Raw genomic sequence first — 288,358 nt, forward strand, 5'->3', positions numbered from 1 at the left:
TAGTTGGTTCAATGATGTTAACATAATTTGTTAAAAGTGAACAATTCAGTTGAGAAAAAGAAAAACTAATTGCTGCCAAATAGCTGGTTAGTAGTCCTGTGTGTATTCCTTAGAACCCCTAAACTATCTTTGCTTTACGTATACAGAGCCATCAGCTGCACTTTGCTTGTTGTGTTGTGATTTTTCATAGATTTGCTTCTAACTGGAAATGAATTATTTGGTGGTCACACATGAAATTAAGAAGGAGAAAAATTTCTAATTTACAAAAGGTGGAGAATAAGTTGTTTCTCATAAATATTGGGCAAAATTTGAAGAGTCAAGAAACATACACACATATATATTATATCAGAAGAAAAAAGACTGCTGAGTAGGATCAAAAGATGTTGGATCGCTCTCAAGATTGTTGGATATGGACTATATCTTCACAAGTAGGAAGATCTTAGTTTGAGGAACTCTGTAAGGCAAATGTTATAGGAATGATCATACACCCTTCTGTCTTAGTTCAGGCTGCTCTAACAAAATTCCACAGACTAGGTGGCAGAAATTTATTGCTCACAGTCCTGGAGGCTGGAAGTCCAAGACCAGGGGGCTAGCATGGTTGGGTGAGGGGCCTCGTCTGGGTCACAGACCTCTTGTATCCTCACATAGAGGGACTAGAGAGTTCTTTATGGTTTCTTTTATAAGAACACGAATTCCATTCTTGAGGGCTCCACCCTCATGACCTAATCACCTCCCAAAGGCACCACCTACTAATACTGTCAACTTTGGGGGTTAGGATTTCAACATATGAATTTTAGGTGGGCACAAACATTTAAGCCATAGTAACTTCCTTCCTTTCTTCATTCATTCATCAATAAATATTTATTGCTAACCATGGGTTGAGCATTGTTTTAATTATTGGGGACACACCAGTGAACAAGAGACAAGACCCTTATATTCTTGTTGGGGGGGACGTGAATAGAGAAACAAGAAAAGTCAGAAATGATAGTTTTCTCTGCTATGCAGAGAATTAGAATGGGTAATGTGATAGATTGGAGACCGCTTTAGCACTTTAGATGAGGTGATCCCTGAAGCTATCTCTGAGGAGATGACTTTTAAAGTGCAGTATGAATGCCAAGAAATTAATCACAAGATCTCAGGGAAAGGCATTTCCTAAATAGGAACTGTTTGGTGCAAAGGCAGGAATAAGCTTTGTGCAGCTGAGGAATAAAAGTTCAAGGAGGGACTTCCCTGGTGGCACAGTGGTTGAGAATCCACCTGTCAATGCAGGGGACGTGGGTTCGATCCCTGGTCCAGGGAGATCCCACATGCTGCAGAGCAACTAAGCCTGTGCGCCACAACTACTGAGCCTGCACTCTAGAGCCTGCGAGCCACAACTACTGAGCCCATGTGCCACAACTACTGAAGCCCGCGCGCGTAGAGCCCATGCTCCACAACAAGAGAAGCCACCTCAATGAGAACCTGCGCACCGCAACGAAGACCACAATCAGAGAAAGCCCGTGCACAGCAATGAAGACCCAACGCAGCCAAATACAAAAAAAAAAAAAAAAAAAAATGTTCAAGGAGGCTGGGGCATAGTAAGCTAAGTGTTTATAAGTGGAAGGCAGAGAAGCAGGCAGGGCCAGATCGACAGGTTGTGTGAGCCAGGATAAGGTATTTGGATTTTACTGTGATTGTGATGGGGAGCTACAATCAAGAAAGGCAGTGACATTCTTCAATTTGCATTTTTAAAAGTTGTTTCTGGCTGCTGTGTAGTGAATGGGTTATAGGGAAGCCAAAGTAAAAGCAGAGAGACCAACCAGGAAACTATTCCAATAGTCTGGACAGGAGATGAAGGTGCTGTGGGCTGAGGTGATAATGGAAAGAAGTGGCAGATTTGGGGTATGTTTTGGAGGTAGACATGTCAGGATTTTCTGATGGATTGGATGGAGGGAGGGGATGTGATGAGATAAAGAGAGAAACCAAAGGTAACGTCAAGATTTCTGGTTTGATACAACTTAGTAGCTGAGGGTAGGACATACTGAGACAGGAGAACTGGTGAAGAAGCAATTCTGAAGATAAAAATGAAACAGTTTTGTTTGGGTCATATTAAGTTTGAGATGCTCATTACACATCCAAGAAGAAATATGAAGTAGATGGTTTGTCATACAAGTCTGGAAACCTGGGGAGGTTCAGCACTGGAGATACAGACTTGGGCAGACAAGTGGAATTTACAGCCAGGAGACTGGTTGAGATCACTTCTAGGCCATGTGCCATAGATGAACGGAGGGGCCTAGAACAGAGTGGGGGGCTCTCTAACATTAAGATATGCGGTAGAGAAGTCTTCAAACAAGTTTTAGAAGGAATGGTCATTGAGGAGAAAAACCAGAAAGTATACTGTCAAGGAAGTCAAGAGAATAAAATAATTCAAGGAGAGAGTGGTCTATTGTTCTCAGTGTGAACAAGAGTCAAATAAAGTAAAAAAAAAAAGTCATTACTGGATTAGGCAACATGTACATCGTTAGTAATCTTAATATGAGCAGTCTCATTGGAGTAGATTAGAAGGAGACTTGATTGGAGTGGGTTAGGAAGAAAATGCAAGGGAAGACTGTGCAAGAACTATAGGTGTGAAAGCCACTTTGGGCATCTAGAGAAAGAAGACAGGAGGAAAGTGTAACAGGACTGTTGCTGGACTGTGTTGAGTGCCTGAGATCTGTGGCTGTTCATGTAAAATGAGCCCAGCAGCTCCAGCTGTATACATGTATCTCTAGTGATATTCAGCAGCTCCTGTACAGCACAGAGGAGCTGGGTAGTCAGGTTTGGGTTCTGCTAGACAAAAACAATGGAGGAAGAGAGAGCTGAAGTTAAGCATATTTGCAAAGGGTGGCGGTGCTATAAAGTTGGATCATGGCTTTAAGCTGGGTTTTGACGGAAATGAGGATGCTAGGGAAATGGCTGATAGTAAGAACGTTAAGAAGGGCCAATGGACTGGAGGTCATGATGGAGTCAAAGAATTGATGGAATATTGATGTAAAAGAGTTAAATGGATAGGAACTAGCAGCCAGATGGGTAAATAGGAATGTTTTGTGTGGGAAGCTGCTACATTAGTGAAGGATATTCTTACATGATTATGTCTCACCCACTGCTTATTTTCTTGGAGTTTTCAGTTCCCTAGTATATTATTCCAATGATGGAGTTATCATAAGCTGCAGGGGAGTGCACAGATTTTCGAATAACCCATCTAGCTAAGCAGTAGATGAGAGTCTATTATATTAGTCAAAAGATTCCACTGGAGAATTCCAGTGGAGAAGGCCTTAGCATGTGACATTAATAAGCAGCTTTAAACTAATTTTTGAAAAATAAAAAATAGAAACAAATGTCACTTTAAAGGGAAGAAACTGCTTATGACACCAAATATGTGGAGTTTTTTTCCATACCAAGCAATTCTCCAATTCCCTGCATACCAACAGTGAGTCCTACAATTTAATTCAGTTCTGGCACTAACAACCCAGAGTTAGCACAGACCCCACAGACTAAAGGCTCAGTCCCACCAAGAATGCCCCCTACTTCAGATACCAGTTGAAACTTCCAGGTTGTCACCTGTACTTTGGGCCAACTAGCTATAAATTGGGTGTTCCCACAACACTCTCCCCAGCTTTGATAATTTGCTATACTGGCTCACAGAAATACTTTACTGTTACCGGTTTATTACAAAGGCTACAACTCAGGAACAGCCAAATGGAGGAGATGCATAGGGCATGGTATGGGGGTAGGGGTGCAAAGCTTCTCTATTCTCTCCAGACACTTCCTCCTCCCAGCATCTTGATGTTCCTCAATCTGGAAGCTCTCCAAACCTCGTTATTTAGGGTTTTTATGGAGGTTCCATTAAATAGACATGATTGATTGTATCACTGGCCAATGGGGATCGTCTTGAAGTTCCTCTTGGCTCCAGTAGGTGGGCCAGAAAATTCCAACCTTCTAATCATGACTCAGCCCCCACCCTAAAGCTATCTAGGGACACCCAACCACTCAGTAGATCAAACATTACAACAAAAGATGCTCTTATCACCCTATCACTCAGGGGCAGAGACCAAATCTATTCAATATATTTATTATGTCACAGTTTTATCACTCTGTTTCGGTGAAAATATTTCCCATACTGTCTGAAAATAAAGTACCTGTGTCTGGAAAGGTGGAAAAGTGTGTGCTTTGCCATGTTTGCCTGGAAGTACTTAAGTGCACTATCATCAATAGTGATTAATAATGTATGAGTTGTAGGCACGACTGTTTTGCTGCACTACAGACACGACACACATTAAAAAAGATATGTTTTGGATGGAAACAACATATTACATCATATAATGCTTTATTTACATTTTACAAAACACTTTTACATTAAGTAATTTGAAAATAAGATTTGCTGCATTTTTTTCAGAAGGTCTGTGGGTATTTTCTGATAAGCGCTCCATTCATTGCTTGGTAGACTTCAGATCCCCACCCTCCCCTCCCACCCCCAGCAAGGTTAGTTGCATTATTCTCCTCCTCTCCTTTCCTACTTAAACATTATTAAAGGCTTCTCTTTCCCCCCCTCAGGGTAAAGTTGAACCTCTTAGCTGTTGAATACTGGCAGAATGGTAGGATTCCGCAGCTGTGATTTTTGAGTTTAAATAATAACATCGTGCCTGGAAGTCAGGTCCAAGTCCACTTCCAAGTCCACGTCCTTGTTTTGGCACACTGTTTATCTGTGACCTCATTATTTTTTCTTAATCTATGAAACAGACGCATTAAGGTCGATTCACTTCATACATCTATTGTCAGAAGAGGATTTAAAATTCCCTAGGAGAATGGGCCAAGCGTGGGCTTTAGATGGTGCAACATGTTGGCGACATCAGTCCATTATTGTTGCTATAGTCCAAAGATGACAACCCCAAACTTCTCTTACCAACTCAAATTCCAGTTTCTTCCTACCCTTTCTTCCGATTCTTTACTTTCCCTTTGGCTGATATTAGAAGCAGGAAGGGAGTACGGAAAGGCGCCAGGGGTTGGACCAGGGGATAAAAAAAGCCCATCAGACCGGTTAATCGTGTCTGCGATTCTCTCCTTTGCTTCCAAGCGCTTCCAGCAGAAATGAGGATCCAGTTCAGGAACGGCCAAGGCCGGGGTCACAGTGACAAATTTTACAGAGTAATCTGAGGTGCCGTCGCAGGTACCCGCCCAGAGACCCCTTCTTGCGTCGCGGTCAGGGACCCCCTCCAGGTTCCCCTAGAGAGTACGCTGTCTGCGCGCGGGCGCGTCCTCTGACAGAGCGCAGGCGTGCGCTCGGCGCCCGCGTTGTCCCCCGGCCCGCCGGAAGGAGCGGCGGCGCCAGCGTCCTGCCGCCTGTCCGTCACGCAACCGCCCACGCCGCCGCCGCTTCCGATTGGCCGCAGGCGCGGGCCAGGCCCCATTCCAGCCCCGCCTCCCGCGGATGGACAGGCCAGGAGGGCGGGGCGGTGGCGGGCGGGTCCGCCCAGCTGTCAGTTACGGGGGCGGCCCGGCAGGCGGGCGGGCGGGCGCTCGCTGGCTACTTCTTTGCTCGCTCGCGCGCGCTCCCTCTCGCTGTGGGGAAGTCGGGGCAGCCCGAGCGGCCGCCGCTACAGCCTCAACCCCGACCTCCTCCCAGTCCTTTCCTGGCTCAGTCTCTCCCTCACGCGTACCCCCGAGTACTGAGTGGCCCCGCGGAAGGTTCGGAGAGTCACCGGGGCGGCGCCGGGTGGTGTTTAAACCATGTTAAGGAGGATTTTGCAGAGGGTAAGAGAGTGAAACCGTCTTTCAGGAGCACGTGAGCGGGAGAGCCGAAGTCCGGGGCCGCGGAAGCCGCCGCCTCGCTGAGTAGCCGAGGCGGCGGTGGCGGCGTGGCCGCCCCCTCTTCAGCGCCGGCCCCTTCCTTTAGGCCCCGCAGCCCAGGCGGCGATTAGGCCTCGGTTGTCTGCTATGGGGGCGGGCCTCGGGGGGGCAGGGGGAGGGCGGGGCGGCGGCGGGGCAACAGGCCGGGTCCCCTGCGGCCCCCGGCTCACAGGCCCGGGCCCCGCACCCGCGCGGGCTGTCAGTGCGAGCGGACGGCCGGGCGGGAGGGTGTGGCGCCGGCGCGTTTCTTCCAGATTCTGGAATGGCAGTGAAAATGGAGAGTTAGTGCCCGCGGGTCCGGCCGGCCAGCCGCCCGCCGGCCTGGAGCACGCCGGGTGGGAGACGTCGGGAGGCTAGCTCGGCTCTTCCCCCAGCGCCCCGCCCGGCGTGCCCCGCAACTTTACCCGACACGCACCTGCTTCACGCGGATTCGTAATCTCATCTGGGCAGCACTGCAGGGTAATGTGGTGAAACCAGGCCTGACGTTGGCCCAGTCGCTGTACCGACACTTAACTGGCTAAAGTCAGCTGCGAAGGAAGCTATTACTCACTGTTGGCACCTCCCCTACCCCACACACCCCCCATTTAAAAATGCGTTTTCCCCTCCCAGCCCGGTACCTTTTTTTTTGAGCCGTGCAAGTATAGATCCGTTGTCAGCTTAAACCAACGGTACACTCCTTTACTTTCTGCCAGTGCTCTCTCTATGTCAAATCTGGAAAAGCCTGAAGATACAAAGATTAGAGCATTGGAAAGCTGTAGGTGTTTTGTTTAGGAATCAGTTCCTAAAATAACAAAATCTTTTCTATAGGAGTCACTGTTACTCAAGTTTTTGTTTTGGTTAGGTTTCTTTTTTTTTTTTCTTAATTTCTTTTTGACACCAATGGGGTGCAACAAAATGTAAATGACTGAAAAGTTGGTGCCAAACCCATTAGTTGGTTACTGAGAGAGTAGGATAACTAGTTCCAAGGGCAAAAGGAGTTAGTGAACTTGTAGCGTGCAGTCAAGGGATGTATCAAAGAGAGTTGAGTCATCCACTATGTAGAAAGGGAATAGCTTTGGGAAATGTTCAAGTCATGTGGAACTTGGTCATATATCAGGGGGAGAAATAGTTAACTTCTGTATCTTCCACCCTGTATTGACATTTGATTATTTTTTGCAATGTTTTGTCAGAGTTTTTTGAAATCTTGATAAGCGCTGATTTTGGCAGTAGCGAGGGCATGCCCTTTACTCTGGTCATCAGTTCCTGTGTTCAACATTAAAGACACCTGTGCGTGATTTACTTCCACTACTTAGAGATTTTTTCTCTTGTCAGACCTGACTGATTACCTCATGCTTCAGATTGTGTTTCCGTCACATAACTCCACAGCTGAAAATTAGTTCGCCTGTGGTTTGCTTTATAGTTTATAAATAAAGTGTTTACTGACTTAAGAGTAGCTTCTAGTAGTTGTAGATTAGTTTTCAGAAATATGAACTGCTTTCCAGTACTCTCGGTTTAATGTTGTTAAGCGTTACGATTATATAAAGATCATTTTGAGTGTTGGTGCATACACATCGATGGCTACAGAAGTTTCAGCTGAAACCACAAAATTGGAATTTATTCTGGTTATTGCTGAGATATGATAAGGAATCATCACACATGAATAAGTCAGTTGACAACTGAGTTTTTTAACCATGGCATTATTGGTATTTGTGACTGGATAATTCTTGGTTATTGGGGGCTGTCCTTTGCACTGTAGGATATTGAGCTGCATCCCTGGCTTCTACCCACTAGATGCAGTAGCACCCCCAATCCCCTCCCCCCTGTTGTGACAACCAAAAATATCTGAAGACTTTGCCAAATGTCACCTAGGGGCAAAATTGCCCTGGTTGAGACCACTGTCTTAAATTTATATACTCTTGTAAGAAAGTTTGAATTGTTTCTCATCGTTAACCACTTAACTTTCTTTTTTTCAATGTCCTTATATTAAGTGTCAGTAAATGCAAAGCATCTGCTAGGGGCTGGGAACCAGTTAAATAAGATATGGGCCCGCCTTTTAGGACTCACAGCTGGTTGGGGAAGTGGACATTTAAAAATAATGGCAGTTCTTTGTAATAGAAGAATGAATAGTGCCTGGGGGCCACTTTGTGGGAGGGTTTTGGGGCAATCAGGAAAAGCTTCTGGGAGGAGGACATATTTGCAGCTCAGAAGAGTGGAGGGCAGGTTGGCCTGAGGGAACTGCAAATGCCTAGACAAGAAGTCATAAAATGGGGCAAGTAATATTAAAGGGAATGTGAACATTTAAGTTTAGGGAGTGAAAGGATATGCAGGGATTGGTGGGAGGTGAGGCTGCAGAGGTAGCTCAGACCAGATCAGGAGAGGACCTAGAGTCACCTGGGAGGAGTTTGGCTCATACAGATGGGTCACTGTTAATGCTCAGTATTTAATAGGGGTATTTGGATAAAGCCTTAAAGAAATCTTGTAATTTGTATTACTAGTATGAACTCCACAGGTGCTATTTACTAACAAGTGTGACTTGAATCTTTAAATTATGTAACATGGCAACCATTTTATTTTACCCCACCCTGATAATCTTATTTCTCAGCAGAGGTCATAAGATATAAGATTAAAACTAAGGTTGCTGATTTAGAGATTTGTTTGAAATGGTCTTCATGCTTTGAAATTAAGTCGCATACCTTTAGCATTCTGTTTTCACATGACCTTTTCATTTTAACTGTTGTAATTTTCTTCTGAATAGCGTCCTTTATTTTTTATATATTTTAAAATAAATTTATTTATTTATCTATTTTTGGCTGCGTTGGGTCTTCGTTGCTGCGTGTGGGCTTTCTCTCTAGTCGCTGCGAGCGCAGGCTACTCTTCGTTGTGGTGCGGGGGCTTCTCATTGCGGTGGCTTCTCTTTGTTGCGGACCACGGGCTCTAGGTGCTCGGGCTTCAGTAGTTGCGGCACATGGGCTTAGTTGCTCCGCGGCATGTGGGGTCTTCCTGGACCAGGGCTTGAACCTCTGTCCCCTGCATTGGCAGTCGGATTCTTAACCACTGTGCCACTAGGGAAGTCCCTGAATAATGTCCTTTAAGTAGCATTTTTGAAAGAAGAAACAGACAATGTGCTTATAATCAATTGTAACTCAGCATCTTTGAACATCACTGATAAGGTCCTAGGGTACTTTATAGAAAATTTAGTTTCTGGTTCTTTTTCTTTTTTCCATTAGCTACTAAAAGGTGTTTCTTTGAGGCTTGTAAGAATCTGAAAAAAAAAAATTGGGGTAGCTCCAACATGTATGTATTGATTATTTTGCTTAATAGGCTTTGAAGAGAAATGTGGATTTAAAGTGCTTCATGGCTGGAAAGACATCATCATTTAGTACTTCAGGCAGTTTATAAACGTCTTTGCTATTTCTTTCTTAAGGATCTTATTGTGATTTAACAGTAAGTTAAATCAGAATAAGATCCTTAAGTGTATTAGGTTTCCTTTTATTGGTATATATCAGTAATATTGCTAAAGAAAAAAAATGGGTTTAATTCTAGAATTGTGGAAATAGAAGGCTTCTTTTATGGGTAACGAGTCTCTGATTTTAAAAATGAGGAAGTAGGAAGTGGGAGATTGAGTGATTTATCTAAGGCAACACAGTTAGATGTCAAAGCTGAGACTAGAGCCAAGTTTTCCCAACTCAATCCATTTCCTTTTTTAGCACCTCGTTGCCCTTTCCTCCACCACTCAACTCATATGGTTAGCACTATGCCAGTCATTGTGGAAGATACGGGAAAGATACGAGATCTGACCTCTCCCTCAGGGAACTTACATGATTAAGTGCCACAGTAAATTATATAGACAGTGAAGGCTGTAGTAGTACAGAGGAGGACCAATCAGAATGAGCCTGTTAGAGTGAAGCGTCTCCTTGGAGAAAATGGGAAAGAGATGGGGTTTTGAAAAGGTGATTAGGAGAGGAAGAGAGTTAGTTAACTTTCATTCTAGGAAGGAGTTACAGTATAAACAAAGACTCAGAGGTGGGAATGATTTTATTCATCCTGCCCTCCCTCCTGCCTTTGCTTGCATATTGCCTTTCCATAAACAAATGTTTATAACCCTGGATATGTACTAGATACTGGAGGTACAACAGTGAGTAAAACTGATCCTTACCGTTAAGTAGCTTAAAACCAAGTGACTTAGAGAGAGAGGTCTGCTTAGAGCAGAAAGAAATTGAGAGAGAAACTTACGGATAGTGTGACACCTCATTGTGGAGATTCTTGATCATCTAGCTCTAGTCCAATGCAAATAGGAATCACATATGTAATTTAAAGCTTCTAGTAGCCACATTTTAAAAAAGTGAAAAGAGGTGAACTTACTTTTTAAAATATATTTCCTTTGACCCAAAAAATCTAAAATATTTGAACATATAGTCAATATAAAAGTTATTGAGATATCTTAAATATTATTGATGAGTTTTTTTTTGTAGTAAGTTTTTGAAATCTGGTGTGTATTTTGCACTAACAGCACATCTGACTTTGTTATTTTTTTAAAAAGTATTTATTTATTTATTTATTGGCTGCATCGGGTGTTAGTTGCGGCACATGGGATCTTTCGTTGCTGTGCGTGGGCTCTTTGTTGCAGTGTGCGTGCTTCTCTCTAGTTGTGGCGCGCAGGCTTATTAGTCGTGGTGCACGGGCTTAGTTGCCCCGCGGCATGTGGGATCCCAATTCCCTAACCAGGGATCGAACTGGCGTCCCCTGCATTGCAAGACGGATTCTTAACCCCTGGACCACCAGGGAAGTCCCAGCACATCTGACTTTGGACAGGCCATATTTTAACTGTTCAACAGCCTCATATAGTTGGTGGCTACTGTATTGCAGGTCTAGTTGAATACATATATAATTTAACTTTTTTTGGAACTAATTTCAAGCTTACAAAAAGTTACAAGAATAAAATACAAGAAACAGCTGTATACTCTTTATCTAAATTTACTTATTAACATTTTATCCTATTTGCTTTATCATTTAAACGCTTTGTTCTCCTATCCTTTTTCTTTTCTCTCTCTGTACATGTGTACTTTTTCTTTATTTTTCCTGAATCACTTGAGGATCAGTTATAGTTCTTCACCTGTGAATGCTTCAATGAAGAATAGGGATATTCTTTTACATAACTACAGTATAGTTGTCAACTTCATAAATTTACATTGATTCCATTTACTATTCATAATTCCATTTTTTTTCAGTTGACCTGGTAATGTCCTTTGTAGCATTTCCCCCTCACCCGTATAGGGTCAGTTAGGGTTAGGTATTATATGTAGTTGACACGTTGCTTTAGCTTCTTTTAATATGGAACATTTCCACAGCATTTCTTTGTAATTTATGACATTTTTGAAGAATACAGGTCCCCTCCTGCTTTTTTTTTTCCTTACAATGTTGCTCATGTTGTGTTGTCTGACGTTTCATTGTGAGTAGATTGAGATTGTGCATTCTTGGCTGAAACATGGCCTAGAATTTGTTGTGTCCATCTCTGGTTATTACATCTGGAGGCCCATGTCTTTTTGTCTTTCATAGGTGATGTTAATTTTTTTTTTTTTTTTTTTGCGGTACGCGGGCCTCTCACCGTTGCGGCCTCTCCCGTTGCGGAGCACAGGCTCCAGACGCGCAGGCTCAGCGGCCATGGCTCACGGGCCCAGCCGCTCCGCGGCATGTGGGATCCTCCCAGACTGGGGCGCGAACCCGTTTCCCCTGCATCGGCAGGCGGACTCTCAACCACTGCGCCACCAGGGAAGCCCGGTGATGTTAATTTTGATTACCTTGTCAAAGTTCAAGGTGTAGCCCAACTTTTTGACCTTATCATAATGATTATTTTTTCTTTCTTTGCAATAAATAGGCAGATACTCATAAGACTATGCAAATATCCTGCTCTTTATCAAGAATTTCTCCTATATTTACCATTGTTGATTCTTGCTTGATCTAGTCTTCACCATAATGACTGCAAGATGATGATTTTCCTACTCTAGAACTCCTGCACCTTTACCAATTGGTTCTTGGATTTCCCCTCCCTCCCGTGCCTCACATCTCCCCCCCCCACCCGCTGCCCCCCGCCCTTACCTACCTTCCTTCCTTTCCTGTTGGTATGGACACGTAAGTTCATTTTTATAAAAATGGCCTGTAACTCATCACTGTACTTAATTATTTTGGTGTTCAAATTGTCCCAGATTTGAACAGTGGGAGTCCCTTCAGGTGGCTCCAGTGTCCTTTTGTCATGCCCCTATCATTTTCTTGAACTCTTCCTTACTTTCTGGCGTAATAAGGTATTCCAACCTTATCCTTTACCTACCCTTTCCCAGCACTGAAACTAGCCATTTCTCTGAGGAGCCCTATTCCTTTTAGTGGGGAATGGTATTAGAGACCAAGGTCTGGGGTAGCTTTCCTTCTTATTTATTTCTTTCAATAGACAAATCTGATATTTTGAATTTTATTCTATAGGCATTAGGAAATTAATAGGATTTTATTAAGCAGTGAAATATATTTGGTATGTAGGGGAGGAAAATTCTCCTCTACCCTCTTTGGGTCTCTGGCTGGGCCTAAGAATTAGACTGTCTAGGACAGATTAACAGCAGAAAAGCATACAAATTTTATTAAATTTTTACATGTACGTGGGAGCCTTCACAAGAGAATGAAGACGTGAAGGGACCAGAGCAGGAAGTATTTACAACTTTTAGACAGAGAAACGAGATTTGTGAAGAATTGACAAGACAAAGGGGTTTGAGCTGAGGTAGTAAATGGTGAAGAAGTAACTAGGAAGATAAGGGTTAGTTTAACAAGGTTTGTTTGTACAGGTTTCTCAGCCCTAAATTCTCTGGCTCTAGTGATGAGGACATCTTCTTTACTCCTGGTATAGTGAGAGTCCCTTTCACACGGGAGTTTTATCTCCTGCTTTCAGAAAGAAAAAGAAGGGTCAGAATGTTCTTTTTTTTTTTTTTTTGGGCTGCGTTGGGTCTTCGTTGCTGCCTGCGGGCTTTCTCTAGTTGCTGCCAGTAGGGGCTACTCTTCTTCGTTGCAGTGCGCGGGCTTCTCATTGCTTTGGCTTGTTGTGGAGCAGGGACTCTAGGCCCTCGGGCTTTAGTAGTTCTGGCATGCAGGCTCAGTAGTTGTGGCTCGCAGGCTTAGTTGCTCAGCGGCATGTGGGATCTTCCCAGACCAGGGCTTGAACCCGTGTCCCCTGCATTGGCAGGCAGATTCGTAACCACTGCATCACCAGGGAAGTCCCCAGAATGGTCTCCTTGTACCTGCTGTTTCTTAAATGCCTTTAATTAAAAATAATCAGTATGCCAAAGTGACATATTTTGGTGTGACGTTGTGGTTTCCTTTAGGCACATAGTAGGAGTTAATATTTTTTGAACGAGTAAAGGAATGTTTTAGGAAGATTAATTTGTCAGTGTTGCATGAGATGTATAAAACCATAGGAGAATACAGGCAGAGATCAGATGAGATTGATTTTAATATTTTTGGCACTAAGTAATTATGATTTGCATTATGATGATGGCCACATGAGCAGAAAAGAAGAAGTAATGAATAGGGAAGACCTTTTGGACATATCTACTTCTCAGACATCTATTATGGGTCTACTATATGCTGAAGCTGCATTGATGAGTAAAATAGACACGAACCCCTGTGGAGCTGAGTATCCAGGGGAGGACAGAGGAACTGTTGAAAGGATCACATAAGTATATGGTCACATCCTTGGGTGAATGTTAGGAAGGAAAGCACAGGGAGCCCCAGGAGCGTACAGAGAGAGGACCCTGATCTAAACTAAGATGTTAGGGAAGGCGTCCCGGATTATTTACACATATAAGTTTGATGAAATTATTACTCATTTATTGAAGCGAATTTTAAGAAGTGGAATTTTTTCTTACTGTGTAGGTTTATTTTTAGTGTGTTAAGAATAAAAAAGAGATTAAGATATAAAAGAACCAAGGCTAGAACTGTTTCCTTATACTGGTGTCTTTTGCTTGAGCTAAAGAGATAGTATTGAGTTGGCCAAAAAGTGCCTTCGGTTTTTAAGTAAAAATAAAAGACACGTTTTTCATTTTCACCAAGAACTTTATTGAATAATGTATTCACCCTTCTGTTCCACTACTTTCTGCCATTTTTCAGGCAACTTCATAATTCCATCTTCCCAAAACTTTTTATCTTTTTGAGCAAAGAACTGTTCCAGGTGCCTTTTACAGTCTTCCACAGAATTGAAATTTTTTTCCATTAAGAGAATTTTGTAAAGACCTAAATGGAAATCCAAAGGTGCAATGTCTGGTGAACACGGCAGATGAATCAGAACTTCCCAGACAAGCTGTAACAGTTTTTGCCTGGTCATCAAAGAAACGTGTGGTCTTGCGTTATCCTGATGGAAGATTATGCGTTTTCTGTTGACTAATTCTGGACGCTTTTTGTCTTGGCGAGTGCTGCTTTCAGTTGGTCTAATTAGGAGCAGTACATGTTGGAATTAATTGTTTGGTTTTCTGGAAGGAGCTCATAATAGAGGACTCCCTTCCAATCCCACCATATACACAATATCATCTTCTTTGGATGAAGACTGGCCTTTGGTGTGGTTGGTGGTGTTTCATTTCTCTTCCCCACGATCTCTTCCGTTGCACATTATTGTACGGTATCCACTTTTCATTGCCCATCACAATTTGTTTTAGAAAATGGAACGTTTTCATTACGTTTTAAGTAGAGAATGGCTTGTGGAAATACGGTCAAGAAGGTTTTTTCCCCTTAATTTATGTGAACCCAAACATCAAAGCGATTAACATAACCAAGCTGGTGCAAATGATTTTCAACGCTTGGTTTGGATATTTTGAGTATGTCTTTTGAGTATGTCGGCTATCTCCCGCATGGTATAACGTTGATTGTTCTCAGTTAATTTCTCTGTTTGATCGCTATCAAATCGCTTCAGCTGGTGTACCTGACCCTGAGCATCGTCCAGTTAGAAATCTCCAGCACAAAACTTTGCAAACCACTTTTTTTTTTTTTTTTTTTTTTTTGCGATACGCGGGCCTCTCACTGTTGTGGCCTCTCCCGTTGCGGAGCACAGGCTCCGGACGCGCAGGCTCAGCGGCCTGGCTCACGGGCCGCCATGGCTCACAGGCCCAGCCGCTCTGCGGCATGTGGGATCTTCGCGAACCGGGGCACGATCCCGTGTCCCCTGCATTGGCAGGCGGACTCTCAACCACTGCGCCACCAGGGAAGCCCTGCAAACCACTTCTGACATGTTCAGTCAGTCACAGTACCTTCTCCATACACTGCACAAGTCTTTCTTTTTGCATTTCGGTTGCGTTTTTACCTTTCTTGAAATAATAAAGCATAATATGCCGAAATGTTGCCTTTTTTTCTTCCATCTTCAACATGAAAGTGGCTACACAAAAATTCACTGATTTTGATTTTTTTTTTAATGCACGCTGATATGACGGCCGGCACATACAGTCTAACAAAATGGTTTTGAATGAAGTTAAAGATGACTAAGTGCCACTAGAGCCATCTTAGGGAAAAAGCCGAATGAACCTTTTGGCCACCCCAATATAATTATTGGTAGAAATCCTGAACTCTGAAAAAAACAACAAACAAAAAAGAACCTGAACTCTGGAGCCAGACTGCCTGGGGTGGCATCTGTACCCTATTTACTAGCTGGGTAGCTTTGGGCAAGTAAGTTGACTTCTCTGTTGCTCATTGAAATAGTCATAATAATAGTACCCTTCTCATAGAGTTGTTGTGAGGATTAAATGAATTAATACATGTGAAGGATTTACAACTGTATCTGGCACACAGTAAACTCTATAAATGTTATTTGCTGCTAGTGTTGGTTTTTTGTTATTACATACTCCCTTGTTATCTTTTTTTTTTAACTTCGTGTGTGTGTGTGTGTGTGTGTGTGTGTGTGTGTGTAGAAAGTCATTTGTCATACTGTTGAACATTTATTCTGTGCTCATTACTGTGCTGGGCTGGCAGAGATTTAATGGGGGAGACAGATACTTAAATAATTACAAAGCAGTGTGATGTGTCAATAGATACACAGAGGAAGAATGTGAGCGCAAAAGAAAAAGTAACTAATTCTGTGGTGAAAGGAGGAGGGAGGGAGACGGAATGGAGATTGTTAAAGGCCTTACAGAAGCTGGAGAGACTCAGGCAAGGAGGAACAAGGGAGAGAAGGCATTATTACAGACAGTGACCAGGCAAATGCAAAAACCTGAAGCAGCCTAGCACAGCATAGGGGAATTGTGAATATTTTCGCATGTGGATGGGGATAGTTATGAGACTGGAAAGGATTTTGGACTTTATACAGTAGATAATATGGAGCCACGGAAAGTTTTTAAATAATCAAATTTGTAATAAGGAAAACCCTCCAAAAATATTTTCCCCTTATAATCCTTATAAAAAGTATATCAGGTGAATCAGTCTTCTGTCTAAAATCTGTTGGTGACAACTCAGCGCCCGTAGGAGATGTCCACACTCTTTACCTTGGCATGCAAGGCCGATGCTGCTCTGGTTCCTTGGGAAAAAAGATTCCATTTCAGGCTCATCTCCACCTACTGCTGTACATTCACTGACCTTGCCATCCTCACTAACTGTGTTTCCCACAACTTCCCCTGATCTGTCATCCCTTCACATCTCCATAGAAGCTCTTTATTCTGCTGTGAGTGCCCTGCCATTACTTGTCCACACTGCTCAGTTTAGGGGATACTAGGAGTTAGTTGCTTGCTCTTTTTTTTCTCCCAAAGCACCCCATACTAATTAAGACAATGGGCTTTTGGAATTAGACCATCATTTAAGCCCTGGCCTCCTCTATTCATGAGCGTGAGATCTTGTGCAAAATTTCAAGCTCTTTGAGACCCAGCTGTTTTATCTGTAAATTGAGCATAATATGTACTTTACAGTATTATAGAAGGATTAAATGAAATAATGTTCATGAAGACTCACCACAGTATCAGTATTCAATAAACGCTTAGTGTATAGTAGCTCAGTATACTAAAACACTTAGTATATAGATCTCTGCAAAACTTATTCCATTGTTTTTGTTGATACTTGACTTCTCCACTGCTAGACTGAGCTCCCTTAGGGTGGGGATTTTTCTTTCTTAGTGTGTAGGACCTGCATTAATGTTTGATACTTGGTGTATTTTCAGTAATACATGTTGACTTGGTAGCTGTGTAGAGAGGATGGCTCCATTAAGGGAGAGACCAGCTAGAAAGTAATAACGTTTTAGTTCCTTAAATTGTTGCACATTAGAATGATTTAGAATCCTTAAAAAAAAAAAAAAAAAAGAAAGAAAAAAAAAAGATTCCCAAGTCCCTCCATTGAATCAGAATTTCTGCATCTCTCGTTGTTAATCCAGGGGATGATGAAAGTTTGCATCAGACAATGGCTTTGGGGATAGAGAAAGAACAGATTTTCAAGAAAGTTAGGAGAATTAATAGGACTTACTGACTTGTGAGTAGTCTGGGCGGAAGGAACTAAGGTGAAGAATAGAGGAGGAGGAAGAACAGGTTTGGGGAGGAACACAAGTGTGAACTAGAGGTATGGACATCCCAACAGAGATGTTCACTAGGCAGGTGGATATATGTAGGTCCAGCACTCAGGAGACAAGTGGAGGCAAGTATTAGACATGTGTGAATGTTGAAGAGACGTCAATTCAAATAAGGACTGAGAAGTATCCACTGAATGGAACAGTTAGGTCATACCTAGTTCAGTTTCAGGAGACTCATGGGGAGAAATGATTGGCTGGGAAGTAAGGGCGTAGAAACAGGGAGTGCAGACTGTTCTTCCAAGATATATGGAGGAGAGGAAACAGTAATTAAATATTAAATGCATGAATGTAATCTGTCATCCTTGGACAATATTCTAATGAGTGCTTTTTATTTTCAAGGATTATAAACTTCCTCAAATCAGTCTAAATTGAAAGGAGGATTTATTGTAAGGTTTCAAAGTGATCTAAGAATAAGAATTGCTGTAAAGTTGGGTCTCTAGACAGTAGGACCTAGAAAGGTGTCAGGGCAGAGGCAGTACTCCCCTCTGTCTCTCTCACACAATCTCCTGGACCACTGGCATTTTGCCTCTGCATCTCTGTGTGCATCCTCCTTGCTACTCCTTGCTTAGTATGCTCAAGACCTCAGATGGCCATCTGACCACATGATTCTACTTGCTTTTCACCTTACCTTTGCATAGCCAACTGGCCAAATGTCTCAATTTCCAAACCCCAAGAGAAGAATCAAAAATGTCCTCCTCATCTTTTCTTGTTGGGTCATGCATAGGTCTCTGGCTGGTCAGTAATGGGGTTGCTTCCTCTGGGTCAGGTGTCTGTTGCTGGTTTAGTCAGCTGAGGTTGGGAGTGGAGTGAGGTCATTTGATTCTTAGGATTCCTCCTTTTAGGAATTGTGATACCATGAAACACATCTTTTACAGATCATTCTAGAAATAAGCTTTACTGTGGCTCTGAAATAGTGATTATAGTTCTGGTTAGGTTCATTTGATGCCAACTAATTTTCTTACCCTCTATTCTAGTTTTTTCCTTCATAGCTTGTGCATTCTCAAGAGTCAGTGGTCTTTTGAAACTTTGGCTGGGTTATAACTTTGATTTACTTAAGTCCCTCCTGTACTCTTATTTACCTCATGACTTTGATGTGTATCTGTTTAGTGCCAGTTTGTGTGGCTAAGTTTTTTTTTTAATATTTATTTATTTATTTGGCTGCGCTGGGTCTTAGTTGCAGCACGTGAGATCTTCGTTGCCGTGTGCAAGATCTTTGTTGCGGCTCGTGGGATCTTCGTTATGGCATGTGGGATCTTTTTTTAGTTGTGGCATTTGGGCACTTTGTTGAGGCACACGGGACCTAGTTCCCTGACCAGGGATTGAACCTGGGCCCCTGCATTGGGAGCGTGGAGTCTTAACCACTGGACCACCAGGGAAGTCTCTGTGTGACTGATTGGTCATTTCTCTTCATAGTTTGCGGTTTAAAGGCCTAAGCATGGAGCTCAGCAGTAGTTCATTGTTCACACTGGGGTTTGTTTGTTTGTGTGTCTGTTTTTGCCACTGAGCCATTTTGTTGGTTGCTAGCTAGCTTGTGAATGGCTGCTTTTGGGTCCAGGTGATCACATTTGGTCGATTGGCAGTAGACATGGGGTCATATACCCTGGCTGTCTTGGACTATGTTCTCAGTATGGGCTGCGGTAGGATAACTTACTTTGGGATAGATCCATGGCCATTGCTTACACTGTGATTGATTGACATATTGAACATGAATAACTTAGTTGCATAGAATTCTGTTCAAGTATTGCATGGGTCATAGCAGCAGATGGAATTTAATAAAAACCACATCCTTTCCCTCGTTTCAATGTTTAATATTAGACTATGGTTAAGTTTTACATAAATATGCTAATATAAAAGTTTTTCTAGCGTCTCAGTGATACTTTATTGGGACTTTATTAGCTAAATAATATTTGGAAAGTGTTTTAAGAATTCCTGACTTTGTGTAGTGCTATGCCAAAACGCACTCTGTTGTGGGGGATTGATTAAGAGGTAATCGTATTGAGTTGGACCTCTGATAAGGAAGTATGGGTTTATTTTGTTCTGTAAGACATTAATTTTTCTGATAAAACCTTATATGTTTGCAACTTCCAAATATTCAAAACAATGATTTAGTTTTAAAATAGAATATTTAGAAATAATAAAATAATATATTTCTGGTTATAAAAATAAATCATGTACATCATAGAAATCTGAAAAGTTCAGAAAAGGAAAATTGAGAAGAAGCATAGGGCTTGTAGCATAGTGGATGGTTTAACTTTGAGAGCATTTTGTTTAAGTCAGGTGGAATCTCCAGCTTTGTGCATTATTACATTTGTAATCTTAGCTAGCAACTTACTTAGTTTCTTTAACCTTATTTTTCCCCCTTGGTTAAATGAGAACAGTTCCTTTGACTTTATCCAAAGGATTGTTGTGATGATTAAGTGATATAATGTGAATAAAGATCTTGATGTTGTGCCTGTCACAGAGGTTGTAAGTTAGCTATATTATTAATAGAAAGATACAATATTTCATTTAGCACACTAGCAATTGACATTTCTTTAACTAGTATAAAACTCAAGTTTCTTATGTGCCTGATTTTGAAAGTACAAATGATCTAGGAGAAGTTGATATTTCTGAGCTTTACAATAAGATTCAAGCCTCTGGGTTATTTTGATTTTGTTAAGTTTTTGAATGTAAAGACACCACATCAAGTAGAGAAATCACTGAATTTGGAATCAAAAGATTTGAGTCCACATTCTAAATTCTGCTATCAGTGTGATCTTAGGCAAATCACGAGCTTCTCTTGGCTTCACTTTCCTTATCTGTTCAATGAGGGCACCACCTAGGTGATTTCTAAAGTGCTTTTCAGGGTAAAAGTATTAGTTGAAAATCACGGAAGTACCAGAATTTTGAGTCTGCAGACCATTTGCAACCCCAAACTAGCATTTTAAGTGTTACATAACAAATCCTGATACCTTTTACCCTGTTTCCTAGCCTCTTTGCTGAGAAAAAACACTGTCTTCAGGAAGCAAGGATTCAGTGATAAAATCCCATAGCTCATGTAACATGACTGTCACAGCACCTGCCACATAGTAGGCTCCAGAAGAGAGTAGGTCTCCTTTTCTGTTGAGTTCCCTCCACCACTCCCTTTCCCCAGTGTATAGCCCTTTATGCGTGTCTCAAATGCAAGTAAGGTACATTCATTTTACTGGATGCTTTGGTGTGGGCCATAGATTCCCCTTCAGGATAGAGACACATTCTCTTAGTTGCTTGGGATCATGGCTGGCTCACCCAAGTTTATGTCCCCTTCCTGGAAGCCGCCTGCGTTTCATTCCTGGTTAATGGTGGGGGATGCAAAGAATCATCCTCTTGCCTTGATTAGAGACTAACATGAAGGGTCATTCTAGCTTCAGGACTCTTCGTGGGCTTAGCTGAGGCTGCTCTTGCAACTGTTATTGATCAGTACTGTTCAGCTTCTCCCTTGGCCCAGTCATGCTGCCTCTGTGCCTACACAGGTGTTCTTGAGAGCACTCCCCAGTAAACCTGCTTGCAGAGATCCGTCTCGGACTCTGTTTCCTTGGGAACCTGAATTACGAGTCATCTGCTATTTGGATAGTCTTTCTCAGGGATTTTTGCATCGTAAAAGATGATAATATTCAGCATGGATTTTAATTTTATCAATACTGTGTTCCACTTCTTTGAAGCTGACATTCTACATATTTTTTATAACAGGAATCCATAGCCAGTAGATTAGGATTTTTGTTAGATTCTGGAGTTTTTGCATAGTAGGTCTTCAAGCACATTTTGGGATTTTGAGTATGGCCCACAGATTCTCTGTTTAGGAAATTTTATTATTAGCGCCTTTCCCAGTTCTCTCAAGTGATTTTAAGACTTAAACAATGAAAAGTGGCGTGTGAGGCACGGGAGCTGGAGTGTGGGCCATCCTCCCTCGGGGTGGGGTGTAGTCGTCGTTTCCACACCCCCCCTACCCTCCCAACCCCCGCTCTGAGACAGGTAGGAGGGCTGCGGTGAGCCTTGAAGCCTAGGGTGTGGGCCCAGGTGGAGCCGCCGCAGGTGCAGATCTTGGAGGTGGTAACAAATATTCAGATGAGAATTCTGAAGGCCGAGGTGGAGAAGGGTTGCATGTGAACAGCAGTTGGACATGGGTCAGTCGGTCCTGAGAGATGGGCGAGCGCCTTTTTTAAAAAAAAAAAATAAAAAACTTTTAATTTTATATCAGAGTATAGCCGATTAACAATGTTGTGATAATTTCAGGTGGACAGTAAAGTGAGTCAGCCATACATATACATGTATCCATTCTCCCCCAGGTTCTGAATTCTTATTTTGAAATATTTTTGTGTCTGTCTCTCCATATTTATTGAATCAAGACACCTGATAGTCTAAACTTGCTTAAAATATGTGAATCAATTTTAATTATATGTTAGATATTTAATTACATGTTAGATATTTAAAAAGTGTTAGATATTAAAGTCTTTTATTCTTTCACTTAATATTGAGTTAATTGTATGATGTCTATAAACCCAATTTAGTTGCTAGTAACTTATCTATAATTAGTTTTGATTGTCTCAGTCTCTTATTGACTAGGCTGCTTTTTTTTTTTTTTTCCCTGACTGGACTGCTTTCATATACCTATTAATAACCACTAACTAAATTTTAGAGTTTTGAAAGTATGCATAAGAAAGCTAAGCATAGGGCTTCCCTGGTGGCGCAGTGGTTGAAAATCCGCCTGCCGATGCAGGGGACACGGGTTTGTGCCCCGGTCCGGGAAGATCCCACATGCCGCGGAGCGGCTGGGCCCATGAGCCATGGCCGTTGAGCCTGCGCATCCGGAGCCTGTGCTCCGCAACGGGAGAGGCCACAACAATGAGAGGCCCGCGTACCGCAAAAAAAAAAAAAAAAGGAAAAAAAGAAAGCTAAGCATATATAAAGATTGGAAATATATTTGACTTTGTTTCTATGGGCATGCTTTTAAGTTAGCCAGTTTAGGGCCCACATGAATCATGGAATGAGAATTTTGGAGCTAGAAAGACCCATGATCTTGTCCTGTCCCTGTAGTTTGTCATTGAAGAAGCTGAGATTAGAGAAATTAAGTGTACTCTGATGGGTATCAGAGAGATGGCCAAGAAATATTTGAGACAGTAGAGAGGATATCGAATTAGGACTTGGAAACCTAAGTTTTAATTGCAGCTCTATCGTTAGATAGCATGATGTCAGGTAAGCCAGTTGTACTTTATAGGGCTTCGTTTCCTCATCTATGGAGTGTTACAGCTGGAACATGATTTCTGAGACATTTTCCAGCCTTTTTTTTTTTTTTTTTTTTGCGGTACGCAGGCCTCTCACTGTTGTGGCCTCTCCCACTGTGGAGCACAGGCTCCGGATGTGCAGGCTCAGCGGCCATGGCTCACGGGCCCAGCCGCTCCATGGTATGTGGGATCTTCCCGACACGAACCCATGTCTCCTGCACTGGCAGGCGGACTCTCAACCACTGCGCCACCAGGGAAGCCCGTTTTCCAGCTTTTAAATTTTGATTCTCACCCCCCTTCTCTGGCATACTGTATTGTATGTATTGTAGTTTATGTCACTAGGTTAGGCAGGGAAGACTTAGGATGCGGAAGTGTATTGTGTGCTGGCACTTGAGAAATTTTGGAGTAGGCTGGAATCAGGTGCAACGGGGGAATATAGCCTCTTAGAGACACCTTAGAAAGACGAATAGGAATTGCACTCAATTCACCATTAATAATTTAACAACAGGGGTGACTATTTGATGCTTATTAAAGTCGTAGATGGCTCTAGGTTAGGCAGAACTGCTCACATTTAAAAAAATAGGAATTATTTTCAGTTGAAAGCTGATGTAAATGAATTAGGGTTAAATGTGGTATATTTGTAAAGAAGCTTACTATTGTACATGGTTTTATGATGGATAGAAAAGCATCTGTGGAGTTACATGGTGGGTCAAGGTCATATTGCAACAGTCTGAGTAAGCCTTCTACATCAGGAATTGATATAGATTGGGATATATTCGGTTTTAAGAAGGTAGAGAAATGAGAAGGATCTCAGAGGACAAAAAAAAAAAGTAATTACCAAAAATGAGTTGTAAACAAATTTAAAGTTGTTAGATTTGTAATGGAGATTAGAACAAAGAGTATTAGTGACCGTTTTCAAGGTTGAAGATTGAGAGCAAGCAGGAAAGGACTTAAGAGGCAAATTTTATATGAAGTTTGAGGCTGACAGGAGTTAAGGATTAGGAGTATAGAAGATATAAAGTGAAAAGTAGAAGGTCCTTCCCAGGAATCAGTGCTAATAGTTACTTGTGTATTTTTCCACAAAGTTTTAATGCATATATCCATTAACATACTATATGAATTTGATTTTTTTCACTTAATATAGTTTGGAGAGCTTTCAGTATCAGCACTTTCAGAACTGCCTCTTATTATTTGTTTATTTTTAATAACTACATTATATTTTATGTACGGATTATTAAAATTTAATCATTTCTCTATTGAAGGACATTTAGTTTGTTTCCAGTTTTGCTAATAAATAACACTGCAGTGAGCATGCTTGTATACATATATAGGTGGTCCTTTAATGAATTTGTCCACTGGGTAATTTCCTAGCAGTGAGTCATAGAGTATGCACATTTTTTGTATTTAGTCACACTCCCACAAACAATGTTTGAGAATGTTGGTTTTGCAATACTCTTTCCACCAATGGGTATTGTCAAAGAAAAAAAAATTTTTGATTTTACCCAAATACCCTGAAAACCAGATTGGCAGTTTAGTCTTCTAGTCTCTTGTTTAACTTAGAAAGTTAAAAAAGAAACAATGGAAAATAGAATAATGTAAATCTTGGAGTAGTTATAGTAATTCTTATTAATGTAATGATAAGTATTGTGTGTTAGTTAAACTCAGGGGGTATTTTTATTGTGTCCTTACTAGGAAATTTGATGAATACCTCATTCTTTATAAGGCTCCCATCCTCAGAAAGGTTCCTTTCTCTCTTGTGGAGAAGATACGACATTATATCTACTCTATCTAATTGTGTCTATTGCTGCATAATAAACCATCCCCAAACTTTGGCTTTGGCTTAAAACCACCATCATTTTATTTGCTCTAGATTCTCTAGATCAACAGTTTGGGCTAGGCTAAGCTGAATGGTTCTTCTGCTGGTCTCTCTTGGAGTTACTAATACAGCTGGAGTTATCTGTTGGTTTGATTGGGATGATAGTCTAACAGCCTCTCTCAGATTGCTGATAATATTCCTTGGTTCACATGTGTCCAAGGTTAGCCTGGGCTTGTGTGGTGACAGAAGAGTTTCCAGCAATGAGGGAGCAAATCCCATTGTGCACTCTACTTGTATGTTATTTGCTACTCTACCATCAGCCAAGCCAAGTCTCATGGCCAGAGTGCCCATGTGGGAGAGGATTACACAGGAGAATTGCAAGGGCATTAAAATATAGGTGTGATTCATTGAGAGTCATTACTGTAACAATCTACCACCACTTTCTTCTTCCTTGTATTGGTAAGTGTTACAAGAGAAGTATAAATAAGAGATATAATAGTTTAAAGTAGAGAAAGATTTCTTGTCTAAGGAAAGGTTTTATTGATGTCACTTAAGTTAGAAAGACTGATTCCATCAACAGTTGCAGACTGTTGAGTTTCCAGATTTTTAATTTCTTCTACATATATTAACTGACATTTTTCTGTAAAGAACTTTTCAGTTTAAACCAGGGCGATTTGGTTGCCATGAATTTCAGCGTATACTGGATGGTCAGGATAAATGCTTAATTCTTTTTCTTTAGTTATGAATGTTCAGAATAAGAATCGATACACTACTCTAGTAGTGATCAATGAGGCTTGCTTATTTGTCTTTTGACTTTCTCTTTCCTTGAGGAAAGAGAACTCATGGATTTTTTTTTTTTTTTGCCTTTTGATTTTTTAATTACTCAGAAAAACTTCATTTTTTAATTTAGCTTTCTGACTCTGTGCTTGTGCTTTCAACACTTTCACAACGATTTTATGTTCCTCAGTAAGGAAAGCGTGCTTGTTCCTGTCACGGACACATTTAAAACACACATGGAACCACCATAGGCCTGGCTGATATGTTTTTTCATTTTAGACAACCTTGTAAGAGCTTTAGGTCTCACAGCACAAACTCCTCAAAGTTGGCCTGGGCACACGCCACATGTGGATTTTGGTGCTTTCCCAACCTTCTTGGTATAAAGGTAAACACCAGGGGTTTGGGACAGCCTGGTTTTGTTAGAGGCTGTATTGTAGGATAGCCTACAGATGGTGTCTCAAACACTGGACCATCCTGAATGCCTCTAGATACCATCCCCGGAAGAGGAAGAAGCACTCATGGATTTTTTTTTCTTTTTTTTTTTTTTTGCGGTACGCGGGCCTCTCACTGTTGTGGCTTCTCCCGTTGTGGAGCGCCTCTCCCGTTGCGGAGCACAGGCTCCGGACGCGCAGGCTCAGCGGCCATGACTCACGGGCCCAGCCGCTCTGCAGCATGTGGGATCTTCCCGGACCGGGGCACGAACCCGTGTCTCCTGCATCGGCAGGCGGACTCTCAACCACTGCGCCACCAGGGAAGCCCATGGATTTTAAAATATATTTCATGAACTCAAGGATTTATATATATTTAGTGGGTTTCAGTCAATTGAGGTCAGTGTGATTTTTTTGGTATGCAAATTGTCCCAGCTTTACCTAGTAGAAGTGCCTTCAAGGTGACTTTTGTCATTTTGACAGGACCCTGTTAGTGTTTGATAACTTCCTTGCTTTGTGGCACAACATGTGCCAGGTTCATCTAGTAAAATTTCTCCTCCAGGCTGGAATCATCCATTTCTCCAAAGAGTCCTGGTTCCTTTTAATGGGGAATGCTATTTAAATACCACTGTCTGGGCACTTAGGGTTCTCATTGCTTCTGTGTTGTCATTGCTTTTAAGCATTTAAGATAAGAACTAGGATGTATATATATACACACATGTACCTATGGACAGATTTAAAAAGCAAAACATGAGTTCAAATTAAAGTATTTTTTCCTTCTTTGAGTTTATATTTTGAAATTTTATACTGAACATCTTGGCTCTTAACGTTAACATAATTATTTTTTCCTAAAAATATATATAACATAGCTTTAAAATAACAATACTAATATTACTGTTAATAAGCTTACTGAATCAGTTTTACTAATTTTTTTTAAGCAGTTCTTTTTGTCATTATACTATAGCTCGCTAAGGCTATAAAGTCAGAACGTTGTGTTCTTAAAACACTTGAAATAATTATATTCTTTGTGTGGCTATAGCATTAACTTGAGATTCAGTTAGGTTTAAAATTTTTTTAAAAATTGTAATATGAAATTTAGCATTTTTATCATTTTAAAGTATAAAGTTTAGTGGCATTAAGTACATTCATATTGTTGTGCAACCATTAAAACTATCTATTTCCAGAATGTTTTTATCATTCCCAAACTGAAATTCCGTACCATTAAACAACTCCTTATTCCCCCTACCCCAGCCTTTGGCAACCACTGTTTTACTTTCTGTCTCTATGAATTTGATTATTCTAGGTACTCGTATTAGTGGAATCATACGTATTGGTCCTTCTGTGTCTGGCTTATTTCACTTAGACTAATGCTTCCTGGGTTCATCCATGTTGTAGCATGTATTAGAATTTCCTTCCTTTGAAAGGCTGAATAATATTCTATTGTATGCATATACCACATTTTGTTTATCCATACATCTATCGGTGGACATTTGGGTCGTTTCCACCCTTTAGCTATTGTGAATGCTGCGATGAACATTGGTGTACAGATATCAATTCGAGTTCAGTTAGACTTTAGCTGAGGTTTTAAATAAATGAGGATTATTATTAACTAAGCTAGAGAACATAGGAGGAAAAGAAAACTTTTTCCCTGGGGTGGTAAAGGGTTGAGATAAGTGGTTTGATTTTGGAAATGATTCATTTGAGGTGCTTTGGGAAATCAATTAGAAAGCAACTGGAAATGTGGTATAGAGATATAAGGTGCTAAATTAAGTCTCTCTTTTATAGTCCAGGTGAGAGATGATGAAGTCTTGAACTGAGTTAATGGCAAAGGAGATGAAGAAAGGATAGATTCAAAATTTATGTAGGTGATTCAGTTAACTTGGTGATTGGATGTGAAGGTTGAGAAAGAGGGGAGTTAAGGGTAATGCTTTGGATTTAAGCAAGATGGGTATGTGATGTTTCTGTAAGTTCAGGTAGAGAATGCAGATGGATAAAAGGTTTATGAGAGCAGATAATGAATTTGGTTTTGAATAAAATGACTTTAGTGTGCTTTCATGGTACTCTGGTAGAGATATTTAGCAGGAAAGGAAAATATGAATTTGAAGTTCAGCAGAGATCTGGATTAGATTTAGAATTTTATTTTTGTCTGCATTGGGGGATAAGTAAAGTTAAGGGAATAAGTGAGATCACCTAACAGTGTATGGTAAGCTAAGAGGTTGAACATGAAAATTCCCTGGAAGCCCTGGAATGCTTTCCATGAAATAAGAAAATTGTCATTTGCAAGTATACCTTTTCAGTTCATCTGTATGTGCAAAGTTCTTAGTTCTTAATAGTAAGAAAGAGGTAGTGAGGGCCCTAAGAAATCTTTGATTATTCATTTATAGTACAAGGATCAGGTAATGTATTTGAAGCACCCTTCTATTTTTTTTTTGATAGATTTATTTGTTTTATTTTTGGCTTCATTGGGTCTTCATTGCTGTGCACGGGCTTTCTCTAGTCGCGGCGAGTGGAGCCTACTTTTCGTTGTGGTGTGTGGGCTTCTCATCGCGGTGGCTTCTCTTGTTGTGGAGTGCGGGCTGTAGGCGTGCTGGCTTTAGTATTTGTGGCACGTGGGCTCAGTAGTTGTGGCTTGTGGGCTCCAGAGCGCAGGCTCAGTAGTTGTGGCATGGGGGCTTAGTTGCTCCAGGGCATGTGGAGTCTTCCCAGACCAGGGCTCAAACCCGAGTCCCCTGCATTGGCAGGTGGATTCTTAACCACTGTGCCACCAGGGCAGTCCCAAAAGCACCCTTCTTAAGGTCTGATTATAATAGATGGCTTTTCAAACTTCTTGAATTTGTGAAAATTTTCCTAATTGGTCTTTATGGTGGGAGGAGGGTGAAACAGAGTGACAAAATCAATGCTGAAAGTTACATTTTATAAGAAATTCTTGTCCATGTCTTATAAGTCTCCAAGGTTTTGAGGTTGTATGTCATTTAATTTCTAATACTTGTATCCTTTCCAGTTTCAGAAATAATTTTGCTAAGTATAAGGTGTGTTTAGTATCTTACAACAATTTTTTTCAGAGATTTTTGTAAAAGCAATATTTTATTTCTAGTCAACTCACCTTTTTCTGGCAATTAATGTGTTGCTAAGTCAGCTTCTGCTGGTTTGCCTTGTTCCCAGTCTAGTTTCAGCTAGAGTGGTATGGGTTGTGCATTTGCTTATTAAGCATTTGCTACATCTCTTCTGTGTGCAAAGACTAGTTATCCTTTTAGTTGGTTTTAGTGCTTTGAAGATAGGTATGATTTAGAGATGAGGTTCTTTATTTTTAGTAGCAATTAGGTTGTAAAACTGAGTTATGTTCTCAATGAACTTATTGCTCTCTTCCTGCTTGACCTTCTTTGTAGTGAAGTCATATTTAGGGGGAGAGTTATATGTAGGGAGAGTATGTTGAGTTTGGAAGCTCTGACTCAGTGTATCACCAGATGTTAGAAAAACTTTTGTTATTCACCTATAAAATAGGTGTTTTTTATATGCTACTAGATGTTTGTTTTGATTGTTTTTCTTTGCTATTAGATTTTCTGTCATAATTGGAAGACATAGCTATTGGTTGCTTTGGATTACAGCAGTGTAGTTATGATTCTCACAAGTAGATTTTTAAAGTTGTATTCAATAAACAACTAGTCTGAAATAGATAAAATGTATTTTAAAGAAACTTCATGTTGTTAAAACTTCTTTGACATCTATTCTTATTTGGTTGAAATAAATACTTTGAATACCATATAACCTTTTCCCCACATGTTTTCAAATTTTGATCTGTTTGGCTGACACCACTAAGCATTAATGATAAGTGTTTGATAACTCTAATCATTTGGATCTTTTGCTAGCCCAAATATTTTTTAATTAAAAAAATCTGAAAATTAAAAAAAAATATGACCACACTAATACAAATTTTTGAGAGGAGATGGGTAGGTGGTTAACTAAATCATCAGCACAAATCTTATTCTTTCAGCAACATAGAGGAAAAGTAGTAATAACAAAAATAGCCCTGATGTAAAACATCAGTCTTCTGTGACCTTTCAATCTCTGTGTTTATATTTTTACATAACTGAAATCATAATATATCATAAATCATAATATATCATAAATACCATAAATCATAATATATACAAAGTATAAATACTTCGTATTTTGCCTGTCTTACAAATTCAACATTATATCACATGCGTTATAATTTCTTTGCACAATCTTCACCCTTGTCACTTTTAAAAACAATTTAAAAAATTAAAAAAATTTTTTGGCTGTGCTGTGTGGCATGTGGGACCCTAGTTCCTTGACCAGGGATTGAACCTATGCCCCCTGCAGTGGAAGTGTGGAGTCTTAACCACTGGACCGACAGGGAAGTCCCCCACCCTTGTCATTTTTAATTGTCAGTTTTGTTGAGTTGGGTATGTCACAATTTAGTTAACCTGTTCTTTGTTTTGAACATAGTTTTCTTGTAATTTTTCACTTAAAAATTTTAAGAATTATATGTTTCAGGTGTGTAGCATTATGATTTGACATCTGTGTACACTACAAAGTGATCACCACCACAAGTCTAGTTGCTGCCCATCACCATACAGTTGACCCCCTTTACCCATTTTGCCCACTTCCCAGCTCCCTTTCCTTCTGGTAACCACTAATCTGTTCTCTGTATCTGTGAGTTTGTTTTAGTTTTATTTTATTTGTTCATTTGTTTTTTTTTTTTAGATTCTGCATATGAGCAAAATCATCTGGTATTTGTCTTTCTCTGTCTGACTTATTTCATTTAGTATAATACCTTCAAGGTCCATCCATGTGGTCCCAAATGGCAGAATTTCATTCTTTTTTTTATGGCTGAGGAGTAGTCCAGTGTGTGTGTGTGTGTGTGTGTGTGTGTGTGTGTGTGTGTGTGTGTGTGTGTGTGTGTGTGTGTGTGTGTGTGTGTGTGTGTGTGTGTGTGTGTGTGTGCGTGCGCGCGCCATGCCTTTTATCCATTCATCCTTAATGGACACTTAGGTTTTTTTTCATATCTTGGCTGTTGTGAATAATGCTGTAATGTATAGGGGTGCATGTATCTTTTTGAATGAGTGGTTTTGTGTTTTTCAGATAAATAGGCAGAAGTGAAACAGCTGGGTCATATGGTAGTTCTAGTCTTAATTTTTTGAGGAACTCCATACTGTTTTTCATAGTGGCTGCACCAATTTATAGTCCCACCGCTAGTTCAGGGTTCCTTTTTCTCCACAACTTCTCAAACATTTATTTCTTGTCTCTTCTGACAAGTGTGAGGTGATATCTCATTGTGGTTTTGATTTCCATTTCCCTAATAATTAGTGATCGTGAACATCCTTTCATGTGCCTGTTGGCTGTCTGTGTGTCTTCTTTGGAAAAATGTCTGTTCAGGTCCTCTGCTCATTTTTGAATTTGGTGGTTTTTTTGTTGTTGAGCTGTATGAGTTTTTTGTAGATTTCAGATATTAACCCCTTATCCGATATATGGTTTGCAAATGTCTTCTCCCATACAGTAGGTTGCCTTTTTGTTTTGATGATGGTTTCCTTTGCTCTGCAGAAGCTTTTTAGTTTGATATAGTCCCATTTGTTTACTTTTGCTTTTCTTTCACTTGTCTTTGGAGTCAGAGCCACAGAAACATTGCTAAGACTGATATCAATGAATGTTAACCAGACTAATTGTGATGATCATTTTGCAACATATACAAATACTGAATCATTATGTTGTACACCTGAAACTGATATAATATATGTCAAATATATCTCAAAAATTGTAAAAAAATCTCTTATTTAAAAAATAAATAATTCATAAAAACCAAAACCAATAAAACTCACGGCTTAAATGACAAAAAAAAAGACTGTTATCAGTGAAGTTTTCTTCTAGAAATTTCATGGTTGCAGGTCTTACATTCAAGTCTTTAATCCATTTTGAATTACTTGTTTCATTCTTTTGCATGTGGCTGTCCGTTTTCCCCAGCACCATTATTGAATAGACTATCTTTTCTCCATGGTATGTTCTTTGCTCCTTTGTCATAAATTAATTGTCATATGTGTGTAGGTTTACATTTTTGGACTGTCAGTTCTGTTTCATTGATCTGTGTGTCTGTTTTTGTGCCAGTACCATACTGTCTTATTACTGTAGCTTTATAGTATAGTTTGAAATCAGGGAGTGTGATACCTCCAAGCTTTTTTCTTCTTTCTCAAGATTATTTTGACTATTTGGGATTTTTCTGTGGTTCCATACACATTTTAGAATTATTTGTTCTAGTTCTGTGAAATATGCTGTTGGAATTTTGATAGAGATTGCACTGAATCTGTAGATTGCTGTGGGTAGTATGGACATCTTAACAATATTAATTCCTCCAATCCATGAACACAGAATATCTTTCCATTTGGTTGTGTCTTCAGCTTCATTCATCAGTGTCTTACAGTTTTCACCGTAACAGGTCTTTCACCTCCTTGGTTGAATTTATTCTTAGGTATTTTACTCCTTTTGATGCAGCCATACATGGGATTGTTTTCTTAATTTCTCTTTCTTTTTCTTTTTCGGCCATGCCGTGGCACGTGGGGATCTTAGTTCTCCAACGAGGGATCAAACCCGTGCCCCCTGCAGTGGAAGTGTGGAGTCCTAACCACTGGACTGCCAGGGAAGTCCCTTAACTTCTCTTTGTGATAGTTTGTTGTTGGTGTGGAAATGCCACAGACTTCTGTATGTTGATTTGGTACCCTGTGACTTCACTAAATTCATTTATTATATTATTAGTACTGACGTGTGTGTGTGTGTGTGTGTGTGTGTGTGTGTAGTCTTTAGGGTTTTCTATATGTATCATGTCATCTGCAAATAGTGACAGTTTTACTTTCTGATTTGGAAACCTGTTATTTCCTTTTTTTTTTTTTTTCCTAATTGCTTTGGCGAGGACTTCCAATGCTATGTTGAAAATAAGTGACAATAGTGGGCATCCTTGTGTTGTTTCCTGATCTTAGAGGAAAAGCTTTCAGTTTTTCATTGTTCAGTGTGATACTAGCTGTGGATTTGTCATATATGGCCTTTATTATGTTAAGGTATATTTCCTCTCTACCCACTTTGTTGATAATTTTTATCATAAATTGAATTTTGTCAAATGCTTTTTCTGTATCTATTGAGATGACCATATAATTTTTATCCTTCATTTTGTTAATGTGATGTATCATGTCGATTGATTTGTGGATGTTGAACCATCCTTTCATCCCTGGAATAAATTCCACTTGATCACAGTGTATGCTTCTTTTAATGCATTGTTGGATTCAGTTTGCTAACATTTTGTTGAGGATTTTTGCATCTGTATTCATCAAGGATATTGGCTTGTAATTTTCTTTTTTTGTGGTCTCCTTGTCTGCTTTTGGTATCAGGTTAATGCTGGCTTCATAGAATGTGTTTGGAAGCCTTCCCTTCTTTTCAGCTTTTTGAAGAATTTGAGAAGGATAGGTATTAAATCTTTGAATGCTCTGTAGAATTCGCCAGTAAATCTGTCTGCTCCAGCCTTTGATTTGTTGGGAGATTTTTGCTTACTGTTTCAATCTCCTTACTAGTAATTGGTCTATTCAGATTTTTCTATTTCTTCATGATTCAGTCTTGGAAGATTGTATGTTTTTAAAAATTTTCCCATTTCTTTTAGGTTGTCCAATTTGTTGGCATATATTCATAGATCATGAGAGATCCTTTGTATTTCTGTGGTGTTAGTTATAACATCTCTTTCATCTCTGATTTTATTTATTTGAGTCCTCTTTTTTTTTCCTGGTGAGTCTAGCTAAATGTTCATCAATTTTATTTATCTTTTCAAAGAATCAGCTTTTAGTTTCATTGATCTTGTTTTTTTTTTATTTTTTTAGTCTCTGTTTCTGCTCTGATCTTTATTATTTCCTTCCATCTACCAATTTTGGCATTTGTTCTTCTTTTTCTAGTTCCTTTAGGTGTGAAGTTAGATTGTTTATTGGGGATATCTTGTTTCTTGAGGTAAGACTGTATTGAATTTAGTCCATTTACGTTTAAGGTAATTATTGATAAGTATGTGCTTATAGCTGTTTTGTTAATTGTTTTCTGGCTGTTTTTGTAGTTCTCTTCTCTCTTTTCCTTTGTGTTTTGGTGTGGTTTCTTTTAGTGTTTTGTTTAGATTTTCTCACTTTCTTTTGGGTACTTACTATAAGTTTTTTCCTTGTGGTTACTGTGAGGTTCACCTATAACATTCTATGTAAGTAGTAGCCTGTTTTAAGTTGCTAGCAACTTAAATTAGAAATCATTCCAAAGCTTTATCTTTTTACTCCCTCCCCATGTTTCCTAATTTTGATGACACATTTTACTTTTTATTTTATGCATCCTGTAACTAATTATTGTAATTTTAGTTATTTTTAGTACTTTTGTCTCTTAACCTTTGTGCTTACTTTATAAGTGATTGATCCTCTGCCTTTATCATACATTTACCTTTAACAGTGAGATTTTTACTTTCATATGTTTTCTTATTATTAATTAGTGCCATTTCTTTTCAGCTTAAAGAAGTCCCATTAATATTTCTTGTTAGGCCCGTTTAGTTGTGATGAATACCTTTAGCTTTTGCTCATCTGGGAAACTCTTGATCTCTTCGTCAATTATGAATAACTTTGCTGTGTAGAGAATTCTTGGTTGGTAGTTTTTTCTTTTAGCACTTTGAATATGATCTGCCACTCCCTTCTGGCTTGTAAAGGCTCTGCTGAAAAATCTGCTTGTAGAGTTACGGGGTTTTCCTTGTATGTAACAATTTGTTGCTTTTAGGATTCTCTCTTAATCATTTATTTTTACTGTTTTAATTGTAGTGTGTCTTGGTGTGTGTCTCTTTGGGTTCATCTTATTTGGAACTCTCTGTGCTTCCTGGACCTGGATGTCTATGTCCTTCCCCTGATTAAGGATGTTTTCAGCAACTATGTCTTCAAGTAGGTTTTCTGTCCCTTACACTCTTTTCTTTCTGGTACCCGTATAATGCAAATGTTATTCTGCTTGATGTTGCCCCAAAGGTCCCTTAAGGTTTCTTAATTTTTTATCTTTATTTTATTTATTATTTTAAAAAGATATTTATTTCTTTGGCTGCATCGGGTCTTAGTTGTGGCATGCCGGATCTTTGTTGTGGCATGCGGGATCTTTTGTTGCTTCTCTCTAGTTGTGGTGCGTGGGCTCTGTAGTTGCTGTGCATGGGCTCCAGAGTGCGCAGGCTCAGTGGTTGCGGCACATGGGCTTAATTGCCCTGCGGCATGTAGGATCTTAGTTCCTCGACCAGGGATTGAACCTGCGTCCCCTGCCTTGGAAGGCGGATTCTTAACCACTGGACCACCAGGGAAGTCCCTGTCTTCACTTTTTAAGATACTTATTTCATTTTCCTGCTCTGTCTGGGTGAGTTCCATTGTTTTATCTTCCTGCTGACTGATTTGTTCTTCTACTTCACCCAGTTTGCCGTTGAACCCCTCTAGCATATTTTTCAGTTCAGTTATAACTTCTGTTTGGTACTTTCATATATTTTCTATCTCTGTTGAAGTTCTCAATGTGCTAATTTTTTCTTCATCTGAGTTTGGTTAGTGTCTTTATGACCATTACTTTGAACTTTTTATCAGGTAGATTGCTTATCTCTGTTTTGTTTAGTTCTTTTTTTGAGGTTCTAACTTACTCTTTTGATTGGAATATCTTCCTCTGTCTCCTCATGTTGCCTAATTCTTTGTGTTTGTTTCTATGTATTAGGTATATCAGCTCTCTCTCTTAGTCTTGAAGGAGTGGCTTTATTTAGGAGATGTCGTATGGGGCTCAGAAGCACAATCCTACCTAGCCACCAGAGCTGGGTGCTCAAGGGGTATCTCCTATGTGGGCTACATGCAGTTTGTGGGGCCACAGCTGCCTTGGGGTGCTGGTGGGTGGGGCTGTTGCTTGGGCAGCTATGAGGCCCACCTGAGGTGCGGGGGTTGGCAGTGCTCTCTCACCCCTGGTGGGATGTGCCCACTGGTGCTAATAGGTTGGGTGGAGAATTCCAAAGTGGTGCCTTCCAGCACCAGTATTAGCAAGGTAGCCTGAGGTCACATAAATGGCTCCTGCCAGTGACTCAGCCCGTTTGGAGCATTCCAACTGGTTCCTGCCTCTCTAGCAGATGCTTCAAGATTAGTAGGTGAGTCCCCTTTACCTATGGTCTTATGCACTTTTCAATTTGGTGTTTTTGCACTGGTTTTCAGGTCAAATCAGTCTGTGTGCAAGTCTTTTAAGAGCAGGTTTTCTATTCCCTGTAGCTTTCCTGGACATATTTCCCGTTGGTTTGCAAAACCAGGTGTTTTGGAGGCTCATCTCTCTTGTGCAGGATCTAAGGGTTGGGGTGCCTGATGTGCTCAAATCCCTTGTTCCTCAGGGAAAGGATCCATGCCTTTGTGGTCCCTCCCAATTGTGGATTGCTGAAGCTGAGGTGTGGTTTTCATATCTTGGCCTGTCCTACGCATCTCGCATCTCGTTGCTGTCCTTTTATTTCACCCTTTGTTGTGGAGGTTCTGTTCATTCAGTTTTCAAATCCCTTTCTGGGGGAACTGTTCCATATGTGGTTGTACATTTGTTATGTCTGTAGGAGGAGGTCAGTTCATGATCTTTTTATGCCACCATCTTGAACTCTCCCACAATTTTTCACTTTTATAAATAATGCTTTGGTTGGAATGCCCATTCATCCCTGCCTGGAAAAGTTTTGATCAAGCTTCAAGCCCAGAAACAGTGCTTGTTGGGTTTACGGCTTTAAAAAATTGTTATTTATGGCAGGGGGTAGTAGCTTTGGCCAACTTTCTGAGTTCCCACAGTGGGCCTGGCTTCTTGTTACCTATCACATGTAGGGTGTTTTGGTTCCTATTATCTCATTAGAACTTGTTTGCCTCTATCTACTTTAGTTCCCAAACTCTATACTCTGTGTATTTGTTTTATTTTTTGTCCACTGAAATACTTACCTTGTGTTTGAGCATACATCTACAATTTTAACATTAAAAAAATTTTAATCAGCTATTGATCATTGATTGGAGCTGAGGCAGCTTAGTTTCTATGCTATCTGTGAGTGCAATCTGGACTGGAGTTGTGGACACTCTCTCTTTACCATGGCATATTTCAATGCTTTATATCCCTTACCCTATTCCACATTATCAGTTTAACCTATTTAATACCTGTTTGTGTGTCTATTACTTTATTTCAAACATATGTATTTTTTATCAAATACAGTGTTCTTATTTCTGCCCTTTCTGCTCTTGTGCATTTTTTTCATCTATTTGGAATGATTGTCATTTTATTTAATTAAATTTAACTTCAAGAAATAAGATTTTTTTCAATTACCACAACTTGCATTGATCTCTTCTTTCTCAGAATTCTGCTCACATTCAGAGCTCCCCCCTTTAGCATTTAATTTTTTTCAAATTGTTTCATATCTCTCTTTTTTTTTTTTTTCTTTTTGCGGTATGCGGGCCTCTCACTGTTGTGGCCTCTCCCGTTGCGGAGCACAGGCTCCGGATGCGCAGGCCCAGCGGCCATGGCTCACGGGCCCAGCCGCTCCGCGGCATATGGGATCCTCCCAGACCGGGGCACGAACCCGTATCCCCTGCATCGGCAGGCGGACTCTTAACCACTGCGCCACCAGGGAGGCCCTCATATCTCTTTTTTTACACATTAGCTTGGTTTCCCCAGCCAAGTTGTATAGTCTACCTGAAGGCTTGCTCCTTGTTTCTCTTACATTGTCCTCATACTCAGTGTCCTCCGTTTGGCATGCAGAGCTTTATAGAATGTTAGGTGCTTCATGGGAGATGGATAAATATCTATTGAAGAAACCATAAACAAAGTGAATGTGTTTTGTACCTTTTAGTCACTGTAAAAGATATCTAAATTATGTAATAATTTTCCTAAAAAACACTACTTGGAAGATATTTATCCCCTATCATTTTAAGTTTTTAGCACAAATTATTCTTATCCCATTGTATTTACAAAGTAAAACTTTTTATAAGTGTAAATGTTAGAATGCTTTATATTGTTTCCTCAGGGTCATTGTTACTGTAATTGCACTTCTCATTGAAGTGATGGGATTTTGACAGCCTAATAATAGAAAAAGAAGTTCTTAGACAATTTAGCAACAACCTGAGGGAATGAGGGAATGTGTGTAAAATATGCACATCAAAAGCATCTCATGGTGATTTTATTTTTTCTTCTTTTTTCCCCATGCTTCTTGGGCTTACTTAGGTCTGTTTACTAGGATTATTTTAGGCAAATTTAAGGAAGGGTATTTTTGGTGATGATAATAGGATTATGTAGATATTTCTGTGAATTGCTTGTTCTCAGGCAAGGTAAATCTCAGGTGAAAAGCCACCTGGACTCTGGAAAAACTTAGGATACAGAAATGGGGAAAGTAGTTCTTGGGAGGTACAGCTTTTGTTTCCAGTGCTTTTGGGGATGGGATCAGTAGTTTTAAAAACCATTATGATGTGAAGCTCTGAAATGTTTTTTTTTTTTTTTTTAATTTTATTTTACAAATTTAATCAGTTATACATATACATATGTTCCCATATCCCCTCCCTTTTGCGTCTCCCTCCCACCCTCCCTATCCCACCCCTCCAGGCGGTCACAAAGAACCGAGCTGATCTCCCTGTGCTATGCGGCTGCTTCCCACTAGCTATCTACCTTACGTTTGGTAGTGTATATATGTCCATGCCGCTCTTTCACTTTGTCACAGCTTACCCTTCCCCCTCCCCATATCCTCAAGTCCATGCTCTAGTAGGTCTGTGTCTTTATTCCCGTCTTACCCCTATGTTCTTCATGACATTTTTTTTTCTTAAATTCCATATATATGTGTCAGCATACAGTATTTGTCTTTCTCTTTCTGACTTACTTCACTCTGTATGACAGACTCTAGGTCCATCCACCTCATTACAAATAGCTCAATTTCATTTCTTTTTATGGCTGAGTAATATTCCATTGTATATATGTGCCACATCTTCTTTACCCATTCATCCGATGATGGACACTTAGGTTGTTTCCATCTCTGGGCTATTGTAAATAGGGCTGCTATGAAAAGCTCTGAAATGTTGATGAGTCAAAATGAATTTCTAGTTTTATACAGTTATTTATATTAAGTATATAATTAAAATGCTCTTTAATTTTTTTACTATTTACTTTTTTGTCACATGCATGAGTATATCATCAAATTCAGATAGCAGGCTTTATAAATTCATGTCTCAAGTATATCATTTTGAGAAAGAATTTTGCTTTGTTTTTTTGGAGGAAGGTAGCTGATGTAATAGTTCAAACATGAGAATGTTGTGGATGTTAAGTGAACACAATAAAGATATACTCTGGATAAGTTTAGAAAGTTTTAGAGAGTTATGTTTTGGGAAAATATGATAGGAATGTAGATCATCCAATTTAGACAACTCTGATTTTTTTTTTTTTTTTTTTTCCCTGTACGCGGGCCTCTCACTGTTGTGGCCTCTCCCGTTGCGGAGCACAGGCTCCGGACGCGCAGGCTCAGCGGCCATGGCTCACGGGCCCAGCCGCTCCGCGGCATGTGGGATCCTCCCGGACCGGGGCACGAACCTGTGTCCCCTGCATCGGCAGGCGGACCCCCAACCACTGCGCCACCAGGGAAGCCCTGATTATTTTTAATATCAAAAATTTCTCAATGTAAAAGTAATTTAACTGTGAATCTAAAATTCTGAAAAAACTGTAGCAAAAACAAAAACTGAGAAACTAAAGACCAAAAAAACCCATAATTGCTTCTTGCTAAAGAAATTATTGTTTGCATTTTGGGATATTTCCTTTGAATCTCTTTTCTTATATAATTAGTTTTTATACATACTTATAATCATAGTATACACGTTATTTCATTTTTTCTGTGCACTTTTTATAATCCTTATTTTAATTGATTAATTTTGAAGTAGTACCAGTTCATCCTTCTTTGGCATTTATGTTGAATATGTAAGTGATGTACAGGGTGTTCATGTTTTGAGACAGATGTTTAGTGATTTGTTCTCAATCTTGGGTGCTTGAGGTATATCTCAATGGAGATGTCAAGCAGTATGAGTTAGTGATTAAGAATCGGACTGCTGAAGTTAAAATCCTTTCTTCCACTTATTAGCCATGTGACTTTGGGCAAGTAACTTAACTTCTACACCTTTATTCTCTCTTGTGTAATGTAGGAATAATGATAGTGTGCACCATAAATATTTTTGGTAAGGATTATTGAGTCAGTTCTTGTGCTCTGAATCTGTGTTTTAGCCAATATTTTACTAGATTTCCAGTTCCTTTAATGCCATACCTAAGTATAATGAATAATGTTAGATGATAAATGTTGCAGGAGAGGGAAAAAAAGGCCTTTAACCCTCCAAACTGTATATTTGATGATGGAATATTAAGTATTGGAAACAGATTGGTAATCGTTGGCATGGGTAGTAGATGGATGGGTGACTAGATAATGTGGCCTGTGTTGATCTTTTTAGCTCCCCTCAAATCATTGTAGTTCACTTGATGTAGTGGGGAGCAATGCAAGAGGAATTAGAATTTCAGCATTTTAGTTCTGCTTCTTTCTGATTTTTGTTAACAGTAGAATCTTGAGAAGTCCCTTAGCTGCTTTGAATTTGTTTTCTCATCTATGGATATAACATTTTACCTGTCTCTCTCAGATGTCTTTATGATTAAATAAGATATTCTGTAAAAGTGAGGTGAAGATGATAAAGCACTATATACAAAAGTAAACTTTTTATTAATTTAAAAAGACTAAAGCTGAGAGAAAGCAGATAGAGATCTTGGTACAGTATTAGGTCCAGTCAGTCTTTAATAAAGGATAGCTTCTAGTGCTGTTTGTTATTATTATTATTATTTTTGCGGTATGCGGGCCTCTCACTGTTGTGGCCTCTTCCATTGCGGAGCACAGGCTCCGGACGCGCAGGCTCAGTGGCCATGGCTCACGGGCCTTGCCGCTTCGCGGCATGTGGGATCTTCTCAGACCAGGGCACGAACCCGTGTCCCCTACAGCGGCAGGCGGACTCTCAACCACTGTGCCACCAGGGAAGCCCCTGTTTGTTATTATTGAGAGGACATCTACCTTTATATGTAAGGCTAGCCCTGATTACTTTGAGGTTATTAAATAGTTTATGAATATATTGTTGATATTTACTTTGATTTTTTTCCCCCTTTCTGCTTGTGTTTCAGACTCCTGGGAGAGTTGGCTCTCAAGGTTCTGATTTAGATTCATCATCAGCTCCTATAAACACAGCGGATGTCAATAATGAAAGCTCTTCAGAGGTATGAAAATAATAATTTGGCAATAAATATTGTTTTATTTAAGGAAAATATTATTTAAGGAAAAATAGCAAATATATGGAGTAACAATTGATAATTTTAACTTTTGTATGGAAAGGTCTCATAAATCTTTCTTACAAATTGGAATGCAACTTTTGAATCTCACTTGTAGATAGATAATAGTGCTTATTTGTGAGACTGCAAAAGTGTATATTAAGACTGAAAAATAATATTGACAATTTATCTTTAATGTTAAAGTCATCTCAACTTAATGAAGATTTAAAAATCTGTTTGTAAAGAATTACCAGTTAATTAGTATCTACTTATGTGTTTGTACTGCCATGAACAACTAAGCTAATGAAAAATTAGATGAAGTATAACATTTATACATTATTTGTTGTCTTCATTTATGACTTTGTAAGAACTTCTATGTTTGATAGCTTATTAAAAATTAATGGAGAAAGTAAGTAAGTCTAAAAAAGAAATAACTCAAATTTTTTGAGAAGTCAGCCTTAGAAGTTGCTACATTACTATCATTATTTTTAACAAATAATATATACTCATTATAGAAAAAGGAGGTAAGGTAAGAGAACATAAAAACCACCCATAACACTGCCCTTAAGAGATCAACACACTCACATTTCTGCTCTGACAGTTTTTGTCAATTGCCCCTTTCTCGGCTCAGCTGTACCACCTACCCAGTCCCCTTTTCCCTATTCTTTCCCATCTCTTGGTTGGTGAGTCTATTATGTGTATGTTTCTGGGTATTTCTCTATCCATTCATTTCTCTGTTTTGTCTCTTTTTGACCGTGTGTCTTCATGTATATGTATATTAACCATAAAAAGATCAAACAAGACTGTGAGAGTGAGAAGAACAGTATCAGTTGAACTTTATTAAGAGCAAGTTTAAGGAAATATCTCTAAGGAAAACATTCCAAACTGTATTTATGATATGATGAGCTCAGAGAGCTAGGTTGTAACCTTGGAGAGGAATTTAGTAGTAATTGTTGACCTCATTCAGACCAAAAACAACAAAAAAAATCTCCAGTGGGTAAATGAGGAGTGCCTGATAATCCTGCTATATTTTCTTATTAGGCTCCCTTTTCTACTCTCTGTGATAGCTGTACTCTCTTCTTTGTCCTCAAACCTTCCATGTGTCTTACCTTAGTCCTGCCTTCTCACCATCACCTTCTATACCATTGAGAAAAGATGAATGTTCTCATTTTGTCCCTAAAACTATACTTGCACCTCTATTCTCTTTATTACTTTAGTACGTGGAAGACAGGTCTCTTTTCCTATCAGATTTCAGTCCTTTCCCTGTGCTCTGGATTCCATTCCCTCTCACATTCTCAGCTTATCATCTCTCCCTCATGCAACTTTGGTTTTTACCTATGCCATAAATTATTCCCTTCAGCATACAAATACTGCTCTAGAGGTGCCACTAACCTGGGACTCTCTTAAATTAAGTTTGGTACTTGAAATTTTTCAGATTACCCACTAGTGTAAATTTCTAACCTAATTGAGGGCTATTGGTGATTATGAATTCTCAGGGGGTATTGTTTTCTCCATATGCCCAGTGTTAAGGTATTGACTTGTTAAGGTCTCAGTTGATATCTCTCCTCACCTCTCTCAATTTCTCTTTTTCTCTCTCAATCTTCCCTTTTACCCTGATGTTGGCTTCCCACTTTGAACAAATTCTAGGTTTTAACATTGTGCCCTTAGCATCCATCTAAATGGGAATTTGAAATATCATGGTCTCCAGGATTTAAAAAAAATGGTCAGAAATAAAGAAATACCTTGCTTTAGTGCTCATTTATATCATATTTTATATATTTTTATGTATAATAATATATATAATAGTATCTTAGTCAGTATAGGCTATTATAACAAAAGCACTGAGAGGCTTAAATAGCAAACATTTATTTCTCACAGTTCTGGAGGCTGGGATGTTCAAGATCAAGGATCTGGCAGATTCTGTGTCTGATGGGGGCCTCCTTTCTGGTTTATAGATGGCTGTCCTCACATGGCAGAAGGGGCAAGAGAGCTCTCTGGGGTCTCTCTTATTATATAAAGGTACCAATCCCATTCATTAGGGCTCCACCCTCATGACTTAATTATCTCCCAAAGGCCCCATCACATTGGAGGTTAAGATTTCAACATATGAATTTTGAGGATACATAGACATTCAGTCTATAACAAATATATAATCTGTATAATACATAATGTAATAAGTGATATCATATCATTCGTTCTCATCAGGACAGTTGTGCAGCCTATTTAGTATATTGCATTGCAGAAGCAGATTCTTTGTTCACTCTTTATCCATTTCTAATATGGCTTCCATCCTTAGTACCCACTGAAACGCACTAATGACCAGCATATTACCAAATCAGATCTTCATTTTCCTAGTCATTTGGCTAGGGAGAGCAGACTTTTCTTGGGACTTTTTAAAATTTATTTATTTATTTATTTATTTATTTATGGCTGTGTTGGGTCCTCATTCCTGTGCGAGGGCTTTCTCCAGTTGCGGCAGGCAAGTGGGGGCCACTCTTCATCACGGTGCTTGGGCCTCTCACTATCGCGGCCTCTCTTGTTGCGAGGCACAGGCTCCAGACGCGCAGGCTCAGTAATTGTGGCTCACAGGCCTAGTTGCTCCGTGGCATATGGGATCTTCCCAGACCAGGGCTCGAACCCATGTCCCCTGCATTGGCAGGCAGACTCTCAACCACTGCGCCACCGGGGAAGCCCTCTTGGGACTTTTTTGGTAGGTGTCCACTGAAGTTTCCAGGTAGCTGGCTTCTTCAGCAGCCAGTCCAGAATATATGAGATGAAAAGAAAACCCAGAGTACTCACCACTGTCTCAGTCCTTGGCTCCTGAGATCCTCAGCTGGTCTGCCTTCTTCTCTTTACCTTTCAGAGTTTTCTTTTTGTTTTGTTTTATATATAAAGCCTCTGGATTTCAGCTGTACTTAGCAGGAAGAGTAGAGAAGTGTATCTGTTCCATTTTGTCTGGAACTGGAAATCCGACCATTTTGAAAATTTATATTAAGGAATTATAAGAGTTCTTTATCCTTTGTCAATGTTTTGAATGCCTCCTATTCATCTGATTAGTGAGGGAAGGATTCCTGTCCTAGGCTTATGGGAATAGCTAAACACATAATTAGACAAATGAGACAAATGAGATCAACAGCAGTTTATTAGTCACATATACTCACAGCTCAGAGATGGAGGACACGGTGTGCCATGCAGGGCCACGTGAGGATTGCACTTGAGAACAAAATGAACAACCAGGGGTGTTGTTCAGAGGCAGTCATTGTAGTATCAGGAAGGTAAGGTGCCCCCTGGTTTCTAAAGGAGATGTGATTGGCTTGCTTGAATAATTCCAGGGGCCAGCAGGGAACCTTCTCAGGGATAAGCAGGCCCTGTGCTTGCTGTCTGTGAAGAGGAGGGCTGTTTGGCTAGAACTCCTTATCTGTGAGAGCAGAGTGGGGAGGGGAACTTGCAGTTAGGCCATTTGAAGCCCTCCCAGTTTCACCAGTTGTCAAGGCAACACAAAGTATTGGGCCTTAATTTTAGCCCTTACACCACAATCAGAAATATGTGATGTGTATATTTTTTCTCAGTCTGTGGCTTATTTTTAATTTTGTTAATGTTGTCTTTCAAAGAGAAGAAGTTTTAAATTTTGGTGAAGTGCAATTTGTCAGCCTTTTCTTTTATGATTTTTGCTTTTTGGGTACTACAAAGTTTTTTGCCTACCCCAAGGTTGCAAAACTTCCTCCTATGCTTGCTTCTGATTAAAAAAAAAAAAAAAAATCAAGTTACAAGGATATATTGTACAGCACAGAGAACATAGCCAATATTTTATAATAACTATAAATAGAATATAACCTTTAAAAATTGTGAATCACTATATTGTAAACTGTAACTTATATATATTGTACATCCACTATACTTCAATTTAAAAAAAGATGGAAGGATTAAAAAAATTAAAAAATCATTTTAGCATGTACATTTAAATCTATGATTTATTTTAAATTATTGTATATGATATGAGATAGTGGTTGAGGTTCATTTTTTCCATGTGGATATGGAAACCACATTTTTCCATATGCTTGTTGCAGTACCATTTGCTGAAAATGTTACCTTTTCCCAATGAATTAAATTTTCACTTTTGTGAGAAATCAGTTGACCTTATATATGTGGTTATATTTTTTTATGTTCTTTGATTCAGGCATAATGAACTGATTTTAAGGTGTGCCAAGTTTTTTCTTACCTTTGAACTTTTGTATATGCTGATCTCTATTCCTTACCTAGTTTTGCTTTTTCTTGGTTAACATCTGATTATCCTTCAAGTCTCATCACAGATAATTTTTCCAATAAACTTTCCTGACTCACATGTTGGATAGATGCTTCTTTCACATGCTTCTGTGGAAAAGAATTCCCTATCCTTTTGGTAATGATTATTAGTCTGAGATTCATTTATTTATCAAATATTTATTGTCACCAGACACTGTTCTGGATGCTGGAGGTATGGCACTGAGTGAAATAAATAGTAAAAAATCTTTATGCTGGTGGAATTTATTTATTTATTTTTAATTAATTAATTTATTTTATGTTTGGTTGTGTTGGGTCTTTGTTGCTGCGCGTGGGCTTTCTCTAGTTGTGGTGCGGGGGCCTCTCATTGCAGTGGCTTCTCTTGAGCGCAGGCTCTAGGCATGCGGGCTTCAGTAGTTGTGGCATGTGGGCTCACATGCCACAACTACTGAAGATGCCTCTGAGGAGGGGGTAGCTCAGAAAGAACTGAATGAAGTGAGAAATCATGTTGATTTCTGGAGCAAGCATGTTGCAGGCATGTGGAACAAGTCTCTGAGGTGGGAGCATGCCTGGCATATTGAAAAAGCATCCAGGAGGCTAGTGTGGCTCCAGCACAGTGAATGGGGGGAGGTTAGGTTAGTGAGGTCATCAGGCCCACCTCATGTAGGGCCTTATAGGCTTTTGCACAGACTTTAGTGTTTCACTCTTGGTGAGATAGGAAGTCATTGGAGAGTTTGGATCAGGGAAAGGACAAAATTTATCTGTATTTTTGTAGGATCACTGTAGCTGCTGTGTGGAAAATACAGCTGTGAATGGGGTAAGGACAGAAGCAGAGAGACTGTCAGAAGGCTTTTACGTGATCCATGTACACTGTGAGGGTGGCTTGGAGCAGGGCAGTAGTGGAGGCCCTGAGGTTCTGAATACATTTGGAAGGTAGTTCTAGTAGAATTTTCTGATTAGTGGGGTATTTTCTTTTACAGCTCTTTCAAGAAGCGTGCATGCTTATTGAGGTTGGGGTCTTTGCTTTATTTTACCATTGCATTCTCAACAACATAGCATAATGACATAGTAATCACACTCAGTAAATACTTTTTTAAAATTAATTAATTAATTTATTTGTGGCTGCTCCAGTCTTAGTTGTGGCATGCGGGATCTTTAGTTGCAGCATGCGGACTTCTTACTTGTGGCATGCGTGCGGGATCTAGTTCCCTGACCAGGGATTGAACCTGGGCCCCGTGCATTGGGAGCGCGGAGTCTTACCGACTGGACCAGTGGGGAAGTCCCAATACTTTTTGAACGGATGACTGAATGATGATATGTGGAAACTTAAAGTGAAGAAATGAGTAAAGAGGCAGGCAGCATAAAGATTGTGGTAAAAAACAATGCAACAGTGCATTTAAAAAATTATTATTCTGTAGTTTTAATACTTGGGCCTGTGGTTGCCTGGAAAACAACCCTTTCATCGGTAAAAATAAAAAATAAGTGAATTCATGTTCCTCACTTTCATCCCCTGGCTAATCTCCTTAAAGGGTTGTTAACAAGAGGAACAATGATATTAATGATAGCTAACATTTATTGAATGTTTTCTTTGTATCAGATGCTGTGATAAGGACTTAATATGTATTATTTAATTCTCACGAGACCCCCTCCCCCATATGGAGTAGGTGTTCTTGCTACCTCATTTAACAGATGAGGAAATTGAAGGTAATATAAGCTACTAAGAGTGGCGTGAATCCAGGATTCAAGCCCAAGACTAGCTCTTTTTTTTTTGCGGTACGTGGGCCTCTCACTGTTGTGGCCTCTCCCGCTGCGGAGCACAGGCTCGGGCCACGCAGGCTCCGTGGCCATGGCTCACGGGCCCAGCCACTCCACGGCATGTGGGATCTTCCCGGACCGGGGCACGAACCCATGTCCCCTGCATTGGCAGGCGGACTCTCAACCACTGCGCCACCAGGGAAGCCCCCAAGACTAACTCTTAACTGCTACCCTGTCTCGCCTCTTACTTTGGAACCTTGTTTGTAGTCTTCCTCTTCCTTGCTACGATCCTAACATACATCAAGGAACTCAAGGAACATCTTAGCCTCCCAGTTCTTAATGTTATCAGTGCCAGTGATCTTTATTACTTTTCTTTTCTAGTTACTCAAGCCCATGGCAGTACCTTCCATCTTCTTATCAGGCAGAATAATTTTACCTGACATGTTAAAATCATATCTCTGCGTTCCTTACCTCAACTGACTATCCTCTCAAAAACTTTCATAATCTCACTACTTACCTTCTTTGGCCTTGCTGATTATTTTAGATTTTTAATTTTTATTTTTCCTTCTAGTCTGTCAACCTTTCTTGGCTTCGTTTCCTTTACTCTCTAACCATACATCTAACGACAGTTAATATTTGTTGAGCACTTATAATGTCTCAGGCACTGTACTAAGCATTTTATACACTGCACAATAACTCTAGACAAATAGGTGCTAATATTAGTCCCATTTTATAGGTGAGGAAACTGACATTTAGCGGGGTAAAGTGAGTTTTTTAAAGTCATATAGTCAGTATTGGTTGAGACTCAAACCCACATCTATTTCTGACACCAAAACTCATGACGTTATAACCTTTGTAACCTATTGTCCTTCACCACTGTCTTCATTTAATTTACTTTCTCCCTGATACTCTGAACTCCTTTATTCTCTTATCCTTTTACTGTTCCTATCTGAGAAAACCCCAAACTATAGATCAGTGTAACAGCCCACATTTTAAAATACATATATTGTTAGGTATGGGGAATTTGGGAGATTGTTTTAAAATGATTTTATTTGGCTCATAAAATTAGAAGGAAGGGTAACCTACTGGGAATTGTGGGTATGGGCAAGAATGGGATCTTAGGCTAGTGGAATATGGTGAAGACTAAAAATTGCTTTCATTATAACTTTTTTGTTGAGAACATCATCTACATAAGAGTATTTGTTAAAACTGCCAGTCATTTCTTGATCTAAAATAAAAGCTAGCTTGCCAATGCTAGCTCTTAAATAAATAAGGACAAAGTATCATAAACAAAAAGAATAATAATATTCCAACTAAAGCAACTGGTTACTCAATAAAATTGACCAATGGGAATCTATAGCATAAGGATGGAAACTAATTTCAGAGTCCTACTTTGGATAGGTCTTTCACCTTTTGTACAGTTACTACTTGAAAATTTCCCTTCCATATACTAAAAAGAAATATTCTATTATTTTCCTGTTATGTCTATTCTCATTGTTTCTATTTTGTTTCATAAATAACTTTTTGTGTATATCCTCCTAAAAGTTGTTATTTCACAGGGTTTCATCTGTCCATTATGTATGAAAAGATGTATAACTGCTATTGATTTGTCGGAGCATTACCAGAAAGTGCACGCTGAAAATGAGACAAGAGGACAGGAACTTCTTCTTAATGACTCCAGTGTTACTGTGGGTCCTGAATATTTTGTTTTAGCAGCTTGGTTTTGGGTTGCTCAAAATAGCTTTGTTTTTCCTTGCCTCAGTGTTGCTTAACTTTTTCTGCTATAAGGGAATGTGGATTGCTTTAATTATGCATGCTCTAAGAAGGTTTAATAAGGAAAAGAGGCTCTTGGGAAGTTGGCTGTTCTTTCTGTTTGTAGCAGTCTTTTTGTGAATCTGTAAACATATAAAAGTTTAAGTTTATATTTTTGCATAAATTTTGCCATGAAATTTGAAATATAAAGTGAATGTTTTTTATTTCAACATTTGTAAGCTATATCTTTATTATGTAGTTAATGTTTTATTAATGAATGTTTTAAAATGCTTTAGGTTAATATGCTTTACTCTTACATAGAAAGAGGACTTTGCATGTCAACTGTTACTGTCTTTATTTGGAAAAGTATACAGCATTAGAATCTGGATCTACCACTGTTTCAGTCTTTGTTTTGATTCCCCAGACCTGTTGGAAGTGACAATGATATACACCTGTTATTAATCATGGGCCACCCAAATGTTTCTCTGTAGTGTGTGAGGCTGGTGTATACAGAAGGCTGGGAGTGGGAGCGAGTGAGGGGAAGTGTTGCCCATTTTTAGCCTGGAAAAAATTTCTCAGATGATCTTGATATACCTCCTTACTTTGAAAATTACTACAGTATTCTAAAAACAAAGGGAGACGTAGCTTTTTTTTTTTTTTAATTAATTAATTAATTTACTTTTTGCTGTGTTGGGTCTTCGTTTCTGTGCGAGGGCTTTCTCTAGTTGTGGCAAGCGGGGGCCACTCTTCATCGCGGTGCGCGGGCCTCTCACTATCGCGGCCTCTCTTGTTGAGGAGCACAGGCTCCAGATGCGCAGGCTCAGTAGTTGTGGCTCACGGGCCTAGTTGGAGACGTAGCTTTTTAAAAAATTCTTTTACAAATCTTTTAAAAGAATGAAACTTTTTTTTTTTTACCATGAAAGACAAAAAAATCAGACTTACTCTTTCCTATGAGTTAATGATGTATAAGAAAACGAACTTACCAAACTTTCACTTATTTAACATTAATAGAGTACCTCTTATGTGCCAGGTATTTTGGTAGGTACAGGAGATAAAAAGGTAAATAAGATATGGTCTCCATGCCAGGAAGTTTTTCTGATAGATATTTGCAAAAAGAGTACAATGTCTGATTCAGCTTGAGGGGAACTGCAGAAGAACTTGAAGAGGGGAACAATTAAACCAGACATTCTCTAGGGTGGTGGGGAAATGAGTGCAAATAGGACACCAGTTAAACTATGGAGGCAATGTGAGCAAAGATAGAGGCCTAAAAGACTCTTGGAACTCTGCTTAGCATTTTACCAGTTGTTTTTCTTACAGAACATATGGGTCAACTTTTCTTTATGGGTTAGCCAAAATCAAAAGTGACTATCTTACCTACCTGTCACTTAAATAAGAACTTTCCTTTTAACTGAAAGGACACTTGGTACAATAGGGTATCATAAGTATCAAGTTAAGCTAAGTTAGCTATGGTGGATCTGAGAAAGGATTACAGATAACTGAAAACTAACAGTAAGGAATTTAATACTTTTAGTCTTAAGTCAACATTGTGTGTGTGTGTTTGTGTGTGTATGTGAGAGAGAGAGAGAGAGTGAGTGAGTGAGTAGGTGAGATATTTGGAATGATTAAGGGAAATAAAATGTAGCTGGCTACTTTGGTGTATTATTGTTTGGTTTTTTTACTGTTTGTAAGTTATCTATCTAGCAACCTTAATTCCCTTGAAGATAGTTTAGAAAAAATAGAGGCGTCTCTTAATATCCAGAATTAGTATCACAAAGCCCATGAACTAAAGGTCATGCGCTCTATTCATGGGACATCCCTCAGATATTCATTCTGAGCTTATTTTACTTTTTTAAAAAATAAATATTTATTTTTATTTTTGGCCGCGTTGGGTCTTAGTTGTGGCATGCAGGATCTTTCGCTGCAGCGTGCAGGCTCAGTAGTTGTGGCACGCAGGCTCCAGAGCACATGAGCTCTGTAGTTGTGGCACGCGGGCTTAGTTGCTCCACGGCATGTATGGTCTTAGTTCCCTGCCCAGGGATCAAACCGCATCCCCTGCATTGGAAGGTGGATTCTTAACCACTGGACCACCAGGGAAGTCCCTTTACTTTTATTTTAAATGAGTGATGTGGTTTAATAACCTTTTTTCCCCTTAATCTATCTTTCCTATCCATATCAGGCAAGCATTGCTAGAAATAGCATAGGAATAATTTTTAGAAATGATTGTTGCAAGACAAAACAGGGTGTAAGAAAAACTATAGAATGTGGGTACAGGAATTAGAGACTTGCCAGAATTAATAGAGTGGAAGACACCCATTCAGTGATTAATATTTATGCTTCTGGGACATTCAGCAGAGGTTTAATATCATCTGTTTAAGTAGGTGAGGAAGTGCATATATGTATTTTAGAATTATTTTCATCAGAAATGTCCCAAAATTGAAGTTTTATTTAAACATGCAAGCCCTAATCACATGGAAAATTTACTTAGATGGAATATTTCTAAATGTGTATTACTGAATTCCTAAAATTTCTCTTTAGGGATGAATCAGTTCTTTCTGGAGTATTAACCTGGTAATGTTTAGAAGCTTTAAGAAAGTATGGCATACCCTAATGGGATCATTAGCTTTTTGGCGTCCTTGGGTATCTCGAGCCAAAACTTGGAAGTAAAGACAGTGGTCAAAAAGCCAAAGTTGCGAAGATTAAATAGCATAATTGGGATGTGGATTTCCTGAGGAACACTGTAATTTGCCTTCTAGTTACTAGCAGAAGCTGAGACACGAAAGAGAAATGACAAGCTAAATATTATAGGGGTTTATGTGCTGTTGCACTAAAAGCGTGTTAACTAGTGTGGTACAGCAGTTACTGGGCAGAAGTTATAAGAGTACCAAATAGAGCTTAATATAGAGCCATTATGAAATATGATGGTAGATAATAGGTGGCTTTGAAAAAAGATAATACCAAGTAGATTAACACACAGGCTGGGGGCATTCATTCATTCAGAAGACAGTGCTGAGCATCACATATCTCTGGATCCTAATGGCATTATTCTGATGTCCAAAGGCACATCCTCAGTACTGCTGTCTTTGCTTACTTTAGAAGTTTCAGAAGAGATCATTGCATTCATTCACCTGTAGCGCCCCTGCCCTTCACTCTGGCTCTGTGATCAGAACATACCTCTGTTTCCCAAGTGCAGCGTGACTGTGTTTCATACCTTTTCCTACCTCTTTGTTCATGCTCCTCCATTTGCTTAGAATGCCTTTATTTCTGACAAGTAAACTCCTATTCAGTACCTAATTCCAGTGTCTCATATAGACATATGTCTACATATATGTATATATACACATATACATAATGTGTGTGTGTGTGTGTGTGTGTGTTTAGTTTTTGGGAAGCATTAACTGCTGCCACAGGCAGATTTGGATAGTTGTGTTCCTATAGTTCTTTATATATATCAATACTTCTGTTATACCATTGTCTGGTAATGTTACGTTCATTGAGCCTTGATTCTGCCATATGATGTGCATAAATGATGTGAGGGTATGTTATTTGTATAGCACCCAACAAAGGAGCAGAAGTTATTTGTTTATTCTTAGTTTTTATGTGTCCGGAGTACTTATTACTTAGCTCAGTCTATCCTTTGGAAGGTTTTATAATCTGCAAGCTGTTAAAGCTCTTCGGCTTTTTTGCCAAATTCTGCCCTGCCAGGTTCATTCATATTTCATTAAATAAGTACACCCTGTAGAAAGTATATGGTATGTTCAAAATACTACACTAGCCATTAGGGAAACACAGATTAAAAGCTTCATTGTGTTGTGCATTATAGTGGATGTAGAAACTTGACAAACTGATGATGAGAATGCTGGAGGAAAAAAGCAATATATGCAAAGGCATAAAAATGTGAGATACTGTGGTGTGTTCAGGGAAACATAGGTGCTTCAGTATAGTTGAAGCATGTTATATACAGTAAGGGATGTCCAGAGGTCAGATTGGTTAGGTCATTGGGGGACTATACCTGCAGAACCTTGTATGCCATAACTATATAGTAATTCTGGGATTATTTATAAGTTTTTAATATTTTATGGGGCTATATATTAATTTTAAGCTTTTATAGTGTTAATCTTAAGTTAGCAAGGAATTTACTGATGAAAATACTTCTCAACCATTGTAGATACTCTGGTAATTATGAGTTATTTATATTACCTTTTTTCTCAATGATGAGAGTGCTTCATGTTCTTAATATTTTGGTTATTCCTGTGCAGTAGATTGGAGCAGATATTGTTTTACTAAGGGAGATATCTAGAGAGATGGAAGATATAATGGCAAGTCTTCTCAACTAGACTTCTAGATTAGAACTGACTTCTCAGATTAGAATTCTATATTCTAGCCATTAATTTATTCAACCTAAAAGATGGTTGTAAGGGTTTTAAAAAACATTTTGTAAACTGCAACCAGGATAGGCAGTGATGTACCTTTGCACAATACCAGAATTTGGGCTTAACACTGTAAATTACAATTTACCTATTGGTATGAATAATACATATGACTGTATTTCATAACATACAAATGGTTATTTTGCAATACTAAATACTATTTTGAAACCTTTTTCTGCCTCTTTCTGTAGGGTTTCATATGTCCCCAGTGTATGAAATCTCTTGGATCCGCTGATGAACTTTTCAAACACTATGAGGCAGTCCACGATGCTGGTAATGATTCGAGTCATGGAGGGGAAGCTCTGGCTTTGAAGCGGTACAGTATAATAGTTTGGAAGTGTAATGTAGTGAATGCATGTGATATCATTGTTTAATCATGAATACTTAGTTTTCGAAAAGAGTAGTGTTTTTATATTATTTAATTTAAATCTATCTTCTTTTAGCATAGCCTTCATCTTTTATTGTTATAACCAATCCTATCCTTGACCAAAAGCTATCTATACCAGCATCTACAATATGGTTCACAGGTTTATATTTTTAATAAAGATTGTGATTTTTTAAAAGGTTAAATTTTATTTAGCAATTCTGCTTAATAAAGAATGATATGCTTTGTTTAGAAGATTTTACAGTAAGTTGTTAAAATAATGAATTTAGCAAAGAATTAAATTTAATAATTATTAAAAAACATTTTTTTGTAATCACCAATATAACAGCAAGCACACATAACACACTCTGCTTCTTGACAATTTTGCCTGACCATTTTAAGAATGAACTAAAATATAATTATTTAGAACAGCATTCAACAGTATGACTTTGCTTTTCTTCTTCTACTGGTAAGGACTCTTGTCTTATATTCCCACTAAGGAAGAAAACTTGATTTTATTCTACTTGTAAAAAATTGTTTTTCATGTTTTTCTTTAAAAAAAAGCCTCTTAATTGGTTAATATGCTATAGCATAAAGGATACCACATTAAGGAAAAGTATTATGACCACATTGTGGTTGATAGATAATGTAGAACTATAAAATATGGTTGTTTTATTTTATTAAAATATGTGGGAAAACCAGAGCTTTGGGGAAATATGAATCTTCCCTTTTACATGACTATTAGTGCTCTTTAGGATTTTTATGTATGAGTCAATAATTTTGGGTACTGTTCTTTTGTCATTTGTTAGGAGATAGATATAAAATATATACTTATATATAAATGTTAATATATTTAGTGTCAGTTTAACAGAGTTGCTTTCTCAGCTGTGAATTAGTGCCCAGTACATGAACTTTCAACGTAAAAACATCCATAGTCTACCTGTGTTCTTGCTTAACTTTTCATCCAGTGTTTAGCTCACTAAAACCTGGTTTTTGCCCTATGATTCTCCTGAAAATACTTCTTCAAAGGTCAACGGTAAAAAAAAAACCTGGATTATTTTCAGTTTTTATTTTACTTGACCTCTGTTTTGGTCATCTATAACTGTGTGTAATAGTCCACCCCAAACCTAGTGGTTTAAAACTGTAACTCTGTATTACTTCTCATGATTCTTCGATTTGACTGGATGGTTCTGCTTTCAGTTATGTAAAGTTGGGTGCTGGGAAGGCCAGAAGGTCCAAAATGACCTCACATTCATGGCTGGGAGATGATGCTGGCTGCTGGCTGTCAGCTCAGCTGGGGCTGTATATCAGGGGACTCAGTTGTCCTTCATGTAGGCCTCTCTTTGCAGCTGCTTCGACTTACAGGCCAGCAGTTGGGTTCTGATAAAGAGCATTACAAGAGGAAAGAAACAGAAGCTGCCAGTTGTCTTAAGGCCTGGCTTCAAAAGTTTCAGAGTGTCACTTCTGCCATATTTTATTGGTCATTGTAGCCACAGGAGTGCTCAGGAATCTGAGGTCCAGCTCAGATTGAAGAGGCCAAGAAGTAAGCTCTACCTTTCAGTGGAGGAGTGGCTTCTGTGTATAGGAAGGGAAGAACTTGATGGCAGCCGTCTTTGTAGACTATTTATTACAGTCTCTGCACAATTTGGTTCTTTCCTTCTACTCTTCTGAGGCAGCACATCATTGTGATGATTCTTTCTTGATCTGTTTAATGTACTCCCTTCCTCTATATAATGGACTTGGGGTAATATTCATATCCATGACTTCCTCCTAAACTACATCTCCAACCTAGAATTATCTCCCAAGTTGCCCACTAGGTATCTTCTCTTAGATGTTCCAAAAGAACATCTCCCTGTTGACATTTGAAAACAGGGTTCGTTATATATATATATATATATATATATATATATATATATATATATATATATATATAAACATTAAATGATTAACGTTTATTGAGAATTTATAATGTGTGAGGTGCTGTTCTAAGCACGTGACAGAGAGTAATGCTCTCAATCGTCCTAACTCTGAGGTAGGTACTAATATTTCCCCCATTTTATAGACAAGGACATAGAGGTACAGAGTGTTGAAATAATTTGTCCAAGATCAGAGTCAGTGGCATTGCTGGGATTCCACCCTCTGGGCATTCTTTTTTTTTTTTTTTTTTTTTTATTAGTCTCTGCTTAACAACAAAGTGAATCAGTCATAAATATACATCTGTTCCCACATCCTCTCCCTCCTGCGTCTCCCTCCCTCCCACCCTCCCCATCCCACCCCTCCAGGCGGCCACAAAGCACCAAGCCAATCCCCCCACGCCACACAGCCGCCCCCCCCCATCCATCCACCCCACGCCCGGCAGTGTATACACGTCCATGCCTCTCCCCCGCCCCGTCACAGCCCACCCCCCCATATCCCCAAGCCCACCCCCAGTAGGTCTGTGTCTCTATTCCTGTTTTACCCCTAAGTTCTTCATGACATTTTTTTTTCTTAAATTCCATATATATGTGTTAGCATACGGTATTTGTCTTTCTCTTTCTGACTTACTTCACTCTGTATGACAGACTCTAGGTCTATCCACCTCATTACAAATAGCTCAGTTTCGTTTCTTTTTATGGCTGAGTAATATTCCATTGTATATATGTGCCACATCTTCTTTATCCATTCATCCGATGATGGACACTTAGGTTGTTTCCAGCTCCGGGCTATTGTGAATAGAGCTGCAATGAACATTTTGGTACATGTCTCTTTTTGAATTATGGTTTTCTCAGGGTATATGCCTAGTAGTGGGATTGCTGGATCATATGGTAGTTCTATTTTTAGTTTTTTAAGGAACCTCCATACTGTTCTCCATAGTGGCTGTACCAATTCACATTCCCACCAGCAGTGCAAGAGTGTTCCCTTTTCTCCACACCCTCTCCAGCATTTATTGTTTCTAGATTTCTTGATGATGGCCATTCTGACTGGTGTGAGATGATATCTCATTGTAGTTTTGATTTGCATTTCTCTAATGATTAATGATGTTGAGCATTCTTTCATGTGTTTGTTGGCAGTCTGTATATCTTCTTTGGAGAAATGCCTATTTAAGTCTTCTACCCATATTTGGATTGGGTTGTTTGTTTTTTTGCTATTGAGCTGCATGAGCTGCTTATAAATTTTGGAGATTAATCCTTTGTCAGTTGCTTCATTTGCAAATATTTTCTCCCATTCTGAGGGTTGTCTTTTGGTCTTATTTATGGTTTCCTTTGCTGTGCAAAAGCTTTGAAGTTTCATTAGGTCCCATTTGTTTATCTTTGTTTTTATTTCCATTTCTCTAGGAGGTGGGTCCAAGAGGATCTTGCTGTGATTTATGTCATAGAGTGTTCTGCCTATGTTTTCCTCTAAGAGTTTGATAGTTTCTGGCCTTACATTTAGGTCTTTAATCCATTTTGAGCCTATTTCTGTGTATGGTGTTAGGGAATGATCTAATCTCATACTTTTACATGTCCCTGTCCAGTTTTCCCAGCACCACTTATTGAAGAGGCTGTCCTTTCTCCACTGTACATTCCTGCCTCCTTTATCAAAGATAAGTTGACCACATGTGTGTGCGTTTATCTCTGGGCTTTCTATCCTGTTCCATTGATCTATCTTTCTGTTTTTGTGCCAGTACCACACTGTCTTGATTACTGCAGCTTTGTAGTATAGTCTGAAGTCAGGGAGCCTGATTCCTCCAGCTCCGTTTTTCGTTCTCAAGATTGCTTTTGCTATTCGGGGTCTTTTGTGTTTCCAAACAAATTTTGAAATTTTTTGTTCTAGTTCTGTGAAAAATGCCAGTGGTAGTTTGATAGGGATTGCATTGAATCTGTAGATTGCTTTGGGTAGTAGAGTCATTTTCACAATATTGATTCTTCCAATCCAGGAACATGGTATATCTCTCCATCTATTTGTATAATCTTTAATTTCTTTCATCAGTGTCATATAATTTTCTGCATACAGGTCTTTTGTCTCCTTAGGTAGGTTTATTCCTAGATGTTTTATTCTTTTTGTTGCCATGGTAAATGGGAGTGTTTTCTTGATTTCACTTTCAGATTTTTCATCATTAGTGTACAGGAATGCCAGAGATTTCTGTGCATTAATTTTGTATCCTGCTACTTTACCAAATTCATTGATTGGCTCTAGTAGTTTTCTGGTAGCATCTTCAGGATTCTCTATGTATAGTATCATGTCATCTGCAAACAGTGACAGCTTTACTTCTTCTTTTCCAATTTGGATTCCTTTTATTTCCTTTTCTTCTCTGATTGCTGTGGCTAAAACTTCCAAAACTAAGTTGAATAAGAGTGGTGAGAGTGGGCAGCCTTGTCTTGTTCCTGATCTTAGTGGAAATGGTTTCAGTTTTTCACCATTGAGGAAGATGTTGGCTGTGGGTTTGTCATATATGTCCTTTATTATGTTGAGGAAAGTTCCCTCTATGCCTACTTTCTGCAGGGTTTTTATCATAAATGGGTGTCGAATTTTGTCGAAAGCTTTCTCTGCATCTATTGAGATGATCATATGATTTTTCTCCTCCAATTTGTTAATATGGTGTATCATGTTGATTGATTTGCGTATATTGAAGAATCCTTGCATTTCTGGAATAAACCCCACTTGATCATGGTGTATGATCCTTTTAATGTGCTGTTGGATTCTGTTTGCTAGTATTTTGTTGAGGAATTTTGCATCTATGTTCCTCAGTGATATTGGCCTGTAGTTTTCTTTCTTTGTGACATCCTTGTCTGGTTTTGGTATCAAGGTGATGGTGGCCTTGTAGAATGAGTTTGGGAGTGTTCCTCTGTCTGCTATATTTTGGAAGAGTTTGAGAAGGATAGGTGTTAGCTCTTCTCTAAATGTTGGATAGAATTCGCCTGTGAAGCCATCTGGTCCTGGGCTTTTGTTGGAAGATTTTTAATCACGGTTTCAATGTCAGTGCTTGTGATTGGTCTGTTCATATTTTCTATTTTTTCCTGATTCAGTCTTGGCAGGTTGTGCATTTCTAAGAATTTGTCCATTTCTTCCAGGTTGTCCATTTTATTGGCATAGAGTTGCTTGTAGTAATCTCTCATGATCTTTTGTATTTCTGCAGTGTCAGTTGTTACTTCTCCTTTTTCATTTCTAATTCTATTGATTTGAGTCTTCTCCCTTTTTTTCTTGATGAGTCTGGCTAATGGTTTATCAATTTTGTTTATCTTCTCAAAGAACCAGCTTTTAGTTTTATTGATCTTTGCTATCGTTTTCTTCATTTCTTTTTCACTTATTTCTGATCTGATCTTTATGATTTCTTTCCTTCTGCTAACTTTGGGGTTTTTTGTTCTTCTTTCTCTAATTGCTTTAGGTGCAGGGTCAGGTTGTTTACTCGAGATGTTTCCTGTTTCTTAAGGTGGGATTGTATTGCTATAAACTTCGCCCTTAGAACTGCTTTTGCTGTGTCCCATAGGTTTTGGGTCATCGTGTCTCCATTGTCATTTGTTTCTAGGTATTTTTTTTATTTCCTCTGATTTCTTCAGTGATCACTTCGTTATTGAGTAGTGTATTGTTTAGCCTCCATGTGTTTGTATTTTTTACAGATCATTTCCTGTAATTGATGTCTAGTCTCATAGCATTGTGGTCAGAAAAGATACTTGATACAATTTCAATTTTCTTAAATTTACCAAGGCTTGATTTGTGACCCAAGATATGATCTATCCTGGAGAATGTTCCATGAGCACTTGAGAAAAATGTGTATTCTGTTGTTTTTGGATGGAATGTCCTATAAATATCAATTAAGTCCATCTTTTTTTTTTTTTTTTTTTTTTTGCGGTATGCGGGCCTCTCACTGTTGTGGCCTCCCCCGTTGCGGAGCACAGGCTCCGGACGCGCAGGCTCCGGACGCGCAGGCTCAGCGGCCATGGCTCACGGGCCCAGCCGCTCCGCGGCATATGGGATCCTCCCAGACCAGGGCACGAACCCATATCCCCTGCATCGGCAGGCGGACTCTCAACCACTTGCGCCACCAGGGAGGCCCAGTCCATCTTTTTTAATGTATCATTTAAAGCTTGTGTTTCCTTATTTGTTTTCATTTTGGATGATCTGCCCATTGGTGAAAGTGGGGTGTTAAAGTCTCCTACTATGAATGTGTTACTGTTGATTTCCCCTTTTATGGCTGTTAGTATTTGCCTTATGTATTGAGGTACTCCTATGTTGGGTGCATAAATATTTACAATTGTTATATCTTCTTCTTGGATCGATCCCTTTATCATTATGTAGTGTCCTTCTTTGTCTCTTCTAATAGTCTTTATTTTAAAGTCTGTTTTGTCTGATATAAGAATTGCTACTCCAGCTTTCTTTTGATTTCCATTTGCATGGAATATCTTTTTCCATCCCCTTACTTTCAATCTGTATGTGTCTCTAGGTCTGAAGTGGGTCTCTTGTAGACAGCATATATATGGGTCTTGTTTTTGTATCCATTCAGCCAATCTGTGTCTTTTGGTGGGAGCATTTAGTACATTTACATTTAAGGTAATTATTGATATGTATGTTCCTATTCCCATTTCCTTAATTGTTTTGGGTTCGTTATTGTAGGTCTTTTCCTTCTGTTGTGTTTCTTGCCTAGAGAAGTTCCTTTAGCATTTGTTGTAAAGCTGGTTTGTTGGTGCTGAACTCTCTCAGCTTTTGCTTGTCTGTAAAAGTTTTAATTTCTCCATCAAATCTGAATGAGATCCTTGCTGGGTAGAGTAATCTTGGTTGCAGGTTTTTCTCCTTCATCACTTTAATTATGTCCTGCCACTCCCTTCTGGCTTGTAGAGTTTCTGCTGAGAGATCAGCTGTTAACCTGATGGGGATTCCCTTGTGTGTTATTTGTTGTTTTTGCCTTGCTGCTTTTAATATGATTTCTTTGTGTTTAATTTTTGACAGTTTGATTAATATGTGTCTTGGTGTATTTCTCCTTGGGTTTATTCTTTATGGGACTCTCTGTGCCTTCTGGACTTGATTAACTATTTCCTTTCCCATATTAGGGAAGTTTTCAACTATAATCTCTTCAAATATTTTCTCAGTCCCTTTCTTTTTCTCTTCTTCTTCTGGAACCCCTATAATTCGAATGTTGGTGTGTTTAATGTTGTCCCAGAGGTCTCTGAGACTGTCCTCTGTTTTTTTCATTCTTTTTTCTTTATTTTGCTCTGCATCAGTTATTTCCACTATTTTATCTTCCACCTCACTTATCCGTTCTTCTGCCTCAGTTATTCTGCTATTGGTCCCATCTAGTGTATTTTTCATTTCATTTATTGTGTTTTTAATCGATGCTTGATTCATCTTTAGTTCTTCTAGGTCCTTGTTAACTGTTTCTTGCATTTTGTCTATTCTATTTCCAAGATTTTGGATCATGGAAATAGAATCTTGGATCATCTTTACTATCATTATTCTGAATTCTTTTTCAGGTAGACTGCCTATTACCTCTTCATTTGTTAGGTCTGGTAGGTTTTTATCTTGCTCCTTCACCTGCTGTGTGTTTTTCTGTCTTCTCATTTTGCTTATCTCCCTGTGTTTGGGGTCTCCTTTTTGCAGTCTGCAGATTCGTAGTTCCCATTGTTTTTGGTGTCTGTCCCCAGTGGCTAAGGTGGTTTCAGTAGATTGTGTAGGCTTCCTGTTGGGGGGGACTAGTGCCTGTGTTCTGGTGGTTGAGGCTCGATCTTGTCTTTCTGGTGGACAGGTCCACGTCTGGTGGTGTGTTTTGGGGTGCCTGTGGCCTTATTATGTTTTTAGGCAGCCTCTCTGCTAATGGGTGGTGTTGTGTTCCTGTCTTGCTAGTTGCTTGGCATAGGGTGACCAGCACTGTAGCTTGCTGGTTGTTGACTGAAGCTGGGTGGTGGTGTTGAGATGGAGATCTCTGGGAGATTTTCGCTGCTTGATATTATGTGGAGCTGGGAGGTCTCTTGTGGACCCGTGTCCTGAAGTTGGCTCTCCCACTTCAGAGGCACAGCACTGACTCCTGGCTGCAGCACCAAGAGCCTTTCATCTACCCGGCTCAGAATAAAAGGGAGAAAAAGTAGAAAGAAAGAATTAGTAGAAGAAAGAAAGAGAGAGGGAAAGGAAGGAAGGAAGGAAGGAAGAAAGAGAAAGAAAGGGAGGGAGGGAGGGAGGAAAGAAAGTGAAAGGAAGAAGGGAGGGAGGGAGGGAGGAAGGAAAGAGAGAAAGAGTGAAAGGAGGAAGGGAGGGAGGGAGGTGGGAAGGAAAAGAAAGAAAGGGGCGGAGGGAGGGAGGAAGGGAAGGTAGGAAAAAAAGAGAGAAGATAAAGTAAAATAGAATAAAGTATAAAATATAGTAGCGTTATTAAAAATAGAAAAGTAATTATAAAAAAAAAACGGACGGATAGAACCCTGGGACCTATGGTGGAAGCAAAGCTATACAGAGAAAATCTCACACAGAAGCATACACATACACATTCACAAAAAGAGAACAGGGGGAAAAAAATCTTAAATCTTGTCCTCAAAGTCCACCTCCTTAATTTGGGATGATTCGCTGTCCATTCATGCACTCCACAGACGCAGGGCACATCAAGCGGACCGTGGAGCTTTAATCCACTGCCTCCGAGGCTGCACAGAGAGATTTCCCTGTCTCTTTTCTGCTCTCACAGCTCCCGGGTCTCAGCCTTGGACCTGGCCCCGCCTCTGCTCAGGTCGCCGGAGGGCGTCCGTTCTTCGCTCAGACAGGACGGGTTTAAAGGAGCCGCTGATTCGGGGGCTGATTCTGGGGCTCCGGCTCACTCAGGCCGAGGGGAGGGAGGGGCACGCAGTGCGGGGCGGGCCTGCGGCGGCAGAGGCCGGCGTGACGTTGCACCAGCCCGAGGCGCTCCGTGCGCGTTCCCGGGGAAGCCGTCCCTGGGTCCTGGGACCCCGGCAGTGGCGGGCTGAACAGGCTCCCCGGAAGGGGGGCTGGGCAGTGACCTGCGCTCACACACAGGCCTTGTGGCGGCGGCAGCAGCAGCCCCAGTGTCCCACTCCTGTCTCTGGGGTCCGCGCCTACAGCCGCGGCTCGCGCCCGTCTCTGGAGCTTCTTTAAGCAGCGCTCTTAATGCCCTCTCCTCACGCACCAGGAAACAAAAGGGAAGAAAAAGTCTCTTGCCTCTTCGGCAGCTCCAGACTTTTTCCCCGGACTCCCTCCGAGCTAGCCGTGGCTCATTAGCCCCTTTCCGGCTCTCTTCCTGCCGCCAGCCCCAGTCCTCTCCCTGCGCTCCAACCGAAACCTGGTACCCAAGCCTCAGCTCCCAGCCCCGCCCACCCCGGCGGCTGAGCAGACAAGCCTCTCTGGCTGGTGTGTGCCTGAGGGCACCGCTACTCTGTGCGGGAATCTCTCCGCCTTGCCCTCCGCACCCCTGTTGCTGTGCTCTCCTCGGCTACTCCGAAGCTTTCCCCCTCCGCCACCCGCAGTCTCCGCCCGCGAAGGGGCTTCTAGTGTGTGGAAACCTTTCCTCCTTCACGGCTCCCTCCCACTGGTTCAGGTCCCGTCCCTATCCTTTTGTCTCTGTTTATTCTTTTTTCTTTTGCCCTACCCAGGTATGTGGGGAGTTTCTTGCCTTTTTGGGGGTCTGAGGTCTTTTGTCAGCGTTCAGTAGGTGTTCTGTAGGAGTTGTTCCACGTGTAGATGAATTTCTGATGTATCTGTGGGGAGAAAGATGATCTCCGCGTCTTACTCTTCCGCCATCTTGGTTGTTCCTCCCAGGGTTCATTATATTTCCTTCTAAACCTTTTCCTTACCTACTGTTACTTCTTCTGGTTAATGGCAACATTATCTTTCCACCAAGTTACTAAAGCCAGAAAATTGGATATTCTCATTTTTACACACTTACCCTCCCCTATTTGATCTGTCACAAAGTTTAGTTAATTCTATCTCCTTAACAGCTCTTATAACCTTTTTCTTTTTTTTTGCGGTACGCGGGCCTCTCCCTGTTGTGGCCTCTCCCATTGTGGAGCACAGGCTCTGGACGCGCAGGCTCAGCGGCCATGGCTCACGGGCCCAGCCGCTCTGTGGCATGTGGGATCCTCCCAGACCGGGGCACGAACCCATGTCCCCCGCATCGGCGGGCAGACTCTCAACCACTGTGCCACCAGGGAAGCCCCTCTTACAACCTTTTTTTATCTTCCCTGCTACGGCTTAGTTTAGGCTTCATCATCTCTCACTCAAAAATATTTTTCAGTATTTATAGTTGGCTCTCTCCCTATGTCTTGTACCTCTCTACTTAACTCTCCACATTGCTGCCAGACTAGTATTCTTTTTCTTTTTTAAAAAAATAAATTTATTTAATTTATTTTTGGCTGCGTTGGGTCTTCTTTGCTGCATGTGGGCTTTCTCTTGTTGCAGCGATGAGGGGCTGCTCTTCGTTGTGGTGCGCAGGCTTCTCATTGCAGTGGCTTCTCTTGTTGTGGAGCACGGACTCTAGGCGCATGGGCTTCAGTAATTGTGGTATGCATTCTCAGTAGCTGTGGCTCACGGGGTCTAGAGCGCAAGCTCAGTAGTTGTGGCGCACGGGCTTAGTTGCTCCGTGGCATGTGGGATCTTCCCGGACTAGGGCTCGAACCCATGTCCCCTGCATTGGCAGGTGGATTCTTAACCACTGTGCTACCACGGAAGCCCCAGACTAGTATTCTTAAAATGGAAATTTGATAGCTTTATTCTGAATATTAACTTTCACTAGTTTCTCATTGTTTATGGAATAGTCAGTGTATACTTTTCCAGGTTTATTTGTTACTATATGTGTTCTTCCCATCTTCCTGTACCTCTCCAATTTCTTAAAATTACATCCTGCCCTTCTATAACATATTGGGTAGCATGTGACTATGGGCAAGATATGTCTTCTAGGTCAAAGCCCACGTGACTTAGGTGGGTCATGAAGCCTTTTTGTTTTAAAGCTCTACAGTTAACATAGGGCAAATGGAGAATTCCATCAATATCAATCATATATATGAAACGTGATGCGTTAGTTTTCTGGGATCCAGATTTTAAAATTAGATGTATGGATAGCATATGCAGAATACAAAATTCAAATGGTTCAAAAAATTATGTGGTATAAATTGACTCCTTGCCACCCTTTCCCCCTAGCCTCTTACTTATCATCAGTTTCTTGTGTATATTTACAGAGATAGTGTATGCATGTATACACATATGCCTATATCTGTGTGTATATAAAGAAATATATAAATATATGTAATTACATAAAACAGAAGTTCTACATTGTCCTATACCTTTTGTTTCTCTGTGTATCTTATGGATTGTTTCATATCAATGCAGGTAAAGCTATCTCATTCTTCTTAATGACTGCATGGAATTTTATCATTCTCCTGTTCATAGCATTTAGGCTATTTCCAGTGTTTTGTAATTATAAATGTTGTTGTGGTATATGTCCTTGTGGACATAACATTTGCACATATTTGAATATATCTGGAAGTTAAATTTCTAGAAATGGAATTTTTGGATAAAGTTTCTCTTTAAAATTTTGATTGATGTTTCCTAATTTTCTTTTGTAAATATCCTAGATTGCTTTGATATGTTACACGTTTCAAAAGATTTTCTTTGCTAGGCAAATTGCTTTAAAAATTTGTTAAGTGGCACTTTTTAAAAGATTAATTGGAGCAACTGAGCCCACCCAATTAGAAGTTGAATTGGAATTATCTTCCTTTATCTTCCTTGCAATTTCATTCAATTTTGTATTAGCCTTTCAAGAATATTGTTATTAATTCCTCTCTTCATCGTTTTAGTTTATACATAGAGTTGGAAGATTAATAAAGAGTAGGGAAAACTTAAAACACATACACACTTTTCTATACACATATTAAGACTAAGTGTTCCCTGTGTTCTTCTCATATTAAGACTAAGTTGGCAGGTGGTTTCTACAAGTTGGGTAAGTTCATAGGGCCACATGGGAGAGAGGGAGGGGAGGGGAGACACACACACACACACACGAAATAAAGAAATGAAAACTAATGAAAGTGTCATAAAAAGACAAATTTTAAGAGTCAACAAAAGAAACAGGAATCTATTATCCAGTTTTACTTTTGTATTCAGAGATTAAAGACGTCACCTCAAAGTTTATCTCCATCATGAAGTGCTTTTAAGTAGAAGCGATCGCTATCTTTATGCCTCTGTTTTTTAAAAAAATTAATTGATTTATTTTTGGCTGCATTGGGTTTTTGTTGCTGTGTGGGGGCTTTCTCTAGTTGCGGTGAGTGGTGGCTACTCTTTGTTGTGGTGTGTGGGCTTCTCATTGCGGTGGCTTCTCTTGTTGTGGAGCATGGGCTCTAGGCACTCGGGCTTCGGTAGTTGTGTCACGCGGGCTCGGTAGTTGTGTCACGCGGGCTCAGTAGTTGTGGCTCGTGGGCTTTAGAGCACAGGCTCAGTAGTTGTGGCGCACGGGCTTAGTTGCTCCACGGCATGTGGGATCTTCCTGGACCAGGGATTGAACCCGTGTTCCCTGCATTGGCAGGTGGATTCTTAACCATTGCACTACCAGGGAAGTCCCTATGCCTCTGTTTTTATTTTTATCATAGAACTGATGGTCTGTTACTCTTACTGCTTTACATGTTTACTTCCCCCATTAAACTGAACAACTTGAGAGTCTGGCATAGACAAGTTCTGTTGAATAATGAATTAATTCTTTACATATGAATGGCTACCAAAGGTAGAGGACTTATTTCTCCATCTTTTACATTTTTCTTTGTTGGCAGTTTCCTTCTTTTTCTATCATTAACCATGTTTCACAGATGAAGCTGACTCTGTCTATTTGTTCTCTACCCCCACTCCCACCCTAGAGAATAATTCTCCCACCAGTATGTCCCATTATCTTTTACTTTCTGATATGCTTGTGCTGGTGTGGACTTGGTCTTCTGAAACATTAGAACTGATCCTGTTCCCTTTGTACTAGAATCAGTTAACTTGAGTATTCCCAATCAGCTCAGTTCAGTTTTATGTCTTCTACCATGGCAGCCATTGGAGTGGCGTGGAGGAAGGAGAATCCCTTTTTCTGCTATTTATAATCCAACAGGGGAAGATATGTTCCTCATATCCACAAGAATAATCCTAAATGTGTTTTCTCATGGAATCTTTTTCCTGCATTAGGGCCTTGAGGTGTCTGCTCACCATTCCTTTGTTAGACTGACTGAGAATTAGGTGAGGTGAACAGAATGTGAGGTTTTGACAGGAAAGAGCATTTCAGACTCAAGAAACAGAAAGAAGCCAGAATTGTTAGAGCTAAAGTAATGAGGGTGAGAGTGGTAAGGCAGGGAGTAGATTGTGCAGATTTTATAGTCCTTGTTAATGAGTTTAGATTTTACACTAACCGCAATAGGAAGCCATTGATGCTTATTGCTGGTAAATTAATGGGAGATATTTTGCTTTTGGCTCAGGTTCTTGACAGTCAGTTTTATCATTTCCATGAGAAAATGTTCTTCCATTTAGAGACAATGTGCTTTAGGAATAAAACTATTTTCCCAAGGATTATATATATATATATATATATATATATATATATATGCCACTATACATAAAATCTATAGTATTTTTTTTAAGACTTGAGAAAATTGGAATACTAATATGCAGTCACTGGCCATGATTTGTTAAAGAACATTAACTATTAATTCCTTTTTTTTTTCAACTTATGTTTAGAGATGACATAGCACTACTCAGACAAGAGGTCCAAGACCTACAGGCTTCACTTAAGGTAAAACTAAAAATGATTATACTTGTTTATTTTCAGTGTTTCAGATAAATAAAATCTTTTACAATTTACTGATTAAAAACCGATTTCTTCTCTTAGGAGGAAAAATGGTACTCAGAAGAATTAAAGAAAGAATTAGAAAAATTTCAAGGGCTGCAGCAGCAAGTAATTGCTTTTAAATACTTGAAGTGTGTTATTAGTTGTTTATTTTCATTGTTGAAAATTAAGCATAATACTTTTTTGTAAACAGGTGGCCTGATATGAATAACTTCCTAATTTGTTTCTCTGTGTATTAGCCTACATGTATATCCTTTGTAGTACTAATGAATGCAAACCAATATAGCTAATATGTGGGAAGGTCAGATGTAACTCCTTAAAGGTGCTCCATTAAGAATCATTTACCTATGGATTGTTTAAAACATTATTCTTATTTTCTGACAATATACCTAAATGGTTAAGAAATATAGGTTCAAACAGTAGTGAAGCTCTTCAAAGCATTTGTGTTTGTGACAAATTGGAAATCACTAAAATGTCTATTAATAAGGACAGAACTATTAGTAGCTGCTTACAGTTTATATTAGTGGAGATTGTTTGAAAACATGGGAAAACTGATGTATTAATGATGTTAAAAAACATTTGTGTCTTTGTACACACACAGGCACATATGTACTATACAACTTTACATAAAAATAATACATAGGGAAAAGAACAACAAAATCATTGTGGTATCAAAAGTGGTTATTTTGAGGGATTTCACTTGATATCTTAGATTCTTTATATATATGTTCTTTATAGCTTAATGTATTTTCTAAACAATGTCTTAACCAATTATGATTTTTATACTAAAATTATTTTGACTTTTATACTAAACTTACATAAAGAATCATAGAATAATGAATTTTACCAAATACATATATAGTTTTCATTTGTTAGAATAAAACTGACACCCTTTAACAATAGCTCTAATACTTTTATAAAGTAATTACTGATCCCTGTGCACATTATCTTAGCACATTATGACTCCCAGTTGGTCTTTTTGTCTTTTCACCAAAAATTGTGATTTGGACTAGGAAAAAAAACAAATAAATGGATAAAAAGATATCAGTCTTATTACTGCTCAGTTTCTATAATTGAGGATGCATTAAAGAGGTTTTTAGTAATCTAAAATACTTATAGTTCACTTATGTATGTTTTACATAGATGCCATTAACAATCACTCAAACATGAGCTGTATTATTTTCTGCACCTGAAAACACAGAGGAAATTGTTTACTACATTTGATATGGCTATTTTACATTTATAATAAATACATTCCCATAGTGCAATTGCCTTGATAAGAAATTTACCTTTGGGGGAAAATGTATTTTAAATACTGATGATTATTAGCAATCAGTATGTCTAAATCCAATGTATAGGAAAATAAAAAGTCAGATGTACTATGAGATACCTTATGAAACTTTTTCAGATATGTATAATTCTTTAGAATATGGAAATAATGACTAGGTGGTATATTATTTTATTCCTAATGCATGGGATAAATTAAACCTTATGGAATACATTCTTTATTTCAGCTCCCTTTAAAGACAATTTATAATCTGGAATTAAAAATTTATGTTTTTAAAGCCAGTTTTTTAGTAGTGTTAGTTTCATGGCATATTTCAGCTTATAAAAATTTTCAAATATTATAGGATTGAATCTTATCTGCTAACTTAAGTATTTGCTTTAGAATCTATTTTTATAATTGTGATAGTTTATGTTACTTATTACTGTATTTATGGAATTTAAGATGCCATCTTGGCAAGACTCATAAAAATTTAATATATGTTAACATAAAAGAATTCTTAGAATCAGTGAGCTACAGTTACATCATTATTCCAGACTGCCTAGTCATACCTTAGAGATCTAGAAGAATGTGAGCAGGCCAAGATTTGATTTTCATCAAAATCTTGCTACTTACCTGACAGAATGTGGATTTCAGAGATTTTTTTTCACATTGGCAATTTTAACAGTATTGTCTTTTCCTTTTAATGTATTTATGTTTTTTGTTTTCATTGAGGAGTCTAAACCTGATGGATTAGTGGCTGATTCATCAGCAGGTAACTTTACTTGAAGCTGTTATTTTTTCATTTTTCTATTTCTTCTTTCTCATCCTTTTTTACTTCTTTCTTTTTCTGTGATGCTTGCTACAAGAATTTTATTTTGTGATTATACTTTATGGCTTTAAAACAGTGACGATAACAGTCATATTCTAGGCCAAGAGTATTTATTACCTGTGAACTTTGTAACTTAATCAGTTAATGAAATCTTAGTCCTGTTTTAGTGCATTATATTCTGAAGTTAGAAAGAAACTCCTGAAATATTACATTAATATGGTGGTTAATGAAAATTTAGATCTGTATTAAAGAGCGATGCTGTTTTTTCTCTTGAAGTAAAAAAATTATGAAACTAGCATCTTTGTAATTACTTTAACTGGAGGAATGCGCAATGAATAATCAAAATTATATTTTGAGATTAGCTATTGTATTTAATGTCCCTCTGAAATCCCTTTTCTTTATGAGAATGAAGTAGTAGGAGTTGACTGCATATTTTAATTGATTATTTTATTTGAGACCTTGATTGTTCTTAAAACAGTTCTAATTTCATTTCACATTGTGACATATTTCCTCAGAGGCACAGGATATATTCCTTTTTGGTCAGTTGACAGATATAGGAAAATAACGGAGAAATGTGAATTCAAAATAATCCTTAAACAAATATTTATAAATTATTTGGGTATGATTGCTGTATATTCCTTTCATTTGTTTTACATGTTTGTAAACTATGACTTGAGCCTTAAATGAATTGGCTATGCTTAATTCTTTTTTTTTAAAATAAATTTATTTATTTTATTTTTGGTTGCATTGGGTCTTTGTTGCTGTGCGCCGGCTTTCTCTAGTTGCGGCGAGCTGGGGCTACTCTTCGTTGCGGTGTGCAGGCTTCTCATCGCAGTGGCTTCTCTTGTTGCAGAGCATGGGCTCTAGGCGCGCAGGCTTCAGTATTTGCGGCATGTGGGCTCGGTAGTTGTGGCTCGCGGGATCTAGAGCGCAGGCTCAGTAGTTGTGGCGCATGGGCTTACTTGCTCTGAGGCACGTAGGATCTTCCTGGACCGGGGCTCCAACCTGTGTCCCCTTCATTGACAGGTGGATTCTTAACCAGGGAAGCCCTATGCTTAATTTTTAAAATGTGAAGATACTCTACTAGTAATTGGCTAGTAGACATATGTTGATTGTCTTTAACTTCTACAATGATTATAAGTAATAACAATTTAGGAAATGTAATTCACATTGTATTTGAATAATTACTGTACTTTTTTGTAGAACTACAGTCTCTGGAACAGCAGTTAGAAGAAGCCCAAACAGAAAATTTTAATATTAAGCAAATGAAAGACTTATTTGAACAGAAAGCAGCCCAACTTGCCACTGAAATTGCAGGTAAATTAAATCAGAATTATTTAGCCAATATATCAGTATCATTACAATTTTGCCATTGTATATCCTAGAAATAAACATTGTATTTTAGTGTGATAAAGCATTTGTTATAGATTGTGGTGGTGATTACTGGCACTGGCATTTAATGATAATACAGTTGCTATATAAGTTATTTCGTTTGTTCTCCCACCTCCTTTCAAAGGACTGATTTTCTCTGTAAAATTCTTCTTGATTTTTACAGAAGGTGAATTTTCTTTTGGGGTATGCTTAAAGATTAACAAGTAACATTTTGAAGAAGTTAAATAATATAGTACAGATTTAACATTTGGTTATGCTAACAATCACATAATTTTTCAAACTACATATACATGCTTTTAGGTAATATATTGTATGTGATTAAGAATACATTAAAATGTGGGCCTCCCTGGTGGCGCAGTGGTTGAGAGTCCGCCTGCCGATGCAGGGGATACGGGTTCGTGCCCCGGTCTGGGAGGATCCCATATGCCGCGGAGCGGCTGGGCCCGTGAGCCATGGCCGCTGGGCCTGCGCATCCGGAGCCTGTGCTCCGCAACGGGAGAGGCCGCGACAGTGAGAGGCCCACATACCGCAAAAAGAAAAAAAAAAAAAAAAAAAAGAATACATTAAAATGCTAATTAGTAATTTATCGCTGTGTGGAATTTATGTAGACAAAAACATTTGATCATTTAAAGTTTTTTTTTTTTTTTTGTGGTACTTGGGCCTCTCACTATTGTGGCCTCTCCCGTGGCGGAGCACAGGCTCCGGACACGCAGGCTCAGTGGCAATGGCTCACGGGCCCAGCCGCTCCGCTGCACGTGGGATCTTCCAGACTGGGGCACGAACCCGTGTCCCCTGCATTGGCAGGCAGACTCTCAACCACTGCGCCACCAGGGAAGCCCTAAAGTTTATCATTTAGCACCAGAGGGCAGACAGCAGAAGCAAGAAGAACTACAGTCATGCAGCCTGTGGAACACAAACCACGTTCACAGAAAGATAGACAAGATGAAAAGGCAGAGGGCTATGTACGAGAGGAAGGAACAAGATAAAACCCCAGAAAAACAACTATATGAAGTGGAGATAGGCAACCTTCCAGAAAAAGAATTCAGAATGATGATAGTGAAGATGATCCAGGACCTCGGAATAAGAATGGAGGCAAAGATCGAGAAGATGCAAGAAATGTATAACAAAGACCTAGAAGAATTAAAGAACAAACAAACAGATATGAACAATACAATAACTGAAATAAAACCTACACTAGAAGGAATCAATGGCAGAATAACTGAGGGAGAAAAACAGATAAGTGACCTGGAAGACAGAATGGTGGAATTCACTGCTGCAGAACAGAATTAAGGAAAAAAGAATGAAAAGAAATGAAGACAGCCTATGAGACCTCTGGGACAACATTAAACGCAACAACATTTGCATTATAGGGGTCCCAGAAGGAGAAGAGACAGAGAAAGGACCAGAGAAAATATTTGCAGAGATTATAGTTGAATACTAACCTAACATGGGAAAGGAAATAGCCACCAAAGTCCAGAAAGCGCAGCGAGTCCCATGCAGGAGAAACCCAAGGAGAAACACACTGAGACACTTAGTAATCAAATTGGCAAAAATTAAAGACAAAGAAAAATTATTGAAAACAGCAAGGGAAGAATGACAAATAACATACAAGGGAACTCCCATAAGGTTAACAGCTGATTTCTCAGTAGAAACTCTAAAAGCCAGAAGGGAGTGGCATGATATACTTAAAGTGATGAAAGGGAACAACCTACAACCAAGATTACTCTACCAGGCAAGGATCTCATTCAGTTTCGATGGAGAAATCAAAAGCTTTACAGACAAGCAAAAGCTAAGAGAATTCAGCTCCACCATGCCAGCTCTACAACCAATGCTAAAGGAACTTCTCTAAGTGGGAAACACAAGAGAAGAAAAGGACCTACAAAAACAAACCCAAAACAATTAAGAAAATGGTCATAGGAACATACATACCGATAATTACCTTAAACGTGAATGGATTAAATGCTCCAGCCAAAAGACACAGGCTTGCTGAATGGATACAAAAAAAAGACCCATATATATGCTGTCTACAAGAGATCCACTTCAGACCTAGGGACACATACAGACTGAAAGTGAGGGGATGGAAAAAGATATTCCATGCAAATGGAAATCAAAAGAAAGCTGGAGTAGCAATGCTCATATCAGATAAAATAGACTTTAAAATAAAGAATGTTACAAGAGATAAGGAAGGATGCTACATAATGATCAAGGGATCAATCCAAGAAGAAGATATAACAAACATAAATATATATGCACCCAACATAGGAGCACCTCTATACATAAGGCAACTGCTAACAGCTGTAAAAGAGGAAATCGACAGTAACACAGTTATAGTGGGGGACTTTAGCACCTCACTTACACCAATGGACAGATCATCCAAAATGAAAAAAAATAAGGAAATAGAAGCTTTAAATGACACAATAGACCACCACATATATTTAATTGATATTTATAGGACATTCCATCCAGAAACAGCAGATTACACTTTCTTCTCAAGTGCGCACGGAATGTTCTCCAGGATAGATCACATCTTGGGTCACAAATCAAGCCTCAGTAAATTGAAGAAAATTGAAATCATATCAAGCATCTTTTCTGAGCACAGTGCTATGAGAGTAGAAATGAATTACAGGGGAAAAAACGTAAAAAACACAAACACATGGAGGTTAAACACTGCATTACTAAATAACCAAGAGATCACTGAAGAAATCAAAGAGGAAATCAAAAAATACCTAGAGACAAATGACAATGAAAACACGATGATCCAAAACCTATGGGATGCAGCAAAAGCAATTCTAAGAGGGAAGTTTATAGCTATACAAGCCTACCTCAAGAAACAAGAAAAATCTCAAATAAACAGTCTAACCTTAACACCTAAAGGAACTAGAGAAAGAAGAACAAACAAAACCCAAAGTTAGCAGAAGGAAAGAAATCATAAAGATCAGAGCAGAAATAAATGAAATAGAAACAAAGAAAACAATAGCAAAGATCAATAAAACTAAAAGCTGGTTCTTTGAGAAGATAAACAAAATGGATAAACCATTAACCAGACTCATCAAGAAAAAGGAGAGGACTCAAATCAATAAAATTAGAAATGAAAAAGGAGAAGTTACAACAGACACTGCAGAAATACAAAGCATCCTATGAGACTACTACCAGCGACTCTATGCTAAAAAAATGGACAACCTGGAAGAAATGCACAAATTCTTAGAAAGGTATAACCTTCAAAGACTCTACCAGGAAGAAATAGAAAATATGGACAGACCAATCACAAGTAATGAAATTGAAACTGTGATTAAAAATCTTCCAACAAACAAAAGTCCAGGACCAGATGGCTTCACAGGTGAATTCTATCAAACATTTAGAGAAGAGCTAACACCCATCCTTCTAAAACTCTTCCAAAAAATTGCAGAGGAAGGAACACTCCCAAACTCATTCTATGAGGCCACTATCACCGTGATACCAAAACCAGACAAAGATACTACAAAAAAAGAAAATTACAGACCAATATCACTGATGCATACAGATGCAAAAATCCTCAACAAAATACTAGCAAACAGAATCCAGCAACACATTAAAAGGATCATACACCATGATCAAGTGGGATTTATCCCAGGGATGCAAGGATTCTTCAATATATGCAAATCAATCAATGTGATACACCATGTTAACAAATTGAAGAATAAAAACCATATGATCATCTCAATAGATGCAAAAAAAGCTTTTGAGAAAATTCAACACCCATTTATGATAAAAACTCTCCAGAAAGTGGGCATAGAGGGAACCTACCTCAACATAATAAAAACCATATATGACAAACCCACAGCAAACATCATTCTCAATGGTGAAAAGCTGAAAGCATTTCCTCTGAGATCAGGAACAAGACAATGATGTCCACTCTCACCACTGTTATTCAACATAGTTTTGGAAGTCCTAGCAACGGCAATCAGAGAAGTAAAAGAAATAAAAGGAATACAAATTGGAAAAGAAGAAGTAAAACTGTCAATGTTTGCAGATGACATGATACTATACATAGAGAATCCTAAAGATGCCAGCAGAAAACTACTAGAACTAATCAATGAATTTGGTAAAGTTGTAGGTACAAAATTAATGCACAGAAATCTCTTGCATTCCTATACGCTAATGATGACCTGAAAGAGAAATTAAGGAAACACTCCCATTTACTATTGCAACAAAAAAATAAAATACCTAGAAATAAACCTACCTAGGGAGACAAAAGACGTGTATGTAGAAAACTATAAGACACTGATGAAAGAAATTAAAGATGATACCAAAAGATGGTGAGATATACCATGTACTTGGATTAGAAGAATCAATATTGTGAAAATGACTCTACTACCCAAAGCAATCCACAGATTGAATGCAATCCATGTTGAATTACCAATGGCATTGAAGTAGAGCAAAAAATCTTAACATTTGTTTGGAGACACAAAAGACCCCGAATAGCCAAAGCAGTCGTGAGGGAAAAATACGGAGCTGGAGGAATCAGGCTCCCTGACTTCAGACTATACTGCAAAGGTTCCATAATCAAGGCGATATGGTACTGGCACAAAAACAGAAAGATAGATCAATGGAACAAGATAGAAAGTACAGAGATAAACCCACGCACCTATGGTCAACTAATCTATGATAAAGGAGGCAAGGATATACAATGGAGAAAAGACAGTCTCTTCAACAAGTGGTGCTGGGAAAACTGGACAGCTACATGTAAAAGAATGAAATTAGAACACTCCCTAACACCATACACAAAAATAAACTCAAAATGGATTCGAGACCTAAATGTAAGAACGGACACTATAAAACTCTGAGAGGAAAACATAGGAAGAACACTCTTTGACATAAATCACAGCAAGATCTTTTTTGATCCACCTCCTAGAGTAATGGAAATAAAAACAAAAATAAACAAATGGGACCTAGTGAAACTTCAAAGCTTTTGCACCGCAAAGGAAACCATAAACAAGACGAAAAGACAGCCCTCAGAATGGGAGAAAATATTTGCCAACATATCAACAGACAAAGGATTAATCTTCAAAACATATAAACAGCTCATGCAGCTCAATACTAAACAAACAACCCAATCCAAAAATGGGCAGAAGACCTAAATAGACATTTCTCCAAAGAAGACATACAGATGACCAAGGAGCACATGAAAAACTGCTTAACATCACAAATTATTAGAGAAATGCAAATCAAAACTACAACGAGGTATCACCTCACACCAGTTAGAATGGGCTTCATCAAAAAATCTACAAACAACCAATGCTGGAGAGGGTGTGGAGGAAAGGGAACCCTCTTGTACTGTTGGTGGGAACGTAAACTGATACAGCCACTATGGAGAACAGTATGGAGGTTCCTTAAAAAACTAAAAATAGAATTACCATATGATCCAGGAATCCCACTACTAGGCATATACCCAGAGAAAACCACAATTCAAAAAGACGCATGCACCCCAATGTTCATTGCAGCACTATTTACAATAGCCAGGTCATGATAGCAACCTAAATGCTGATCGACAGATGAATGGATAAAGAAGTTTGGTACATATATACAATGGAATATTACTCAGCCATAAAAAGGAACGAAATTGGATCATTTGTTGAGACGCGGATGGATCTAGAGACTGACATACAGAGTGAAGAAAGTCAGAAAGAGAAAAACAAATATCGTATATTAATGCATATATGTGGAACCCAGAAAAATGGTACAGATGAACCAGTTTGCAGGGCAGAAATTGAGACAAAGATGTAGAGAACAAACGTATGGACACCAAGCGGGGAAAGCGGCGGGGGTTGGGGGTGGTGGTGGGATGAATTGGGCGATTGGGATTGATATGTATACACTGATTTGTATAAAATTGATGACTAATAAGAACCTGCTGTATAAAAAAATAAAATAAAATTCAAAAATTAAAAAAAATAGTTTACCATTTAATGTAATCAGAAGTATAATTTTTTTGTATATATTTATGGTTATCAAAGGAATGTGAATTTGAATTAGAGTGATATATAGATATATACTGGAATATACAAGAATTTATAAAACTGTCCTTCCCTAGAGTTAATGTCATGTCATTTGTGTAACTATCCTTAATTAGATATAAAGTCAAAATATGATGAAGAAAGGAGTCTTCGAGAAGCTGCTGAACAAAAAGTGGCCCATCTAACAGAAGAATTAAACAAAGGAGCAACTATAATTCAAGATCTAAAGACTGAACTGGTAATTTAGAAGCCATTTACTAGAATGTACCTTATTTGAAATTGAAAAATTAAATATATACAGTGATGAAACATTTTTGGAAGTACAGCTTGAGTAGAATGGAGGAAAGAAAAAATTCCCTTTAGTTTTACCACGTAAATGTATATACTTTATATGATTTTTAAAGTAAAAATGGAATTTTATGACATAATTTATGACATTAACATTTTTGTTGTTTCTATCTTAATATCAAGTGTCTTTTTTAGTAGTGTCCATATTTGCATCTCTGATCTTACCATCCCTTGAACTTTAGTTTTATAAATTCATACTTTTAGGATACTTCTGATTGCATTTCTAGCTTTCATTTCAAATTCAATAAGTATAACATCAAGTCATCCTGTTTCCTCTGTAACTGTATTTCTGTCAGTGGTACCATGTATTTGCATCACTCTCCCCAGGCTTAACAACTTTGGGTCTGTCCTTGCCTCCTTTCTGTCTGTTATTTAGCACTCAAGAAATATGTGAATAAATGAATCAACTGTATTCAATCTGCAACAAACCCAAATTATGTTTATACCTGTTCCTTCTTCATGTTATTGACCAGTTTCCTAGGATAAAAAAATGAAGGAATTCAGCATTTATCAAGTGATTGTTATCACCAGTGGGTGTACTTTGTGAAGGAAAGGAAAGCAATTAAATCGCTAAGGATAATTGTGAATTTGTGATTTTGTACCTTGAGTGGTTATACTATTAAGTATAAGATAGAGCGGGAAAAGGAGAGGATGGTTGGGGGAAGACATCAGTGTTCGATGTTTGGAATCTAGTAATTGATATTAAAATTGTTTTATTTTGATTTCTTAGTAGTAAAACTATTTTAAAAATGTGTGTTGGGCTTCCCTGGCGGCACAGTGGTTGAGAGTCTGCCTGCCGATGCAGGGGACACGGGTTTGGGCATCCCACATGCCGCGGAGCGGCTGGACCTGTGAGCCACGGCCGCTGAGCCTGCGCGTCCGGAGCCTGTGCTCCGCAGCGGGAGAGGCCACAGCAGTGAGAGGCCCGTGTACCACCAAAAAAAAAAAAGTGTGTTATTTTAGTTTCACTGTGATTTTTAATTAAAATGTGTTGCTTCGCAGCTTCAGAGACCTGGAATAGAAGATGTTGCTGTGCTTAAGAAAGAACTGGTCCAAGTTCAAACGCTAATGGACAACATGACTTTGGAATGTGAGAGAGAATCTGAAAAACTCAAAGATGAATGCAGAAAGTTACAAGCAGAACATGCTCACTCACAGGTAATGAAGTTTAGTGCACTTAAATGAGATTGATGTTAACTTGTTTAGTGTGCACTCTTGAGTGAAGAAGCCAGGATTTTTCCAAGTGACCTATCAAGCAGTATTTACCTTTCTTTGATCTGGTCTGAGTAATATTTGTATATAGTCAATATGGTCTGATAGTCAATATTTTTAATCTTTGCTCTATGAAGCTAGAGACTTAGAGAAGAATGTTTGCATACAAGAGTATTATTCTGTTTAATAAATGATGTATATTGTATAGAAATTATATTTAAAGTTAAATTTGCTCCAGACTAGTCAGTAAGTAGTAATTAAGTTTATTTCAATTTGGTAGGGGTAAAGGAAGTATGATTTCATTGTCTTCATTTGTATAACCAATGTTGTTTAGAAAAAGTATTTAAGACTTATTTTCTATTCGACTTCTTTTTCATTTATCAGTTATTTAATTTTGTGGTTGAAAGAAGTCATAAAAATCATCTAGTCTAACACTCCATCCAGGAATTCCCTTTATAGCATCTCTGATAAGTGATCTATAACTCTTGCTAGGTGGTGTAGGGGGTGCATATTTCTTCCTAAGTCAGCCATTCCATTGAGTTGACATTTGTTTCCCTATAATTTATATGCACTGGTTCCAGTTCTCAGAAATTAAACATAATAAATTGTTCTTTTCCACATGAAATATTTGAAGGCTGTTCATATTTACTCTGAGTTTTTTTCTCTTCCAGGATAAACATTGTCAGTTTCTTTTACTATTTCTTGCATGACTTTGGCCTGTAAATCCCTTATATAATTATGTCAGCATATGACAAACTCTAGGATGTATAGTAAATATATTTGCTTAAAAATGCCTTTGTCCTTCCTACTGTATCATAGGAGGTATTTTCTTATAACTAGTACTATGTGTAGTTCTTAAGCTCCCATATATGATGTGGACCTCTGTTTTTCATGTTTTCAGTTTAAAAAGTTAAGTTACAGTGACATTTCAACTTGCATCTCTTTCTTAGAGTTTTTCAGCTGGTGATCTAAAAGCCACTCTATTCATAATTAGTAACTTATTAATGAGCTATGGAGTATAAATATTATAGATAACCCATGTCAACCTTTATTTTAGTTCCTCCTATATCTTATCAGTGGAGGAATGGTGGAAGTTTATGGGTACAACATGCATAGGCATGTGAGGCTTTATGATGCTTAACATTTCAGACTTTAAAGTTTATGAACTTCAGGTGCAGATTTCCCAAAAGTGATCTTTGTAGCCCAATGACACATAGTACCACAAATTTTCAAATAATTCCAGGGAGTTCATGAATTTATCAAAGCCAACAAAAAGCTCCTAATGTGTAATCAAGGAGAGGCTGAATCAAAGAAGCCTCATGAGGTAAAATCCCATCCAAATAATGCTTGAGTAGAAATTTCTTTTAACCCTGTAAGTTAAGTATTAAGTTTGTTTTATATTTAAGGAATCTGGGCTCAATGAGGTTAAATAACTTGTTCAAGGTCATGCACCTAACATAAAGAAGCTTGGATTAGAACTCAAGTTCTGTCTGAAACTCGTGTTCTTTCTATATCATGTTATTTCCCATTTTAGGTGGTCTGGTGATTGCCTTAGAAGTAAATTTGTGCTATTAATCTTGATCTAATACTTATTTTTATTACTTTTTATATCTTGACATATTGTATATTTATATTGAGTATAGCTTAAAATACTTCTGAGTTGTGTCTAATACCATTTCCATATGAAAAAAAATTACTGTCTAAATATTCCATCTCATTTATTTGTTTATAACTGTGCTTAGCTTCTGCTTACTCCTTGAAAAATGGCATGTATTTTATTAATTTATTAAAATTCATTTCTATTTATTCTCAGTTAAGTGTGTTAGTGAATTATATAACTTGAACTTAATAGAAAAAAACCTATTTTATATATTACTGCTTTACTGAACCTAAAACATTGGAATCAGAAACAAAACAGTAAAAGGAATTAAAGAAACTAAAAATGTGATGATTTGTTTGGTATTTCTGGTTGAGACTCAAGATATACCACCTGGTATCATACATTGTTAAATATGTTCCATTCCTTTCATTAAAAATATAACTTATGGGGCTTCCCTGGTGGCGCAGTGGTTGAGAGTCCGCCTGCCAATGCAGGGGACACAGGTTCATGCCCTGGTCCGGTAAGATCCCACATGCCGCGGAGCGGCTGGGCCCGTGAGCCATGACTGCTGAGCCTGTGCGTCCACAGCCTGTGCTCCGCAATGGGAGAGGCCGCAACAGTGAGAGGCCCACGTACCGCAAAAAAACAAAACAAAACAAAAAAATATAACTTATGAATTCATTGACATTTAAAAAATCTAGATATTTTAGAAGGCATATAGAAAAATAACTCATTCTAAAGCATTTAAAAGTACTTTTTAAATAATTAGCTTTTCTTTAGATCAGAAATTAAGGTTAATAAAAGGATTATTCCTAAAAATCTACATTATTAAAAATATCAAAGCTGTAATCAACTTATATTTGGTGTTGTCTTTAATGGAAATGATTTTTTAAGAATTTTATTTGTATTCCAAATATACTTTTTTTTTTTAAATTTTTTTTTTTTTTTTTGTGGTACGTGGGCCTCTCACTATTGTGGCCTCTCCCGTTGCGGAGCACAGGCTCTGGACGCGCAGGCTCAGCGGCCATGGCTTATGGGCCCAGCCACTCCACAGCATGTGGGATCTTCCCAGACCGGGGCATGAACCCGTGTCCCCTGCATCGGCAGGCGGACTCTCAACCACTGTGCCACCAGGGAAGCCCCAAATATACTTATTTGAATCCCAATGTTTAAAGCTAAAAAGGTTATAAAGAGATGGGATAAGTATGATTACACTCATGCATAGTTACTAAAGAGGGCATTTAAGTATCATTTAAAAGTAAGCTAGTATAAGAGATCAGATTTAGAGGTGTGTTTGGACTTCTTATTGTATGTTCAATGTGTACTTTTGTCAGTCTTGTCTTCCACCTTTCATCCATCATTTTATTTTATTTTTTTCTGCTTTCTAATGGAGATACTTAAACTTGAGGTAATGTGTTTTTGGAAGGCTTTTAATATTAGTACTACTTTTAATATAGCACCTTCTAGCACTATATGGCAATTTTGTGTTTTAAGGCAATCTCAGAACTTCAAACATATGCTCATTTTTGTTTCATTAATCAAGCAAATTTTTAACCATCTTTAAAATGATTATTTACTAAAACTAGTAGAATATTAGGACAATAATTATAATCTTAAAGCACTAGCAGGCGGTTTGTGCAAAATATTTTTCCTTAATTATTTTGTAATTTAAAATTTTTTAGTAAAAATTTGATGTTAAATTCAATAACGTGGCTTCAAGGAAATGCAAACTATTTTATAGGGTCTTATATACTGTTTCCTTTTGTACAAATATCTTGTAACTTCTTGGAGATAGAATCACTCATTCCTTGAGCGAGTATTTTTTGAATGCCTGAGTGTCAGCAGCTATTTTATATGTGGGGAATACAACAGTGAATAAGATACAGTGCCTGCTCTCATAAAGCTTATATTCCTTTGTGGAGACCAAATAATATATAAGTAAACCAAATCATGATAGGAAGTCAGTTAATGCTAAGTGCTATATAGAAAAACAAAGCAGGATATGGACAGTAGTGGGGCTGGCAATAACGTGGGACAATTTTAGATAGAATGATCAGGGAAGGTATCCTCAAAGAGGATACATGGGAGAAGAATGAAGTAAGCAAGAAGCAGGGTGAAGAATTGGGAGCAGCATTCCCAGGAAGTGCAAGTACTAAAGATCTCTAGACACAGATGAGCTTGTACTATTAACTAGTGAGGACTGTCTATGTGACTTTAAGAACCTTTTTTTTGAATTTCACCCATAGTGATATTGCTATAGTGAATGTATTTATTTCCTTTGAAATTTTGTCTTTCTTCAGTCTTTATTTTTTTTAAATAGAAACATATGATCACTGTCAAAATTAAAACGACTCATAATGTGCAGTAGAGAGAGTGAAAGTGTCCTATAATTCACTCCTGTTCCTCCCCTTCCCCATAACTAAAATGTACCTTTAGGTGTATACTTTTCCCACATCTTTCTTTTTTCCCCCCTTGAGTAAAGTGAAAAATTTTAAATGCTTGCTTTTATATTTTAAAAAATTCTAAACATATACATATTTAGTTTAAAACATATACATATTTAGTTTATGAAGGATACATTATAAAATTATTTATGTTACTGTATCTAAAAGGTATAAGATATAACAAAATAATTTTGGATACATTTGCTTTACATTTTCTTTGTTTAGTTCCTTTTTTTTTTTTTCTTTTTGCGGTATGCGGGCCTCTCACTGTTGTGGCCTCTCCCGTTGCGGAGCACAGGCTCCGGATGCGCAGGCCCAGAGGCCATGGCTCACGGGCCCAGCCGCTCCGCGGCATATGGGATCCTCCCAGACTGGGGCACGAACCCGTATCCCCTGCATCGGCAGGCGGACTCTCAACCACTGCGCCACCAGGGAGGCCCCTGTTTAGTTCCTTTTATATGTTGGCATTTATCAGCAAGATAGATACTAGATAGATGTTACACGTGGCTAACTGTATCTTATAAACTTTAATGTGGAATCATGGTACTTTAATGAAATATCCTCAAAATTTGCATTTTAGTACACTGTTACTTATTTCTGTTTATTATGTGTGAGATATTCTAGTAATTCCTTTGAAAGAGAGTTAAAAGTAGGGATTTAAATACGATAATTTATTTTCCTGTGCGATAAGTAGGCATTTGTACTACAAGATTAAAACATACTAATTTAAAGTAGCTGGATTGTTCCTAATATTTTTATTAACATCCATAATATTGCTAACAGAAAGTGATTCTGAGATTCAAAGTTGTTAGACATAGCAAATTGAAACAAACTTCCAATACCTATATCCATTTCAATGTTACATGTCCAGTTCAAGACAGAAAGTGTTTAGGATACACTTTTTACTTGAACACAGTTAAAAATACATGAATATTTAAACATTTTCTTCTTTGAAGTATATTTTATATACATGTTTTCCTTAAAAAATCAGGTCATAAACGTATCTCAGACATGCTGTCATTCCCCCAAAACATTTTTGAAACCTCTTTTTATTGACTTTAAACCAGTTTGGAAAGCACTCAAAAAACTAGTTTCATTAATTTATGGTTATTAAAATAAGCCCAAGTGCTTGATCATTCAGTTCAGTTACCTTGTTTACTAGTTTCTAAAACTTTATACCTGCATCCATTATCCTTATACCTTCATCCACAGTGGATTTGGTTTTATTATAATGAGAATCCTTTAACAAAAAAAAGGGCCACAGGGCTTCCCTGGTGGCTCAGTGGTTGAGAGTCCGCCTGCCAATGCAGGGGGCATGGGTTCGTGCCCTGGTCTGAGAGTATCCCACATGCCGCGGAGCGGCTGGGCCCGTGAGCCATGGCCGTGGGGCCTGTGCGTCCGGAGCCTGTGCTCTGCAACGGGAGAGGCCACAAAAGTGAGAGGCCTGCGTACTGCAAAAAAACAAACAAACACAAAAGGGCCACACATTCTGGAAGGCTTTCCAAAAGAAGTAGCAAAAGATCACTTGACATTATTGTCACAATAAATTAGTAGCCTTCTAAGATTTTTTCCTTGAAGATGAAAATACTCACTTGTAATATATGATATAGGTAACTGCCAATGTGTTCATTTAAAAAAATTAAGAAATTTATTGTATTCATATTATAGTTTATTTACTGATGAAGAATATAGGCAATGAAAATAATCGTAACGTTAAGAATGTAAAAAGTAAAGCCAGTAAGCAGTATTGGAAATGAAAAAGTTCTGTTAATATCACTTGTAGGAAACCATACTTAAAAGGCAGTACTTAGTTTCTCTCTAGTGGTTGAAGCTTTCATGTATAGGAAGCTTGTATTTCCAGGCTCTTTGCTTATCTTTCTCTTACCTTATTTATTAAATGATTAAACCATTGTTTTCATAATAGACATTAATTTTCATTTAAACAATATTAAATGCATTAAAGCAAATTCATACCCAGCTATTCTTCATGATCATAGAGTGATCCAGGTTAATAAAACTATATATAGCTTCTGTTTGATAACTTCTTTGGACAAATACTTTGCATTACAGTCCAAAAGATGATTCACCACTTTCAAAGGTAATTCTATGTTGGTTGTTGGATTTAACATGATTTTGATGTAAAAAAAAAAAAAGGCTGTGCACAGAAACTGGGAGAAAATATAGGCATAACTTGCATATCCTTTTTATTTATTTTTCATTTATTTATTTTTTTTGCGGTATGCGGGCCTCTCACTGTTGTGGCCTCTCCTGTTGCGGAGCACAGGCTCTGGACACGCAGGCTCAGTGGCCATGGCTCACGGGCCCAGCCGCTCCGCGGCATGTGGGATCTTCCTGGACCGAGGCACGAACCCATGTCCCCTGCATCGGCAGGCGGACTCTCAACCACTGCGCCACCAGGGAAGCCCGCGTATCCTTTTTAAATTCAGGAGGATTAAAGTATAGAATTTAAAGCCAGTAAATTCAAGTTTGCAGTTTGGTGCTTACTTCAGACACATGTCAACTTTTCATTTCATGTATTATTAAATAAATGAAGTATATTTTGGATAAATTTTAAAAATTAATTTTCAGCCAGAAGAGATGTAGGGCTGGTAAGATAAAGAATCAGGTTGAAATTTCTGAGTTATTTCAGTTCAACAACAATGACAAAGATCTATGTAATCTGAAAACCTTTGGATGCTTCCATTTCCTTTTTCATTTTAGTTTGCTCTAATTTTCTTTTTTTCCTTTTAGGCCACAATAAACCAGCTGAGGAGTGAACTTGCCAAAGGCCCCCAGGAAGTTGCTGTGTATGTGCAGGAACTACAAAAACTTAAAAGTTCAGTTAATGAATTAACACAAAAAAATCAGGTAAGAATTTAGAAACTACATATAATGGTGAATTGATTTTACAGATCTTAAACTTTAATCTTGTGTATGTTATTTATATATTGGCACAGTACAGTATGACTTCTTCTGTGTGGGTTTTTTTTTTAAGTGTTATTTACATTCACATTGTTATGCAACCAATTTCAGAAGTCTTTTCATCTTGCAAAACTAAAACTCAAGACTCATTAAACAACTCCCCATTCACTGTCTCCCCTGCCCCAAACCCCTTCTACTTTCTATATCTATGAATTTACTATTCTAAGTAACTCATGTGAGTGGAATCATACAGTATTTGTCTTGTTGTGTTTGGCTTATTTCACATAGGATAATGTCCTCAAGGTTCATTCACGTTCCTGCCTTTTTAAGTTTATATTACATTGTATGTATATATTGTATTATCTATCATCTGTTGCTTCCTTCTTTTGGCTGGTTCTATTGTCAATAGTGCTTCTCTCAACATGGGTATACAAATATCTATTTGTGATCCTGCTTTCAATTTTTTTTGGGTAGATACCCAGAATTGGAATTGCTGGATCGTACTGGTAATTCTATGTTCAGTTTTTTGAAGAAGTCACCATACTGTTTTCCATAGTGGCTGTATCGTTTTAAATTCCCATCAACAGTGCACAGGGATTCAACAGTTTCTTCACATCCTTGCCAACATTTGTTATTTTCTGTGATTTTTATTTCTTTTTTTTTTTGAGTGTTAAGGTGGTATCTCCTCATGGTTGATTTGCATTTCCCTAATGATTAGGAGGTTGATCATCTTTTCATATGCTTGTTGGCTATGTAATTTTCTTTGGATTGTTTGTGTTTTTGTGTTGAATTGTAGGAATTCTTTATATGTTTTTGATATTAACCCTTTATCAGATATATGATTTGCAAATATTTCCTCTTAGGTTGCCTTTTCACTCTGTTGATTGTATCTTTTTATAAAGGAAAAACGCTCCTATGTGTCTCTACTCTCAATACTGTACTGCACCTTCACTTCTGACATCAGATGTGAGGGTGTTCCGTATATTAACAGTTCTCAACACCCGCTGGGTGTCCTACAGTTTAGCTCAGTTCTTACACTGCTTACCTGGAGCTAGCATCAGATTCCACAGATGAAGGGTGCAGTCCTGCAGGGCTGCCTGAGCACCCCAACCCCACCTCTGCCACACATCCCAATTCAGACACCAATTGAAAGTCCAGCTTGTTACTTGTACTTCTGACCAACTGGCTATAAATGGGAGGTTCCCAATCCCCTGCCTTCGGTGTGATTAATTTGCTAGAGTAACTCACAGAATTTGGGAAGACATTTTACTTACTAGATTACTGGCTTATTATAGATGACCATAACATAAGAACAGTGAGATGGAAGAGATGCATAGGGTGAGATATGTGTGAAAGGGTTTGAAACTTCCATGCTTTCTCTGGGTGCTCTCCACGTGTTCACCAACTCAGAGTCTCTCAAAACCCTTTCCTTCCTACACGGATATGATTGATTAAATCATTGACCACTGATGATTAATTCAACCTTTAGCCCCTCTTCCCTCCCTGGAGGTCAGGGTGGGACTGAAAGTTCTAACCCTTTCTTCAAGGTTGGTTCCCCTGGCAACCAACCCTCATCCTTAGGGCTTTCTAAAAAATCACCTCATTAATACGAACTCATAGGTGGTTGAAAGGGGCTTGTTAGGAATAACAAAGGATATCTTTATTGCTCTTATCACATAGGGAATTCCTGGGGCTTTAGGAGCCTGGTTCCAGAAATGGGGACCAAGACCAAATGTATATTTTACAGTATCACACCTTTGATGCACAGAAGTTTTAAATTTGAGAGAATTCAGTTTATCAATTTTTTTTTTGTTGCTATGCTTTTGCTGCCATATCCAAGAAATCATTGCTAAGTTCAGCGTCATGAAGCTTTTCACCTATGTTTTTTTCTAATAGTTTTATAGTTTTAGGTCTTTGACTCATTTTGAATTAATTTTTTTTATAGTGTAAGGTAAGGGTCCAGTTTCATTCTTTTGCATATGGAAATCCAGTTTTCCCAGCCCCATTTGTTGAAAGGACTGTCCTTTTCCTATTGAATGGTCCTGGAGCCCTTGTTGAAAATCATTTGACCATGTATGTGAGTGTTTATTTCTGGGCTCTCTAGTCGTCCTCTGTTGGTCTATATGTCTTTCTTTATGCCAGTACCACATTGTTTTGACTACTGTATGTTTCAATAAGTTCTGAAATCAGAAAGTATGAGACCTCCAACTTTGTTCTTATTCTGTATTCTGTAATATTAATATTTTCCACCTTGGTTCTTTAAAGATGAGCAACAGATAATATTTAGTTTTGGGATAGGTCAGGTATTGGTATCAATACTTTTTTTTCCCCATGTCTTTACTTTTTTGGTGGTGGAGGAATAGGAAGTTATTAAATCTTTTTACTCAAAGGTATGGTGAATTTGTTGGCTTTGCTTTAATGACTTACTTAATTCTCATGTGCTTTTACATTTAATCTGTTGTGATGTGTTTGAAGCGTGTGAAGAAAATTTAGTCTCACAGATGTGTAGTTGGAAAAGGGAGGACTATCTTAGTAGCCTTTTCAGATAATTGTAGCTATTTTTATTTGATATTATACTGAAACTAAAGTATATAGTTTCTCAAAAGTTAATTACAGTGTAGAATCTGAAACCATAGTAATGCAGTTTTTGTACTTTGTAACAATAAAATTTTTTCCGCTGTCTTGCCTTTTGAATGGGTCTTTCCTGTGCATGATTTTGTAACATTATGCATTAGTCATGTGGAAAATATTGGTTCACTGAGTTAGGCAGATTTTTTCCCCAAATATTGACACATTTCATTGTACAATATAAAACTAATCACATTTGTCAATATCACCATCAATCTTAGAATACTTTATAGGTATGAGGAAGTGTCAAGCTCATGGTGGTGGATACAAGTTTTCCAAAATTCTAAGCTTCATTTGGAAGCTTGAATTTTATCATTGGCAACCAATACTATCAGTTCTATCCTTTGAAGTGACAGATTTTCTTCCTCCCCAAATCTGAATAGTCATAGTTTGTCTGTCATTCTTAAAAATGGTGTTTCATGGAAAAAAGCAACTAGCTCAGTTTATAATTCAATCACATAAATGCTCTTCTGTATGACAGTTATATTATTTGGTATGCAGCAGAAGTGACCCAAATATACTTCCTATTTTTTCGCAGTTTTTCTTTTTTCTTGCTATTTCAAATATTGTGGCTATGAACATTCACATACAAATCTCATGCATTTGTGTAAGAATTTCTCTGTTACGTAGTCTCATGTGAAATTGCTGGGTTATAGGCTATATACATAATCAAATTTACTAGATGATCCCAAACTATTTTCCAGAGTAATTATACCAGTTTACCATTGTCCATTTTTCTGTATACTCCTGGTGCTGACTGGTTTTTAAAATTTAATCTTTTTTAAGTTTTATGAAAATCTCTGTGTCTCCCTACCCCCTTTTTTCCCCTCCTGTCAAGCTATATGTAGAAAACTTCCACATACACTCTAGTTTTATCTTTGTCCCTCAGTTTGATTTTTAATTCCTTTGAGCTCAGAGTTGACCTTCTACCTCTTGGAAATTTACCAGAGGTGTACACACAACAAATGTTTATGTTTATGATCAGTGTAATTTATTTTGTATTTTTGAAACATTAAACTATTAATAAGGGATAATGAAGCACAGATTGTGTGTGTGTATATATATATATATTCACACATGCATATATACATTCACACTATTAAAGGAAGTACTATGTTTTTTTTATGAATAATACATGGACTCAAGATGGTTTAGTGTGGTAAAATTAGGATATTTTTGATTAGGGAATAATAGGATTTTCTACTAATCTTAATAATCTTTACATAAGTAAGACTTCAAATTTTTTTTCGAAGTGTTTTCCTGTTTAGGATTTTTTTCACTGGTTAGAGCAAGCACAGATGTGCATCTACCTTTTTTTTATTATCCTTGCTCCCCCACCTCTCCTCACCCAAGTCCTTGGCAAACCATGATTGTTGACACTGGTGATATCCAAGTGTTATGAATTTGGAAATCTCTGTGCCTGGTCTTTTGAAGGCTATTAATGAAATGCCTTGGGCAGCTTTTGTGGGTCATAGGCAGCATCAAGGTGGATAGATAACATTATAAAATATAATGAATTGAAAAAATAGTTACTTTTGTGTTAATGTCAAGATTTTCAGCATTAAACCAGTGTTTTTTTAATCACTGGCTTTGAAAACTTAAAAACAAGCCAGGAATCTTGAAGAAATTTCCTTTTTAGTTTCTAATAAGAATCATATGCTGACATTTAAACAAAATCCTGCAGCTCAATTTAATTAACTATTTCCATATAAATTCTGAACAAAATCATATGCTTATTTAAAGCTACTAATATGATCAATATAGGTCATTGTAAGAGACTGAGTTATTTTTTGGGTCTCACCTCTTACCCATTTTCCATCCTTCATTGCTCTCCGCTTTTCCACAGTCTCAGTGTTAAGATGTTCATAGGCCAAAGCAGAAGCCAGATATGGCAAGTAGTTGTATTGCTGTATATTACCACTGTATTGCAAAGTGGTATATTGAGATGAACAGCATAGTACAGTGGTGAAAGGCATGTTTAAATCCCAGCTTTGTCACTGACTGGCTGTAACCCAGAGCCTCTCAAAGTCTCTTTCCTCTTCTGCTAAGAAGTACTGTTATACTTATTTGCCTCTTAGGATTGATATGAGTATTAAAAAAATTAATAGATGTTGAAGTGCTTAGACCACTGCCTGGCTTAGAGTAAGCACCTCAGTGAATGTTTGTTGTTACTGTTTTTATTTACTGTAAGTTTTGTGATGCAGAGTTAAGTCAGGACCAAGGTGGATGTTTTCCTAACTTACTGCCTAGTAAATCAGGAAAGACTCTTGTTGAAGACATAACTTTTTAGCTTACTCTTGTTTTTTTTTTTTTTTTTTTTAAATTAATTAATTAATTAATTTTTGGCTGTGTTGGGTCGTCGTTGCTGTGTGTGGGCTTTCTCTAGTTTTGGTGCTTGGGGTCTGCTCTTTGTTGCAGTGCACGGGCTTCTCATTGAGGTGGCTTCTGGTTGCAGAGCATGGGCTCTTGGAGCACAATCTCAGTAGTGGCGCTCGGGCGCGGGCATAGTTGCTCTGCAGCATGTGGGAGCTTCCCAGACCAGGGATTGAACCCATGTGCCCTGCATTGGCAGGTGGATTCTTAACCACTGCACCACTAGGGAAGTCCCTTTAGCTTAGTCTTTAAGGATGCTTAGGAGCATGTCACATGGCAGAGGGGTTAATGGCATTTCATTTTGAGAGCTAGATACAGAAGGCATGGGGACATGTAAGAGCACAAAATATAAGATGTTGGAGAGATACAAGTAGTTCAGTTTGTTTTTCTCACAAAGCTGTTTTGAGGAACAAACGAGATGAGATCCTTGAAACCGCTTTGTAAGCTATCAAACAATAAAAAATGCCATTCTTTTTGCATTTCTTCTCATTATCTGGGCTAGTAACAAGTGAATAACAGAGTCTAATACAGGGAAATTGTCTCTGTAAGGAAATATGTTGAAAGAACAATTGGTGAGGAAGTCAAAAGAGGACTGGACATTCGGAAGGAAAGAATTTTGCTTACTAAAATGATAATTATGAGTTAAGCTTAACATTCATTTTATAATTTAAACTTGAATAGTGTATGCTTTGGGAAGCCTGAATTGACTCATGGAGTGTCTGAATTGTGTTGTGAAAACTTTATTGGACTTAGAATCATCATATGTGACTCTGCTACCTGGCCAAGTCATATCAGGTTCTTTCAGCTTTAGCTTCTTCATCCACAGAATGGGGATGATAATGTCTATATCATCTTTTGTTGTAAGGATTAATATGGAGAAGTGAAAGTGAAATTACTGTTTTCTTTAATGGATTCTACTGTACTTAAAAAAAATCAATCTTCAAAAACCATATATTCACTAGACTTTTTGCTTCAGATTCCATGAGAAGACCATAATAAGGATAAACAGTTTGTGATACTAGATATAGTATGCATTTTGCATATAAAAAATATATAATGTGAGTGGATTAGGTTATTTAAAAAGAAAGTGTTTTAGGTTCTTTTAAATAAAATTTAATTATCTCATCTGTGCAATAAAGTAGGAAGATTTTGATTAATTTTTTAGGATAAGTGAATTTTAAAGTGAATGGTTATAATGTATTTTTGCTTCTTAAAGAGTAAAGCTGTCTGAGGGGTCCTTTATGTATAGAACTAGTAGGATTACTTGGGCACTTTATGAGTAAGCCTATGAGGAAGGCTCACTACCTCACTACTAGACTTAATTTTTGTAGCATGTTTTAAAATTATATCCCACCCAAGTATTTGTGAGCATGGTTGCATTCATAAAATTTAGTAACTTAGAATTTTCTTTGAAAAGATGCAAGTCATTTATAATGATCAATGAATAGACTTAATTTAGCTTATGAATTCTAAAATAAATATTATTTTCTTAAAAGAAAAAGTATGAAATCAAGTCAAGAAAGATGTGGAGTTACTAACAAGTAAGACAAAAAATGTTTATAAAAAGAGAACTTTCCTAACAAGTAGTTTGACTCAAAATTATTATTTTTTTCTCTAGTCTTTTGGCTCTACCTCTTTTGTTCTGTGTCTGTTGGTCAGTCAAGACACATTTCTTTGCTAATTTTGCTGAAAACTTCCGGGTGCTCTTTTTTGTTTTTTTGCGGTATGCGGGCCTCCCACTGCCGTGGCCTCTCCCGTTGCGGAGCACAGGCTCCGGACGCGCAGGCCCAGCGGCCATGGCCCACGGGCCCAGCCGCTCCGCGGCATATGGGATCCTCCCAGACCGGGGCACGAACCCGTATCCCCTGCATCGGCAGGCGGACTCTCAACCACTGCGCCACCAGGGAGGCCCCCGGGTGCTCTTTTTACTTTGTCTCCCACTTTGTCTTTCTTACATATACTGATATCTTTTTGACACTGCTTTTTCTATAGTATATTTATACTTGGTAATTTACATTAATGAACTTTTTCTCAGACACGTGTTTAAGAACCATTACTGCTGCCTTTCCCACTCTATTATCTAAACTTATGACTCCCCTGTGTCCCCTCTTGCAACTTGTTTGTCTTTTCCTTTGTGTCTTTTTGTATAGAGCAGATGGCATGAGTCATGTATATATACCTTGTTCTTAACTCCTCTCACTACTTTACCAAGTTCAAACTTTGTTTTCAGGTGATTTTAACTTACTAGTTAGCCCCACCTGACTTTGCTCTTTTCATTTAAAAAAAAATTGTGCACTGGAGAAATTTAACACAGCTTTTGTATTAATCTATGTTTGTGCATTATGTTTTAACTTAGAAAAATTTTTTTAAATGTGTTTCATTTAGATTATAGTCTGTTTAAAGGCCAGAAGTTTTGCTTGCCCTCCACTATTTCTGTATTATCCCCTTCTAGCACACTGTATATAAAGATGAGTATAATAAGTGTCCATGATTGACTCATCAGGTGCTTATAGTGGCTTCTTTTCCCGGCTATCTTTCTTACAGAGTTGAGTCAAAATTCTGACCCATATCTTGCGTGTAAATATCTTGACTAAAAATGTTCAATATTAGTAGTAAAAACTCCACTGAGCCCAGACTTTAACATTTGATTAGGCTGGTTGATCCAGATCTTTGATTGGAGGTGTCATTTTTATATTTTGTACTTGATAGTATTGAGTAAAATAACAAATATAAGGCAGGTAAGTGATATTTTTAGATCACTGTTTTACACACCTAGAAAGAAATTTGAGTAAGTCTTAAACTTGTGACTCTTAAAAATGATGTTTGTCAAGAAGAGCAAAAATGAGGGATCAGTAGAATCAGGCATACTAGAGCAGTAAATGGTATTGTTATTGCTAAAGCTCTTACCAATTATGAAATTACAAAGCCAAAAATCAGAATTACCATATTGTTACTTAAAGTAATTTTTGATAATAGAGGGGTAGTTTCAATTTTTAACTCAAATGGGAGATTATAAATATGTTGCATAGCCTAAAGAATCTAGTTAGTAGATTTTAGTGTTTTCATTTTATGTCAAAATTTTGTTGGTAATTCTTAAATTATATTAATTTATATTAATAGAGCTTAGTCAAGTAGACCAGTAATAAAATCATAAGTTAGTATATAACAATTTAATTCTTCACTATTAAAATATTTTCACTGTTTATATTATAATATTTACTAAAACATTTAGTAGGAAATGGTATTGCTCTAAAGATTATTTGAATAATTAGAATAATTAAAAATATTAGGAAAGGAAAAGAAAATATTAGGAAAAGAAAACAATTGTTAAATTGTTATTTCAGAACTTGACTGAAAAGTTGCAGAAGAAAGAACTGGACTATACTCAGTTAGAGGAGAAACATAGTGAAGAATGTATGAGTAAAAAGAATATACAAGCAAGCCTTCATCAAAAAGACCTAGATTGTCAACAGCTTCAGTCAAGGTTATCTGCATCTGAAACCTCACTGCAGAGAATACAGGCAGAGCTAGGTGAAAAGGGAGAGGCTACTCAAAAGCTCAAAGAAGAATTATCAGAAGTGGAGACCAAGTACCAGCATCTTAAGGCAGAGTTTAAACAGCTACAACAACAGAGAGAAGAAAAGGAACAGCATGGATTACAACTCCAAAGTGAAATTAATCAAGTAAGAGCTGTTAACTTTTATTTATTGTAATTCCCCCTATGGTTTCTTCTTAGTGTGTTTGATGGTTGTTTGATCATAATATAGTTCATTAAAAAAGTTGTCATTAAAAAAAAATAACTCTTAATTTTCACAACCTGTAGTATTGAGTCAGATCTCATTTCTGTTAATTTCAATTTCCCTTAAAATGATAGTATCTATCATATAGTATTATTGTGAAGTGTTTATGAATTAATACATATAAATTGCTTAGAATGGTACCTGGTGCGTGGTAGGTACTCAGCAGATATTAGCTATTATAATAATTCAAATTGTTGATCATTCTTTTATTTAAAAATTCTTATCTTTTTTCTTTTCTTGTTACTAAATTTTAAAAATATAATTACTGTTAAACCAATAATATAAAAATTAGATATTTTAAAAGAAGAAAACAAATTAGTCCTAACAACTATTTTTTATAGATAAATAATATCTATCAGAAGAAGTTTCATGGAAGTTTTGACTTTGCCATTAACTTAATTTCTGATTGACTTTGCCATTAACTTAATTTCTGAATTCTCTATTCTAATTATTTCTTATAGGTAACATTAAAGTTGGTAGACAAATGGAAATTTGCGGGAGATTAAAGTCCTCAGCCACTTTTTTTTTTGATAATTTTCAACTATTTTCATTTATAGGGCAGTGATACTTGGCTTTTGTGGCATCAGTCCTCTGTCTTCTTAGCCTGAGATACTCTTCCTATTTCTCTTCTCCGCTTGTCACTTTTCCAGAAATCTTTTTCTGCATATTGCCACTTCTCACCACCACCCCCTCCAGAGATGGCTTAAGCATTTACATATCTTGATTGTTTTACTTATCACAGTATAGTATATTATCATAACTTATGTATCCTTCTTCACTAGACTCTGAACTCTTCAGGTGCAGAGACAATGTCTTATTCATTTTTTATCCCAACTACCTGGCATTTTGCTTATTAATCAGCAGATGTTTTAGTAAGTAAGTGAATGAACAAATGCAGGCATTCATAATCGAAGGAAACAGGCTTGGGGATATCAATGAATAACTTAGATATTTGCCTTTCAGTTCAAATGAACAAATGGGGCATTTATGGTTTCTAAAAGACACTATACCTTGTTTATTAGGAGATACAGAAATGAAAAAGGAAGCAGTACCTACCTTAAATGATTATGTAAATCTCATTGAGGATGAGGCAAGTACTATCCTATACCAATGAATGTGAGAATTAAAATAAAATGATCTCATATACCATGGGAATTTGGAAGAGTTCCTCTCCTGTTTTCTCCCCCCACCATAGTACTTCATATTGTATACTTATTTTGTCCTGTTAATGTGATCAAGAAAAGCTTTGTGTGAGAGAGAGGTGGTGCTTGAAATTGTGAATATTGGTTGGGTTTCGACAAGTAGCAGTTTGAAGGCAGGAGGGTCTTCCAGGCAGAAAAGTAAACTAGAGGCAGGGAAGTATTACAAGAACCGGGGAGGGACATGCATTTGCTCTGAGGATAGGGTATGTGTAATAGTAGTGGACTATTTTGAATCCAAAGAGCAGTTGGAAGTTTATTATGCAGACTTTTGAATAGCAGGCTGAGGAATTTGGGTTTCATTTGGTTGTCAGTGGGTGGAGGGGCATCAGGAATTTTTGAGAACCTACTCAAACAATATTTTTATTCCAAGGCTTGAATGTACCTAATTATTTGGTTTCGTCACAATTCTGTACAAAATAAAGAGGTTGTACTGAAGACCTTGAAGTGATACCATTTATCTTCTCTTCAGCATGCTGTCTGGATTCTACCTTCAAAGCATGACTCGGATCTGTCCACTTCTCTTCATCTGTACTGCTACTACCCTTCATCTCAGCTGCTGCCATTGCTCACCTGGGCTACTGTTAGCCTTTTTACAGGTTTCCTATTTCTAGAGACCTCCTTAGTCTATTCTCCGTATGGAAGCCAGAGGCCTTGTTTTAAAATGTGAAGGATATCACTTTATTCCTCTGCTTAACAACCTCAGTGGCTTTGCTTACACTTTGAATTGAATCCAAATATCTTACTTGGTCATGCAAGCACTTGTGTGTAGTATGGTCCACACTACATCTGTTTTCAAGCTTGTCTCCAACATGTGAAGCAGCCATACTGATCTCCTTTCAGTTCCTCAAACACTCCCAGCACTTCAAAGTACTTTCTTGCCTTAGGTCCTTTGCCCATGTTTTTTTCTTAGAGTGTTCTTGATTTCAGTTCTTCATAAGGCTTGCTCAGGTATTGTTTCCTCAATAAAGCTTTTCTGGACCACTCTATTTCAGTAGCTTATTTTCCATTTATTCTGTACCCTACTTTATTCCAGCAAGCTTCTTCTTTATAATACTTTATATTGTATAGTTAGTTTACTTGCGTATTATCTACCATTCCCTTTGGACGGTGAGCTGCTTAATTTGAGAAATCTGTTTTATTCTGTACTCTATCAGCCTCTATACTTAGAGCTTTCAGTAAGTATTTATTGGAAGAATGGAAGTGAACCTCACCTTAAACCTTCTTTCAGCGTCCTTAAGGAGTGTAGGGATGAACTGGGTTTGTTTTGCTCTCCACTGTATCCTCAGCTCCCATATCAGTGCTGACAAAAATAGATAGCTGTCAGTTGTCAACAAAGGACTTGAAAACAAAGTACCCCATATTCTTCATATTTGTGTTTGTGAGCACTTTTAAAATAGCCACAGATGTGCAGATAATGATGTTATGTAATTAAACAATTAATCATCAATTTACTTTTTTTAATTTTTAAAAAATTTTATACAATTTTTAAAGGTTTGTTTTTCTTTACAGTTATCATGAAATATTGGCTGTATTCCCCATGTTGTACAGTATGTCCCTGAGCCTGTCTAACCCAGTAGTTTGTACCTCCCACTCCCAACCCATGTATCCAACTTAATTTTAAAAAATTATCTAACATGCCATCTCAAATAGCATAGTGGTTTATGAGTGTGGATTTAAGAGCCAGCTTTCTGAGTTCCAGTTCTGTGGCCTACAAGCTGTGTGAGCTTGGACAAGTTATTTAATTTGTACCTCAGTTTGCTCATCTATCAAAAAGAGGATAAGAATGGAACTGTCTTCATAGGGTTATTATAAGGATTAAATTAGTTAATATTTGTGAAGCATTTGGAATAGGGCCTGGCACTTAGCAAACATTAATTGGAACTTAATGAATAAAGAATTGTGTATATAAGTTTACAAAAATAAATTTGTCAGAGAACATATACATGTATGTATATCTCAAAATGTAATTTTAGGATAGACCATTCTATTAATAATTCCAGGATGCATTATTTTTGCTCTTAGTTTATCCTTTTTTTTCCTTAACATATTTACTCTAAAATGGTATAGGCATTATGGCTTAAGGGATTTTGGCCTGCTTACACCCTTGGGCAGCTTTGATTTGAGATTCATCTCTTTATTAAGGATCAGGGATTTATCAGGATTGTACAGTAAAGAATGACAGTTATTTATAATATATAATATCTCTTTCTTCACCCCTTTAGTAAATCTTCGCTTCAGAGCAACAGTTATCTATATTTAATAAAAAATTTTTACTGGAGTATAGTCGACCCACGATACCATGTCAGTTCCAGGTGCACAGAAAAGTGAATCAGCCGCACACATCCACACATTTCTAGACTCCTTTCCCATATAGGCCACCAGAGGAGTGTTGAGTAGAGCTCCCCATGCAACACAGTAGCTCCTCACTAGCCATCCATTCCATATATAGTAGTGTGTACATGTCAATCGCAATCTCCCAATTTATTCCACTACCCCCCCTGCCTCACCCTCTGGGAACCATAAGTTTGTTTTCTACATCCAGAGCAACACTTATCTTTAATTTGGTGGTTCTTCACTCTGTCTGCACACCAGAATCACCTGGGGAAATTTAAGAAATTACCAATATCAAGGCCTCACCCTCCACTCAGTTATGCCATAATCTCTGGCATAGGCCTGGGCATTGGTGTATTTAAATGTTTCCCCTGTGATTGTACTGTGTAGTTGAGATTGAAAACTGCTGCTTTTTAAAGTGTTGCTTTTTGGCAAATTATTCCTGAAACTAAATATCATCTGATTCTTGTTATGAAAACATGGATTTCTGGGCTTTAGCTCAAATATACTAAATCTAAACTTCTAGGGGAGAAGTCTGATTATCTTTGTGTTGATAATGATCTTGGGGCTTCCCTGGTGGTGCAGTGGTTGAGAGTCTGCCTGCCGATGCAGGGGACATGGGTTCGTGCCCCGGTCCGGGAAGATCCCACATGCCGTGGAGAGGCTGGGCCCGTGAGACATGGCCACTGAGCCTGTGTGTCTGGAGCCTGTGCTCCGTAACGGGAGAGGCCACAACAGTGAGAGGCCCGTGTACCACAAAAAAAAAAAAAAAAAAGATATTGGGTGATTCTTATCCAACAAGTTCAGGAACTAGACGTAGGTGATGCCTGTCTGTAAGAGATCAAGCACTTAGATGCTTGAAATATGAATTTACTTTGAAGGCCTCCTTTGCTTTCACGTACCAGGATTGGATCTACTTCTTGTAGTGAGAAGGAGAGGGTTTGGGTAGTTACTACAGTGCTAATTCACTGCACTTTAAGAAGAAGAAGAAGAAAACAGAGATGTCAGGGTGCTGGCTTAGGACAAGAGTAAAATAAATGTCTTTTCTTAAACTGTTACTGATTGCTGTTTTAGTTAGATTGAAGCATGCTTTACTTTAGAAATCCACTTTGGTTTTCTTTATTGAGGATAGGATATATTTTGACAGCTGCAGGTTGCTTCATAACATAAGAAAATAGTGGGTGTACACTCTTCTGATAGAACTTTATTTTTTCCTTGCCAACTGTGAATTTTTACAGAGAAATATGCAAGTGTAGAGCATATAAGTGTATATATGACACAAAGGCTATAGACCCTTAATATTTTCAGATTTAACGTGAATGGGTTTGATTGAAAGCAATTGTATAGAATGCTTTTTATTAATTTCCAGTTTTCCTGAGGCACATGCTGAGATTTGATTTAATGTGTTATGACGCTGGGGTGTAGAAGTACTCTTAGTGTGTAAGCCTTGCCGAATGTCTTGCGTTTTTATCTCCATGCCACTCTTTTCTTGTTCTGTAGTCCCAGCACTTGTGCAGTAATTCTTCTAAAATTAATGCAAACTTTTTTTTTTTAATGGACCCACCCCCAGCCAATCCCACAAGAGAAACCAGCTGTTATTTCTGGTAGTATTAGCGAAAATAAGGAATTTGAGAAAGTGATAGTTCTAGCTCCAAGACAGATTTCTCCTTTAGTTTTAGCTAGGTGGCAATTTTAAAGTTAATGAATGAGAATCACCTAATAGTTTAAGAAACTATTCTTTCCTCTATTTTATTTAGAAATTGTGTGCCAGTTTGAGGACTTGAGAATGCTTTGTGCTCTATTCAGTACCCAAATGTAAGAAGTCAGTTGTGGTGGTTCATAATTATGGGAAAACTACAAGAATCACTTTGGGATTCTAAAAACTACAGTGGAATAGGTCTGAATGTGCCTTAAGTGTCTTAATTTTTAAGTTTTGTTTTATTTAAGTTCCTCAAGTGATTACAACACATATCTAAACAAGAGCCTCAGGCTTGCAGGTTTTTTTTTTTTTTTTAAAGAGTGCCAAAACCCTGAAACCTGTGATGTTTGGTTACAGTTTTATGTGAGTCATAATTCATGTGATTAAAATTCAGTTGGATCTTAGGTTCCTCTAAAGTATCATGAAAATTAATATATTATGTTTATATTGGTGAAAAGTAAAACTGCTTGGAAAGTAGGTGGTAGTACTAATGGTGGTAATTGTAGGTGTGTTTATACATATGTACTTACTTTTTTTCTCCTTTTGTAAAGTTACATAGCAAACTTCTGGAAACAGAGCGCCAACTCGGGGAAGCTCATGGTAGGCTGAAGGAACAGAGACAGCTTTCAAGTGAAAAGCTGATGGATAAAGAACAACAAGTGGCTGATCTACAGCTCAAACTTTCTCGTTTAGAAGAAGAGGTAAGCTCGCATTTCAAATGAGTTTACATTAGTACATTTATTGATAGATTTGAGGCATCTTAAATATTGTGTTTAATCTTTTTATGGTCAAGAGCTTTAATTGGGTTTTTTTAACTTTAAGTTGGGACTTTTCTTTCTCCCCAGTTAAAACGTCCTATTTATTAACTGTATTAAGTCATTTTGTTGTGATTGTATTCCCTAAAGTTCTCAACAAAAATGTGCAAAGAAGGCTACTCTTCAGCTTTAGGCAGGATAAATTCTCGGGGTGAACCTGTCAGGCTGCTCAAGAAGAGTCTTCCTTTCCAGGAAGGACCAATTCCTAATGACTCTGAAAAATGAACAGTTGCTGAGGGCATTAATGACATGTAGTTGGTGCATATAAACTTTGAGTTTGCATTTAAGGATTTTCTCTTTTAAAAATTAAACATAAGATTGTATGCTATCCTAATTTAAGCTGTAGTTGGCAAAAATGGTAACTGCTATTTGGTTAAAGTAAAAGTTATCATTAAAGTACTTCTTTTATTAGAATTGAACAAACCCTGAGAGTTAAAATCTGTAGCTTCAGCAAAAGATTTTCTTGTAGACCCAAAATCTTAGTGTGGTAGATCATGCTGTTGTTTCCCAATAAGTGATAATTATGATTGTTGTGAAAAAAGTAAAACAAATATTATTACTGTTACAAAAATAATTATGTAATTAGTTTAATAATAATTAATTAAAAATAAATATATAATTAATTCCTTGATCATATTACTATATAAAAACAATAGGGCTTCCCTGGTGGCGCAGTGGTTGAGAGTCTGCCTGCCGATGCAGGGGACACGGGTTCGTGCCCCGGTCCGGGAGGATCCCACGTGCTGCGGAGCGGCTGGGCCCGTGAGCCATGGCCGCTGAGCCTGAGCGTCCGGAGCCTGTGCTCCGCAACGGGAGAGGCCACAACAGTGAGAGGCCCGTGTACTGCAAAACAACAAACAAACAAACAAACAATAATGAACTAAATGCCAACCTGGAGAAAGAATTTTATACTTTTCAGGATGAGAATCAATTCTTAAGGAATAATTTCTTTTTTTTTTTTTTGTTTTTTGCGGTACGCGGGCCTCTCACTGTTGTGGCCTCTCCCGCTGCGGAGCACAGGCTCCGGACGCGCAGGCTCGGCGGCCATGGCTCACGGGCCCAGCCGCTCCACGGCATGTGGGATCCTCCCGGACCGGGGCACGAACCCATGTCCCCCGCATCGGCAGGCGGACTCTCAACCACTGTGCCACCAGGGAAGCCCAAGGAATAATTTCTTAATCATGAGCTTACAATTCTATAAGTAATGAGATACTGCTTTTAAAGTTGATTTTTATCTGTTGTTTGAATTGAATTTTCTCTTCAGACTTGAGAATTGTGAGATCTGAAGTACTACCAGATATTTATATGATAGCATTATGCCTTTAAGTTGTCAACTGACAGTCTTCATTTTTTTTTTTTAAAGTTGAAGGAAAAAGTAACAAATTCCACAGAATTGCAGCATCAGTTAGATAAAACAAAGCAACAGCATCAAGAACAACAAGCTCTTCAGCAAAGCACTACAGCAAAACTTCGTGAAGCTCAGGTAAATAGTATTTGGATTTTTAGCCCTTTAAACAAAAATAAACCAAATCATTATCCTTTTGTTGTGGTGAAACTAGATAATGCAAAGTACTTGATTGTGAAGAGTTTTGATAATTTTCAGTATCTGGATAATGAGAAAATCTTTTTCTTTTGATCGCTCTGTTGAAAAGTTTTTCTAAAATATTAAAAAATATTTATTATAAACAGATTTGTTACTTATAAATTTATATAAAAATTTAAAATTTATTAAATTTCTGTTAAAGAAATTTACTAAATTTATTTAAATAAAATATATTATTTATTTAAATTGTTATTTATACATAATAAATTATTTATTTATTATTGTTTATTAAAATACCTTATTTTAGAAATTAAAAATGCAAACAAAATTTCTCAGTTTAGTATACCTCAGTAAAAAATAACATTTTGTATTTCCTACAATAGAACTTACGTTTATTGGTCATGTCTTTCCCTGTTTCAGAGCTATCATATGAACGTTGGAATTGTAGGTATAGAAAATGTGACTGAGTTAAATTTGTACAGATTCTATAGTATAGCTCAGAAGATTGAAATAAGTTAAAATTTTTTTTTTGTTATGGTGAGCAGAAGACAGTACCCAGATGTTTGAAATGAATTTGAATTTAACATTCATTTATTCCTTTGGTCTTTTATTAATTCATTGAATATTATTGAGCACTGTGTGTCAGGCCCAGTGGTAAGCACTGAAATTAGAGAGCTGAGTAAGACACAGTGCCTGCCTTCTAGGAAAAGGCAATCTAATGATATACACACAGAAGCAATGTTGGAGTTGAAAGGAGGAAGTAAGTAATATGCCTTTCTTTCCCTTCTGAGTTTGGATAGTGGCATGGGAGTCAGGTGGTTAGAGATCCAAATATTGTATTCATTTATTTGTTCTTTCATTCAGTCAGTCAACAAATCCATATTAATGTCTACTCTTAGCCAAGGAAGTGATTTTGTGGATATGGCAGCAAAGAAAATAGACAAAGATGTCTGCTCTCATGGAGCTTAGTGAGGAAGGCAAACACTAGCCAAGGTAAATAGGCAAAATATATAGTGCGTTAGATGGTGGAAGTGCTATGGAGATGAAAAAAGGGACGGGGAGTAGGAAGTATCTGGGGATCTGGAGGTGGGACTGCAATGTTAGATATGGTTACCAGGGAAGGCATCTTTGAGAAGATCTAAAGGAAGGGAAGGTGTACAAGAACATCAAGGAGCCAGTGAGTGGAGTGGTGTGAGTGATAAGAGAGTTAAAAGCCATAGGCATCACAGCCATAGAGATCACAGAGGATCAGAACATGTCAAGCTTCATAGGTAATTTTAAGGATTTTACTGTGAGATGAGAAATCATTGGAGGATTCTGAGCAATGGAGTAGTATGATCGGACTTATAATTTCGTAGGATTACTCTGGCTACTGTATTGAGAGTAGGCCGTAGGGGCACATAAGTAGAAACAAAGAAATTAGCTAAGAGACTACTATAATAATTGACACAAGAAATGATATGGCTTGGATCAGAGTGAAAACAGTGCAGGTAGTGAAAAATGGTCAGATTCTAGATATACTTTAAAAGCTGACAGATTTACTGATAGATTGATATGGGGCATCTGCAGAGAAGTCAAGGATGATTCCAAGGATTTTGGCTCCGGTAGTTGGAAGGATGGAGGTCAAACAAGATGAAGACTGGGAATCTTATTGGATTTGGCAACATGAAGTCACTGATGACATTGGTAAGAGCAATTTGTAAAGAGAAGGAGGGGCAAAAGCCTGATGGAGAGGGTCCAAAAGAAAATGGGAAGAGAGAAGTTTGATGCAATGAATATAGATAACTCCAGGAGTTTTATTATAAAGAGTAGCAAAAAAATAGAGTAGTAAAAATGAGGTAGAGAATTTGGTATAGATTGCAGGCAAGTGGACTTTCTTATAATGTACTGCAGATTTAAATTTATTCATCCAATCACAGACAAAGCTGGAAATGACAGCCTTTTACCTTCTTATAGGCAGGTTGTCTCTTAGACTGAGGGGAGAGCAAGGGGCTGAGTTAAACATTCTTGATTCCTTATTCCAAGCTTTCCAGTTAGTTAAATTCTCAATCTCTGGGGAGGAATAAGAAAAGGATGGCAAAGAGGCCAGGCAAAGTCTCTCATTATGAAAAGTCCTAAAAACTAATTAAAGAGATGTGATGAGTATAGTTCTAGGTGTATATATGTGTATAAAATTATTATGATAGCATAGAGAAGACAGTTATGTAACTCGGATATAATTTGGAAAAGAGCAGTTACAGAAAATTTCCTTAGAAGGGGCAATCTGTTGCAAAGTTTGTGTAAATGTTTCTGGGTTGCAAAGATGGTGATAGTGAGTAGTATACTCCAAGTAGAAGTTACAAGGAAAAGAATAGTGAAGCTGGTATGAATGAAACTGTTAGGTTTTGCTGGAGCTTAAAGTGTAATTTAGAGATGAGTTGGAGAAGAGCCCAGAGCATTAGACATGGGTAAGTTTATGGAAGGCCTTTCTATCTATGCTTGAAGATAGAAAGGTATTGAAGGTCTTTAAAAGTGCCATAGCCAGATTTGATTTTTAAATAGATTATTCTCATGGTTTTGTAAAACATGAATTTTGGAGAGAATATTCTGAAACAGGAGATCAGTTAAAAGACTAATATATGCAGTAGTTTAGGTGAAAAATAATGATGGTCCTTTTTTTTATCAATTTATTTTTATTTATTATTTTTGGCTGTGTTGGGTCTTCGTTGCTGCACGCAGGCTTTCTCCAGTTGCGGCGAGCGGGGGCTACTCTTCTTTGTGGTGCGTGGGCTTCTCATTGCGGTGGCTTCTCTTGTTGTGGAGCACGGCCTCTAGAGTGCCCCGGCTTCAGTAGATGCGGCACGTGGGCTCAGGAGTTGTGGCTTGCGGGCTCTAGAGAGCAGGCTCAGTCGTTGTGGTGCACGGGCTTAGTTGCTCTGCGGTGTGTGGGATCTTCCCGGACCAGGGCTCGAACCCGTGTCCCCTGCATTGGCAGGCGGATTATTAACCACTGCGCCACCAGGGAAGCCATAATGATGGTCTTAGTTTAAGCAATTGCTAAAAAATATCATACGGACAAATATGAATACTACTTTGGAGGTAAAATAAATACTACTTTGGACAAATATGAATACTACTTTGGAGGTAAATTAATAAATAGTTGTAGGGAATGACAGAGAAAGGGAATGGCTTGAAGACTGATAACATTGGGTACATGGTAAATGGAGATATCATCAGCTGTGTTAATGAACTTGAGAAAGATGGCCAGTGCAGTGAGTTCAGTTTTGGACGAGTCTTGAGGCACCTATGGGATGTATTCATTTAAAGCCTGAAGGAGAGGACCATGCTATATATTAGCTGTGAGAGACAGTATTTATGGGGTAAATGGAATTATTAGAATAAATGTGATCAACCAGGGAGAGAGTGTAATGAGAAAAACATACAACTGGTAACACAAGACTTCTGGGAAACACTAACATTTAAGGGATGGATGAGTAGAGGAAGAACAGCTCAAAGAAAGAATGATCAGAGCAATTAAGGAGACCTTGCAGAGTGAAAGCCAAAGGACTAGGGAGAGTCAAAAGTTGGGAGTAAGCAGCAACTTCAAATGTGGGTGTGTGGAGAGGACACCCAGTATGATAAATGAAAAATATTCATTAGGTTAAGTAGTTAAGAATTAGTGACCTTGTGAAACATAATTTCAATAAAGTGATAGACATGAATGTCTGATTTTTGACTGATGAGTAAATGAGAGATGAGGGAGTGGGGAAAGTAAATATGCATTACTTTTGAAATTAAAATGTGAATTGCATAAAGACTGGGCAGAAACTGGAGTGGGACTTGGTCTAGGAAGTGTTTTTGAGAACCAGAGGTACCTGAATATGTTTATAATGTAGGACAAAGGGACTAGTAGAGAGGGAATAATTGAGGATATTGGAGAAGGGGAGGTGACTGAAGGAATAAGGTATTCATAAGCTATGATGTCACTTGTACAGTGGGTGGTGGTAAATTCAAACTTATCCTGTGAAGGATATCCTTTGAAGAAAGGAGGTGTGTGTGTGTGTGTGTGTGTGTGTATTTAAATATATTTTACGTTATTTATTTTTATTGAAGTATAGTTGATTTATAATATTGTGTTAGTTTCAGGTATACAGCAAAGTGATTCAGTTATACATAAATACATACATATGCATATGTGTGTGTGTGTATATATATGTGTATATATATATATATATATTCTTTTTCAGATTCTTTCCCTTTACAGTTATTACAAAATATTGAGTATAGTTCTCTGTGCTGTATAGTAGGTCCTTGGTTATCTATTTTACATATAGTAGTGTAAATATTTTTGAATTATATATGTCTATGTATAATTTTATAGGTAAGAGGAAGAAAAATCATGGTAGGTCATTCCTGAAGATAATATAGCACCGCCCACCCCCCAGGTTAAGTTTGAATAGTAATAGCTGAATGTCTGGTGGACAGAGATTAAGAATTTGGAGATTAAGATTAAGCTTTTAAATGGTTATTTAGGGGAATATTTGAGGATGAGAACCCCACTCAAGTGACAGGAGTGAAAAGATGATTCTGAGTATATAATAGAGGTTGGAGTCTAGAAATTTGTGGTGGCACCAATCTGTGGAGGTTTGTGATTTCGCTCTAATAGTGCTTAGAAATGTAGGTGTGGAGAAAGCAGATTGCACCATTGATCTAGGATTGGGTCTTTTTTGGAGTGGCTGTATTGGAAACTTGGGGGATAAAAGGAAATGGCGAATGTAGATGAAAGAATAGTTAAGGTTAGTTCATATCCATATATGAGGTTCAGGAAGAAAAGCTAGGTGTATGCTAAATATGCTAGAATAAAATTGAGGTTAATGTCTCTTTGACATTGAAAAGCAGAAATTAGGTCATGAAACTGGAAGACGGTCAGGAAGTTGTGGTCACAGAGTAGGATAATTGACATTTTTTTTATCTAGAGCAATTTCAGGTGATTACAAGATCCTGCATGTGAGTGATTGAATAGAATGAATAAAGGTCCAGGAATTAAGATGATATGAATGTTGAGGCTGTACTCTTAATTCTCTGTGTATTTTGTATTTCCCAGGAAATTGGCAGAAATTGGGATTGAGATAAAGACTAAATCAGGTCTCAAGTCTTCAGTGAATGAGGTAGGGATTTATAGATGATAGCAACACAGCATAGAGGATAGAATAAATGAATACATAATTCCCAAAGCAGCATAAACCTTTTACTTGAGGGAGAGAGTAATGGCAGTGAAGAAATCTAGAAAAAGTCAACCTCTCCTGCTTGCCCAACAGAACAGTCCTTACATATCAGAGAGGGCTGATGGGAAATCGGCATCTGTACAGGGAGCACCAAACTTCAGTTAGACTTGGAAATAGAGTGATAGTTCTAGAAAAAGCTTAGCCCTGGAACTGTGTTTCCAGAAGATTGGTAGAATGTGCAGAGAGGGTTCTTAGTGGCAGGAACAGAGGATGAGAGCAGAGAGATTAGGTTGCTTTTCATCGTTTTGTGATTGAAACTTAAAGGGATGAGAAGCATGTTTGAAAGTGACTGATCTCACATATTTTAATATGGGCACACTTCGTTCAGGGTACCAGGGGGTTGCTGGCTCTCTCTCAGGAAGGTGGTGTGGGCTGCTATGAAGTTTGCGTAAGGGCTTGTTAGGGCCTTGTTCTGGGTAGAGGCTCTCTGGCTCTCTTAGAATGATTGAGGCAGAGACAAAGGCTGTGGGTCAGCTAGCTCTCAACATTAATGAGTGTTGCTCTGGATGTGGGCTCTCTTGCATGTGCTCTGTGTAACATGACGGTCCTTGGTGAAGTAAAGAAGAGGGATCCCTTGAGGGAGTGACAGAAGAGTCCTATTGGGGTACTGAAATGATCTTTCATGAGTGTATGTGCGTTAGAGTACAATCACTTACTTTTCTGTTCATTCAGTAAATATCTTAGAACATACAGGTCTTGGATACCTCGATGAATAAAACAGATAAAAATCTTCACCTTCTTGGAGCCTACATTCTTGTGAGGGGCAGAGGGAGGCACATAAACATGAAAACTAAGTAAATTATTGAGTGTTAGACGATAAGTGCTGTGGGAAGAAACAATATTCAGGAGAGGGAGTATTTGGAAAGGCTGCAATTTTAAATGTAATGATCAGGGTAGGTATGATTGAGATGGTGGCATTTGAGCAAACATTGGAAGGAGAGGGAATGAGCCATGTGACTTTGAGGACGTGTGCCAGGCAGAAGAGACAATTGGTGCGAAGGCTCTGAGGTGGGCGTGTGCCTGGTGTGGTTAGGAATAATGAGGAGCCCCACGTGTCTGAAATGGAGTAAACAAGAGTGATCGTAGGTGGTGAGGTCAGAGTGTTAGAGTAAGAGTGTGGTTAATTGAAGGGGTATTTTGGTTAAATTCTAGTTTATTATCGATAATATAGGTTTATATTGTTAAGTATATAGTTCTAATTATTTAATTAAATTTGCCATGTTAAAATGTAATGATTAGTAAAAAATATGTAAGACTAAGAGTTTGAGTCTTAAAATTTATTTATTATCATTTTGTTTGAGGAATAACTTTTTAAGTTCTCTATCATTAAGGTAGTAGTTTTCAATTCTTTACAGAATGATTTAGAACAAGTACTACGTCAAATTGGTGATAAGGACCAAAAGATCCAGAACCTTGAAGCCTTATTACAGAAGAGTAAAGAAAATATTTCTTTACTAGAAAAGGAAAGAGAAGACCTTTATGCAAAAATTCAGGCTGGTGAGGGAGAGACTGCTGTTCTTAACCAGTTACAAGAAAAAAACCATACATTACAAGAACAAGTAAGCTTGTCAAGTGCATTCTATTTCTAAAATTTACTTTTCAAGTGTATTCTATTTCTAAAATATACTTTTATCTCTCTAAATCTTACTAAGTGCTTTATCTAAATGATTCTTCTGTTATTTTTAGTACTTTAAAAATTATTATGTATTTCTGACAAATACTATCTCATTTACCTTAGAGGTGGGTTGCTATTGTAGTGAAAATAAGCTAACATGATTTGATGAAGGAACTCTCAGTTCATGTCCCACGATGTAACTTATTACCTGTGATGACCATGAGCAAATCATTTCCCCTTGTTAGCTCATTTGAAAAGTATAGTTAGCTCATATTGAAAAGTTATTAATAATATATACTTGCCTCATGGCATTTTGTGATGTTTTGAAAAAAGTAAATAAAATATATTTATAAACTAAAAGCACTAATCAAGTGTTAGTTGTTACTATGTATTGGTTAATAACCAGGCTTAGTGGTTACCTATATTTTGATATTGTATATGTGTTTGGAATACATAGCTAATAATAATTTTGGTAAGTTGCCTTATCGTTCTAACATCTGTGTGTTAGTTTAAGTGAAACTTATAAAATTTAGCTTAATACATTTTCAAACTGTAAAGAATTTATAGTCACTTTTTGGAAGAATTGTCTAATAAGAGAATTCTAATTATCTAAATGAGAAAGTATTAAAGTATAAGTAGGTCATATCACTTTTCTAATTTGGGTATTAGAATATAACACAAATTTTTCCCCCAAATTTCAAAGTTAGCCTAGGTTACCAGTTTTTATGAAGAATTATTTAGACTAGCTTTTATAGTTGAAAGTTGCGTACAACTTGACATTGCTTATTATACAAATTTGATCTGAAACGCATATACAATTTTGGAAAAAGAATAAATAAAAGTAAATTTATGTACTTCTGCTTCTGGCAATATTGGAGTAACTGATACCTATTTAGTCCTCCTACTGTAAACAACTAGAAAAGTAGAAAAAACTGTGTAAAACCACTGTTTTCAGACATTGTACAACAAGCAGGTTTTCATCCCTGAGAGAAGAGAAGAGGGAACAATGTAGAGAAAAACCTCCAGAAATCTGCTTAGAAATACACTTGAACCTTTCACTGGATGCTAATCTTTACACTCATAAGGAGAGATTCCATGAGGCCAGGCAGTGAACAATTATTAGGAGGTGCAGCTGAAAAATGATTAGAACTCACAGAGCTGGGAAATATTCAAGTTCTAGCCAGTCAGAGCAGAAAGACATGGTTGAACACTTGGGGGCATTCAGTAGAAACCCCAGAAATGTCACACCTTAGGAGTAAAGCTAAACTATCCCTAGACTAAAAGCTAGCCTACACCTGACCTAAGAAGCATAGGAACAAGCCTGGAAAGGTTCTAGCTGAACCACAAGTATATTAACTGTCAGCTGGAGTAAAATTCAACATTCTTAGAAAGAAGACAGCAAAATCCAGACTTGTCATAACAAACATAAAAAAAATTACAAAGAAGCAGAAAACAAAGACACACAAAGCAGAAAACATGTGAGCTGTAAGCAGGAGAAAAATAATTCAATGGGGATAGAACCTGAAATGAGAGAGGATAGAATCATCAGACAAGTACTTTAACACAGCTTTTAAAATATACTTATATAGCACTTGTGTTTGTTTTTGTTTAATTTGTGGACAAAGACTTATAGACAGGTGCAAAAATAAATCCTCTTTTGCAACCCAGAACTCAGTGTTCAGTATGAGTTTTGATACAGATAAGAAGGAACATGATACCTAAAAGAGAATCAAGTGATGGGGGTATACTGATAAACATAAAGATTGCTTCCAGGATTATAGAGCTGATAATTTCCCTCATATCTTAAGCTTTTAAATTATCAGCTGCATTGATTTATTACTCTAATTTTAATGTTGACATGAAACAAAGATGGCTGCTTTTTTTAGGCTTTTATCTTGAACACAGTGTCTGGATTTTAAAAAGGTATTGCTGGGCTTCCCTGGTGGCGCAGTGGTTAAGAACCCACCTGCCAATGCAGGGGACACGGGTTCGAGCCCTGGTCCGGGAAGATCCCACATGCCATGGAGCAACTAAGCCTGTGTGCCACAACTACTGAGCCAGGTGCCACAACTACTGAAGCCTGCACACCTAGAGCCCGTGCTCCACAAGAGAAGCCACCGCAATGAGAAGCCCATGCACACCACAACAAAGACCCAATGGAACCAAAAATAAATAATAAATAAGTTTTAAAAAATCATATTAAAAAGGTATTTGCATATCCCAACGATCTGTACTGTTCTAGGGTGTGATGGCTTAGGAGTGAATATGATTTGAACCTAATACATTTTTTTTTTTTTTTTTTTGCGGTACGCGGGCCTCTCACTGTTGTGGCCTCTCCCGTTGCGGAGCACAGGCCCTGGACGCGCAGGCTCAGCGGCCATGGCTCACGGGCCCAGCCGCTCCATGGCATGTGGGATCTTCCCGGACCGGGGCACGAACCCGTGTCCCCTGCATCGGCAGGCGTACTCTCAACCACTGCGCCACCAGGGAAGCCCTGAACCTAATACATTTTTAAAGGGTGTCAAATTCAGAACCAGGCAGATCCATCTCCTGACCCTAAATGTGGTCCTAAAGTAATTGCTTGAGGAAATTGGATCCCAAAGATTACAGGCTGGGAATTTTGAAGTGTGTTTGTATTCCATTGGAGATAGAAGAAGCCCCGCTAAAAGAATTGTGGGCTGACTCACATGACAACTTCTTTTTGAAAGGGCTATTTTATCTTGAAGATTTTGAGTTTGGAGGAACTAAGGTGATTGGCAGTGGAAAGAATCAGAACATGTAAAGTTCCTTAAAAATTTATTGACTTAAATAATTTTGCCAGGACTTCCCTGGTGGCGCAGTGGTTAAGAGTCCACTTGCCAATGCAGGGGACATGGGTTCGAGCCCTGGTCTGGGAAGATCCCACATGCCACAGAGCAACTAAGCCCGTGTGCCACACTACTGAGCCTGCACTCTAGAGCCCCTGAGCCACAACTACTGAGCACTTGTGCCACAACTACTGAAGCCAGCATGCCTAGAGCCCATGCTCCACAACAAGAGAAGCCACCATAATCAGAGAAGCCTGCGCACTGCAACGAAGAATAGCCGCCGCTCACCGCACCTAGAGAAAGCCCATGGGCAGCAACGAAAACCCAACGGAGCCAAAAATAAATAAATAAATAAATAAAATAATTTTGCCTATGTTACACATAATTTAAAAAAAATGCTTTACACTTAAAAAAATAAAATATACTTATGGATATAAAGAAAAAAATATAATAATGGAAATAGAAGTGGAAACAATAAAAATTAGAACTTCTAGAGATTAAAAAAAAATCTGAAATGAAAATTTCACTGGATGAATATAATAGATTAAGCAAATGGAAAACAGTATCAGTGACCATTAAGACAAGGTAATTGAAACTGTCCACAATGAAGCACAGAGAGAAAAAAGGCTGGAAAAAAAATGAACAGTGCCTTAATGACCTGTGGGATAGTATTATGTAATCTAGCATACATATAATTAGTGTCAAAGATGAGTGGGGAGGAGGAAAAATATTTATAGAAATAGTGGCTGAAAAAATTGTAAATTTGATTAAAAATATGAAACCACAGATTCAAGAAACTCAATGCATTCTAACCAGAGTACCCCAAAGAAATATCAGATGAATTGGATTTCACCTAAATGAAAAATGAATGCTCTTCAAAAGACACCATTACAAAAATAAAAGCCAAGACAGATTGGGAGAAAATATGTGTAGTACATATATCTGACAATTCAGAAACATCCAGGATATATAAGGAACTCTTATTACTCAATCAGATCAGTGATTGTCTGGGGCCAGAGATGAGCGGAGGGTGGGTACTGAGTGCACAGGAGCATGAGGAAGCTTTTGGGGGTAATTGGAATGTTCTCTTGCTTGATGGTGGTGATGGTTAAATGAATGTATGTATTTATCAGTTCTCCTCAAACTGTACAATTGAATTGGGTGAATTTTATTACATCTAAATTATAGTTCAGTAGAGTTGGTTTTAAAAATAATAGGAATCTCTGAATTTGATGTTATTCTTATGATTTTGAGAGATTATGTTTACTTACTTTTGGAAAGATGTGAATAATGTTTCTTGAAAAAAAGTTGAGATAATCTATCATAGAGCACTTTAACATTCTCATGGTGCTTAAATTTGGGTTTCTTAGTTCTTGTTACATCATTTGTGACCTTCATAATTAGAGTCTTGCTTATATGGTAGGTAACTCAACTAACAGAGAAGCTGAAGAATCAGTCAGAAAGTCATAAACAAGCCCAGGAGAATTTGCATGACCAGGTGCAAGAGCAGAAGGCACATCTCAGAGCTGCACAAGACCGCGTCCTTTCCCTAGAATCCAGCATTAATGAATTAAGTAGTCAATTAAATGAAAGCAAGGAGAAGGTCTCCCAGCTTGATATACAGGTAATATCGAATTATGTAACTTAATATGAGTTTGCATGAATAAAACACCAATTTTAGGCCATCACATATTTTAAATTGTTTCTCTCTCCCTCCCCACCCCCTGCCTTACTTATTAATGGAAAAAAAATTAGGAATAGGAATTAAATAAAGGTTGTATTTAGACAGTTGTTGAGCTTTCCTGTTTGCCTTTCTCCCTTTCCCTCCGTCTCTTTCTCTCTCTCTCCCAGCAAATTACTCTTCCTGAAACTACCAGGTCTTTTCACTTTTTTTTTTGATGAAGCCCTTATTATTGTTTCCTAAGTTCAAAGTTGTTTGATATTATTATACCATTAGATTTCTGTTACATATATTTGAATTATTTTGAATTTGATTTTTTAAAAGGTTTGGTTAAAAAAAAAACTTCAGGGAATTCCCTGGTGGTCCAGTGGTCAGGACGTGGCACTTTCACTGCTGAGGGCCCAGGTTCAACCCCTGGCTGGGGAACTAAGATCCCACAAGCCTCGAGTACGCCCCCAAAAAAAGAAAAAAACCCAACTTTGTATGGTACCATTATGTTTTTGTTTTTGTTTTTTTTTTTTTTTTGCGGCACGCAGGCCTCTCACTGTTGTGGCCTCTCCCGTTGCGGAGCACAGGCTCAGCGGCCATGGCTCACGGGCCCAGCCGCTCCGCAGCATGTGGGATCTTCCCAGACCGGGGCACGAACCCATGTGCCCTGCATCGGCAGGCGGACTCTCAACTACTGCGCCACCAGGGAAGCGCCCATTATGTATTTTAATGTGTTTTCTTTCAGAGGCCAGTATGGAAGCCTTGCTCAGTGAGTCAGTCATGGTGTGGGAATTAAGACATATTTCTTTCTTCATTCTCATCATTGGTTTTTTATTCTATACTATAGTAGAGAAAGTTATAGAAACATTTCTAAGCCTTAATTTTCTTTATTTGAGGAGAATAATTCCATTGAAAATCAGAAATGATATAATAAAATAACAAGTATACTATTAGAATTTGGAAAAAGAGGATACACATTTCTTTCTTTTAAAAATATATTTGTTAGATGAGTTACAAATAATTCAATATGTGGATGTCCAATTTTAGAGAGGGAGAAGTGTTTTGCATTTATATAGGGACATCTTTTTGTCATTTATTCAAGCATTATTAGGATTATTCTCTCCTACTCATTCCTGTTTGAGGATTATCACATACTTATTTTTTAAGGTCTAAATCTTTATGTTTTCTGCCAAAAGATTTAACTTTTAAAAATTATTTAGTGACAAAAGTAATGTACACTCAAGCAAGGGGAAATCAAGAACTAAATACAAATTAAATGACTTGTAAATTTTGTTACAGATTAAAGCCAAAACTGAATTATTGCTGTCAGCAGAAGCAGCAAAAACTGCTCAAAGAGCAGATCTTCAAAATCATTTGGACACAGCCCAAAACGCATTACAAGATAAACAGCAGGTAGGAGAACCTGATGCAATTTCTGACCATAACCTAATGTTATGGTAGATAAATTAACTGGAAACATGTAAAAATGATACTCAGTTTTATATAATATTGTGATTGACCTGCTTATTCTCCTTAATTTCTCCCTGAGTTCAGAACCAGTTGAGTGGTAGATGCAAGAGTCAGACAGATGGAGATAAAAGTTATCATCTTTGGGCTTCCCTGGTGGTGCAGTGGTTGAGAGTCCGCCTGCCGATGCAGGGGGCGCGGGTTTGTGCCCCGGTCCGGGAGGGTCCCGCATGCCGCGGGGCGGCTGGGCCCGTGGGCCGTGGCCGCTGGGCCTGCATGTTCGGAGCCTGTGCTCCACAGCGGGAGAGGCCACAGCAGTGAGAGGCCTGCGTACCAGAAAAAAAAAAAAAAAAAAGTTATCATCTTTGGGAATTCCCTGGCAGTCCAGTGGTTAGGACTTGGTACTTTTACCGTGGTGGCCCAGGTTTAATCCCTGGTTGGGGAACTGCGAATTCCACAAGACAAGAGGTGTGGCAAAAAAAAAAAAAAAATCATCCTCTTTTTTTTTTTGCAGTATGTGGGCCTCTCACTGTTGTGGCCTCTCCCGTTGCGGAGCACAGGCTCAGTGGCCATGGCTCACGGGCCCAGCAGCTCCGTGGCACGTGGGATCTTCCCAGACCCGGGCACGAACCCGTGTCCCCTGCATCGGCAGGCGGACTCTCAACCACTGCGCCACCAGGGAAGCCCCATCTTTGTTTTTGATAAAGCTCAACTTGTGCAGCTATGGTTGAGCTTCTTAATATTGTATTTCTCCCATAATATAGACCTTGGTGTGGAGCTGAAATATTTACTCCTAATTGTTGAATTGTTGCTTCATCCCATCAAATGCCAATGACTGGGAAAGAGACAGATTTCCACACCTGTTTTAAGTAGGTAATCAGGCCGTGACCCAGATATACTTACCACTTCGAAGCAGGAAAAGAGCACCATGTATTCCATCTCAATAGTAAGAGCTACTCTCTTTTCTTGGGGGTAGGAGTAAGTAGGGCTGGAAAGAATACACAAGTTACTCTTCTCAACACTTCTGGTAGAATAAAAGCTTCCTCCTTTAGGGCCAAGCTCAGAATGCTGGTAGATTTTTCTTACCTTTGACCAGGTAGGAATTTTTAAAGTTTACTTTTTGCTTGAGAAGTAATACTGGTTGTTGGTCCAAACATTTTTTTTTTTTTTGTGGTACGCGGGCCTCTCACTGCTGTGGCCTCTCCCCTTGCGGAGCGCAGGCTCCGGACGCACAGGCTCAGCGGCCATGACTCACGGGCCCAGCCGCTCTGCGGCATGTGGGATCCTCCCGGACCGGGGCACGAACCCGTGTCCCCTGCATCGGCAGGCAGACTCTCAACCACTGCACCACCAGGGAAGCCCTGGTCCAAACATTTTTTAAACAATATATTAGTGTATCAAGTTAATGAAACAAAATGATTTTCTATATTTACCCTTAACCCCAATCCATCTTTTCTCCTTATATGGAAATTTTGCTTTTAAATTTGGTATGTATCCTTCCAGACTTATATAAACATTGAACAAAAATATATGTGTGTGTGTATATACACACACACAGGTCTTTTTGTTTTATACATATACTATCATTATATATGTTGTTCTGCAACTTGCTTTTTACTTTATATTGTTATTTACATTATTGCTAAACACATCTGGAAAGTATTTTCTAAGTATTAGGTCAGTGCCAGGAACTATAGTGGAAAAAGTCTTTATAAGAATAACCACATGGGCCTCCCTGGTGGCGCAAGTGGTTGAGAGTCCGCCTGCCGATGCAGGGGATACGGGTTCGTGCCCCGGTCTGGGAGGATCCCATATGCCGCGGAGCGGCTGGGCCCGTGAGCCATGGCCGCTGAGCCTGCGCGTCCGGAGCCTGTGCTCCGCAACGGGGGAGGCCACAACAGTGAGAGGCCCGCATACCGCCAAAAAAAAAAAAAAAAAAAGAATAACCACATAAAAGTTTAAAATTTACCTGACAAAAATATTAGAAAATTCTAAAGCAAGTAGCCAAAGAGTAAAACATTTTCTGAAGTATGTCTGATGAAGGGTTAATATTTTTGATGTTTAAAACACTTTTACATAAGAAATAAGTGACTACAAAAAAAAGTAAATGATCAAAACTATATTAGCAAATCCTCAAGTTCATTAAGAAGCAATTGCAAATTAAGACAATAACGGAATATGCCCTTATTAAGGTAAAATGTTCATGTGTATGTGTTTAACACTGGAAGGATTGGACATGGTGTAGAAGAACAAGCCACTTCCATAGTGGCTTGTTTTTTTTTTTTTTTTTTTTTTTTTTTGCTGTACGCAGGCCTCTCACTGCTGCGGCCTCTCCCGTTGCGGAGCACAGGCTCCGGACACGCAGGCCCAGTGGCCATGGCTCAGGGGCCCAGCCACTCCGCGGCATGTGGGATCTTCCGGGATCGGGGCACGAACCCGTGTCCCCTGCATCGGCAGGCGGACTCCCAACCACTGCGCCACCAGGGAAGCCCCATAGTGGCTTGTTTTGATGGTGGTAGGGGAAGCTGATTGGCAATATATTTATTTTAAGACCTTTAGGATTTTTCATATTCATTAGCTCACTTTTAGTCCTTTACCCTAAGGAAATAATCGTAGTTTTAAGCATGCTGTTAGCATATCTGCAGAAAGGTTTGTAGCAATCTAAAAATATAAAATAGGACATTTGGCTAAAAAATGGTCTGTATTGATAAAAATAGAAATTTACGCAGTCATGTATAATGATATTTTAGAAAATAATGTCACAGTTTCATGATGCATTGTTATGTAAAAACAAAGGAGGTTAGGGCTTCCCTGGTGGCGCAGTGGTTGAGAGTCCGCCTGCCGATGCAGGGGACACGGGTTCGTGCACCGGTCCGGGAAGATCCCACATGCCGCGGAGCGGCTGGCCCCGTGAGCCATGGCCGCTGAGCCTGCATGTCCGGAGACTGTGCTCCGCAACAGGAGAGGCCACAGCAGTGAGAGGCACGCGTACCGCAAAAACAAAAACAAAAACCAAAACAAACAAACAAAAAACAAAGGAGGGTACAGTAAAACAGTATGTAAAGCGACCTCCTTTATTTTAAAAGTACAAATCAAAAAATAGAAACTCATACAGAAAAGACTAGAAGGAAAGCTATCAAAACATTAATAGTAATTATCTGTGGGTAGTGGATTTACTAGTAATTTTTATTTTGTTTTTTTTCTGTGCAACTAGATATTCCAAATGAATTGTTCAAGTATCATAATGTAATCCCTGTAATTTAAAAAATTATATTAAAAATGGTGTTTTGAACATTGAAAACATTTAATTATAGTATAAAAGTGTTATTTTATTATTAGCCTGTTTAATATTCTGTTGTATCTTTTGGCTCCTAAAATAACTCTTCCTAGAAAAAGTTATTGAGCTCTTATGTATGTAAATGTAGTATCTCAGACTATGTACAACTTCAGTTCAAGTCCTTTACATTGGTGGGTAAATATAACCTCTGATATATTATTAGACTTATCTATGGTCTTACTCAAAATAGTTTCTTAAATAAAGTTAGAGTTTTCTGCCTTACTTTGACCAAACATTTGGGCATTACAGCAAAGTAAACCTTACCAAAGTTATCTTTAATTGTACTTTTTTATAGGAGTTAAATAAGATCACTACTCAGTTGGATCAGGTCACTACAAAGTTGCAGGATAAGCAAGAACATTGCAGTCAGCTGGAAAGTCATCTTAAAGAATATAAAGAGAAATACCTCTCTTTAGAACAGAAAACTGAAGAATTGGAAGGTCAAATTAAGGTTTGTATAAAGGAAACTGTAGCCATATTTTCTACTGCTGTAGCAATGGAAATTGATGACCTAGAAGGAATCAAAGATTTTAAATTTGCAAACAAATGTGAAGTTGTGATATACCAATTTAAAAACTTACTTGTAGTTTTTTCATGTCTTAATTTTGAATTCCACCTTTACTTTTAACTTCTTCACTAATGGATGGCTTTTACAAATAGCAGTTTACCTATATACGGGTTGCATTGTAATGTGTAAGTGTTTTAAAGAGACAACCAACCAAGGATCTACTCTATAATTACAAGGAACTTAGTTTTTTATTGTTGTGAAGTCTCTTCTGCCCTATCATTCCTGTTTCCTTCCTTCCTTATTCCAATGTAATATTCAGGTATGGTATATTTCTTCCTTTTTTTACATTTTACATTTATACCCTTTGGATTTTGTTTCTAATTTAATATTATTAAAACTATTATAATTTACACTATGGTAAATTGCTTCTTTCTTTAACACAACTTCAAGTGAAAGTATTGATTTATACTAAAGAGATTAAATGACTACACATATTAGAGAAGGATTTGACCTGAGTCCTTTGTCCTTTAAATTAGAACTTCTATAAGTTAAAGAAAAATTTCTCAAGTTACTATATATGTAACATACCTTCACAGTCAGATGAAGCACTTCTGTACAATTATAGAATCATGGGCTATGTATATTTCTATATGTGCATCTAAACCAATATAACATGGAAGAAGAAAATTACATTTACAATTCTATTTATGGGTTCCCTTTTCTTTATGGTCAGTGATAATGGTGTGATCAATTACGTGATGTAATGGTTGAAAAGAACAGAAAAACTTTTTTTTTGGTCTTTTTTTTTTAGATGAAAGGCATCTAATGAGAGTTCTATTTGAGTATCTTTTTAAAATAGTTATTTAGGGACTTCTCTGGTGGTCCAGTGGTTAAGACTCCACGCTTCCACTGCAGGGCGGGTACAGGTTTGATCCCTGGTCAAGGAACTAAGATCCCGCATGCCTCGTGGCGTGCCCCCCCACCCCCCCAAAGAAAAGATATTTAGAACCACTAGTGTCTATTGTGATCTATGACAATGTCGGATATTTAACATTTTGTAATTATTATTTTAGGAAGTATTCCACCTGTTTTATATATATATGTGTGTGTTTGTGTATATATGTAGTTAATAGAATTAACATAGTTACATTGAATATCCAGTGTAAGTGTTGAGTAAGAGCCACAGGTACCTAAATTGGCTTATAAAATAGTATGCAAAATTTTTACAACTATACAAGAGAAGCATTGCTTATAGATGTTCAAACTATATATTTAACAGTTTGATTTTGTAAATTTGTAAAAATACATACAGTTATATGTATATGTATGAGATAGAAGCCACAGTATGAAGAATAATAATCTCTAGACCAAGAGGTTAAAGAAGCAAAATCAGAAGTTTAATTGGCTTTATATTTAGAGTCAATAGGTGTTAATGAGAAGGATGACATGACAACTCCATTTTAGTTTTGAATATTTATAATTATATAACATTAGTGTTGTTAACTGAATATAAAGGATTATATATTTTATTTATTTATTTAATTATTTTAAAATAAATTTACTTATTTTTGGCTGCATTGGGTCTTCGTTGCTGCGTGCGGGCTTTCTCTAGTTGGGGCGAGCGGGGGCTACTCTTCGTTGCGGTGCGCGTGCTTCTCATTGTGGTGGCTTCTCTTATTGCAGAGCACGGGCTCTAGGTGTGCAGGCTCAGTAGTTGTGGCTCGTGGGCTCTAGAGCACAGGCTTAGTAGTTGTAGCGCATGGGCTTAGTAGCTCCGTGGCATGTGGGATCTTCCCAGACCAGGGCTTGAACGCATGTCACCTGCATTGGCAGGCAGATTCTTAACCGCTGCTCTACCAGGGAAGTCCCAGGATTATATATTTTAAGTGGGCCCATGTGTGAACCTGTTACTTAGTTTTTTCATACTTGAGTTAATAACTTTTACTCAAGTAATAAATATAATTAAATTTATTCTCTTATTCAGAGTTCATTTTATTTATTTATTTATTTATAAATTTTATTTATTTATAAATTTTATTTGTTTATTTATTTTTGTGGTATGCGGGCCTCTCACTGTTGTGGCCTCCCCCGTTGCGGAGCGCAGGCTCCAGATGCACAGGCTCAGCGGCCGTGGCTCACAGGCCCAGCCGCTCCGCGGCATGTGGGATCTTCCCGGACCAGGGCACGAACCCGTGTCCCCTGCATTGGCAGGTGGACTCTCAACCACTGCGCCACCAGAGAAGCCCCAGAGTTCATTTTAAAAAGTAAAACTTAGTGACTGCCTCTCATATATAAAGCCAACTGCTAGGTCTTCTGAAAGATTCCAAGATAAATGGCTTCTTTATTCAGTGATGGCTTCAGAATGTGTTTTTTATTATAACATAAATATTTTTGGTTATTTTTGTGTGTTATGACAACACCAATTTGAGTGTAAATAAATGTTATAATGTTTAATAGATAGATAATCGTTGACATTAAAATGATTTTATATTATATTTCTGCCATAGAAACTAGAAGCTGATACTCTTGAAGTTAAAGCAAGCAAGGAGCAAGCTTTGCAGGATCTACAAGAGCAAAGACAGCTGAACACAGATTTAGAGCTTAGAGCCACAGAATTGAGTAAACAACTTGAAAAGGAGAAAGAAACGTAAGCTAAACTACTTAAGGGAGAGGATTATAAACTAAGTTTTATAAGATTTCAATTTTGCTATCACAGTGTTTAAAGATTTATTTGATTCTGTAAACTACTGATATTAATGTGAATGAAAAATAAAGCCATCACAGTATGGTTAAATAGGAGGGCTTGTGACCAGTCACATTTCAGTAGACTTTGTCTTTAAAGGCCAAATACAGCACTCTGACTGAGTTGGCAGACTGGATCTGTGTCAGGATGGTGAGGGTTTTTGACTCTCAGTAGTAAAGAAGCTGAGAGCCTGGGAAAGGTATTCAGTACCTTTCAGGGAAATGAAGTAAAACCCATCAAAGTTGATGATAGTTAAATTGTTTTATACCTTCATGGTTTCATCCTTGTTTTGGGAGTGATAACAAAATGTTTTTGTTCTCACATCTAGTAAATTGGGTCCTGATATTGTGAACTTGAGGATATACAGATGCATTTTGTGCCTCAAGTGGCATTTCTTCTCTTAACATCGTCATTTCCAGTGCCTAGGTATTTGGGGAGTACATCTGATCCTTTGTATCACCCACTGAGTGATTTGTCACCTCTGGAACCCAGTCATGTGTCTGTGAAGATGACCTTTGAGTTGGTTCTTGTTCTCTTTCCCAAGGCCCCCTATGGGCCTAGTGGTTCTTTCCATTTCTACTAAGGTTTTTAAAATTTTTGCCTTTATACTTTATGCAAACATTTCTTATGTGGGGTCCTGCATTTCTAGAGTACTACCTAAGAAAGAAGGGCTGGGTAAACACATCTGAGGTTTGACTAAACCTCACCCCTGGTCGTAGGACTCAGCCCAAAGAACAGGGTACAGAGCTCCCCTTTCTCAAGGGCCACCTTCACTCTGCATGCAACTCTTTCCCTCCAAATTCCATCGTATAATGTATTTTCATTACTCTGCGGTTTAATGTATTTTCAAATATCCTTTGTGATTTCTTTGATTTATGGGTTACTTAGGAGTATATTGTTTACTTTTCAAATATTTAGGACTCTTCTAGATGTCTTACTGTTATTTGTTTCTAATTTAACTCCATTTTGGTAGGAGAACATACTCAGTAAAATTCAGACATTTCAAATTTTCATTTAGGGCACAGTGTATGGTTTATCTTGGTTAAGTTTCCATGTGCACACATATGTGTTTTTGGGTAAAGTGTTCTATAAATATCAGTTAGGTTAAGGTGGTTGATAATGTTGTTTTAATCTTCTATATCCTTGCCAATTTTTTTCTCTGGTCATTTCTGTCAGTTTCTGAGAAAGGGGTGTTAAGGTTTCCCAGATTGTGGTTTTATTTATTACTTCCTTAAGTGACTTTTTAAGAAATAAACTAAGTTTTACAGTCACTATGCAAGTCTTTATTTCTTTTATTTTTTTTGTACTAAAGAATTTTTTATTATTTTTATGTCTAGAGGATTGTCATGAAATGTAAAGCCACTAATTTAAAATATTTAATGAGATGTGTCTCAAAGGGTTTTAGTGTAATAGAAAACAGGCATATTTAAAATAAAATTCTATATGTATTTGTGTGATATATATATACAAGTTTCAATATAAATAGGGATCTACTATTAACTTTTTTACATAATAGAGAGCTGGTATAGATATAGATAGATATCAAAACTGACTTTTTTTTTTACATCTTTATTGGAGCATAATTGCTTTACAATGGTGTGTTAGTTTCTGCTTTATAACAAAGTGAATCAGTTATACATATGTTCCCTTATCTCTTCCCTCTTGCATCTCCCTCCCTCCCACCCTCCCTATCCCGCCCCTCTAGGTGGTCACAAAGCACCAAGCTATCTCCCTGTGCTATGCAGCTGCTTCCCACTAGCTATCTGTTTTACGTTTGGTAGTGTATATATGTCCATGCCACTTTCTCACTTTGTCACAGCTTACCCTTCCCCCTCCCATATCCTCAAGTCCATTCTCTAGTAGGTCTGTGTCTTTATTCCCGTCTTAGCCCTAGGTTCTTCATGACGTTTTTTGTTTTTTTCTTAGATTCCATATATATGTGTTAGCATACGGTATTTGTGCAAGCCTTTATTTCTGTTTGCTTTCTTTGATTCACATAGTCTTATGATTTTATAATAATTACTTATGGGAAAGTTAAGTAGCATAGTAAATATATCAAGTCCCAATTTTAGGGTTGCTTGACAGGGATTTTAACTATATTAAATGGTAAAGTAATATTAGTACAGTGACTTTTCTATTTAGACCTTTAAAAATCCATGAGGTACAGGATCCTGTGAATGTACCTTCATATGTTCTAGCTACTTTTTCGAAAGTAAAAGTAAGTTTCTGGGACTACAAGTTAGAAAACTTCAAGGTATAGATGCAGTTCTGGTATTGTTTTAATACCCAACTTCAATTATGTGGCTGGTACATTTTTTAATAACCTCTCTTTAACATATTGTTGAATTTATAATAAAGTACATTGATAATAAAGTACATTGGAAATAGTATGCATTCTAGAAATATTTCTTTGCACTTGGTTTCATTTTCACTTTAAAAAATGGTTGATCTTTAATGTATTCTTTTCTTTTGATAAGTAATATGCATAATTTTATTCATTTTATGAAAGCAAAGTCTTTAGTTTAACTTCCTTAAAACAATATCTTCATTTCCTCATTCTTATAACTTTTTTTTTCCTGTTTTAAAAAATTGAAGTATAGTTGATTTACAGTATCATGTTAGTTTCAGGTTCTTGTAACTTTTAAATTCATTCTGGTGTAGAAAACTTATATTAAAGGACAAATGATAAATCTTTTATATAATCTGCTAGGCTCTAGGATTAAAGTAAATTTTTGTCTTTCCTCCATGTTTGAAATGAAATATTTCTTCTATTTTTTAACTTTATTTTTCCTGGTTACCTTATGTGTTTTCAAGTTTAGGACCTGGCAAACACATAATGTGTTTTAGTTTTTCAAGGAAAGAGGTAGAGTTCTCTGTGCATGGGGGCTAATGTAATAAATAGGTTCTTTAGGGTACATGGGAAAACATTTCTGGCTGTCATACACTAGAGGGTTTGCTATATGCACAGATTTATTTGGGGATACACTGTGGTCAACAAGACTGGATTAAGTCATGGGCTTAGATGGTCTTGGCTTTACCACTAATTTATTGGACTTGAGGAAAATCATCATCTGTTAAATGATTGGATCAGATGTTCTAAGGCATTTTTCAGTTGTGTGGTTTTACGACATTAAATTATTGTTTTTACTTCTTAACTACACAAAGTTTTAAAACTCAATAATTTATTAATTTGGTAAATTATGCATTATTAAAGAAACTGTTTCTTAAATACTTAGAGTATCCAATACAAAGTTGGATCTACAGAAGAAATCTGAAGCGCTTGAAAATATTAAGCAAATGCTTACCAAGCAAGAAGAAGAAAAAAAAGCCCTTAAACAAGAAATTGAAAATTTAAGTCAAGATGCAAAGATGCAGCACAAGGAATTGAATAACAAAGTTCACACAGCAGTAACAGAACTACAAAAAGTGAAGATGGAGAAAGAAACTCTAGTAGCAGAGCTTTCTGCAGCAAAAGAGAAATTATCAGAAGTTTCTGATTCTTTGAAGAACTCCAAAAGTGAATTTGAAAAGGAAAATCAGAAAGGAAAAGCTGCTGTATTAGATTTGGTTAGTTGTTTATGTTTACTGTCTTAGGTAGAAGTGATTTTTATTTAAAATGTAGTGACTTTTCTGCTTAATTCACTGTTGACTTTTCACCCTGCATTTAAGTGATTTTATGTGTTCTTAGAGGAAAAGAATTGGGATTACTTAACCTGAGAAAAAGATATTGGTGTTTGTGTGTGTAATTTTCCAATGGCCCAGAAAATTTTCAGTTGAGTATATAGTCTTTCTCTATTCTGGGTCTGGTGCTAGATTTGGGAAAGACTACAGCATGTTTGTCCTCAGGGACACTTCCACAGAGAATATAGCTACTAGTTGAAATGTTTTTCACTTGACTATAAAAAAAAAAAGAAAGAAAGAAGACCAGAAAGATCTAAATGACTTTTAACTCTGGTGCTATAAACTTTCTTAATTCTTTATTCAATTTTCTAAAACTCTAGATAATACCATGTCTTAGAGATACTGTAAAAAATATTTAAACTATAGAGAAAAAAAATCTGAGTCTCAGGAAATGCGTAAAGAGGAATGTATTCTCAGAAATACTTTAACCCAGAATAACACAGAATAGCAGCAAAAGTAAAATTCTTTTGTTCTCAATATGAAGGTCAGTGAAAGTGTTGAGTAGCATAAAAAACATGATTTTCGTATGTTACTTTTATGTTCCTTTCTGTTTGGAGGAAACATCTATCTGTACATCTTCCCACTTAAGTTATATGTGATTATTTTTATTTGTTGTTTCAGTACTTTAAAAAAATTTGCTTCCATTTTTTGAAGCCCATTATTCTACTTTTAAAATAGTATAAGTTAATTAATTCTGTGACATAAAAATGTGGTTTCCAAAGTATTCTAAAATCTTGTCTAAATATTATCTAAAGTATTTATTGTGACTGTTGGTTGATAATAGAAACTCTTAGCCTTTTCCTCTCCCTCCCCATTTACTGCTATAATATTTGCCTGTTTTTATTATTGAAATGGATGATTTTGTCCCATCTTAAATCATCAGTGATTCTGGTTTATTTCCTTGTGTGGATCTTACTGAGATTGTAAACCAAAATTCTTAAATTCACTACAAGTATTTTCTGCATAATGTAGTTTCCATTTTTTTAGGAGAAAACGTGCAAAGAATTAAAGCAACAACTTCGAGTACAGACAGAAAGCACGCATAAGGAACAGAATGAACTGAAAAAGTCACTTGAAAAAGAGAAGGAGGTAAGAGTTTTTTTCTATAACAAAAAATATGTAAAGCATAATAAGGTCTTTATATTTTCAAAATATTTTCACAATACTTAAATCAAAAGAAGGTTTTTTCATTTGTGTTCTACCTACTACTAAAAAGATTTAAGCTAGTTTAATAAAAGGCTCAAAATAAAGGATTATAATTAATAAAGGTAGAAAGTTGAGTCAACTAACTATAGAGTTATAATTAGGTAATCTAGATTAAGGAACATTACTATGGATAAAAAAAAGTCTTAATAGATTTTCCATAGAAATGACATTTTAAGGGCTCTTTATTTCATGGACATTTATATTAATGGCATATTTGATAATGGTTGTATAACAAGAGATTTTTCTATGATTAACGCTTCTATTGTTCTCCATCAAAACAAACAAGCAAATGAGGAAATAAATGGGTATAATATATATTGTTATTCTCTGAAGACATATCTCTAGCAGCTAGAGTCCAGGCATGTAGCTTTCTAGAGATCAGATTTGATAAAGCAGCAAAACATGGTCCTGACAAGTCTTTAGTGTGATTGTGTTCTGGTTGTTGATTGAAAGAAGACACCCGTGCTTTATATGCCAGCCATGTAAGAGGCAAAATTATGGAGGTTTAGTACCCAAGCTGTGAATCCAGATTGTGCAAATTTATATCCTGACTGTGCCAATTATTAGCTATGCTGTCTTGCCTTGTCTTAGGCAGATGACTTGATCTCTCTGTGCTCCAGTTTCCTCAGCAGTAAGATGGGGCTAATAGTAGAATCTGTGTCATAGGATTATTGCAAGAAATAAGTGGGTTAATATATTTCAAAGTGCTCAGAATACCAACTGTAACAAAATAAATGGTCAAATGTTAGCTATTACTTTATCATTGGTTATCATAACATAATCATCATTATTAACACTACCTGACTCCTGTTTTGCATAAACATATTTCCCTTTGTATTGGAGATAAGCTGAAGCATCCATATATAGCACTGAAACTTTTTCAAAAGTAACTTTGAATGGTCAGATGCTCAAATTAGGTTCTTAATGAAATATGCATAAAATATGTAAACATGACTTTGGCTGGAAGGGTGGGAGGTAGTGTAGTTCACCTTGGCCACGGAGGAACCTCAGTGTGACTTCTATATGATATCTAATTTTGAACAGAAATATATCCTAGTAGATTGTTAAAATAAGGTAGTAGCAAAATATGCCTCAAATCTCTAAATGAGGAAACTATTGTGTGGTATAGTTTAGTGTCATCAGACAGATACTAAACATATTTGCCAAAAATTATCTTGGTTTTATCACAGTTAATATGAAGCTATCCTTTCTGATTCACTGTGGCCAACAGGCTCATTTAGCATTTAAAAAAAAATATTTATTTTACTTTCTTTGGCCCCACTGTGCTGCTTGCAGGGATCTTAGTTCCCTGACCAGGGGTCGAACCCAGGCCTGGCGGTAAAAGTGCCGAGTCCTAACCACTGGACTGTCAGGGAATGCAGTTAGCATTTTGAGAATATTCAAAACAGTAGACATTTCAGCAATCTAAAGATTGATGTTGATTTTCCCTTTTTCTATGATATAAGGGAACACTAATCTAGTTCATTTGCAAGCTCTATGCAAATGTATAATTATAAGTTAAAAAGGAAGGCAAGATTAAACAAATATTGAAGATTAATCCAGCATGTCATCCAGTAGTGAATAGTGTCAGTTATGAAAGCTCCATGAGGGTAAGGATTTTTCTTTTTGGTTTACTACTGATTATTTGTGGCCAATAGACTCAGTAGCTTCTACTTAGAGTAGTGCTTGGCATGAATAGGTACTCAACAAATGGTGTGTTGCATGGATAAATGAATGCTAAACAGGTTTTATTTTCTTTTAGACTTCTCATCAGCTGAAGCTGGAGCTCAGTTCAATGCAGGGGCAAGTCATACAGGCCCAGAATAGTTTAACACAAAAGGAAAAAGAAGAACAACAACTTCAGAGTAACATAAATGAGCTAAAGCAATTGACTGAACAGAAGAAAAAGCAAATTGAAGCACTCCAAGGAGAGGTTAAAATTGCTGTTTCACAGAAGGTAGTGATATATTTGTTTACTTTTTATGGGAAGAAAAACTTTGCAGTTAAAATAACAATATGATAGTAACGCAGGAGTTACAACAAAGAAAATTTTACATATGCTCAAATTCTTTTCTAAGTTAAATGTATAAATGTACTTAATTATATGACTAAATATCTATGTCTGGATTTCCATGCACTATAACCATGTTGTTAGATGATTCTTATTTGAAATTCTAGCACTAATCATTTGTCTGATAGGCAGAAAACTACCTTTTTGTAAAATAACATATAACTAACAATGTTAAGAGAATAATTTATACATTTCTAGTGTATTAGAAAATTTTACAGGTATTTAAAAATAAATTATCCTCATTAAGGGAATATAATCAAGAACAAAAATCACAACTTGAGATATATTTAAATATTCAGTAGTATAGGTTTCATATAGTTATAATTGTTTGGTTTTTTAAGTTATATCATAATGGTTTCCATTTCCAAACCTATCCTGATTTATTATTAAGCATCCATTCTTCATCCTTAAGTATGTTTTAATACTTGTCCAGACTAAGAGTTGATAAAAATGGATTGAACTTAATAGTTGAACAAAATGAGGTTTTCCCCACTGTTGGTGTGTGCATATTAATTAGTTCATGGAGAAGAAAGATATAAGATCCCTAGTATGTAAAACAAGCAAAATATGTCATGTTATTAATAGTTGGCTTGTCACATTACTAGAGGAAAAAAAAATTAACCCCACAAATACATATTTTATGTTGACCACTATTTTTATAACTATTATTATGGCCATTTTACAGAAGAGTAATTTTCTAATAACACAAACAAGAGCAGACAAATTTGTCTATCCTTTTTTTGTGTTATATATAATCATACATCAGGATATAATTATCATAGTATGTATTTTGTTCTATGATTTGATATCTTGAGGTCATTTTTTCCCAAAATCTATTAGCCTCATATTCAAGTTTTCCTTAGATCTTCATTTTTATAACAGTATGACTTAGTAAATTAAAAAAACCCAACAACTATTTTTAGCACATTTTCTTTTTTATTAAATTATTAATTATAGTAAGATTTCTTCCAGATTTATGATTAATATATATTGCCTATAGTTTGCATGGCTTTACTAGATGACACCTTAAGGATTTTGAGATTCAGAGGAAATGTTCTTATTGGTAGTTGTCTTACTTGGGACTGTTATAACAAAAATACCATAGACTAGGTGGTTTAAAAAATAAGCATTTATTTCTCACAGTTCTGGAGACTGGGAAGTTTAAGATAAAGGCACTGGCATATTGAGTGTCTGGTGAGGGCCCACTTTCTGGCTTGTGGACAGCCGTCTTCTTGCTGTATCCTTATATGCTGTATCCTTATATGATTGAGATTATCTCTTGTGTTTCTTCTTATAAGGGCACTAATCCCATTCACGAGGGCTCCACCCTCATGACCTAATGACCTCCCAAAGACTCCACATCCAAATACCATCACATTTGATCTAGGCTTCAACATGAATTTGGGGGGGGTGTGTCACAAACATTCATAGCAGTAGTTCACTTGTGTCAGTGTATGAATGCTAGAAAAAGGAACACCTTTAACCTTGGGGAGGACAGCATTTTGGGGGAGTGTTGGGTGGATAGTCAGTCTCTGTAAATTAGACTTGGAATTTGGAGTACCTAGAGAATCACTGAAAGGTAAGAATTGTTTGGTTTTATTGAGGAGCAGTGTACTATCATGGAAAAAAGATAAATTTTAGAGCCAGGCAAATTTGAATTTAAATTGTGACACACATTAGGTTTATGGTCACAGGAAAGTGATCTATCTTTCTGAGCTAAATAAAATAGGGCCATAGAGTTGTAAAGGTTGAGATAATTTGAAGCAATTATACTTCAATAAAGAGCTATTAAAAAAAAAGATTGAGATAATGTATTTAAAGTACCTAGTACTGTGTGTGCCCAGTGCCATGTGGAAGCAAAATAGTTGTTGGATATTATATATAAGTTAGCAAACTATGATCTGAGAGTGTCATTTTGCATGGTAAACCATACAGTGATGGTCTCTGGAAACTTTTCACTGGGCCACAGTGAAATAGGAAAAACAAGGATAAAGTTTAAATGGGTATAGATGTGTATGAGTACACACACACAAACACACACACCCCAAATACATTTATATCTATATCTATCTATCTATCTATCTATCTATCTATCTATCTATCTATATGAAACACACATATACATACATTTTTTTAATGTGATTGTGATTGTTTGGGAGTCACAGGTAAAGGATCCAGCAAGAGTATATAAGTCATCAGTTCCTGTACCAACCTTATTTGAAACCTAATGTGGGAATACAGAATGAATAGGATATGGCCCCTATTCTCAAGTAGCCTATAATTTAATGAGGAACCAGGTATGTAGGGGAAAAGAAAACTGTAGTAAAAAGGAGAATGAGAAAAATTAGAACTTAATGGAAATTTTGACTGGCTTTCTAGAGGAGCTAGCATTTGAACTGTGTCTTTGAAGACTATCCTAATTTTGAAAGATTAAAAAAAAGAGGAAATTAGATATTTCAAAGGAGAGGAAACAATATTAGCAAAGTTTGTGAAACTTAAAAAAATGTCATTATAGAAGATTTGCTATTGGAATACCTCGTAAGTGGAGAAGTGAGGGGAGATAAGGCTACAGAATTGGATGAAATCAGATCACAGTAGATGTTGTATAGTTGTTTCCACTTTAAATTTTTAATATTGGAAGACTAAAGGTAAAAATCTTTAGAAGGGAGAAATGTAGTCAGACCTGTTTCAGAGCAAAACCTGATAAGCTTGTGAAGGATAAATTGTAAATGATTGACCTTCCTGTATTCTCCTTTGGAACTTTGGGTTTACTTCTGTTAAACCCATTATCAAGCTGTTACATTGATCTTTTTATTTTTTTATTTTCTTTCATTTAACTTACCCACTAATAAATTTGAATTCCTCAAAGTCAGAGAACTGTGTTTTCTAACAAATAAGCTATCAATGATTTTTTTAAAAATGAATGAATGAATCAGCCTGTCATTTAGAGTAAGTAAAATGAAGGCCCAAATATGAACCCAGAGGGCAATTATGATCAGTGTTGAGACTTTGTAGAGGGCTTATTTGAGCCATAAAGGTGATTGAAGAGAAAGAAAACTAGATTTGTTGGGGGGGGGGAAATGTTAAAAGAAGTAGTATTCTACCAAAAAAAAAATAGCAGTGTAGTCTTCAACACGAAAAACAATGTCCAGGAATTCTTCATCGTGAAGACTCTAAATTGGAGGTAATGTGGCATGTTATCAGATAATGTGTGTGGTAATCAGCCCCCTTCCCTCCATAGGCAGTTAGCACTACCTCCTGGCAATCTGCCTCCTAGCTCTCTTGAATCTATCCCCTTTTCTTATTTCCCAACTGCTACAGTCTTAGTCTAGGCTATTTTTTTCTCTTATGTGGACTATTATAAGAGTCTCTTAATGGATGTCCTGGGCTCTATTTGTCCACCTCCCATCTGTTTGTCATTCATTCATTCAAGAAATATTACTAGGCACCTATTCTGTGCCATGGACACAGTTCTAGGTGTTGGTGGTGTAGCTGTGAACAGACGAGGAACCTATTCTCATGGACTTAAACTTTCTTGGGGGGAAGGAACTTAAACAGGGTGATGTGCAAGACAGTGATGGGACAGAGCCCTACTAAAAGGTTGGGTGATCAAAGAAGCCCCTCTGAAGAGATCTGAGCTGAGACATGAAATACAAGCGCTATCCATATAGAGGTCGGGGCGGGACAACTAGTGCAAAGATCTTCAGGCTAGAACAAGCTTGGTATTTTCTAAAAACGGAGACCAGTATAAGTTAAGTATAGTGGAGAGAGGAAGAGCAATATGCGATGAGCTCAGAGAAGTAGACAGGGGTAAAGGCATAAACATACAAACTTGAAGATTATAAGATAACAGAGAACGATGTATTTTGTTCAAAGGATAATTAGAATCGATTAGGAGATTTTGAGCAGAGAATGGTGGGATCTGACTAAAGGGACATAAAGGAGCAAGCAGGAAAGGCATTGAAAAACTATTGCAGTAGTCTAGAAAGTACAAGATGATGGCATGAACTAAAGTGTTAACAGTGGATGATTTGGGAATATCTTTTGTAAGCTGAGTCATCAGGACTTGCTGATAGGTTAGATGGTGAGAGATGATGGAAAGAGGAGTCTAGAATAATTCTAGGTTTGTGGCTTGTACAAGTGGATAGATGGCCATTGGATAGATGGCCATATTTACTGGGGGAAGTAGCATGTTTTTGAGGAAGAGGGTTGCTGTCAGGAATCAAGATTTCTACTTGAGATAGATATCTATCAATCACTCAAGTGAAGATGTCAGGGAAGTACTTGGATATAATGAGTCCAGAGTTCAGGCAGAGAGGTTGGAGCTAGAGACATAAATTCAGGAGTCAACTGTAAATAAACAATATTTTTAAAAATACTTTTTTTGGGGGCTTCCCTGGTGGCGCCGTGGTTGAGAGTCCGCCTGCTGATGCAGGGGACACGGGTTCGTGCCCCGGTCCGGGAGGATCCCACATGCCGCGGAGCGGCTGGGCCCGTGAGCCATGGCCGCTGAGCCTGCGCGTCCAGAGCCTGTGCTCTGCAACGGGAGAGGCCACAACAGTGAGAGGTCCGCGTACCGCAAAAAAAAAAAAAAAAAAAAAAAAAAACTTTTTTTTAACTTAACAAGGATTTATTCACAGGAATACCTGTAAGTAGAGAAAAATAACAGAAAAGCTAAACAAATGAAATGAAGAGGATCCAAACCAACTTTCACTTGTAGCTTTTTACTTGCACCCTGTGTGCATGTATCTAGGGCACAGAGGGCCACCAACATACGCCAATACAGTGTAGGAACCCTGCATTACGTCCATTAACTTAAACATATCTTTAAGATCATGCTTTGAACAAAAAAAGAAAGCTTAGAAGGCAATATGTTGAGTGGGAATAAACATTGAAATATAGCAATCATGTCTTCAACTTCTACAATTGTCTTTATGTGCCAACTAACACTTATGCAGCCTCTTACAGATCTTTTACTATGTAATTTAAGTTTTAGAAGTTTTGATAAAATCACTAGTAATATATAACCATGCAGAAAGCACATCACACTGACAGCACAGAGGCAAAGATTTTGCACAGATATATCTGCTTTCCACATTGTGCAGGTTACACACAATACAATATCAATCTTATTCCTAACAGATCCTAAAAAGATATTTCAAGGCCTAGCTGTAAACTACAGTACTTTATATTCTTAATAAAAATGAGTCTAGTTGGGATCTTCTAAATAGAGACTGTATCTAGAATAAAAGAGGGCTAGACAGTGAACCCTGGGGTCATACAGTATTGAGAGATCAAACAAGAGAGGAGCTAGTAAAAGATTTTAAGATGGAATGACCATTGAGGTAGGAGGAGAACCTAAAACACAAGATGTCCTGGAAACCAGGTTGAAGAATGTTTCTAGGAGGGGGCATCATCAACTGTTTGAAGGATTGCTGGGATGTTCAATGAGATGTGGACAAGGACATGAATATTGGATTTTGGAACAAGGGGGTCGCTGATGACTTCAACAGCAGTTTCATTGAAGTGTATTTATTTTAAAAGCCAAGTGCTTCTTTTCATGCTACGCTCACATATATTTTATTTATGTCATAATTTGTGCATATCTCCTGAATCTTCTTAAAGACTGAAGGTTTAGAGTTTAGAGGAGTTGCACCTTTGCAACATTTTCTTCTCTTCTTCTGCCTTGATGTTAATAAAGATGATCTGTAAAAATTTCTTAAGTTATTCTTGAATTTCAAGGAGTAGAAACAGTATACTTCAACTTAGTAATGGCTTTTTAATTATTTCGTGTAGTAATTTCCCATAGTTCAACCTTAAATTATATCATCTTTTAAAGCATACAGCACTGTATCTTCCATCAGAATGTAGTTTACTTTCAGTCTCCTGAGACCTTGGTACTTGGGAATTCTCAGTGAAATTTTTTTTCTTTATTTAATTGCTTTTTCATTTTTTGTCTTCTAAATTGGGACTTGTTGAATTTTGTAATTCTTTAATTTTGTAACTATAAGGTAAGTTACACTTTATTAAAGTAGAATTTTAGGGCATAACTACAATTCAGTTTGTTGTAGGAATCTTAGTTGTGTGGATTTCATTCTATATTTGTAACTGGTTTTTGGTATGCATACTGTTTTAAATAACTATTGTATGTTTCAGACAGAACTTGAGAATAAACTACAGCAGCAGTCAACACAAGCAGCACAGGAACTTGCAGCAGAGAAACAGAAAATATCAGTGTTACAAAATACCTATGAAAAAAGTCAGGAAAGTCTAAAACAGCTTCAGTCTGATTTCTATGGGAAGGAATCTGAACTTCTTGCCACAAGGCAAGATCTTAAGGTATAGTGAATTATATTATATCATAAAAACCAATACGTTTATAGACATTCATTAAATGATTTGAACCCAAATGGGCACAGGAATGTTAGTATTTGTGGAATATCATGCTTGTTTTCTGTTGAATTATTATATTTGGAGAAACATGCTTTTTAAATTGTTTTATATAACAAAATATATATGTAAATACAGGCATTTAAAAATAACATCTTTAATAGAAATAATTTGGAAATTGTTAATTGCTACCTTGGCTTATCTAAGGACTTTGCTGCCTTTATGTAAAAAAAATAACTTTTAAAACGGACTGCTGTTAAAAAATCTAAGGAGTTTTAAATGTAAACCACTTGTGAAAATGCAAGCAATTTTACTGTTGCTTGTCAAACAATATTAACTTTAGTTTTATATATTAGTCAACTTTCCAAGACTACTGGAAGGCATAATGATTAAAATTAGATTGTAGCTCTAAGTAAACTTAACCTTAATTATCTAAACATATATGGATATTTTGTCCTTGGCCATACTGTTTGATTAAAGTATCATTTTTACTAAAATGAAGGCTATGGAAAAAGGGTAAACAATTTTTATGTAGCATTAAGGTATCAATTCTCTAAGGGAAATGGAACATTTGTATTCTCTAGCTGAAGAGTTAGCCATTTCTCTTTTTTTTTTTTTTTTTTTTTTTTTGCGGTACACGGGCCTCTCTCTGTCGTGGCCTCTCCCGTTGTGGAGCACAGGCTCTGGATGCGCAGGCTCAGCAGCCATGGCTCACAGGTGGAGCCGCTCCGCGGCATGTGGGATCTTCCCGGACCGGGGCACGAACCCATGTCCCCTGCATCGGCAGGCAGACTCTCAACCACTGCGCCACCAGGGAAGCCCCAGCCATTTCTCTTTTTTGTCATAGTGAAATATTATGCTTTTTGATTCTTTCCTATGTTTGGATTTTTGTTTCTTTACTTAATTTAAAATGCCTTATTGAAAAGTTCTGTTGAAAATCACAGAATATTTTTATATATAATATACATAAATATACTATGTCTATACTTTATTCATAGGCTGCTATAGGGAAGGCTTTATGAAGGAGGTAGGACTTGACCAGGTCCTGAAGGATATAAGAATTTGAATACACAGAGAGTCCTGAGAAAGACCAGTTCACTCGGGCACATTTGAGAAAAGGTGCAGCAGTGGGAACCAGCAAAGCCAGGAGGCAGTCACCATAATTGTCTTGCTAGAGTGCTGGTTTGTGTTTGGAAGTTAAAGTTAAAAAGGTTGCGATCAAACTGTGAGGTATCTTAGATGCCTAGCAAGGACGACTGACTGGACTTTATATTGGGTTGGGGGGCGGGGGGATGAAGAGTCTAAGCAGAGGAATAAAATGAAGAAGATATAATTTAGGCAACAACCTGGAACTGGTTTATAGATAGCAGCTTGATTTGGATCTGGCGTAAACTAGTGCTGGGGAGATTAGTTAAGAGGCTGTCTCCCTTCCTTCCTCCATAAACTCCAGTAATCTAGCTGTGAGCTGATTAGAACTGGAGTTAAAGAGGATGGAACAGAAGAGATTAATGGGAGAGAGAATATGAAACAAAAGGGCTGAATAACGTACAGGGTGCAAGGAAGTGAAGGAATGAGTGGTGACTAATGATCTGACAAAGAAACAGAGATTGGGTAAAAGAATTTTCATAGGGCCAAAGGTAGGTATTTTATATATATAAAGTTCACAATTAGCAAGAGTTCTTTTAAAAAAATACCACCTGACATTTAGAAAGTGTCTTACTTGCTATATTCTCTAAGTAGCTTTAAATTATTATTAGTTTTCCCTGACAATACTGTTGAAAGTCAGGGAGGGTTTGTGGAAGAGTTTGGACTTTATCCTAAAGGCAGGAGGGAACCACTGAAAGGATGTGCTCGGATTTGTATTTTAGGCCAATAACTGGCTGCAGGAGAAGGAATGGATTGTAGGGGAACGTGGCTGAACGTTGGGATGAGAGAGGAGACTTTGTGGTAGTCCAAGTGCGGATGGTGGCGGCTCGGGCTGGTAGTAGTAAGGATGCAGAATGTGCATGAATTCAAAGGACACTGAGGTGATAGAGAAGATGAAGCCTAATGACTGATTGTAGAAGTTCCGTAGAAATCACGTTTTTTCTTCATATGGATGTATTATTTACCCAAGAGCATAACACAGTAATAAGACTTAGATCTTTTAAATCAGTTTTTCATTAAGCCAACAATCATTTTTATTATGCCCGAAAGCTACATCATGTTCTAATTTTATACACAAAAGAAAAATTCAAATATAAACATGGGCAAGAAGAGAAAGACAGAGGGATACGGCTGTTGAGGAGTTTAACAACAGTTGAGAGGCCGTGGATAGACTCTCTCTTCAAAGCTTCCTTTTGCAGATGAAACTGAGGCCCTGCTTGGTTAGTGACAGGCCTAGTGTTTGCACAATAACAGAACGATGATTGGATCTCAGCTCTTCTGATTCATAGCCCTTTTTAAAAAAAATAATTAATTAATTAATTTGGCTGCGTTGGGTCTTCGTTGCTGTGCGCGGGCTTTTCTCTGGTTGCGGTGAGCGGGGGCTACTCTTCCTTACGATGCGTGGGCTTCTCATTGCGGTGGCTTCTCTTGTTGCAGAGCATGGGCTCTAGGTGCTTGGGCTTCAGTAGTTGTGGCACACAGGCTTAGCAGTTGTGGCTCTCAGTCTCTAGAGCGCAGGCTCAGTAGTTGTGCTGCATGGGCTTAGTTGCCCTGCAGCATGTGGGATCTTCCTGGACCAGGGCTCGAACCCATGTCCTCTGCATTGGCAGGTGGATTCTTAACCATTATGCCACTTGGAAAGACCAGTAGCCCTTTATTGTTTTACCATCATTTCACTAGAATTTTTTTTTATAAAATAGGATATTGACAAATATAAAATAGGATATTGAAATTTTTTAATAAAATAGGATATTGACAAATTTTTATAAAATAGGATATTGACAAAATATCCTATTTTTTTATGAAATAGGATATTTGGAAGTTAATCCTTCCAAAATGACAGGTATCTGAACTACTTAAGTTAATTTTTAAAAAAAGAAAGAAATTCCTAGGAAAGTTCAAATAATATTTATAGGCCAGAATAAGGGATCAGCCATTCTTTTTCTTTTGCTTCAGTGATTATTATATGATCTTATGTATAAGAGAGAAAGCGATAGGTTCAGAACCTTGTAACATGACACCTAAGTCAAGGCTGCCATCTGTGGGCTGACGGTTTATACCAAGACACCAGTAGAATGGAAGACCGGCTGGCTTGATCTATGCCTTTAGCCCCATCTGCTGGATTATTTATGAAATACTAAAATTTGTTGACTGGATATTTCAAACTGGCTATGCTGTGTGCTATTCTTTGTTTTCCAGGAAAGGTAGAAGTGGCGTTTAACTGTAAATTTTGCACCCTCAGTGAAGTGAAAATTCTAGGATAAAAAGTTTAGAATTAAATGTAAATCTTCTTAGCCTAGTACTGTTCTTTATGTCATTTCATCAAACATCAAGAAAAAGTAATAACTACAAATTTTAAAGTTTTATTTTGAAAGAGAAAAGGGAAAAATTGTTGAACAGACCCCCCCCCCCAAAAAACCCACCAATAGCTACCACAGAACAGTGCAGAAAATCTTTTTTTTTTTTTTTTGCTACATTACTATAATGTGATTGGGGTATTCAGGATCAGGGTTGGTACCTGATCTACTCAGGGATTTGCTTATTCCAGTGGCAGTGGGTGGGTTAAAGATAGCCCCAGTAAACCATCTAATGGAAGAGGGAGTTCTCCAAGGGAAAAGATGCTGAGCAGATGAAAATAATATAGTCTGAAGCAAGAAAGATAAAAGGAAAATTTGAAACGGCAGTATACTGCTGAATGACATAGATGAATATTCAGAGGCAAGGTAGAACAACATGTCTTGGCTCAGAAAATAGTGCAGATTTTGAACTTGACTTTAAAGATTTAGTCACTAGGATTTTGTGAGTTCAGAATTTTATAGGCTGTCATTTAAACAATGGGCATTTTGGAATTCTGTGGTCAGAGATTGGAAGTATTCTTGCTTTTAGGCTCTAGCAAGTGTTGGTATTCTTTAGCATTAGATCAGGACCTCTGTTACCGAATTACAATTGCTATAGACAGTATGGGCTAGGCTTTGTCAAATTTTATTCTTTTTCTCTGAAATCACTCTCACCTTTTGTGATACTTAGGTCAGTTCCCACATGCCCACAAAGCCTTCTTTAAACATTCCACAGGGAACACTCACACTTGTTTTTCTGTGCATTTGGTACATAGCAAATGCTCTAATACACTGTACAACTTCCATTTTATACCCTGGTTCTGTTTTCTAGGCTATATGGTCAGCTTCTTTAAGTCCAGGACCATCTTTTACCCTCCTGTCTACCTTAGTAGTATATTCAATTAAAGCTTAGCTGCTTGATTAGTAAAGGACTAGATGACTTTAAGTCTCTTCCAAAAAGGAATTCTTACAGTTCTTAGTGTTCTACTGGAAGCTATTGAAAATGGAAATCTGATTTATTTCAGAAAAGACTTCTGAACTGGGTTATTTGTAAGGAATAATCTCTTTCAGGAAGCTTAAGTAAAACCCTTTAAATAAGGTTTTCATTTATTCATTTATTTTTCATCGATTCTTTATCAAATGCTTACTATAGCCAAGCCTAGAAAGCAGTGATTCCTCCTGAATTGTATCTTCTGCCTTTTTTTCAAAGAAACTGTATCTCCAGAATAAGAAAGATAAACTTCTTCTAGATGGTGGAAGAGCATCTTAGAGTTATTTCCCTTAGCAGCTGAGAGTGGCAAGGTTCCTGCCATTTTCCATTCCCCACCTGTTACCATATCCACCTCCAAATCAAAACCTAATGAGTCAAAAAGTTGCTCTTTCCCCCAGCTTCAGCTTCTTGAAATATTTGGGCCTTCTAACAGTTAGTAACTATGCACTGTGTTAACTGACAGTGCTACTCTACCACATAGATGAGAAGTTAAGAGGATGGGGGTGATGGCCTTGTTAGAAGTAGAGCCTCAGATGTCTGTCTGGTTGACTTTCCTCTTTTAGTTCACATAATCAGGTTGGCAGATTTGAAATACATTTTTTCCCCCAAGACAAAAACCCCTTTCTATTTATTAAATAAACCTTTTAGAATGTCAAGGGCCATCATAGATCCTACAAAACATATATGCATATATAATGTCACGTTTAAGTATCTCTTTTTAAATTGCTTTTTCCCCATGTCTCCCCATATCTTCTCATTATGTGTATGTTCTCTGAGTGTGTTTGGTATTTCTAGAAGCTTTGGAATTGCTTCAGTTTTATTGAGTATTTTATACTTGCCTATGGAAAATACTACAAGTATTTTGCACAGGCAAGAGAGTTAGTTATCTAGCATTCTTTCTCTTTTACATCATCTTACTGAAGGGCATAACATACTATCTTTTTTTTAAACTTTTTTAACATCTTTATTGGAGTATAATTGCTTTACAATGTTGTTAGTTTCTGCTGTATAACAGAGTGAATCAGCTGTATGTATACATACACATATATCCCCATACTCCTCCCTCTTGCGTCTCCCTCCCACCCTCTCTTCTAGGTGGTCACAAAGCACTGAGCTGATCTCCCTGTGCTATGTGGCTGCTTCCCACTAGCTATTTTACATTTGGTAGGTGTATATATGTCACTGCCACTCTCACTTCGTCCCAGCTTTCCCTTCCCCCAACCCCCATGTCCTCAAGTCCATTCTCTACGTCTGAGTCTTTATTCCTGTTCTGCCCCTAGGTTCATCAGAACTATTTTGTTTTTTAGATGCCATATATATATGTGTGTTAGCATACTGTATTTTTTTTTTTCTTTTTGCGGTATGCGGGCCTCTCACTGATGTGGCCTCTCCTGTTGCGGAGCACAGGCTCTGGACGCGCAGACCTAGCGGCCATGGCTCACGGGCCTAGCCACTCCGTGGCATGTGGGATCTTCCTGGACCGGGGCACGAACCCGTGTCCCCTGCATCGGCAGGCGGACTCTCAACCACTGCACCACCAGGGAAGCCCTGTTTTTCTCTTTTTGACTTCGCTTCTTATGACAGACTCTAGGTCCATCCACCTCATTACAAATAGCTCAATTTCATTTCTTTTTATGGCTGAGTAATATTCCATTGTGTATATGTGCCACATCTTCTTTATCCATTCATCCGATGATGGACACTTAGGTTGTTTCCATCTCCGGGCTATTGTAAATAGGGCTGCTATGAACATTTTGGTACATGTCTCTTTTTGAATTATGGTTTTCTCAGGGTATATGCCCAGTAGTGGGATTGCTGGGTCATATGGTAGTTCTATTTGTAGTTCTTTAAGGAACCTCCATACTGTTCTCCATAGTGGCTGTATCAATTTACATTCCCACCAACAGTGCAAGGGGGTTCCCTTTTCTCCACACCCTCTCCAGCATTTATTGTTTGTAGATTTTATGATGATGGCCATTCTGACTGGTGTGAGGTGATACCTCATTGTGGTTTTGATTTGCATTTCTCTAATGATTAGTGGTGTTGAGCATCCTTTCATGTGTTTATTGGCAATCTGTATTATATCTTCTTTGGAGAAATGTCTATTTAGGTCTTCTGCCCATTTACTATCTTTATAAAGTATATTACTTTCCACTATGCTTACGCATAACTGTTATGTATAACCGTTAACTATTATGTTTCTGTTGAAATTTGCCAAAATATGACATATAATAATTTGGGGAAATTGTTTTTATAAGTCTGTAGAAGAGAAGCTTTCTCTAGCACAGGAGGACTTGGTTTCAAATAGAAATCAAATTGGAAACCAAAATAAATTGATTCAAGAACTGAAGACCACCAAGGCTACTCTGGAGCAAGATTTAGCAAAGAAAGAACAGCAATTGAGGGAGCAGAGAAAAGCACTACAAGATGCACAGAAAGAAAAGGTATTGTATTTTCTGACGAAATCTAGAATCTTAGTATTTAAGAACCAGCTTTTTCTAAGGGGAAGTAGGGGTGTAGTTTATATAAATGATGCTAAGTTATAAAGTTGAACGCATTGTATTGTGACCAGTACATTTAAAGATCAGTTAAAATTTTATATGAATGAGAAATTCAAATTCTAGGAAACATTTTATTTTTGGTTTCATAATTGAAATTTTATATTTCCATCAGCTGATATTCTGAAGTGTACAATTCCTGAAGTTCTTGGTATATTTTATTTGTGCAGTTCCTGAATTATGTTTTTTTTTGTTTTGTTTTGTTTTTTGCTGCACTGTGTGGCTTGTGGGATCTTAGTGCTCTGACCAAGGATCAAACCCAGGCCCTTGCCAGTGAGAGCTGTGGAGTCCTAACCACTGGACCGCCAGGGAATTACCTCTGAATTATCTTTAATTTAAAAATTGGTGGATGTTTTTGTAGCGATGGCGCTGGTGAGGCTGGCATGAAATTTATGATTTGTGCCTCAAGGTTAGAAAATTCTGACAGAACTATAGTTTAGAGGCCTTTAATTACAAGGGCTTTAGATCAGGCAGAGCTTGTGTTAGTTTTCTGGTTCTACTTTTAATAGCTTATTTAACTGCTCTAAGTCTTTGTTCCTTTACCTATAAAATGAAGATTAAAAAGAGCTACCTGGCATAGAGATTAGATAATATCTACTCCTCCTCCCTAGGTGCCCTATGTAAAGATAGTGATGATGATAATAAGCATAAGATGGTAGTTTTAGCTAAACTTTAGCCAGGCACTATTAATTTAATAGTTACTCTAACTATTTAATCCTTATAACCATCTTATTGTTCATACTGTATAAATAAGGACACAGAGGCAAGAGAAGGTAAATAATCTGCTCAAGTCAACTAAGGTGGAAGAGGCAGAGACAGTCATAAATAGTAGCAGTCATTGTTGTTACATTACTTGGAAGTATTTACTTTAAAACTTTTTTTAATAAATCATTTTTCTATAGTCACTGAAAGAAAAAGAACTAGTAAATGAAAAATGTAAATTGGCAGAGATAGAGGAAATTAAGTGTAGACACGAAAAAGAAATTGCTAAATTGAGTGAAGAACTCAAGTCTCACAAGCAAGAAAGCATAAAGGTATGTGAAGATAATCATTGTTTTTCCTTTTGTATTGTATTAGTGTTGTTAAGATTTGTGTATATATACATGTGTGTGTATACACACACATACACTTTATTTATTTATTTTAGGACATACTATGTGCCAGGCACTTTGTTTTGCTGTTTTTTGACAAATACTCTTGTTCTCACAGTGCTCGTGTTGCATAATATCCATACACACATTGAAACTATGTTACCCTTGTTTTCAAATTACTGAATAAAGCAAAGTAACCCTGGAAGTTTAGATTTTGTTGAGGTGATAATTGACAGAGCTATCCATTATATGTAAGAGTTTAGAATTAAGATTTTAAGGGATTCTGTTTTTTTAATCGTTTTTCTTCCTAAAATCCTTTAATAATCTGTTGTTTAGAACATTTTTCCTATCATTAGCATGACTGGCATGCCACCTGAAAAAATTAACTGCTTATAATTTGCTTTGAAAAGTGTTTGTAAAATGTCATTTTCTTAGAGAAAGGTTGGATTTTCCCTTGAGTGCTCTCATAATACCTCTTATGTCTATCAGTATACTTGCCATTTTGCTTTATAATTACTTACCTCTTTATGTCATTATGTTCTTCCAGACTGTGACTTCCTTAAAGCAGGGAATGTATATAATTCATCTTTATATATATCCCTAGAACCTAACAGTGTGTGATGCCTAAATGTTGAACCAATAAATGCTTCCTAAATGAAGAAAGGGAAAATAAGGGGTAGAAATTTTTCATATAATTTAATCAAAACATATACATGCAAAGCATCACTTGAATTTAAATGATTGTTGAGCAGGAAGTACATAATATTTCACCTTTTTAATCAACTGTTTGAAATACTGAACTTTAAGACTCTTGTAAGAGGCTAAAACTCTTTGTTTATATTGTAATAAGTTGCATAAATTTGTTTTTTTTTTTTTTTACTATAAAGGATGATTTATTTTGGCCTTACTTTCTCTTAGGAGGTAACAAATCTCAAGGATGCCAAACAGCTTTTGATTCAGCAGAAATTAGAGCTTCAAGGGAAAGTAGATTCCCTGAAGGCAACCCTTGAACAGGAGAAGAAAACCCAGCAAATGCTAAAAGAGCAGATGAAGAAGGCAGAAGATGAGCTGAAGAAAGAATTTATGGAGAAGGAAGCTAAACTGGTAAGTTAGTGGTGGGAGGTGTGTTTTGTAACTGATTTTGTAAATTAATCCAGTAAAAGAGGATTTTTCTACTTAAAAGCTGTGATTCAAATGCTCACCTAACATTTAATTTTTGATTTAAGACAAGAGATCTGATTTGTTTAAATAGCTGACATGTGATTGGAAATATTCTGTGATTATATTTTGGTTTATATAAGTGAAAATTCAATAAAACATGATGGAGGGGGGACACTTTTAGTGCCAGAAAAACAAACAAACCTATAACTGTAGATTGAGGTAAATGGCATGAATGCTAATCATGTTAAACTCATTTGTTTGGTCAAACTGAATGTTGATAAGGGGGAACGGAAACTTCAGTTTGGAATTACAATGACCAAAGTCTACTTTTCCTTCCCTAACTTGTGCATGCCAAATGGGAAGCATCTGGCTTTCCTCTGTTGAATTAAGTCCAAATATCCCCAGATAAATTGACTGCTGAATGTTTTCGATGAAGAATTGCAATTTCAAGTTCACACAGTGATTTGAAGTACTGTTTTTTTGGCAGGTTGATAGAGACAAAAGGATGCATTTGGAAGTTGAGACGTAAGAAAATGCCAGCTCTGTCTCCAGGGCACCTTGCTATCCCTAACTATGTGTTCTTCCCCTGCTTTAGTGGAAAAAAGGAACATCTCAAATTGCTTTACTTTAGTTTGAGTTTATAAGAGGCTTGCTGACCACCATTTCAGTGTTATGACCATTGTCAGTTCAAATTACACAGATGTTTGTGGAATCAGTTTTATTAGTGCCTTCTTCCCTGAAGAAGTAATGTTATTTATGTTGCCAATATTTAAAATTCAACAACTAACTTAAATTTTGCACTACTTTTTTTTTTTTTTTTTTTTTTTTTGCTGTACGCGGGCCTCTCACTGCTGTGGCCTCTCCCGTTGCGGAGCACAGGCTCCGGACACACAGGCTCCGCGGCCATGGCTCGCGGGCCCAGCCGCTCCGCGGCATGTGGGATCCTCCGGGATCGGGGCACGAACCCGTGTCCCCTGCATCGGCAGGCGGACTCTCAACAACTGCGCCACCAGGGAAGCCCTGCACTACTTTTGTAATAGGTTTTTTACCCACTGTTTTTCCTTTTCTCAGCTTTCCGAAATAAAAGAAAAAGAAGTAGGAATGAAGCAGCATGAAGAAAATGAGGCTAAACTTACCATGCAGATTACAGCATTAAATGAAAACTTGGGCACCATAAAGAAGGAGTGGCAGTCCAGTCAGCGGAGAGTCAGTGAGCTTGAGAAACAGACGGACGACTTACGGGGTGAAATTGCAGTATTGGAAGCAACGGTTCAGAATAATCAAGACGAAAGGAGGGCACTACTAGAAAGGTGGTTGATGTCTAGTAAAATTAGTTTATTTCCATGCTAAGTGATAAAAAAGTTGTTGTATTCCACATTTAAAAAAATAGAAGTCTTGAGAAAAGTGCTCCTGCAGGTATTTAAGTAGCCATTTAAAAATTAACCCTTACAACAGAGTTGAAATTAATGTATTATGTTTAAAGTTACTAAAGTAGTTTATTATCTGTGTTCAGGAGAGGGTCTTTAATGATTTTTTAAGAATGAATTGTTTTTGCAATCTACTTCAGGTGTCTTAAAGGAGAAGGTGAAATAGAAAAGCTTCAAACCAAAGTACTAGAACTGCAAAGAAAGCTGGATAATACAACTGCAGCAGTGCAGGAACTGGGCAGAGAGAATCAGTCACTTCAAGTGAGTCACCTGGTGTATGAGGCAGTTTTTTAGTCTAGAATTTACCTCTTAGTGAAAAGTATATTTTCAGCATTAAAAAAAAAATCTCATATTTAATAATACTTTTGAATGGCTACTGCCTGTCTAGCAGTATTGCAAGTATTACGGGTAATTAAATATGATTTAAAGAACTTATCTGAGACCCCAGTGATTAGAGAGCCATGTCATTCATGAATTGTCATTATTGGGAAGAGCACAAATGAATGAATGAGTTGCTATGTGATAAAGAAGTGATCTGATTAGATGCTCAGAGTTCCAAGGAAGGATTGATCCTTAGGGTTAGAATGAATGGGAAATCACCAAAGGTTAGAAATTACCAATGCCTTTGAGGAATAAAACTTGCTTTGCTTTATTTATTTATTGTCATTCAGACTTAATTATGTAATAACTTTTGATAATGGAAGTTGACCAAAGTATTTCTGATTTTTAAAATTTTATCCATTTTAAAACTTGTCCACCAAATTAGAAATTATCATTCTTTACAACGTTGAACATTATAATGTTTTTTTTTTGAATAGATCAAACATACACAAGCATTGAATAGAAAGTGGGCTGAAGACAATGAAGTACAAAACTGTATGGCCTGTGGGAAAGGCTTTTCAGTAACCGTGAGACGGGTAAATGGTTTTGTTATATTGCTATGGTTCTTGATTTTATTCCTCAGTGACAATGTTTTAACCATCGAAATTGTCCTGCATTTGACAGATTTAAAAAGTTGCCATTTATTGATTAACTTTAATTTACAACTACATAGGATAATTAAGTTTCATGAAATCTTGTTTCTGGTTAGAGTGTTTCAATTTTAGTTTTAAATTCAGTTATTACCTTCCTACTGAGTTACTCTCTTGGATAATCATTTTCTGAACCAGTGCATCAGTATTAAACTCATGTTTTAGTCATCATAGGGTTCTCTTAGAGGAAGAAAAAGCAGAGATAAAAAAATCATTTTAGGGCTTCCCTGGTGGCACAGTGGTTGAGAGTCCGCCTGCCGATGCAGGGGACACGGGTTCGTGCGCTGGTCCGGGAAGATCCCACATGCCGCGGAGCAGCTGGGCCCGTGAGCCATAGCCGCTAAGCCTGCGCATCTAGAGCCTGTGCTCCGCAACGGGAGAGGCCACAACAGTGAGAGGCCCGCGTACTGCCAAAAAAAAAAAAAAAATCATTTAAAATAATGCCATTATGTGATGTTTCAAGTTTATATTCCTATTGAAGAAATTATGCCTGAAACATTTTGTAAATAGGAATAGTTTTTCACCTGATAGAAGTGCTTTATTAAGTACTTTATTAAGGCATTAAAATGCCTCCTAAGGTTCTTCTGAGATTTCCAAGATAAATTCCATATTAAATGTTTAGTACAGTATCTGATTAAATAGGAAACATTCAAATTAACTAAGGGATTAAATCGACATACTGAGGTTTTATATTAAATGCTAATCACTTGAAAGTTAGTATACCTTCACAGTGAAGTCTGCTGTATTCTTGTAGTCTCATAATACTTTTGGTATAGTTTTTATGCTTAAAAATGTTTAATTTTTGTCATTTACAGCATCACTGCAGACAATGTGGAAATATCTTCTGTGCTGAGTGTTCAGCCAAAAATGCCTTAACTCCTTCTTCCAAGAAGCCTGTTCGTGTCTGTGATGCATGTTTCAATGACTTGCAAGGATAATGGGTTATCGCAACTTCAGAGTAATATTACACTAACATTAGATTTTTAATAATACACTTAATAGATATCTTGGACTACTACTATTCGGTTTGGACAGTGGTTGCAATACTAAACCAAATTAGAATTCATATATTTTGGAATGTTATCAAGTAAAACTCTTCTATTTTTGTGAGACTCGAGCCCATCTTTCATTACTCTTTTCCATTTACCCCGGAACAGCTTTCATGCCAAGTTTAGAAGTAGCCAATGAAATGTAAATAAATTTTGGATGGAAAATAGCAATGTATTTTTTTAAATATAATTTGATTGTTCAGAAATGACATGAATGCACTTCCATAGCTTACTTCTTCTTTCTCCCAAGAAATGTACATGGGTGATGTAACCATAGCTAGCTCCTTCTTTCTCCCACATTTAGTATCAAGAAATGTACATGGGTGATGTTACCGTATCAGATATGTTGCACAGTAACACATTAATTATATTAAATATTCTCATTGTGAAATGCAAAGAACTATAAAGCTTTTTTTCCCTTATACACAGGTCCATAGCTCAGTTGCATTGTTATTGTTACAAATTTACTACTCAAGTGTTCCAAATACAGATTATATTTAAATATTAACCATGAATTCAAACATGGTTTTTATTTTAACAATATTGATTAAATTCTTTTGGGTGGATTTTATGAAAACCTCTGGAAAATTAATTTGCTTATTTTATGGTTATCCTTGGGTTGTATTTTAAAGATTAGGGTTAATTTTTCTTTTTGTCTTTTTCTATCTCATTTTTAAACTCCCATGTAGTCTTAATTAAGAATCCTACAAAACTTCCCACCCTCATCCCCAGTTGGAAGGTGAATAATAATGGTCCTATTCTCTGCTTAAGTGGGAAGTCTTCTGAGATTAGCCTTCATTTTATATCCTCATTTTGTCTCTCCAGCATCTTCAAGAATCTGAATTTGCTTTTTTAATGGATCTGCTTTTTTCAAGGTAATTTGGTTTAACCTTCTCAAGCATAGCTCAGCTTCACTGTAATTGTTTTATAGATTTTGCATCTTAAAGCTAGTAACTGATATTGCTATAGTCTTATCTGTGAAAACAAATACAAAATGGTAAGGAGACATTAAATATTCTGCTTTATATTTTCTGCTTTATATTCTCTTCTTACCTAATAGGGAAGGATTTTTTAAAGTTTTAAATTTGACTTAAATTTTAAAAGGTTCTGAATTTGGGGTTCCATATCAACTGTGTATCTGTTTACTTTGCAAAAATAATGCTATGAAATTACCTTGAAATAACAGTTGGATAATAGAGTATCACCAAAAACAGATGTATTTAGGAATCCCCAAATTATAACTAGAACTGAAACAGACTGGCAAATTGAGGGTAATTAAAAATTAGCTTATTTGGATGTGAACAATGGAACTGAACTTTAATTTAGCAGTCTTATTAATTTGGAAAATTGGAGAACATCTGAAGAGAAAACTCACTAATATTGGTTTATTACTCTAAGAAGAAATGTAAAGGTATATATTCATTCAGTGCAATCATTTGGTAATAGGGAAGGATGGGAGCTAATATTTCATTTACAATACATAGTTTATAATGTACACTTGCTTTCAAATATCATGCTGAAATGAAATTATCATGTTTATGCTCTTCCTATAATGTATACAAACAGATTGCCATATATTCATTTAATTATTTAAAAAACCCATTTAAGTAAACTCTGTTGTCAGTAGCTACTAAGGACCCTGATTGAGTCCCTGGACTCGGATAAACATGTATCCTTGAGTGTATAGACCAAAGAAATACAGTGGATCTTTATTAAAAATAAGTTGGATAATAAAAATTGAGCTAAAATTATTTACGCATTTTCATATAAATTCTTTCAAATAGTCTTAATTCTACACTTATAAGTAAATTAATAAGCATGTTGGAAAAACATATTCACAGCACCACTGTTTTTTTATGATAATGAAACTTCACAGGAATTCTTCTGGCTTAGAATATTTGTTCACTCATCTCCCAGTTGGGTGCACTGAAGGCCTTTCCCTGTCTTGTCCCCCCCACCCACATATTCATAAAAAATTGTGGGGACAACAAATACAACCATATGTATTTGAGTGATTTTCTACTTTTCATCTAGCTAATCTCACTTCCTAGGCCCCAAGTAATTAGGCTATTATATTTAGAAATGAAACAATATTTTGCTATTAATCTCACCAATAAGGTGTTTTGGAAACAAAAATTAAAGGGTTTTCTGTTTCTTTTAATTAAAAAGTCATCTTCTGAGTGCTTACTGGTTTGACATTTTAGATGTCTGCTGGTACTATTTGTCAGTGATTTAGAGTTGGCACGTATGGAGTCCCAGCTCTCACGCAAAGCCTATTGGCATCACGTGTTAGTAAATTCTAAACCCAAGCACAGAAACGTGAGTTAAAATCAAGTCTTGCTGGGTTAGTGTACAATAAACTACACCTACAGAATTTTTAGTAGAAAGAAGACAAAGCTGCTGGTATAGGATTTATTTTGAAGAAAAGAGGGAAACAAACACAAACACCTCAATGCAGTGTATAATTTTGTTCAACTACCTCTTAATGTGGAATTAGCTAGTTTAATAGTTTCTTCACAGTAATGTTACATAGTAACTGCCAAATTTGTTAGTTCCCCATCTCTCTTGAAAAGGCTATATGATTATTTTATAGTTTTGGGAACTTTAAAGCCACTTTTTTTTAACCTTGCATTTGCATAAAGATGTTTAGCTTTTAAGTGGAAAGCAAATTATGATCATATATTTTGATATTCATGACCTATTTGACTATAGCAGTTTTTTTTAAATGCACTTTGGCTATGAAACCATGGATGATTTGATCCATAAAATTTAAACGTGCCATCAATTTAGTATTCCTAGACAAGAGCTTGATGAATGGTATTCTGTAATTATATAATGTACCACACATTATTGTCTTAATTGCCCTCTGCCTGAATTTTAATGATCAGTTATTGTTGCAAATGTGAATACTGTGCATAAAGTAAATTTATGTAAAATTGTATAAAATAGAATTGGAATAGCTAGGTTCTCTCCCTGTAGAAGTAGTGAATTTACTGTAACATGATGCAGTTATGTATATGACATTCTGTACTTCTTGAACTGGATCATATATTCATAACTTCTGTAGATACTTTTTGCATGAATATTTTTTGTTTAGTTTTTGGATTCATTGTATTGTTTACTACTTGTGATCATGTAGTTGTGCCTTATTTGTGAGAGAGTTTAGCTCAGTAAATACTGTGGTTTCTAAACTCAGTGAGTGGAAGGTTATTGATTATAAATGTAACTGATAAATTATATAACATTTGAATCTGTATAAAGAACAATGGAAGAATCCTTTATTGAATTGTTGCTTTTTTAAAAAAATATGCTAAAGATATTAAAAATAATTTCTAGTAGATATATTCTGTGACTAAATTATTTTGTCTATTTAAAAGAGTTATTAGCCATTTTACGTTAATTTATTTACAGATTTAGAACTTTGCACTTGGATATAGACAATGAATGGGTGTGCTTTATTTTTTTAATTTTTATTGGAGTATAGTTGATTTACAATGTTGTGTTAGTTTCTAGTGTATAGCAAAGTGAATCAGCTATACGTATACATATATCCCTTTTGGATTTTCTTCCCATTTAGGTCACCACAGAGCACTGAATAGAGTTCCCTGTGCTATACAGTAGGTTCTCATTAGTTAGTTATCTATTTTATAGATAGTGTTAATAGTGTGTGTGTGTGTGTGTGTATATATATATATATATATATATATATATATATATATATATATATATGTATGTATGTATGTATGTCAATCCCAGCCTCACAATCGGTGTGCTTTAATGTTCAACTAAGAATAGTAATTAAATTCATATTTCAAGAGAAATTACTAATGCTATTTTGCTCGAGACATCCCCTTTTCATTTCATTCATTATTGAGAAAAATTAACAAAACTAAAAAATATTAAACAATATTAATCTCTTCTTTCATTGTACATTTAATACCCAGGTGACCACTTAAAGGCTCAATGTACCATTGCTTTTTACTGATCTTTTTTTCCCCCTGGGAACCAAAGTTCCAGAAGTGATTTTTCATTTTACTCTGTGTTTCTCTCGGAAGAGAATAACATGTATATCCTCAAGCACTTAATATATTATATATCAGATATGCTCTTTTGTGAGCTTTATAGAATTTCACTTTAAATACATAGTATATTCTTTTAAGTTTTATCTTATTGTGGTAAGAACAGTTAACATGAGATCTACCCTTTTGACAACTCTTGTAAAAGTGTACAGTACAGCAGATCTCCCGAGCTTACTCATTTTGCTTAACTGAAACTTTATGCCATTAGTAACTCCCCATTTCCCCCTTCCCCCAGCCTCTGGCAACTACCGTTCCACTCTTTTTGATTCTATGAATTTGAGTATTTTAGAAATCTCATATAAGTGGAATCATGCAGTATTTGTCTTTCTGTGACTGACTTATCTCCCTTAGCATAATGTCCTCAAGGTTCATCTATGTTGTTTCATATTGCAGAAGTTCCTTCTTTTTCAAGGCTGAATAGAATTCCATTGTATGTACGTACCAGAGTTTCTTTATCCACTCATCTGTTGGTGAACATTAAGGTTTTTTCCGTATCTTGGCTATTGTGACTAGTGCTGCAATGAACATAGAAGTGTTAATATTTCTTTGTATATTGAATATTTTAAAGCTGTTTTACATCTTAACTAATTAAATTTACATGTTAACATAGTCAATCTTTTTCTCCCTTTAATGAGATTTAAGGGAGAAAATAGTTTTATACATATAAACAAATATTTGTTTACAGGACTCAGACTAAAAGGAATCTTGGGAGATCACCTAGTCCATTGCCCTTTTCCTAAGTTGGCTGATATCTAGAAATCCTTGCAAGGCAATTGTTAATTTCTTTCTAAAAAAATACATAGTTTTCATCTCTAAGAACTCACTTGAAATTTGTTCTCCTGTACTTTGCCTTTTTTCTCATTTATTCTTAGGCATTGACCATAGTTACTGCTTTCCTGATTTTCCTTTCATTTTCACTTACTCCGAATAAATATGACATTATTATACATGGGCTGTGACCCTCCATTCTAATGGTGCTTGGCCCTTGAAAAGAACTGTTATGCTGCACTTGTCTATACTGCCTGGTTTACATGGTGAAATCACATTTTTCTCAAAGAATTAACTGTGCATGTGACTTCCCCAAGCATCATCCTTTCCATCCCATTCTCCAGCTTAAGGAGATCAGTTAAGGTATCATTTGTCTTGCAGTCCAACTTGATAAATTTACAACTTCCATTTTGGAAACTGCCAAAGGTACCATGTCTGAAACTGAAATCTGTGATTTCCTTTTGATATAATCTGACTATAAGAACTAGTTCCTTACATGCAGTTAATAGTATATTCCACCATGATAATAGTTCAAGCTCTCTTTCTTAAGAAATTTTAATGATGTTTCAAGTCCTGCCAAATAAGACGAAGTAACTGTACTGTGCTAACACACACACACACACACACACACATTCAAAACCAGAAAGAAGTTTTATGACAAACTCCACTGTTCTTCAAAAAGTGAGATTTAGAGAAAGATATCCTACTATTTCTATGAAATTTCCCAAGTAAAACTGTTAACTGGTGAAACTGGAACAGATATTTGCTTTTTCTTTCTTGAAACAATGGAATTTAGTCTTTGGGATTTTCTCCTTCCATGTTAAGAGTTATAAAAAGTATACCTGAGATAAATAAACTGTTGGCGACTAGGAATTTAAAAACTGCTACTAAGATGGAGACCTTATTATTCATTGCTTAGTATGTTAAAAGAGCAATCAAACTTTGTATGAGGTAGGACTGTAGAGCAGTAAGGCTGATTTATAAGTCATGTAGGAAACGTGGTTTCATTACAGATATACACAAAGTAAGATGCTAGAATTCATATCAGATGCAAGCAGTGGGCATTGTTTTCCTCCTGATACTGCATTTGCCTGATCATTCACCTTTTACGAATTATAATAGCATCATACTTCCCTCGCCCCTCTTGCAAGCCTGACTGAAGCATTATAACGTAGTCTGGATATCAGCATGTATACACTTACCAAGAAATTCCTTCTGGTTCAAATTTGTTGCAGCCATTATTACTCTATGCTGGGGAATTTCCTAGCTTAAATTCTGGAACTTCTTTATTTTTTTTTATTTTTTATTTTATTTTTCTTTTTGCGGTATGCGGGCCTCTCACTGTTGTGGCCTCTCCCGTTGCGGAGCACAGGCTCCGGATGCGCAGGCCCAGCGGCCATGGCTCACGGGCCCAGCCGCTCCGCGGCATATGGGATCCTCCCAGACCGGGGCACGAACCCGTATCCCCTGCATCGGCAGGCGGACTCTTAACCACTGCGCCACCAGGGAGGCCCTGGAACTTCTTTAAAATGCACATTTTCTTTTAGCTCATCACTAGGTAAGTGTTACAAGTTTGAATGAAAGAATACCTTAATCCCTAATGTCTAAAAAGGTGTGCTACTTGTTTTAGGTCCCTAAATTTCGGAGGATTCTGCAGGCAAAGTGAATAAGGACATCTTCTTGGTTTCCTGACTCTTGGTGAAGCAAGAGATTGCTGCTGTTAATTGTGCAATCCATGTTTTCTGTTAAGAAAGAGAAAATATATAGAGAGAAGAGAATGTTAAATTTCTCACATATTTGGATTAATATTTTCCTTTGTATTTGTTGACTTGCTCTTTAAAACTGAAGACTGATGAAACATTTGCCTGTTTCCCATTTTTTCTTAAATCGAATATATCATAAATCTCTCTAATCACATATGAAAATGCAAATGGATTAGATGAATATGGTATGCAAGTTGGATAAACAATTGTGAGTAATCAAGAAACCATAATAGTCAATGATGACTAATTACAAAGATGAATACTGGGAATATAAGTAGTTTGAAAGCTGAATTCCTTGAATTTCCACTTTGTGTAGAAACAGAAGTTCTTAATCAGTGGCATAACTTGAAAAACAGACTGAGGGAGGAAATTGACTCCTTGAAAATAATGTAGTCTTCCATTAATTGTCTGGCCACATTGCTGCCCTGATGAAAGCCTACCAGGGGAAAGACAAAAATGGAAACTTCTAAGATAAAGAAACCAGAGTCAGATAGGCAGCTGCTCTTCAGCTCCATAGCTGTAAAAACAGTAGCATAGTTTCAAAGGGTGAAGAGAAGACTTGACGCAGTTCATTTCTGCAGGAGCCCCTCACTTAAGCTGGCATCATACTGTTTGCATACGGGGGCTTTGGAAATTGATCAGATCATCTTAAAAATCAACCCAAAATGCAATCCAAAGCAGTTCTTCGCCCATTTCCTACAGATCCCCCAGAAGTCAGAGGCAGCTCTTGAGCTTCTGCCACAGGACACAATGAGGGAGGCTGTGTCAACACTGGGGGGTAAGAAGATGGTCAGTTCTGAGGTTTCTGAGCCTGGTATGGTCTAGAGATTCATACCCTTCCCCTCCTTCCGACCTCCCCCCTTCCCAAAGCAGGAGAGGAAAATACACAAAGCTTTCCATTCACTGTTCCGTAATGAGCTTGGGGTGAGATTTTTTCCCTTAAGTCTGAAGAATCAAAACCTACAAAATTGAAATACATACCTTGATGTTTTCTGTTTGGGCTTGTAATAAGAACGCTGCTATACACTGTCGATAGCTGTTTTCATGTTGTATGAGGAAAGAATTTCTCAGCTCAAAGACTAGAAAAAGATTAAAGACAAAAAGCCAAAGCATTTAATATGAAATCCACAGTTTCTCAGTACAAGAACTTGGATTTTTGTTTCTTTATTAATGAGTGTGGGAGGTTTATGTCGATTAAAAAAGAATCTGATTCCAAGACCAAGACTTTACTGCTATGTCCAAAGAGAGCCCACTTAAATATGAAAACCTTTTCTTCCTTAGCCAATGACTTCCGGGGCTTGAGGAAATGCATTTATGGCTTAAGTGATGGAAAATGTATTCCTTCCCAAGGAAAAAGCTTAGCATAATAGGTAGATTTTGTGTGTGTAAAGTATAGATAATACAAATACGAAAAATAATATAATCATGGTTTCTTTGACCTCCACCACTCCTTCTAAAAATGTTCTATTTTGGGGGCTTCCCTGGTGGCGCAGTGGTTGAGAGGCTGCCTGCCGATGCAGGGGACATGGGTTCTTGCCCCAGTCCGGGAAGATCCCACATGCCACGGAGCAGCTGGGCCCGTGAGCCATGGCCGCTGAGCCTGCGCATCCGGAGCCTGTGCTCCACAACGGGAGAGGCCACAACAGTGAGAGGCCCGCATACCGCGGAAAAAAAAAAAAAAAAGTTTTATTTTTGTACTTAAAGGGAAGTCACATCAAAACAACAGTTAAACAAATTAAGATGTAGCAAAAATACAAAACCACCTGAATGCTTCACAGCAGTCCAAGAGAAGGCAAAAAAATGGACTCAAATAAAATCCAACATCCACCAAATTACGTGAAATGTAAAACAACAAAAAAAATGTTGGCATGGTTTCTGTGTTTGAAACAGTCTGTTCTGTCATTTCCTAGCTGGTCTCTTAAAGAAATGATAGGAGATACTGGGAGAGCAGATTTTCCTCTTTTTATACAGCTGGAGCTCTTAAAATGAAAGTTTCTTCCTTGAATTATTTATACAGCACCAGGAATAAAATTTTTCAGCCTATACATTCTTTCTACAGTCAGTTTATGTTTAGGAACAAATAAAACCAAACCAGGGCTGGCTCCGGGTCAAAACAAGTACTTCAGAGAGGAGGAGGAGGAGGACACGGACTCTTCCTGGGCGACCATTAAGCTGATGCTCGCTCACAGTCATTAGTTCTGTTCCTTGAAGTTTGTGGGTTTAATTCAGACTCACTGAGGCAAGTTGGGCCTCATTTCAGCATCGAAGCAAATGTGAGACTTTTATTTTCTTAACTGCAAGAACTACTTCAGCATTACAGACTGTAATAGACTAAACCTCATAATTCCTAAATTCTACCACAACAAAGCCTGTCAAGGTCATGAAATTCTGTCCAGCTTCTCTGGGGTGAGAGGACTTAAACCTATTAAAATGACTTTCTGGAAAAAAGATCTGGCTGTTTTTATTTTACTCCCTGATTTTTCTCTTTATAAATTCCCTGTAGTAAGTGAGGCTTTAAAGATCAGGTTGTTCTTGGCTGGATTTCAGAATCCATGTTCCTCAAAATTGTAACTGTAGTTCTTAGTTATTTAAGGTATCCCTCATCTGTTTAGTTTGTAATATGGCTACTAAGGGCTTAATAAACAAACGGACCTGGTATGGCTAGGCTTAGAAAATAAAATGAGATAATAAATGGTCAGGAATAGCTTTTTTCTCTCTGATGTTCTAATATAATGATTAACAATTAATAGTTGACATCATTTATTCAGCACCTACTATGTACTAGGCAGAGTGCTATGTATTTTTTTCCTTTTTGTGTCATTTAAACCACAACTAACTACAAATAGCCAAAACAATCTTAAGAAAGAAGAATGGAGCTGGGGGGATCACACTCCCTGACTTCAGACTATACTGCAAAGCTGCAGTAGTCAAAACAGTATAGTACCAGCACAAAAACAGAAACAAAGATCAATGGAACAGGATAGAAAGCCCAGAAATAAACCCACGCACTTATGGTCAATTAACCTACAACAAAGGAGGCAAGAATATACAATGGAGAAAAGACTGTCTCTTCAATAAGTGGTGCTGGGTAAACTGGACAGCTATTGTAAAAGAATGAAATTAGAATGTTCTCTAACACCATAAATAAACTCAAAATGGATTAAAGACCTAAAAGTAAGACCAGATACTATAAAACTAGAGGAAAACATAAGCAGGACACTCTGACATAAATTACAGCAACATTTCTTTGGATCCATCTCCTAGAGTAATGAAAACAAAAGCAAAAATAAACAAATGGGACCTAATTAAACTTAAAAGCTTTTGCACAGCAAAGGAAACCATAACACAAAAAGACATCCTACAGAATAGGAGAAAATATTTGCAAATGATGTGACCGACAAGGGATTAATTTCCAAAATAAACAAAGAGCTTATAAAACAACCCATCAAAAAATAGGCAGAAGACCTAAATAGACATTTCTCCAAAGAAGATACACAGGTGGCTACAGGCACATGAAAAAATGCTCAACATCACAAATTATCAGAGAAATGCAAATAAAAACTACAATGAGGTACCACCTCACACTGGTCAGAATGGCCATTATCAAAATATCTACAGATAATAAGCTGGAGATGGTGTGGAGCAAAGGGAATCCTCTTAACACTGTTGGTGGGAATGTAAACTGGGGCAGCCACTATGGAGAACAGTATGGAGGTTCATTAAAAAACTAAAAATAGCGTTACCATATGATCCAGCAGCCCTACTTCTGGGCATATATCTGGTAAAGACAAAAACTATGATTTGAAAAGCTATATGCATCCCCAGTGTTCACAGCAGCACTATCTACAGTAGCCAAGACATGGAAACAACCTAAATGTCCATCGATAGATGAATGGATAAGGATGGTGTGGTGTGTGATGTGTATACACACACACACACACACACACACACACACTGGAATATTGACCGTAAAAAAGAATGAAATAATGCCATTTACAGCAACATGGATGGACCTAGAGATTATCATATAACGTGAAGTCTGACAGAGAAATACAAATATCATATGATACCACTTATATGTGGAATCGAAAAAAGGGATACAAATGAACTTATTTACAAAACAGAAATAGACTCACAGACATAGAAAACAATTTTTTGGTTACCAAAGGGGAAAGGTGGGGGAGGGATAAATTAGGAATTTAGGATTAACAGGTACACACTACTATATATAAAATAAACAACAAGGTCCTACTGTGTAGCACAGGGAACTAAGTTCAATATCTTGTAATAACCTATAATGGAAAAGAATCTGAAAAAGAATATATATGTATGTATAACTGAATCATTTTGTTGTGTACTTGGAACACTGTAAATCCACTATACTTCAATTAAAAAAAAAAGGTCAACTAATTCCCACTTACAAATGAGGGCACAGATTAGGTGAATTTTTCCAAGGTCACATAGCTTGTGAATAATACAGCCAGGATTTGAAACTAGCTCTCCATCACTCCAAAGCACCATCTCTTCTGTTTTTCAGACTTTACTGTCTCACTCTACAGCTCTTCTACCTCATGCACTGTGTCTGAACAGTTAAAATAACCACCAGAGCAATGAGAAAAATATTTAAAAAACAGAAATGAAATGGTGGTGACAAGTCAAAAAGTAACAAAAGATGGTGGAAGTATGGTTTTTAAAAAGGTACTGATTTTATTTAAAAAGAAAAAGGAATACAGGAGAAAAAACATGCATCTCCTAAGGGAATCCTGTGATGTCACATTTCCCATAAAGTTCAGTTGGCTGGCAGGGCTGTGGCTGACCTGAGCCCACGCTGCTTCCCTCTCTTGCTTGGGGGATCTGACACCTTCCTCCACTCACATCCATTTATCGTGGCAGAATCTTCTAACTATGGCCACTGTAGTAAGAAGGTTGTGCTCCTCTGAGATGCCCCTTTTTAGGCTTGCTTGGGAAAGCTCTCTGGTTTATGCAGACTTTGGCCTGTGATAGTGATTGGTCCATGCCAAATCTGCTCTAAGAGGCCTTAAGGCCTGCCCAGTTGCTTTTCAGCAAATCTTAGCAGACACAGAAAGAAGAGACAAAAGAGGCAGAAGGCTCTAGTTCTGGATACAGGTTTCCCCTCATTGGAGCCCTGCTGCTCTTGGGGAGAGAGTTTGCATCCATTCACAAGTTAAACATTTAAATATACAGCTTAGTTACATTGGTGTATTCACTGTGTAATGTGGCTCTGCTGAGTACAAGTAGGTCCTGTGCTAATGACTGGTGCTCTGGGCTTGGCTGCTGGAGTGGGAAGTGCAGGACCTGGATAGTGCTCCCTCTTTTCCTGCTCCTCCCTCGGGACAGGAAGACACTCCCCTCCTGCCCGGCTTTGCTGGTCTTCTAGGAGGCTGTACCCAAGAACGAATGATGGATGCTTCCTTCTGAACACTGCTGGCACCCGCCCAGTACTAAGTAGGCCAGAACGTCCTTCAAGGCCCTCCGAGGCCCAGGGCTTTCCTGACAGGATTTATTGATCTTTCATTGCTCTGAGAGCTCCATCTTTGTAACTCCAGGGCACTTACAGGGTGCCTGGTTCACAGGAGACACTCAGGAAATGCTTGAAAAATAAACAAAAATATACATTTCTGATCTATACACATGATGTATATGTGTATATGTATGTACATATATTTATATATTTATTTCTGGCATTTTTCTATTGAGCAATTGCAATAAAATATCTTAGGCTTGCATAGCATGTCATGGTTTACCAGTGCTTTGACAATAGCAATAGTACTAAAAATGGTTAACAGAATAACCATCCTAATAATAGCTATCATTTATTGAGTGCTTTACCTGCATTCTTTCATTTAATTCTCATGACAGCTCACTGGGGTAGATATTATCCTGATTTTACCAAGATGAATCTGTGGCTTAGAAAATTTAAGTACCTTGCACACAGGGTCACACAGCTAGCAAGCGGCAGAGCTGGGTCCTCCAAGCAGTGGAAGCAAGTCCAATACTCTTTCCATAACTAGCCTGTAGAGTGAGTGATATTTAGCTACACAGGAACCCAGTATTATCTTTCATGTAGATTTAAATTAGATTCAAGACCTGTTACCAAAAAAGGCCAACATAAAACTCTGGGATAGCAAACAGATGAGCGGAATGATGAAAACAGACACATACCTGACATGTGGAGTGGATCGAGCCCTCTGACAACCAATCTGTCTAGTGGAGTGGGCTGATCGGGTACCATACATGAACCACCTCCTTTGATTACTGTTTGTAGCGCAGGAATAACTGAAGGGCACATTAAACCAGTGTCTGAGCCTCCAAGTTTCTAAAATTAAGGAGGAAAATAATGAGATAAGTAGGAAGTAAATATTGATGCACATACTTAAGGTACCTCCTTAAGTAAACTGATTTTCAGAAACAATTGCTTGAAATCCAGCTTACTATTCTTTCTGGATCTTGAAAAGCATTTCCCAAAGTACAACAATGATTTAAAGCATAGTGTTTCTGATCCCCAAGTTTAATTACCTGAATAAATAACAGGGTAATTTCATAGCTGGGAAACATTTATATCATTATCACATCAATGGGAAGATCTTCATTTCCAGTAGTATCCCTCTATGGTACTGAGTTAAATGAACAAGAAAGAGAAGCCTCATGTTGGCCAACTCTGTCCATGGGATCTTATACTAAAATCTAAATAAATAAATTCCATGCTCTATGATTTGTAAATAACTGAAATTGTTTTGAATATATAAAATACTGAATTTTTCAAAGAAAGGGTGTCAAAGATTGGGATGTATGTGAAGTAATTTGTGCATTAAATAGTGAAGAGAAATTTAAAGCAGATAACATTCCGTATTTCTTCTTCCAAAAAAATAAATGAAACCTGGTGTCTTCTCCGGGTGGTTCTCTCAGATTTATCAGACGGAAGAATTTAAAGAGGAATTTAAAACAGATAACATTACTTATTTTGGAATCAAGTTGTGAAGCATGAAACCAGAATATTATCTTATAACATGGCCAATCATGGACTGCTACTAGTTCATGGGCTCTGATTTGTGCCATTATGTAAAGAGAAGGTAAGCTGTGCTTAACGTCAGGTTTTAGAAGGGGACAGAGATTTTTCAGAGCTTGCCTGTTCAGACATGCTAGCCTGAGTAGCTGAAAATAAGAGGCCATCCAAGTTTCAAAACTGTGACTTAATATTCTCCAACACCCATTCCCTCCTCAACCACTGATCAACTATGCACGGATTGATTAATGGGTGTCTATTTTATGGCTTAAAGACATTTAAATTATTTAGCTCAACTAACCAACATGCCATCTAAAAGCTTAGGTTATTAAAAGATCTGAGAGATCTAGTCTCATAATCTTACATCTGTGTAAGGCTAGTCGTTTAGTAAAGAAGTGAGTGGGTTAGAACAACATTAGTTATCTCTGACAGCCAAAAACATACTGCAGATCCTCTTCCCATCTCTAAGGGCAGGTGTCTGAGAGCTGTAGAGGAGGCCTCTTCCTGAAGGCACTCACACACACCAGTCAGGGAACAACTGTGAAATGGGACATTAGATGGAAAGCCTTTGGTGGACCATGAGACCCATGGCTTAACAGGGAGTAACAACAGCAATGGTAACCATTAATACTTAAGGGACAAATCCCTATTCTTAGAAGAGATTTTGTGGCTCTAGCCCCTGGTGACTCGTTTTTTTTTTCTGTGATGCCAACTGTACGTTTATTTGGCTTCTGCAGTTCTTAATTATAGGCAGACACTGAGAGACCAGGGCTCCTTCCCACCTGCAGCCCCCAAAGCATCATTTCTCAGGAAGAACGTGAGAACGGGTGGTGGATATCACCTCAGCACTTGGCAGCAGATGGTTTAGAGAGGCCCCCTGCTCTGGCAGCTTTTGTTGTGGTAGTCAATTTGGATGAGGAAAAGGCGGATATGGACAAAAGTATCTTAATTTCATTTGCTGAGGCAGGCCAGGCATACAGTCCTGTGGCTTCTGGGACACGGCTCGAAAGTATACAGACTAAGTCATTCTAAAAATATACATACTCTTTGACATCCTGAACAAATGGGACTTGCTTTTGTTACTGTTGTTTTTCAGTCCAGCACGCTACAATGGAAAAAGCCAGTATTTTAAAATGTCTCCATTTTTTAGAGGGTAAAGTCCGATTTGATGTGTAAGAATCTTTTTTAAACTCAACTTATTCAGAAATATTTCTAAACTCATTTAGCAGAATTATTTAGAGGCAACAGCATTTTACCTTTTTGTTGCGCTTAGTTTTCGTAACTAAGAGGAAATCATCAAAGAGAAACAGATAAACATCTAGGAATCTTGTGCTTTCTGAGGAAAGAAAGAAGATGAAATTGGGGCTGGAAACAGTAAGCAGAGTTTTTTTTTTTTTTTTTCTTTTTAAATCAAAGAATCCCTTAGAAAACAACACAGGCCGGGGATCAGGGCACACGAGGCTTGCAGCTCAGGGGGCTCCAATCACGTGGGTCAGAAAACTGCATTATGGTTGAACTGATTTCTCCCTAAGGCAGGGACTTGATGTGAGCCCACCCTTCCAACTTTAAAGACATTGTATTTGTAAGGCATTTCATGTGGATGGATCTAAGGTTATCTGGATGATATTTGTTGTGGTTTCAGCTAAGTCTTGGACACATCTATTGACTAATAGAACTCCAGCATTTTGACCTCTTGACTCATCTGTGTGGTCATTGGCAAAGGTATACATTACCAGAAAAAAAGGCACTTTGTCATAGCTGTGGACTGAATTGCATCTCCCCCAAATTCTATGTGGAAACCCTACCCCCCTCCCCACTGTGTATTTGGAATAAGGAAGTAACTAAGATCAAATGAAAGCTTAAGGGAGGACCCCTGACCTGACAGGGTGAATGTCATCCCCAGAGCATGCTCTTTCCCTCTCCCTCTCCCTCTCTCTCCCTCTCTCTCTCTCTTTCTCTCTCTCTCTGCCATGTGTGGACACTGAGAAAGCTGGAAAGAGAGCTTTCACCAGAAACTGAATCAGCTGGCAACTTGACCTTGAACTTCCAGCCTCCAGAACTGTGAGAAATAAATGTCTGTTGTTTAAGCCACCCAGTCTGTGGTATTTTGTTATGGCAGCCCTAGCTGATTAAGACAGTCACTAAAACAACTGGTTTCTTAAGTTTTACAGTGTGTCTATACAAGCTTTAAATAATCTTTATGAAGCTTTATATTTACAAATATATTTCTGATATAACTTTTGATAATAACTGAAGGCAAATAGGCTTTTCTACTTTTCCCTAAGAAGGGGATACTCGTAGAAGAGAAATAAAATATTAGAATGAGATATCCCCCTCTCCGTTTAACTCTATCCCTTAGAAATTAGAAAAAGAAATGGTTAGTGAAGTCAGAAAGAGGAAAACAAATATCGTATATTAACGAGTATATGTGGAACCTAGAAAAATGGTACAGATGAACCGGTTTGCAGAGCAGAAATTGAGACACAGACGTAGAGAACAAAAATATGGACACCAAGGGGGGAAAGTAGCGGGGCATTGGTGATAGTGGTGGGATGAAACGGGAGATTGGGATTGACATATATACACTAATATGTATAAAATAGATAACTAATAACCTGCTGTATAAAAAAATAAAAATTAAAAAAATTTAATTTTTAAATTAAAATTAATTTTTTAAATTAATTTTTTTAAATTAAAAATTTAAATTAATTTTTAATTTAAAATTAATCTGACAAAGGTTACCCTTTCCAAAAGTTCCCAAAATAGTAATTTATATTAACATACCAAAAAAAAAAAGAAATGGTTAAATTTAAATGATTTTAGAGGAATAGGCAGTCCTTGAGGGGAATGTGACAGGCACTTAAATACAAGAAAAATCAGTAAATATTTTTTATTATTCTATTTTACTTATTTATATTTTTCTAGAAGTTCTTTCTCATATACATTTACCTGTGGAAATGAGACGTCTAAGTTTAAATTAATAAATAAAATATCTGGGATTCATTTTTAGTCTAAGTTTAGAGGAAAGATACTTTCTGTATTTGCATAGAAGAGAAATTAGATATTTTATTCAATCTTGAATTGTCCTTGAATAGTTTTTTTTAATGTTTTCCATCACTACTAGAAACTCCTTTTTGCAAACTGGGCTGCAGCAAAGACTGCTGGTTGTCCCTTAAAAACCATTCTTCCCTTCTTTTGCAGTAATGAAATTTCCAAGTTTTAGTGGGTAGACGTTCACTGTGAATAAATACTACATCTCCCAGCTTTCCTTGTAGCTAAATATGACCAAGTGACTAAATTCTGACCAATGGAATATGAGCTAGAACGTAGGCACATTGGTGACTCATCCTGGGGCCACAGAAGAAAGCAGTCTCTAGGATGGCAGAGCAAAAGGACAGAAGAAACCCAGATCCCGTGTGGCCTCATGGAGTAAAGCTGTCATATAGCTCAGAAGTTTACATGCGAGATAAATAAACCGGTCTGTCTCCAAGAGCTGGCTTAATATCCTAACTAACACATAGGGTGAGGAAGGGGGCATTTGGACAATACTAGACCTTTAAGACCTGTTAAATATTGCTTTCTCCACCCTCTGCCACTCCTATCTGAATTAGGTGAATGATCATTGTCAAAATGAAATAGCTTTGTTTTCTCCTTCTAACTTCAAGTATTTTAACAAACAGGTATGAGCATCTTCTATGTCCTAGACTTCATTCTAGGAAAGGATGATTATTTTAGCTACCGTTTATTGAGGCCCTAGTTTTCCACCAAGCAGTCAACAAATACTGAGCACCTCCTATGCATCAATGATTAAGACAAAATTTCTCCTTCAACGAGCTTTAATTATAGTGAGAGCAGATACATAATAAACACGAACAAGATTTAAGATAAATTCAAGAGCTGATAGTGCTAAAGTAAATACGGGATTACGAAAAAGGACGACTAAGGAGGAAGACTGTAGGCATAAAGTTAGAGGACTCACATTTATGATCCCAGGAGTTTGAAGCTATGTGCTGTACAACCAGATCTGAGACTTACAAACTTGTGCACTTCTAACTCGATTAGGTCTTTATTTTTTCTCAAAGAGTCTGGCCTGTGGGGTTTTCATCACACTGCTAGAGAACAAAGCAGCGTCACTGACTTACTCTAGTTCTGCAGCAGCTTGAACAACGTGTGTTCTCTAGGTGCTACTGCTGCTGGGCCATCCTATTTGTCTGAACTTTACCTGTTTTTCTATTTAGAAATACCAGTCTGTGGGGGGCAATGCATTTGTGAAGGGCATGCTGGCATGAATTCCAGTGGGAAGCTGGTTATGCTCTGAAAGTTATAAAAACTTGGACCTTCTGGGAATAAGAAAATGCACTTAATTTCAACCTACAGTTTTTAAGGCTAGAAGAAATTTTGAAACATAATATATTAGTGGTAGATACCATCGTCATCATGGTTATCACCATCACCATCACCATCATCAACATTTACAGAAGAGATTAAGAGAATTTAAACAATTTCCCCAAAGCCCACAGTTGGGGCTAGACCCCCTGATTCTTGGTCCAATGCTTTTTCCATTCAAAATGATGTCCTGTTTCTTCTAACACTATTACCCCCACTGACACCATATCTCTATGCCAACTCCGAGCCAAAGTCCCAGGGACTTTAAACTTGATTTGACACTACTATACGACACACCCCTCTCTGATGAAATCTAACAGCATGTGCTGTCAGACAGGAGCCTGGTGTTAGTAATGGTTAGGTAGGTCATCCCCATTCTACCACATTTGACTCTACAAGAAACTTTTCCTGAAAAGTTGGGTTGGACCATAACGACTCCTTCTTAGGCCAGTCTCCCACCCATGCTTCCATGACAAGCACCCCCATCCCACTTGATATGTGAATACATATTTGACACGGCCTTTCACCAAGAGATTTTTCATGGTCATGTTCATCCAGCCTCTACATGGCCTCCCATCACGTCCACACCTGAACCCTAAAACTGACTCCCTGACCCACTCCCTCCGCCACCCTCAGGGTCATCTACCAATCTTTCAGGTAGATAGATAAGCACACTTGAAGGTCTTCGACCCATTTCCTCTTCATCCATTTTATCAATCATAAAGTCCTCCTGTTTTTGCCTTTGAAATAGCTCTCACATTTATCCTTTTTCATCCACGCCCATTTCTCACATTTTAGGATAGGCTGGTGAGTCTCACAGTTGGGAATTTGGTAGATAGAGGGAAGAGGTGAAATAAAATCTCTGATGATTTCAGGTGGAGGCTAATTTTGCAGGGAAAGGCATAGGATTGTACACAGAACTGTGTTTTGCTTCATTACTTTTGGTTTTGGGTGGATTTGGCTTTGTCACAATGATATAATTATTTTTGAAATTGTAAAAGAAAGGGTAAGATTGTTATCTTTCCAAATGAAAGTGGGAGGGGAGTGGTCTACAGGTGCAGAATGGTTGAGAAACACAGGCCCAGGCTCTTCCCACCCCATCCTGCTTCACTGTGGCGCCTTCAGGCTGGTCTCTCTGCTTTGGTCTCCTCCTCTAGCCATTTTGTGTATTGCTTCCCATAACTCTTTCTTCAACATCCTTTTAAGCCTCTCATGTCCCTGAGCACTCAGTGGCTTCTTGCTGTCTGCAATTTCCTGGCTGGGTCCCTCTGGCTTTCAAGGCAGTGGCTATGATTCTGGAAGCCTGCTAGGGTGAGGCAGCCTGGCTTGGGTCTGGATGCTGCCATTAACTTGCCAAGTGACCTTGAGCATGATAGAGAACCTCCCCAAGTCTCACCTGTGACATGGGATTAAATGTAACTTCTCTGCATAACTCATTGGAAGAAAAAAATGCATGAAAAAGCCCTTTGATGTAAAAAGCTGGGCATATCTACCTTTTGAGTTGGCAGTTGCCTATGGGGGTTATGTCCCAAGCTGACATCTGGCGCTATCCCTAAAATAGAGCAGGTTCTCAACAGGTGTGTACTGAATAAGGAGTTATTGCCTGGCACCCCCCAAAAGATCTCAGGCAACCTCACATCCCACAGGGCTTCACACACTGTAGGCGCTCCATCAAGATTTTGTGAAGAAATGAATCAATGAATGAATGCAAATCTTATTTCAGTCGGGCAGCCCTTTCTGATAATATTTACTGAGCACTGACTCTCTGCCAATGGTTCTTTCAAGTGCTTATACATCCATTAGCTCATTTAATCCTCACAACAAAGAGGGGACACTGCAGCATGGGGAGATTCCTGCTAAGTGGCCCCAGGTCACCCAGGCAGCAAAGGCTGAGCTGGGAAGGGAAGCCGGCAGGCAGCCTCGGGGATCACCCTCCTAACCACGCTGTCGTGAGCCTATTCTCTCAAGTGGCTTCTGCCTCCAAGCCTTTTCTCTTGCTGTGCTTTTCATCCAGGATGTCCTCCCTCCTGTCCTTTCACTGAACTACGCCCTTCTATCCCCCCAAAGCCCGCCTCCAGTCCCATGGACCACATGAAGCCTTTCCTGGGTACTCCAGCATCAGACTCTCTTCTGGACTTAGACTGCAGGTCTGCTCATTATGGCAGCGCTTCCCAACTAGAGGGAAAGGATTATCCAGAATAATGACTGCTCTATCCTCCAATGGTACCTACACAATGCAACGTGTGTTACATAATAGGCTCTCAGTCAACAACACTGAGTGTATGATTGCCCAGCTCACTGGAGGAGTAAAATGAGGGTGGTAACAGCTGACATTGAGTGGTTACTACATTCCAGACCTTGAGCTAAGCTCTTCACATATGTTACTTCACTTTAACATCGAGCTCATAAAACAGATATCATTATCCTATTTTACAGAGAGAAAATGGAGGGCGTGTGGCTAGTTACGTCGTGGTTTGATCAAGCTGGAGTCTGCGTGACTCCATAGGATGCTCTCTTATTCACATCTTCCATCGCCTTGGCCATAAGGAAATACAATTCTTGCCACCGTTTGATAAGCAACAGCTAGACAAGTTACAAGGTAGCAAAGATGTTGGGTTTGTAAAGGAAGCAGTTATTTACCTGCAAGAGTTTATTTTCCTTCATAGAGAAGGTGTCTGTTGGTTGGTGACAGGATGTTTTCTGCCATGTGTTCTTTAAAAACGTGTTTCAGGCACTGGCAAAACAAGGGAGGAAATCAAAGAGATGTTGTTAGTGATTGGAGGACAGCATATTCTAGAAGCTGGGGCAATGTACTCTGTCTAGAAAGTTCCTGACATTTGGAAATGCCAGTAAATGCACATGGGAATGGGAAAGAATGGGAAAAATGCTTAGAAGGACTAGTTCAGGAATGGCAAGAGGAGGTCAGCCTCCCCACACACAATGCCATGTGGATGAAGGCTTTACTTCTTGCTAGATTTTTTTTTTTTTCGGTACGCGGGCCTCTCACCGCTGTGGCCTCTCCTGTTGTGGAGCACAGGCTCCGGATGCGCAGGCTCAGTGGCCATGGCTCACGGGCCCAGCCGCTCCGCGGCATGTGGGATCCTCCCGGACCGGGGCACGAACCTGTGTCCCCCGCATCGGCAGGCGGACTCCCAACCACTGCACCACCAGGGAAGCCCTTCTTGCTAGATTTTTAATTCTAGTGGGCAGCTGGGGACTTTGTAAGACTAGTATACTTCCACTTGAATGCCAAACATTTAGAAAGGGACATAGGTTCTAATTGATCTTTTTTGTACCTCTGGAATGAAAAACCTTTTATCTCTATCCCAAAGTGGAGGCCACACTATAATCTCCTGTAGATGTCTGCATTTTTGAAAATTGTCAAGCCACTTCACTTTTCCTTCAAAATCCCCTGAAAGACAAGACACATCCAATATATTTTTAAATGCATGAGACATTACAGCATAAAATTTAACCAACATCCACAGGAATCATTTAGAGATATTGACTGCCCCTGGAGCCAAACCATATCTTAGGTTCATTTAACATATTTCTTGCTGTTTAAATGCCTTAGAAAAACTCACTAATTTGAAATCAGCCTCTTGCAGAGAAAAATGAAGCTGAACTAATTTAACTCACTAAGTTGGAAATGTATTGTGCATTTTTATTTCAATAATGCTAACAGTTCCCTTAGTAGCTTTCTCATATACCCTACATCACATAGCTTGTGATTACAGGAAGGAAAAAAAAATCAGACTAACGAGGACAAACATATCCTTTTGTCTTAATCTTAAAACATATATTCACTTTATGGTAAGGTTGATTATTTCTTTTGGTAAGAACTCATTTTCTCTTTGAAGGTCTATATTAATTTTCCAATGTTTTTTAATAACGTATTGCTATTGAGGTTTTGAAATGATTTTTGAAAACATGGAGGGCAAGTTGTAGACCCACAGAATCACATGGTTAGGGAATCCTTGAGAATTCTCCATCTTTAAGCTTTAAAGGAAGGCCACAGGGATCTCTTTCCCCACAAATGAGAATTCATTTTATTGAGAAATTCCTAGAAGAGATGTTATCTCCCTCACAAACTTATCAAAATGAGTAATAATCTTCAAAATTATTTTAAAAGTTTAAAAAAGTCTGTCTTTAACTGAATTTTTTGTCTTAATCACTTGATAAGCTGAATTCTAGTTCCTTGGGTTATTTTAGAAATTCAACAAAAAATTTTAAAAAAGGAAAGAAACTCCTAAGTGAATGGTCATTTTATTTTTAAACATGAAAAAGAAATATGTCATTTCTGTACAGCTGATAATCATCATTTTGAATTGTTCCCTTTTGATGCTCCCCAGGAAATCTTGGTTTATGGACATATATCATGAACTTCTTTATTTGAATTTGATTATACAGAGCTACCCAAATAAACTTAAGTCATCACAGGGCTTTCTCTTCTCCCATTCCCAAATTTCGGGTCTAAAGACTGCAGTTGGCATTATATTTAGATTGGCCCTGGATTTCAGTGACCTAAAAAAAATGACGGATGGTAATTTATTCTCCGGAAAGGCTTCCCATGCTGTTTACTCCCATTTGCTTTGTGTGTGGGTTCAGTATGGATGTTAAAAACAAAGTGCCTTCATCATCTGGGAAGTAGAACTTTTCCTGCCTGAACTCACATCTGAAAGCCTTGGAGACAGGGCCACGTCCTGCGTGAACTTGGAGTTAAGAGTTCTCATAGGGTTCGCCAGGATGTGACTGGAGCCCATTGTTTTGAGTATGTTTGATTTACAATGCAAACTCAAACTCGAATCCGCATTTCGGAAAGCCATGACCTCAAGGCAATGGAATTACCTCCTAGGATGGAAGCCCAAATGGTTCCCAGGAGCCAGAGGGTCCCCCAACTCTTTGATTAAAGCTGACACTGGAGCTCTGGGTCACTCATCTCAGGGACTTACAGATTGACTTTTCCACTTTTTCCTTGATGGAGCAGATCATGATTTTCTCCATAGAGTCTGTACTCCTTTTCCAGATGTTCTTCAGCAACAAGGGTATCGAGTCAGCCTGTGTAGTGGGGCCAGTAGCAGCTCAGGCAGGTGAAGGCGTCTGCACTGTTCATTTTGCTCACACCACTGGGGAAGGCAAAAGCAGGTGGATCGGAACATCGCTTCTCCTATCAAGGCACTGAGAAGTCCGGACACAAGAAACCCTTAGAGATTTCACTCAGTAATGACATGACACACCTGTGAGCTTGCTAGGAAAATTGATAAGCCATGGACTAGACGTTGCTTTTGAAAATTCCATATTAAATTGTCTTAGCAAGCATCTATCTACCAGTACTAAATTCAGGGTCTGAAATGGGTTTTTTCAATGTGCTTAAGAAGTATTATTGAATATTACTAACTGAAACATTGCTGCTTTCCAATTAAAGAAATGAAAGAATCTTTCTTCAGATATCTTGCCTTTCCAGCAATGGTGATGAAGGAAGAGGTCATCAGCATCACCTATACCACCACCCCCTCAATCCTCCTAAGTGGGAAAACTGATGTCAAGATTTGAATGCACAGGAAAACTTTGAATTTTGTTAAATCCCCTAGAAATTGCATACTCCATCAGTGGCCGTGTAAGATGTATTAATACACATATTTCAGGCTTGTTTACCCTTGTCACTGAAGAGTTTAGTTTTGCCCCTTGCCTTCTCCTTTTCCCTGGCCCTTGGGGGAGATTTCTGGTTTTGCCAACTGTGCTCCCACTCTTGCTGCAATACGGCTAGGAGAACTGAGAGTCAACACTACACAGGTAGACAGGAAAAGGAAGGATTTTTGCTTCGTGGGTCAGTTCCTTGACTCTCCTTTGTTGGAGGGAATCAGGATAATGAAGAGAAAATGAAAATAGAAGTTGAAGACGCTAAATTGATCTACATGATATAGAAAAGAGAGGAGAGGGAAAAAGATGTAGACAATTGTCAATAGGGAGAGTTTGTTCAAAGAGGCAGTTGCCAGGAGTACACACAATGGGGAATACATGAAAGGAAACTTTAGTAAGTATTGCTATGGGTGATACATTGGATTTCCATAAATGGTATTTTGAGAAATGCAAGCAACATGAGAATAGCTCCTCCATTTTTTTCATCTGCTGGACTGTTTCTTTGAATGTGACACCGTTTGAACCTGAAGGGTCCCAGCCTTTGTACAGGTGACACATGATGCCTGGAGCCAGGTCTGTGGCTACTGCACACACAGGTACATCAAGAAGTATTATTAAGGGTGTGTTCACTTCCTCTTCTCTCCTCCCACCTGCTCACACCATACTGGTCCTGAGTTCAGCTCTAAATGGATCCTGCCCTCACACTAAATATTTTTCTTGCTGCGGGCTCTCGCCTCTTCCCTCTTTCATGCTCACTCCAGGCCCAGGTTAAGTCCTGACCCTCATGACCCAGACCCTCAAGACCAACCTCAGATAGGTCAAGGTACAGTCGGTTCTACTATCTGTAGGTTCTGCATTCTGAAATTCAACAAACTGTGAACTGAAAATATTTGGGAAAAATATTCCAGAAAGTTCCAAAAAGCCTGAATTTGCAGCACAGCAGCAACCATTTACACTGTATTTACAATATTTACATAGAACTTACCTTGTATTAGGTATTATGAGTAATCTAGAGATGATTTAAAGTATACGGGAGAATGTGCATTGGTTATATGCAAATACTATACCATTTTATATACGGGACTTGAGCATCCTCGGATTTTGGTATCTGTTGATGTTCTGGAACCAATACCCTGTGGATACAAAGGGACGACTGTGCACTGCAGAAGGCTCCCTCTGCTTCCCCAAAGATATCTTCATACATCTTTATGCCCAGGTGTCAGCCCTTGCATTTCAGAGAGGTCGGTACAATTGGCTCAAACCTCCAACAAGTCCAAAACTCTCCCTTAGATATTTATAAAGAGATATTCCAATGGCTTCTTCTGGCCCCTGGACTCCTGTGTGTACACATTCTGTTTCTTCAGTGAATAGCATGGGCCAAATGCCACACTTAGCCCTTTGGTAGGTTTCCTGTGTTGGTTTCCACTGTAAACCCACTCATGCCAAATATTTTATGAGTGTATGTGTTTATTTTACTGAAGATTTCAGATTATGGGGAGGGCTCACAGCCCACAGTCACCACCCACCACCCCATTTTGCTGGCTCCATTCTCTTCTTTGAAAGGAGAGAGCTCTTTCTCTCTCTTCCCTCTCCAACTTTCCCCTTTTTCTCTCCTAGCCTTGTGCTTTGCAATTTGTCCTGGTCTTTCATAGCCTGACCATGTCCCTGGAGGGTTGTACCCTCCTACACTAGCAGCTTTATCACATTTCTTTTAAAAACATCCGGGACGCTTCCTTACGGGAGTTCTGCTGGGAGTGATCTTTCCCACCTCCCCACCTACAGATGGCAGGTCAGAAAGGTGCATGGAGGATGGAGCTCTAGGGGCCAGGCTTCAAGGCTGAGGGACCACCCCACCGTCTCTGCACCTCAGATGCTTCTTTAAAATGGGGGAAGGTACTAGATGACCTCCCAGTTCTCATCCAGCTCAAAATGGCTGTGATTCTCATTGGGGCTGGAAGGGATGAAGGAAGCAGGGACTGCAGATGTGGAAAGGCTGGGAGTGGGGAGGAGTGGAAAGAGGAGGTGTGCAGAGGCTGTAGTCTGTGGCCTTAGTGGCTGATTTCCATGCTAAGTCACTAGCAGCAGCATTCCAACACTACCTGCTGGTCCTTGTGGGAGGCTGGGGAGCTCCAGTAACTGATTTCTCAGCAGCAGTTAGGGATTCCCTCAAAACACACAGCCCTGGGCCACTGCTCCAAATTTCCATGTTGTAGGGAACAGCTCTGGCTGCCAGTACCCACTGGTGTTCAGGGTAAATATAAAAACACCTCATCTCCCCCAGATATCAGTCAGAAAAGAAACACCAGTGGTAAATAATTCAGACAAAGATCCAGGCAGAGATACTGGAAGCTTTTAGTGTTTTGGAAGGTCTCAGAAGAGCAAAAAAAAAAAGATACTTGATGATTCTAAAAGTAAAACTCTAAGTTTTTTTTTCATCTCTCTATTGGCTTTACTTTTCAGAAACATTAGGGAAAGAAAAAAAATTCTCTGTCATGAGAGATTGGACATAAAAGTCCTTTTCATGAATGGGTCTAGGTCAATGGACTCTGCTTCAGTTTTATAATATATAAATTTATAGGTAGGAGATCAAGATGGTGGAAGAGAAGGACATGGAGCTCAATGACGCCCACAAATACATCAAAAATACATCTACATGTGGAACAACTCTCACAGAACACCTACTGAATGCCGGCAGAAGACCTCATACAGCCAACGCTGCGAGAAAGATCACCGTGTAACCAGGTAGGACAGAAGAAAAAAAAAGAAAGTGGGATGGGACCTGCACCCCTGGGAGGGAGCTGTGAAAGAGGAAAGGTTCCCTCACCCTGGGAACTCCCTTCACCGGCTGGGAGATCAGCTGGGACAGAAAGGGAGCTTCAGAGGCTCAGAGGAGAGTGCAGCAACCAGCTTACAGCTGGCAGAAGAGAGAGAGACCAGCCACCTTGTTGGTCCTGGTCCTGGCCACCTTGTTGCACTCCCCAGCCCAAGACATGTGTCTCCTGGTATGAGTGGAGGCTGGGTGCTGAAACTTGGGCTTCAGTGGACAGACCTGGGGAGAGGACTGGGGGTGGCTCTGCGGAGAAGCTGGAGGGGCTGGAGCGTGGCCTGGGCTGCCACTGGGGCTGTGTGCAGGATGAAGCCTGGGTCCACCAAAGAAGCCCCACTGTTAACAAGCCCTTGAAGGGAGGAGTGGGGCCCCGCCAGAGCAGCCTGACCCTCGCAGTGCTCCAAGTGGGCAGGGCTCCACCTCTACGAGCTCTGGGAGCACGCCAGTGCCTGCAGTTGCCCCCACACAGAGGTGGGCTGAAATCTGAGCCCCGTCGGGAGACTTTGTGACTTTACGCTGCTGGCGCCTCTGTCAGCTAAACAACTGTGGGACATCCGAGCAGATGCTGGTACTCCGGTGGCTGGCGCGGGGCTAGAGTAGGCAGCTGCGGACTTTGTGGACGCATGAACGTGGAGGTGGGGCCAGGGTCTGTGACAATTCCGTAGCTCCCACAGTGGGTCCAGGTGCATGACTACGGGCAACTAAAGAAGGTCCCGGTGCCTGTCTTCAGGGAGTCTGTGCCAATGGATCAGCGCTGGTGGCTTTGTGAGCACAGCACCTGAGGGACATCCAGGCTGACTGCCTGCATTCCCATGGCTGAGGAGGGCCTGAGGGCAGTGCCAACAATGGTGTACTTTCTGAGCACGCACAATGGGTGACAGATGACACCACAGAGCACACTTGCCGGTGGACAGCTCCTGAGGAGGAATACTCAGTGACTCCCAGTGGGAGTGCTCCAGTACTGCCTACCTCATACCACAGCTCAGAAACAGACCTGGCGGCTTCTACTCCAACAAAGGGGAGCAGACACTGTCCCAACAAAGCTGTGACAAGCACAGAGCAAACAGGAGGGCCCACTCAACTTCCAGTGCAGGCTCTGGTCACCACAAAAACAGTAACACCCCCTATCAAGGGGATAACAACCAGCATACATGGAGGAAAGACGTGGCAGGCATCCATACTAAAAACAGCCCTTGCACCAAAAATACTAGACTCACACAGACTACAAAGGGAGGCGTTCACATAAAAACAGCCCTTCAAGACCACAGTAGATAACTTTCTCCTAAATTGATAGAGTCAAAGAAATATAAGCAAAACAAAGAAGCGGAGGAGAGTCATTGACAGGAAGACACTGGAACTCACCAAAAGAGATACCCCGCGTCCAAAGAAAGGAGAAGCCACAATGAGGTGAGAGAAGGGTCACAATCACAGTAAAATCAAATCCCATAACCACTGGGTGGGTGACTCACAGACTGGAGAACACTTATACCACAGAAATCCACCCACTGGATGAAGTTTCTGAGCCCCATGTCAGGCTTCCCAACCTGGGGGTCTGGCAACGGGAGGAGGAATTCCTAGAGAATGAGACTTTGGAGGCTAGTGGGATGTGACTGCAGGACTTTGACAGGACTGGGGGAAACAGAGACTGCACCCTTGGAGGGCACACACAAAGTAGTGTGCACATTGGGACCCAGGGGAAGGAGCAGTGACCCCCATAGGAGACTGATCCAGACTTACCTGCTGGTGTTGGAGGGTCTCCTGCAGAGGCGGGGGGAGGCTGTGTCTCACCATGAGGATAAGGACACTGGCAGCAGAAGTTCTGGGAAGTACTCCTTGGCAAGAGACTTCCCAGAGTCCACCATCAGCCCCACCACAGAGCCCAAGTAGGCTCCAGTGTTGGGTCACCACAGGCCAAACAACCAACAGGGAGGGTACCCAGTCCCACCCATCAGCAGTCAAACGGATTAAAGTTTTACAGAGCTCTGCCCACCAGAGCAACACCAAGCTCTACCCACCACCAGTCCCTCCCATCAGGAAACTTACACAAGCCGCTTAGATAGCCTCATCCACGAGAGGGCAGACAGCAGAAGCAAGAAGAACTACAGTCCTACAGCCTGTGGAACAAAAACCACATTCACAGAAAGATAGACAAGATGAAAAGGCAGAGGGCTATGTACCAGATGAAGGAAGAAGATAAAACCCCAGAAAAACAACTAAATGAAGTGGAGATAAGCAACCTTCCAGAAAAAGAATTCAGAATAATGATAGCAAAGATGATCCAGGACCTCGGGAAAAGAATGGAGGCAAAGATCGAGAAGATATAAGAAATGTTTAACAAAGACCTAGAAGAATTAAAGAACAAACAAACAGAGATGAACAATACAATAACTGAAATGAAAACTACACTAGAAGGAATCAATAGCAGAATAACTGAGGCAGAAGAACAGATAAGTGACCTGGAAGACAGAATGGTGGAATTCACTGCTGTGGAACAGAATAAAGAAAAAAGAAGGAAAAGAAATGAAGACAGCCTAAGAGACTTCTGGGACAACATTAAACGCAACAACATTCACATTATAGGGGTCCCAGAAGGAGATGAGAGAGAGAAAGGACCTGAGAAAATATTTGAAGAGATTATAGTTGAAAACTTCCCTAATATGGAAAAGGAAATAGCCACCCAAGTCCAGGAAGTGCAGAGAGTCCCATACAGGATAAACCCAAGGAGAAATATGCCAAGACACACAGTAAACAAACTGGCAAAAATAAAAGACAAAGAAAAATTATTGAAAGCAGCAAGGGAAAAATGACAAATAACATACAAGGGAACTCCTATAAGGTTAACAGCTGATTTCTCAGCAGAAACTTTACAAGCCAGAAGGGAGTGGCAGGACATATTTAAAGTGATGAAAGGGAAGAACCTAAAACCAAGATTACTCTACCCGGCAAGGATCTCATTCAGATTCGATGGAGAAATCAAAAGCTTTACAGACAAGCAAAAGCTAAGACAGTTCAGCTCCACCAAACCAGCTCTACAACAAATGCTAAAGGAACTTCTCTAAGTGGGAAACACAAGAGAAGAAAAGGACTTACAGACACAAACCCAAAAGGATTAAGAAAATGGTAATAGGAAGACAAATATCAAAAATTACCTTAAATGTGAATGGATTAAATGCTCCAACCAAAAGACACAGGCTCACTGAATGGATATAAAAACAAGACCCATCTATATGCTGTCTACAAGAGACCCGCTTCAGAGTTAGGGACACATACAGGCTGAAAGTGAGGGGATGGAAAAAGATATTCCATGCAAATGGAAATCAAAAGAAAGCTGGAGTAGCAACACTCATTTCAGATAAAATAGACTTTAAAATAAAGAATGTTACAAGAGACAAGGAAGGACACTACATAATGAACAAGGAATCCATCCAAAAAGAAGATATAACAATTATAAATATCCATGCACCCAACATAGGAGCACCTCAATACATAAGGCAACTGCTAACAGCTATAAAAGAGGAAATTGACAGTAACACAATAATAGTGGGAGACTTTAACACCTCACTTACACCAATGGACAGATCATCGAAACAGAAAATTAATAAGGAAACACAATCTTTAAATGACACTATACACCAAATAGATTAAATGATATATATAGGACATTGCATCACAAAACAGCAGATTACACTTTCTTCTCAGGTGGACATGGAACATTCTCCAGCATAGATCACATCTTGGGTCACAAATCAAGCCTCAGTAAATTTAAGAAAACTGAAATCATATCAAGCATCTTTTCTGACCACAACACTGTGAGATTAGAAATCAATTACAGGGAAAAAAATGTAAAAAACACAAACACATGGAGACTAAACAATACATTACTAAATAACCAACAGATCACTGAAGAAATCAAAGAGGAAATCAAAAAATACCTAGAAACAAATGACAATGAAAACACGATGATGCAAAACCTATGGGATGCAGCAAAAGCAGTTCTAAGAGGGAAGTTTATAGCAATACCATCCTATCTCAAGAAACAACAAACACCTCAAATAAACAACCTAACCTTACACCTAAAGGAACTAGAGAAAGAAGAACAAACAAAACCCCAAGTTAGTAGAAGGAAAGAAATCATAAAGATCAGAGCAGAAATAAATGAAATAGAAACAAAGAAGACAGTAGCAAAGATCAATAAAACTAAAAGCTGGTTCTTTGAGAAGACAAACAAAATTGATAAACCATTAGACAGACTCATCAAAAAAAAGAGGGAGAGGACTCAAATCAATAAAATTAGAAATGAGAGGGAGAGGAGCTTCAAGATGGCGGAAGAGTAAGACGTGGAGATCACCTTCCTCCCCACAGATACATCAGAAATACATCTACATGTGGAACAACTCCTACAGAACACCTACTCAACGCTGGCAGAAGTCCTCAGACCTCCCAAAAAGCAACAAACCCCCCAAGAACCTGGGTAGGGCAAAAGAAAAAACAGACACAAAAGAATAGGGATGGACCTGCACCAGTGGGAGGGAGCTGTGAAGGAGGAAAGGTTTCCACACACTAGGAAGCCCCTTCGTGGGCGGAGACTGCAGGTGGTGGAGGGGGTAAGCTTTGGAGACACGGAGGAGAGCACAGCAACAGGGGCATGGAGGGCAAAGCAGAGAGATTCCCGCACAGAGGATCAGTGCCGACCAGCACTCACAAGCGCGAGAGGCTTGTCTGCTCACCCGCCGGGACGGGAGGGGGCTGGGAGCTGAGGCTCGGGCTTCAGAGGTCAGATCCCAGGGACAGGACTGGGGTTGGCTGCATGAACACAGTCTGAAGGGGGCTAGTGCACAACAGCTAGAAGGGAGGGAGTCAGGGAAAAAGTCTGGACCTGCCTAAGAGGCAAGAGACAATTGTTTCTTGGTGCGCAAGGAGAGGGGATTCAGAGCACCACCTAATCGAGCTCCAGAGATGGGCGCAAGCCGTGGCGAACAGCACAGACACCAGAGACGGGCAGGAAACTCTAAGGCTGCTGCTGAAGCCACCAAGAAGCCTGTGTGCAAGCACAGGTCAGCAGCCACACCTCCCCTCCTGGGAGCCTGTGCAGCCCGCCACTGCCAGTGTCCTGTGATCCAGGGGCAACTTCCCCGGGAGAACACACGGTGCGCCTCACGCTGGTGCAATGTTATGCTGGCCTCCACCACCGTAGGCTCGCCCCGCACTCTGTACCCCTCCCTCCCCACTGCCTGAGTGAGCCAGAGCCCCCGAATCAGCTGCTCCCTTAACCCTGCCCTGTTTGAGAGAAGAACAGACACCCTCAGGTGACCTACATGCAGAGGCGTGGCCAAATCCAAAGATGAACCCCAGGAGCTGTGCGAACAAAGAAGAGAAAGGGAAATCTCTCCCAGCAACCTCAGGAGGAGCAGATTAAACCTCCATAATCAACTTGATGTACCCTGCATCTGTGGAATACCTGAATAGACAAGGAATCATCCCAAAATTGAGGAGGTAGCAACGATATATATATTTTTTTCCCTTTTTGTAAGTGTGTATGTGTATGCTTCTTGTGTGATTTTTGTCTGTAAAGCTTTGCTTTTACCATTTGTCGTAGGGTTCTGTCTGTACTTCTTTTTTGTTGTTTTTTGCTTTTGTTTTTTCTTAGTATAGTTTTTAGTGCTTGTTATCATTGGTGGATTTCTTTTTTGGTTTGGTTGCTCTCTCCTTTCTTTCGTTTTTTTTATTACTGAAAAAAAATTTTTTTAATAATTATTATTTATTTTAATAACTATTTTATTTTATTTTATCTTCTTCTTTCTTTCTTTCTTTTTCTACCTTTTATTCTGAGCCGTGTGGAGGATAGGCTCTTGGTGCTCCAGCCAGGCGTCAGGGCTGTGCCTCTGAGGTGGGAGAGCCAAGTTCAGGACATTGGTCCACAAGAGACCTCCCAGCTCCATGTACTATCAAACAGCAAAAATCTTCCAGAGATCTCCATCTCAACACCAAGACCCAGCTCCACTCAAAGACCAGCAAGCTAAAGTGCTGGACACCCTATGCCAAACAAGTAGCAAGAAAGGAACACAAACCTACCCATTAGCAGAGAGGCTGCCTAAAATCATAATAAGGCCACAGACATCCCAAAACACACCACCAGACGTGGACCTGCCTACCAGAAAGACAAGATCCAGCCTCATCCATCAGAACACAGGCACTAGTCCCCTCCACCAGGAAGCCAACACAACCCACTGAACCAACCTTAGACACTGGGGGCAGACACTAAAAATAACAGGAACTACGAACCTGCAGCCTGAGAAAAGGAGACTTCAAACACAGTACGTTAAGTAAAATGAGAAGACAGAGAAACTCACAGCAGAGGAAGCAGCAAGGTAAAAATGCACCAGACCTAACAAATGAAGAGGAAATAGGGAGTCCACCTGAAAAAGAATTCAGAATAATGATAGTAAAGATGATCCAAAATCTTGCAAATAGAATGGAGAAAATACAGAAACGTTTAACAAGGACCTAGAAGAACTAAAGAGCAAATAAACAGTGATGAACAACACAATAAATAAAATTAAAAATTCTCTAGAAGGGATCAATAGCAGAATAACTGAGGCAGAAGAACGGATAAGTGACCTGGAAGATAAAATGGCGGAAATATCTACTGCAGAGCAGAATAAAGAAAAAAAAATGAAAAGAATTGAGGACGGTCTCAAAGACCTCTTGGGACAACATTAAACACAACAACATTTGAATTACATGGGACCCAGAAGAAGAAGAGGAAAAGAAAGGAACTGAGAAGATATTTGAAGAGATTATAGTTGGAAACGTTCCTAATATGGGAAAGGAAATAGTTAATCAAGTCCAGGAAGGACAGAGAATCCCATACAGGATAAATCTAAGGAGAAACATGCCAAGACACATATTAATCAAACTTTCTAAAATTAAATACAAAGAAAAAATATTACAAGCAGCAAGGGAAAAACAACAAATAACATGCAAGAATCCCCATAAGGTTAACAGCTGATCTTTCAGCAGAAACTCTGCAAGGCAGAAGGGAGGGGCAGGACATATTTAAAGTGATGAAAGGGGAAAACCTACAACCAAGATTACTCTACACAGCGAGGATCTCATTCAGATTTGACAGAGAAATTAAACCCTTTACAGAAAAGCAAAAGCTAAGAGAATTCAGCACCACCAAACCACATTTAAAACAAATGCTAAAGTAACTTCCCTAGGCAGGAAACACAAGAGAAGGAAAAGATCTACAATAACAAACCCAAATAGAAAGCCCAGAGATAAACCCACACACATATGGCCAACTTATCTTTGATAAAGGAGGCAGGAATGTACAGTGGAGAAAGGACAGCCTCTTCAATAAGTGGTGCTGGGAAAACTGGACAGGGACGTGTAAAAGTTTGAGATTAGATCATTCCCTAACACCATACACAAAAATAAGCTCAAAATGGATTAAAGACTTAAATGTAAGGCCAGAAACTATCAAACTCTTAGAGGAAAACATAGGTAGAACACTCTATGACATAAATCACAGCAAGATCCTTTTGGACCCACCTCCTAGAGAAATGGAAATAAAAACAAAGATAAACAAATGGGACCTAATGAAACTGAAAAGCTTTTGCACAGCAAAGGAAACCATAAACAAGACCAAAAGACAACCCTCAGAATGGGAGAAAATATTTGCAAATGAAGCAACTGACAAAGGATTCATCTCCAAAATTTATAAGCAGCTCATGCAGCTCAATAGCAAAAAAACAAACAACCCAATCCAAAAATGGGCAGAAGACTTAAATAGGCATTTCTCCAAAGAAGATATACAGACTGCCAACAAACACATGAAAGGATGCTCAACATCATTAATCATTAGAGAAATGCAAATCAAAACTACAATGAGATATCATCTCACACCAGTCAGAATGGCCATCATCAAGAAATCTAGAAACAATAAATGCTGGAGAGGGTGTGGAGAAAAGGGAACACTCTTGCACTGCTGGTGGGAATGTGAATTGGTACAGCCACTATGGAGAACGGTATGGAGGTTCCTTAAAAAACTAAAAATAGAACTACCATATGACCCAGCAATCCCACTACTAGGCATATACCCTGAGAAAACCATAATTCAAAAAGAGACATGTACCAAAATGTTCATTGTAGCTCTATTCACAATAGCCCGGAGCTGGAAACAACCTAAGTGTCCATCATCGGATGAATGGATAAAGAAGATGTGGCACATATATACAATGGAATATTACTCAGCCATAAAAAGAAACGAAACTGAGCTATTTGTAATGAGGTGGCTAGACCTAGAGTCTGTCATACAGAGTGAAGTAAGTCAGAAAGAGAAAGACAAATACCGTATGCTAACACATATATACGGAATTAAAAAAAAATGTCATGAAGAACCTAGGGGTAAAACAGGAATAAAGACACAGACCTACTTGAGAATGGACTTGAGGATATGGGGAGGGGGAAGGGTAAGCTGTGACAAAGCGAAAGAGAGGCATGGACATATATACAGTACCAAACGTAAGGTAGATAGATAGTGGGAAGCAGCCGCAGAGCACAGGGAGATCAGCTCGGTTCTTTGTGACCGCCTGGAGGGGTGGGATGGGGAGGGTGGGAGGGAGGGAGATGCATGAGGGAAGGGATGTGGGAACAGATGTATATGTATGACTGATTCACTTTGTTATAAAGCAGAAACTAATAAAAAAATAAAAAATAAAAAATAAACCTTAAAAAAAAATAACAAACCCAAAAGAACCAAGAAAATGGTAATGGGAACATACATACAGATAACTACCTTAAATGTAAATGGATTAAATGCTCTAACCAAAAGACACAGACTGGCTGAATGAGTAAAAAAACAAGACCCATACATATGATATCTACAAGAGACCCACTTCAGACTCAGGGACACTTACCGACTGAAAGTGAGGGGATGGAAAAAGATATTCAATGCAAATGGAAATCAAAAGAAAGCTGAAGTAGCAATTCTCACATCACACAAAATAGACTTTAAAACGAAGACTATAACAAGACACAAAGAAGGACACTACATAATGATCAAGGGATCAATACAAAAAGAAGACAATTGTAAATATTTATGCACCCAACATAGGAGCACCTCAATACATAAGGCAAATACTAACACCCATAAAAGGGGAAATAGACAGTAACACAATCATAGTAGGGGACTTTAACACCCCACTTTCACCAATGGACAGATTATCCAAAATGAAAATAAATAAGGAAACATAAGCTTTAAATGATACATTAAAGAAGATGGACTTAATTGATATTTATAGGACATTCCATCCAAAAACAACAGAATACACATTTTTCTCAAGCACTCATGGAAAATTCTCCAGGATAGATCATATCTTGGGTCACAAATCTAGCCTTGGTAAATTTAAGAAAATTGAAATCATATCAAGTATCTTTTCTGACCACAATGCTATGAGACTAGATATCAATTACAGGAAAAAACTCTGTAAAAAATATGAACACATGGAGGCTAAACAATACACTACTTAATAACAAAGAGATCACTGAAGAAATGAAAGAGGAAGTCAAAAAATACCTAGAAACAAATGACAATGAAAACACAACGACCCAAAACCTATCGGATTCAGCAAAAGCAGTTCTAAGAGGGAAGTTTATAGCAATACAATCCTACCTTAAGAAACAAGAAACAGCTAAAATGAACAACCTAACCATACACCTAAAGCAATTAGAGAAAGAAGAACAAAAACCCCAAAAGTTAGCAGAAGGAAAGAAATCATAAAGATCAGATCAGAAATAAATAAAAATGAAATGAAGGAAACTATAGCAAAGATAATAAAATTACAAGCTGGTTCTTAGAGAAGATAAACAAAATTGATCAACCATTAGCCAGACTCATCAAGAAAAAAAGGGAGAAGATGCAAATCAATAGAATTAGAAATGAAAAAGGAGAAGTAAAATTGACACTGCAGAAATACAAAGGATCATGATAGACTACTACAAGCAACTCTATGCCAATAAAATGGACAACCTGGAAGAAATGGACAAATTCTTAGAAATGCACAACCTGCCGAGAGTGCACCAGGAAGAAACAGAAAATATGAACAGACCAATCACAAGCACTGAAATTGAAACTGTGATTAAAAATCTTCCAATAAACAAAAGCCCAGGACCAGATGGCTTCACAGGCGAATTCTATCAAACATTTAGAGAAGAGCTAACACCTATCCTTCTCAAACTCTTCCAAAATATAGCAGAGGGAGGAACACTCCCAAACTCATCTACGAGGCCACCATCACCCTGATACCAAAAGCAGACAAGGATGTCACAAAGAAAGAAAACTAGAGGACAATATCACTGATGAACATAGATGCAAAATTCCTCAACAAAATATTAGCAAACAGAATCCAACAGCACATTAAAAGGATCAGACACCATGATCAAATGGGGTTTATCTAAGGAACGCAAGGATTCTTTAATATATGCAAATCAATCAACTTGATACACCATATTAACAAATTGAAGGAGAAAAACCATATGATCATCTCAATAGATGCAGGAAAAGCTTTCGACAAAATTCAACAATTTATGATAAAAACCCTCCAGAAAGTAAGCACAGAGGGAAGTTTCCTCAACATGATAAAAGGCCATATATGACAAACCCACAGACAACATTGTCCTCAGTGGTGAAAAACTGAAATCATTTCCACTAAGATCAGGAAAAAGACAACGTTGCCCATTCTCACCACTATTATTCAACATAGCTTTGGAAGTTTTAGCCACAGCAATCAGAGAAAAAAAAGAAATAAATGGAATCCAAATCAGAAAAGAAGTAAAGCTGTCATTGTTTGCAGATCATGATACTACACATAGAGAATCCTAAAGATGCTACCAGAAAACTACTGGAGCTAATTAATGAATTTGGTAAAGTAGCAGGATACAAAATTAATACACAGAAATCTCTTGCATTCCCATACACTAATGATGAAAAATCTTAAAGTAAAATTAAGAAAACACTCCCATTTACCACTGCAACAAAAAGAATAAAATATGTAGTAATAAACCTACCTAAGGAGACAAAAGCCCTGTATCCAGAAAACTATAAGACACTGATGAAAGATTTTAAAGATGATACAAATATATGGAGAAATATACCATGTTCTTGGATTGGAAGAATCAACACTGTGAAAATGACTACACTACCCAAAGCAATCTACAGATTCAATGCAATCCCTATCAAACTACCCATGGAATTTTTCACAGAACTAGAACAAAAAATTTCACAATTTGTATGGAAACACAAAAGACCCCGAATAGCCAAAGCAATCTCGAGAAAGATAAATGGAGCTGGAGGAATCAGACTCCTTGACTTCAGACTATCCTACAAAGCTACAGTAATCAAGACAGTACGGTACTGGCACAAAAACAGAAATATACAGCAATGGAACAGAATAGAAAGCCCAGAGATAAACCCATACACATATGGTCACCTTACCTTTGATAAAGGAGGCAAGAGTATACAGTGGAGAAGAGGCAGCCTCTGCAATAAGTGGTGCGGGAAAAACTGGAGAGCTACATGTAAAAGAATGAAATTAGAACACTTCTTAACACCATACACAAAACAAAACTCAAAATGGATTAAAGACCTAAATGTAAGGCCAGGCACTATTAAACTCTTAGAGGAAAACATAGGCAGAACAGTCCATGACAAAAATCACAGCAAGATCCTGTTTGACCCATGTCCTAGAGAAATGGAAATAAAAACAAAAATAAACAAATGGGACCTAATGAAATTTAAAAGCTTTTGCACAGTAAAGGAAACCATAAACAGATGAAAAGAGAACCCTCAGAATGGGAGAAAATATTTGCAAATGAAGCAACTGACAAAAGATCAATCTCCAAAATTTACAAGCAGCTCATGCAGCTCAGTATCAAAAAGACAAACAACCCAATCCAAAAATGGGCAGAACACTTGAACAGACATTTCTCCAAAGAAGATATACAGATTACCAACAAACACCTGAAAGAATGCTCAACATCATTAATCATTAGAGAAATGCAAATGAAAACTACAATAAGATATCATCTCACACCGGTCAGAATGGCCATCATCAGAAAATCTACAACCAATAAATGCTGGAGAGGGTGTGGAGAAAAGGGAACCTTCTTGCACTGTTGGTGGGAATGTAAATTGATACAGCCACTATGGAGAACAGTATGGAGGTTCCTTAAGAAACTACAAATAGAACTACCATACGACCCAGCAATCCCACTACTGGGCATGTACCTGAGAAAACCATAATTCAAAAAGAGTCATGTACCACAGTGTTCACTGCAGCTCTATTTACAATAGCCAGGACATGGAAGCAACCTAAGTGTCCATCGACAGATGAATGGATAAAGAAGATGTGGCACATATATACAGTGGGATATTACTCAGCCATAAAAGAAACAAAACTGAGTTATCTGTAGTGAGGTGGATGGACCTAGAGTCTGTCATACAAAGTGAAGTAAGTCAAAAAGAGAAAAACAAATACTGTATGCTAACACATATATATGGCATCAAAAAAAATAGTTCTGATGAACCTAGGGGCAGGACAGGAATAAAGAAAAAGACGTAGAGAATGGACTTGAGGACACGGGGGTGGGGGGAAGGGTAAGCTGGGACAAAGTGAGAGTGTGGCAGCGACATATATACACCTACCAAATGTAAAATAGATAGCTAGTGGGAAGCAGCTGCATAGCACAGGGTGATCAGCTTGGTGTTTTGTGACCACCTAGAGGGGTGAGATAGGGAGGGTGGGAGGGAGGGAGATGCAAGAGGGGACAGATATGGGGATATATGTATATGTATAAATGATTCACTTTGTTATAAAGCAAAAACTAACAGCATTGTAAAGCAATTATACTCCAATAAAGATTAAAAAAATAATAAAACAGGAAAAAGAAATAAAATAAAATGAGAAATGAAAAAGAAGTGACAACAGACACCGCAGAAATACTAAGCATCCTAAGAGACTACTATAGGAACTCTACGCCAATAAAATGGAGAAAGTGAAAGAAGTGGACAAATTCTTAGAAAGGTATAACCTTCCAAGACTGAACCAGGAAGACATAGAAAATATGAACAGACCAATCACAAGTAATGAAATTGAAACTCTGATTAAAAATCTTCCAACAGGGCTTCCCTGGTGGCACAGTGGTTGAGAGTCTGCCTGCCGATGCAGGGGACACGGGTTCGTGCCCCAGTCTGGGAAGATCCCACATGTCGCAGAGTGGCTAGGCCCATGAGCCATGGCCACTGAGCCTGTGCGTCCAGAGCTTGTGCTCCACAACAGGAGAGGCCACAACAGTGAGAGGCCCATGTACCGCAAAAAAAAAAAAAAAAAATCTTCCAACAAACAAAAGTCCAGGACCAGATGGCTTCACAGGCGAATTCTATCAAACATTTAGAGAAGAGCTAACAACCATTCTTCTCAAACTTTTCCAAAAAATCGCAGATGAAGGATACTCCCAAACTCATTCTATGAGGCCACCATCACCCTGATACCAAAACCGGACAAAGATACTACAAAAAAACAAAATTACAGAGCAATATCACTGATGAATATAGATGCAAAAATCCTCAACAAAATACTAGGAAACAGAATCCAACAGCATATTAAAAGGATCATATAACATGACCAAGTGGGATTTATCACAGGGATGCAAGGATACTTCAATATAAGCAAATCAATCAATGGGATACACCATATTAACAAACTGAAGATGAAAAACCATATGATAATCTCAATAGATGCAGAAAAAGCTTTTCACAAAATTCAACACCCATTTATGATAAAAACTCTCCAGAAAGTGGACATAGAGTGAACCTACCTCAATATAATAAAGGCCATATATACAACAAACCCGCAGCAAACATCATTCTCAATGGTGAAAAACTGAAAGAATTTCCTCTAAGATCAGGAACAAGACAAGGATGTCCACTCTCACTGCTATTATTCAACATAGTTTTGGAAGTCCTAGCCACGGCAATCAGAGAAGAAAAAGAAATAAAAGGAATACAAATTGGAAAAGAAGGAGTAAAACTATCACTGTTTGCAGATGACATGATACTATACATAGAGAATCCTAAAGATGTCACCAGAAAACTACTAGAGCTAATCAATGAATTTGGTAAAGTTGCAGGATACAAAATTAATGCACAGAAATCTCTTGCATTCCTATACACTAATGATGAGACGTCTGAAATAGAAATTAAGGAAACACTCCCATTTACCATTGCAACAAAAAAAATAAAATACCTAAGAATAAACCTACCTAGGGAGACAAAAGACCTGTACGCAGCAAACTATAAGACACTGATGAAAGAAATTAAAGATGATATCAACAGATGGAGAGATATAGCATGTTCTTGGATTGGAAGAATGAATATTGTGAAAATGACTATACTATCCAAAGCAATCTACAGATTCAATGCAATCCCTATCAAATTACCAAAAGCATTTTTTACAGAAGTAGAACTAAAAAATTTAAAATTTTTACAGAGACACAAAACACCCCAAAGAGCCAAAGCAGACTTGAGGAAAAAAACGGAGCTGGAGGAATCAGACTCCCTGACTTCAGAATATACTACAAAGCTACAGTAATCAAGACAATATGGTACTGGCACAAAAACAGAAATATAGATCAAGGGACAGGATAGAAAGCCCAGAGATAAACCCATACACCTATGGTCACCTTACTTTTGATAAAGAAGGAAGAATATACAATGGAGAAAAGACAGTCTCTTCAATAGGTGGTGCTGGGAAACCTGGAGAGCTACATGTAAAGGAATGAAATTAGAACACTCCCTAACACCGTACACAAAATAAACTCAAAATGGATTAGAGACCTAAATGTAAGATCGGACACTATAAAACTCTTAGAGGAAAACATAGGAAGAACATTCTTTGACATAAATCACAGCAAAATCTTTTTTGATCCACCTCCTAGAGTAATGGAAATAAAAACAAAAATAAACAAATGGGACCTAATGAAACTTAAAAGCTTTTGCAAAGCAAAGGAAACTACACAGAAGACGAAAAGACAACCCTCAGAATGGGAGAAAATATTTGCAAACGAATCAATGGACAAAGGATTAATCTCCAAAATATATAAACAGCTCATGCAGCTCAATATTAAAAAAAACAAACAATCCAATCCAAAAATGGGCAGAGGACCTTCTTCAAAGAAGACATACAGATGGCCAAGAAGCACATGAAAAGCTGCTCAACATCATTAATTATTAGAGAAATGCAAATCAAAACTACTATGCGGTATCACCTCACACCAGTTAGAATGGGCATCATCAGAAAATCTACAAACAACAAATACTGGAGAGGGTGTGGAGAAAAGGGAACCCTCTTGCACTGTTGGTGGGAATGTAAATTGATACAGCCACTATGGAGAACAGTATGGAGGTTCCTTAAAATCTAAAAATAGAATTACCATATGACCCAGCAATCCCACTACTGGGCATATACTCAGAGAAAGCCATATTCAAAAAGACACATGCACCCCAATCTTCATTTCAGTACTATTTACAATCGCCAGGACATGGAAGCAACCTAAATGCCCATCGACAGACGAATGGATAAAGAAGATGTGGTACATATATACAATGGAATATTACTCAAGTCATAAAAAGGAACAGAAATGAGTCATTTGTAGAGACTGTCATACAGAGTGAAGTACGTCCGAAAGAGAAAAACAAATAATGTATATTAACAGATATATGTGGAACGTAGAAAAATGGTACAGATGAACCGGGCTGCGGGTCAGAGACGGAGACAAAGATGTACAGAACAAACGTATGGACAGCAAGGGGGGAATGTGTGTGTGGGGGTGGTGGTGTGCTGAATTGGGTGATTGGGATTGCTATATATACACCAATATGTATAAAATGTATAACTAATAAGAACCTGCTATGTAAAAAAATTAAATTAAATTTTTTAAAAAAGCAGAGGAATCACTCCCAATTTGTAGAACATGAGATAGCCCCTGAAAGACCAACAAACAATGAAACAGACCAGTCTATAATACTAGATCCCAAGTTCAAAAAGGAGGTAATAAAAAGAAAACTGTAGAAATTAAGAAAGGCTATTGAGAAGAATGCAGATTACTGTAACAAGGAACTAGAAACTATAAAGAGGAGCCAATTAAAATTAGAAAACTCACCTGCAGAGACAAAAGCCAAGCTAAAGGCAATAAATAGCAAACTAAACAATGCAGAGGAACAAATAAGTGATCTAGAAATTAGAATAATGGAAATCATGCAATCAGAACAGCAGACAGAAGGACAAATGTAAAAGAATGAAAGCTATATATGAGATTTATGGGATAATATAAAGCAAGCCAATCTACACATAATAGGTATCCCAGAAGGAGAAGAGAAAAGGGAATCAAAAATGTGTTTGAAGAAACTGTGGCTGAAAAATTCCCAAACTAAAGAAGGAAACAGATATCCAGGTACAGGAAAGTCCCAAACAAGATGAACACAAACAGACTTATACAAAGATGTATTAAAATTAAAATAGCAAAAGTTAAAGAGAGGATTCTAAAGAGAAAAACAGAGTTAGTTAAAGGGGAAGCTGCATAAGGCATTCAGCTAATTTCTCTACAGAAAATGTTGTAGGCCAGAGGGGAGTGCAAAGATATGTTCAATGTCCAGAAAGGGGAAAACCTGAAACTTAGGATATTCTACCCAGCAAGATTATCATTTAGAATAGAAGGAGAGATAAAGAATTTCTCAAAACTAACAAGACAAAAAGAAACAAAAACTAAAAGAACACAGCAGTACTAAACTATCCTAAAAGAAATATTGAAAGGTCTTCTCCAAATAGAAAAGAAGAATCTATAGGAATGAGAAAATCACAATGGGAAAATAAATCACTTAAATAAGCCAGTATATAGATTACAATTATTTTGCGTGTGTGTGAAAGCGATGATAACTACAATAAACAGCAAAGTGATAAACATGAAGATATAAAAGAGGACATCAAAATCATAAAATGTGGGGGGAGGGGTAAGAAAATGTAGACTTTTTTCAGAATATGGTTGAACCTATATGACTATGAGTCTAATGCAAGTAGATATAGTAATGGGTTAACATACTTGTAAAACAGGGCAACGAAAAATCAAAAACATACAACAGATTCAGAAAAACCCAAAACAAAAGAACTCAAGCATAACACAAAAGAAAATCATCAAACCACAAGAGGAAAAACAAGAAGAAAAAGAAAGGAACAAAGAGGAAATACAAAATCAACTGAAAAATAAGGTTTAAAATGGCAATAAATACATATCTATCAACAATTACCTTAAGTGTCAATGGACAAAATGTTCCAATCTAAACATGCAGAGTGGCAGATTAGATAATAAAACAAGAGTGGCAGATTAAATAATAAAACAAGAGCCTACAATATGCTGCCTACAAGAGACCCACTTTAGGGCGAAGGATACACAGATTGAAAGTGAGGAGATGGAAAAAGGTGTTTTATGCAAATGGAAATGACAAGAAAGTGGGAGTAGCAGTACTCATATGAGACAAAATAGACTTTAAAACAAAGGGCATAAAGAAAGATAAAGAAGGACACTATAAAATGATAAAAGAATCAATACAAAAAGAGGACATTACACTTGTTAACCTATATGCACCCAATATAGGAGCTCCTAAATAGAGAAAACAAGTAATAGGAAACATGCTAGGACACAAAGCAAGCCTGACCATATGTAAGAGGACAGAAATTATTTCAAGCATCTTTTCTGACCACAACAACATGAAACTAGAAATCTACCATAGAAAGAGAAACGAGAAAAAAATGATTACATGGAGACTAAACAACAGGCTACTAAAAAACCAATGGATCAACAATGAAATCAAAGAGGAAATTAAAAAATATCTTGAGACAAATGACAATGAAAACACAACCATACAGGGCTTCCCTGGTGGCGCAGTGGTTGAGAGTCCGCCTGCCGATGCAGGGGACATGGGTTCGTGACCCGGTCTGGGAAGATCCCACATGCCACGGAGCGGCTAGGCCCATGAGCCATGGCCGTTGAGCCTGCGCATCCAGAGCCTGTGCTCCACAACGGGAGAGGCCACAACAGTGAGAGGCCCGTGTACTGCAAAAAACAAAACAAAACAAAACAAAAAAAACAACCAAACAAAATCTCTGGGATGCAGCAAAAGCAGTCCCATGAGGGAAGTTCATAGTGATACAGTCCTTCTTCAAAAAAAAAAAAAAAAATCTCAAATGACCTAACTTACCACCTAAAAGAATTAGAAAAAGAAGAACAAACAAAGCCTGAAGTCAGCAGAAGGATGGGAATAATAAATATTAGAGAGGAAGTAAATAAAATAGAAATAAAAAAACAATAGAAACAAATCAATAAAATCAAGAGCTGATTTTTTGAAAGGGTAAACAAAATCGACAAATCTCTGACCAGGCTCATCAAGAAGAAAAGAGACGGGACTTCCCTGGTGGTACAGTGGTTAAGAATTTGTCTGCCAATGCAGGGGACACGGGTTCGAGCCCTGGTCTGGGAAGATCCCACATGCCACAGAGCAACTAAGCCCATGCACCACAACTACTGAGCCCGTGCTCTAGAGCCCGTGAGCCACAACTACTGAGCTTGCATGCCTAGAGCCCATGCTCTGCAACAAGAGAAGCCACCGAATAAGAAGCCGACGCACTGCAATGAAGAGTAGCCCCTGCTTCCTGCAACTAGAGGAAGACTGCATGCAGAAAGAAAGACCCAATGTGGCCAAAAATAAATAAATAAATATTAAAAAAAAATCAGTGAGGAAAAGTAGGATAATCCATTAAATTGGACTCAGAGAGGTTGGGTAATTTGCCCAAAGTCACACAGCCCATAAGTGGTGGGTCAGTGATCCCGTCTGACTTCTAGTGTCTGACGTTCTCACTTCACAACTTCCACTTTTTTTTTTTTTTGCCGTAAGCGGGCCTCTCACTGTTGTGGCCTCTCCCGTTGCGGAGCACAGGCTCCGGACGCGCAGGCTCAGCGGCCATGGCTCACGGGCCCAGCCGCTCCGCGGCATATGGGATCCTCCCAGACGGGGCACGAACCCGCATCCCCTGCATCGGCAGGCGGACTCTCAACCACTGCGCCACCAGGGAGGCCCCAACTTCCACTTTTAAACATTTCGCTATCCTTGTCTATCTCCATACTACCAAGGCTTTGACAGGGCACTGCAAACAGAAGGCATCAATGAGTGAGACCACAAAACCATGCAGGGGGAAAAAAAAAAGAAGAAAAGAGAGGACCCAAATAAACAAAATAAGAAATGAAAGAGGAAAACTGATACCGCAGAAATACAAAAAAAAAAAAGAAAAAAAGAGAGAGAGAGAGAATAAGTAAAAAAGAGAATACTATGAACAAATATATGCCAACAAATTGCACAACCTAGAAGAAATGGACAAGTTTTTAGAAACATGGAGCCCACCAAAACAGAATCAAGAAGAAATAAATAAATTGAACAGACTGATCACTAGAAGTGCAACAGAATCTGTAATTTAAAAAACTCCCTGCAAACAAAAGACTAGGATCAAATGGGTTCATAGGGGAATTCTACCAAACCTACAAAGAAGAAATTATACCAATCCTTTCAAATTCTTCTAAAAGACTGAAGAGGAGGGAATGCTCCCAAATTCATTCTATGAAGCCACCCTCACTCTGATACCAAAACCAGAAAAAGACACTATCAGAAAAGAAAATTATAGGCCAATATCTTGATGAATACAGATACAAAAATTCTCAACAAAATATTAGCAAACCAAATCCAACAACACATAAAAAAAGATCATACACCATGATCAAGCCGGATTCATCTCAGGGTTACAAGGATGGTTCAACATATGCAAATCAATCAATGTGATATACCACATCAACAAAAGAAAAGACAAAAACCACATGATCATCTCAATACATGCAGAAAAAGCATCTGATAAAATCAACATGTATTCATGATAAAAAAAACTCTTACCAAAGTAAGTACATAACTCAACCTAATAAAAGCTATTTATGACAAACCCACAGCCAACATAATACTCAACAGTGAAAAGCTGAAAACCTTCCCACTAAAATCTGGAAGAAGAAAAGGATGTCGTCCACTCTTACCACTTATATTTAACATAGTACTGGAAGTCCTAGTCACAGCAGCCAGACAAGAAAAAGAAATAAAATGTATCTGAATTGGAAGGGAAGAGGTAAAACTGTCATTATAGGCACATGATATGATACTATATATAGAAAACCCCAAAGACTCCACGCAAAAACTACTAGAACTGATAAATTCAGCAAGGTAGCAGGATACAAGATTAACATACAGAAATCTGTTGCATTTCTTTACACTAACAATGAAATATCAGAAAGGGAAAGTTAAAAACATCCTTTTTAATATCACATCAAAAAAATAAAATACTTAGGAATAAACCTGACCAAGGAGTAGAAGGAGACAAGATGGCAGAGTAGGAGGACACTGAGCTCACCTGCTCTTACGAGCACACTAAAATCACAACTAACTGCTGAACAACCATTGATACAAAGGACTGGAACCTACCCAAACAAGATTCTACATCCAAAGACATAAAAAAGGAAACATGAGACAGTGGGAGGGGTGCACTCACGATATAATAAATCCCATACTGCCCGGGTGGGCAACCCACAAACTGGAGAATAATTATATCAGAGAAGTTCTCCCACCGGAGTGAGAGCTCTGAGCCCTACGTCAGCAGAACATACGGCTTTGCAGGCTAGTAGGGCTTGATTGCAGAAGCTCCACAGGACTGGGAGAAACAGAGATTCCACTCTTAGAGGGTGCAGACAAGGTCCCGTGTGCACCAGGTCCCAGGGCAAAGCAGTGACTCCATAGGAGCCTGGGCCAGACCTACCTGCTGGTCTTGAAGGGTCTCCTAGGGAGGCAGGGGTGGCCGTGGATCTCTCTGGAGTCGTAAAAGCTGGTGGTGGACATAGCGGGGACCTATGTGAACTCTGGCTGGAGGCAGACATTTTGGGTCCTTGGCACTGAGACCTGGCCCCATCCAACAGGCTATAATCTCCAGTGCTGGGACGCCTCAGGCCAAACAACCAACAAGGTGGGAACACAGCCCCAGCCTTCAGTAGACAGGCTGCCTAAAGTCATCCTGAGCCCACAGTCACCTCTAGCCACACCCCCTCACACAGCCCTGCCCACCAGAGGGCAAAGACACAGCTCCAGCCACCGGTGAGCAGGCACCAGCCCCTCCCACCAGTAAGCCTGCATAACAGCTAGAGCAGTGCCAGGGGTCAGACACCAGAAGCAAGGAAACTACGATCCTGCAGCCTGCAGAACTAAGTCCACAAACATAGGTCAGAACCTACCCTGGGACCAGTTGGTCCCTGGCCCTTGACTGATGAGAGGGCAGTGTACTGCTGGGACGTATAGGACATCCCATTCAGAGGATCACTTATCCAAGACTGAGAAATGTAACTAAGCTACTACATACATAAAAATACAAACAGAAATTTAAACACAATGAGTTGGCATAGGAATATGTTCCAGACGAAGGAAGAAGATAAAACTCCAGAAGAACAACTAAGCAAAGTGGAGATAGCCAATCTCCCCAAGAAAAGAGTTCAGTGTAATGACCATAAAGATGATACAAGAACTCGGGAAAAGAATGGATATATAAAGTGAGAAGTTACATGTTTTTAGCAAAGAGTTAGAAAATATAAAAAATAACCAAACAGAGTTGAAGAATACAATAACTGAAATGCAAAAATACACTAGAAGGAATCAACAGCAGAATAAGTGATGCAGAAGAATGAATCAATGAGCTGGAAGACAGAGTGGTGGGAATATCACTGCCACAGAATGGAATAAAAAAGAAAGAATGAAAAGAAATGAGGACAATTTAAGAGACCTCTGGGACAACATCCAACACACCAATGTCTGCATTACAGAGGTCCCAGAGGAGGAGAGAGAGAGAAAGGACCTGAGAAAATATTTGAAGAGATAATAGCTGAAAAGCTCCCTAACACTGGAAAGGAAACAGTCACCCAAGTCCAGTAAGTGCAGAGTCCCTTACAGGATAAACCCAAGGAGGAACATGCCAGGAAACACAGTAATCCAATTGACAAAAATTAAAGACAAAGAGAAAATATTAAATAAATACAAGAGAATCCCCATAAGACTATCAGCTGATTTTTCAGCAGAAGTTCTAAAGGCCAGAAGGGAGTGGCATGATATATGCAAAGTGATGAAAGGGAAAAACCTACAACCCAGAATAGTCTACCCAGCAAGGCTCTCATTCAGATCTGACAGAGAAATCAAAAGCTTTACACAGAAGCAAAAGCAGAAAGAATTCACTGTCACAAAACCAGTTTTACAACAAATGCTAAAGGAACTTCTCTAAGTGGAAAAAAGGGCACAACTAGAAACTAGAAAATTAAAAATGGGATGGCTCACCAGACATTTAGAGAAGAGTTAACACCTATCCTTCTGAAACTATTCCAAAAAACTGCGGAGGAAGGAATACTCCCAAACTCATTCTATGAAGCCACCATCACTCTGACACCAAAACCAGACAAAGATATTACAAAAAAAGAAAATTACAGGCCAATATCACTAATGAACATAGACATGAAAATCCTCAACAAAATACTAGGAAACCGAGTCTAACAATACATTAAAAGAATCATACATCATGGTCAAGTGGAATTTATCCCAGGCCTGCAAGGATTTTTTAACATCTGCAAATCAATCAGTGTGACACACCACATTAACAAATTGTTAAATAAAAACTTTATGATCATCTCAATAGTTGCAGAAAAAGCTTTTGATAAAATTTGACATCCATTTATGATAAAAACTCTCCAGAAAGTGGGCATAGAGGGAACCTACCTCAACATAATAAAGGCCATATACGACAAACCCACAGCAAACATCATTCTCAATGGTGAAAAACTGAAAGCATTTCCTCTAAGATCAGGAACAAGACAAGGATGTCCACTCTTACCTCTATTATTCAACATAGTTTTGGACATCCTAGCCACGGCAATCAGCGAAGAAAAAGAAATAAGAGGAATACAAATTGGAAAAGAAGTAAAACTGTCACTGTTTGTAGATGACAGGATACTATACATAGAAGATCCTGAAGATGCTACCAGAAAAATACTAGAGCTCATCAATGAATTTCGTAAAGTTGCTGGATACAAAATTAATGCACAGATATCTCTTGCATTCCTATACGCTAATGATGAAAAATCTGAAAGAGAAATTAAGGAAACACTCTCATTTACCACTGCAACAAAAAGAATAAAATACCTAGCTAAGGAGGCAAAAGACCTGTACTCCGAAAACTATAAAATGCTGATGAAAGAAATCAAAGATGACATAAACAGATGGAAAGATATACTGTGTTCTTGGACTGGAAGAATCAATATTGTCAAAATGACTGTACTACCCAAGGCAATCTACAGATTCAATGCAATCCCTATCAAATTACCAATGGTATTTTTCACAGAACTAGAAAAAAAATTAATTTGTATGGAAACACAAAAGACCCCAAATAGCCAAAGCAATCTTGAGAAAGAAAAATGGAGCTGGAGGAACCAGACTCCCTGACTTCAGACTATACTACAAAGCTATAGTCATTAAACAGTATGGTATTGGGACTTCCCTGGGGAGTGGTGGTTAAGAATCTGCCTGCCAATGCAGGGCACATGGGTTTGAGCCCTGGTCCAGGAAGATCCCACATGCCGTGGAGCAAGTAAGCCCGTGTGCCACAACTATTGAGACTGCTCTCTAGAGCCCTCGTGCCACAACTACTGAAGCCCGTGCGGCTAAAGCTGTGCTCTGCAATAAGAGAAGCCACCACAATGAGAAGCACGCACACTGCAATGAAGAGTAGCCCCTGCTCGCTGCAACTAGAGAAAGCCTGCATGCAGCAACGAAAACCTAACACAGCCAAAAATAAATAAATAAATTTATTTTAAAAAAAGAGTTGTTTGAGAAAGTGCTTGGCAAAGCATTATGCATTATAAAAGTATCATATGTCATCATTACAACAGTGCATCCTTCATTCCTTTCCCTAAATATTTTTGGAGGCTGTATATATTTTATATATAAATGTAAACTTGTGTCACAGTTGTTACAGGATTTTCCAGTTACTTGAAAACAATGTCTGAGCCTTGTTAAATTATTCTCTGCCCTAGCATGGAAGGGAGAGGAATGAACCTGGATTCTCCCTAGTTTGGGGGCTTGGCGAGGGTCTCATCTATAAGCTTCCAGGGAAAACTTTTGCAACAAGATTATTCATACCCTGGAAATCTAATGAGCTTTCAGGTTTTGGTTTGAGTAGCAAAGAAAACACTGAAAGGCTGAAGCTACAAAAATAGAGCCAAGTCTGTTTCCAAGATCATTCATGCCACGCCCAGGTTTCCTGGCACATCCTGGCCATGGCAAAGATGCACCGATTCACAGCTAAGTTGCTGGAAACTGTGTGTGGTGGCCATTCCTCCCCCAACTCTGAGGTGATGCTCTGGCAGGTGCTTCCTGCAGCTGCAGGGAAGAGCTGGTTTTCTGGAAAGGCTTGGACCATTATCTTGGGTCATGAAAAGGGCTCTGGCATTAATACTGAAAGGCTGAAAGGTACGTTTCAGACTAAAGACATGTCAAAAAGGGGTTAAAGGAAGTAGGGAAGTCAAGGAAAATTCTTTTTGGTTTTACTTATTAGCAAACAATGAAGGTCCCTAGCAGAGATTCCTTGTTCTAATGACACTTTGGGACCCATAGCCACCATGCTGGACAACTTCAGGGGCAGTGTTTACACTGTGTGCTTTGACGTCCTCCAGGAAGCACCATTCACACAGAATACAAGGTAAATCGTGCGCCCAGCTTTTGTGCAACAGGACCTTGCTGGGGCCAAATCCTGCAAGAGCCAAACCTCTAGTCACAAACAAAGCCTCAGTTCCTACTCTAGTTTTCTCACCAATTCCTTCCAAAAACAAACCAATGAACAAATAAAGCACTGTAAAGCTCCAGCCAAAATCTCAGGAGGTACATTAGATGATCAGTGTTTCCAGAAGTGCACCATTTAAAATCCTAAGTGTGCAGAGGATGATGTCTTTATAAGGAAAGCAGGTTTGTAGTTAAAATGTATGGTTGATCATTTATTTTCCTTCTTTCCCATTTAATTTGGGTCTAATAATCCCTAGTACCTGTTATATCCACAGAGTCTCAGGAAAAATATAAAAGAAAATAACCTGGTACTTTACTTTTAAATAAATTCCGAAGTCCTCTCTCTGCCTCAGACTCTCAAGATAAAAGACAGCAGCTGAGTAATTCAGGCAGTAGGTCTGGTGGCTCTGACACAGGCTTCCTTGGAAATACTGCAAGAGGAGGAGGGCAGCGGGAGAATGAATGGAAGCAAAGAGAGCACAGACAGACTTTCTTTCTCTTCACTTCTATCAGCAACTAGAACAGGGAAAGCGGAGGAGGCACCATTATCAAGTAGGAGCTATGACTGCATGGATAGCAACAGGTAATCTTCAAAATAAACATTGTTTAAAAAAAACCCGATATCCCCATAATAAACAGTTAACTCCTCAATAAGTTGCCTTTTCTTTTTGCCCATAAAGAAAATTCTATTTAGGACATATTGATTTAATTCACCCTTTACTTGCACTTATGCTTTGTTGAGGCCTACACACGCTGCATGGAACCTGATAACAAACGCCTCCTTTGATTTCACTGCTCATGTTGTTGGTGTCAAGCTTGTGTTTGTAGTAAGTGATTAAAGTAACAACATCTGACCTTTCACTAAATCTTCCTCAAAAATATCTGCATACTGGGCCTCCCTGGTGGCGCAGTGGTTGAGAGTCCGCCTGCCGATGCAGGGGATACGGGTTCGTGCCCCGGTCTGGGAGGATCCCATATGCCGCAGAGCGGCTGGGCCCGTGAGCCATGGCCGCTGGGCCTGCGCGTCCGGAGCCTGTGCTCCGCAACGGGAGAGGCCACAGCAGTGAGAGGCCCGCGTACCACAAAAAAAAAAAAAAAAAAAAAAATATCTGCATACTGAATTCTCCTTCCAGCTTCTAAAAACAGAGAGTCAAATTTGGGGCACCTCTACTAAATGTAGTTTCGTAGCGTGCGTGTTATGTGCTAGTCTTACCCAGTCTAACACTTGTGTTCTTTCTTCATTATGCGTATGTAATGTCTTAAACTTGCTATAATGACTACACATTCATAAGCCATATCAAATTTATTTAAACATGAGGCAAGTGGCCAATTCATATGTATACAAATGGTCAAACGGAGCACACTGCCCAATATGCCACCATCTCAGTTAAGTGTCTGTCTCGGGAATGACAGCTATTCTTTCCTCTTCACCAATGCTTCTGGCTCCTAACTGGCAGACACTCTCTTGAGGAATCCATAGTGCCTATCACGTTGCTAAGCCTACGTGTTCCTTGATAGGTTTATTAATTAGTATAATGAGTAATGGGTCCCATCAGGGAATTTCCAATAGTGTCATAATGGGGTGAATGGGAGAAGGACGACACACTTGCTGGTACCATTATAACTGCAGTGAGTAGAGACAGCAGGCCAAGCCTAACAGGCCAGGAAAGGACGGGACAGTCGTGAAGGCAGAGAGAACAAAACCCTAGAAAACTAGTTTGCTATAGGACCTCAGAGGACAAAACGCTATGGGGGGAAATGTCAAGTTTTGCCTTCAAGAAGAAGTCATTTGAAAGCCAATAATGTGAATTAAGTTTTTCCTGGGGGGTTGGTGATAGCTGGGGGCTTGGAAATAAACAGAAGGTCTTCTCACAGGTCACCTTGAGATGCTTGAGAAAGGCCATTACGAGGAGCCTGCTGTGAAGACCATAAACAGTCAGGCTTAGAAATGCAGCTCTACAACCCACTGGCTATGTGAACTTGGCCAAGTGATGTAACTTCTCCAAGCCTCAGCTTCCTTCTCAGAGACTTCTCAGATGGCTTTTGTGTGGATAACAAACGTCCCGATCTTCCACTGGTGAGCTTCTTGTGAGACCCGTGGTAGACTGTTATCACTGCTCATCCAGTTCCCTTTCCTGGGGAGGCCTATATATGCCCACTCCGCTGAGGCTAAGCTTGGCCATGTGACTTTCTGAGGCCGATGAAACGTGAACAGCCAGGCCAGAAACTTGAAGAGTCAGTGAGAGCTCTACCTCAGTCTCTTACGCCTTTGCCCTTGAGACTGGTAACAGTCCAGGTGGGGGGTGCTCCCTCAGCAGGGCTCCCAGAGCATAAGTGAGATACGAAACCAAGCCACTGAGATCTGGAGTTTGTTCCTGTGGTATAACTGAAATTAACCTGACTCATGTAGGCCTTTCTAAAGTTAGGAAAAACTTTTACAGCCCATCTTTACACATCTGTAACGTAACAGGAAGCATTCATATGTGGGTATTATTACTGACTTTCAGCAAAGCGTCTATGCTTTAGTAGGCTGTAAGTGCACTTACACTATAGTCTGAATATGTGTGTTCCCCTCAGATTCACATATTGAATCCTAACCCCCAATGTGACAGTATTAGGAGGTGGGCCCTTTAGGAGATGATTAGGTCATAAAGGTGGAGCCCCCATAAATGAGATTAATGCCCTTATAAAATAGGCTCCAGACAGCTGTCTAGCCCCTTCCACTATGCAAAGGATACAGTAAGAGGTCTTTGACTGGAAGAGGGCCCTCACATGACCTGGACACCACCCTGATCTCAGACTTCCACCCTCCAGAACTGTGAGAAATTGATTTCTGTTGCTTATAAGCTACCCAGTCTGTGGCACTTCATTATAGCAGCCTGAGCAGACTAAGACAACTTACGTGTTTTGATGAGAAGTTGATATTTCTACAGACTATTTACTAAAAACTACATTAAAAATAAATTCTAGGACGCCAGGTCTTGGTGCTAATGTCCCAAGCAAGATGTCAGCCTTTAGATGAGTATTCCCGGATATGTTTGCCACCAGCTTCTATGTCCCAAGCAAGAGCCACAAAATGAAACACCCAATATAATGGGTGTTTATGCTCATTTGTGCTTCCATCCATTACCATGAGAAGAGGATGACCAGGCTAGTCCACTGATCCAAGGAGATGGATAGAGCCAAGTGGAGCAAATCCCGCCAGTTGTCCTAGCCTTTGACGGAGTAAAGAAATTATCAAGAAAACCAAGGGGACTTCAGACCTTGAACCAGTTCACATCCAAATATTCATGTCCATTATGTAACTTACTAAGGGCTCTGCCCCTTTGTCTAACAAAAACAAAAAATGTATAGCATGTGATGGTCCTAAAAAAAAAAGATAATTTCTGACTCTACAGGAATTGAGAGAGTCTGAGATTTTAGGTAATTCCCAACGCTTTACATTCTTTCTCTTGTTTTTCAAAGCTTTTCTTATTCTAATCTGCTTTCGAAGGTCACTGAAAGTTCTCCCCACTTTTACCTAATTTTTGCCTGTTTTGCCTTGTTAAACTGTCCTTCGTCTTCATATCTCACCTCAAGCATCATCGCCCCAGGAAGAATTTCCTGTCTGTAACTACTTCACCATCTGCCCCAACCTAGAAGTTTTCCTTCATAATATCTATGTTCCTTTTTTCCCCAGCATTGATCTCAATTTGATTATATAATCATTAGTGTCATCATTGGATTAATTTCTTCCCCACTAGACTGAAAACTCCCCCAAAGCAGGGGGCGTGTCTAATTCTGCACATTACTGTGCACAGGGTATCAGTCCCACACATAAGTACTTAGTGAGTGCTCAATAAACCTCAATCTATGTTTTTTTAAGTAGATTGTAACCATTTAAATCTTGCTAAATGAGGATAGATAGGGACTGAATTAAAAAGCTCAAAGTAGGGGAAGAGGTTCAAATACCCACTTAAGAAAAAAAATAGCATTTATCAGACCACGGGTACAGGTTTTCCTCTTTTCTCCTCCTTTCACACACAGAAGTCTTATTAAGGGTGTTAATGGATTTGAAGGTTTATTTTGTTCCTTTCAGAAAGCCTGGCACTTTTGTTAGAAGAACAACTGAACCATGTAATTAGCCTACACAAACTACTGCCATGAATACAGCTTTAAATTGAAGTCATTTGAAAACCAGACTTGGAAATGGCTTTTCCATGCATGCAGATTGTTGTCTTAATAAAACCCACACAGGAGAGATGACAATGGAGAAACAGATTCTGCAAGTTATTTCTGAAAATGTTGATTGGTGGGGAAAGGGATAGTTCCCTTGTGGGAGGGTGCAGGTGGAACCTTCCCAGGAACAACAATAACAACGATTAAGGAGATATAAACAACTATCCTGAGAGGTAGGTGAATTTATCACATAGAAGCTGAGATCTCCCAGAAGGATCTTACCTTTGTGAGCACAGAAATGAAATCCAACGATGGTAAAGTCTCAGAAGTGTCGACATAGTCCTTGAAGATGTGGAAAAGACTGTTCACAAAACCAAAGCTTGTCTAGGGCCAGAGAGAAAGAAAACAAGAGTAGGTATACTTCCAGGGGTAAGAAATAAAAATCTGATGAACTTCAAATGTCATTCTCACATATGTTTTCCATTTCAAATTTATCTCCTGGCAAAATTCAAAGATTTATTTTCCTCTTCTTTCCAATATATATTTTCTTATAAGCTTTTCTTATAAATGAATTCTTGTTGGTACCTCACTTCCTTTTTTAGAGGAAAGATATTATTTATTTATAATATATGTGAGAAAGAACATTCATTTGAGAATAGACATTTATGGTGATCACGGCGATCTTAGGAAATTCTTCTTTGTATTTAACATCATTTATTGAGGAAATTCATGTATTCAACATTACTTATTGAGTCCTCCCATGTACTCGGCCCTGTTCAAGGTCTTCTGGATACAGCAGTGAACAAGATGGGTTCCTGAGCATATTCTAGAAGGTGTTCAGAGCTTGTATTCTAGAGAAAATATGGAACATTTCCCAAATTTTTGTGTCATCCTTGCATAGGAACCATGCTAATCCTTGTATCGCTCCAATTTTAGTACATGTCCTGCTGAAGTAAGCACTATGTTTACTTTCTTAAATAGCCATGGAAGAATTTTTAAAAATGTTACTGAACGCTAACTAATAACTGCCATCTATTGGAAAGATATCAATGGATGTGTAGGTTTCCTTCTTATTAACCTGAACTCCAACCATAAGATTAAATGGGGATGAACTATGGAAGAAACCATATTCCATGTTCCAATATGGAATACAAGCCAGAAGAACAGACTAAGCATGAATTTTCATTGTCCTCTGGTGAATTTTAACACATGGCTACTGGAATCTTCCTACTTTGGCTCACCTGACTTAACTCCTCCAGGTTTGCAAGAAGTCTCCATAAATCCACTCCAGGAGATATTCATGAGTCTGTAGGTATTTTAATGTAAAAAAAAAAAAAAAGCACATTACTTTGTTTGTCAATTTTGATATTTGCCCTTTGCAAGAACATTAAACATAAACCTCCTGAGTATAATTTTACAAAACAACTTGGAGATCAGTATTTTCAGTCGTTAAGAGGTGTGCTCAACACAAATGATGACATTTGAGCCCCCACAGAACATACGGGAGATGTGCTCTTCTGTATGAAGCTGCTGCTGCTGTGTGAGCCCCAGCAACACTCCTGCTGAACATAATCTGCTCAGATGGGCTTTCTCTGCTCCCAGTGCCAAAGAAATTGCCAAGGTTCTCTTCTTGCCAACAGCACTTCCTTGAGACCAAAACAACATTCATACTGAGTTCTTATTTACCCTTTCTCTGTGAAAGACCCAAATGTCCTTTACTTTCAGGAAATTAAAAACAGAGAACTAATGAGTTAATACCTGATAACTGGTAAGATGTTTAGATTTGGATAAAGCCATTAAATATTAATGAAAACACTGAGAGAGGCTCTATGTCATTACTTGATTTGATGTTTTCCTACAAGAGAAAAACTACAGCAAGTCGATCCTCACAGAATACCTGCCTCTCATTCTGTAAACTAAAGAGAGATCAATTTATTGAAATAGGAATACTTTGTATAAATATGATGAAGCATTCAAAGGGACCGAATATTTCAAGAGCTGTAGGTGTGAAAAGACTGGACTTTAGAGCACCAGCGTTCTCCAATTCCCATTTCCATATTTCTTAATTAATGCAGTAAATGGTTCTTGAACTTGCATCAGAATCATCTAGAGGCCTTGTTAAACTGGAGATTAGTGGGACCTACCCCAAGTCTTTCTGATTCAGTAGGTTATCTGATGGGGTCTGAGAATATGGGTTTCTAACAAGTTCTCAAGTGATTCTGATGCTACTGGTCCAGGGATCACACTTTGAGAACCACTGGCTTAGAGTTTCCCCCAGTCCAGGAAGTATCAGTTGTCTGGAAATGTCAGTAGCCAAGCATTTAAAACATGTAATTGTAAGAAACAGAAATCATTAGTTCAGATAAATTGGGAAAATTTAGAAAAAATCATCTTTGTGTTATAAGATTATTTTCTTTATAGAAATTTTTGCCATTTAAGAAAAACATTGAGTCTTTCAGTGAATTTATTTTAATCTGAGTTACAAAATTCCAATTTACAAGCAACTTTGGGAAATTCATATTGATTGTGTAAAGAGAGGTACTTATATACTTCAAATACACTGGGGCATTTGAAAATAAACTCAAATTGGCTTTCTTTTAAGCAGAAAAATGCTAGTTTAAAAAGCTTATGTAGCTTATAGCGGGATGGAAAGTTCTGTACTGTCTGTTAGGGCAAGGGAGGTGGCAGAGCTCACAGGGTGGTTGCTCTGCAGTGAGCATCTATTGGGTACCACTCAGCTTCAGTGCCCCCCCTTCCCTAACATCATCCCAGTTGTCACCTCAGCATCTACTCTTCCTCATACCTTGAAAGTGATCATCTTAAGCCAATGAGCACTTTCCTTCCTTATCTGGGTAGTTGGTTCAGAAGTGGGCATGTGACAATCAAGACTTTGGCTATGAGTGCGCTAAGAAGAGATTCTCTCTCTCCCCCTTCTATTTCTCACTCTCTCCATGGCCTCAAGGACAGCAGCCACTCTGTGACTATAACAGAAGCCAGCCACAGGATGACACTGATATTGTGGAAGGCAAGGATGAGGGACGAAAATAAATTTTGTCCTTGCTTTTGAGCCCCTTGATCAAACCAACCTTGAATTCTGTCTCAACTCTGGACTTTACAGTCACAGGGGCCAATAAGATCCTTACTTAAGCTAGTTTTCTGTATCCTGATACAGTCTCTAAGTTTTAACTTTCTGAGTGTCTTTGTGGTTTAAATTTTGCTTAAGTACTTAGCAGTATGACTGTCACAATAAATATTACTTACAGAAAAGAACATCTGTACAGCACTTGATAGATTTCAAAGGAAACTAATCTGATCATCTCAATGATCAGATGTTATAAGACAGTCAGAGATGGTACTGTCATCCCTCTTTTATAGCTTAGAACAGGAATCGTCAAACGACAGCCTGTGGGATAAATCAGGTCTGCTACCCATTTTTGTGAATAAGGTGTAACTGTAACACAGCCACACACATTTCTTTACAAATTATCTATGGATTCTTTTGCACTGCAATGGAGGAGCTGAGTAGTTGCAATAAAGACCACATGGCTGGCAAAGCCTAAAATATTTACTATCTGGACATTTACAGAAAGCATGCGGCAACTTTTGTTTTATGGAATGGAGGACCAGACTTTCCTAAGTTCACATGGCAAGTCAGAGGCAGATCCAGGACTTGAACTCGTGTCTCCCAACACAGTGCCTTTTCCTGTGTAAGGGAGCAGCCAGGATTCAAAAATGCTTATGGGCAGAGGCAACCTTGGGCGCAATGTGGCCCATCCTCCTCTGTGGTCTTAGAAGGCATTTGCTCCCTTCCCATCCTTTGCCCTGTGGTTCTTCTATAAGGAATTCTCTGCTCAGAGCCTCCCCAGATCAGGGCTACTGCACTGCACAACCTCAGGAGCACCATTTACATGACAGACATCGTGAACACACCATATAATCCACCCCTCCCCACCCACCCCCGCGTTACACGTGGATGGTTGCCCTGGAAATCTGTGGCTCCGTAGCTGATAAAAAGCATTTGCCTGCCACTGTTCATAAGGGAGTATAAGAGCCAAAAGAGGAAGCTGAACGAAGGTGGGATGGCTGCCTTGAGGGTGGCTGTGAGCTCCCTGACTTGAGGAGTATGTAAGCACAGGGTGAGAATCAGGCAGAAGAGATTCAGACATCACATGGGGAGCTGGAAGGTCTCACCCAATCCTAAGAGGCTATGTTTAAGAAAAGAATGAAGAGAAACCAAGTTGCAGATAACCAAAAATAAACAAACAAAATTTCCTTAAGATCCTCTGAAAGAGGGGAGCCGCCCCCATACATCCTTCCTTCCTTCAGCATGGAAGAAAGAAACAAGTCCCTAAAGAACCAGTGTTTTCCATCTACTACAAAAATTAAAGCCAGCATTACCATCTTAAGAACTAATAAATGGTCCAAGAAATAAGTGCATTCACTCGTGAAGAGTTCCCACACAGCCTCTTGCTGCTTTCTCAAGTCTAGTTGATTAGTAGGAAGTTTTTGATGTGTTTCCACGACTTCATTCTAGGTCTTATCCTGTACGTGGGAGAAAAGAGAGAACAAAACATTTCGATGGGTTGACCTGTTCACCCTTCATTTGACTTGCAGTACAGCAGGAACAAGCGATCCCTCAAATCATGATTTCTCACTGCAAGTCCCAGGCAACCCTCTGGGTAGTTATCCAAACCACAGTTCTCTCTGCATGGCTTTGGGATACCAATTCCTCCCACGCATGGGATGGACATGCTATTTTTAGTTTAAAATGAAAACGAATTCAAATTGATGTTGTTTTGAACTATGCTTGAGAATTTCATAAGTCCTTTACAGTTTTTTGCAAAAAAAAAAAAAAAAAAAAAAAAAACAACAACCCACCAAAAGAACCCCAAACCCGGAACTGGGAAGTCTGATCCATGTTCCACTGGTAAAACTTGTTGAAATTAATTACTGAAGAAGGATGAAATAAGAGACTTAAAGTTTTTAAGAGACCTTCAGAAATTGTCTTATCAAAACCAACTTGTTTTGTAAATGAGGAAACTAAGGCCCAGAGAGGGGAATGGTTGTAACAACTATTAACATTTGTACCGGGCTTCATGGTCTACAAAGTGGTCTCACGTCCATTACCTTACTTAAGGTAAAATGACTTTCCTGAGGTTTCAGTGTGCTTTAGAGCAGCGGTCCCCAACCTTTCTGGCACCAGGGACCGATTTCGTGGAAGACAATTTTTCCACAGACGGCGGGGCGGGGGGATGGTTCAGGAGGTAATGCAAGCGATGGGGAGCAGCAGATGAAGCTTCGCTCACTCGCCCGCTGCTCACCGCCTGCTGTGTGGTCCTGTTCCTAACGGGCCTCTGACTTGTAGGGTTGGTGACCCCTGCTTTAGAGAGAGCAGACCTCGGTCTGCCCAGGTCTGGGCTTCTCTCCTGCACTTTGCTGTTATTATGAACAAGCCTGGGCTTCTCTCCTGCACTTTGCTGTTATTATGAACAAGCCTGGGCTTCTCTCCTGCACTTTGCTGTTATTATGAACAAGCCAATAATCTGACAACTTAAAATAATGGCTAAAACAACAAAAAACCCTATGCCACACAGAAAACAATGCATGAGATACCTTCAGTCTGGAACTCATAGGCCCTGAAATCTGTAATCTTCAAAGAGGAGAGGCAGCCTTTCAGATCAGACATGTGCTTGTGTTTGTCTTTGCCCTGCTTAAAGATTGTTAGAAACAGAATTTTCAATCTTTTAACAACATACCTTTGGTAGCCTCGGCATCTTTGGTTCATTGTCCAACATGCATGAGAACAGACTGCACATTTTGTCTATGAGTCACTAACAGGTGAAACACCATTTCTGAGCCACAGTCTGACCCACAGGACCTCAGAATGTCCTGTGGAGGAGAGAGGCTGGTGAGGATGTCTGATGCAAACCTCTCATTTTACTAATAGAAAAAAAAAAAAAAAAAAGACAGAGCTCAGAACACTCCTATAGCAAATAGATGGATTTCAGGCTAGCACATACCTTGTGGTCCTAAAGTCCTCATATTCTAACTTTTCTAAATGTTGGATCGTAGAAGTTTACCATGAGAAGGGGACTTGGATGTCTTAGTTCAACCCCTCACTTAGTAGATGACTAAAGCCCAGAGTGTTAAAGCAACTTCTTAACGTGATAATTCACAGCTGGAGAATACCAGGATATGCTAGAAACTCTAGTTTCCTTAGGATGGAACCTCTGACTCATTTTTGTTATAATTTTTATTTTAAAAAATATTAGTTTAAAAATTGGATTACAGGGCTTCCCTGGTGGCGCAGTGGTTGAGAGTCTACCTACCAATGCAGGGGGCACGGGTTCGTGCCCCGGTCTGGGAGGATCCCACATGCCGCGGAGCGGCTGGGCCCGTGAGCCATAGCCGCTGAGCCTGTGCGTCTGGAGCCTGTGCTCCACAACGGGAGAGGCCACAACAGTGAGAGGCCCGCGTACCGCAAAAAAAAAAAAAAAAAAATTGGATTACAAAGGTAATATATGATTATTATAGAAAATTTGAGAAACAAAACCACAAAGAAAAAAAGTTACACAAAGTTACCTGTAATCTCCACCGCCCCTTCCTCCCCCCGGGGTAACTACTGAAAACCTTTTTCTGATTGTATTTATAATTAATTTTTACTGGTGTCATATTTATACATCCTTTTGTAACTTGCTTCTAAACTTTATCGTGACCTTTCAATTTTTTCTGACTCATTCAATATCCTGGTGCAACGTCATGACTTACCTGCTTAAAGAGCTCATTTTACCAACTAAACCAGGAAGAAGCTATCAAATACCGAAGCGTGAGGCTTTCCAAAGTCAACTTGGCTGCATTTCAAATGAATATTTAGCACAAATCGTTCTTCAACTTGTTCTACCGCCTCAGGGCACATGACGCTGGCGTGGATCTAAGCAGTGTGGTGGGCGTTTTCCCGACTTTAGGTTAAGGAGCCAGAGAAGGCACAGCTTACCTGTTGTGGGGAGGGAGCTCCCTGTGTGCCTGAAAGGAGACCCCGCAATCGGTTCAGAAAGTGCTAAAGGGCTGTGGCTGACTTCTCTGCTAGGGTTACGGCACTGAAGAAGAAACTTACTAGAGACTTATAGGCTTCACAGTAGCAAAGAAATCCTGGAGCTGGTTGGGGGCCTCCTACACAGCAGCTGGGATGTATGCCTTTGGTTGATGTCTGAAACCACAGTGACTGCATGTTGTGGAAATTAAAAATCAGCAGCCAGTTGGAAAATGAAGAAGCTGAGGCAATGGAAGAGGCACTGGAGCTGTGGGAAAGGGGGCGCCAGCCCTCTGTCTTGAAGGACAATCACCGTGGCTTTCCAAGGGTCTGAACAACCTCCTAGCCGAAGTTCTTGGTGGATATGCTAGTGAGAAGGGAGGGGACAGTCCTCCTGGAGGAAACATTAACTCATTAGAGTTACAGACCCTTTGTTGGAACCTGTGCTGCTTCCACTATGGTGGCATTGGCTAGGAGACGCAATGAGATGTGAAGGGTATCTGAGAGGATATGGAGGATAAAGAAAAGAAGCCAAGGTTAACTCTGGGGCCTCAAATTTAATAACTAAGAGGAGTGTGGAATGGAAATTTGTAGTAGGCACTGGTGACATGGAACTGGAGTAAAATGGATATACAGTCGTCCCTCAGTATCCTAGCGGGATTGGTTCCAGGACGTCTTTGGATACCAAAATCCTCAGATGCTAAAGTCCAATTTATAAAATGGATTTGCATATAATCCACACACATCCTCCCATATAGTTTAAATCATCTTTAGATTACTTGTAATACATAATGCAATGTAAATTCTGTGTACATTGTTGCTGGTGGATGGCAAATTCAAGTTTTGCTTTTTGGAAATTTCTGGAATTTTTTTCAGATATTTTTCATTTGTAGTTGGTTGAATTCAAGGATGCAGGATGTACAGACACAGAGGGCTGACTGTATGAGAATATATGGACTCTGTAGTGGTTGACCTTGAATTGGCAAGCTGGTGGGAGATGCCCCTTCTCCTGAGACCCTAGACCCGATTGACAACTGACCCTACTTTCATTTAAACGAGGAAGGAAAAATATACAAGCAGCTCATGCAGCTCAATATCAAAAAAACAAACAACCCAATACAAAAATGGGCAGAACACCTAAACAGACATTTCTCCAAAGAAGATATACAGATTACCAACAAACACATGAAAGAATGCTCAACATCATTAATCATTAGAGAAATACAAATCAAAACTACAATGAGATATCATCTCACACCAGTCAGAATGGCCATCATCAAAAATCTACAAACAATAAATGCTGGAGAGGGTGTGGAGAAAAGGGAACCTTCATGCACTGTTGGTGGGAATGTAAATTGATACAGCCACTATGGAGAACAGTATGGAGGTTCCTTAAAAAACTAAAAATAGAACTACCATATAACCCAGTAATCCCACTACTGGGCACATACCCTGAGAAAAACATAATTCAAAAACAGTCATGTGCCAAAATGTTCATTACAGCTCTATTTACAATAGCCAGGACATGGAAGCAACCTAAGTGTCCATCAACAGATGAATGTGGCACATATATATAATGGAGTATTACTCAGCCATAAAAAGGAATGAAACTGAGTTATTTGTAATGAGGTGGATGGACCTAGAGACTGTCATACAGAGTGAAGTAAGTCAGAAAGAGAAAAACAAATACCAGATGCTAACGCACATATATGGAATCTAAAAAAACGGTACTGATGAACCTAGTGGCAGGGCAGGAATAAAGACGCAGACGTGGAGAACAGACTTGAGGACACAGCGGGGATGGGGAAGCTGGGACGAAGTGAGAGAGTAGCATTGACATATATACACTAGCAAATGTAAAATAGATAGCTAGTGGGAAGCAGCTGCATAGCACAGGGAGACCAGCTCGGTGTTTTGTGACCACCTAGAGGGGTGGGATAGGGAGGGTGGGAGGGAGACACAAGAGGGAGGGAATATGGGGATATATGTATAGCTGATTTACTTTGTTGTACAGCAGAAAGTAACACAACATTGTACAGCAATTATACTCCAATAAAGATATTAAATAAGGGAGGGAGGGAGGGAGGGAGGAAGGAAGGAAGGAAGGAAGGTAGGAAGGAAGGAAGGAAGGATCCCCGGAGAGGCTGCACCACAGGCCCTGTCTCAGACCTGCCAGGAAAACAGTCAAATCATGTCCCTAAAGAGGGGCAAAATGAGAAAGACTGGTGAGCAACAGCTCTGATGACAATGGTATCATAGTTTTACTAACAGTTTATGATTTGAAACTTGTAATGTTTCAACTGTGTCCCTATGGACTGAATGTTTCTCTCCCCCGTCCCCAAATCCATATGTTAAAGCCCTAACCCCACAATGGTATTTGGGAGGTGAAACCACTGGAAAGTAATTACATGTAGATGAGGTCATGAGGGTGGGGCCCTCACAATGAGATTAGTACCCTTATAAGATGAGGAAGAGACACCAGAGCTCTCTCTACAGCACGTGAGGACGCAGAGAGAAGATGGCCATCGGTAAGCCAGAAAAAGAGCTCTCACCAAAACCCGACCATGCTGGCACCCCAATCCTGGACTTGCCAACCTCCAGATATGTGAGAAATAATACTGGTTGTTTCAGCCACCCAGTCTGTGGTATTTTACAGCAGCCCAAGGGGAGTAAGACACTCACACAATTTTTTTACCCTTGAAAAAATAATGTGAAAGTCACTCCTATGCTTGATTATGGGAACACACAGTTTTCCAAGCCTTGGTTATGAACAACACTAACAGTAATACGGCCAGTAACAACTGTCTCAGGCGCCAGCTCCGGGGTGAGCTTCACACACATTATTTGACTCACTTGTCACAACCATCCTAAGCGGCTGCCACTCTTACCACCTACTTTTTACAGGGAAGGACTTGAAGCTGAGAGACATGGATTCATTTCGCCAAGGTCACAGGGCAGTACATGGAGCAGCTGGGATTGAAACCTCAGAGGACTTTTAATTTAGCTATGGTAGTTAAGTATCAATGTATGTGCATCCACAGAACCTCCAAGGTAGATGTCGATAACTGGTGGCCAACTGTAGAGGCCATGTGGGCAGATTTTTAACAGAAAGAAGTGCAGTAACTATTCATAAGGCCCTCCTGGTGCTGCTGGCTGTGGTGTGTAGGTACCGTGGGGAGAACACAGTCAGTCCTTCTCCTTCCTCCCCACTCCAGAGGCGAGGAACACTCCTTCCCTCTGCCCCCAGCCATGCTTGCGAGAAAGGCTTCACTGTGGCTAACTCCTGACCTAGGCAGGAAAGAACCAGGCACTACTGATTTCAATTTATAACTCTTCAATAATTGAGGGTGCAAGAATGAATTTAAAGAAAACCCGCTAGGTCTAATCCAACTGGCTTTCCCAGAAATAGAAGTGTATTTGTGGAATCTGTTTCTGTAATATCTCATTAATTTTTCAACGTTCCCAGTATACTGGGCACAGGCTGCAAACTGGGGCATACGCTTGTGCAAGTTTTCTTCATCGAGTGAGCTGTTTCCTACGCTGTGTCAAGTTATAAATTTGGAGCTGTAAGGCACTGCAATATTAGGATTGCTTTGTTTTCTTGCAGAGCTCATTAACCACTGGCAATTAGCACGGTATCACTGCACAAAGTGGCATCATTTGGCAAGTTCTGTATCCACTACTATGAATGTGATGATACAATTTAAACTTCACGTGCCATCTGCTGTCATGAAAAGATAAAGCAGGATGAAGAGGCTCTTTAGCCATTTCTTACTTTCCTAGCTACTGGAGGCTTAATTAAAACAAAATGACAATGCACAACACTCACCACTCCTCTCCTGGAGAAAGGCCATCTTGGCTTTTTGGATCCTGGTGGGTGAAATTAAAGAAGATATATTAGTACTTTGAGTAACTACTGACAGATCAATGGAGTGCCTTACAAAACCTGCTTTTCAAATGAGCCAAACAGAACTTGTCCTGCTTTAATTCTCCTTCTCTTGAGAATGCACAGGATGAATATTTATATTTATGCAGATGAGTAAACGAAGTGATGTTCCAACTGAAAGGCTGGTGTACTATTACTACCTTATGGTGATATTGTCCTGTTTCAGCCTCCTTTCCCCCCCATCATTCAAGGAGAAATCTATAAAATGCAATAAAATGTTGAGTATTATTTTAAGACAGAGTCACAGGACTTTAGGGCTGAAAGGACTTTATTTTTATACTGGAATCCACCCCAGCATATGCAACTTCAATAGCCTGACCAAACTTGAGAGTCAGAGACTGCATCGGCCTGATAACTCCCAGGTGTGGTTGAGTGTAGATTCCTGAAATAGGGGCACATCAACCCATGTCACCAATCTTTAGGTTGGGGGCTTATTATCTCTATTGGCCACCATCCACAAACTCCTTAGGAGTTGCTTTAAATTGAAAAGGAAGTCATTTTTCACACATTCTTTTGATAATCAGGAAGTAAAGAGATTAGATTGTGGATTCTTGATTTTTATGTCATTTGCATCAATCTCTAATGCTACCCAGAAAAACGTGGGAATCATCTCTTAGGTTTTGGTGAGATGTTCTGATAACTCAGTACACAAAATGGATGTTTTAAAGGTTCATCTGTTTCTACTAGTTTATCAGGAGACTGCATAATACTTCCATCAGATGAAAGCAATTACCTGAGCAGCATTTACTAAAAATCAGTGTGCTTGAGGGACTTTTCTCATTGGAACCCTGGAATCCAACCGATTATCCTGCTCATTCTAACCACCTTTTTGACCTTTGTAAAGGGGAGATTAGAGACAAACCTCCCTCAGAGACAAATCTGCTTCACCTCTCTTAAGGCTTCAAATGCCTGGTGGTATAATATTATTTACAATTTGAACTGCAATAATTGGGGTCTCTTAGCAAATTTCTCTCCTCTGCTTTTCTAACTTTAGGGGTAATTTTAGGGCCTTGGGAAATCTTCACAAGTATTCAGAAGAAAATTTAAATGTGTCTCTATTGAATCCCTAATCTTTTATTATCTTTATTAAATAATAAGTTTTGCTGAATCAGAATCTATATTTCAACAATATCTCTAGGTGACTCATATGCACATCAGAGCTTGAGAAGCACTGCATTAGACCATGATGGGGACATGAGAACTCTATTCTAACCTCCTAGAGAAGAGGGAATGGAGGGATATGGTGAAGAATGTTGCATATCTTTTATTCCGTGGTATCTACTGTGATGCCAGGCACACATGCCTAGCAGAGAACTTAACAAAGAACACCATGCAGCAATTATGACCTTGTTCCTTAGCATGCTGGTCCTCAAACTTTAGCTGGTATCAGAATCACCTGGGGGGGGCTTATTAAAAGACATATTGCTGGGCCCCACCCCCAGAGTTTCTAATTCAGAAGGTGTGGCATGGGACCCCAGAATTTCCCAGGCAATGCTGAAGCTGTTAGTCTGGGACCAGTATTTGAGAAGTACTGCTTTAGTTTTCAACCAGTTTAGAGCATTTGCAAAGCATCACAGAACACGTACTAACCTCTTAAGGTTATGCTGTGTTTAGAACTAGCTCTCATTTCTAGGGGCCTGTCCTTGAGTAGATCACTTAATTCCCTCTTGGTTCATTCATTTGGGCATTTGGATTGTTGTGTCATATAGGACAGCAGATGTGAAAGGGCTCTGTAAAGAGTGAAGAGCTATACAAATGTTAGTTATGCTTTATTCACAGCTGCCTGTGTAACGGGTGGTTGATGCAGGTTGGTGGAGCGTATACAGGGTTAGGACTCAGGAGTCTCGATCCCATTCCTCTGACACAAACCCGCTGGCACCATGGCTAGGCCACTTCTCCTTTCTGGGTCTCCCTTGGCACATATGTGAATGAGGAAAGAGCTTGGTGGTTTTCCATGTGTGTTGTCACAGGCTCTCCTGGGCTTCTAGGGATGCCTTGGAGGTGAGTCTTTGGGACCTGCCTCATTTTCAAGCACGACAACTGCACCTGGATCTGTTTTACAGACTGGATTTCCAAGTAAGGATTCTTTTGTAAAAAGAGCTCTGCTAAGAACAAAACCAGTTTAGAAACTACCAGGATGGATGATGATCTTGAAGTCTCCTTTTAGCTCTCAAAGGCTACCATCAGAATCATGGGAATGTGTCCTGAACACCACAGTTGTTCTTTTCTTTCACGACTGAGTTCAACGTGCAGATTTATCCCTGAGCCCGCCTCTCTCTAATCTGCTCTAACAGTAATCTGCTGTCACTGGGCCGGCTGCCTCCACACGGTACCACCGTGGTTAGAAGACACCAGTGTGAGGCTGGAGGCCAGAACAGGGTGGGGGGTGGCATTACGACAATGACAGCGACGCTGCCCACCAGCCCAGAGAGGGCATTCTGCTCCAGGATGGTGACCGTCACTGGTGTACCTGTTCCAGGCCCTAGATGTGGGGTATATTATTTGACAAGAGGACCTTTTGAGGAAAGGTCTATACCTTATCCATCCCTTATCCATCTCTGTAAGTGGAATGCCCAAAACCAAGAGCGGTATTCAGCTGGTTCCAGTAACTCATGGCTGATGCTTGTCCTAATTGGTGAGACATCTGTTCTAATGTGTCAGTGCCCATGTTCTATTAGTCATTAAATATTCTGAAAATACCCTTTGCTTATTATAACACCCATCCCATAGCAGGTATGTAATATAAGTATGCTGAATGGACAGGACCTGAATTCAGCAGCAGAAGTGGGTGGCACAGGTAATTGGCAGCTCCATCTGACACCAGAAGGTCCCCGGGGAACACCTCAAGTCCAGATAAGTTGAGCACCACAGAACTCCTCCTGTGCTCGTAGAATCTGTGTTTAAGAGATAGAAGGAGAGAGCTTACAGCTTACGTGCCCATGCACGGGCACTCGGAAGTGACTGCTGGCAGCCTGATTAATGCCTGCTTTTTCAGGAGGCCACTCCAGGCTCCAGGCATGGAGGGCTGTGAGGACCCACCCACCGCCCCATGTTTGACACCTTTTTGAGCCTTATTGACTGCTTATGATTTTGACTAATCCAAAGCAGAATAGCTCGCCTGAAAGTGTCAACATAAACATACTGGATATGTTCTGACTCAGGAGGACACTAGGAGAAAGCCCTTAAACACAAGAGTCTTTGCCAGTTATGAATATGGCCTCAGAGGAAACAGGATGCATGGGCATGGCCATGGCCACGACACCCCTAGATATTGGAGGCCGGTTGTTTAAAGGCAGCCCTTTTGTTTTTCCTAGAGAAAAATGAGGACTGTTGTTGGAAAAGCTTAGCAAACAGGCCTACCTACCTTCTCCTTTCTTCCACCCTATTTCATGAAACTTCCTGTCTGTTGGATGTTCAGAAAATAAATGCTTGACATCAGACACAGTGGGGAATAGCTCCAAAGCCACTGGGCATTTGCTCTGTGATCACTAAGGAACAAAATGGGTGAGGAATGATTGCATCGAATTGTAAGGATTTTCAGAGCTTCCCCCTAATAGCTGTTCAAATATTCCTTTAGTCTATTCTGAGAATGAGAGATGCAATTCCTTCTATTTACTGACCAATGTAACCTCTAAATTCTCTTTTCATCAACGAATAGCTTAGCATACAGGTTACTTTACATACAAAGGAATTTTGTAAGTCTGACTTAGTCCCTCCTGGCTTCAGATAAACACATTTTTAAAGCAACCACAGAAGCCTTCCCTAATCTGGCCCAGTTACCTTCCTAATATTCTTTACTTTGCAATTTATTCTCTGGAAACAGGGAATGGATTGTAATTTTCCACACAGAACGTTTCACACGTCAGTGACTTAGCTGGGAATGCTCTGCCCTCTCTGAACATGTCTAACTCCTATTCATCCCATGAGATTTAGGGCCATGGATTATCTAAATAACTTTACAGGAATTACTTAGATAAAATCAGGCTCAGATTTATTCAATTAGCTGCATTTCCTGGCATTTTAAAATCTGTTTTGACTGGCCTTTCTCTCTCCTTTTTTTTTTTTATTGGAGAATTTTAGAGTAATGTTGCAGGCACTGCTAGCTGCCCAGCCAGCATGCATGCTCTCCACTTTTATTATTATCAAAACCCTGCTTTGTTGGGGGTGGCATGTGCCAAGTTAATGCACTGACAAGCCCTGACTCCCCTGCAGCAATCTGGCCAACAAGATTTAAATGCAAGTTGTAGTGTGTGGCTTCTGGGAAAGAATTTTCAAAGGGGACAGAGGTGGCTAGCTTCTTCCTTTTACCTTTTGCCCTTTGCCCTTCTTGTTGTCATGAATACGGCTTGATACCTGAAAGTATACCTGTGATCTTGCAAAGATAACAGAACAGGAAAACAGGAGCCTGGCAGGATGCCGACATCTGTCCTGGCCTGGGCTCTGGTTATGTTATAAGAGAAACATTTTTTATTTGCTTAGGTTGTTCTAGTTTGGTTGTTACATGCAGACAAATGCTGTCTTAACTGACGCAGATCTCCTCACCCTGGACTTCCTTCTCCAAGAATGTCATCTTTCAGCATTCTGCACTCTTATTTGACTTTTTCACCATCTATTTATGATGAGGTTTGTAACAAAATCATTAGAGTTACAACTACTAACAACTCTCCCTTTCTTGTTATTTGCCAACCCGATGTCCATGGTGGTTATGAGGAGAGAGGGGGCTGAATTAGGTGGGAGTTGGAAAAGTTACAGTAATTTGAATGAGATATACAATTCTAGTTTCTTCATTTTGCAAACAGGACATTGGAACTCATACATAATGAATTAACAGTATACAAATCCAGCCAGGAATTTTCACAGTGCTATGCAAAAGGTATTAGATAATATAAACTTCTTCTTGGGAGGCCCAAGAAGTCCCCTGAAAAGAAATATTAGAAGCTTCCCTGTAAACTTTATACTTTTCTTGATAAAGACCCTGGAAGCATACAATAAGATTTGGTGTTTATGGGGATAGAGGGGATTGGGAAAAGTACAGTAATTTGAATGAGAAATGTAAGCTAGGTAAACTTTGGGGAAAAAAGTTTACTCTTCTGAGCTTCAACTCTAGATGGTACACAATCTGATAACTATTATGAATTTGGCATGAGTCGATAAGCTATCTTTATATTCCCTGGGGACCTCAGAGAGGCCATAACTAACGGTGGAGTAGAAGAAGTAGTCTTCCCCGGCCTCCTCTAGGCTGGTTTATATGTTTCTCTTCCATGCTTCTACAGTTCTCTGCAGCAGTGGTTAAGAATGTGGAGTCAAACTGCCTGATTTTCATCTTAGCTGTGTGACCTTGATTGAGCAAGTAACCTCTCTGGCCCTGACTGCCATCTGTGAAATGTAGACAATAATCATACCTACTAAAAAGGGAGATGACTCAAATCAATAGAATTAGAAATGAAAAAGGAGAAGTAACCATTGACACTGCAGAAATACAATGGATCATGAGAGATTACTACAAGCAACTCTATGCCAATAAAATGGACAACCTGGAAGAAATGGACAAATTCTTAGAAATGCACAAGCTGCCAAGACGGAATCAGGAAGACATAGAAAATATCAACAGACCAATCACAAGCACTGAAATTGAAACTGTGATTAAAAATCTTCCAACAAACAAAAGGCCAGGACCAGATGGCTTCACAGGTGAATTCTATCAAAGATTTAGAGAAGAGCTAAAACCTATCCTTCTCAAACTCGTCCAAAATATAGCAGAGGGAGGAACACTCCCAAACTCATTCTACGAGGCCACCACCACCCTGATACCAAAACCAGACAAAGACATCACAAAGAAAGAAAACTACAGGCCAACATCACTGATGAACATAGATGCAAAAATCCTCAACAAAATACTAACAAACAGAATCCAACAGCACATTAAAAGGATCATACACCATGATCAAGTGGGGTTTATTCCAGGAATGCAAGGATTCTTCAATATACGGAAATCAATCAATGTGATACACCATATTAACAAATTGAAGGAGAAAAACCATATGATCATCTCAATAGATGCAGAAAAAGCTTTCCACAAAATTCAACACCCATTTATGATAAAAACCATCCAGAAAGGAGGCAAAGAGGGAACTTGCCTTAACATAATAAAGGTCATATATGACAAACCCACAGCCAACATCGTCCTCAATGGTGAAAAACTGAAACCATTTCCACTAAGATCAGGAACAAGACAAGGCTGCCCACTCTCACCACTATTATTCAACTTAGTTTTGGAAGTTTTAGCCACAGCAATCAGAGAAGAAAAGGAAATAAAAGGAATCCAAATTGGAAAAGAAGAAGTAAAGCTGTCACTGTTTGCAGATGACATGATACTATACATAGAGAATCCTAAAGATGCTACCAGAAAACTACTAGAGCTAATCAATGAATTTGGTAAAGTAGCAGGATACAAAATTAATGCACAGAAATCTCTGGCATTCCTGTACACTAATGATGAAAAATCTGAAAGTGAAATCAAGAAAACACTCCCATTTACCATGGCAACAAAAAGAATAAAACACCTAGGAATAAACCTACCTAAGGAGACAAAAGACCTGTATGCAGAAAACTATAAGACACTGATGAAAGAAATTAAAGATGATACCCACAGATGGAGAGATATACCATGTTCATGGATTGGAAGAATCAATATTGTGAAAATGACTCTACTACCCAAAGCAATCTACAGATTTAATGCAATCCCTATCAAACTACCACTGGCATTTTTCACAGAACTAGAACAAAAAATTTCAAAATTTGTTTGGAAACACAAAAGACCCCGAATAGCCAAAGCAATCTTGAGAACGAAAAATGGAGCTGGAGGAATCAGGCTACCTGACTTCAGACTATACTACAAAGCTACAGTAATCAAGACAGTATGGTACTGGCACAAAAACAGAAAGATAGATCAATGGAACAAGATAGAAAGCCCAGAGATAAACCCACGCACATATGGTCACCTTATCTTTGATAAAGGAGGCAGGAATGTACAGTGGAGAAAGGACAGCCTCTTCAATAAGTGGTGCTGGGAAAACTGGACAGGTGCATGTAAAAATATGATATTAGAGCACTCCCTAACACCATACACAAAAAGAAGCTCAAAATGGATTAAAGACCTAAATGTAAGGCCAGAAACTATCAAACTCTTAGAGGAAACCTTAGGCAGAACACTCTATGACATAAATCACAGCAAGATCCTTTTGGACCCACCTCCTAGAGGAATGGAAATAAAAACAAAAATAAACAAATGGGACCTAATGAAACTGAAAAGCTTTTGCATAGCAAAGGAAACCATAAACAAGACCAAAAGACAACCCTCAGAATGGGAGAAAATATTTGCAAATGAAGCAACTGACAAAGGATTAATCTCCAAAATTTATAAGCAGCTCATGCAGCTCAGTAACAAAAAAACAAACAACCCAATCCAAAAATGGGCAGAAGACCTAATAGACATTTCTGCAAAGAAGATATACAGACTGCTAACAAACACATGAAAGAATGCTCAACATCATTAATCATTAGAGAAATGCAAATCAAAACTACAATGAGATATCATCTCACACCAGTCAGAATGGCCATCATCAAAAAATCTAGAAACAATAAATGCAGGAGAGGGTGTGGAAAAAAGGGAACACTTTTGCACTGCTGGTGGGAATGTGAATTGGTACAGCCACTATGGAGAACAGTATGGAGGTTCCTTAAAAAACTACAAATAGAACTACCATATGACCCAGCAATCCCACTACTGGGCATATACCCTGAGAAAACCATAATTCAAAAAGAGTCATGTACCAAAACGTTCATTGCAGCTCTATTTACCATAGCCCGGAGATGGAAACAACCTAAGTGTCCATCATCGGATGAATGGATAAAGAAGATGTGGCACATATATACAATGGAATATTACTCAGCCATAAAAAGAAATGAAATTGAGCTATTTGTAATGAGGTGGATGGACCTAGAGTCTGTCATACAGAGTGAAGTAAGTCAGAAAGAGAAAGACAAATAGCGTATGCTAACACATGTATATGGAATTTAAGAAAAAAAAAAAAAACATGTCATGAAGAACCTAGGGGTAAAACAGGAATAAAGACACAGACCTACTAGAGAATGGACTTGAGGATATGGGGAGGGGGAAGGGTAAGCTGTGACAAAGCGAGAGAGAGGCATGGACATATATACACTACCAAATGTAAGGTAGATAGCTAGTGGGAAGCAGCCGCATAGCACAGGGAGATCAGCTCGGTGCTTTGTGACCGCCTGGATGGGTGGGATAGGGAGGGTGGGAGGGAGGGAGACGCGAGAGGGAAGGGATATGGGAGCATATGTATATGTATAACTAATTCAGTTTGTTATCAAGCAGAAACTAATACACCATTGTGAAGCAATTATACACCAATAAAGTTGTAAAAAAAAGAAAAATCATACCTACTTCTTGTGTGAGGATCAGCTGATCAACATAAAGCGCTTAGATCCATGTCTGGAAGTTAGTAAGCTGTCAATAAATGTGATTATGTTGGTTGTTGAATATATTATAATATCATGTTCTATTTATGTGTCTGTTTATTCCACTAGACTGCTATCTCCTTCCTTGCAAGAAGCATGTCTTAGAATTTGTGTGGGTGGGTGCCCATTTAGTACTCAATCCATTGTTACTGATGAACACGAATGAGTAAAAGACTCTTCTGATGTTGCCCTCCCTCGAGGAAAGCATCTTACTTTATAAGGTAGTTTTGCAGATTCATGTCTTACCTCCTCTCCTTTTACCCTAAGTTCCTACCTCCTGCTCTAAATCCCTGTGTTTAGTAAGGGCTCAATAAATATTTGTTCAGTAAGTGAATAATAACCAAACCTGTACACACTGGGGCATCCCTCGCTCTACTTTCCTGACGTGATCTCCTGCAGAATGTGTACTCCACTCATAGCTAGCTACTCACTGTTCTTTAAACTCACCCTGCACTTCATGCCTCCATGCCTTGGCTCAGGTAGTTTCCATCTGCCTGCCTATCTCCACTGAGCCTGACACACTCATATTCATCTCTAAATTCCCACTTAGAGGCTCCCCCTCCAGAAGTCTTTTCTGATCTGCTCAGAGAGAGCCAATTCTCTCCCTCCCTACTCCTACCTTGCCTCTTTATAATGATTTCATTGAAGGCTCATGCTGTGTCTTATATATCATAGAGTCTAAGCACCGAATATGGAACCTGACATAGAATAGGTAATCAAATAAGCTTGTTGAATGAATAACTATATTGACCTATAGAATGATATCCAGATAGTCCTCAAATGAATTTGCTTTTCCCTTCTGGATCATAATTGTATAATTATATGCATATACAATACACAAAGTGCAATTTGAGTCTCCACCACAGCCTTTAAAGGTGATTAAGTTACCCCTATCCATTTCTTCCTTGTCTGGGCTACCTTCTGACATAAGGCATCCATTTGGGAGCACATAGGGCAGGTTTTGGAGTTCCATGTGCACATATGGAGCATAGGGAAGACAACTAGCTTGCATAGTGCTTGAGCCATGACCTTGGCTTTGTTGCCTTAGTCCTCAAAACCCAGTGATGCTCATTCTGGAAAGGGGGGCATGCCCCAGCTCTGATGACATTCTTACGTTCATCAGAATAGGGCACTGGTTAATAAAAATATCAAGAATTACAGTTATAACCAGAGACTTAAGAAAACAACAAGAAAGAACATCTGCACATACTATCATGCAGAGACATGAATTGGTACAGAAAACCTGCCCTTGCATCACCCATGCCTGGCAGCCGACTACACTTCTGGGCACTCTGCACGGGATCCCATGCCTGTGTCAGCCAGGGCTGCTCATCATTGGATTAGTGATATTAATGCAAATAGTTGCAATGAATTCAGAATGACTTTGCATTTAGGTCTCTTGTGGGGAGGGGTGTTGGTGGTTCCAAATTGGTATTTTATTTTTGCTATTCTAAAAGGACTGCTTCTCATAAGACATGGCATGCACACAGGGTCACTGTATCCAGTTCTGGATTGATTATCCACTGGAAGCAATCACTGTAATAAATTCAGACTTTTTATCTCCCTCCCCCAAACAAAATGGTATGTGCATGGGGTCATGGCATCCTGTGTGAAGAGGGTGGGGAAGAGAATTTTTTGGTACCTAATTTCCTCAGAGGGAGATTACACTAAGGAATGAGCTGATAATAACTGCAAAATGTTTGGGGTGTGGCTGGCAGGCCACTGTCACTGTGTAACTACAGTATAGCTTCTTGCTACCCTTTATTTGTTTGAAAAAGTACACTAAACATCCATGGGAAACACTTTTTTTTTTTTTCTTTTTTTTTTTTTGGTTTTTGGTTCAATGCTTGGCTGTTCTGGTTCTCTGTTTCAGGACAAAATTCTGGACCCAGGAGGTTGTATAACTAACTGGGTGCCTGACCCAGACTTCGCAGCCCTCTCGGGCTTGCCAGCCACCCCACTCCCCACAAACCCAAACACAACCACACTTTCACTAACCCTGAGCTGCGCTGCCCCAGGCCAGTCAGATCTGAAGGGACTAGTCCCATGGTTGCTGAAATAATCTTGTCTCCTTTCTGGTACCAGAATTTCTCCTTTTTCTGTCTTTTGCTGAAGATCCAAAGGTCCACGGTGTGGGCTGGGACGGCAACAATTTAAAGAATCCAGAGAATGCTCCCCCCCCTCAGCTGAGCAGGCCACACACTCATGTGTCACACTCAGGAATGAGCTTGTGCTCACGTGTTGGTGCCAGAAAAGTTTCTGGTGGGGGAAGTGTGTCCCCAGTAGATCTCAAATACATACACTTTGTAAAGAACAGATTGGTCACGGTGAATATTATTCTTACTTAAAATCAGCTGGCCCTTCCTGAGCATGGGCTTTCACTAGACATTCTGTTAAGAACTTTACATGCATTATCCTATTGATTTTCACAAGTACTCTATGAAGTGGAAATTACTGTTTCATTATAGAGCTGAGGAAACTGAAGCTTAGAAGGACAGGAACTCACTTAAGGTCTCATTGTTAGTGAACAACAGTGCAAGAATTCAATTCAAATACCCAAGTCTGACTCCAAAAAGACTTGTAAATGGAAGGAGAGAAAAAGATACTACAAACCATTTCAAAGCGCTAAGCGTTTTTTAAAATTGATATAATGGTGGTTATTACTTTAGATAAAAGAGGGTGTGTAGTGGATTGAATAGAAACCCCTACCCCCCGCCCCAATATACATCCATCTCTTCACTCCTGGAGCCTGTGCATGTGATCTTATTTGTAAAAGGAGTCTTTGCAGATGTAATTAAATAAAAGATCTCAAGATGAGGTTATTTTGGATTATCTGAGTGGGCTCTAAATCCCATGACCTGCGTACTTTTAAGAGATACTTAGAGAAGAGACACAAATAGGAGAGAAGGCCACGTGAAGACAGAGGCAGAGATGAAAGTGATGCGGCCATAGCCCAGGAACGCCTGCATGAAGAAGCAAGGAAAGGTCCTCCGCTACAGCTTTGAGACGGAGGGTGGCTCTGCTGACACCTTGATTTTGGACTGGTGGCTCCCAGAATTCTCAGAGCATAAATTTCTGTTGTTTTTAAGCCACCAGTTAGTGGTAATTTATTACGACAGCCACAGGAGACGAGTGAAGGGGGCAATGCAATTGAGTGGCAAGGGCACCTGACTTAGGACTGTGATTCCCAACTCTGACCTTCATTACGTGTGACCTTGGCATGTCGCTTCCCAGGGCCTCAGTTTCCTTATGTGGAAAACAACTTTGAGTGAGACCCTTTCCATCCCTCATGATCTATGAATCGAGGGTTTAGGTTTGCTCTTATCTCCCCTGCCAGTGGGTGGGGCAGTAATTATGTGATGACCTTTATCTTGGCAGAAATGTTTGAAGATGAATAATTAAAGCTCCTCCTTCAGAAATATGACAAATATATTATTTGCATTTTTTCAAAAACAGATTCCTTGGGTTTAACATACACACACCACACTATGTATAAGACAAATAACCAGCAAGGACCTATTGTATAGCACAGGGAACTCTAGTCTATATTTTGTGATAACCTATATGAGAAGAGAATCTGAAAGAGGATGAATATACGTATATGTATAACTGAATCACTTTGCATTACACCTGAAACTAACAAAATATTGTAAATCAACTATACTCCAATAAAATTAAAAAATAAAAAAAATTGCAAGTAAAAAAAAAAGATTCCTTCTGTACCGGGGGCTTAAGCCAAGGACTACTGGGCTCTAATTCCCAGGTGCAAATTTTAAAGGAAAATAACAAAGATACTAGAGAATATGGGGAGGGAGGTTTGCAACTGCCCTATAGTGATATGTGTGTCTTAATGGAGTAAAAATTTTATTGAAGGTACTAGTGTTTGGATAAGGCACAGCCTAATCCTTCCCCTCTGCTGTGAATGTTGCCCAATGGTTTTTTTTTTAACCTTAATAAAAAGTACAATTGAGTTTTTTATTCTAATATTTTTTTCAATTTCACTGTTGTAGACTGACAATAGTAAGATAACCCAAAGGTTTTTTATCAGGCAAGCTTATCAGGCCTCATTCCTTGTCTGATAGTGAAATTCATGGTAAATGTACCTTTTCCAGCGGGCGGTTTTCCAGTAACTGTGTGACTAGAAAAAGCAGGTGTTCTATTTTAGGAACCATAGTGTTCTACCCTATGGTAGAGATATAGTGCAAATGGGAATGCTTGCTTATAACTGAGTTGATTATACAGGAAGAGCCAATTAAGAATCAGTAACAATCTTTAAAAAAATCCCTTTTAAGAAATAATCAACAGAGAAATGATAACTCAACTGCCACTTTATGGAACTGTAGCTTTCTCGGTTAAATCTGGGAAATATTTTTTCATTATGAGTCTCACAAGATTGTTAGGAACTTTCCTTTGATTATAATTTCCCATTTGCTACTGAAATGTTCCATTTGCTGAAAATCCAACGGAGAAGGGAGAATGAATGGGGAGCCTCTAGCTTACTGTCCAAGGTCTGGCACAGAGCGGACACTTCATGAATGTGGAGTGAACAAATGGAACCCATCCTGACACAGTTTGAACACAGAAACAGAGACAGTCTTTGGAGTTCCAACTGCATGGAAAACACACCATGCTGTGACATTTTGGGCTCAATCAGTAATGGTTATTAAACACACACGTGTTCAGAGCACCAGGGTAGCTGCTGATACTGGTAACTTTCTAGAACTCTCGCTGTCTTTCGAGGCTACTGCCTTTTCTGGACAAGAGTCAAAATACTACCCAGTGGGATCAAACCATACTTGTACAAATCCCCAACAACCCAACGTACACTCAAGAGATGAACACAAAACAGATTAGGAAGATGGGGGAGGTTGAAAAGAGCTAGAGAGAGATAAACAAATGGCTGGAGGAGAAAATTTCCAAAAAGGGATCATACAATTTCCCCTACGAGGCTTGACCTAACCTAACTAACCAACAAATGCACTTCCTTTTCTCTTCCTTAAACTTTCATTGAACATCTACTATGTGCCAGGTAGTGTTCTAGACACTAGGGATACAGCAATGAACAAAACAGGCACAACTCCTGCTGTCATGGAGTTTACATTCTGGGGGAGCTGATGCCAGTGCAAGAATAACACATGGTTCCTGATGTGAAAGGAAGCTGCCAGTTCCCACTCTAGCCTCCAGCCATGCATGCCCGGATCAAGAAGGCTTCCCTGATGCCCTGAGGCTGCAGGCTCTTCCGACTAATTAACAGTATTCATGTATCTCATCACAAGGGAAAGAACTGTAACTATGTGTGGTGATGGATGGTAACTAAACTTATTGTGGTGATCATTTTGCAATATATACATACTTCAGAGCATTATGCTGTACACCTTAAACTTATATACTGTTCTATGTCAATTATATCTCAATACAATTGGAGGAAAAAAAGAAAGCAACATAATAAAATATGATGCTATGGAGAGCTGAGATTTAAATAAAGCAAGCAAACAAATAAAATAACCAATATGCCATCTATTAATCATTAGTTAGTAACTTTCTAAGAAGCTTTCAAGCTCAACAGTTGAGACAGGGCCTTCTCCCCCCATGGCGTTACTTAGAGTTTACAGACAGTGCTGGCTACACAACAGGTTTTAGGTAAAAGTCTGGGGAGGATTTAACATTGTATTGAATCTAACATTTAGACACATTAGATGAGCTTCCAGTGATCGATCATTTCACTCTGGGGTCAGAATATTTTAGAAAGATTAAGTCAGTGACTTGCATACAGGAAGTGCTAAATGAATGAATGATGGTTTCTTAAAAAAGGTAATATTTAAGTTACACTATTTATCATATCAAAACCCTATTGGATGGGTACTACTGTTGACCCTTGAACAACACAGGTTTGAACTGAGGAGGTCCACTTATATGCAGATTTTTTTTTTTCACGAAATACTACAGGACTACACCATCCGTGGTTGGTTGAATCCACTGGTGACTGAACCTTAGATAAGGAAGGCAGACTGTAAAGTTATATGCAAATTTTTGACTGCACAGAGGGTCAGCATCCCTAACCCCTGTGCTGTTGATGGGTCAGCTGTATCTGTATCTCCACTTCACAGATGAAGACTTTGAGGTTTTGAGTTGTTCACAGCCTTGCCCAAGGTCACGCTGCCAGAGAAGTAGAGATAGAATTCAAACCCAGGGAGTTTGATTCCAGTAATTCTTAACACCATGCAGTGCTGCAACCCTACACCCCAACCCCCCAGGGTAACTCCAGATAAATCTGGCTTTGGGAAGCGCTTTACTGGCATTCAATGTTTTTGTCTGGTCTCTTCCTTGTCATTTTGTTTTCATGTTTTGGATATATTTAGGTTTTCTTTCCTATTTCTTTTGAGCACTGGAAGGTTAGTCTGTTCTCATAGATGTAATAGTATGTACATTTCCTTTCTCAGTTTCAGGGCTGACTAAAAAGTCAGGTGAGACAGTTTTCTGTGATTATCGATTTTAAGGGGTGCCAGGAAGGTGTCCCTACCCACAAAATCCCCCCACTCGCTTCCTGATGTTTAAAATTCCACTAACATGGCTTCATTGCTTGGATTCAAGTCATGTCCTCTGCTAAAATTCAAACACATCGGGGACAGATAAGTAAACTGTAAGCCAAGCAGCCTGCCTGTCATCCTTCCACCCATCCTTTCCTTCAGTAAGTATTCTGGAGACAGACTCTAGCTGAGTAATAGCTGCTGAGATGAAGGGTAAATAAGTGGTCTCTGCCGTCAGGAAGATCTTGTTTCTGAAAGGAGACGGATGTGAAAGAAATACAATACAGTGTTTTAGGTACTATGATGGAGGCATTTATGAGGTATAGGGAAACCCAAAAGGGATAAATACACTGCTCTCCTTGGAAAGATGAGTGTAGATATGCCTTAAGCCTGAAGTCCTTCACACTTTAGTAAGAATGAATTGTAAAGACTGTTTTCCAGGAGGCACAGTTTGGTGATAAGAGAAAAAAGTTTAGAATGAGTGTTAATTCACTGGAATGTTATATATAGGCAGAGGGAACAACAATAAAAAAAAAAAGTCCACAAAGAAAAACCTGGAATCAAAGTCAACACTGAGCTGATTTCAGAAATGAGAGGAGATTGGGCCCTTCTCATTTATATAAGCCTGCCCAATTGTCAGACCATGTGTTACAACACTATATTAAAAGAAAAATTTTTGCAAAAGGGCTACAAGGAAAAAAAAAAGTTGCTGTGATTGGCTGACAGCCACAGAGGCAAGCATTTCTTAACTGAACATACCAGGGTCAGCAAACCTTCTCTATAAAGTGCCACAGAGTAAATATTTTAGGCTTTGTGAGCCATATGGTCTCTGTAGTGTCTACTCAATTCTGTGGTTGCAGTGCGAAAGCAGCCACGGACAGTATTTAAATGAATAGATGTGGCTGTGTTCCAACACAACTTTATTTACAAAATCAGGTAGTGGGCCGAATTTGGGCCATAGGCTATATAGTCTGCTAGCCCCTGGTTTATACCATCTCATAGGCATATTAAAGGCCTAAGTTAAATAAGCTTAAGTATGTTTTAAATAAAGTTTAAATAAATTTTTGAGGTGAGTACCCCAGCTCCTCAATGGACATCAGGGCCTCGTGCAGAGCCCTTTCTTTACCTTACACTATCTGACTACAAGGTCTGGGAAGTAGCCACCTGCAGGAAGAAGCTCTTTGAACAAATGGCTGCTGAAAAGACTGCAGTGACAGGAAGGAGAGAGAGAGAAGGAGCAAAAGACAGGCAGACAGAGGATCTTTGTGCCAAAGACGGTTACAGGTTTACCAAAAATTCATGCTTCTGGTGAACTTTTGATTAAAAAAGTATAGATTGAGTGGTCTGCAGCTGATGCAAAATTACTTCTTTTTAGCAGTAATGCATGAATGTTTATTAAACATATTTTTTATAGTTACTTAGCCTTTCATTTATTCATTCAATAAACATTGCCTACTACATGCCAAGTATTGGACTAAGTCCTGAAAAAAACAATACTGAATAATTCAGGGTCATTACCAGATACCAAGATGTCTAAATTACTTCCCCTCTGATTCCCTGTTGCAATTTTTTGTAAGCTCCCACTATTCTGTAGTATGTGATTGTGACATACTGAACCTCACAGAACTTTTTAAGGCCTCAAGCCCTCTGACCAAGTTTTCCCTTTGCATCTTTTAAGACTATTTCTGTTATTGCCTCACAAAGATTCTGCAGGTCAATAAAAGTTACCTGCATGTCATCTTTTGCAAATGGCTTGGTGTGTCCCATCAGTTAGCCTTTATATCTGCTAACTCCATCTTACACACAAAGCTGGACAGACTTTACTTGCTCTAGGAAGCATTCCTTGATTAAAGACTCTCAGATATATGTATCTCCATCCACGATGCTTTCTCTAGTCAACTATCCACTCGAAATATCCACTCAGATGTTCCATAGGTCCTCAAATTCAACATGTTCAAACTTACATCCCACCTACCCATATCCCCTTCTCCCTTCCAAGGTTACCTAGATCAGAGAATGGAACCATTTGCCACCTAACAGTGGAAGCCATAAGCTCGGAAGTCCTTCTTGACAACTTCCTTCCCCTCTCCCCTGATGGTCTACTATTCACAAAGTCTAGGTGATGGTATCTCTTAAGTATCTCTTGAACTGAAATACTTCCTTCTAACTCCACTGCCTTCATCAGAGCCTAACCTACCAACCTCTCATACCTGAACATTCTAATTGTTCTGCTGGAATCCACTCTCATCTAACTCTCATGTCTACCCTGTATCCATATGATCATATCAATCCATTCAGTGGTTTCACACTGCTCTTAGGGTAAAGAACAAAATTCCTAAACACCCTATTAGACTCTGCATGATTGACTCTAAGCAACATCATCTTTTTCTGACACTACTCTCTTTTTCACTTTCTCTGACACATCTGAATTAGGTGTCATTTTAGAGCTTTATTCTGGTTCACACCTGTGGAAGGTTTCCATTAAAGGACACTTTCTTCACCAACCCTTCCATCCAAACACTTTGCCATATAATACTTAAGTGTTCTCCCACTGCTGGTGACACATAATTTTTTGCCCTTGAGTTCAGCCACGTGACTTGCTTTGGCCTGTAGAATTAGACAAGGTACAGAGCCCAGGGTCCAAGAGGCCTTGCATGTTTCCATTTATCCTCTTGAACCTCTGCCCTCACCACAAGAACATGCCCCATGTAGAAATTTGGTTCCATGAGAAGGATGAGGGACATGTGGAGTGAACTACCTAGCTGAGCGCAGCCTAGATCAACTGATCCTCAATGGTCACACAGATTTATAAGAAACAATACCAGGTTGTTGTTTTAAGCCACTGAGGTTTGGGGTGGTTTGCTATGGAGCAATAGCTAGCTGATATACTAACACAATACTTTGTATTTGCCTATGGCTTTGTAAATATCCTCTACCTTAGCTGACATTTAGGTCAACTAGGGTTAAAAATAAACAAAGACTGCATAGATGGATCTCATCCTTCCTACTATGAACAGCAAACCTGCTTGAGGATTGAGGTCCACTAATAAAAGAATAGCTAATTTCCTGAGGATTCCTCCATGACTTTCCAAATGAACTGAGGGCTTTCCCACCAATCCTACAAATTGGGTGGATGTAATTGGGCTTGGATCTTTCCCTTACTGCCAGAGAAGCTCTTCATCCCTAAAAGAAATGGCAAATCCACTGCCACAGCTGGGGGGCCAAGCTGAAAGTTCAGAGCTGGTTTCTGAAGTGACACAATCTACCTGCATTCTAGATAAAAGCAGTCTGTCATAACAGGCATTTTAAAGGTCATCCTAGATTTAAACAGCACATCTTGTTCCTTTTATCCTTGTCCTCTGAATTTCTCTTTGAAAAGTTGTTGAATGTTTCTGGCCTTTACATTTTCTCTTCCTGACAAAACCTATTACTGGTGGATGTTAATTAAGCCACAGGACCAAGTCATTGACAATTCAAAATGAAAACCATGCTCACCTGTGGCTGTCATACGCTGCCCCAAAAGCCACAGCAAAATGCTGGGCGCTTTAAGGAGACTTGAAATTACGACTCTTTCACCCATAATATGAAGAGTGACTTGAGGGATGTAAAACAAAGTGTGCTGATTAACATACCATCAGGTTTGCTATGTCAGAACAGAAGTAAAAGACGTAAAAGTAAACAGTCAACAGACTTCATAGCACTAGAGAAAATAAAGACACACATACCTGGACTGATGCAATTCTTCTCTCTTAAATAAGTTTTTTTTTTTTTTTTTTCTTTTTTTTGCGGTACGTGGGCCTCTCACTGCTGTGGCCTCTCCCGTTGTGGAGCACAGGCTCCGGACGCGCAGGCTCAGCGGCCATGGATCACGGGCTCAGCCGCTCTGCGGCATGTGGGATCCTCCCAGACCGGGGCACGAACCCGTGTCCCCTGCATCGGCAGGCGGACTCTCAACCACTGCGCCACCAGGGAAGCCCTTAAATAAGTTTTAAAAATACATGTTTTAGTCTTGCTCAAACCCACCCCAAATTCCAAAGCAGACATCTTGAAGGGAGAGGTCATTAACTTTCCTAGCTAAAATGTTTTGGGTTTTTCTTTTCGGGGGAGGAGGTTAGAACATTAGAAATTTAAGTAGTTTGCTCTTTCTGCCCTTTTAAACCAGCCACGCCAGGTGGCCTTCACATAGCGCCGGATTTGCTAGAGGGCCACCTTTACTCTCTAACGACTGACAGACAATCTCTAGCCTGGGTTCTTTCTTAAAGTGCCTTCAAGTATATTGAAGAAGAAAGTGAGCTCGACCTCCACGCTCCTTCCCCAAACTGCTGCACCCCTTTTACTTGACAGCCAACTGTCCTAAAGACTGTGCGTCCCCCCAGCCGTCTCCCAACACAGCACCCCACCCCGCGACCGGGCAATATGGCAACCTGGAGGCTTACTATGCTTTGCATCCACCAAATGAGAGGCAGGAGGCTTAGAACTGTGTTACCTGAGGCCTGGGGAGCTGTGGGGCGCGGCTGGGTGCTGGCTGGCCTTCACTCCGTGGAAGGCAGGCCTGAGGAAGCGACCCCTCGTTGAGGGGCTGAGGCACGGGAAGGGCAAGCTCATCACTGGGCGCCATGTGGAGCTCAAACGAGTCGGCTGCGTTGAGTGCCCTTTTGGGGTCCGGAGGCAATCTTCAGTGGAGTCTCACGGGCCACAGGGAGTGCGAAGACTCCTCTGGGCTTCCAAACAGCCCGCTGGAGAGACGATGCGGGGAGCCGGAAGTCTCCTTGCAGCTGCCCCAGGTGGGCACCTCAAACGCCGCGGGCTGAGGCGGCGCATGCGCAGTGCCGTGCGCACGCCCACGCACGCTCTCGCAGCTGCGGCCCCTTAACCGCCTCAGTGTGGGCGAGGTGGATACGCGGCCCGGGGCTTGCCGGTCAAAGTGGAGAAGTTTCCCCTGGTTCTGACAGTGCTTCTTGGACAGGCTTTCCAGCGGGGGTCGAGGAGAGGACCCGCAGTCTGGGCGCTGCACCTCCGGGAAGGATGGCTCCGTCTTCTCCACACCACCAAGAGGCCCGGTTGCTGGAAGCTAACAGGGGACGCCGTCAAAGTTGCTGTTCTCCCGACCGCACTGAGGTTGCGCCTTCGGGTGCCTCTCTTCCTCAGGTGTGTCTTCGTCCTTTTCCAGAGGATAACTGCAAGCAGGTGGCTGCATCTTTAATGAGGAAGAACAGAGTTCGGAATCTGTTGCAAACAAGGAGACGGAGGTGAGAAAAAAGGTGTCTGAACTTCCACATAAAAACTTATAATTCACCAGAGCAGATAGGGAATGCCCGGTTAACATTAGTATCTGTTATGTTTTGTAGATAATTAACATAAGTGAGTCCAGTCTTCCCGTCTAAATTGTTTACGTATTGAAATTTGTTTATGTTACCGAATTAAGTCGTTTGGACCTTGCTCTGTGCCTCCATGAGGGAGAGTTCTTTTTTCCATTGGGGTTCGAATAGGTGAATACGAAACCCAAGCGGAGATGGACACAGTGCAAGCTTTACTTAGTGGCCAAAGAATGAGGAAGCGGGAACTGCGTTTGCAGACCAACCTCTCGCCCAAGTGGCGAGAGTGATTTAAAGAGTAAAGACAAAGGGAGGAGGAGGGAGGCTAATTGTGCGGAGGCTTATGCGTTAGTCTAAGGGGCAGGGCTTTTTCCGAGGAAGTGGGGTGCCACCCCCTTTTTATCCTTTTTTGGTCCTTAATGTCTGGTCCTGGCTGCCGGTAGGTGTGTCACATAATATCTTAATATAGTAAAATCAATGCATAATGAGACAGGATCTGTTGGGCGTCAGATTCATGCCATCTTAGTCCCAGCTGGTTTCATCTGTTTTCTTTGTTCGTAGCTTGCTTTCTTATCTCTGGACCCTTTAACTTAAAGATTTGTGTTCACTCCTGCTAAATAAAGGTGGGGTGGGGGGCATTTAGCAGGTTTTGAGCAAGGACACTCCTGCTAACTATGGAGGTTGATGGGTTCTGATTAAAGACCTGGAGCAGCTCTGGCAACATTTACCTGTTACTTAATATCTCTTCCAGTTCAAACAAAAAAGCTTTTAAAAACCTTGGTGATCTAAGAGGTTTCTTGGAAGCCACAAAGCTCATCAGCTTTTGATTATTTCATTTTAGGAGAATCAAATATACATTCCATTTCCCTTACATTCTGCATTTATATATGTATGCATATGTGTATATGTGCTTTGGAGTATTTTAGGGATATAAGGATGAGAGAACAAGAAAAATGAGACCCCCTTCCCTCAAGGTTTAAATTACAGAATGAGACATAATTTCAAAGATAGTTATGCAAAGTATTTGGCAAGAGGCATTTTAGATTTTCTCCATGCCCGTGTTCTGGAAAAATAACTCACCAGTTTGAAAAGAAAAACTGAGATGTCACGCAGATAGATGCCCTGCTTCTCGTGATTAGAGGTGCTTTCTATGATTCACTAATGCAGAATTACCTCCCAATTAAGCTCTTCTCATGTTTAAGCAAATCTGATTCTACCATGGTGTAAATATGTTCATGGTGACATGGAAATGAGTTACTGCTATTCCGTTATTTTGTAGTTTTCCATCTGAAGAAAGTAGTTGCATGTGGGAAAGCATCAGTCCTTACCCATCCTATCAACTATTGCATAAGAGGCAACTCCTGATTATTTACAGATCTGGTGTGGGACTGTGGAGCAAATAATAACCGTTTTGCCTTGCCATGGGCAACGTAGGAGGCGGTTTCAGGCTGTACGTGGCTTGTTAGTGGATGGAACATCAGTAGTTGACCACATATTCTGAGATCTCCAATAATAACTGCAGCAAGTCTATAATTCTTTTTTTTTTTTTTTTTTTTGGGCCATGCCGCACAGCTTGCGGGATCTCAGTTCTGTGACCAGGGTTTGAACCCAGGTCACAGCAGTGAAAGCCCAGAATCCCAACCACTAGACCACCAGGGAACTCCCAGCAAGTCTATAATTCCAAAGCAGTCTGTAACCCTTCAGGAATGGACACATTTGGATTGCCCAGTTTTAAGGATAGCTAATAATTTACTCTTTTAGTGCTGTATAATTTTAATTTCACTGACAACACTTTTTAGAACTTTTTCTACGGTGTATCATTTACCTCCTCAATTTGATAATAGAGTATACTGACCACCGGAAAATTCTTGATGACCTGTCCTCCTATGTTGTGACTCATGAGACTAGATGACATACAGTATTATGACTGTTTATTGTAGTTCCATGGAGGCTAATTGTTATAGGTTTTTAATAGCATATGATTATTTACCCCATACGAAATAGCCTCACACTGATGTACTCCCGAGTTTTTAGTCATTACTTCTTCTTATAGTTTTGTACTTGCCTATGGCAGATACTTTGTTTCCTTTAATTTGTTTCTTCTAATCTGTTTCAGGGGTAGAAGTCCAATAACCCTGCGTCAAGAGAACTAATCGACTCTTAGATTTATTCTTATCGGTAAAGGGGAAGAGCCCAACATCATGATATTGTCATGACGATTCTGTGAGATTGATTTGGGGGACTCTGTGTTCTCTTATGTTTACTCCCTGGCTCTCATCTGGTTTAAAGCCAAGTGACACTAAAAGGTACTGGATTTTAGATTGGAGAGTTGTTTAAGGAACTACTTACATACCAACTAAAGTCAGTTCGATTCTTACTACAAAAGAAATCTGAAATTCTTAATGCTGGGTTTGCTTTAATATTTTGAGCTGAGGACTCAAATGTTACAGGACTTCACATATAGAACAAAAATGTATGAGGTACCCTTATTTTGGGGGTGAGGAGAGACAGTAATACCTGCTAGGAAACTTACAGTTTAGTTAAGGTGAGGTTGAACTGGTTTTGATTTTAGATTGGTAATTTCTGGCTGACACCAGCTTCACAGGAGAAGAATGAAAAGACCCATTTTGACCACTGATGAAAACAGGTGTATTAGGTCTCTTTTCAGGTCCTTTACTGGAGGGCCAGTTCCTCATTCTCCCAACAAACAAATGCCTGAGCTGAGGACTGGAGTTACAAGTACTTCCAACACACATACACACCCAGGGGACTTTATTCCGTTCCCCTTCATAGCATTGTACAAGTTCTAGGCAGCAGCATGGTTAAAGGAGTTCAGTACATTTACACAGGCACTTGTATAATAGTTCTATCAGAATTCTTGGTCCTTGGGTTTCCCCTCTGTTTTTGTGCCTTCTTTCTCCTCCTTAGAGGGGTTAGGACACTGCTTCAGATTTCCTTTCTAGTTGTCCTGACATAGGGTGTGGCAGTCTGTAGGTGGTTATTATACCCAATGGGACTTAAGGGTCATTAAGTATTGTTTACTGGCCAGTGTCTCATATATTGGAACCCAGGCAGTAGTAACTGCTGACATGACCCACCACAGAACTGGAGAAACTTTAACTACAGCAGAGCTCTGGGAGGCCGTTTGCTGAGAAGGGGAACCCGAGCTCTAGAGTTACCGATCTGCTTGCTCTCTTTGCCTCACCAGCTAGCCCTGTGACCTGGGATAATCCACTCCCCCTCTGTCAGCTTCCAGGCCACACTTATGAAAGGATATTAAAGTCCCTCCCTCACAAGCTCCTTGCAGAGATAATGGCTGAGGCTCCTGGGAGGCCCTCCCTAAATGATTATCCCTGTGGATCTGGTAGGAAGCCATAAGTTAACAGAAGAGTTCAGGTTAACTCTTCTCCTTTGGTTCTCTAAAAGACTAAATCAATAAATGCTCATTATAAAGTAAGTCCACCAGGCTTTGACCTCCCAAGCTTTAAGAAGCCAGCAGCCACCACCCACGCTGTTAGGGGAATCAACCTCAGTGTACTCGAAATTAAACCACACACATTAATGATTCACCCATTCTACTTAGACCTGATCGAGACCAGCAAGACAGGACCAAGAGAAGCTGGTAGCAACAGGATCTGACCAAATGAAAAGTGCAAGAGGGAAACCCAGATAGCAGCTGAACGGCCTCTAATACCTGCAAGATGGTCTGCTTCTGAAAGTGACGTTGTCCAGGTGGGTCCTGACAAGGGAATCAGCAGAACCACAGAGCGAGCTGCCAGGCAAGGGTTCGGAAGAACAAGTTCCATACCTGTAACAATGAACCCTCCTGGCCGAGCACAGGCACATTTGATGGGAGCTGAAATGAGGAACTGGCCTCTCCCCTCCTTAGAGACTTTTCTAGTTATTTGTTTATGAAAAAGCCTAAGGGGAAGCGGGTTCAGAATCTAAGACCGCCTAAGAAAAAGTCAGGTGATTTGTTGCTACTGAACGGTAGCAACAGACTGATCCAATACAGAAATGATGCAGATGTGGCTTTTTACTTCCCCTTCAGGTGCTCAGTGATCATCACTGCTAGTTCAGTGAGTCAGTTCTAGGTTTCTTATCTGTTTATTTTCTCCAGAGTTCTGAGAAGTCATTCCTTTCAGCCTTACTTTGCTTACATCCTAAAACATTTTGTTTGGATCTATTTACTTAGTGGAATGTTTTGATAAGCATTGAATAATGGAGGAAATGATCACTGCACTTGGGAACACATTTGTGAGCATTAGTTTTCAAGCAGTTAAAAGGCAGATGGAAAGGGATTTGTATCTACCAGCATTCTCATTAGAGCAGTACCCCAGAGAACCTTTATTTGGTGTCTAGGTGGAGATATGGCATACATTCCCAAGAATGTACGCAGTCTTAAAAGATATTTCTGCAGACTCTTTACAAAAACAAATTCAAACGAATTATAATTCAGTCTAATTTGCTGAAGTTGTCATTGTTTAGAATCATTACAGATACTTACTGTGAAGGTTTCTCTAGGTCAGTGGTTCTCAAAGTGGGGTCCCTGGGTCAAAAGCATCAGCACCACTTGGGAACTTGTTTGAAAGGCGAATTCTTGCCCCTTCCCACCTCCTGCATCAGAATGTCTGGGGGTGGGGGCCCACAGTCTACGTTTTAACAAGCCCTCCCTGTGATTCTTACATGTGTTAAAAATTTGAGAGCGGCTGCCTTAGGGGGAAAAAAGGTCTAATTTATAGATGTTGGCTTTGTGATAACCCTTGCATTTGTCTTTAATCCTCTCATGTTGGTCTTATTGGAACATCATTTACTTAGAACTTGGAAAAATGACTCGACCTGCTCCCTTTACCGCCACTGTCACGGTCACTGCCAAACCCAAAACGCAGTATCAAGGGCATTTCTCTATTTTGCCAGCATGGAGCCAGCACAAAATAGTCTGAGCTCCTGCCAAACCCAAAACGCAGTATCAAGGGCATTTCTCTATTTTGCCAGCATGGAGCCAGCACAAAATAGTCTGAGCTCCTGCCAAAGCTGTCTAGAAAGGAATTGTTTCACTTTGGGAAGAAAGAAAAATGAATAAGGTATTTTAGCTTTTGGTTTGTGGAAACGAAGGTCGTACTTCATCTGCAAGTCCCCTCACGCACAACAGATTGTAAAACCGTCTCTCTTGGGGGATAATGATAATGGGATATTTGACACCCATCCCAAAATTTCCAACCTCTGGTTGTATCTTAAATAAGAAAATTAAGAGTGTACAGAAAGGTCACAAAGGATTATCAGGAAAAAAAAAACAGTGCAACCTCTAAAGAGTAAAAGGGACAGGGAAGCATTGGATGGGGAAGGGATACCATGATGGAAAGGTGATCCTGGGGGGTCAGCTTCTCCTTCAGGACCTAGGGCAACTCCTTGAAACCAAGGTGGCCCTTTATCTCTAAGTGTGACACACAGATGTTCTCTCCAGGACTTCGGAAGGGGCAGCTTTTCTTATGTTTTTGCCTCCTCCTTACTTGATCGTGGTAAGTCTTCATTGGGGAGAAAACCACTTGGGATGTGCCCCTTACAAAGTCTAAAGCCTGACAAGCTCTTTTTGTATCATGAATACCTAGATCTGAGGCTGTAAGCTGTGGAATTCTGACTGGTCTTCCAGCTTTTTTTTTAAATTAATTGTTTAAAATTGGCGTAGAGTTGATTTACAATATTGTGTTAGTTTCTGCTGCACAGCACAGTGAGTCAGTTATACATATACATATATTCACTCTTTTTTAGATTCTATTCCCATATAGGTCATTACAGAGTATTGAATAGAGTTCCCTGTGCTATACAGTAGGTTCTTATTAGTTATCTATTTTATATATAGTAGTGTGTATATGTCGATCCCAATCTGCCAGTTTATCCCTCCCCCACCTTTCCCCCTTGGTAACCATAAGTTTCTTTTCTATGTCTGTGTGGCCTTCCAGCTTAAAAAAAAAATCTGACATTAAAAATTAGGAGATTTTGGGCTTCCCTGGTGGCGCAGTGGTTGAGAGTCCGCCTGCCGATGCAGGGGACACGGGTTCGTGCCCCGATCCCGGAAGATCCCACATGCCGCGGAGCGGCTGGGCCCGCGAGCCATGGCCGCGGAGCCTGTGTGTCCAGAGCCTGTGCTCCGCAACGGGAGAGGCCACAGCAGTGAGAGGCCCGCGTACAGCAAAAAAAAAAAAAAAAAAAAAAAAAAAAAAAAAAAATTAGGAGATTTTATAGAAAATTTTGGATTGCAAGGATTTTAGAAAAATTAACCATTCTGGCAACACTACATTCATATTCCCACAATTCCATATCTATATAAAAGGACTAGATTTGAGGACAGGCTCCCTGTTTCAGGTAGGACAAGCAGTGACCAGTTCACCATACTCTCTGCTTCTCCCAGCCTTCCTGACGTAGGCTGATACTGGCTCTCATTTATTTTCATGCTTATAGAGTTTTATTTCTTGTAACAGAACCACAAAGAATGGCCCCAAAGCAGAAACAACCCCAGTGTCCATTTCAATAGAATGTCCATCATCAACAAATACATTGATATATTAAACTCTGAAAGTGAAGGAACAATTTCTCTAGTCCCAAACGTGATGTTCAGTGAAAGAAGCCAGACTGTATGTTTCTATTTATAAGAATGACAAGAATGGGCCAAGTTAATCTACAGTATTAGAAGTTAGAATCGAAATTTTTATCTTTGGGGAGTGGCAGTGACGGTGGGTCAGGAGTGTGACTTCTGGGATGCTTGTATGTTCAATCTCCTGACCTGTGTGCTGGCACCTGGGTGTGTTGTCTTTGTGTCATTCACTGTGTGCAGTTTTCTGTTTACGTATGCTTTGCTTGAATAAAAATAAGAGTGTGCCTGTGCAAACAGATTATATCCTGGTTTGCTTACTTGTTTACATGACTTGCTGGCCAATACAGGTCTTTGAATTGAAAAATTTCTTTAAAAAATTGTTTTCCTAGTGTTTGAAAAGAGGTGTGATTATTTATTTATTTATTTATTTATTTATTTGGCGGTACGCAGGCCTTTTACTGTTGTGGCCTCTCCCGTTGCGGAGCACAGGCTCCGGACGCGCAGGCTCAGCGGCCATGGCTCACAGGCCCAGCAGCTCCGCGGCATGTGGGATCTTCCCAGACCAGGGTACGAACCCGTGTCCCCTGCATCAGCAGGCGGACTCTCAACCACTGTGCCACCAGGGAAGCCCAAGAGGTGTGATTTTTGCTTGAGCTATTTTTTAGGTTTTAGGGTTATAGAAGTCCAGTGCAACCATGTTTAAAATGATTAATTTCAATGCCTCCAGATACATCTCAATATCTTTGAGTTGTTTATTCAAGAAAGTTTTCTGAGCAGTACATATTCTGAGCCGTTTCGTATCTGCTGTAGCATATGAATGCTGGATATAGAGTTCTTGCACCACAATATTTTCTTCTAAAAGTCTGTAGACATTTTTATAAGATTTTCAGTCAGTGGTATTTGAGATAGGAAGCCGATAGACTATTTGCTCTTTAGTGGGTACTTTAAACTTTAAATATTTTTCCTTGTGATGTTATACATATTGTTTAACTATTAAATTTGTTTCTATATTTTTTCTTTTAAACATTGATTTTTTAATACTTGAAGCTAGAAATGTTCAATCAGCATATGTCAGAGTGGGTTCAGTTTTGCCTAGGCTCTGGTGTGTACTCTCAATTACTTAAAATACTTTTCCCAAATAAGAATGTTTTTCCTGTTATTTGACAATTCTCTCTCTGTCGGTAGTTCTCTTTCTTTAGGGGACATCTGCTGTTATCTCATCTTCTCTCTACATTATTGTCATTGCTTTTACCTTCTCCCTTGTAGTTGGGGATAATTTCTTGACATCATGTACTATTTTGCTTGTTCCATTTTCTGTGGAGTGCAAACTGCATTTAACTGCTTCTATAATGACTTTAACATCCATTGTACTTCTAAGATAAAGAGGACTGTTCCACTGCAATTCTTTTTTATTGTAAATGTTTCCTTTTTCATGATGACAGACTCTAGGTTCTTGAATCATGTTGAAATATGAATTATTTAGTGTGTCATAAACTGAGGTATATGATACACTCAACTATACACTTGTGGTCTAAAAATTAAAGTAAAAAAAATCCTGAATCAGATAATTTGTAATTTTTCTATTTTTTGAAATAACTCTATTTCAAAGAAAGGTAGCTCTACTTGGTCATCTTAGAATCTTTTACATTATTCTTATGATGTGTAGACTATTTTACTGAGTTCTGTAGTTATTCTATTTGCTATTCTTGTAGAGGGATATATTTGCATGCTTGGTGTCCAAGAAAGCATTGGACTGTGTTCTGATAATGTGTGGGTTTATGACAAAATACCTCAAGTAGAATTTGTTTGAAAGAAGAAATGAGAAAAATACAATTAAGTCATCAGATTGCTTGCTCAGTGATTTTTAAGACTAAAAGGCATGGAGAAGTATCTAGAGCCACAGCTACAGTCACAACCAGCTCTTTGTGCCATTGCACAAATGCAGGGCAGAGCAGCTCCCCATCACGCTCAATCTTCTGCTTGCTGAGACTTTTTTTTGGTTTTGTTTTGTTTTTTGTTTGTTTGTTTTGTTTTTTTTGTGGTACACGGGCCTCTCACTGTTGTGGCCTCTTCCGTTGCGGAGCACAGGCTCCGGACGCGCAGGCTCAGTGGCCATGGCTCACGGGCCTAGCCGCTCTGTGGCATGTGGCGCGAACCCGTGTCCCCTGCATCAGCAGGTGGACTCTCAACCAGTGTGCCACCAGGGAAGCCCTGCTGAGACTTTTTGCAAGAACGAAGTCTGAGGCCTTCCAACACAGAAGCTGTTATCTATCGGCTGAGGTGAGAGGATCCTAAGGGCTGGGCTTACCAGTGAGTTCTCAATGCCCTCTTTTCTGAGTCTTAGGATAGCACCAAACTCACCTCTTTAGGTTGGGGTTTCAGTAAACATTTGTTAGTAGCCTCCCTGGATCCATGACCTCTTCCCCTTTCCAAAGAGTTGTGACTTCCATTTAGGTTTTATGTTTCCATCATGATCTTCCATGCCCAGCTTGAAGGGTGGAACACATGGCTTCCAACCCCCTGGCTGCAAGGATTGTTTAGAAGATGGCATGTAAGCTAAGCCAGTCCAATCAATGTGCCTCTCGGGGATTTTGCTGAGAATACAGGGACAAAGACCGTCTTTCCTGATGGATGTGAAATAGTAGGCACGTGGCACTGGAACTGTTGGCAGCTGTCTTGAGACCATGGGGGGGAAGGAGCCAGTCTTAGGATATATCTGACACCAAGGCTGGGAGAGTGGAATTAGGGGAAAAAACGAAACAACACTGGGCTTTAGTGACGTCATTGAGTAGCTGAAATAGTCCTCATTGAACTCCAGAAAGACATTCTTCTGCATTTACCTTTTCCCAAGTCATTAAGTTTCCTTTATTGTTAAGCCACTTTGAATCATGCTTTCTTTACTTGCATACAGCTGGATCCTCAGTAGTATAGTGGTGTCATTGGGGGTCTATTAGTTCTTCTCCCTACCATCTAGAAACATTGTTCTCAGGAAGAGGGCAGCCTTCATCATCTTTCTTTGATCCAGGACCTCTTAGACTATATCTGGAGAATAAATTCCTGTAGATTTCTGATATGTAGGTGGCACCAGTCCTTGATTTCCAGTGGTTATGCAGCTGTTTTCCAATATGATTGTTTTGTTGGTCACTGTATTAGTTTTCTATTACTGCATAACAAATTACCATAAATTTAGCGGCTCAAAACAATGGACACTGATTATCTCAAGTAACTGGATTAGGAGACTGGGCACAGCTTATCTGAATCTTCTGCTCACTGTCTCACAAAGCTGCAGTCAAGGTGGTGGCTGAGCTGCATTCCTTTCCGGAGTTCAGGGTCTTCTTCAGATTTCATGTGGTTGGAAGAATTCAGTTCCCTGTGGTTGAAGGACTGAGGCTCTAGGTCCTAGGGCTCACCTACTTTTCCCTGCCACATGCTCCTCTCCATAGGCAGTTTGCTTTCAAGGCTAGCAGGACAGCCTTTCCATCCAGTCTGGTAAGATGGAGTCTTGTAGATGTATTGTAGCATAAACACAGGAGTGACATTCCATCACCTTTGCCATATTCTACAGGTTAGAAGCAAATCACAAGTCCCATCTACACTATCAGGGAGGGGGTTACTCAGTGTGACTTGGAGGTCACATTAGGCTGTGTCCACCACAGTCATTTCAATAGTAATTTAGTTTCTTTAGAATTGGGTTGTGGCTAAGATATGCCCCCAACCTTTCACACCGTATCTTTTACTCTTGGACATCAGTTTGGCCTGAAGAATGGTTTTAGTGTTTCTGAGAGAGAGAGGCCAGTGTGGAAAAGTGGAAATAAACCAAGCAACTGATCATCATAGAAACCCGGGAGGAAGGCACAGCTAAGGTTTCACAATTCCTTAGGCTGCCCTGGCTCTGTGGCAGCCCATCTGTGTTTGCCAAGACCCAACAGAGGCACTGTGGAATGTATTTCTTCAGTTTAATTTTACTGTGGGCTGCTTTGAATTTTACTCTGATATTCAACAGGGGCTCACAGTAATGCTCAGACTTACCTGAATGAATTTGTTCTCATGTTGACTAAACCAGCAAGTCGCCTACCTTGGAAAGTGTGGAGATGAGATTTAGGTGTGAAATTCATTTCTGAATAGTGCTGAAGTTCTAAGCTGCTGCTGATTTACCCAGCATGTTTCATCCAGTTAAACTCAACCCGTTTTTAGTGATGATATTTTTCAAGTGACTGAGTTTGCCTCCCTTGTCAGAATTCTAGCTGTGAAGAAGTTAATGACTACAATAACAAGCTTGGAAATGAGTTTTAAAAGCCCAGTGGGGTGGCGGGGAAGTGGGGGAAGCAAGCCTGTGGATTTTATTTTTAACTGTAGTAAAGCTAGAACAGATAATTTGGATGAAATTTTTTCTGCTTCTGATTCTTCTCTGTGAGTTATGACCCATTGTAAGACTTCATCCACTTCCCTGTGATCTCTGTTCTCAAGTCATAATTCTAGCATGATTATGTCAAAATTAGCTCCACAGTAGCCAATTGTGGCGTTACAAACAGAGAGTTAAGACTTCAGGCGGTGAGTAAGCAGAAGCAGCAGGAGCCCTAGAAACAGAGAAGCATAAACCTTCTGCTCGTCTGAAAAATGTTCCTGAGGACAGCAGAGTGAGGAAAGAGAGAAAACATGGTTTGTTACATAAGCCAGAATTATTTCTAAATGGAAGGAAGATGGATCTAATTTTCTCAAATGACATTCGTGAAATTGTTCTCAAGCAAAGGAACTCTGTGACATGGGTCATATTACTGTCACATTATATATGGATGTGAAACTTTTTCAAAATGAAATATATACTATTTCCTGTACCACCTATTATATAAAGACAGAGTCATCTTTAAACTTTTATGACCAAAAAAGCACTTTACCTGATTTTATTGTCTTTGCATGCAGAAATACTTCTCAGGTTATTGTCCATGGGACTATATAACCTGAAACTCATGTGTGTGGAATAGCCTAGTGAGTGCATTTATTGGGGAATAATCAGTGCACAAGGCTGATTATATCATCTTAGAAAGTAAATTGTCACTCCCAATTAATCGGTTTTATTTCTTTGTCAGAGGTTGCTGTACTCAGCGGCTATGCATTTTGTTTAACCCTAGGAGTGCCCTTTGTGGGGGGTTAAAGACTCAGCATCTCACAGGGTCAAACAAATTAACTCAGGAAAGGTTCCAGGGGTCCATAGGGCTTGACTGAAAAAAAAATCAATGCTTTATATTCTTATTTTCTGCTTTTCATAGATAAGGAGAATTTTAGAAATATGTAGTATACTTTAATTTTAATGCTGTTTGTGACAGAGATTCTCCTGCTTTCTTTCCGGGCAAGATGGGGAAGTGTGGGCTAAATTGGAGTTCAGGTAGGTTAATGGGGATCAGTTGTACCCCAAAAGGGTTCATGTGAAGGACAGGCTATAGAGGGGGGCCACAAGTTCCTGCTTTTGGTCTGTGTTGATCAACGTTTTTATCAATGTTTGTATGATGGGATAGAAGTCCTGTTTATCACATTTGTGGATGCCACAGTGATAGAAAGTGTGGCCAGTGAAATTGACAAATGAATCAAAATTACACAGAACAACCCATGAGAGTAATGAAAGAAATCCAAGAAGATGGTATATGACTGGGATACACACTGAAAGTGATTTAAGTTTTTCTTTATTTTAATTTTAGATATTAAAAATGTTTAAAAATCATACAAAAAAGAAAAAAGTTTCTCATGTACTCACTTTCTAAATGCTAATATTTTGGCTGTTTTCTTATAGACTTTTTAAAGTGTGTGTATACATGCTCATACATATATTTAGATTTATATATTTTGGGTGCACATAATTAATATAGAAATATGTTGCCCTGTGGGAAAATATTACAGGTAAAGTTAAGTCTTGCTGTGGTCTGATGTGCCCCCCGCCCCCCTTTCCTATGTTGAATCCTAACTTCCAGTGGTGATGGTATTAGGAGGTGAGGCCTTTGGGAAGGTGACTAGGTCATGACCAAGAGTCACCTCATTAGAAGAAATGACACTCTTATCACTCAGGAAATTCCAAGAGATTTAGGAGTTATGTGTCAGGAACTGGGGTCAAAGACCAAATGTTAGAACAAAAGATGCTCTGAGCACCCCTGGTGCTTAGGAAATTATAAGAGTTTTAGGAGTTCTGTGTCAGGAACTGGGGGCAGATATGTCTCTGTCTCTGTCTCTATTTTTGTATCTAGGTATCGTTATTTCACAAGTTTACCTACCACTGTGCATATTTTAATGTAATCATGCCTCTACTGATATCACTGTCTCCCAATTTGTAGCAGGACATTGCCAGATGAGAGTGATTTTCTTCTCCTCCTCCTCCTGGTGTGGATTTTTTTTCCTTTGGCTGGAGTGGGGCTGATTTTCCTTCTGCCTTCCCCTCAACACAGAACGAGACTTGGTCAGTCCAAAAACTTTATCACCCTGGCTGCGTGTGATTGGTTAGGAGTTGACAGCTGTTACAGTCCAGGTCAATCAAGACTTTTGCTGTAGTTCAAAGAAGCAGGTGCTCCCTGTTCTTCAGTCACATGCCTTGAAGATGATGTCAACTGGGATTTCCTCATGACCATATTTGCTTTCATGTGGGAGACCTTCCCCAAGTCAAGTCACTCAAGGAAAAGAAAACTTATGGATCCCTGAAGCCAGTTTTAATCCCTTACATTTCCCAGCTAGGTAATATATTCTCCCTTTTAAAGCCAGCGTTAGCTGGGTTTCTATCATAGGTAACCAAAAGAGTCCCAATTGATACAGAAGTAAGATATAGTCAAGAGAAATGGAGAGATTTAACTTGTATAAATTTAGCTGAGGGTATATGAGAACTATCTTCCTGTGCTTAAAGAATTGTTGTGTGGAATTTATAGTGGTAGACTTATTATAAATGACTTCATCCCAGAATTAGATTGTGATTTAGACACAAACTTTAGCCCTAAATAAATAAAAACTTGTAACACTTAGGGCTCTCCAAAAAAAAATGACGGTCTGCTTTGTACGTATTCAAAAGGCCAGATCCTAGAGCAGAAACAATAACAAGAAACTCCTATACAAAGGATACCTGTGGGTGTGGCTCAGCTCCTGGTCCTCAGGTTCTTAAGACCAGTGGTAATAGCACAGAGGAAGTCCCCATTGGAAGATCAGGGCCTCCAGATTGGGGCACAGCCAAAAGATGGCGACCCCAGTGTGTTGATGTCTCTAAGAAGGGAAAGAGTAGTCAGGAGAAGGAGCTGGGCTAAGGTGACTGGGGAGCTGCTGATGCACTGCAATGGGGCTTACTTATTCTAAGAACACAAGTTTTTTTTTTAACATTAATAATTAATATATTTCATGTAATTAACAACATTAACAAAGGAGAAGAATCAGGAAATTCTGTGATCATCTGTTGCCAGTATTGCTTTGTTCCATTTTCTCTCTCTCTCTCCCATCCTTCTCAGACTCCAATTATGTATGCTTTGATTATGTCCCACATGTCTGTTATATTCTGTTATTTCCATCGTTCCCCCCACTCCCTCTTTTTTTAACTTTAGGGCTTCATTTTGGATTTTTTTTTTTTTTTTTGCCACATAGCATGTAACATGCAGGATCTCAGTTCTCCAATCAGGGATCAAACCCACACCCCCTGCAGTGGAAGTGCGGACTCTTAACCACTGGATCGCCAGGGAAGTCCCATGATAGAAAAAAAAATTTTTTTAACATCTTTATTGGAGTATAATTGCTTTACAATGGTGTGTTAGTTTCTGCTTTATAACATAGTGAATCAGCTATACATATACATATATCCCCATATCCCCTCCCTCTTGCGTCTCCCTCCCACCCTCCCTATCCCACCCCTCTAGGTGGACACAAAGCACTGAGCTGATCTCCCTGTGCTATGCGGCTGCTTCCCACCAGCTATCCATTTTACATTTGTTAGTATATGTAAGTCCATGCCACTCTTTCACTTAGTCCCAGCTTACCCTTCCCCCTCCCCGTGTCCTCAAGTCCATTCTCTACATCTGAGTCTTTATTCCTGTCCTGCCCCTAGGTTGTTCAGAACCATTTTTTTTTTTTTTAGATTCCATATATATGTGTAGTTCTATTTTTAGATTTTTAAGGAACCTCCATACTGTTCTCCATAGTGGCTGTACCAATTCACATTCCCACCAGCAGTGCAAGAGTGTTCCCTTTTCTCCACACCCTCTCCAGCATTTATTGTTTCTAGATTTTTTGCTGATGGCCATTCTGACTGGTGTGAGATGATATCTCATTGTAGTTTTGATTTGCATTTCTCTAATGATTAGTGATGTTGAGCATCCTTTCATGTGTTTGTTGGCAATCTGTATATCTTCTTTGGAGAAATGTATATTTAGGTCTTCTGCTCATTTTTGGATTGGGTTGTTTGTTTTTTTTGATACTGAGCTGCATGAGCTGCTTGTCAATTTTGGAGATGAATCCTTTGTCAGTTGCTTCATTTTCAAATATTTTCTCCCGTTCTGAGGGTTGCTTTTCATGTTGTTTATGGTTTCCTTTGCTGTGCAAAAGCTTTTCAGTTTCATTAGGTCCCATTTGTTTATTTTTGTTTTTATTTCCATTTCCCTAGAAGGTGGGTCAAAAAGGATCTTGCTGTGATTTATGTCATAGAGTGTTCTGCCTATGGTTTCCTCTAAGAGTTTTATAGTGTCTGGCCTTACATTTAGGTCTTTAATCCATTTTGAGTTTATTTTTGTGTATGGTGTTAGGGAGTGTTCTAATTTCATTCTTTTACATGTAGCTGTCCAGTTTTCCCAACACCACTTATTGCAGAAGCTGTCTCTTCTCCATTGTATATTCTTGCCTCTTTTATCAAAAATAAGTTGACCATATGTGCGTGGGTTTATCTCTGGACTTCTATCCTGTTCCATTGATCAGTTTTTCTGTTTTTGTGCCAGGACCATACTGTCTTGATTACTGTAGGATAGTCTGAAGTCAGGGAGTCTGATTCCTTCAGCTCCGTTTTTCTTTCTCAAGATTGCTTTGGCTATTTGGGGTCTTTTGTGTTTCCATACAAGTTGTGAAATTTTTTGCTCTAGTTCTGTGAAAAATTCCATTGGTAATTTGATAGGGATGGCATTGAATCTGTAGATTACTTTGGGTAGTATAGTCATTTTCACAATGTTGATTCTTCCAATCCAAGAACATGGTATAACTCTCCATCTGTTTGTATCATCTTTAATTTCTTTCATCAGTGTCTTATAGTTTTCTGCATACAGGTATTTTGTCTCCTTAGGTAGGTTTATTCCTAGGTATTTTATTCTTTTTGTTGCAGTGTTAAATGGGAGTGTTTCTTTAATTTATCTTTCAGATTTCTCATCATTAGTATATAGGAATGCACCAGATTTCTGTGCATTGATTTTGTATCCTGCTACTTTACCAAATTCATTGATTAGCTCTAGTAGTTTTCTGGTAGGGTCTTTAGGATTCTCTATGTATAATAACATGTCATCTGCAAACAGTGACAGCTTTACTTCTTTTCTGATTTGGATTCCTTTTATTTCTTTTTCTTCTCTGATTGCTGTGGCTAAAACTTCCAAAACTATGTTGAATAATAGTGGTGAGAGTGGGCAACCTTGTCTTGTTCCTGATCTTAGTGGAAATGGTTTCAGTTTTTCACCATGGAGAATGATGTTGGCTGTGGGTTTGTCATATATGGGCTGTATTATGTTGAGGTAACTTCCCTCTATGCCTACTTTCTGGAGGGTTTTTATCATAAATCGGTGTTGAATTTTGTCAGAAGCTTTTTCTGCATCTATTGAGATGATCATATGGATTTTATCCTTCAATTTGTTAATATGGTGTATCACATTGATTGATTTGTGTATATTGAAGAATCCTTGCATTCCTGGGATAAATCCCACTTGATCATGGTGTATGATCCTTTTAATGTGCTGCTGGCTTCTGTTTGCTAGTATTTTGTTGAGGATTTTTGCATCTATGTTCATCAGTGATATTACTCGTAATTTTCTTCTTTTGTCACATCTTTGTTTAGTTTTGGTATCAGGGTGATGGTGGCCTCGTAGAATGAGTTTGGGAGTGTTCCCCCCTCTGCTATATTTTGGAAGAGTTTGAGAAGGATAGGTGTTAGCTCTTCTCTAAATGTTTGATAGAATTTGCCTGTGACGCCATCTGGTCCTGGGCTTTTGTTGGTTGGTAGATTTTTAATCACAGTTTCAATTTCAGTGCTTGTGATTGGTCCTTTCATATTTTCTGTTTCTTCCTGGTTCAGTCTCCGAAGGTTGTGCTTTTCTAAAAATTTGTCCATTTCTTCCAGGTTGTCCATTTTATTGACATATAGTTGCTTATAGTAGTCTCTCATGATCCTTTGTATTTCTGCAGTGTCAGTTGTTACTTCTACTTTTTCATTTCTAATTCTATTGTTTTGAGTCTTCTCTCTTTTTTTCTTGATGAGTCTGGCTAATGGTTTATCAATTTTGTTTATCTTCTCAAAGAACCAGCTTTTAGTTTTATTGATCTTTGCTATAGTTTCCTTCATTTCTTTTTCATTTGTTTTTGATCTAATCTTTATGATTTTCTTCCTTCTGCTAAATTTGGATTTTTTTTTTTTTTTTTTTTTTTTTTTTTTGCGGTACGTGGACCTCTCACTGTTGTGGCCTCTCCCGTTGCAGAGCACAGGCTCCAGACGCACAGGCTCAGCAGCCATGGCTCCCGGGCCCAGCTGCTCCACGGCATGTGGGATCTTCCCGGATCGGGGCATGAACCCGTGTCCCCAGCATCGGCAGGCGGACTCTCAACCACTGCGCCACCAGGGAAGCCCACTTTGGGGTATTTTTGTCCTTCATTCTCTAATTGCTTTAGTTGTAAGGTTAGGTTGTTTATTTGAGATGTTCCTTGTTTCTTGAGGTAGGCTTGTATTCCTATAAACTTCCCTCTTAGAACTGCTTTTGCTGCATCCCGTAGGTTTTAGGTCGTCGTGTTTTCATTGTCATTTGTTTCTAGGTAGTTTTTGATTTACTTTTTGATTTCTTCAGTGATATCTTTGTTATTTAGTAGTGTATTGTTTAGCCTCCATGTGTTTATATTTTTTATTGATGTTTTCTTGTAATTGATATCTAGTGTCCTAGCATTGTGGTCGGAAAAGATATCTGATACACTTTCAATTTTCCTAAATTTACCAAGGCTTGATTTGTGACCCAAGATATGATCTATCCTGGAGAATGTTCCGTGAGCACTTGAGAAGAAAGTGTATTCTGTTGTTTTTGGATGGAATGTCCTATAAATACCAATTAAGTCCATCTTGTTTAATGTATCATTTAAAGCTTGTGTTTCCTTATTTATTTTAATTTTGTATGATCTGTCCATTGGTGAAAGTGGGGTGTTAAAGTCTGCTACTATGATTGTGTTGCTGTTAATTTCCCCTTTTATGGCTGTTAGCATTTGCCTTGTATTGAGGTGCTGCTATGTTGGGTGCGTAAATATTTACAATTGTTGTATCTTCTTCTTGGATTGATCCCTTGATCATTATGTAGTGTCCTTCTTTGTCTCTTGTAATAGTGTTTATTTTAAAGTCTATTTTGTCTGATATGAGAATCGCTACTCCAGCTTTCTTTTGATTTCCATTTACATGGAATATCTTTTTCCATCCCCTCACTTTCAGTCTGTATGTGTGCCTAGGTCTGAAGTGAGTCTCTTGTAGACAGGATATATATGGGTCTTGTTTTTGTATCCATTCAGCCAGTCTGTGTCTTTTGCTTGGAGCATTTAATCCATTTACATTTAAGGTAACCATTGATATGTATGTTCCTATTACCATTTTCTTAATTGTTTTGGGTTTGTTATTGTAGGTCTTTTCCTTCTCTTGTGTTTCCTGCCTAGGGAAGTTCCTTTAGCATTTGTTTTAAATGTGGTTTGGTGGTGCTGAATTCTCTTAGTTTTTGCTTGTCTGTGAAGGTTTTAATTTCTCCGTCGAATCCGAATGAGATCCTTGCTGGGTAGAGTAATCTTGGTTGTAGGTATTTCCCTGTCATCACTTTAAATATGTCCTGCCACTCTCTTCTGGCTTGAAGTGTTTCTGCTGAAAGATCAGCTGTTAACGTTATAGGGATTCCCTTGTAAGTTATTTTTTGCTTTTCCCTTGCTGCTTTTAATATTTTTTCTTTATATTTAATTTTTGATAGTTTGGTTAATATGTGTCTTGGCGTGTTTCTCCTTGGATTTATCCTGTATGTGACTCTCTGCACTTCCTGGACCTGATTGACTATTTCCTTTCCCATATTAGGGAAGTTGTCATCTATAATCTCTTCAAATTTTTTTTCAGTCCCTTTCTTTTTCTCTTCTTCTTATGGGACCCCTATAATTCGAATGTTGGTATGTTTAATGTTGTCCCAGAGGTCTCTGGACTGTCCTCAATTCTTTTCATTCTTTTTTGTTTATTTTGCTCTGCAGTAGTTATTTCCAATATTTTATCTTCCAGGTCACTTATCCGTTGTTCTGCCTCAGTTATTCTGCTATTGATTCCTTCTAGAGAATTTTAAATTTCATTTATTGTGTTGTTCATGATTGTTTGTTTGCTCTTTTGTTCTTCTAGGTCCTTGTTAAATGTATCTTGTGTTTTCTCCATTCTATTTCTAAGATTTTGGATCATCTTTGCTATCATTACTCTGAGTTCTTTTTCAGGTAGACTGCCTATTTGCTCTTCATTTGTTTGGTCTGGTGGGTTTTTACTTTGCGCCTTCATTTGTTGCATATTTCTCTGTCTTCTCATTTTGCTTAACTTACTCTGTTTGGGGTCTCCTTTTCTCAGGCTGCAGGTTCGTAGTTCCCGTTATTTTTGGTGTCTGCCCCCAGTGGCTAAGGTTAGTTCAGTGGGTTGTGTAGGCTTCCTGGTGGAGGGGACTGGTGCCTGTGTTCTGGTTGATGAGGCTGGATCTTGTCTTTCTGGTGTGCACGACCACGTCTCGTGGTGTGGTTTGGGGTGTCTGTGACCTTATTATGATTTTAGGCAGCCTCTCTGCTAATGGGTGGGGTTGTGTTCCTGTCTTGCTAGTTGTCTGGCATAGGGTGTCCAGCAGTGTAGGTTGCTGGTCGTTGAGTGGAGCTGTGTCTTAACGTTAAGATGGAGACCTCTGTTATTGCTTTCACTGTTTGATATTATGTTGAGCCGGGAGGTATCTGGTGGACCAGTGTCCTAAACTTGGCTCTCCCACCTCAGAGGCACAGGCCTGACACCTGGTTGGAGCACCAAGACCCTGTCAGCCACGTGGCTCAGAAGAAATGGGAGAAAAAAAGAAAGAAAAGTAGGGCCTCCCTGGTGGCGCAGTGGTTGAGAGTCCGCCTGCTGATGCAGGGGATACGGGTTCGTGCCCCGGTCTGGGAGGATCCCATATGCCGCGGAGCGGCTGGGCCCGTGAGCCATGGCCGCTGAGCCTGTGCATCCGGAGCCTGTGCTCTGCAATGGGAGAGGCCACAACAGTGAGAGGCCCGCGTACCACAAAAAAAAAAAAAAAAAAAAAAGAAAGAAAGAAAAGTAAAATAAAATAAAGTTATTAAAATAAAAAATAATTTTTAAAATTGTGTAAAAAAATTTTAAAGTGTAAAAAAAGAAATGAAAAAAAAGAATAGAGCAGCCAAACCAAAAAAAAAAAAAATCAACCATTGATAACAAGTGCTAAAACTATACTAGAAAAAAGAAAACAAAGCAACCAAAATGGACAGACAGCACCCCAGCATTTATGGTAAAAGTGAAGTTATACAGGCAAAATCACACAAAGAAACATAACATACACACTCACAAAAAGAGAAAAAGTAAAAAATATGTATATCTCTGCTCCCAAAGTCCACCGCCTCAATATTGGGATGATTCGTTGTCTCTTCAGATATTCCATATATACGTGATACATCAAGTTGATTGTGGAGATTTAATCCGCTGCTCCTGAGGCTGCTGGGAGAGATTTCCCTTTCTCTTCTTTGTTCGCACAGCTCCTGGGGTTCAGCTTTGGATTCGGCCCCGCCTCTGCGTGTAGGTCGCCTGAGGGCGTCTGTTCTTCGCTCAGACAGGACAGGGTTAAAGTGCAGCTGATTAGGGGGCTCTGGCTCACTCAGGCTAGGGGGAGGAAGGGGTATGGAGTGTAGGGTGAGCCTGTGGCCGCAGAGGCCAGCATGACATTGCAACAGCCTGAGGTGTGCCATGTGTTCTCCCGGGGAAGTTGTCCCTGGATTACGGGACCCTGGCAGTGGCAGGCTGCACAGCCTCCCTGGAGGGGAGGTGTGGATAGTGACCTGTGCTTGCACACAGGCTTCTTGGTGGCTTCAGCAGTAGCCTTAGCATTTCCTGCCTGTCTCTGGTGTCTGCGCTGATAAGCCGCGGCTTGCGCCCATCTCTGGAGCTCGATTAGGTGGTGCTCTGAATTCCCTCTCGTCGTGCACCCAGAAACAATCGTCTTTTGCCTCTTAGGCAGGTCCAGACTTTTTCCCGGACTCCCTCCCGGCTAGCTATGGTGCACTAGCCCCCTTCAGACTGTGTTCACGCAGCCAACCCCAGTCCTGTCCCTGGGATCTGACCTCCGAAGCCTGAGCCTTAGCTCCCAGCCCCCAGCCCCCGCCCACCCCGGCTGGTGAGCAGACTAGCCTCTCAGGCTGGTGAGTGCTGGTCAGCACTGATCCTCTGTGTAGGAATCTCTCCTCTTTTCCCTCTGCACCCCTGTTGCTGCGCTCTCCTCCATGGGTCCCAAGCTTCCCACTGGCCAACCCCCTGTCTCCAGCAGTGAAGGGCTTCCTAGTGTGTGGAAACTTTTCCTCCTTCACAGCTCCCTCCCAGAGGTGTAGGTCCCATCCCTATTCTTTTGTCTCTGTTTTTTCTTTTTTCTTTTGCCCTACCCAGGTCCGTGGGGAGTTTCTTGCCTTTGGGGAGGTCTGAGGTCTTCTGCCAGCGTTCAGTAGGTGTTCTGTAGGAGTTGTTCCACATGTAGATGTATTTCTGATGTATTTGTGGGGAGGAAGGTGATGTCCACATCTTATCCCTCCGCCATCTTGAAGGTCTCTCTCCATTTTAGAAAATTTTACTTGACCTATCTTTGATTTCACTAACACTGTCTTCAACTTCTGGTCTGTCATTAGACCCACTCATGAGTACTTAATTTCAGATATTTTGTTTGTTCAGTTGTAGAATTTCCATTTTTTTATTTTTTAAATGTAATTCTGTGTTACCTTTTCCTCATCTTTCTTCCATTTTCATGAACACATTTATTAGATTTATTATGTTATTTTAAAGTTTTTGTCTGCTAACTCTAATATCTGGGTCATATGCAAGCCTGATTCTATTGTCTCTTTTTTCTCTTGGTTACTAGCCACTTTTTTAATGCTTGTTCACATGCCTTGTAATGTTTGATTGGGTGTCACACATACATTGTATATAAAAGAAGCAATTTTTTTTTTTTTTTTTTTTTTTTTGCGGTACGTGGGCCTCTCAGTATCGTGGCCTCTCCCATTGCGGAGCACAGGCTCCAGACACGCAGGCTCAGCGGCCATGGCTCACGAGCCCAGCCACTCTGCGATAGGTGGGATTTTCCCGGACCGGGGCACGAACCTGTGTCCCTTGCATTGGCAGGCGGACTCTCAACCACTGCGCCACCAGGGACGCCCAGAAGCAATATTATTTTTGACAAGGAGTATTTGTCTTTTCCTCTGGCAGCTAGATTGATGTGTTAAGCACCCCAATCTAATCAGATTTTATCTATGTTAGTTAGGGTTGGGTAGCAACTTTGGTTAAATTCTGTCTTCTGTTTTCAGATGTCTCAAGGATGAGATCTCTGGTATGCTTGTTACAGAGCGCTCACTCTAGTGGAGTTTTGTTGCTAAGAATTGTGGTGTGGGGATTGCATTCAGTATTTCTACCCCACCTCTGCCTCCCGCTGCCTCTGCACTTGGCAAATGCCTTATGGGAAAAATGATCATGCATTTGGGGCTGTTTTGGATTTCGTCTGTCATGCCAACTCGTGACTATCAAAAGCTGGGCTGACTTTTCTCGCCACTAACAGTGTCCCTTTGCCTATGTCAAGCTGGTTCTCGGCTCATACCAGATTGAGCTTATGTCCTCAGGGAAGAAAATAGCTAACAATCTGAGTTCACATAGGAAGGTCTTTTCATTTTTCCTAGTGTTGCAGCTGGAATGATGGCTTGCTGCTATTACTATCTCCTACCTAGACGAAAGGGATGTCTTGGCCCCAGTAGTTCATAGCAGCTTCCCCTAACCACCTCTACTCTGAATTCATACAGAGCCAACATGCTTAACCACCTCTAAGTCATTTGGAACTCACAAACAAATGGACATGCAAACAACCTTTTGGCACTTATTTTTTAATCTCCCAGGACCATGTACATGCAAGTTACAAATCAACAAGATAAAAACAATTGAGCATGTCCTATATTTTAGGGTCTAAGCCCTTTCTCAAAAACTCCATGAGGAGGGCATCATTACATCCTTGTTTTACAGATGTAGAAACTGAAGCTCCAAGAGGTAAAGTATGTTGTCCAAAGTCACTCAGTTCTCAGCTAGTGGCAGAGCTATAATTCAAACCAGCTTTATCTGACTTCTTTTCTTCTTAATCATTATATGATAAACATTTATCAAAAAAAGAACATTGGATGTTATAAATCAGAAGGCATAATAATGGTGCCTTGTTATACAAAACAAATTTATCTGCACTGAAAAGCAGATGTACGTATGTCCATACACTACCATGTTAAACTCTCATTTAAAGCCATACTGTGAAGAACATGTGAATAATGTCTTGACATTTATCAGGAAAAATCCTTCATATAATTTATTTCTGGTATTATTTCAAATGAACTCTTGCTATTCAATATGTGGTTAAATTTTAAAGTGTTTAAGTCCCAATATTTAAGCACTAATTTGACTTCTTCATCGTTTCTCATCAGCAGAACTATGTATTTTTTAGCTTGTAGGAAAGATTTAAAAGCAGTTTTAATTCAGGGTTTTCATAGAGTAAGGCTAGACTTGCTAAGTTTTGTTAAGTTTTAGTTGTAGCTATATGTTTCCTGATATTAGTATCACCCAGAGATGAGGGACATGGAAGCATCCTTCATGCATTCATTGTTCCTGCATGTTTTCCTTGGTTCTAAGTGTGGTTTTATTTAAATGTTTTTCAGACACAATTGTCTCATTAGAAGGTCCATGGCTGTGTTATCCTGGGCTCATTATATATTTTTTCTCACATTTTAATTGTTTTAGCTTCTAGGTGCCCTTGGTCAAAACTCCTGTGAGTGCTTCCTTCCTTTCTCATGGTTTTGCCTGCAGAAAAATCAGTCTCAGAAATTTCCAGCTAGCAGAGAACAAAGGGAAAGTCACAGAAAATACAAATGGTGACAATATCTGTTCCTCCTGGAGCAAGCTTCTCAGGGGAATGAACTTCTTAGGCTCCACAGGCAGCAGAGAATCAAAAACTGGGAGGAAGGTACGGAGTCACCAGGGTGAATCCCTTCATTTTTCAGGCACAGAAACAAAGCCCAGAGAGTAAATGATTTGCCCAAGATAACTTAGCTTCTAGTGTGATGCTGATATTAAAATCTGGGCTCAGCGTTCTTTCCAAAGATCATTACTGACCAAGCCCTTGTTATGAAGCCACTCAGAGTAATGCCAGGAGGATGACACCACCATTTATATTTTGTGACTTGTTCCTTCATAGATTAACATTTCAGGAATCCTCATTTTTACCTTGACATTTCAGGTCAAGACAAGACATCCAAGGACCTTATAACCATTATCTGTGACATCAAAGAACTTAATGGTAACATTTTTTCTGGTGGCTTTGTCTTTGACCCTTTTTTAAAGAATTTTATATCATGCGAAGGTCTGAGCAACACAGAGAGATCATTCTAATCAGAACTAGAGAATTGTCTCAGTATCCAGTCTTGTGTAAGTCCACAGCACCTGTACTGAGCTAAAGAAATAGTGAGAAACAGTACCTTTTGGTGTGTGAGAAGCAAAATGAAGGTGCAATCATAAAATATCTCTATTTTATGGATTTATTTATTTAATATTTATTATTTTTTATTTTATGGATTTATTTGACTATTTTAAAAATTTGATCTGGTTCCCCCACTTCTTACATTATCTCTGATATTTGGCTCCCATAAGCTTACTGTACTGATTCTAATAGTTGGTTCATTAGCTACAGTACTTCCTAATCAAATAGTGCCTCTAAAATATACCAGTAGAAGTCTATTTAAAGGCATGTTTAGTTTATACTTTGCTTATCTGCTTTACCCTTTTTATTATGATCCAGTGTTATAAAAGTTCCATATTGGAGGTAAAGTTGTACTGAAGTTAACATACTAATTTACTAGTTACATTTAACAAGCATTTAAATAATAACAAAAACAGTGACAAAAACAGCCAGCAACAGTAATAACAACAATCATAGGGTTCTTACTTTGTGTCAGGATTTAGAGGCAAAAAGATGAATAAGACACTGTCATTGCCAATTTGCAGGCCCCTTGAAGACAGGCCTGGGTCCCATTTATTTAACTCTTCCTTCCAGCACCTGGCCCTGTTCATGTTTGCAGCAGAATTGGGTTTGGCTAAGCAGAGAGGAGGCAGAGGCCTTTTCAGTAAAATTTGCAGTTGAGTATGAGGAGGGCTTGTAGAGGAAGGAGGTGGGCATGAAGTGGCGGCCGGACAGAAGGGTTACGCTGCCAGGGAAAGTTCAGCAGAGGCGGGGTCAGCCATATCTCTTCATTGACAAGGCCAGGCTGAGGCAGCGCCCTAAGGTGGTTTATGTAGGGACCCTGGTGCCCAGGAGAGCACATCGGAGAGAGCCAGACACTGCAGTTTAGCACAACTCCCCAGCATCCTGGAGTAAGAAGACTAAAATGAGGATGGTGATGATGATAGCTTTTATTTAGTGATCACTTAATATGCACCAGCTACTTTCCATACATAATCTCTTTGAATCTGTTTGCCAGAGGCTCACACACTTAATCTGGGCTGCAAGTTTATTTTGTTTGAGTTTAATTGACTTGCTCGAGGTCACATGGCTAGTTTAATTGACTTGCTCGAGGTCACATGGCTAGTAAATAGCAGAACCAGGTTTAATCCCAAATATGTCCGATCTAGTCTGTGTACAAATAGCCAGACTGCCCTCCCTCCCTAAATATTCTTCCTAAGACACCTTCACAATTGGCTGTTCTTGGTCAAAGTCTATTCACAGTTGGGAGTGTCACAGGGGTGAGATCCCCTATTCTATTTTAAAACAGAGGAAAACTATCAACTGCAAAACCTTAATTAGTAGATAATCAAAATTATTGACAGACAACACAGCAGACACAAGAGAGCCATCCTCTTCCCCCTGCTTCGCACCTCCTGGTCACATCACAGTTAAGGAGCTTCCTAAAGGGTCAAGGAAATGGTCTGGAGAAATGTTGAACCTGAACTCTGCGGTCTTCTTTTGTTCTGAATACACATTTGTTGCTAGTGTGGAGAGTTATTTATGTGCTGATAAATGATCTTCTATATTTCTTGTCTCTGCACTGAGGTTGTAAAATAATTTCCTGCTCAAAGATAGCTTCTCGTTTCCTATAGAATGGATCCAAGATCTCTTCCATCCTCCATATTCTGGCTCCAGTGTGCTTTCCCAATCTTTTTTCTCATTTCTATCCCTTTAGTTCTGGGTCCTGAAACAAGCATTTTCCCCTGACATATACCTGTACCTCTTCTTTGCCCATGCTGTCCCCTTTGCCTGGAATGCCCTTTTTAAATCCAACCTCCTCACTTAAGATTTCATCAGTATCTGTAACTGGAAGTAATCCTGTTCTTTCTATCTAAAAACTCTATTTTATCTTCTTGGGCTTATCACAACAACCTTGTAATAATACAGCTGTAGCAAGGTATTTAGTGGATTACTTTAAAGGCTGGCACTGAAATAACCCTTAGGAAGGTAAACACACTGATATATAGATAAGGTACATGTAGGAAGAAAATGGTGCTGGCTTCAGCGGGAGCCAGGAGAACAAAGGTGATGGGTATACTCTTTTGAAGGAGACAATGAGATGAACGTCTCTGAGCTTTTGAGAAGAAAAATGGAAGGAGAGAGAGGACAGAGAAGTGAGAGGGGTTTTGTGTGCAGTTAGAAGCCAAGCAGACATGTACTGTGGCTGGGTTTACTCGGGGGTGAAGTGGCTAGTTGAAGTTCCTAGATGCTTGGTTAGCTAAAGGTATATTAATAGAGAAATCTAATGTCTAACCTGAACCTACAATTTAGTTTGAAGTGGAATGCACCACAAGATGTTAACCTCTCCTTTGTAGACCCACGGTAAATTAAACTATAACCAGAAATCTTTTTGGTGTGTGGTCATGTACATTTGTGTGGAAATATCAGAGAGGGCTGAGTTTCATGTCTCTGTTGCAGTGGTACCAAACTGAGCCAGCTTAGGAGGCAAAGCAAGAGCCTGGAGCCAGGCATGACCACATCAATGACCCACTGAAAGTGACAGAAATCTTGGGTGCAGCGTTAAACCTTGGAAGGTGGCTCAAGCCAACCTCAGTTAGGTTCCAGGAGAGAGTTATTTGTGTACTTACCTTATTTACTACATGACACGCTCCTCGAAGACAGAGCTCATACATATTTCGTTCATCTAAAAGATCTTATGATGTAATATTCGTGATAATAGTAAAAATAATGAAGACGATACCATTGCATCATTGTAGACACATTGTAGGTATATTAGATTCCATCTACTGAGCACTTGCAAATGACAGAAAGAGGCATGGACTCAAAAGATCTAGATTTGATTTCCAGGTTTTCTATTTTCTAGTGATGTAACTTTAGGCCTTTTTTCCCCATGAGTCTCTGATTTCACATCTGCAAAATGGAAAAACACCAGCTCTAACTCATAGCTTGTTGGGAACATCAAATTTAGCTGTTCACTCAAGTATTACTGTGACCTTCTACTTGCAGAGGTTTCCCTCCTCAGTGTGTCCCATCTCCTCCACTGCAGTCTCCCTGCTGTTTTTTCCCTAATCGTGGGGGCATGCTGTCATCCCTCTTGACATCACCCTGGATGACTTGGTTGTCTTAGCTTGGTCCTGACTGCTTTCTATCCAGTGGTTGTCCCACGATGGCAGGGATAAGGGCTTTCATTTAAAAAGTATTGAAATGTTTTTTCTTAAGCCTCCAAACCTGGTCAGCACACTCTTAATTTCATCCTGTGCTCTTAAAGTTATGGTCTTTGCATTTGACCCACAATTAATGCTTGATACAAAGTCAGGCTAAGCTGGGAGGAGAGAGAAGTTCAGTGACACTGTGGTATCGAACTCAAAGCTCCATCACCATCCTGTGTCCCTGGTACTGCTCTGGTTCTCCTTTCTCCAAGGATGTATGCCTTCCCTGCCTGGTCTAGTGCCCAGAGCTTACAGGTTGGGGTCTTTGTTCTTTTCTTGCTTGGGAGTCAGTCTTAGAGGCTGACTGTCAACTATAATCTGCCACTGTTCTTGCGTTCAGAACAATCCTTGACATGCCTGATTCCAGAGCAGACACTGAGAACAGGCTTCTTTTTTTTTTTTTTTTTTTTTTTTTTTTGCGGTACGCGGGCCTCTCACTGTTGTGGCCTCTCCCATTGCAGAGCACAGGCTCCGGACGCGCAGGCTTAGCGGCCATGGCTCACGGGCCCAGCCGCTCCGCGGCATGTGGGATCTTCCCGGACCAGGGCACGAACCCATGTCCCCTGCATCGGCAGGTGGAGTCTCAACCACTGCGCCACCAGGGAAGCCCAGGCTTCTTTTTAGGAACTTGTAACACCTGGGTATTTCTTCTCTCTTCAATCAAAGTAATATCCATTGTCAGAGAGCAGAGATAATTTCCAGGTGGGTCTCTGTTTTCCTTAGCAAACATTTGTTGAACACTTATTTTGTCCTGGACATGTTACTAAGTGTTGCAGAAGCATTATCTTAATTCTGTATAAACCCTGTGAAATAAGTACTCTTGGTGTCCCCATTTTACTGGGGGTAACCAAAGCCTAGAGGAGTTAAGTTACTTGCCCAAGGTCACACAGCAAAGAGTGGATTTGGATTTGAACCCAGGTCCTCTGACTCTAGAGCCCTTTAACCATTTTGCTCTTCTGCATGTGGCTCTGGGCTCTGGGACTTTATCCACAACTTTCCAATAGGGCTGGATGTGGAGTGATAGGATTCAAGCGCATCAACGTGATGATAATATTATCCTAGGCTTGTCCAGAGATTCCATTCTGAACCAAGGAGTGTTGTAGAGGATCAGGACAAAATCAGGAACTTCTGTGGAGATTTTGGGACAAGCCAAGTAGGCCCTTATAACACGCACCCTCTGACTTCGTGAGCTTCTTGACCCCCAGTTCATGTGCTTTGAATGTAGGGACTGGGTCCTAGGTTTTAGTAAGCCCTTTGAGCCTGCAGCGAAATGGACAAGGCCAGCCTAACGGTGAGGGGTTCCAGTTCTGTGGGGTTACGAAGTCCTCCTGGAGATGGCCAGGCTTTGCTATTTTGTTGTTCTTGGTGTGCAACAGAGGAATTGCCGAGGTGACAAACCCTCATAGATCACCTGGTCCCAGTCCCCTCATTTAGCAGCTGTGCATAAGCAAGCACAACATGCCTCAGCACTGCGTTGCCTCCTTTTTAAACGTAACCTGGCCATCTGTTTTTCCATCTCATTTGCATAGATGGCTCTAATTAGACTGAAATTGTACCATGTGAAAACATTGTGAGGAAAGGGTCAATCTGGCCACAGTTTCGTACACACTGCTTGTTTCTGGAATGTGCAAATGTGATCCCTAAAGCATGAAAGTCAGTGCGTCATTTTCCTTATGAATCTGGGTATTATACCTGCTTTCTCCTCTGGGGAAGTTAATGTGCTACTCTTGGCATTACAGTTTGTCCAGCTTTGGAAAATCATTTGCATTTCAGGAGGTCTTAAGCATCACCATAGTAATCAAGCATGCCCTGAGATCCAGATCCTTATCACTGTTCATATATTAATTGAGAAAAATATAGTCCCTTTTGGGGAAGGGTTTGAGTGTGTGTGTGTTTGTGTGTGTGTGAACAGGAATATACTATATTCATAGTGGTGGTCATCCCTCTGACCCACCATGGAAGACCAGTTAATTGCCTTTTTTTTTTTTTTTTTTTTTGCGGTATGTGGGCCTTACACTGTTGTGGCCTCTCCTGTTGCGGAGCACAGGCTCCAGACGCACAGCCTCAGTGGCCATGGCTCATGGGCCTAGCCACTCTGTGGCATGTGGGATCTTCCCAGACCGGGGCACGAACCCGTGTCTCCTGCATCAGCAGGCGGACTCTCAACCACTGTGCCACCAGGGAAGCCCTTAATTGCCTTTTTATAGTGGGCTTAATTTACAGAGGATTCTTATTCTCTCTTTTCCAGTGCCAAACGTAGTCATGAGCTTTTCAGAATTTGAGAGTTGAGTTTGAATAAATGGGAGAGAGGGAGTATTTATCTGCAAAGAGTATTTTTTATGTGAAGAAAATAAAATACATAGAGAGGTGATTATAATGTGGTAGTGACAGATGCTGAAAATAACTCTTAATGATTAACTATTTAATGATAAAATAACTCAGTGATTTCTACTTTCATATTCTGTCAGGAAATAAATTGTTATATGTGCTCCAAACTGGCTCCATTGCTATTTAGTAAAGCAACGCCAGTTTTCATTCCTCTTCTGCTAGAGCACTTACCATTTAGCACAATAATTCTGTAGTCTGTGAATAAAGACACATCTTTATGAAGTATACAGTACATTTTAATGCAATTCTGTTTGTTTATTCATATCATTGAGCTGACAGTTTGTGTCAATATATAAGGAAAATATATCACATATACGTTTCTGTGTAGATTTACAGGTTTAAAGAACAGAAACACACACACACACAAAAGATAATAATTTAATAGAGGTCCTCAGATATGCAGATGATGGTATAAGACATTAATTTGCTCTTCTTTTTTTTTTTTTTTTTTTTTTTTTTTCTTTTTTTTTTTTTGCGGTATGCGGGCCTCTCACTGTTGTGGCCTCCCCCGTTGCGGAGCACAGGCTCCGGATGCGCATGCCCAGCGGCCATGGCTCACGGGCCCAGCTGCTCCGCGGCATATGGGATCCTCCCAGACCGGGGCACGAACCCGTATCCCCTGCATCGGCAGGCGGACTCTCAACCACTGCGCCACCAGGGAGGCCCTAATTTGCTCTTCTTAAAGAGGCAGGTTCTGGGCATTAAGGGCAGTGAAAGGAGAACCCTTTATATTTAAAAATCTTGAATGGGAACCAAGATGGCGGAGTAGAAGGACGTGCTCTCACTCCCTCTTGTGAGAACACCAGAATCACAGCTAGCTGCTGGACAATCATCGACAGGAAGACACTGGAACTCACCAAAAAAGATACCCTACCCCAAATCCAAAGACAAAGGAGAAGCCACAATGAGACGGTAGGAGGGGTGCAATCACAGTAAAATCAAATCCCATAACTGGTGGGTGGGTGACTCACAGACTGGAGAACACTTATACCACAGAAGTCCACCCACTGGAGTGAAGGTTCTGAGTCCCATTTCAGGCTTCCCAACCTGGGGGTCTGGCAATGGGAGGAGGAATTCCTAGAGAATCAGACTTTGAAGCCTAGTGGGATTTGATTGCAGGACTTCAAAAGCACTGGGGCAAACAGACTCCATGCTTGGAGGGCACACAGAAAGTAGTGTGTGCATCAGGGGCCCAGGGGAAGGAGCAGTGACCCCAGGGGAAACTGATGCAGACCTACATGCTAGTGTTGGAGGGTCTCCTGCAGAGGCAGGGGGTGGCTGTAGCTCACCTTGGGAACAAGGACACTGGCAGCAGAAGTTCTGGGAAGTACACCTTGGCATGAGCCCTCCCAGAGTCTGCCATTAGCCCCACCAAAGAGCCCAGGTAGGCTCCAGTGTTCGGTTGCCTGAGGCCAAACAACCAACAGGGAGGGTACCCAGCCCCACCCATCAGCAGTCAAATGGATTAAAGTTTTACTGAGCTCTGCCCACCAGAGCAACACCAAGCTCTACCCACCACCAGTCCATCCCATCAGGAAACTTGCACAAGCCTCATAGATAGCCTCATCCACAAGAGGGCAGACAGCAGAAGCAAGAAGAACTACAGTCCTACAGCCTGTGAAACAAAAACTACATTCACAGAAAGACAGACAAGATGAAAAGGCAGAGGGCTATGTACCAGATGAAGGAACAAGATAAAACCCCAGAAAAACAACTAAATGAAGTCGAGATAAGCAACCTTCCAGAAAAAGAATTCAGAATAATGACAGTGAAGGTGATCCAGGACCTCGGAAAAAGAATGGAGGCAAAGATTGAGAAGATGCAAGAAATGTTTAACAAAGACTCAGAAGAATTAAAGAACAAACAAACAGAGATGAATGATACAATAACTGAAATGAAACCTACACTATAAGGAATCAATAGCAGAATAACTGAGGCAGAAGAACGGATAAGTGACCAGGAAGACAGAATGGTGGAATTCACTGCTGTGGAACAGAATAAAGAAAAAAGAATGAAAAGAAATGAAGACAGCCTAAGAGACCTCTGGGACAACATTAAACGCAACAACATTCACATTATAGGGGTCCCAGAAGGAGAATAGAGAGAGAAAGGACCAGAGAAGATATTTGAAGAGATTATAATCGAAAACTTCCTTAACATGGGAAAGGAAATAGCCACCCAAGTCTAGGACGTGCAGAGAGTCCCACACAGGATGAACCCAAGGAGAAACACGCTGAGACACATAGTAATCAAATTGGCAAAAATTAAAGACAAAGAAAAATTATTGAAAGCAGCAAGGGAAAAATGACAACATACGAGGGAACTCCCATAAGGTTAACAGCTGATTTCTCAGCAGAAACTCTACAAGCCAGAAGGGAGTGGCATGATATACTTTAAGTGATGAAAGGGAAGAACCTACAACCAAGATTACTCTACCCGGCCAGGATCTCATTCAGATACGATGGAGAAATCAAAACCTTTACAGACAAGCAAAAGCTAAGAGAATTCAGCACCACCAAACCATCTCTACAACAAATGCTAAAGGAACTTCTCTAAGTGGGAAACACAAGAAAAGAAAAGGACCTACAAAAACAAACCCAAAACAATTAAGAAAATGGTCATAGGAACATACATATAGATAATTACCTTAAATGTGAATGGATTAAATGCTCCAACCAAAAGACACAGGCTCGCTGAATGGATACAAAAAAAACAAGACCCATATATATGCTATCTACAAGAGACCCATTTCAGACCTAGGGACACATACAGACTGAAAGTGAGGGGATGGAAAAAGATATTCCATGCAAATGGAAATCAAAAGAAAGCTGGAGTAGCAATACTCATATCAGATAAAACAGACTTTAAAATAAAGGATGTTACAAGAGACAAGGAAGGCCACTACATAATGATCAAGGGACCAATCAAAGAAGAAGATATAACAATTATAAATATATATGCACCCAACATAGGAGCACCTCAATACATAAGGCAACTGCTAACAGCTATAAAAGAGGAAATCGATAGTTACACAATAATAGTGGGGGGCTTTAACACCTTACTTACACCAATGGATAGATCATCGAAAATGAAAATAAATTAAGGAAACAGAGCTTTAAATGACACAACAGACCAGATAGATTTAATTGATATTTATAGGACATTCCATCCAAAAACAGCAGATTACACTTTCTTCTCAAGTGTGCATGGAACGTTCTCCAGGATACATCACATCTTGGGTCACAAATCAAGCCTCAGTAAATTGAAGAAAATTGAAATCATATCAAGCATCTTTTCTGACCAAAATGCTATGAGATTAGAAATGAATTACAGGGAAAGAAACATAAAAAACACAAACACATGGAGGCTAAACAGTACATTACTAAATAACCAAGAGATCACTGAAGAAATCAAAGAGGAAATCAAAAAATACCTAGAGACAAATGACAATGAAAACACGACGATCCAAAACCTATGGGATGCAGCAAAAGCAGTTCTAAGAGGGAAGTCTATAGCTATACAAGCCTACCTCAAAAAACAAGATAAATCTCAAACAATCTAAGCTTACACCTAAAGGAACTAGAGAAAGAACAAACAAACCCCAAAATTAGCAGAAGGAAAGAAATCATAAAGATCAGAGCAGAAATAAATGAAATAGAAACAAAGAAAACAATAGCAAAGATCAATAAAACTAAAAGCTGGTTCTTTGAGAAGATAAACAAAATGGATAAACCATTAACCAGACTCATCAAGAGAAAGAGGGAGAGGACTCAAATCAATAAAATTAGAAATAAAAAAAGAGAAGTTACAACAGACACCACAGAAATAAAAGCATCCTAAGAGACTAATACAAGCAACTCTATGCCAATAAAATTGACAACCTGGAAGAAATGGACAAATTCTTAGAAAGGTATAACCTTCCAAGACTGAACCAGGAAGAAGTAGAAAATATGAACAGAACAATCACAAGTAATGAAATTGAAACTGTGATTAAAAATCTTCAAGAAACAAAAGTCCAGGACCAGATGGCTTCACAGGTGAATTCTATCAAACATTTAGAGAAGAGCTAACACTCATACTTCTCAAACTCTTCCAAAAATTTGTGTAGGAAGGAACACTCCCAAACGCACTCTATGAGGCCACCATCACTCTGATACCAAAATCAGGCAAAGATACTACAGAAAAAGAAAATTACAGACCAATATCACTGATGAATACAAATGCAAAAATCCTCAACAAAATACTAGCAAACAGAATCCAACAACACATTAAAAGGTTCATACACCATGATCAAGTGGGATTTATCCCAGGGATGCAAGGATTCTTCAATATATGCAAATCAATCAATGTGATACACCATGTTAACAAATTGAAGAATAAAAACCATATGATCATCACAATAGATGCAAAAAAAGCTTTTGACAAAATTCAACTCCCGTTTATGATAAAAACTCTCCAGAAAGTGGGCATAGAGGGAACCTACTTCAACATAATAAAGGCCATATACGACAAACCCACAGCAAACATCATTCTCAATGGTGAAAAACTGAAAGCATTTCCTTTAAGATCAGGAACAAGACAAGGATGTCCACTCTCACCACTATTATTCAACATCATTTTGGAAGTCCTAGCCACGGCAATCAGAGAAGAAAAAGAAATAAAAGGAATACCAGTTGGAAAAGAAGAAGTAAAACTGTCACTGTTTGCAGACGACATGATACTATACATAGAGAATCCTAAAGATGCCACCAGAAAAGTACTAGAGCTAATCAATGAATTTGGTAAAGTTGCAGGATACAAAATTAATGCACAGAAATCTCTTCCATTCCTATACACTAATGATGAAAAATCAATAAGAGAAATTAGGGGAACACTCCCATTTACAATTGCAACAAAAGGAATAAAACACCTAGGAATAAACCCACCTAGGGAGACAAAAGACCTGTATGCAGAAAACTGTAAGACACTGTTGAAAGAAATTAAACATGATACCAACAGATGGAGAGATATAGCATGTTCTTGGATTGGAAGAATCAATATTGTGAAAATGACTATACTACCCAAAGCAATCTACAGATTGAATGCAATCCCTATCAAATTACCAATGGCATTTTTTTACAGGACTAGAACAAAAAATCTTAAAATTTGTATGGAGACACAAAAGACCCCGGATAGCCAAAGCAGTTGTGAGGGAAAAAAACGGAGCTGGAGGAATCAGACTCCCTGACTTCAGACTATACTGCAAAGGTACAGTAATCAAGACAGTATGGTACTGGCACAAAAACAGAAACATGGATCAATGGAACAAGATAGAAAGCCCAGAGATAAACCCACGCACCTATGGTCAACTAATCTATGACATAGGAGGCAAGGATATACAATGGAGAAAAGACAGCCTCTTCAATAAGTGATACTGGGAAAACTGGATAGCCACATGTAAAAGAATGAAATTAAAACACTCCCTAACACCATGCACAAAAATAAACTCAAAATGGATTAGAGACCTAAATGTAAGAGCGGACACTATAAAACTCTTAGAGGAAGACATAGGAAGAACACTCTTTGACATACATCACAGCAAGATCTTTTTTGATACACCTCCTAGAGTAATGGAAATAAAAATAAACAAATGGGATGTAATGAAACTTCAAAGCTTCTGCACAGCAAAGGAAACCATAAACGAGATGAAAAGACAACCCTCAGAATGGGAGAAAATATTTGCAAATGAATCACTGGACAAAGGATTAATCTCCAAAATATATAAAAAGTGTATGCAACTCAATATTAAGAAAACAAACAACCCAGTCCAAAAATGGGCAGAAGACCTAAATAGACATTTCTCCAAAGAAGACATACAGATGGCCAAGAAGCACATGAAAAGCTGCTCAACATCATTAATTATTAGAGAAATGCAAATGAAAACTACCATAAAGTATCACCTCACACCAGTTAGAATGGGCATCATCAGAAAATCTACAAACAACAAATGCTGGAGAGGGTGTGGAGAAAAGGGAATCCTCTTGCACTGTTGGTGGGAATGTATATTGATACAGCCACTATGGAGAACAGTATGGAGGTTCCTTACAGAACTAAAAATAGAATTACCATATGATCCAGCAATCCCACTACTGGGCATATACCCAGCGAAAACCATAATTCAAAAAGACACATGCACCCCAATGTTTATTGCAGCACTGTTTACAATAGCCAGGTCATGGAAGCAACCTAAATGCCCATTGACAGACGAATGTATAAAGAAGTTTTGGTACATATATACAATGGAATATTAATCAGCCATAAAAAGGGATGAAATTGGGTCATTTGTTGAGACGTGGATGGATCTAGAGACTGTTGTACAGAGTGAAGTAAGTCAGAAAGAGAAAAACAAATTTTGTGTATTAACGTATGTATGTGGAACATAGAAAAATGGTACAGATGAACTGGTTTGCAGGGCAGAAATTGAGACACAGATGTAGAGAACAAACGTATGGACACCAAAGTGGGAAAGCGGTGGGGGTTGCGGGTGGTGGTGTGATGAATTGGGCGATTGGGATTGACATGTATACAGTGATGTGTATTAAATTGATGACTAATAAGAATCTGCTCTATAAAAAAAAAAAAATAGGGCTTCTCTGGTGGCGCAGTGGTTGAGAGTCCGCCTGCCGATGCAGGGGACAGGGGTTTGTGCCCCGGTCCGGGAAGATCCCACATGCCGCGGAGCGGCTGGGCCTGTGAACCATGACCACTGAGCCTGCGCATCTGGAGCCTGTGCTCCGCAACGGGAGAGGCCACAACAGTGAGAGGCCCGCGTACCGCAAAATAAAAATAAATAAATAAGTAAATAAATAAAAGAAAATTCAAAAATTAAAAAAAAAAGAAAATCTCAAGTGCTCAGCTCAGAAAACCTTGCTCACCATCATATCAGGGCCCCACAGAATTCTCCTGTTCCTCCACAGATAATTACAGGGACAAGAACATTAAAAGGAGAATCTGCCAGAAGAATTTGAGGTCACCATTTGGTGCTCAACCGTGGACTTGTCTCTTATTGTATTCGCTCTCTGTTACTGCAGAACAAATCATCCTATAAGTTTGTGAGTTAAAACAACAAATGTTTATTATCTCATGGTTTCTGTGGGTCCAAAACTCAAGGGTGGCTTAGCTGGAAGCCTCTGACTCAGACCTCTCACAAGGTTGCAATCAAGGGGTTGGCAGGGCTGCATCATCTCAGAGCTCCATGGGAAGAGCATCTGCTTCCATGCTCACTTATGTGGCTGTTGATGGCCTCAGTTCCTTACTGGGCTGCTGGCTGAAGACCTGTTAAGCAGACCTTTCCATGGGGCAGCTCACAACATGGCAGCTGACTTCATCTAGAGCCAGCGAGCCAGGAGAGGGTGTGTGTCCAAGACAGAAGGCACAGTCTTTTTGTGACCTAATCTTGGGTATGACATCTCATCACTTTTGCTATATTGTATTCTTAGAAGTGAGTTACTAGGTCCAACCAACACTCCAGAGGAGGGAATTACACTAGGCATGAAAACTAGGAGGTGGGGATCCTTGGGGACACCTCAGAGGCTACTTACTGTACCTCTTGCTTAATGTGATGGAATAGGGAATTGGTCCCCCAGAATCACATAGCAAGAGAGCCCAAGGAGGGAACAGGAGCCGAGAACCATCAGTGGCTCCTGCTTTTTGGGCTCCTTATTGTATTGGCCTCTGAGACATTCCAAGTGTAGCGAACACAGGATTTATTTATATCATTACTACTGCAGGTAATGTCTCCAGCCCTTGGTTCTTTTTCCAACTCTGAAGGTCACATCGGCGGTGGTTGGGGGCAGCTGGCCCAGCATGGCATCAGGCAGTGGAGCATTCCACTCCCAGTGGTAGCAGCTGGAAAACCACCAGACATCTTGGAAACGTCTCCTAACACAGGGCCAAGCCACTGAAAGGCTTTCCTGGTCCCTGGGAATCAGAAGCACTAACTTGTAGATAACTATCTTAGAGCCTATAATTGCAGACCAAAAAGTATTTCTTTTAGGACTAACTCTTACAGAGATCAGACCTTTGGGTTTACTTACTGGCACCATTTTAAGGCAGCACAGCAAAGTGGTTGAAATGGTTTTCAGGGTCAGAGTTGAATTTGAATGCTGGCTTATTAAGTGGGTAAATGTGGACAAGTCAGTGAACCTCACACAGTCCCCCTTTTCTCACCTGTAAAGTGGGGGTGACATTAGTGCTGCCCTACCTGGGTTGATGGGACTGGGCATCGTCTGTGGGAGGGGTTAGTCCTTATGGCTGTGGTTATAATAACGATGATGACCTCTGTGGGAAATGTATTCCTCAACCCTTCATGTTTTGGTAGAAGGGCTGGGATTTTTACTCCAATTCCCAGAAATAGAAGCTGGAAGGCTTCTTCCCACTCTTTCTCTCTGTCCCTGCACTACCTCCCTCCTGGAAAAGGAGGCATGGCATCCTGACTGAGACTGGGGAGAAGAAAGGAGCACACTCAGCTCCCGTTTGTTGGCCTTTCTGCAGAGGAAGGACTTTTTCATTTGCTCTTCACTCTACTGAAAGCTTATCTAGGCAGATTCTGCCCTGTCAGAGGGGAGCCATACAGTTTTGGGGGGTAAGTTCTTTTTTATGGAGGGGGATATTCAGGAAATCTAATGTGGTCCCATCCAGCTGTTATCAGTCGTGAGTTTGATCTTAACTATCTGTATTTTAAAATTAATTTCACACAGGCAGGAGTGGTGTCACTTCTCAGCTCCCCCAGCCCCCCTCAATGATCATTATTAGTGTTGAGTCAGCTGTGCAAACTGCCCCAGATATACATGAAGGGAAAAACAAAGGTGAGAACATCCCCCGCTGCATCTTCCTTTGTTTCTCTGGAGACCTCTTGCACCTTTGTGGGGCGATGCAGGCCAGATTTGGGGATTAAATTATCCCCCGTGCTTTTCTCTGGTTCTGTTTGGTGTGTATGCAGCCCGTCTGACTCCTGAAGGCACATGGTGTTACTGAAAGCCTGGGGGCCTTCCTGCAGAATCCCCCACCTCCCAGGGCAGATGTGTGGGAGTGAGCTTGCCTGATGTTGAGGCTGGAAAGCTGGGCAGGTGGCCAAAGGGGGTTTTAGTACTTGATCATTAAATCTTCTAGCTCCTGCTTCTCAAATAAGAGTCCTGTGCATATTGACTTATCTCATCATCCCCCTCCTCACCTTCCTTCTGCTCTGTGGTCACTTTCTCAAACCTCTGGTCTCAACCATGTGGGTCTTTCCCAGCACTCATGGTGTGTGTGTCACTGAGGGGTTATTTACCTACTTCCCCCTCCCCCCAAGACTGTATAGTGGATGAGGGGACCCTTCCTCTGAAATTCTGCCTACAATTTGGGAGTGATATGACTTGCCTAGAGGGCCTTCATATCTGGTGTGGTGGACTAGTGAAGTACTGTTTCTGTTAGTTTTGTTTACTCTTATTAAGGCTCTTACTATTTTTTCATCCTGGGAAACATTGGACTACAAAGTCAAATACGGTGAGGGTCCTATGGGAACTTTATAAAAAAGCAGCTCTTTCGGGACTTCCCTGGCGGTCCAGTGGTTAAGACTCTGCGCTTCCACTAGAAGGGGCACGGGTTATATCCCTGGTCAGGGGAACTAAGATCCTGTATGCCTCACAGCTCTGCCTGGGGGCAGGGTTGGGAGGGGTGGGAAGCAGGGCTTTGGATGTATATAGGCAAGAGGCTATATTGGAAGGTAATCCTGATAACCCACACTCATCAGTATTCTGCTCTAAGCACTTTTCAGTATTTACTCAGATAATCCTCAGAGCAACTCTAAGAGATTTTACAAATGAGGAGAACCAAGACAGAGGTAAGATGTCTTCTTACCTGACATGCTTCTTGTAAATGGAAAAGCTATGGTCTTAACCCAGGCTGCTTGAATCCAGAACCTGCCATGTTGATAGTAGGAATGGCTTCTCAGAAAAGGTGGCCTTTAAGATGAATCTTGAAAATTAGATAAGATTTGGATTTCGGGAGACTGGTGGTAGTTGGGAGGGGAGGATATTACAGGTAAAGACAAAGACAAAAGGGGTGGGGAGAGGTGGGGCATAGGTTCCTGAGCTTGGCTGGAGTGGAGGGTAAGGAAGGAGAGAGAGATCGTCTTGGGATGGTAGGCTGGAGCCAGAGCCGTGAGTGCTGTGTTCTTTTTTTTTTTTTTTTTGCGGTATGTGGGCCTCTTGCTGTTGTGGCCTCTTCCGTTGCGGAGCACAGGCTCCGGACGCGTAGGCTCAACGGCCATGGCTCACGGGCCCAGCCGCTCCACGGCATGTGGGATCCTCCCGGACCGAGGCACGAACCCATGTCCCCTGCATTGGCAGGCGGACTCTCAACCACTGCACCACCAGGGAAGCCCCAAGTGCTGTGTTCTTGAATGCTGTGTTAAAACTCTGAATCCACTGAATAAGAAGCAAGGAGTTCAAGAAGGTTTTCACTCAGGGTCACACAATATCAGAGCTCAGCTTTAGGGAGGTCAGTCTGTCAGAAGGCATAGGATCAGTGTGAGCATATATTCAGGATAGGCCTGGGTTATACCTGTTGTCCTGAGGTAGTTATGAATAGTGCCCCCTTTCACTCTTCAAAGTGTCCTGGCTTGAATGGTCACCCCAGGGAGGCAGGGCTGCAGGTGGGAAAAGACTCTAGGCTGGGAAGGGAGGTTATTGAAACACCCAAGAGCAAGGTAGAGAGTTTTGAGATTAAGGGAGGGCTTGTAGAAAGAGAGAAGGAGATGGATTCAAGAGCTTTGGTAGCGACAGGGTGATGGTATCTCACAAATGTATGGATATTTAGGGGCAAGAGAGACGGAAGCATCACAGGTGATTTGGAGTTTTTGTGTGGCTTACTGGATGGATGGTAATCATCATAGTCTAAGTCAGGAGCACAGGGACGGGAGCAGATTTGGAAGGATGGGTGAAGAATGGCTCTGGGCTCTGCATGTGAGTTGCTCAAAGGCGAATCGGGTAGAGATTGTTGACCAGATTGCCGAGCCAGTGAACCTGGGCTGTGGGGGCAGAGTCTCAGGACTGAAGACTCAGGTTCAGGGGTCCTTTTCACAGGAATATTTAAAGCCAGGAGAGTGGCTGAGATGAAGGCCAACCCTATTTATTTATGTGTGTATTTATTTATTTACTCCTACGACTTAGAAAATGGGTTTAGGGTGGTTTAAAATGAATAAAATCCAAACCATTTAAACTAGAGAGAAGAGATAAATGATAAAGGGAAAGGGGGAGAAGAGGGTTTGCTGGGGTTGCTGAAAATATGGTAGAAAAAAATAGGAGCAAGAGTAGAACATGGAGAAGCTCTTAAGTGGGCTTCTGGGTGGGGCTAGGGTAGGGAAGGAGCTAAACTTCCGGAAAGCTCCTGTCGATCACCTCTGTCACTGCCGCTTTTTCTCCCTAGCTCTGGAAATGCTCTCAGTTTCTTTTTCTTTTCTTTTTTTTTTTTGCGGTACGTGGGCCTCTCACTGTTCTGGCCTCTCCCGTTGCGGAGCACAGGCTCCGGACGCGCAGGCTCAGCGGCCATGGCTCACGGTCCCAGCCGCTCCGCGGCATGTGGGATCTTCCTGGACCGGGGCACGAACCCGTGTCCCCTGCATCGGCCAGGGAAGCCCTCTCAGTTTCTTTCTTACATTCCCCAAACTCTCTCTGGATGGAACCCAGGCTTCCTCCTTAGGACTTGGAAGTTCCTCTCAAGTCTGTGATTCTGACCACAGTGCACCAGGGGGAGCTGTTGAGAGTGGAGATGATAATGATTCCCCCATGGAAAACAGGGTCAGGGCACTTAGGGGAGCAGCAGCCCTTGAATTGCATTGATTTTCATCTTTTAATTCTTATTTTGTGTCTGGCTTGCAGCACTGCTTTCTCTTTTAGTGGGTGGCAGTCACATCTAGTACTTCATCAAGAAGCCATGACCCCTGGAACCAATATAATGCTCTCTGTCAATTGTATCTCAGTAAAAAAGAAATAGAGGCCAAGTCACTAAACTGCAAGATGATTTTCTTACAGAGTTGCCAATGGGTGACTCTGCTAATCTGAAAACTTTGTTGCTCTTCTTCTTTCTTGCCTCCTCCCTCTTCCCCCACTCTTCCCTTCCCTCTCTCTTCCCCTCTCTCCCCCCGCTCCTGTGGAGGAAAAGTGTATTGATGAGTCAGTGTTTAAAAGTTCTGCACACCTTCACAGTTTTCAGAGGGTGTCTCCAAAGAAGAAGAAATGTGTGGTCTACCAACAAGGTCATAATCATCTTCATGATTATGTGGTTGAGGTTTTCTGGCTAAATGTATTCAGGCTCTCCTGTGTCCTGGACAGTGCTTCTAGCACCACAGTGCCCTTTGCAAGACTGATCTGCAAGTTCTCCTGAAACCTCTCTGGAGTCTTTGTTTTTTATAAAAGAGGTTAGATCCAGCTAAGAACTGCCGTCACAGATGGGAATGGAGTGCCAACCCAAGCACTCAGAGACCAGAGTTCCCGATTTCTATCCAAGGACTCAGACTCAGAATCACCCAAGGGTGGTAGTGGTTCCATTTAAAAGAGCCCTCAGAGGAATATGGCACTCAAGCCAAAGGTCAGAGCTAATTTTGATACAGAAAAATCACTCTTCCAGGAATTACTTGTCTTCTTGACTTAAAAAAAATCCCTATGTGTTAAAGGACATGTTTTTCCTGGCCTATATTTTCCCTTTCCAAATTATTATTTTATTAGCTGAACTACTATGTTTCTAACCTACATTCAGGTCATGTTGACAAAACCAGAAAACAGCAGAGCCTTCTGAAGCTCCAACTGGCTATAAAATCTCTGCTACGGTCAAAGGATTGCTTTCCATATAACAAGGGAATCCACAGATTGGTATCCCCCAGCTTGGTGGTCAATGGAAGAAAAAGGAAAGGCCTCCACTTCCTTCTACCAACAGAATTCAGAGTGATAGCGGGGAAAACATAGATGCTCATCTGAGCCAAGTTAAGTTGATTTGGGAGATTCAGGGGCAGGAACTTGTGATTTCCTTTGCAACCATATCTTTCCCAAACTCACTGTCATCCATCAGCTGCTGTCAACAGCATACTGGCTGGGAGTTAATTTCAGCCTTGCTGTTACTTTCTAAAAGCTATCAATTCTTCTGACACTTAATAATTGCATGGTGGTGTGGCATCCAAGGTCAAGGCTCATCAATATCCTAAAATATACCACTAGGGGGTCATTAATAATAATGAAAATAATAATAGAAAAGTACTAAAATATTCATTCACTTTTAGTCTGGTTTCTTTTAGACTCTTTTAATATCTTTCATAATTTAAGACCCATTAACTTATGTTAATTCCGGCGTAAGTTGGGAACCAACTTCTTGTATTTGCGAGAGACCTAGAATTGAAGTCCAGGGATGGGATTCTAACGATGGTGTGACCTACGATAAATTTATTCATCACAATGTTCCTCAGTTTCCTCATCAATATAGCAGACATATTATCTCCCATACCTACTGCACAAGGTATTGGCAGTAAAAGAACTTTGGCAAGTATAAAAACTGTGTAAGTGCATTGGATTGTTGTTGTCCTTTCTTATTTTCAGAATTTTCCCCCAGTTTTATTGAAATATAATTGACATACCTCACAGTATGAGTTTAAGGTGTAAAGCATAATGGTTTCACTTACATATATTGTGAAATGATTACCGCAGTCAGTTTAGTTAGCATCCATTATCTCACGTAGATACAATAAAAAGGAAAAGCAAAAACAATTTTTCTCCTTATGATGAGAAGTCTTAGGACCTACTCTCTTAATGACTTTCCTATCATACCGCAGTGTTAACTGTAGTCATCATGTTGTACATTACTTTCTTCCTTATAAGTGGAAGTTTGTACTTTTTGAACACCTTCCTCCAATTCCCTCTCCCTCCACCACTCCTGCCCCCCCCACCCCCCGAGAATGTTTTTTAGTTAAAAAAAAATTCCAGTATCAAACACAAGCAGAGTTATGTTCTCATGGCTGGGGAGGAAATACACAGAAAATACATCGTCTCTCAGCCTTGAGGGTCCGGCCTGGGAGGGAAGATGGGGGATGTGTGGGAGAGGACTCTGTGGATGATCCATGACTGACAGAGAAGCAACACCCAAAGAGCTCCCCTCCCACCCAAACTTTTAGATGGAAGGTTAACTATCATCTATCTGTGGCACTATTTTTACATTCCTTTCTGTGAGGATATTTAATACAACTTAGCAATCATTATGTCAACATATTTGGTTAAAATTTTTTGAAAAGGCATCATTTTGGAGAATGTGCTCAAGTCCAGCAGCTCCAAACCAACCCTCCCTCCAGCTTTGTCACTACAGTTGCATTCTTTTTTTTTTTTTTTTTTTTTTTTTGGCGGTACGCAGGCCTCTCACTGTTGTGGCCTTTCCCGTTGCGGAGCACAGGCTCCGGACGCGCAGGCTCAGCGGCCATGGCTCATGGGCCCAGCCACTCTGCAGCATGTGGGATCTTCCCGGACCGGGGCACGAACCCGTGTCCCCTGCATCAGCAGGTGGACTCTCACCCACTGTGCCACCAGGGAAGCCGTACAGTTCCATTCTTGCTTCTGCATCAAATGTAAACAGAAGGTCAGCCTGGGAGTGGACAGCTGTGACGAGACAGTGACCTTCCTTCAACTAGGAGGGCCTGTGACACAAAATTCCACATCACTGAGGAGAGCAAAACTTACCAGTCTGGGAGTTTCTGGCAAGCAGATGGTTACCGGGTTCAAGTCTGTTCAGGGGAGAGAGAAAATAGAGAGCTAGGGCTGGAAGGTAGAGGATTGGAGATACAGCTTTCACAAGAAAAAAAAGAGGTAGAAATCAGTAAATATAGTGCTTAGACCTGCATATGGAGTCACCCTCTGTGAGAAGGGAGGGGCTGGAAAGGGGACAGGAGGAAGGCAGTGATCTGAGAGATTGATAGGCCAGGCGGGATGGACAGTTATGTTGTCTTATTGTTATTGTCCCCTGATTGTCATTTTGGCCAGGTTTGATGAGTTGTAGAGCAGTGAAACGTTTCAGGATCACACCTTTGATCACTAAAATCCCAAGCAAACGGCATTACTCAAGACCCACAAATACAGGTGCTCTGCTGGTACCTGCTGCAGTCTGTTAGCACCCCTGCGAGGGCCTGGTCAACAGAAACTAAAGAGGTTTTGCAAATGCCTGTATTGTTCCAACGATTTTGTCTCCTAGCTAGGATTGAGACAAAACTTGTTTGGTATAACAAATCTATGTTGAATCCACTTCCCGTATGCACTTTTCATGTTCTCTTACGAAAAACAAATGAAGAAGCATTTTTTGCAACTGTAAAGGTGACAACTTAAAATATATGATTAAAATCCCATTAGTTATGTAGGATATTATGTATGCAAATTTAGATGGAAGGGGAGGGAATTGAATGTCATGTTATATAGATATTATGCTTCAATTAATAAAAGTATAGTGATTCCTTGTGTTCTGTGAGTTGTCAAGCATGTTATCTTCTAGATTATTCTCAAAGTTTCATGAGTTCTTTTTTTGATTTTCTACTGCTAACAGCTAGATGATCAAAACTTACATAATATGCTAATTTCAAGGGCTGCATAAGATATATTTTGTTTATTCTCAATTCATTCTCATGTGCAATATGAATAAAATGTATACAAAATATAACAATTGGTCAACATAACAAGGAAACTATTAAGAATTTCCTACATTGGAAGAGAAAACTGACATTGTTGTCCAAACTAGAAATCTCTGCAGGCTCAGGAGCAATATGTCTGCTATTAGGTGATCGGAGGAGTATTTTTACACCTTGCCTTGAGTACTCATAACAGTTTAGCAAGGTAATACTATTCCCCTCTGCCCCCCATTTTACAGATGGGGAAACTGAAGCCCAGAGAGATGTCACTGCTGTAAGGGCGCACAGTTAGCAAGTGGGTAATACGAATTTAAACCAGGCCTGAATCCAAATGTCCTGCTCTTTTCACTGCATGCCTTTCCTTCTCAGTAGAGGGGATACTGAAAATACTGATCCTCTTAACTCTTCCCTTAATTCAGTAGGTTACAGCCACAGGCCTATATGTTTTGTATGATGGAGATCTTGAACCAGCATTACTTGAAAGGAACCCATTTGGGGAAGAAAAAAGAGAAATCCTAAAATAATCTTCTGGTGATATTTCTCTTGTAAGTGGATAAGCACACCACATCGAGAGGTATAACCTGTGTAATTCTGGAGCTTACAAAAGACTCAGGTGGCAGACATTAAGTTGCTTCAATGTCACACCCTCAACCTGTCTCCAAGCTTTGTAATATTATACATAGTACTAGGACATCAACTGACGAATCCATTCTGCTTCTATGTTGTTCTTCCTATTTTATAAAATGCTTTTCCATTGATTATCTCATTTTGTCCTCACACATGCATATAAAACTAAAGAGCTAATAAAGACAAACTTTAATGATTCTCCATTTAGAGGTGCAGAGGGTTTCAAAGACTTGCTCTGTGTCCCGTAGACAGTAGGTGGCAGAGGCAGGATCATCCATCTTTGTCCTAGGAGGGCAGATCCAATGCTTTCCTGGGACCCCCTTGCCTCTCATTGCTGCCCTGCAGTTCCCCTGAGCAACTCTGTCCTTGGGTTTTGCCTGTGGTATACGATAACTTTTCAAAGCTGGCAGGAAAAACATTTGGTTCTCCCCTCATCATCTTTCGTGAAGGATGCAGTGTTGGCCACACAGGGGATGGGGAGCTCCCCAGGATGGGGATTTTGCTGTTATGTTTTCAGCATTTAATATTTGGCATTGGTAACTAAGTGAAATCTGTTAATGGTGTAAGTATCCTGTTCTTATTAAAAGCTTATAAATTGTTATCTCTTCAGAACAAATGAGGACATAACTACTTTTTCTGGATAATCTTAAAGAAGTATTCTAGTGTCTCTCCAACTCTCTTTTCTTTATTCTATTCTGCTATATTAAATTGGCTCTGGGGGAACATCAGACATTTTACCTTTTTCCAAAGGTTTTTAAGGATGAAGGTGTCATTGGATACTTTTCTCAATTCTAATTCCTAACATTTGTAGTAGAGATTCAACCTCTGCTCTTATTTTTCTAAAACCTTGCTATGAGTCTCTTAAAACACCAGTGGCCAGTTTTTGTGCATTATTCCAGGTAATGTCATTTAGAAATTCACTATTGAAATGTTTAGCCTTGTGATTTGTTTCCAGCTAACCATTTACAAACTAAAACTACTGCAGGGAGTAGCATAATTTTCTGGACCAACTCCCCTAATTTTTAATCTGAATTTTAAATGCAAAAAGGAAATGGATATTTTCAAGAGTACAACACTGTGTGTGTGTGTGTGTGTGTGTGTGTGTGTGTGTGTGTGTGTGTGTTCAGCTCTTCAAACTTAGAAGATTTAGCAAGATCAAAGTTGTTGACTTTGGTTTATGACCCTGGTTTTCACTTGGAAACACCAAATGTACTATTTATCAATCAAACTTTATATGGTGTAACTTCTGCTATTTTAATTCAAGCCTTGTGTTCTATAATTGCTTTGAAAACCTCTGATACCCAAATGTCTTCCCAGAGAACTTTCCTCTGGTAATTTTCTTCCTGTAGCTTAAACCTGTGAAAATATGGTTCAAATGAATTATATTTCTTTTTGAAGCAACAAACCAATGGCGTCATCCATCCACATCCTCATCTGGAAACTTCAGGTGTTTTCCTGCTCCTCTGTGTCTCTCACTGCCTTCATCCAGTCAGTAGCCAAATCTTGCAAATTCTAATTCAAGGTGAAGATTCCTCTCCTTTCTTCACCGCCAAGGGCTCAGCTCAAGCCTCACAGTCTCCTGCCTGCTCTGTTCCCATCAGCTTCCTCTCTGGACTTCTGGCGTCTGGTATCACCTTGCTCCAAATCATCTGCTACACCCCATCAGATGATTTACCCCTAGGCATAAAACAATAAGAACAACAATGACAAAAACCAAAACAGGCAAACAACCTCACATTTGGTTATTTTCTGATTCAAAAGTCTCCATTACCTATATGGAAACTGTCAAAGATAAACAAAGCTGGCTACCAGTTAAATTGGAAAGGGCAGATTTTAATCAGTAATGTACTATTGCCATAAGGAAAAGAGTCCAGCATGAACTGAACTCAATTTTAATTTGCAGAGAGGAGACTGAACATTTTAAAGGAAGAATGAGGGAATAGGGAGGTGGTGAGCAGGGGCTCAGTAGAGACAGGGAAGTGAAAAGTCATAGGAAGTGACAAGTGGGAATTGGTCCATGTGAAACCCATCTGGGTTTACTAACTGGCCCTTATTAAAGTTAGGTCCCTACCTTCCCACAGAGGCTTGGCGACAGGGGCCTTATCTCCACCTGCTGGTTAGAACAAACAGTAAATTCTTCTGGCAGCCTTGAATTTCCTCAGGCAGACGTTTTAAGGGGAACTAGGGTCATCCTAGGGATGCAGCCTTGAGTTGTTAGAAATTAGTTAGTGTTTGTTCAAGTCTTTTGTAGGCCAGAGTTGAGGCCTAGTCAAGAAGAGGCCTTAGAGGAGCTGGCTAGAATTTGGTCAAGGAGAGAATATCTGTGAAAGCAAATGCAAAATCTTGGGCTTGGCAGTTAAGACCTTGTGTATTTAGACTTCCTTATGTCTTATTAGTGCCCACTCACCCCATGATCTTTATGTTCCGACCATATTGATTTTCTCCTTCAAATGCATGCACTCTCTCAGACCGGTACTTTCAAATGTAGTGATTCCTCTTCCTGAAATCCCTCCTTCAGCAGAGGAAAGTGAAATCGCTTCTCTGCCAAGTTCTTCCAACTCTGGGGCCATATATCCACTTTCCGCTGGATTCTTGAAGCACTTTGCTCATAATTCAAGCATAGCACACTCTACCTTGTCCTGTTGTTTTCTGTTTCTTTGTATGTCCTTCCTGCCCACAAAACTGAGTGGTAAGACAGAGGGACTATGTTATTCCAGCTTTTGCTAAATGTCAGTATTTAGCATACATACCCGCTTTGCAGTTTTTGCAACCATGATGTTTCAGTGAATGGTTGAAACTGAATATTGGGAATATATAGGAAAAGTCAGTATCTACATCATATACACTAACTGCATTTCCAAACAGTATGGTGCCTGAACATCCTGCAGTAGACAGAAAAGAGCCAGCAGACAGAATAAGGCAGTGCTGAGATGGAATATGGTGGAGACAGGTGAGAGCGTGTGGAAGAGATCTCACATCAGGATGGAACCTTGGACCCAGTGGTGCCTGATATGCCACTTCTGCCTTCCCTGGCATAAAGTCTAATTGTGCAGAAATTGCAATGTGTTTATCAATACTCATTTCCTCCTCCTCTGGTGCACACAGCTAGACTACAGTTCCCAGCTTCCCTCGTACTTGGATACGGGCTTGAATTCTCACCAAATGTGCTGACACACACAACCTATTTCCAGGCTTAAACACATCCCACGAGGGATCTTTCATTTCCTTTTCTTATCCATTGGGTAGGAGGCTGAAGTCTTGGAGGAGGGTGGATCCTGTGGCTTTCTGACCAGGATACCACCATGGAACAGTGACATGAGCAAAAAATAGATGTTCATTATGTGAAGACACTGAGATTTGGGGGTTTAACTTTTTAAGCAACTAGTGATTAATACCTTAACTAATCCATGTAGAAATTAACCTTTCATTGCTTAAGCTAATTTAGGCTACGTTTCTGTCACTTGCAACCAGAAGGGCCCTGCTAACGTTTGGCCACTTGAATGCAATTAAAACAAAGGAGTGGCAGTGTGGCAGTGGAAAAATACTGGACTTAAAATCAGAATCCTCAAGTTCCTTGTCCTTGATCTGTTCACTTTGTAATTTTCATTAAGTGCATTTGGGGTTTACATTTGTAAACTGATTTAATTTCTTGGGTTTGACTTTACCGTGATGATTTAGCTAATCTAATCTCCACTTCCATTACTTGATTCCCTCTGCTTCCACAGTGGCACGGTGAAATTTACTGGTTATTTGAGCAGGCAGTCAGGCCAGTGATTGTACAGTCTTTCCATTTTGTGATTGCTTTCTTTTCATGTACTTGGGGAAAAAATCCCAGAAATAATCTTAAGAACTTCTTCCTTTATGAAATATTTTAAAAAATTGTTTTGGAAAATTTCAAACATACATAAAAGTAGAGAGAATAGCATGACAAACTGCCATGTAGCCATTATCAGCCTTCAAATATTATCACCATAATATTTTGCCTATTTTCTATTCCCTGTCGTCCCCTTTTTTTCCCATTGCTATAGTATGTTAAAGCAAATTCCAAGCATAATATTATATCATGCCTAAATGTTTCTGGCTGCATGTGTACATGTATGTCTGTATATGTATGTGTATTATATATACATTTATATCTGTATGAATATATGTTAAAATATATAAATATATATATTTGTGTCCCGAACCTAAGCACAGTGCCTTTATATCTCACAAAATTGGCAGCGATTCCTCAGTGACATCTGATTTCATTTAAAATTTCCCCAGTTATCTTAGTAATCCTTTTACAATTGGTTTCACTTCAATCAGCATCCAAAAAAAGGAAAGATCCACATATTGCATAAGGTTGGTGCATCTTTTGAGTTTAATCTGTAGGTGACTGTAACAGTTACCTTTAGCTGCTGAACCACTGCAAAACTTGGTGGCTTAAATAAACAGTCTTTTATTTAGCACAAGGTTCTGTGGTTTGACAATTTGAGCTGGGCTCAGGTGTGATTCCGTGTGGGTCAGGGGAAGTCTGGTTGGGTGGAGGTAGGGGGCTCACTGAATGGTTCATCTTTGCCCTGTGTGGTCTCTCATCCCCAGGAGGCTGACCTAGGTTTGTTCACGTGGTGCCAGGTTTCCCTACACAGTACGTGGGAACTCCACAGCTGCTTGGAGCCTCAGCTTGCACTGAACATACTGCCTTGTCACATTCTAACTGGCCAAAGAGGTCAGAAGCGCAGCTCACATTCAAGGTGTAGAGAAGGAAACCTTACCTTTTAATGTGAGAAGTTGCAAAGTCACATTACAAAGGACATGGCTACATAAGAAGAACCCACTTATAGACACCTTCTATTTCTTCCCAGGCAAATATATTTGAACTTCTATAACCCTTAAAAGCTGTCAAAGAATACTTATTTCCTAAAGTTTATATATATATGTATATATATATTTTATTGAATAAAAATATATTTTTTATTATTTATTTAACAATGTTGTATTAGTTTCAGGTGTACCTAAGTTTATATTTTAAGTGCAAACTATTCTTGAACTAGTAGAAATCGATCACTTACTAAGTTTTGAGGAACACTGGATTAGGAACCATAAGATATTTTTGTTCCTATATAAAAATTTTATCTCATTTCCTTCACATAGCAAGTTCAATTAATGGATGTATTTATTTCAAACACACCTTTACAATGTCTGAAAAAATTCCTTAAGATACATAGCTAGAGCATAATAAAAGGTTTTGAATAATTTTAATTTCAGCATATGTGTAGCAGATTATTTTTTTCCTCTTCCTAGAGGGTTACCAAATGCATGGGAACCATCAGGAAGGGAATTCTGATTCTCTGGTCCAAGGCAGTAATTCAATAGGAGACAAAAAAAGCTATTTATAGAAGCTATCTGTAGACCAATGGCCTAATTTATGTGGTGGGAACATTTCTGCCAAATAATTTGTAATAAAGAAAAATTATCAACTGTTAAAGACCTTGCCAGGTCAGCTTAATTTGGTAGTAAAGGGAGGTGATGAGAAGGTTGATAAAACAGCTATAAATCTTTACTGAATATACAGCTTTAATTGTCTGGCGTTAAACTTACAGACTTGACTTGTGATGTCCTGGAGCCAGTTTGTACCAGCTGGTGAGAGCCAATTGTATTTATCTCTTTCTAATTCCATGTTCAATAAAGTCACATTGTTAGCTTGAAATTGGCCAGGGTGGGAGTATTTACACCTTGGGGATTGGACAGCCAATTGTTAAACATTTACAGCATACCACTGGCCATTAACCACATAAAAAAAAAGACAGGTGCCACTTCCTAGGAAGTTTCTCCTGCAGTGGAGGACAGCCATAGTACAGCAGAGGAGGGCTTCCCTTGGCATCTTTTCCATCAACCTGTGTCTCTAGATTGCTGGTAGCCCAGTTTGATGTGGGTAAAGAAAGAGCACCTTTGAGAAATGAAAAGAAGCAGAGACAAGAGAAAGGATCAGGAATTGTGTTTGGTTCTTTGCTTATCCTATCAACTCAGACTAAAGCTAGATGTGCTTAAACATCCCCTGAGTCTTAGGGAAGAAAGGCAGAGATTAAAGCAACACTTTCTACATTAGAGGATTCTGCCATTCAACCCTGTGTGACTCTCTCTTACCTGCCACAGTTTCCCATCTGTGAAACAGAGACAGGACACCTGTTCCTCCCCACTGTGCAAGTAGTTATGGTTAATGCCACGTTGCCTCACACTTTAGGGTAAGAAATGGAATAGGATGAGATTGTTGAGAAGAGTCAGGGCTCTCGGGAGAAAGAGTTGGAAGTCATCAGTTAAAAGTTGAAAGTCATCAGTTGGAAGTTCATGTGCCAGCAGTATTGGCATCCCCTGGGAGCTTGTCAAAAATGCAAAAATCCCATCCAGACTTCAGAATCAGAATCTGCATTTTAACAAGCTCTCAGGTGATTTTTATGCACATTATAGTTTGAGAGTGATTTAAATGGTGGTTTATTCATGGCACGAGAGAAACACCTATATGCTGTATTACAGAGTGCATTTTGATCTTATTGCTAGCTCCTTTTTATTTCTTAGTCTTTGTTTTTCCACTTTAGGTTCCCATTTAAGCTTCATGCTTAGCAAACGGCTTGGCCTTTCCAGGGAAAACATTTACATAGTCATCATAGTAGAAAATGTATATTGATTTACCTAAAACAGTGGAAGGATGGGGATGGTGAGTGTTAACTCCTCATCCATAATAGGAGAAATCAATAGATCAGGTATAAAAATGGAAAGATCAAGAAATAGCTTTCTTTTTATTGTATTTATATGCGAGGATGGATGTTAACCAAGCCTATTGTGATAATCATTTCACAATATATGTAAGTCAAACCATCATGCTGCACACCTTAAATGTATACAGTGCTCTATGTCAATTATTTCTCAATAAAACTGGAAAAAAATATCAATATCAGCATATTGTTAAGAAATATGAAAAGCAGTGATCAGGATTAAAAAGAAAATGGCTAAATGATTTAAAGCAGTTGGCTCTGGAAAGTGGGGTAATCTTAAAAAAAATTCTGACTGGATTATTTTTTTCTTTAAAAAAATTTTTTTTAATATAAGAATTTTATTTTTTCAATACAGCAGGCTCTTATTAGTTATCCATTTTATATATATTAGTGTTTATATGTCAATCCCAATCTCCCAGTTCATTCCATCACCACCAACCCCCCACCACTTTACCCCGTTGGTGTCCATACGTTTGTTCTCTGCATCTGTGTCTCAATTTCTGCACTGCAAACCGGTTCATCTGTACCATTTTTCTAGGTTCCACATATATGAGTTAATATACAATATTTGTTTTTCTCTTTCTGACTTACTTCACTCTGTATGACAGTCTCTAGATACATCCATGTCACTACAAATGACCCAATTTCATTCCTTTTTATGGCTGAGTAATATTCTATTGTATATACATATCACATCTTCTTTATCCATTTGTCTGTTGATGGGCATTTAGGTTGCTTCCATGACCTGGCTATTGTAAATAGTGCTGCAGTGAACATTGGGGTGCATGTGTCTTTTTGAATTATGGTTTTCTCTAGGTATATGACCAGTAGTGGGATTGCTGGGTCATAT

At 39.2% G+C, this 288,358-nt stretch overlaps 3 protein-coding genes and 3 non-coding genes across 9 annotated transcripts; 3 read left to right on the plus strand and 3 right to left on the minus strand.

Moving 5' to 3' along the window:
• Positions 1-4,363: 4,363 nt before the first annotated feature.
• Positions 4,364-6,388, minus strand: LOC132498457 (actin nucleation-promoting factor WASL-like). The gene is made up of 2 exons (XM_060112104.1): positions 6,281-6,388; positions 4,364-6,122 (listed from the first exon to the last, which is right to left on the minus strand). The coding sequence occupies exons 1-2, from the start codon at positions 6,305-6,307 to the stop codon at positions 5,889-5,891; spliced, it is 261 nt and encodes an 86-aa protein (XP_059968087.1). The 5' UTR covers positions 6,308-6,388; the 3' UTR covers positions 4,364-5,888.
• EEA1 (early endosome antigen 1) lies at positions 5,493-153,920 on the plus strand. 4 transcript variants are annotated; one of them, XR_009533773.1, is made up of 31 exons: positions 5,493-5,769; positions 40,879-40,971; positions 53,408-53,532; positions 67,222-67,276; positions 67,373-67,438; positions 69,330-69,369; positions 70,630-70,743; positions 76,928-77,049; positions 78,162-78,317; positions 85,167-85,283; positions 93,683-94,021; positions 99,922-100,071; positions 101,549-101,668; positions 108,348-108,551; positions 112,838-113,038; positions 114,383-114,496; positions 118,183-118,338; positions 120,903-121,042; positions 124,375-124,705; positions 125,807-125,908; positions 127,788-127,982; positions 134,253-134,435; positions 141,218-141,403; positions 142,420-142,551; positions 143,527-143,712; positions 144,841-145,079; positions 145,337-145,457; positions 146,015-146,113; positions 147,043-147,185; positions 148,102-148,151; positions 153,754-153,920. XR_009533773.1 is itself a non-coding variant. In XM_060112102.1 (29 exons), exons 1-29 carry the CDS (start codon positions 5,746-5,748, stop codon positions 147,163-147,165), a joined length of 4,233 nt encoding a protein of 1,410 aa, XP_059968085.1. In that variant the 5' UTR covers positions 5,493-5,745; the 3' UTR covers positions 147,166-150,562. The 4 variants fall into 4 exon arrangements, 2 of the variants coding, with proteins under 2 accessions (XP_059968085.1, XP_059968086.1); XR_009533772.1 differs by having other exon boundaries at positions 147,043-148,151; XM_060112102.1 differs by lacking the exon at positions 153,754-153,920 and having other exon boundaries at positions 147,043-150,562.
• Positions 110,195-110,321, plus strand: LOC132499647 (small nucleolar RNA SNORA40). The gene has a single exon (XR_009533883.1). It is a non-coding gene; the product is annotated as a small nucleolar RNA SNORA40 (small nucleolar RNA).
• On the plus strand, positions 113,449-113,521 carry TRNAE-UUC (transfer RNA glutamic acid (anticodon UUC)). The gene has a single exon. It is a non-coding gene; the product is annotated as a tRNA-Glu (tRNA).
• Positions 153,758-234,303, minus strand: PLEKHG7 (pleckstrin homology and RhoGEF domain containing G7). The gene is given in 19 exon segments (XM_060114240.1): positions 153,758-153,865; positions 154,868-154,965; positions 160,070-160,223; positions 162,167-162,246; positions 167,937-168,030; positions 168,593-168,708; positions 170,249-170,338; positions 170,341-170,422; positions 199,087-199,200; positions 203,210-203,311; positions 204,169-204,215; positions 204,218-204,262; positions 207,325-207,475; positions 208,539-208,634; positions 213,787-213,827; positions 216,670-216,797; positions 232,703-232,725; positions 233,464-234,041; positions 234,087-234,303. Coding segments are annotated over 19 exon segments (2,364 nt in total).
• LOC132499615 (U6 spliceosomal RNA) lies at positions 203,784-203,887 on the minus strand. The gene has a single exon (XR_009533859.1). It is a non-coding gene; the product is annotated as a U6 spliceosomal RNA (small nuclear RNA).
• Positions 234,304-288,358: the final 54,055 nt, after the last annotated feature.

Source organism: Mesoplodon densirostris, chromosome 11 (assembly GCF_025265405.1).
Source record: "Mesoplodon densirostris isolate mMesDen1 chromosome 11, mMesDen1 primary haplotype, whole genome shotgun sequence".
Classification (NCBI taxonomy): Eukaryota; Metazoa; Chordata; class Mammalia; order Artiodactyla; family Ziphiidae; genus Mesoplodon; species Mesoplodon densirostris.

What these genes read in the sequence shown, in the direction of transcription:
- LOC132498457 (XM_060112104.1), bottom strand. Translation starts at nt 6,307, where the DNA reads ATGAGATTACGAATCCGCGTGAAGCAG. An exon ending in TACGAATCCGCGTGAAGCAG is followed by an intron (nt 6,123 to 6,280) that starts GTGCGTGTCGGG and finishes CTGCCATTCCAG; the next exon opens with AATCTGGAAGAAACGCGCCG.
- EEA1 (XM_060112102.1), top strand. Translation starts at nt 5,746, where the DNA reads ATGTTAAGGAGGATTTTGCAGAGG. An exon ending in CTTGAAAAGGAGAAAGAAAC is followed by an intron (nt 121,043 to 124,374) that starts GTAAGCTAAACT and finishes TTAAATACTTAG; the next exon opens with AGTATCCAATACAAAGTTGG. An exon ending in TTTCAGTAACCGTGAGACGG is followed by an intron (nt 146,114 to 147,042) that starts GTAAATGGTTTT and finishes TGTCATTTACAG; the next exon opens with CATCACTGCAGACAATGTGG.